Source organism: Dipteris shenzhenensis, chromosome 14 (genome assembly GCF_047967505.1).
Source record: "Dipteris shenzhenensis isolate YYH24624 ecotype China chromosome 14, Dip_SZ_1.0, whole genome shotgun sequence".
Classification (NCBI taxonomy): Eukaryota; Viridiplantae; Streptophyta; class Polypodiopsida; order Gleicheniales; family Dipteridaceae; genus Dipteris; species Dipteris shenzhenensis.
Window position 1 is genome coordinate 16,836,735 of NC_141609.1, and position 288,358 is coordinate 17,125,092.

Genomic DNA, 288,358 nt, shown 5'->3' on the forward strand with positions numbered 1-288,358 from the left:
GAAGGAAGAGAGGAAAAGAGATTGAAAGAGGGAAAAAGAAGAGAAGGAAGAGGGGAAAAGAGATCGAAAGAGGGGAAAAAGAAGAGAGGAAAATAGCATAAGCATAAGAGAAGGAAGAGGGAAAAAGAGCATAAGCATAAGAGAAGGAAGAGGGGAAAAGAGATTGAAAGAGGGGAAAAAGAAGAGAGGAAAAGAAGAGAAGGAAGAGGGAAAAAAGAGATTGAAAGAGGGAAAAAAGGAGAGGGGAAAAGAGCATAAGAGAAAAAGAAAGAAAGCATATGCCTATGTTCATGCATGAGCATATGAGCATAAGAGAAAAAGAGAGAAAGCATATGCTTGTGCTTATGCATGAGAATATGAGCATATGCTCATGCATAAGCATAAGCATAGGCAAATACATATGCTTATGAAAAGAGGAGAAAAAGAGATTGAAGGAGAGGGGAAAAGAAGAGAAAGAAAGGAGAAGGAGAAGGAGACATATGCTTATGCTTATGCATGAGCATATGAGCATATGCTCATGCCTAAGCATAAGCATAGGCATAGGCATAGGCATATGCTTATGAAAAGAAGAAAGGAAGAGGGGAAAAGAGATTGAAAGAGGGGAAAAAGAAGAGGGGAAAAGAGCATAAGCATAAGAGAAGGAAAAGCATATGCATAAGAGAAAAAGAGAAAAAGCATGTGCTTATGCTTATGCATGAGCATATGAGGGAAAGAGGGGGGGGGAAGAGGGAGTAAAAGAGGAAAAGAGGGGAAGAAGAGGGAATAAGAGAAGAGAGGGAAAGAGAGGGTTCCTATGCCCATCATTGCAACTAGCGCTTAAGGCATTAGCTGTAGGCCAATTCAAATAACGGAAATAACAAAAGGAAAAAAGAGGAAGTACTTTCTTACCCGAGTCTTACCTGGAAAAGTCCCGTTCGATGTTTCATGGACTGGCCCTACAAAAAAGAGGAAACATATCATTTTTTTAGATAACTAGTTAGAGGAAGGAGGAGTTTGGAGAAGCAACTTTTTAAAGGGATTGGATTGAGGAGACAAGCCTAAGCCTACAAACAAAGAGAAAGCATAAGCCTACAAACAAGGAGAAAGAGGAGGAAGAGAAATACCAAAAAGAGAAGAGGTAAGTCTTCTTTCTTTCACCAAATCTCATTTTTTGTCCTTAACCTTTGAAAATCAAGCATGAAAATTAGCACATAAGCTTAGCAATACAAGGAGAAACATGCTTCAACACTCACAAAATGAAATCTCACAAAAAATGAACCTACATTGCTTAAAGAGACACCTTCTTGAAAAACTTCATTTCACACAAGCAGAGAGGGAGAAGGGTGGAGAGGGAGCACAAGTGTTGGGAGAGGGGCTGGGTAGGGGTGAGGAGTGTGGGGAATAGAGAGGAGGAAAGTGAGTTCATCGAATATAAGGTGGGAGGAGAGATTTTTGCTTTTCCCGCAATAGAGATGTGAAAGACGGTGTCGCACAGGGTTTCAAGTTTTAGCCCCCAGCGTCGCTATATAGCGACGTGTATATCCTAAAAGCGTCGCTATTTATTGTTAGAAGAGAAAAGGAGCTCATGGGTGGCTATTTTTTGGATCTTAATAGATTTCCTTGCAGCTCATGTTGTGATTTTGGAGGTGTGTAGATCGAAGGGACGAGTGGAAGCTTGTCAGATGATGCGCCAACACCCGGGAGTGCAGAGTGGCTTACAAAGAGGTTGTATTTTCATTGTACTCATTGCAAGCGAGAAGTACAACATCGTCGTATTGTCATGCGCCACTTGTGGATGTATAGGGAGGAGCCCAAACTAGTATCCACCGTTGGTGTTGCACATGGTGATAAATCATCGTCAGTAAGTCAATGCTATTTGAGTTCATGATTAATATTGCATACCATTATGACACGAAACCTTGAGACACGATCTTATATTTACACAAAATCTTGAGACAGCAGGATGAGGAGGGTGGCGAGGGTGCGCATATACCTTCACACTTTGAGCAAGACTATAGTCTCCCGGATGTGCCAGATGATGATGAGGGTATGGTGGACATGATGGATTCTATTTTTAGGGACACTACATCACATGTACACGTGATGTCCGAGTCTGAGGTCAATATGCGAGAGTTGCAATCAACACAGTTGTACGAGGGTGCTAGGATGTCTAAACTACGGGCTTGTCTCTCAATCTTGAATCTGCAAGCAAAGTATGGGTGGTTGGATACAAGTGTCTCGGCCTTAATGAGGTTAGCTCCCGCATTAATTCGACTCATTATTTGGATATTGTTTGTTTTGAGAATCATCATGTATGTTTGAGAATCATCATTATTTGAAGCCTATGTATGTTTGAATTATAATACGTTGCTCCAGAAGATGTTGCCTACACCAAATACCATGCTCGCGTCAAGAGATGAAGCAAAGAAGATGCTAACAATGGTGGGTATGGATTATGATACCATCCATGCTTGCCATAATGACTGTATCTCTTTCGTCATGAACATGGAGATTTGGCTAGTTGACTAAAGTGTGGGGAACAATGATATAGAGATGACTTGCAGGGTGAGCAGATACCGGTAAAGGTCTTGAGACACTTTCCCATCATTGCAAGAATACAACACATGTTCGGATGCAAATCCATAGCAGAGTTGATGACTTGGCATGCATCTCATTGGTCCACTGATGACACATTGAGGATTCCTGTAGATTATGTAGCTTGGAAGCACATAGATAATCAGTGGCTAGACTTTGCAAGAGAGCCACGCAACTTACATCTTGGGCTCACCATGGACGGCGTGAATCCTTTCGGGTTACACTTGACATCTTGGTCGACATGGCCAATAGTCTTGGTGAATTACAATATCCCACCATGGCTAACAATAAAGAAGGGACACCTCATGCTTATACTACTTGTGCCAGGGAAGTACAAGGCCAAAGATATGGATGTGTACATGGCACCTTTGATAGAGGAGTTACAGATCTTATGGAGAGGAGTGCGGGTCTTTGATATTTCCAAAGCTCCTAGACATACCAATGATATTTTGGTCATGGGTATCTTGATGTGGACCATGCATGACTACCTAGGATACGGAGAGTGTGTAGGTACGTGGTTGTGTCTTTACATGTATTATATAGGATTATGCTTTTATGACTCTCTTTCGCACGCATGTCTTATACTAACACATTCATGCACACGTGCATGACTTGTTACAAGTGGGTACTATGCTTGTCCTATTTGTGGATCGGGTTTGAAACCGCTTGCACGATACTCCAAGCATAAAATGTTTATGAAGGTCATGCTCGATACCTTCCACTAGACCATCTCACGCGTGGAGGTCAGCTTGATCCACCATCACCATATTTGAAGGCAAGTGACTGGATTCAGGCTTGGAGGGTGAATGGAGAGGAACCTCCTCGTGGTATGAAGAGGTTATCCATCTTTCATGAGCTTCCTTATTGGGGTCAGTTACAAATCAATCATCTCTTGGATCCCATGCATATCTTTAAGAATGTGGAGGCTACTATTTGGGCACACTTGGTTGGTTCCAAAGACTCAAGAGGAGTGCGAGAAGACTTGCATGCTATGAATAGGATGTCTCATTTGTGGCCCCAAGTGCGTGCTTCGGGAAAAGTTGTCCTCCTGAAAGCAACATGGATCCTCTCCAAGAGAGAGGAGGTAGCGGTCAAGGCAGACATTGCCTCTTTTCGAACACCCATAGGGTACATGCGTTGCTTGAAAGGAGCATTTTCAAAGGACAATATGCTTAGTGGGCTCAAGTCCCATGATTGGTGCAAGGTCTTATAGGTATTCTAAGCTATAGGATTAGTGTACCGATAATTGTGATGCATTAGTGTAATTATGATTATGTTATATTATTGACATGACTTCTTTGTTGCTTTGATAGTTCATCCTCTTAACTACAGTAAAAGGATGCTTACAACAAATGTTAGAAATGCTATATTCAAGATCAATGGTATTGTACGGTATGCTTACTATCAAATCACATTGATTGCATTTTCTTCAATTTAAGCTGAATAATCTATAGATTGATTATTATGAATATATCTTACATGGGCATGTGAAATAGGTGGATATCTCAAAAAGAGATCTCCATATCGAGCATCAAGAGGCTAGGGTGGAGTCCATCGAAGCCGTATGCTTCATTGAGAAGCACTTTCCCTCGAGGGCATTATGACAACTCAAGTGCACTTGCTTGTGTACATAGTTGATGAGGTGGCCATTGCAGGTACCGTTCATAATCGATGGATGTTTTTTCTCAAGCGGTTTATGAAAACTTTGAAGGAATTTGTAAGGCAACGAGCAAGACCAGAAGCAAGCATGGCAGAGGGATGGCTTGTGCAAGAGTCATTAGTATATATCACGGAGTTTCTTGCATCCATGGATCTCGATATGCCGCAAGCTTGGCATAACAAGGATGATGATCGCATCGTTGGTGACGTTCCCCAAGGAAAAGGGATTGAAAGAAAGATGAGCGAAGAGCAAATGAAGAAATTCAATAAGTTTTGTATCCTCTATAGCAAGGAGATGCATAAGTGGATTAAGAGATATGAAGCGGCCAAAGTAGAAAGAATAGTTGCAAGGAAGAGATTTAGAGTAACTTACAGGCGACCACAACCATATCCACGGGATCTCGCCCTTCTCCCCACTCACATGTTACTTGATTGGCTACAACTGGCTCTACATAAAACCAAATGCGATGGAGAGACAATAAACGAGCGCGAGCGAGAGTCATCATCTGGATGTATGATGCATGTAAGTTTCTTACCTCTTGACGTAATAAAGTAATAATTTGTGGCAATATACGCTATAAAATAGATGCATCTTCATTGTTTTAATTATGCTCTTTTGTATACAAAAAGTACAGTGCATTATGGTCATATGGATGACATTTTCGCGTGGAACGCATCGATTCAAAGAGAGTCACATATGATTGTGGAGTCATGGCTAACTTCACACAAGATAGCTGAGCAAGTGCTTCGGATACCAATCTTCTCTCCTCGCAACAATTAGATTATTATGGGACCATACGTGAAATCTATGAAATTAATTTCAAACGATTTAGTATTTTCATTCTTGATGTAAAATGGTTTAGAACTATTTACAAGGGTCCCCATGCGACAGTGAGAAAAGACAGTAGCGGTTTCTTTGCAATAGACTCCACCAAACTTTGGACTGATGAAAGTGATACTTTTGTTCTTCCCGAGCATTGTGAGCCGGTGCATACTAATGATTTAATTAATCAAAGGTTTCGTTTTTAAAGATGCATTGATACATGTACTTAAGCATAATTTCATACATATAATTGATGGCATTTGGCACCCATCTTCAATATAGGTGGTTTTTGATCCGAATCGTTCTGATCCAAGATGGTGGTACGTGATCCAAGTTGCACCACAAAGCAAGCAAATTTTTGAAGATAGAGATGTGGATATGGAGATGCCACTACCAATTGCCGGATCCAATTGATCCAGCTGGATCTAACAAAGAAGATGAAGATCACAATATGAGCCAAGAGGAAGATGCGCATCATGACATCGTACTGGAGATCATGATATTGAGGAACAAGACGACGATCATCAAGAATCACCACACTTTATTGAAGAAGATGATCAAGTCTTAGGTGAACGTATGATGCTAGAGTACGATGATGATATAGGAGATCAACTTGGTATAAAGTTAGAGATAGACTTGTTTGGCACGTTAGACTTAGCTCAAGATGAAGCCGTTGATGTAAATGCTCTTCATTGATTTTTTTCATCTCAAACTTGGACATGAATATATGAGCTTTAAACTTGATGTACATGCTCTTGTACATTTATTCTCTCAAAGGGTCAAATATGTATGAAAAGGAAAAAAATTTTGTCATTGGGAAAAACTATCTTTAAAGGTCGGTATGGGAAAAAACACTCTCTGTAAAACATCGCTATAGGAAAGAGTCTTAGTGTCGCTATATAACAACCATTCACAAGTCTAGTAAGTGTCACTATATAGCGACACTTAACTAATCCCGGGAGCTTTGATTATCGATGATTAGCATCCCGCACGCGCTAAACATCGATGCTTAAGCGTTGAAATAGGGCCCGTATGTAGTAGTGTCGATCCCTTGACGAACGAGGTGGCCTGATCCTCCTATTTCCTAATAAATGCTACTAATAGCTGAAGCTTTCCTCACAAAAAGGGTGCTTTGTAAGCCATTGAACATCCTTGTGTACTTCTCGACGAGCAATTCTATGATTCTTCTCCTTGAACGCCATCTGAGAAAATCTAGCTGCAAGCCGAAACAACAAGACAAAAGCACTAAAGATCTCAAGAAAGAGACAAAAGCCCCAACCCTAAGTCAAGATTTAGAGTCTTCATCAAACACTAACTTCTAACTTTAACCTCTAACTAATTAAGTTAAATTGACCAAACGCAAAGAAAAACGTGGGATGGATCTGATTAGCAAATACTAATCAGGCTCATCCCTAAGGATCCTTGAGGCTTGAAGGGCCGAAAACCACTAAGGCCCTTGGAAGAGTAGCTAAGAAGCTAAACAACTTAACAAACGTAAAACTACATTTATAATCCGTCAACTTGACCAACTACACATGAAAACCCATAAGGCCCATCTTTGGACCCCAAATACAAACCATGCACTGCTAGCTAGCACTACCTCCTACTCGGCACAATCAAGTCGCTATGGGAGGCTGACCAATGACTGTTCACACCACTTTTTCTCAGTAGTGACCAACGATTGCTTATGGACTGTCATGTAGTCTTATATGCAACTCTAGAGCATGGAGGAACACATAGTACAAATTCTTGCAAGCCAGGTAGGGAGCTCTTTTGAGCAAATGTGAACAAGGCTCAATGGTCATATCTCCTAATATAACTTCATTCATTCATATCTCCTAAGATAACTTCATTCATTCCCTTTGCATTTGTAATTCTTGTAGATGCATCCTCTTTGAAATTCCATGTCTTGATTTAGAGGATCTTGTAGCACTAGCTTGCATACTAGTTTTATTTTGTTGTTCTCCAAGGATCTTTGAGCATGTGGAATTGAAGAGTATGTTGTTTGGTACATAGGAAGACAACAACTCCACTCAAGATGATCTCACATTTTGCAACTTATATCTAGCTCTTTGCAGATGACATATCTTTGAAGATGTGATATTTATTTCCACATCAACCTTCCAATACTCTAGAAGAGGTGGTTGGTACAAGATATTATGATCCACCCAATCAACATTAGCACAAAACACATCCATTGGGGATTGGGGCTTTGGTCTACATGGCCCAAATGATGCCTCTCAAAGAAGAAACAAGGAGCCACTACCCCTTATGCCCTTAGTTTAATAAACGAATCGCTCTTGATCTTCTCATCTATGAGTCCAAAGCACTTAACCTTTGAAGGGAATGGTGTTCTTCGTATTTTTCACATAGAGCAGTTGAACTTTTTCTCTATGATTTTAAGAAACTCCTTCTATTTTGTGAGACCTTAGTTTTTCATCATTCTCTATGATGCCAAGAACCTCCTTTTATTTTGTGAGACCCTAGTTTTTCATCATTTAATGCTAGTTGCACTTCTCCTACTGGGTACCTTTTTCTTCATTGTGTGAAGCTTTGTTTTTGGCTTGCCGTAAGGTAGGCTATATTGACGTTTTTGGCCTTAAGAAGCTAATTTAAAAAATATTTCTAGCTTTTTTTGTGATTCGTTGAGTCTCCACTTTTTCTTCGCCCTTTCTCTCTTGCTTCTATTTTGGTCCCCCTTTTTCTTGGCTGCTTAATGTCGTTCCAACTTTTCCTCCTTCTTTTCCTCTTTCCTATTGCGAATCCCTTCACGATGACAAGCCACTTGAACGAGGTACAACTTGTTAAGACACTATTCAAAAAAGTTTGTTAGAATTTTTTTTAAGAACATATCCCCTCTACTCTATATCACTTGGTAAACTAGCAATAAATGGTTCAGTATTGGCGTGGTGGCTTCTTCGTGGGGACGTGTCAATGGATAGAGATCGTCAACACGAGGGTCAATGGGGGAGGGGGGGGGGCGCCAAGGGGGACCGGGTGGACTTTTGACTTAAAACGCTCGCCGCCAAAAGTTATATACGAAATCTTCAACAGGCGTGTCATCTTCTTCATTTTGAGAATGGCTTCTGCCGTCCTGCTTTCTTTTTTTTGGCTGCCCTTTCTTGCTGCAACCCCTAGCCACCATGCCTGTCTACTCAACGAGCAATCCCTTGCCACCATGCCTGCACAACGTCTACCGCTCTTGGAGGATCCGACTATTCTAGGTTTAATTGCCTCTCTACCGGAATTGGTATGTGTGATCGGTAATCTGTTGATACAAATTGTTGCTTATCCTCTTTCAAAATGGAACTCTCTCTCTCTCTCTCTCACACACACACACACACACACACACACACACACTAGCGCTTCTACGCAAGCTACTTCAAGCATCTTTTTAGCATATATACTTAAGCGAACAAACTTTCACAACTCATCCCATTTTTTTTCTTTGAAACATGCATGCTTGGCAATTCCTGTTGAAAGTACTTGCTTGCAAATGCTTCACTAGTTTGTTGTTTTGCCAGAGTATCCTGCATTCCGCAATCGCAGCTGCGGGCTTGGATACTGACCTTGCGAATGTCACCACTGAGCTCACACTATTTGCGCCAACCAATCATGCTTTCCAGGATGTGCTCGGAAAGCGCACTCTTACATGTGTTCAAAATTACTACTTGGCGAAGCCTTGTTCGTCGCCCCAAGAACTCTTGCTCTCAACAAACTTGAGGCAATTGCTGCTCAATCACGGTCTGTCCTTTGCCTTCTACATCTTTTTCCCTTTGTACTTTCTGCCCTTCGCTCATCTTTTCTCTATCTGTCATAAAATGGTTGCTGAAGGTTTCCCCCCTCTCTTACAGTAGTGGATGGGGGATTCCTACTGAGATCGTTGGAAAACGGAGACAGACTGCAATTCGCAGGAGACGCAATTGAGCAGGTGCAGGAAGAAAAGAACTGCCGGATTGAGAATGCTATTAGAAATATAGATTTTAAGAAATTGTTTTATAGGAGCATAATTAGGCGCGTGTGTTCTCTCAATTGATTTGAATGTAGGTCCAGTATGTGTTCTTGGTCTAGAGGTAAACAATGAGCTTACTACACTGGCTGTTAATCAAGCACGACTTACACTTGAAAGAAAATCAAAGAGAGAACTTTGAGGAACTGAAGCGAACTAAGTGTACAATAGGAATGAGGAATTGAAAAGGCAAGAAGCGTTGCTTTGTGCTTGCCATTTTTAGCTCCTTTGAATCATTGAGATTTCTCGCCAAGTATTTTATGGCCCTAATTTATTGAGATTCTCTAAAGGGAGCCTATTTGAAAATCTCTTGGCATCTTCTAAATGATTTCCCATCACCACACTCAATCAAATGTCTCACAAACTCATCTGTTCACCGTGCTTATAGCGGGTTTACAATGCTTTTATCCACGATAAACTTTGCCCTCAACAAATTCGTGCAGAAACTAGCGTTTTGTGATGACATATTTTGTCAATTTGCTTGTCATCCTTCCGTCCACTAGTTGCATGAAATCTGCCTTAAACAAAATTGCTTGATTTATATATTTTTCTAGTGGCTGGACATATGGCAACATGGTTTGCTTCCGTTGATGACAGGGTGGCTGTACTTTGTCGTTGGGAGCCAGTTTTGTTAAACAAGAAAGCAGATCTTGATAAGCTGATTCATCTTCTCAAGAGAGGGGAGAGAGACGCTTGGTTGACACAATTTTTGTGTTTTGGGAGGAGTAAAGCTTCCCCAACCCCTTTCCATTTACAGTCAATGCTGGCTGAAACCAGGGGGAAGGCTTTGGGCATGAAGCACTGAGCTACTTCAGTTGAAGGCCTTATAAAGCCTTCATAGTGGCTTATTACACTACTCAAAGGAGGCGTGAGGCCTCAAAGTGAATTCATGAAAGCAGCAACTTTGGGGTTGGAAACAAGTCTGGGGGCCTGAAAGGCATGCATGGTGACGACTTCATCATCTTTCACCCTCTCTATCTTTGTCTCTGTTTCTCTTTGTCTCTCTCTTTCTCTTTATCCCTCTCGTTTGCCTCTCCTTTTTCTTTGTATTAGTATGACTTCGACCATTCAGTAGGTCGCATCTATGGTAGCGATTGGTCTCTTTCCTGGAGGACGTGTTAATCCTTGCAGCCTGAGTAAGTACAGCATGGGTTCCAACTTGATGGATGTGCTTACCTCATCTACGTCATCGTTGTTATCTTCTGGCCATTTAATACTTGGGACTGCTGCCTTAATCTGTATAAAACAAGTCTTCCTCCTTGTACCAGCCATTGGGTAGCCCCCCAATCATTTAAGTACATTATCTACATGGCCTTGTGTTCTTAATCTCTTTGTCGACCTTCATATCCACCTCTGGAGTAACCTATCTTTATGGACTTTGCATTCATCATATCCTTGATTGTACAAATCAATCAATTGAGGGGTAGGGGGAGATGCCTTGCATGTTTGCATTACATCATCGGCCACTGCTTGCTTGCCAGTGCCTCTTCAGACCTTGGATCGCTGCTGTGCAAAGGGAGTAGTGGAGGGAGCTGAGGAGCAGAGGCACTGCTAAGCAGCACTGCTGTGCGAAGAAGGAAGCGGAGGGAGGTGCTGAGGCGGCGGTGCTGCTGCTGTGCATAGGGAAGAGCTGAGGTAGCTGAGAGAGAGAGAGAGAGTTTTTATTAAAGTCTTCGGAAGACCGATGGGTCTATGAGACTGATAGAAAACTTGATACAAACAAGCAGAAAGGGTGGAGCCACTAAAACGGGCATTATCACCCATGCTGACTGTTAAGTCCTAGGTAAAACATAGTTGTATCATTAGTGATGACATCATCATCATCCTCATCATCATCAGCTTAATCGCTATCATCATGTCAATTGTCGTCACCAGGTCAGGCCAATGCAGCACAATGTGGGGACCTCACAAGGGTGTAAGAAGTCAGGGGAGAATTGAAGGGGGGTGAGGTTGTGCTAATGTGTAGTAATGATGGAGAGCTGGCGACCGTCGATGAGTGTTGCCTACCTCGGTCTCCTAGCCGTGGCTCTGCTCCTGACAAGGGCTATGGTAATCCCTGTGGGTCGTGTCCCATGTTTGAACATGGATGGGAGGTTGCCCAGTGTGATCCGCGTGTCTCTCCACTACCGAGCACAACGCGACTCAGTCTCTAGATCTTTGTTGCGCATGCTATCTGTGACTGTACGGTCCGTGTGGTTCGACTGAAAGAACTCCGTGATCTTGATCTAGGATGGGTCGGATGGTAAGCCCAAGGTCTGTCTCGATGTCCGGAGTAAAAACTATCGGTGTCGAACTGCCTCATGAATGAAGGCGGCGAGGCACCCTTGGTCTGGATATGAGAGAAGCTTGGAGAGGGGTTCGAAACCATCCCTAAAGAGATAGTGATATCGACCGCGGATCTCGTAGTATACGGGGCATTCGAGTGCGAAATGCTCCTCTTACTCAACCTCTTGCCGATCACATAACATGCATAGGTGGCTCTCCCTGGGTATCCCCTCAGCTCGTCCACTCTCGATATGGAGTCGATGTGATGAGACTCGAAACTATCCGATAGAGATTCTCAGTGAATGTGGTAAGTGGATCCGAGTGTACTCTAGCAAGACAATGAAGCCCTTCTCAGAGATGTGTAGGCAGTGGTCTCTGTAGAAGCTGAGCTTCATTGGAAGCTCTCTCGGTTCCAACCAGGTCTTGAATGTGTGTAGCTGTAGGAGATCCTCTCGAATGACTTGGTTGACCTTGTGGTACCGAAGTGGGATAGATGGAGCTCGTTTCATCCATCCGCGAGGCCCATCGACGAGGATAAGGCGAGCCGTGGCAGCCTACGTCGCCCCGATGTGCAAGATCCGTATTGTCTGACGCAGTGTAGATAAGTAATGGTCTGAAATGTTGCATCTAACTGTAGTGGAAAACTCGGCCTGAATGATATGATGCGGCACCGATGGCTTGCCTTGGATCATCCATGAGAACAAGAGAATCTGTAGTTGCTCTACTCGAGCCCACTTTGTGTCCGAGAGGTCTGGCCCCCAACAAGGGCCACCGTACATGCCTGTTGGTCTAACCAAGGAATCAAAGAGAAGTGCCTTGGTTCAAGGGTCTTGGAAGTGTGAGTGGAAGCACTATCTCTCCAGTCGGGCAAGTGAGACGTAGCCCTTGCCCAAGCGGGCTTGCATCGCTGGTCTCATTGTGAAAATCGGCTAGAGAAGACAACTCTTAGGTAAGTGTACGAGGAGATAATCTCAACCGCTGACCCATCGAATGTGAATTGGTCCCTATGCATGGCTGCTCAAGATGTGTTGAAGATCATAACCTTGGTCTTACCAAGGTTGATCTTCAAATCATGTGATGCACAAAAAGCTTGCAATGCATCCAAATGTCTCTGAAGGCCCTCGACGGAGGAGGATATCAATACTACGTCATTTGCGTACAAGAGGATCTGAATCAGAGTACCGGCGAGAGAGCAGCCAGCCCCCCCTAGTACCCCCATGAAGATCTCTAGCTCATCTATGTAGAGGCCAAACAAGGTTGGTGATAGTGGACAACCTTGTTTGACCCCGATGGTGCTCATAATCTCCTCTGCCCGGTCCCTGTCCGACTCTCTCATAAAGCGTCATAACAGCCCATGTGATCTTCGGGTCATACCCCAACTCTTGCAAGTGCCTGGTGAGGCGAGCCCGTGGGACCGTGTCAAAGGCTTTGCGGAAGTCCACAAAGCAACAGTATACCTTCTGCTTCCGTGACCTGGCCTCCTCTATGCCACTCCTGAGTGTCAGAACGTGATCCATCATCCTGTGGTCGCGCCGGAATCCTGCCTATCCCTCTACCTTGAGTCCCTGCATCTCTGCAAACCGGCTGACCTCTATGTCAAGTAGTGATGCATGAATCTTGGACATGGCATGTCCAATCATAATGGTCCTGTAGTTTTTCGGACTCATAAGATCCCGTGCCTTGTGAATAGGTGTGTGAGTGTAAAGAGTCCATGTGTGTGGAAAGCCAAGACGAACTGATGCATGAATCTTGGACATGGCATGTCCAATCATAATGGTCCTGTAGTTTTTCGGACTCATGGGATCCCCTGCCTTGTGAATAGGTGTGTGAGTGTAAAGAGTCCATGCGTGTGGAAAGCCAAGGCGAACTGTTTCATTGAATAGCTTTGCTAAGAACAGGGCTAGGATTTCAATCCCATATGCAATAACCAACTAAGAAATGCATAGGTGTTCAAGAAAGAAACAATTACCAGTAGTTGACTACCTAGTGTTATATTCACAAGCCCAATCTGAAGTATTGTAAGTAAATGCAAGTTACACCCTGGGAAGTAGCAAACCAAGAGACCAAGTACCTTGTACGTATTTGAACACAAACTTTGCATCCTTGACACCACCTCTGGTGAACAGAGTGCAAGTGGTGGGCGGGGTGAATGTGAGAGATCTAGGGCGGGGGGGGCTCCCATCATACAAGCCTTACACTCCTCATCATACAAGTTGTGGGCGAAGAGCCTTACACTCCTCATCGTACCAATTGTTGCAGGGCACAGAACCAAGAGATAGAGGCTTAGTGGAGCGTGTGGTATACCGGAAAGCGTGTAGGGCAGCCTCGTGGAGTGAGCTGCTAATCAGGGCAGCAAAATCCTCTAGTAACGGTATGTGATATATATATATATATATAGAGAGAGAGAGAGAGAGAGAGAGAGAGAGAGAGAGAGAGAGATTAACGTCCTCAGGAGGCCTCATGAGCCTATGGGACAAAGTACAACAAATGGAAAGGAACTCATACAAGCCACAAAGGGCTGAAGCAAAGGGCGCGCTAGGGCCCTTGTTGAGTGCTATGCTAAGCTAAGCTATATAGCTCAAAACCACAAGTACAAAAGATTGGAGTTGATAAACTGAGAAGTTGAGACTCAGCAGCCAAAACCCGGAACCGTGGTGGCTCTTCTGTGGGTTGCTAAGATATCCCTGATCCGCGTCTATCAGCTGTGGGGTGGAGGGTGTGGTCTCCTCGACCTCTATATCGGAAGAGCTATATCAAGAGTGACGCCTCGTCTTGGGCGATCTCCTTAAGGAGGGCAGGGGTGGGTCGGTGGACCTTGATCATGCGTGCTCTGTTTACTCTTTGTGTCGTGTGTGGACTTTACTCCCCTAGCTCGGTAGCACCATGTCGTCTCTCCCCGGTAATCCGTGCTGCTCGCATGTCTGTTAACTCCTCCTATAGCCCTCTGTGGCCTGGAGTAGACTTGAATACATAGAAATCCATGACATGTCACTGTGATTGATCTGACTCAGCCTCCTGGGGTGCTATCAGTGCTTGTTGCTGTCTGATATGTCGTAGTAGCGTCTCTTTGTGTTGTCGTATCTCGATCAAGGAAGGCCCATGCAAACCCAGTCATGGAAGTGGATCAAGTGGGGGAGTGGGTCAGCCATTCCCTTCCTGAAAGAGGCAGTGATAGCGTCCCCGGATCTCATAGTAGGCTGGGCAGACACACAAGAAATGCTCCTCTGTTTCAACTGTCTCAAGTGTGCATAACCTGCAGATCCGTTGCGTCTCCTTGCACACACTTTTTTTTTAGTGAAAGCCAGGATTGTTTATATTACAAGAATAGCCACCTCAAAACGAGGCACTGTCAAATACATCAGCTGAAAATCTCTGTATATGCCAAATATACATCATGATCTATGTATCGATTCTGCAAGCAATCAAAGAAAGATCTTTGCAGAGAACGTTTGAAGAAAGCAAACAAAGAGAATGTGGGATCACCGAAGACTTTACAATTCCTGTCTATCCAGAAAGTCCAGAGTGCCCAATAACGAACCCAAACAAAGAAAAGATCAAAATCTTGTGTGTGCGGATGAAATCCAAAGAACTAGAAAGACTTCCCAAAAGTAACAGTCGGGAATCTCACTCTCAGACGCTACCGAAGAAGATCCAATAACTCACGGGAGCACAGGCAAAGCCAGAACGAATGAAGCATAGTCTCCTGAGAAGTCAAACATTGCTAGCAGCTGTCCAGATGGAAAAACTCCCAGAAGTACACACTTTTTTTTATAGTGAGAACAAATATTTTATTGCTATGAAATAATTACATTCATAGGTACTCCAAAAGCGGAGTAACTACTACTCAACCAAAAATCATAAACATCATGATCAATCAAATGAGTCTGAAAGCAATCATAAAACGATTGCCGCAGAGATCGTTTGAAAAAAACGAAAGATGATAAAGTAGGATCATCAAAGACTCTTATGATTTCTGTCCATCCATAGAGTCCAAAGTGCCCAGTAGCGCACCCAAACAAAAAATAAAATCAAAACCCTGTCTAGCGGCATGAAAACCAAATAACCAGAAGAACCTGCCAAAAGTAATAGTAGGAAATCTCGCTCGAAGCCCTGACGAATGAGAGCGAGGAAATCACAAGTATGTGGACAGTGCCAGAAATGTGAGGCACAGATTCAACAGAATGTAGACATCGGTGGCAAACAGCCAGGGCAATATGTCTATGCGTGAGTAACTGTCCAGATGGAAAAATACCAAGGAGGACTCGCCAGAGGAAAAGCTGTTGCCGAAGAGGGACTTTATAATGCCAAAGGAGATGCAGCCGCTTTCTCCACCACTTTGATGGGCGATCCATATGCCAAACAGAATTGGCTCTGTCAGAAACCCAAATTGGAGGTAACAACACTTTATACAGAGGAGGCACTGTGATATGTGATAGCTTCAAAGGACGGGCTAAAGAAGAGGAAGAATGGAGAGTCCAATCCTCAAGCCTATCCTGAAGTTCCAAACGAGGTACCGACAAGAAAGGTTGAAGCATTTCTGAAATTTTGTGCCATAAAGGACGATAATGAGCTCCCAAACCATACTTGCTAGCAGCCGCAGAAAAAGATAAAAGAGTGCCATCATCTTGAAGCACATCCGCCACAGAAGCAATACCTTTGAAAGATATAAAATAAGAACGCCTGGGTTCTTGTATAGCCAAAGGAGGGTGGAATACTTCGGACCAATAAATATTCTCAGCCCTCAAGGAATTTCCCAACAAAGAATCCTTGCCATTCCATTCCAAGTGGGATAAAATATGCTTCCAATCAAGAAGCAAATGAGAGACAAAAGGGCAGCCTTTGATCTTGCCCTGAATAGAGCCAAATAGAAAATCCCATTGTGTAGGCTGCCAATGCCCAAAAGCAGAAGTATCAATATGCAACAAAAGAGAGCGGATCATGAAAGCCCAAGGCTGATCCTCTTGCATAAACTGCAACATCATTTTCCCCCTGTGAGCAAGTATATGCACTTGAATATTGAGTATGTTTAAACCCACTTGCATCTTTGGAGAACAGAGACGATGCATAGAGAGTAATCTGAGACCTTTCTTGCCATTTTTTGTACGCCAAAAAATCTCCATGATAGCAGACATAAAGGAAACCAGATCTGCCTCAGTAAACATAATGAGGGACAGATAGAATTGTATGTATGCTATCAAAATGGATTGCGTTATTCGCAAACGAACATGTAATGGCAAAGTTGCAAGCTTCCAATATTCAAGTTTTTTCCTCAGCTTTGTGAGCACCCAATCAGTTTGTTGAGAACGAGTGAGCCCCCAACCTAGAGGACAGCTAAGATGTCGAATCAATTGAGAAGGTGGAACAATTTCCCCAGGCCACAAAAGACTATGCCAATCTTTAGCATGTAACGGCAATAGCTTGGATTTCTGAAAATTCACATGAAAACCAGTAGCTGTGTCTTATGTGGAAAGAGCTTGCATAATCAAGGAGAGATCACTCTGAGTATGAAAGAATCATCAGCATATGCTTGAGCGATCATGCTACGGCTGCTAGGAATTTCCAATCCATGCAACATGCCAGTGTCCAAAAGGTGCTCCATATATTGAAGCATGGGTTGAGTGGCTATGGCAAATAGTAAAGCACTGAGGGGATAGCCTTGCCGAACAGAATAACCAAGAGTCTAGGTTGTAGAAATATTCCGTGAAAGTATGCAGGCAGCTTTACTATCTTGATATAGCGAATTGATAACTTGCTGCATTTTTGTGCCAAATCCCAAGGCCTGCATTGTTTGTGAAATACAGTCCCACTGAACAGTATCAAAAGCTTTGGCAATATCAACTTGCAATAGCAAAACATCTTGCTGCATATATTTGGCATATTCTATTCCAACATAGGCATTAGCAATGTTGTCTGTGATATGCCTACATGGAACAAAACCATATCGTGCAGGATGCAATCATCAATGCAAATAGCCTTTTATCCGATCAACAATCATTTTGGTAGTAAATTTGTAAATAACTGGCATAAGCGTGATAGGTCTCCAATTAGCCAAAGATTCACAGATTTGCTTTTTTGGAAGGAGTTTAACAAGACCTCTCTTCCATGTGTCTGGCATTTTCTGATTTGCCAAGCAGAATTCACCATATGCAGCAAAGTATGCTTCAAAAGAGGTCAATATTCTTTAAAAAACTGAACTTTAAGACCATCCCATCCTGGAAATTTCCATCTACCACAGGATTTGATTGCATCTGACAATTCCCTTTCAGTAAAAGGTTCCTCCAATTTCAAAGCCTGAGTAGTGGAGATAATAGGAGAAACATGTTGTAAAAGCAAATTTCTTGCAAACAAAACCTGCTGTGAAGGAGGATCTGCATAACCAAACTGCTGAGAGAGATGATGTACACAAACAGAAGCAAGCTGTGACTGTGATGTAGTCCATGAACCATCAGACATAAGCACCCTGCAAATGTTGTTTTTAATCTCTTCTGATGCAAGCTTTTAAAAAATTGTTTGGAAGAACAGCCTTTATCTGTGAAAGCTCTTTGTCTTGCTGTGGTCTCTCATATAGCAAGTTTCCTGTGATCATTGATTTGGAGACAATGTTTAGCTTGGCATAGTGTTGTTTGCTCATGCAAGAACAAAGGACGAAAGTGATTGAGTTCAGTGAGGTCTTGGCAAGTCAATTTAGCCTGAGCAACAGTTTCCCTCATAGTCTTCATGTAAGACTTGCCATAACCTCTAATTACAACTTGCATTTTGGAAACAAAAGAATCCCATGCATTATCAATATCAAAGTGGCTCTGAGAAGACAGAGATTGATAGGCATTAGCAACCATTGCCTTGAAAGTAACATGCTGCAAATAGCTATTGTTCACAATCAGATGTTGCCTTTGAGGTAGTCTATCATCTGGGATATCATGACAAGATAGCCTCAACCATAACGGTGCATGATCTGAATGCACAAAGGCATAGTCAACCCACATTTTGCATGTAAAATCATCATTTTGTTGCGGGGCTATGCTATACCAGCAATCCAGAGGTGCCTGGTAAGAAGAAAGGACATTATGTTGAAAAGTGTATCCAGGTGTCAAAGTTTGCAATTCCTTCCAAAGATCAACCAAATCAAGATGAATCAGTAATTGAGACCATGCATGCCTTTCAGAGGTTAACATATGAGTATTTCGTGATGTATTGTCACCCTGTTGCGGGGCATTATTGAAATCCCCACATATAAAGGCATGATATCTCCATGGATATCGGTGCATGGCATCCCAAATTGCACTTCTATCCCGAGAAGATTGAGGTGCATATACAGAAGCAAATTCAAACACCTCGCCTTGAATGATGCATTGAAGAATAATCCATCTACCTGTATCCACTTTGTTCCTACAATTTGTGTGTCAGTCCTTTGCTTGAGATGTTGGGTCACAGGCTCCAGGTCACGGTCATGTCGAGGCCTTGTCTCGTGGGGGTCCCATGTGATCTGGCTGAAAGAACTCCGTGTTAGAGCTCTGAGACGGATTAGCCAAGGAAGAAGTCTGCTCTTGTCTGGTGTCTAAGTGCCTCATGAATGAAACCTGCCAAACACCGCTGGTCTGGGTAGGAGAGAAAACGGGCCAAAATCCCACAGCTATCTCTGAAGAGGCAGTAGAAACGCCCTAAACAGGACACTTGAAGATGAAATGCTCTTCTTTTTCAACCTCCTGCATGTCACACAGTGTGCATATGCGCCTCTCCCTAGGAATGAATGGATGAGGGCTAAGAGTTGCCTTTTATAGGTCCCTTGGGCCCTAAAACTGGCTGACCCATGCTTGGCTGCACCGACCTGCACCGACTCCCTGCTACAGCCCACCGCACATGGCACCCTTGCTGACGTGGTGTGACTATTGCTTTTGACTGTGCTGGTTGACGTGGCTTATCTGCATGGCTGAATGATGTGGTAGCCTGCTGACATGGCTACCTGCATGCCAGCTTGCTAAAGTGGCTGCTTGTGTGGCCTGTTGATGTGGTTGCCTGCTCTGACATAGTAGTCCAGCATGCCACGGGCTGAGGATGCCCGTGACAAACTGCTAGGCACTCTATAGGGTGCATACACCTACAGCAATGCTTCTAACCAAGTGGCGTCTTCTTGATTTTGGCCATTTTGTGTAGCAAAAGTAGCGTTTTAACAAAGTTGCCTTCTCATTGCTCAATGTCACAATCCCTTGTATCCTTGCATGTTCATCTTCACACTGGACAAACACTCGAGGCGAATTATTTTTGTGCAAGTTCTTCAGTCAAGCTTTGCATACCCACTTCAAGCCTTCTAATTTCCACTTGCACTTGAGGAGTTGAAGCCTTGCAATGTGGCTTTGCAGCTAATGTGCTTGCAATAACCAACCAGTTCATTTTCAACCATCCCTCATAAATTGGACAAAACTTGAGACATTTGTAAATGTAGTGGTTTTTACAAGTTAATGGGCACAACAATACTCCATAATCAATACGCTGATGCATTATTGGTTTACCGCATACTCACACGGAACTTTCAATTTGAAGAGAGCATTCTCACTTTTTGTTGGTTATATCCTCCAATGGAGCCATGGAAAAGGATCTCGAAGTTGAAGGCTTAAAGCAATAAATATTTGCAATGGGAAAAGGAAAAAGGAAAATGGGAAAAAGGATCGTTGGGTTGGAAAATGATTTACGTGCGTAAGAATACTTTGAGCATCATTTTGACAAAGTTTGAAGTTTTGGTTTTTTTTGCAAGTAGCACTATACACAAGATACTTTTTGAAGAGAATGGGTTGCACTTTTTGGATTTTGGGAGCCCTGGGGGGGGGGGGAGGGGGGGTGCACTCTTTGGATTTGGGGACCACAAAGTGTGAGCAGCAGAATTTTCGGATTTGGAGTCCACAAAGGATAGACTGAGGATGACTTGCTAGGCCTAGAAATGGGACCCTCTGTTCTGTCCTTCATTTTTTTTCCTAGTCAAATTCTTTATGAGGCCTTTTTCAGTCCAAATCTCTTTGAATGAAGTTTTACGGAGATCCTTTGTCCTTCAAATTCTGGAAAGAAAGTTACTGTTTGAAGTTCTCTGAAGATTTGCTTGGTCTCTTTTGTCCTAGTAAAATACTGGTCAATACAGGACAAATGTGTCTTTGTTTTACTGTTGAAGTTGCTGAACAAAGGAAAATACATTAATTGTAAGCATTATGCATTTCAGGTGGAAAGAGAAAAAGGAGAGACGTATATTGGAAAGTCATTAGTGACAACAGCAGACATAAAAACTGAGAACGGTATTGTGCATATGATAAATGGTGTGCTGGGAAGCATTGATCCCGTCACACTTTTGTCATCAGATATTTCCATTAATGCCTCTGCTGTAGAATCAGCAATGAAATTGGGTGATGTTGACATTTTCAACACCTCCAAGGTGCCTATCTGTCAAGCCCAACATGTGTGTATGTACAGATCACTTTTGCATTGATTTTACATCGTGGTTGACACTGAATGTTCTTGAAGACTAACAAGTTCCTCGACTTTGAACATGTTGACTGTCTGATGATAGAGAAATGAAATGGCTGAGGGCGCCCAACTGATGAACATCCCAGGATTTCAAGCAAACAGAGGCTTGGTTGCTTTTCCAGATGGAGGCCTTTATGATCCATCCATCCTCACTTTTGATCCTAGCATGAACACAAAACCGTTTTGCTCTTCAGATCGCAGGTTCAACTATCCAATTCTCAACAGTGTGAAACGCCCTGCCAAAGATGAAGATATTGCCTTCATGACTGTATGTTCAGTTTTCATACTCATCATGCCTCCATTGAACTGAGTTTTGGTTATACTCATTGAAAGTTCCATTTGCAATAAAGAGATTGACTTCTTGAGGACTGTTTTTCTGCAAATAGAGGCCTACTTTTTGCACTTCTCTATGCATCATTGTGTTCATATATGCACTGCATGTAAGGAGAAGCATACCCGGCTGTGAAAAAGGGCTTCTGAAAATTTTTTATAGGCATGACTATTCAAATTTTCAGTTGTTCTACCTTGCAGACACTGGACTTTTCATGCTCTGCACCTATGAATCTTCCTTGCAGACTCTGGACTTCTCTGTGCTCTGCACCTATCAATCGTCCTATACATGTGTCAAACAAGGGGAGAAAATCTATTTTTGAAGGAATAATGGTCTTTCATTTAGACATGATACTCCAACTCAACAGTTCGAAGGAGTTTGACATTGCAACCATAATCTTTTGCAGGAAAGGGTGTGGGGATCTCCTTCTTGGATCCAACGATGTAGTGCAAAGTTATTGAGTAAGCTCGTTATGTTAGGGTTGGAGACATTTAGTTGATAGCCTTGAATTTGCAAAGGCTTGGAGACAACCATATGGGAGGATTGGGCTACGTATTGACCATGATCAGCCATATAGTAGGTATGGGCCACATATGACCAAGGTTGGCCACAGTGGCCAAATTGCCCCAAGGAACATGAATTTGTAGAGGTGAGTGCATGGAGTAGAGACCTGGCATCTTGGTCAAAAGGCTAATTTAAGGTGCTGATTGTGGACCCTTTGCACAATGATGAATGATTAATTAAGTTTGAGGCATAGGGCATCATAGAGATCTTGGTACCTAGGAGGGTGGACTAGAGACAAAGAGCCTTGACCAAAAAGATGAATACATTGGAGGCCAGCTTGAGGACGAGAAAGAAAGAACGAAAGAAATTTTATCAGAGTCGTCGGAAGACCGATGGGTCTATGAGACTGAAAGAAAACCTTATACAAATCACAGTAAGGGTGGAGCTACTAAAACAAGCATCATCACCCGTGCTGAATCCTAAGTCTGATCATACATAATCAAATACATTTGGGTGTGACAATGAAAAGAAAAAAGACTGGAGCGGAGCGGAATCCTCTGTATGTCATGTCGCCCTGGCTAGTGTGTAGTCGGTGATGGGACGCTAGCGTCCGTCAAGGGGTGCCGTGTGTCTCGGTCTCCTGGACGAGGCTCGACGCAAGGCCAGAGCCACCGTGAATCCCGTGGGATGTATCCTGGGTCTAAACAATGACGGGAGGTCCCCCAGAGTGATCTGTGTGTCCCCTTGATGTCTCGTGTGTCGTGCTGCGATCGTCGGGTCGAGGTCTTTGTCACGTCTGCGGCTAGAGACTGGATGATCAATGTCACTCGATGGGAAGAACTCTGTGATCCTGCTCTGAGAGGTGTCTGATGATGTGGCCAAGCCCCGGTGGCCAAGCCTCGCTCGCCTGAGTAAGTACTCTCTGTGTTTGATCCCCTCGTGAATGAAGGCCGCGAGGCATCTCTGATCTGGGTAGGCGAGGAATCTGGAAAGGAGCCTGGAGCCGTCTCTGTAGAGACAATGGTAGCGACCTTGGATCTCGTAGTACATTGGGCACCTGAAAATAAAATGCTCCTCCAACTCAACCTCCTGACAGTCACACAACGTGCATATGCGATGCTCCCTAGGGACCCCCCTGCTTTGCCGCCCTCTATGCGGAGGCGGTGTGACAATACCTGAAACTGTCCGATGGAGATCCATAGTGAGTGAGGCATATGAAGCTCAGTGTACCCCGGTGGTGTGATGAATCCCTCCTCCGAAATACAAAGACAGTGATCTCTGTAGAAGCTCAGCTTCACTGGAAGCCCCTCGGCTCCAACCAGGTCCTAAAGGTGTGTAGTTGCAAGAGATCCTCTCGAATGACCTGGTTGGTGTGTGTCCTGATCGGGATGGTGGGTGGGAGTACCGGAGGGGCATCCAAACTGTACAAATTGTACTGAAAAGGAGGTATCCTATCGATGTGAAACTCTAGTCTCACAAACCATCTATGAGTCCGTGCATACTAGCATCGCTCGTCTCCCTCTGCTGCCAACATCATGGAGGAATTGAGAGCCAACCAAGGCAACCTCTTTCTCCCTGATGTGCAGTCCCCATATGATCTAACCTGGTGTAGATATGTGATGGTCTGAAAGGCTGCATCTAGCTGGAGTGGAGAAGCACCAAACTTGGCCTGAATGATATGATGTGGTATAGATGGTTTCCCTTGGATCATTGGTGAGAGCATGAGGATCTGCAGGTGCTCCACCCTTGTCCACTCTATGTCTGACATGTCAGGTCCCCAGCAAGGGCTGCCATACATACCGGTTGGTCGGACCAAGGGGTCGAAGAGAAGAGCCTTGGTTCGAGGGTAAGCACTATCTCTCTAGCCGAGCCAGTGAGGCGTATCACCTGCTTAGTCTGGCCTACATTGCTGGTCTCATCATGAAGATCGGGCCGGAGAAGATGACCCCCAAGTAAGTGTATGAGGATACGATCTCAACTAGTGACCCACCGAAAGTGAACTACATGCATGTTTGCTCGAGAGGTGTTAACGATCATGACCTTGGTCTTGCCAAGGTTGACCTCCAAATCATGGGATAAACAGAAAGCCTGCAGTGCATCCAGGTGTCGCTGAAGCCCCTCGGGTGTGGACGATAAGAGTGCCATGTCATCTGCATAAAGAAGAATCCTGATGATGATCTCGGCAAGTGAGCAACCGGTCCCTTTGGAAGCCCCCATGAAAGTCTCAAGCTCATCGATGTAGAGGCCAAACAGGGTTGGTGATAAGGGACAACCCTGTTTGACCCCTATGGTACTCAAGATCTCATCTGTCAACCTACGCCTGTCCGAACTCGGCCTGGGACTCTCTCATAAAGTGCCATGATTGCCCAGATGGTCAAATCCCAGTGTTTGTAGGCGTGTGATGAGACGAGCTCGAGGTACTGTGTCAAAGGCTTTGCGGAAAATCAGAAAGCAGCAATATACCCTCTCCTTCCGTGATCTGGCCTCCTCAATGACACTCCTGAGTGTGAGTATGTGATCCATAGTCCCATGGTCTCGCCTGAAACCGGCCTGACCCTCTGCTCTGAGCCCTCTCAGCTCTGCGAACAGGCTGACCGACGCATCCAATACAGCTGCATAGATCTTGGACATCACATGTCCAATCATGATAGTCTTGTAGTTGCTCGGGTCCATGGGATCCCCTGCCTTGTGGATGGGGGTGATGGTGTTAAGTGTCTGAGTGCGGGGGAAGCCAAGGCAAACAACGTCATTGAATAGCTTTGTTAGGATCCGGGCTACCGTGTCAATCCCATATGCGATAAACTCAGTGCATAGCCCCTCGTGATTCTTAGCTCGGCCATTGTGCAGTTTCAATGTCACGTCCTTGACTCCCCCTCCGGTGAACAACGTGCAAGTGGTGGGGCGAGGTGTGTGTATGAGATCTGGAGTGGGCTGGTGTGGGACATCATAAAGATGGTGTGCATACGTGTGCCAGACTCTCGTGTCGGTGAGGGCTGATGGAGACCTACGCTCTAGGAATCTCCGCCAAAAATACTTAGAGTTGTTGCTGTACAAGATGTTCAGCAGCTCCTCCTCATTTCGACGAAGAAATGTGTGCTTCTTCCGACGTATGAGACGTCGATACTTGCGTACCGTGTCTCAGGTCTGGTGTGTTCGGGAGGTGACATTTGGTTTCAAGTCGGAGTTGTCGGCGATAAGCCTTGCACTTCGCATCGTACCAGTTGTTGCAGGGTACAGAACCAAGAGGTGGTGGTTTAGTGGACCGTGTGGTGTGGGGAAAGATTTGGAGGGCAGCCTCGTAGAGTGTGCGACTAATCAGGGCAGCAGAGTCCTCTATGAGTGGTATGTGATCGATGTACGTTAGGAGTCTGTTTAGGCGTCCAGAGTAGGCAGGTGAGAGGCTGTGATCAAAGTGTATGTCGTGGTAGGTGTCGTGCTTCCTATGTGGTGTGTCGGGTGTGGCTAAGCGTGGGGTGGCGATAGTGAAGAATAGGTATGTGTGATCAGCTCCTGGAGGGAGTGGTGCTACGGTAAAGTCGGTGATACATGAAGTGAAGGTAGGGGATCCCATGATGTAGTCTACTACACTAGTGTCCCCCCCATGCGGGAAGCAAGTAAAACCACCTGAGGAGGGCCATAGGTCAAGCCTGTTGTAAATGATGAGATCGTGCATCTTGTCTAGATCAAGGAGCGCGTGTCCATATGGTGTAACAGGCCCGTGTGCGGTCCGATGAGATCTTGGTCATACCTGCTCCGTCTAGGTCCATGTTTGGTAGCATGATAGAGTCTTCTCGGAAGTCCATGAGTGGTGCCTGGCGTGTGCTCATCCTGGCGTTGAAGTCCCCAACAAGGAGAACTTCCCCGCGGGCTGAAAGGTCCGGGATATCCTGATGTAAGGGTGCATATGGCAAGGTCTCACCCTCCTCTCGTGCCACTCTGGCGAAGTGGGATGTGTCTGGTGGGAAGTAGCATATTGCTATGAAAAGGTCACGAGTGGCTGTGCGTCGGATTCGGATCCACATGAATCGGGAGTGTGCGTCCTTCCTCTCAATGGAGATGGCTCCAACGAGGGAAGACCGGTACAATATTGCAACCCCGCCTGATCCTCGAACTCCTCCTGTATCCCTCGTCTCATCCCTGAAGGATGACTCCCATGTGTGGCCACTGACTATCGGTAGTGGATGCTCTGGGCTCTGGTGTGTCTCTGTGTAAAAGACTATGCCTCGTCCTGTATGAGACTCCGAGAAGCTCCCTGGGTCTGACCATAAGGTACCATTATAGTTTCAAATAGTGCAGGCTAGGGTCTTGAAAACCTGAGTCTCATAGGCCCCGTCCCCCTAGGGGGTACGGGTGGGAGCTCAACGGGTGCCGGTCAGCAACCTACCATCTCGAACCACGGCCCATTTCCCCTCCTTGCGGGCAACATCCCGTTGCTGCAGAAGAACTCGTCGCTCCTCAATCTGTAGTGGTGTCAAATCCTCGTCCATGGACAGGGTGGGATGCTCTCATAGAGCAGCTCGGCGTCGGAGTGTCGCTAGTCGAGCATGTGAATCTCTGAAGCGAATGACTAGGGGCTGCTCTCGGTTGGGGTCTCTCCCAACACGCCATGCTCCCTCTATGTCATGGTCGGGGACCCCCATGGTGGTGGTCACAAAGGTGATCGCCTCCTCCATGGGCATCGTAGTGGTGCTGGTGCTGTCTCGCGTGATCCCTCGTATCCGAATGTTGAAGGCCTTCGAAGCCCTTTGTTGCTGCTCTTGTATGGCGGTTGAAACGGTTGCCTTTGCGAGCTCCCGTTTCGCCACATCCACCCACCTAGTCGTCTCTGCTATAGCCGACTGTATCGTGGCTATCTGTGCCTCCATCTCTGTGATTGGGGTCCCTCCAGGCGTTGCTCTCAGGGTCTCGAGCTCCTCTCGAAGCTGTGTGATGTCGTGTCTGAGCCCCTGGATAAGGGTGCCCTACTCGTGTATAATGCGGGCCTGCTCCTAGGTGTATCAGGCTTGCTCCTGAGTGTAATGTGTCAGCTCTGCCTGACGGGCCCGGATGTTGTGTATCTCAGCCAATAAGGAGTCCGAAGCATCTGGTGGGGGCCTAAGATATCCTGGTCCAGGTGGGACCTGGATCTCGAGAGGGGTTGGAATGAAGGTGGGCTGCTGAGGTTGTACTGAGGGTGGGGACAGCATGATCTGGGTGGGGGAGTGGTATGTAGGAGTAGCGAGACCGGACGAGGTGCTGAAGGGTGGCTGACTGAGAGGTAGAGGTGATATGAGGAAAAAGTACTGTGGAGCCGTGGCCGGTGGGGCTAGTGGTGAGGCTACCGGAGAGGAGACCTGTGATGATGATGCAGGAGAGGGAGAGGAGAGAGGTGGCGTATATGATGAGGCAGATGATGGTGATGAAATAGTGGTGGTAACCATAGAGGTCGAGGATGTGGTGAGCGGCATGGGCTTCGGGTGGGCCCCTTTCTTCTGGGCCGCGGTGCTGTCCACTGTCAAACCGCTCCGGTTGTTGCGTTTGTTGAAGTCCTCCAGACTGAGTTGCTTTTGTGTTTTCCCCTTGTCACCGTTCCCCTTCCCCATCTCCTCACGTATGTAAAATTGAACCGGAGGGTCTCCCGCCTAGTCCCCTGTCCTCATCCCCCTTTGCCACTCATTGTGGGGGAGGCAGCAAAGAAGGGATTGCAGGAAGGGGGGGTGGGTGGGAAAAAGAGGTGAGAGAGAGAGAAAGAGAAAAAATAAAATGCAGGAGGTGAGAGAGAGAGAGAGAGAGAGTAATTGCAGGAGGTGGAGGGCGGAGAGGCGAGGGGCAGGGCGGGAGGGAGAGGCTAGCGGGAGGGAGCTGAGAGGCTAGGGGGAGAGAGGGCAGCGGAGAGGCTACGGGAGGGAGCGACGGGGCGGCTGAGAGCAAACGAGGAGTAGACGGGGAGCAGAGGGGGAGCTGAGAGCTCATACGCGGGGGGGGGGAGGGAGAGAGAGAGAGAGAGAGAGAGAGAGAGAGAGAGAGAGGCGTGGGGGTTGGTGGATGGGCTACAAGGGACTAGTGGAGAGGCTACAAGGGGCTGTGAGAGGGTGGCGGTAGAGAGGCTATGTGAGGCTGGTGGAGAGGCTACGAGGGGTTGGCAGAGAGGTTATGGAGGGGTTACATGAGGTCGATGGTGCATTAGTAGCTCGGTTGCCCTTGTGAAGGGTTGAAAGTGGAATCCTGAACTCTGTGTTGGTGAAATGTGCATCGAGCAAAACATGCATATCCGGATTCCCCAACAAAGGGATGCTCTGCCAAATAGCTTGTCTAGCATCCTCTCTATCATGTGTCTTAGGATCATCAGTAAGAAGGGTGGCATAAAAATCTGAAGCTATGCGTAAGACATCATCAGGCTCTGTCTGTAAAACCCCATGTGAGTCAATAAGTTGGGATACACTCTCTCTACTATGTCTAGGGCCAAGAGTAGAGAAAAAGTGTTTATTGACTCTACCACCCATCCGAATCCAGAAGGACTCCCGTGCATGAAAGGCATACTCTGCTCTTTGATCAAGCAATATCTGCCGATGAGCCCTTGCTGCAGCAAGGCGCTCTTGAATCCATGCATCTGAAGGCCGTTTCTGCTCTCCCCTCTGCAAAGTTGCCAACTGCTGGCGAACACCAATCTCACGTCTGAGAATATCTCGTCTCCTGGTACAAGCAGCTGAGAGGTAGAAGTCGCTAATACCAGAAAGGGTAGCAACTACATGTGATGGATATGGCTGCCCACCCTGGACATGAGAAACTCATATCTGCAGGGCTGCCTCTGTAAGGTCCTCCTCTGTGTACAAGGCATATGGAATCCTGATGCTGGCAGACCGGCCTCTCAAGTGAGGCTCTGAGATAGCCAGCACAACAGGAAAGTGGTCTGAAGTGGAAACCCCAGCAGCAATGCATACCGATCCACCTGTGTCTAGTGCCCAATCATCTACATAGAATCTGTCAATGCGTGCATGAATAGGCATCTGCTGCCTCCTGCTCGACCAAGAGAACAGGAGGGACTGTGGCTGAATAAGAAAGGCATCGTCCAACCAAGTATCTCTGCCATAGAAGTGAAAAAGGAAGGCATCCCAAGCTGCTCTCTCCAAAGAGTGAAGTCCTTCTCTACCCCCTTTTTTGTCTAATGGTAACTCAACCATGTTAAAGTCACCTCCAATCACCCATGAATCTGCAATGGGGGCCCAGGAGGGCAAATCCTTCCACAACTAAGGGGAGAACCGACTGCAAAACTGAAATAGAAGTGTCCCCCCTGGTGCCCAAGGCAGGCGACCAAAAATTATGGCCAGAAAGCAACTTGCCTGACTTGGCACAATCTCTAGAATCCAGTTTGTGCTCTTGAATAAATAAGATATCAATGGAACCCCCAGTAACACTTGGATGAAGCTGATCCCGGATCAGCTATCTACGGCGGCGATGTGGGACGCCACCTAGGCCCTGTATGTTCCAACTAATAATCCTCATTGACGGGAGGATGTAGAGTGGAACACCTTACCCGACCTAGTGGCGGAAACAAACCCCTCAACAGGGGAAGACCTCCTGCTCGAGCAGCGAGGAATGGAACCAAGTGGCGGAAAATCAACAGGGGAAAGAACCCTGCCACCTGAAGAAGAAGCCCTGTCAACAGGAAACCCAATCACTGGCTCCCCAAAAGTAGCGGGCACAAACTCCTCTGGGAAATCTGAATCATCTGCCAGGGCTGAAAATGAGTTCCTGTGAAGCAAACCAGACACCGGAGTGCGAAGGATCCCTTATGAGGGAAGAGGATCAATAGTGTAAACCATCCCCTTCCCCCTATCCAAGGGAGGAAGTGAGGACTGCTCTCGATCCTGTGTCTGCCCAGCCGCGGAGACCTCTACTGCCTCAAGGAGAGTGTCTGGCACCACTGGTTCTAGGGAAGAAGCTGCAACCGGGGAGGAGGTCGAAGCTTCATTGTCTCGGACTGTGCGAGGTGAGACTGGAGGGACAGCTCGAGGTGAAGCAGAGTCCACTAGTGTACCCTCGTGAACTGAAGGGGGGATTTAAACATGAGCCGGAACCCACTGGAATGCGTCGCGTGCCCCCCGAGGTAGGTGGAGGTTGAGGACCAGGTGATGGACTTGTACCACCCCCTTGTCGAGGCCGAGGAGGAGGTGCTGGACCTGTACCACCACCATCCTGAGGAGGACCGCCATGCAGAGGTCGAGGAGCAGGTGCTAGACCTGTACCACCCCTTTGTCGAGGCCGAGGAGCAAGTGTTGGATCTGTACCACCCCCTTGTCGAGGCCGTGGGGCGGTAGCTGTACCAGAGGGCTTCTTGGGCCTTTCCTTCTTCCTGGGGCAATCCCTGGCAAAGTGTCCAATGGTCCTGCATATCCTGCACTGGTCCTGTCTGCTTGAAATCTCTACTCTCTGGCGAAAAAAGAAACCATCCGGGCGCTAGATCATAACATGGTCCATCTTGAGGTTAGGATCCTTACAGAGGACCCTAACTCTAGGTACCCCATCAGCCTATCCAGAAATTTAAGAAGCAGATTTGGCGTCACTCATTGACAAACTTCCAGAGGATGTCCCCCGATGACTTTGTGAGGAAGGCAATGGGGCATTGTCGCTATGGGAGAGTACCTAAATGCAAAGGACAAAAGGGAGAGAGATATTTGTTAATCAGCTGTCCGATCAGTTGACCATCCAGTGATGGGACCTGTGTATGTTGTGTGTGGTACCAACTCCGTTGGCTGTCCGTTGAGGATGGAAGAGATGATCTCATCTGACAGTGGCTCTAGATTTGGTGAGGCCTGGCACCATGGAGGAAGGAAATCAATAATAGAGGGCTGCTAGTGCTCAACCTGATCAGTCTATCTGGGGCACTCTCTTCTCCTCTGTAATTTCTCGGAGATAGCTTGTCATTGGACAAGCGCTACTGTCACTCCAATGGTCTGTCTCTTAAAGTCAAATAGTAACGAAATGCTTGCATTCCTCATGCAAGGGTATATCGAGGGTGAGCCTATTGTGTCGTACACTCTTGATTTCTTTGCTATATCGCATCCCTTGCTACTTGTGGCTCGAGTCACCAAAAAAGAAGTTCATGATCATCCTTTGGCTGGGCTCTAATGGGCCCTCATGGGCTCTCCTTGTGCTTACATGAGTCGGTCTCTATGTCACTGGGTCTTGAGAAAAGTTGCCATGCACCACTAATTAGAATGGGCCAAGAAATCTCTGTGGATTTGAATAGACTGTGGTGCCATCCACAGATCTCATGGTACACAGGGCATCTGAATGTAAAGTGCTCCTCTGTCTGAATCTCCTGTATATCGCATAAAGTGCAGATCTGTCTCTCGCGTGGAATGCCCTCTGCCTGACCTGTCTCAATATGTAGTGGGTGAGAGAATAGTCGAAACTACCCAATCGAGGTTTTCATTGCAGGTGGGAAATCAATCTGAATATAGCCAGGGGGGTCAGTAAAACCCTCCTATGAGATTTGCAGGCCCTGATCTTTGTAGAAGCTAAGTTTTACTGAAAGCTCATGGGGTGCTAGCTAGGTCCTGTATGTGTGGAGTGGTGGTACAAGGTCCTCTCTGATGACCGGTGAGTGGACTGGACGGAGCCTCAAGGCTATATTGAAATGGTGGTAGTCTATCCATATGGAGTCCCAGTTCTACAAACCATCTGTGTGTCCGAGAATGCCAATTCCTCTGATCCCCCTTTGCCTCTAGTGCCATAAATGAGGTCAAGGCCAGCCTATGCCATCTAGACGTCAAGTGCCAAAGTTACCGACTTTCGTAAGATATGTGACCATTTGAAAGGTTGTATCAAGCCGTAGAGGGGTAGCCTCAAATTTTGCTAACAAAATATGATGTGGGACCAATGGGATTACCCAAGCAAGAAGTAGGACTGTAGTCTCTCTCTCTCTCTCTCTCTCTCTTTTCCCCCCCTCTCTCTCTCTTTCCCTACCCCTCCCTCTTCTCTCTCTCTCTCTCTCTCTCTCTCTCTCTCTTCCCCTTCTCTCTCTCTATTTCCCTCCCCCTCGAGCTCGATCACGTCGTCGATGATGAGCTCTCGAACAAAGTGGTAATGAACTTCGATGTGCTTGGTCCGTGCATGGAACACTGGATTCTTGGCAATGGCTATGCAACTCCGATTGTCGCACATCAGCTTTGTTGCATCCTCCTGACTCACGTCCATGTCCTCCAGAATCCACCTCAACCACAGTGTCTCACAAGCTGCTGTACATGCGGCTCTGTACTCTGCCTCGGTAGATGAAAGGGCCACTGTGTGTTGCTTCTTACTCAGCCAAGAGATGGCACTAGATGCAAGTAAGAAGCAATACCCTGTTGTTGATCTTCTGGTGTCAGCATAACCTACCCAATCACTGTCACAGAACCCGCCTAGTTCGATGCCTTTGGTGTAGGTGATCCCGTAGGTGCAAGTACCCTTTAGATACCTCAGCACCCCTAAAGCTGCATCCCAATGACTCTTCTTGGGAGAAGCAGAGAACTGGCATAATAGCCCAATTGCATAACAAATATCAGGTCGAGTATTGGTAAGGTAAAGCAAGCTTCCTACCGATTGTCGGTACAAAGGAGTATCGATTGGCTGAGATGTGTCGTGAACACTTAGCTTGAGTCCGACCTCCATGGGAGTTACTGCTGTCGTGCAATCCTCCATCTGGAATCTCTTCAGAAGTTCTCTGTAGTATTTCTCCTGTGAAATGAAGATCTTGTCTTTGGCGTGCTTCACTTCTATCCCAAGGAAGTAGTGTAATAACCCAAGGTCAGTCATCTCAAACTCAGTCATGAGTAGCTCCTTGACCTGGGAAATCTTCTTGACATGGTCACCTGTCAAGATAAGATCATCAACATAGAGGATGAGTACCAATCGCAACCCCTTCTCAATGAACAAGTAGAGGTTTGCCTTAGAAGGGCTCCGACTTAGCCCTATCTTTTGAAAGAATACATCTATCCTTTGGTACCAAGCTCTGGGGGCCTGTTTCAGTCCGTATAACGCCTTCTTCAACTTGCAGACTTTTAATGGGGACCCTGGATATTGAAATCCCTGTGGCTGCTCTACGTACACCTCCTCCTCCAGGGTTCCATTAAGGAATGCGGACTTCACGTCCATTTGAAAAATAGGCCAATGGAATTGGGCAGCAAGGGCAATCACTGTCCGGATAGTAACCATGCGAGCTGTGGGAGCAAAAGTTTCATCAAAATCCATGCCTTCAGTCTGAGCAAAACCTTTGACCACTAATCTTGCTTTGTACTTATCCAAGCTGCCATCCGATTTGAATTTAAGTTTGTATACCCACTTAGTGCCGATGACTTTCCGTCGCGGAGGCCTGGCCACTAAGTCCCAGGTATTGTTCTTCAGGATAGCATCCATCTCTGTCTGCATGGCAGCTTGCCATTCTAGATTGTCCTTCGCCTCCTTGAAGGACCTTGGTTCTTCAAGCTGAGCCACCAACGCAAAGTTCAAGGATGGGGTCTGCTTAAGACGTTGGGACCGACGCAATCCGGAACTGCTACTCTCAGGTATATCGGTGACCCGAGAGTCTTCCAATGTTCTTAGGTACCATTGGGGCAACCTCTTCTGCTTCTCAGTGGGAGGAGGAACTGGAACTGCTTCTGGAACATCCTGTTCCTCAGTACCTTGTAGAACATCAGCTTTCGATTTCTCCACCTCTTGGATGGTCAACCTGGGGCGGGGTGGGTTTGGGGATTGAACAATCTCCTCCTCCTCAATCTGAGGCTCCTCTTGGGGTTCAGGTTCCTTTTCCTCGAAGATGACATCTCGACTGATAAGGATATGCTTCTTTACTGGGTCGAAGAGTCGATAGGCCTTGGATTCTTCGCTATACCTAACAAAGATACATTTTCTGCTCCAGGAATCAAGCTTGGTCCTCTCTTCCTTGTGCACATGCACCCATGTGTTAGAACCAAAAAATGCGAAGATGAGTGATAGAGGGCTTCTTACCATAAAATGCCTCATATGGAGTCTTGTCCTTGACGGCGGCCTTCGTCTTGGTCCTGTTGAGGATGTGTACTGCTGTATTGATAGCTTCACTCCAATAGGCTTTAGAAAGGTTCCTCCCTCGTATGATAGCAAGCCCTGTCTCCGTGGTGGTTCTATGCTTCCTCTTGGCTACCCCGTTGTGCTGAGATGTACGTGCTGTGGTGAGTTGTCAGTTGATCCAATGCTTGCGACAAAATGTGTTGAACTCATTGGAGGTGAATTCTCCCCCCCTGTTTGTACGGAACATCTTGACATTCTCCCCTGTCTCCTTTTCAACTCTGGCCTTCCAGTCCTTGAATTTCTCGAAAGCCTGTGACTTTTTAGCCAAGCAATACACCCAGGTCATTCTACTGAAATCATTCACAAAGAGAAGTGAGTACCCAGATCCTGCCCACGATGCTGTAGACATTGGGCCACAAATGTCGGCATGAACCAACTCAAGTGGTTTGCTGGCTTGAAATGAGGCCTCTTGTGGGAACTTGTCCTTGTGCTGCTTGCCTTCTAGACAAGCCCTACAGACACCATCATTGCCTGTAATGCACCATCTTCGACTTTGACATTTCAGCCAAGGTTCCATAGCTGACGTGACCGAAGTGCTCATGCCAAAGTTTAGACTTTACGTTGTCTCCATGAACCAACATTGCATTGAGGCGGTACAGTCCGTTTTCTTCGACTCCTTGGGCCACCATCTATCCATTTGTTGCTTTGGATGTCACGGTGACCTTGCCGTCCTCAAAGAGAACTGACGTGTTGTTCTTGTCCATTTGACTTACAGACAGTAAGTTCTTGCAAAGGTTGGGTACATAAAGTACTCCAGAGATATCCTTCTCTCCCGCGGTCGTAATGAAAGGAATGCTACCAATGCCCTTCACAGGACATGTTTGGCTATCCCCGACGGAAACTTAAGAATCCGGGTGTGTACTTTCAATGGTTTTGAACCAAGTCTTTCTGTTAGACATGTGCTTTGAAGCTCCGCTGTCAACATACCAACCCTCTTTTCCTTCACTGACTGCATACGCTAAACAATGTCCACTGATTAAAAACAACTGTCCTGTCGTCACATTGGCAGAATCATTCTTAGGCTCTTCTTTGATCGTGGCTTCTTTCTTCTGCTTCTGATCCGCCTTCTTCTTTTGGCATTCTTTGGCGGAGTGGCCAAGCTTTTCACAGTAAAAGCACTTCATTTTCTTCTTTCGGTCTACGTCCTTTGACTTCTTGAATTCCTTTGACTTGCCTTTTCCAGGCTTGTCTTTGGCCACTAATGCCTTTTCGTTAGTTTGCATAAAGAGTTTCTCTCGAGCCTCCTCCTGAAGCAGTAGTGGGTCAAGCTCCTCAAAGGGTTGGCTTAGTCCGTTGACCTGCAGTGACCGTAGTCACAAAACTTTTGAAACTCCGTGGCAACACACAGCCTAAGAGGGGAAGCTGCAGGAAGCCTTCTTCTTGTTCTTCTAACATGAGCATCTCACCAAATACAACATAGACTAAGCGTGCCATATATACGTGGGCACTAATACATTGGGCATGATACTTTCCTAGCCATTAATCTCATCCACTTTAAGGCTGGTTCATGCTCATCAGATACTATTTGTATAGTTAGGCGCACAGTTTTTTTATTTCTCACCATGAGTCATGCATGAGGGTCAAAAAATGTGAATTAGGAGGTATCATTTGTGTGTACGTGCCTTTGATGGGTATGATCCTTTTGAAGGGAGGGCTAACCCTTGTACTCTCATGTACCTCTCTCATTCTCATATTACAACCACTTGGGCCCATATGGTTCCAAGGCAAATGTCAGATGCTAATCCTCACGCTCTCTCCTACATCTCTACTTGTGATTGTAGTACATGAACTGTTACTATAACCATTGTCACAGTTAATATTCCTCCCTTCCTGTTCACAATCCATCCCTGGAATGTTTCCGGTGCATGATGTTGGACTTGAGGGCATTGAAGGTCATGTGGGGGATGTAACAAAAGGGATGGAGCAGCTTCCAAAAATGTGTCTCAAACATATCTTTGAAGGTCTAAATGTGGTGACCTTGAAGATTTTGGACACGTATGTAGAGACGCACTACTTGAGGGAATAAAGGTCCCTCATTCAAGTTGAAGACTATCTCTATCCAAAGCCATTTGATGATGCTCTTCTACTGGCAGGTCGAGTGTAGGTATGTCCCCTGAGCAAAATGATCAACAGTCTTGGAAGAAATGCATTGTGGCAACAACTACAAGGTTGGGGATGGAGGTGAAGGTATGATTTAATTTCTCCATTTGAGCTTCCAGGGCCAAGGATGTGAGCCAACTTCTGGAAAATCAAACTTTGGGAAGTTGTAGGCTATGTTTGGATCTGCTGCCCCCATCGGCTCAAAATCTAGCCACCTCCATCTGTAGCATAGAGGCATATAGGTGGGGTCAATGTGCCATTCTAGACCTGTGCAGCAATATATTCTCCATAAGCCACAGGCTTCAAAAAAGGGTTCCTCCACTGTGGTTGGAGGCCTGCATCTATGTTTGTGCCAGGGACTTGATTGTAATCAGTCATGTTGTACCCGCTTCTTGTGTGTTGTTGATTCTCACACTGCCACTTTTGGAAGGTCCAAAAAGAAATAAAAATGGGCGGTGTCAGCCCATGTGAACCTGGAAATCTGCCCTTGTGAAGGACAAGAAGTGCAGTCCTGAATTCCGGATTGGTGAAAAGGAGAATCAAGTTAAATTTTCCATATTTGGTTTCACCAATACCGGAATACTGTATCAAACACTATATCTGGCATCATCTCTGGCAGGCGAGTCAAGATTTGCTGAAAGGAGGGAGGCATAAAAACCTATAGGAATTTGCATGGCAGCATCAAGATCTGTCTGCAAAACCTCGTTAGAGTTAGTAAGTTGAGAAATGCTTTGTCTTGGGCCAAGAGTAGTTAAAAAGTGTTTATTGACTCTCCCTTCCATCAAGGATTCCCGTGCATGAAAGGCATAGTTTGACAAAATTTACATATGAGCCCTTGCTGTGCACCATCCCTCCCGCCAATGAGGATTGTTAGCTGGAATATCCAAGGCCTGGGTGGTGTACCATATGGCCACCTCAAAAGTAGTCAGCTTCATCCACGTGTTACTGGGGGATCCATAGACATCCTTTTCATTCAGGAACACAAATTGGATGCCAGAGATTGCTCGAAGTCAGGTAAACTGTTCTCAGGTCATACTCTTTGGTCACTTGCTTTGGGCACGCGAGGGGGAGGGGGGGGGGGCAGACATGCATTTTGATTATTTCTTCATTAAGCCTTTCGTAGTCAACACACACTCTTAGCTGTCCTTTCTTTTAAGGCATGATGAACGATTGGAAACAACCATTTGCTTTGATCCACCGCATAAATGAACCTTGTCCTTAGTAGCTGATCTATTTCAGCTTTGACCAACTTTGCATAGTTGGGATTCATTTTAGGTCTGATTTGCTTTAATGTTGGCAGCATACCCTTCATGTCTGTGTATTCCCATGGAAAGACATCTTTATATTTGGAAAAGAGTTCTTGCACTTGCTCAAGGAATTTGTCATATAGTTCTTCATTGATTTGTATTAGCTTTGATTCTTCTTGTGAACCCTCATTGAGTTCTTTGATAGCTTGGCCCTCAACGATTAAGCAATTGCCATTGAATCGGCTGATGCAATGCGCAGTCTCCTCTTTGATGTCTCTCTCCTTCTTTGTCTTCCGTGAATCCCTTTGGGAACACCAATTTTGGCTCTTCTTCATCCACTTGCAACTGTGTTCCACTCGCATGTCCAATGGTTACTACCGGCACAATCTTCATGGCAAGCATTATTTACTATGATGTATGGCTCCATGCTATGATGCTCTGTGCTAGAGGCTGTTGAGAGTGTCTACACATGAGAACGCTGTGTGTGAGCTGCCATTATGGGGCTTTTTCTAAGCCTATCAATCTATAATACTCTGATACTCCCTCTCAAAACAAAATGTTTTGTAAGAATGATTCAGCCGTGTTGATGTGAGAGGAGTACTTGTTGGAATATGAAGCCAAAGTGAGTTTAAAATGAGTGTTCTAGGTGTGTTTTATAGTCTAGTGAGTCCTAGACATGCCACGTGTCATATTGGGAGATATCCCATACACAATGGCTTCCTAGAGTCCAGTGTCACACTATATAGTGTTGTACTTGTCTATTGTCTAAGATATCAGTCAACATCAAGCTTTATATCATGTGAGTATTTTGGTTATCATTGCCTAGCATTTGTTCTTTCATTTTCCTTTCCATTTTGCTTTTCATTATGCTTTTCACATTTCCATTATGTTCCTAGCTAGCTACTAGATCTCTTCATGCGGTATTAGAGCCATGTTCCTAGCCCTGCTCTCTCTTTCCCTTTCCCTTTCCCTTTCCCTTCCAAGAGGTTGAGGTGAGGGAGGCCAATGAAGCTACTCTACCTCCTCCTCCTTGGAAGGCTGCCCTCTTCTCTCCTTCCTTGAGCTCTCTTCTCCGCACCATGATCTGCCACCTCTCTTCTCCTTTCTTCAGCTCCATCCAGGTGTTTCAGGTGGTTCCCTAGACATGATTTTTTTTCAGGAACACAAACTGGATGTTAGAGATTCCTCCAAGTCAGGTAAGGTGCTTTCAGGCCGGACTTTTTGGCTTCCTGCCTTGGGAAGCAGAGGAGGTACATGCATATCAGTTTCAGATTCTTTTCTCCCTTTGATCATTGGACATGGTACCATAACCCCCTCCAGGGCCCAGTGGGTTCTACTTCTGATTGACGGAGGTAAGGTTGGTTTCCTCAACCTCTATGCTCCGAACAAGAGAGGGGACCGTGTTCTGTTTTGGAAAGAGTTGCGGAGGTAAGGTTGGTTTCCTCAACCTCTATGCTCCGAACAAGAGAGGGGACCGTGTTCTGTTTTGGAAAGAGTTGCTCTCGTGGGCTGACATTGCAGATTCGTGGATTATTGGAGGTGACTTCAACATGGTTGAGGCACCTTCTGATAAGCAAGGGGGCAGAGAAGGTGGTATTCATTCTCTCGAGAGAGCAGCTTGGGATGCCTTCTTGTTCAGATTCAGTGGCAGAGATGTTTGGTCAGATGATGCATTTCATGTTCAGTCTCAGTCACTTTTGTTTTCATGGTCGAACCATAGGGTGCAGATGCCTATCCATGCCCGGATTGACAGATTCTATGTGGATGACTGGGCTCTTGATAGAGGGGGGACAGTTTGCATTGCACCTGGTGTTTCCACTTCCGACCATTTTCCGGTAGTTTTGTCCATCTCAGAGCCCCATCTGAGAGGACGGTCTCACAGTATTAGGATCCCCGATGCCTTATACACGGATGAGACCCTCACAAAGGCAGTCTTGGAGATCTGGGTTTCTCACATGCAGGGGGGGTGGCCGGTCCTTCACATGTGGCCATAGCACTTGCAAGTATCAGCGACTTTTATCACTCCGTTGCTTGTGCTCGGCAAGGTGAGGTACTCAGGTGGGAGATTGGTGTCCGTCGGCAGTTGACAGCCTTGCAGAGGGAGGAGCAAAAACGACCATCAGATGCTTGGGTACACGAGCGCCTTGCTATGACAAGGGCTCAGTTGCAGACATTGCTTGATCAGAGAGCAGAGTATGCCTTCCATGCACAGGAGTCCTTTTGGATACATATGGGAGGGAGAGTCAATAAACACTTTTTCTCTACACTTGGTCCTAGACATAGTAGAGAGAGTGTCAAGCAGCTTATTGACTCTGACGGTCTCATCCGGATACCGTCATGCACTTAGCGACAGCTTTCTATGCCTCCCTTCTTTCCGCAGATCCTGACACACAGGCCAGAGATGTGGCTAGAGATGAGATTTGGCAAAGTTTACCTGTGTTGGTCACACCAGAGATGATATGCTCACGCTTTACCAACACAGAGTTCAAGAGTTCTCTCTCCGCCCTTCATAAGGGCCAATGCCCTGGTTCCGATGGTCTTACTCCTTTTTTTACAGCCTTTTGGGATATGATAGGTGATCATATTACTTCAGCCCTGCAGGGCATTTGGGACTCGGGTGAGATGCCTGACTCACTGACCGAGGGACTCATACACCTTATCCCGAAAGGTGGCAATAGGAATTTTGTATCCCATTGGAGATCCATCACTCTTTTGGGCACTCTGTACAAAATCCTAGCCAAGGCGATCAGCATCCTGTTGCAGCCCCTTCTTCCAGAACTCATCCATGATACTCATGGCAGGAGCATATTTGATAATATATTTTCCTTTTGGGAAGCCACAGAGTGGGCTATGCAGAGTGGGCAGAGGCTGGCAGTTCTACTCCTGGACTTTGAGAAAGCCTATGACAGAGTAGATTGGGGTTTCTTGAGGGCACTTTTCTACGGTTTGGATTTTCGGATGCATGGATTATAGGGGTGGCCTCCCTTTACAGATCAGCCCACAGCGAGGTTTTGATTAGAGGGGTAAGGGGTGACAGGTTTTAGATTTTCAGATCAGTTCGTCAGGGATGCTCTTTAGCCCCTTTCCTCTTTCTCTTTGTGGCAGAAGCTATGAGTATCTTCCTTAGATCTCAGGCTGAGCTTTATGGGTTGAGATTGCCCTTGAGACAGGAGCAGGAGCTTTTTGACTATGAGTTGGTTGATGACACTACTATTTTTATTGAGGCCTCTTCGCAGTCACTTGATTCTTTCCGGACAGCCTTGGATATTTTTTGCTCAGTTGTAGGGGCACACATTAATTGGCATAAATCCTTTGGCTTTTGGATCATTGATGAGGACACTCCAGGTTGGGAGTTGACTTTGACTTTTCTTGGATTCAGAGGGGTGTTCCTGTCAGATATTTGGGATGCTAGGTAGGATTGGGCATCTCTCAGTACTAGAAAGTATAAGGAAAAAGCTCCTTTTTTGGAGCTCAACCAAACTCGACCTTGCCTCTAGAGTTGTGGTAGTGAACCGGGTTCTCTTGGCCACCGCCTGGTTTTTGTGTTTATGTTGGTGCCGGTCTAGGGATTGCATCACTCAGCTCATTAGACTAGTCAGGAATTTTTTATGGAGTGGACTTGATGGCACGACAGATGTTGCAGCGAGGGTGGCCTGGGAGACCATTATTCTCCCTACTTTGGAAGGGGGCCTTAATATCATTGACCCAGACTTGCAGTGCAGGGCATTGCTTTGTAAGGTGGTGGTGAGGGGACTCATGCCTGGGACAGGAACCGTGGAAGGATTTCTTTTTTGGACGCATTCAGGCTTGCACACCTACCTTAGGAGATGATTGGGTGGACAGCCCTTGCTGGATTTTTACTTCTGCCTCTCTCAGGTCTCCTGCCTCTCCTCTCATGACTGCGATCCTCAAAGCTTGGGGGAGCTTTAGGAACACTCTTCGAAGGGTTCCGCCCTCTACCCTTGAAGAGATTGATAGGCAGCCAATCATTTGGAACGATAGTATACTTGATGAGCATGGCAGACCTCTGGGCACTTCCCATTATATGCAGTGGTCTGGATGGGAGAGAGGCCCCGCCTAGACAGTAGGCACTTGGAAGGCTTTTATCAGGCTACCTGAGGATCGGAGGCTACAGTCTGTGAGTCACCTCAGAGGGGTAGCACGCAGGATTCAGTAGATAGATGCAGCCATCCCGGTGGATTGGACAGTTGACATGCCTATTACTTCCACCACTTGGATGGGAGCTTTTTCGAGGATAGCAGTTCCTCTACAGGTGACCGCTCTTTCGGGGAAGATGCTCTGGTCTTTGACGTTGGGGATGGAGGTATACTCTCTAGATCCACCAATGATATTCTTCTAGAGGTTGCCTTTCAGCCTGTTAGGATTGCTGGTTTTGTGGACCATGGAGCGGGCTTGCAGTGGTACTTAGATCTCGATCCTCTGCTCTTGGCCCTGGGATCCTGGAGGTTGTGGTTATATGGAGGTGCACCTATCAGGTGCTTGCAGTGGGACCCAGGAGAGTGGGAGTGGATAGATCATGGGCACTGAGAGAGGGGGATTCCCTTCTTTCGTTTCACGGTTGGTAATGCCAGGAGATTTCAGCTGAGCAGTAGAGGAGTCAGTGCGACATTGCCTTTGGGACTGCAATTAAGCAAGAATTGTTTGGAAAGGAGTTGCTCCCCCTTTCTTCATGACTTGGGGCTCAGTCGCATGGAGATTTTGGCTAGCATTTCCTCTTGGCACATTTGGAGAGCTAGATGCATAGAGGCCTTGGATGACACCCAGATACACCCATAACAGGTGTTCACGGGTATTTGGAGTGACACGATTCACACTTTGATAGCCATATGGGCTAGCATGCAGGGCCCTTCACAGGCAGCCTCTTCTAGGAGGACTATATTTCTTCGAGTTTGGAGGGGTTCTCCCTTTTTCTCGAAGGTTGCTACCGGATTGAGATGGCACTATCAGCCCCAATCCTTTCTTTTTGGCTGTTGAGCTTTTCATGCATTGCATGGTGTATCCTGTATTCCTGTATGGAGCTTGCTCTAACGGTTTTCTTTAATACTTAATAGAAGTCTCTTTTTTGTCAAAAAAAAAAAATCCCAACAGCCATCGCAATTAGTGTGTGCACTTATTGCAGCGCAAAATAAATCCAAGGCGTTTTTCATAAAACATATGGCTGCTAGAATTCGGCAACCACGTAGGCTAGGCAGCAATCCTTCTAATATTTCGAATGATTTTAAATTATAAGTAAATATAATAAGCAAATCAGGTTTACTCTTTTCCACAATGGCCATAGCGTCCTGCTACAAGTAACACATGTACGTGGCTCTCCCATAAAAGAAGACAACAATACAACTTTACGTCATATAGCCCTGCCAAATACATTATATGTCCCATCAACTGCATTGACCATGCGTTGATAAAATTCAACTGCATGGATCATGTCGGTCGATTTTTAATATGTTGGAATTAATAAGAAAGGATAAATTTTTAGTAAAGTGGCTAGGTATGTTTCCGTCATCGAGCTCTGAAATAAAGATTTGTCGTACTTGCACACATTAGTGATTTTGGAAGGTGACTTTAAGTCTTTGAATGCTGCTCACTATGATCAGCTGGTATGCGCAGAGCTTTTTGATATAACCGGGTTCTTGAGTTACATGACATCGTTAGACAATATAATATTTTCAATACCTTCAAATGATTGTGGGGAATTAATTGTGGGGAATCTGTTTGACGATCGCACAATGGTGGTAAATTGGTCCCCTATGCATTTGGAGCACATTATAAACATTATCGGATTTGAATGTATTGCTTGTTGCTTTGGATAAAATTATCTTATTTTGTTGCAAATGGTTTACTATAAAAGAAAAGAATAATTGATGCTAAATTTTGTTGTACGGAAATGAGTCTAAATCATTGTCAGCATACCGCCTTTGATCAAATTCTTGCAGCAATCAATTCAAGCGATGTTAAGGTGTTCTTTCTTGACCGACCAAGAAAATTTGAAAAGATCTTTATGTAATTGTTTGCTTTCTTAATTGCGTGGACACATTGCGTTGACATGCACATTTTTTGACATTGCGGCGGCAGTGCTACTGTCAAAGGAACACACATCACACTCATGCTTCAAGATATCATTGAATTTGCAAGCGACTATCACTTGCAATATAATCGTTAATATTTATCTTATCGATGTTTTGAAGTTAACTGAGCTAATAATATAGGACGAGGTTCTTATAGCTCATCACTATGTTTTGAAAGCATCGGATAGAACTGTGCAAAACATCATATCGAGACCCGATTAATATGCACAGAGTTTTACATAAAGATGTTGGAGACTAAGATTATTATTACTAGTACTAATATCGGGGATAAAGTATTCTTTTCGAGGATAACTTTTATTTTCAATAATTTGAATCTTTCATTTAAGGTGCGACGGAGGAAATTTGCTGTTCGTCTGCTGTTTGACGTAAAAATTAACAAATCACAAGGTCAAGCAATATTTATTCTATGTTATACTTGGTAACATAAGAGGTTAGTCACGGTTAATTACATGTTTTTCTCATGTGTGCGATCATCAAATGCTCTAAAAGTATTTATCTAGGAGAATGTGGATAATGCTAATGTCGAGGATTCAAGGATAAACTATATTACAAATGTTGTATACAAGGAAGTTTTATAAGAGCGATGCCATAGTGCACCATGATTCAATATACGATATGAGCACCATGATTTAATATACAGTATAAGCACGTTATTTTATTATTTGCTCGTTTTATATATTTATTTCACATTAATTTGTGAGTTGAGAAAATATTTTTCGTGGTCCTTAGTTCTCAAATTTATACATTCATAATTTATACATGCTCTTAAATGTAGTTAGGAAGGATGGCAAGATTCTTCACGTTCGTCACCAAGTCCACTGTGGTTGTCAAAGGTGCATAGTTATTTCATAGTTGTGTTCATAACTCGAATATCTCTAATGATAACGATACCGTTATTCAAATATATGTAGATTTCTTTCTATAGAGTGTGCTCGTAGAGTTGGTAAAAAGAATGAGTGTATCGCTCTAATGATACAGACAGCATGTGCGGTGTAACTTGAGCAACAAATGCTGATTACGTGTATAATTGTTTGAACTTTAGCGATGCCTAAAAGTGATAGTAAGTGCTCCCACATAGTTGGACATGTAAGATTTGTTAATTTGTACTTAAAAAATAATCTCTCTCTCAGTATTTTTAATTTCTCAATTGATTTTTTAACTTACATAGGTGCAGGTGGATTTAGTGAAATGTTAGGGTACAGACGTCTTCAATGTATTTTTAATGTCTTAAAAATACGTCGATGACGTCTGTGTTCCGCGTTTTACTGTAACCAGATATCTGTATCTATGTAGGTTTAAAAATCAATGAAATACCTAAAAATACTGATGGAAAGGACATATTTTAAGTGCATGTTAACAAATCTAACATGTCATACTATGTGAGAGTACTTACTGTCACATATAGGTGTCTTTACAAGCTCAAGAAGCTATATACGTAGTAAACATTCGTTGCTCGGATTAGAAGTATCATCGCATATGTTGTCTATATCTTAAGAAAGATATAGTGATTCTATGTAAATCAGTTTTCCACCATCCTTGCGAGCGTATACTTTTTTGAATATAAGAAAGTCATACTCACTCTCAAGGATTCAATTACGTATAATAAGATTCATCATAAATGATCCATCTAGAATGAAGCTATAATTGTAAGAAGAATCTTTACATTCATGCATGTATAATCAAATAATATTTATCTCACAAAAAAAAGCATAAAACAATACGTAATGTCCATCCAAAAAAATTAGTCATCTTAAGTAGATCCACCGATAACTACGTGAAAATTAGCGCAATCCATAGAAACAGATCTGCATATATTTCAATTTTAATAACTATGCATCTTCTACAAGCGCAACGACGTTAGTAACGAATGTAAAGGATCTTGCTATCCTATCTAATTGCATTTAAAAACATGTATAAATTATGAATGTGTAAATATGAGAACTAATGACTAAGAAAAAGACTTTCTTAGTGCACAAATTAATGTGAAATTGATATGCATGATATAACTAAATAATAAAATAGCATGCTCATACTATGTATTAAACCATGATACACTCTATAAGGGCATCAAAGATACATATATGTTGTTGTTGTTGCTCTTCTAAAACTTTCTTATATACAACATTTGTAGTGTGGTTTACTCTTGAATTCTTGACGTTGGACTCATTCATATTTTCGGAGATAAATACTTTAATAGCATTCAATGATCGTATACCTGAGGATTCCACATACAACTGACCATGACTAAACGCTTGTGTTGTCAAGTATAAGCCTAAAATAAACACTGTTTAACTTCGTGATTTGTTGATTATTGTTATGCCAAACATTAGACGAATAAGATATTACCTCCGTCGCATCTTAAATGGAAGTTGCAGATTATTAAGAATAGAAGTTATCCTTGGAATGAACACTTTGTCTCCGATATTAATACCAATAACAATCTCAATCTCCAACATCTTTGTGTAAAACTCTTTGCATATCAATCAGGTTTCATTGCACAATCCCTTTAAAGGATTCATGCTATATAATAAAATGATAGGAGCATTTTCCTTCAAAATCAACCAATGAGATATCACCAAGATCAAGGGTATTGAGATACTCTATTGCATAGTAAACATGCACATGTATCATTAATCGAATTTGCACTTAGATACTATTTTTTCTCCTCAAGCATTGTAATTAGCATGATACTATGGATTGTGTCAATCTCAAGGTTTCCAATTGACGCTCTTGAACATTTGTATCATGCCTCATCTAGGAACAATATGCATAATTTTGTCTCTGTGTAATACACTTTTGTCGTTGCATTCAATGGAACGATAGGCTAGGAGCATCAACATATGGGATGGATACGTGTTAAATATGCTCATCTTGAGGAAATAAAGGAACATACATGAGTGACATGTATGATCGATGTAAATTATATATTTTTTTCGATTCATCTATTAGCGGGGCTTAAAAATTGAATGTCTTGATAGCCAACATTGAGGTCATCGCCTGGTCCCGACAGGATAGAAACAACCTTCATCTCCTCGAACATGGAAGAGTGGTTCTCTAATTGTCATACTTCTGCATTTGGATTGCTTGAGCTGCTGTAACAGCTAGCCGTACTTTGTTTCTAGGTGAAGAAGTGGCTGGTTTGCTATCCTCTCATCGGGCTGTTGTGACACCTCAGTGTGACGAGGCCCAGACCCTGAAGTGGACATGTAGACTTAGTATATTTCCTTTGACCGCCATTGTATATAGCTATACAAAACATCTGTAAATATGTTTGAATAAATCAAGTGCTTGACCTTCAATGTACAGGGTTTGTGTGACACTCGAAAATGAAAGCTTGTATGGGTATATGTTAATGACTTGCAGCCTGATATAGTGGCTCTATAAGAGCACAAGCAACACATGTATGCAGGTAGGACAAGTCATTATGTTGGTTATCTTGTCAAGCATACTCTTCACCCATTGTGGCTTTAAATGATAAAGAAGACAGGTGGATCATCATTCAGTGTCTCATCTAGGGTGAAATACTCGAATTTGCATCTATTTATGCTCCTCAATCTTCTCATCAAAGAGCTTTATGAAACCGGCCTTCAATAACACGAAGGGCAGTGATCTTCTTCTACTCAGTCATAAACTTCATAAATAGCCCAATGCAAGCTTCAGTCACTTCAATCACTTAGCACAACTTAGAAAGAAACTTCAACAATAACAAAGGTTAGGCTAGAATGCCCCTGCTGAATGAAAATAGTACACAGTGCACCCACTGGTCCCAAATGCCTTGGCGCCCCTTACGGTATTTATTTAATGCTTCTGATTTACAATAGGGATTCAACCATGCACTGTTCCTCTCTGCAAATTTTCTACTTGTCTTCAAGGCATCTAATCCAAGTGCACCACTAGAATTCTCACTGTCAAGGCATACTCAGGCATCCACTTCTAATCTGACCCAACTGAGAGGCATTCAGGCATCCATACCTCTGACAAATTGAGCTCAAGGCAGCCTCAAGGCTATCACATGCATCCACATTATCCTTAAGCCTTTCATAGGAGCACCCTTGGCTCTGGGTGCTTGCTAGAATCTGTAGGACTTCTGAAAGGACTGCAAACAACACGCATGCACTGCAAAAAGCTGCAAAACAAGAAATAACAAGGAAAAACAGAACCCGGAGCCAATTCCCGCTGTTTGTGGCAAAGGGACGAGCTCCTTCCTTGCACCTATCCTCTGTCCAGGCTCCCTATAGGGTGCAGGTGCCTTCCAACAATCAGGATAAGAGAGAAATGAAGGTAGAGAGCGAAGGGTGAACACGAAAGAGCTGTAGAGGAAAGATGGTCCTCAGATCTACCTTGAAATGACTGTCTTGGGATGTGTGCCTGAGTCCTCCTAAGAGAGCATGCCAAAAGTAGTAGGTAAAGTTCCTCCTACAGCCTGCACTGGTGCATAATAGCTTCAGAAGCCACCATGCAGCCAGAAACATGTGTAGAAAGGTCCAGCACAGCAAAAGACAACCCTGGGCACCTGTTGGAGGCACTTGTACACGTCCGTACAGATTCTGTACGGACGTTTGTACAGTCCATACGAAAATTTTGAGAAAGTTGAAAAATGACTCCTGGCAGTTCTTAGAAGTGAGTACTAGCTTCGGAACAGCTGAATCATGCTTAAAGCGGTTGAAAACAGGCTTGAAACAGTTGAAACAGTTAAAAAACTTCTGGGAGAGTGAGGGGAGAGAGATGGAAGGTGGGGGAAGGGCATGCATACACATGCATGACAAATGGCATCTCCTTCTTGCCATTTGCCCCTTCATTAAAGTCCTAACCCCCATACCAAGGACAACGTTGGTTGTCCTTGGGCCCGACTTTTAGACCCCTCTTTTAGAGCCTTTGCCTTGCCCCTAGGACCTAGTGGTGCACCTAGACTTTGCCCCTAGGAACTTCTAGGAAGTGTGCACTTCCTCTAGCTAGTCCCTCACGGCCAAACCATTACAACATTTAACCATGGTTAACCCCAAGTTAAGCGTAGGTTGAGTTACGAAGATACTTTACACCACTTTTCGCGTCCCCGTCACATTTAAGTGGGAGGATATGCAGCAATATCCTTGGAGGCAGCATGCTTTTCTTTGTGGGGACTTTAATAATGCACCACTACAAGGGGATAATACTTCAAGTTATACTCACATGCTGGCCTTGGAACGTCACCATTTGTCATGCTTGATGTCTCAGCTTGGCCTTGTAGATCTTTGGACAGAGTTAAAACCCTTGCTTTCATGATATACCTTGGGTTGCTACAAGTGGGCATTGCGAAAGCTTTTGATATTGTGTAGATTTCGTCTCCCAGACTATGCAATCCTTAGGATTTGGCCATCGAATGCAACATGTTATCTACAAGCTGTATATTGATACTAAAGCTGCATGCATTTATTGAGAGATATTTCTGATCAGTGGACTTTAAATCGTTCAATGTGACAAGGATGCCCTCTTAGTGCTTTGCTTTATGCAATAGCTACTCATCCGATGCTTTGCTATATTGATCATCTTGTGCCCACAGATGTCTTGCATGGTCTGTAGATACGTGGAAGAAAGCCCATGATTGTGCAAGCTTATGCAGATGATTCATTCCTTTTACTTCATTAAGTATGAATGAAAACCGCGGAAGCAAGATCAAATGCGGGAGTACATCATGCTATGCATGAGGAAAAAAACAGCTCAAAAGGAGCTAATAAAAAACCTAGGCGGAGGCTGAAAATGCCACCTCAAACCTGAGGGAGACTCAAAGAAGAAATGAGATCCTCTCCAAACTCTGAAAAAAGTAACTCTCCTGGCAGTGGCTGCTCTAGAGGATCCCTGCATGCTCGCCCGTATGGCCATCAGAGTGTGTATTGTGTCGGTCCAAAAACAGGCCATAGCCTGGGAAGGGTGAACCTAGATATCCTCCATCGCCTCTGTACACCTGGCTCTCCAAATATGCCAAGCTGCTATGCTAACCAGAATCTCCCAAGACGTGTCTACTGAGGCATGAGCAGCTCTGAAAGGAGTGAAGGGAACATCCTGGAGGGAACAAGACTCAACTGACTGTCGCCGTACAATGAGAGCAGGATCTGGATCATGGCCCTCGAAAAATACCTATAGGCCAGTAAGAGATAACCAAGCTACTGAACCCCAGGTGATATAGAAAGGTGCTGTATGAAAGACACTAAAAATCCTAGCAACACCTTTCCAGATCGTCCTCGCATGTCTGCACTCCCAAAGGCAATACTGTACTAACTCAACTGCAATGTGGCAACGAGGACAAGTAGGGTCAGCCCTGAACCTGGCTCGTACGTAAGTACCGACGTCTCATACGTTGGAAGAAGTAGGCATTTCTTCGTCGAAATGAGGAGCTGCTAAACATTTTGTACAGAAACAACTCTAAGGAATTTTGGCGGAGATTCCTTGAGCGTAGGTCTCCATCACCCCTCACCGACACGAGAGTTTGATGTCCCACACTAGCCTACTCCAGATCTCATACATACACCTCGCCCCACCACTTGCAGGCTAGACTGAGCAGGGGATACGCCTCATTGGCTCGGCTAGAGAGACAATGCTTCCACTCCCACTTCCAGGACCCTCGGACCAAGGCTCTTCTCTTCGACCCCTTGGTCCGACCAGCCGGTATGTATGGCAGCCCTTGCTGGGGACCTGACATGTCAGACATAGAGTGGACACGGGTGGAGCGCCTGCAGATCCTTATGCTCTCACGGATGATCTGGGGAAAACCATTTGTACCACATAATATCATTTAGGCCGAGTTTGGTGCTTCTCCACTCCAGCTAGATGCAGCCTTTTAGACCATCACATATCTACACCGGGTTAGATCATACGAGGACTGCACATCAGGGAGAAAGAGGTTGCCATGGTTGGCTCTCCATTCCTCCATGAGGTTGGCAGCAGAGGGAGACGAGCGATGCTGGTATGCACGGCTCACAGAGGGTTTGTGAGACTAGGGTTTCACATCGATAGGATACCTCTTTTTCAGTATAATGTGGATGCCCCTCCCGTACTCCCACCCACCATCTCGATCGGGCCACACACCAACCAGGTCATTCGAGACGATCTCGTACAGCTACACACCTTTAGGACCTGGTTGGAGCCGAGGGGCTTCCAGTGAAGCTGAGCTTCTACAGAGATCACTGTCTTCGTATTTCGGAGAAGGGATTCATCACACCACAGGGGTACATTGAGCTTCATATGCCTCACTCACTCCGGATCTCCATCGGACAGTTTCGGGTATCGTCACACCGCCTCCGCATAGAGGGCATCAGAGCAGGGGGGTCCCTAGGGAGCATCGCATATGCACATTGTGTGACTGTCAGGAGGTTGAGTCGGAGGAGCATTTTATTTTCAGGTGCCCAGTGTACTATGAGGTCCAAGGTCGCTACCATTGTCTCTTCAGAGACGGCTCAGGGCTCCTTTCCAAATTACTTGCTTACCCAAATCAGAGATGCCTCGCGGCCTTCATTCACGAGGGGGTCCGACACAGAGAGTACTTACTCAAGCGACGGGGCTTGGCCACACCATCAGACACCTCTTTAGAGCAAGATCACAGGGTTCTTCCCATCGAGTGATATTGATTGTCCAGTCTCTAGCTGCAAACGTGACAGAGACCCCGACTCGACGACCGTAGCACGACACATGAGGCATCGAGGGGACACATAGATCACTCTAGGGAACCTCTCGTCATTGTTTAGACCCGGGACACGTCCCATGGGAGTCACGGTGGCTCTGGTCTTACGTCGAGCCTCCTCTTGGAGACCGAGATGCACGGCACCCCTTGACGGACGCTAGTGTCACATCACCGGCTATGCACCGGCCAGGGCGACATGACATACGGAGGATTCCGCTCCGCTCCAGTCTTTTTTTCTTTTCATTGTCACACCCATATGTATTTGATTATGTATGATCAGACTTAGGACCCAGGACGGGTGATGATGCTCGTTTAGTAGCTCCACCCTTACTGTGATTTGTATCAGGTTTTCTTTCAGTCTCATAGACCCATCGGTCTTCCGAAGACTAATATAAAATTTCTTTCTTTCTTTCTTTCTCTCCACAGGTTCATTGCAATCCCTCCATGAATAGAAAGCCAAAAGAAAAGAGTGATCTTTCTATTCTTGAGGGATTTCCAGAGCCTATGGCAAAAGTCTTTCCGCACAATTGCGGAAATTTGAAAACTATCCCAATGAGGGGCTCTGGGGGGCCTCCAACCTCTACTGCTGAGCTGAAATCTCCGGGCATTTCTGATTGTATAGCGAAAGAAGGGCTCTGGAGGGCCTCCAACCTCTACTGCTGAGCTGAAATCTCCGGGCATTTCTGATTGTATAGCGAAAGAAGGGGAAGCTGTTATCTCGGTGCTCCTCATGAATCCATTCCCACTCCCTTGGGTCCCACTATAAGAACCTACTAGGGGAACCACCATATAACAAGAGTCTCCAAGACCCCAGTGCAAGGAGAAGAGGATCGGGATCAAGATACCACTGTGAGTCCTTGTCCCACTCCATGAAACCTGCATGGTTAAAAGGCAACCTCCAAAAGAATATCATCAGACTCAATATCAAAGACTAGGGTATCCTCATGTGCTTCTTGCAAGGCAATAATCTGTAATAGATTGCCCGTCCCTCAGAACGCTCCCCACGAAGTGGACTTTGTGACCGGCATGTCATCTGTGTCAATCCACTCTGGCGGAATGCGTGCCTCTATCTGATGTATCCTGACTGCACTCGCTCTGAGGGGGCTACTGCTAAATGTCTTTGATCCTTTGGAAGTCTCCTAAAGGCTTGCCAGGTGTCCACTGTAGAAGCAGGTCCCCTCTCCCATCTAGACCACTGCATATAATGTGACACTCCAAGTGGCCGCCATGGTCATTCAAAATCGAGTCATTCCACATGATTGGCTGTCTGTGAATTTCTTCACGAGAGGTGGGTGGAACCCTGTAAAGAGTGTTTATGAAGCTGTCCCAAGCTTTCAGAATAGCAGCCATGAGAGGGGAAGGGGGAGATTTAAGATGGGCTGAAGTGAAGATCCATCTGATGGTGTCCATCCAATCTCCCCCATGAGATGGAGTACAAGAATGAATATTGCGTGAGAAAATCTTTCTAGGGCTCCTGTCTAGGCATCAATCCACGTACTACGAACTTGCAGAGTAAGGCCATACACTGCAAGTTCGGATCAATAATATTGAGACCTCCTTCTCCTGTGGGGAGAATGAGGGTCTCCCAAGCCACCCTGGCTAGAACATCTGAGGTGCCATCTTAACCGCTCCATAGGAAGTTCCTGATAGGTCTCATGAGCTGAGCAATACAACCTCTAGACCTGCACCAACAAGAGCAAATGAACCAGGGAGTGGCCAATAGTACCTGGTTCACAATCACAACTCTGGATGCAAGGTCAAGTTTGGAAGAACTCCAAAAGATGAGTTTCCTCCTGATACTTGCCAACATGGGAGCAAACTGTTGTGCCGGAGAGATGCCCACCCCAACTGGGCATCCCAGATATCTGACGGAAACACCCCTCTAAATCCAAGTGAACCCTATGTCATTCCCTCAGTCTAGAGTGTCCTCATCACTGATCCAAAAGCCATTGGATTTGTTTCAATTAATGTGTGCACTTGCCACAATGCAAAGCAAATCCAATGCCGTCTTAAATGAAGTCAGTGTCTGTGAAGTGGCATAAAAAAAAATAGCTGTATCATCTGCCAACTCACTGTCTAAGAGCTCATCCTCTTGCCTCAAAGGAAGCCTGAGCCCTACAATATCAGCTTGAGCTCTAACGTAATAGCTCATTGCGTCAGCCACAAATAAGAATAGAAAGGGGGCTAAAGGGCATCCTTGGCGGACTGATCTAGTAATCTCAAACTTGGCTGTGGGCTGATCTGTAAATGGCTGGCACCCCTCTGATCCATGCGTCTGAGAAACCAAAGCGAGTAAGTGTGCCCTCTAGAAAGCCCCAGTCTACCGTGTCATAAGCTTTCTCAAAGTCCAAGAGTAGAATGGCCAGCATGTGGCCATTATGCATGGCCCAGTCAGAAACCTCCCAAAATGAGAAGCCCAAAATGAGAAGATGTTGTCAAAGATGCTCCTGCGATGCACAAAGCCGGTCTGCGTTTCATGGATAAGATTTGTAAGAAAGAGTTGCAGACGAAGGCTGATAGCTTTAGCTAAGATTTTATACAAAGTTCCCAGCAAGGTAATCGGTCTCCACTGAGACACTAAATTCTTGCAACCCCTTTCATAATCAAATGAATGAGGCCCTTCGTAAGTGAGTTTGGCATCTCACCCAAGTCCCAAACACCCTGCAACGCTGAAGTAATGTGATCCCCAATCTGATCCCAAAAAGTTATAAAAAATATGGGGGTAAGTCCATCTGAACCAAGACACTTGCCCTTGTGAAGGGCAGAGAGAGCAGTCTTGAACTCTATGTTGGTGAAGGGTGCATCAAGTGAGACAGTCATATCCCCAGTCACCAGCCCAAGTAAGTGTTGCCAAATAACCATTCTAGCATCATCTGTGGCCTGAGTGTTAGGATTTGCTGTAAGAAGGGAGTCATAGAAATCGGTGGAAACTTGCAAGACGGCATCCGGATGTATGTGAAGAACTCCACCTGAGTCAACAAGCTGTGAGATGCTCTCCCTACTATGTCTGGGGCCAAGAGAAGAGAAGATCTTCTTGTTGATCCTACCTCCTGTCTGAGTCCAAAATGACTCTCTGGCATGAGAGGCATACTCTGCTCTCTGATCTAAAAGTGACTGCTGCTGGTGGGCCCTTGCTGCAACAAGGCGCTCCTAAATCCAAGCATCTGTAGGTCTCTTCTGCTCCTCCCTCTGGAGGGCAGCCAATTGCTAACGGATACCTATCTCACGCCTAAGGAGCTCACCCCTCCTGATACGAGTAACTGAAAGATAAAAGTCGCTAATACTAGAGAGGGTTGCAGCTAAGTCTGACGGAGAAAGCTGCCCATCCTGCATATGAGATATCCAAGTCCTCAACACTGTCTCTGTAAGGCCCTCCTCTGCATAAAAGGCATATGGAATGCAACACTGGGATAGCGGCCCCTCACATGAGGATCTGAAATCATCATAATCACTGGAAAATGATCCGAAGTGGACACCCCAGCTGCAATGCTAACAGTACCACCTTTATCAAGAGCCCAATCATCCACATAAAATCTGTCAATCCGTGCATGGATAGGCATCTGCAATCTCCTGTTCGACCAAGAAAACATGAGAGAATGTGGCTGAGTGTGAAAAGTATCATCGTGCCAAGCATCCCTGCCACTGTACTGAAATAGGAAGGCATCGCAAGCTGCCCTCTCTGGGGAGTGGATACCACCTTCCCTACCACCCTTTTTGTCTAAGGGCATTTCAACCATGTTGAAATCGCCCCCTATAATCCAAGCCTCTGCAATATGTGACTAAGAGAGGAGTTACTTCCAAAGAAGGGCATGATCCCCTCTAGAATTGGGTGCATAAAGGTTTAAAAGACCAATCTTATGCCCACCAATCAAAAGTATAATCCACTGAGCTCTAGAAGAGACTATGATCCCATGTCCAATCCACCAAGGGGAGTATAGAATAAGAAACAGAGATGCAAGTACCTTCCCCAGTGCCCAAGGCGGGTGACCAAAAAGTATGGCCTAAGAGAAGCTTACTTGGCTTGGCACAATCCTTGACATCCAATTTGTGTTCCTGGATCATAAGAATATCAATGGTTCCCCTAGTAACACCTGGATGAAGTTGGTAACGAATGAGCTGCCTACGGCGGTGGTGAGGTACACCCCCGAGGCCCTGAATGTTCCAAATGACAATCCTCATCTACAAGAGGAAGAGGCCGGATGGAAGATCCTACCTGACCAGGTAGTAGAGAAAGCCCTTTCCTGCGAAAAGTTCCTCCTATCAAGAGGAGGGAAGTCAACAGGGGATAGCACACCCACACTTGCTGAGGGGGAAACTCTGTCCATAGATTTCTAAAAGATGTGCTCCTTGAGCGTAGAGGGTACAAACTCCTCCTCTGCCTCAAACTCAACCAAGTCTGCTAGAACTGAAAATGAATTCTTGCGAAGAACCTTTGGAGCAGGATAATGAAGGAGCCTTGCGGAAGGAGGAGTGGAACCAATAACCCCCTTACCTTTGTTAGGTGTAGACAGAAGTGCAAGAAAAGGAGGGGGGTGCTGCAAGACCTCAGGAGAAAGCTGCATGACATCGGCCACAACTTTGCCGTTGTTGTCAAGTAAGGCACGGGTCTCTGCCGTAAGGATCTCCCTAGGTGAGCGCTCCTGCACATGAACACCTGAAGGGGCAGGAGTAGTCTCATCTGTACAAGGAACCAGGACAGGAATGTCTCCTGCTTGAAGTGACGGGTCCATGGCGCCATTAGTGGTGAGTAGAGGAGGGAGAGGATGCGGGGAGGGGGAGGCAGGGAAGGGGGAGGTGGGGAGGGGGGAGGGAGGAAGGCGAGTACAGAGGGAGAGAAGGTAGGGAGGGAGAGGGGGAGGCGGGAAAGGGAGAGGCCGGGAGGGGGATGGGATGGACCATCACTCACCGTAAAAAAATAGGTTGGGTACTTGTAAAGCTTAGGAAGAAACTAGAATATTAGAAGTTAGCCACTTGGCCTCTTCATGTTCGACTCCGAATTGTGCAATCTATTTTGGTGGCTTATATTCAGTTTTTCTTGCCTTTGTAGATCTTGGATAAAAAAAACACGTCTTCTTTCATGTCCCACTCTTATGGAGACTTTTGGTGCTCAAAGCATGGCCGCCGTAAGAGTATCAGATTACTCTCTTGGAGCATTTGTGCTCCCCAAAGATGCAGTCTCTTGAACATATTAAATATTCATATTCATATTTGGGCACACAAGGGAAAAATGATGCTGCAATTTTTGTAGGGTCATCAGCCAAGGGCTGCCGTGATCTTTCATGCAGTTGACCACTCCTGCTTTTGGGCATTGGCATCCCAACCCATGGGACTTCATTCTGGGATATATTCATGGTACGGTTAAAGGATTTCCTTCCGTTTCTAAAACCTGGAAGGAGATTCTCTCTCATCTCAAATGGCATGGTCGTGACTCTCAGGATGGGAATTCCTTGCACGTTGAGAACTTGCACTAGTCAAAGGCATTTTATCCTCCCCTTGCTTTAGAAGAACCAAGCGCTTGTATTTTATTTCATCCAAAGGAATTACACTTGTTGGTGATGTATTTCATGATGACAGTACTCTATTGGCTTTTCCTTTTCCGGCCAGACAGTATGGATTGGGGATGCATTATTGATCCCTTTGGCACTATCTTTCTCAGATGCTTTACTCCTTTTTGCCGGTATCGGAGCTTATGCATCGCCTTTGGTCTTTGTATCGCCAGGGTTCTACCCGCCCCATTACGCCTGGCTAATATCTCAATGGCTGGTTTAGGCAGGGTTTTGATGTCGCCTCCTTGGATATCGCATCATGCGAATCAGCCTTGGTTTTTAAATCGTAATACCAAATGGTGGCATAAAATATTGTAGCAGCTCTGGTCCTGCAAACTTCCACTTTGTCAGCAGGTTTGTCTATGGTGATTGATGCTTGGTGTTATTCCTTTTGGCCCACCCTTGACATGTAGACATATTGCTCCTGCTCTATGTCATAGATGTTTGACTCCCAGGGAATCCTTGCTCATCTTTTTTAGAATTGTCCTATCATAAGTGATTTCTTGCTATTTCTTCAGCAGCGCCTTTGAGCTCACTTTCCAACTGCTTCCATTGGCAAGCTTTTTTGGATCTTTGGCATTCACCTACGGCGAGCTGAGTTTGATCTATTTTTCATGTGGGCTCGATATTGGGCACTTTGACTCTGCGGAAAGATAGGAACCAGGTGTCTTTCGGGAACCTACTTCTTCCATGTTCAAGTATTTCTGGATGTCGCTCATGCAATCCTCTTATGATTGCATGTCTGTTCATCAGATAGATTATACCATCTACTGGTCCTACAATGAATTTTCTGATCTTGTATTTGCTGATCCCCACTTTGGGGACAGCCTCTTTTTAATATAAAGATACATGGATTTCACCCCAAAAAAAAAGTGTGTTGCAAATTTTCTTGGAGCTCTGTGCCATCCACAAATTCAGTAGGTCATGTCATCAGCATGGTATGGCCATGCCTAGGATACTCCCTTTGCCCTTTTGTTGCAGTTCTCTAACCTTGAACTTCACATTTATTTTGGTGAACCTGCAATTCGTGACCATGCCTATGGTTGTGAGTAAATAGGAATATGCTTGTATATGTCTTCTCAATAGGCAAATGCAGGGCACATGCCTTTGTGCTTGCCCATATATACATGCATGCATATACAGACACAAACAGAGCGTTTTAAGTTGAGCATGTCACTTTTCACGTCGAGACATGCATTTGCATGAGCATGTATGAATATGGGTTAGTCATCCATGGTCCTTACGCACATCTATCTGTGAGTACAGTAGTCCTCATTTGTGCTTGCTTGCATATGGTTTCCCCAAAACACTCCATTTTCGTACTAATTTTTGGCAACTGAGATAAACTCAAAGCTGTGGTTGGAAAGGTATTGGAACTCGGGGCCTTAATTCGTACAAAGCAAGTGACATCGCGTGAGCTGGTGGACATATTTTTGAAGCGACTGAGAAGGTAGGACGTGACAAGTTTTTAAACATTCAAATCTTATTGTGTAGTTTTCAGCATCTTCCATGCTGGGCGCAATAAATTATTGCTCATCTCTGTAATTTTCGACATGATTTACGCATGTGTAAGGCTCAGAGGTTCATCACAATGCTAGTGCTATAATAATAATTTTTTTGAAGTGGAGAGCTCTACCTTTTATGATGTGCCAAAAGCTTATTGTACAGCTTCCTTTTTGTTGGTTCATTCAGGTACAATTGTGTCCTTCAGGTTGTTATATCATACACAGAAAAGTTGGCCTATGAGGAAGCTGCGACTGCGGATGAATTGACAAAAAGGGGCATCTACCTTGGTATGTTAGAGTTGGTAGATTAAACCATAGATACTTATCAATGAATAAAAGGAACCTTGTTTAGGGGACCCTTGATGTGGATGTTTATTGGAAGGTGTGAAATCTATTTACATCTTAGAAAAGCAGAGTAGGTGAAGCTGCCACAGTCTCACAACTTGAACCTCTACTCTATTGTTAAGGTGTGCATGCTTTCTGACCAAAGTTTTGACAGATTTCTCCTATCCTTGATCCAAATTGCCCTTAATGACATGTCTGCAGCATGCACACCGGCAGATCCTTCAAGCTGTGATATTGAAGATGATATCCTTTAGTGTATCATAATAGTGATAGCTTGGGTCGACATTCCTATGCAAGGCATGATATTCAAGTAAGCTGATTTGGTGCCCAAGGGACTGAAGCGATTAATTTAATGCCTCATACTCAATGGCCCTGGGTCAATTGTAAGCCACAATGCTGGCTGACAAAAACTGCAATCAGTCATGTCAGTCCCCTAGAGCAAGGATTACCCAGTGGTGGAAACCTATAAAACACCGGCCCACCCATCTCTGGTCAATCATTAGAGGGTTCTGACTGAATCAAGCCTAGACACACGGCTTTGCAGTCTCAACATCTTGCAAGACAACATTATAATAATAGAGACCCAACCCTTTCATTGAGCTTTGCTCTAAGAGGTTCTTTCATACTTAATATAAGTCTATCTTCCACACAAAAAAAAACGAGAGAGAGAAAGTAATTAGAGATGGAAGGCAGCAATATTGCTGCACATGGGTAGCATCACATAATAGGGACCCACTCATCCTTTGTAAAGAAAGAAAGTCTATTAATGTCCACGGGAGACCAAAGGTCTATGGGACAATAGAAAAAACCATCTAGTACATCAGCTCAGGGAGGGCATATAGCAGCTCCCAAGGAGTGCATAACTCTAGTTATTTAGAATACCTAAGTTAAATCCTAAAAGAAAGCATATATAATCGGCCATAGATTATTTTAAGACTGAGAGTCTTTTGGTTTGATTTAGACTCCCTTATGAGTGCTATTCCTCCACGGTACCTTCCATCCTTCCTGTCAGCCTTAACTTTGGCTAATTCTGTGGCTTTATCCTTCAGCTGAGCTCTTGTGAGTTCCTCGGCTATCCATCCCTTGGTCCCTTTCAGCTTGTAAGACTGCCGTAGAACCTTGAATCGTAAGTCTCGTGAATTAAATGTAGTGACAGCATGTCCTTCATGTTGACCAATACGAACTGATCTAGCTTCGCCATCTTCGTTACGATTATCAGGCTTGTCATTCTCATTTGCTGTCCAGTCAATGTTAGGCATGGCTGCTTTGATATGTGCTATGGTATCATCGAATCAGTCCTCCTCATGTACTATCCATCTGGAAGTCCCCCTATTCTGATTTTAAGTGCAATATCTTGTCTGGCTTCATGGAGCCCTAGTCGCTCAAACCATCTCTCTGTGCGTGCATACCAGCACCTCTGGCCCCCTCCTGCTTGAGAGAGTCATTGAAGAGGACAATGCTAACCATGGCAGCCTGTTGCGTCCAGAAGTGTAATCTCCATACTCCCTGACTTGGTACAGATATGTGATGACCTGAAATGCAGCATCTAGCTGTAACGGGGATGACCCAAACTCAGCTTGAATGATCTGGTGCGGAACAGATGGCTTACCGCGGATCATCCGTGATAGCATGAGAACCTGTAGCCGCTCCACACGAGTCCACTCTATATCCAACAAGTTTGGCCCCCAGCAAGGGCTGCCATACATCCCTACTGGGCAGACTAAGGAGTCAAAAAGCAACCCCTTGGTCTCCGGATCCTGAAAGTGTGAGCGGAAGCACTGCCTCTCTAGTCTGGCTAAAGAAGTGTACCCTCTGCTCAAAAGGGCATGCATCGTGGGTCTCATAGTGAAGATGGGTCCGGAGAAGACAACCCCAAGATACGTGTATGATGAAACTATCTCAACAGGTGACCCATCAAACATGAACTGCTCCTGACTCGTGACGGCTCGAGATGTGTTGAACATCATAACCTTGGTTTTACCGAGGTTGACCTTCAAGTCATGGGACTTACAGAAGGACTGTAGTGCGTCAAGGTGTCTCTGGAGCCCCTCTGTTGAGGAAGACAAAAGAGCCACATCATCTACGTAGAGCAAAATCCGAATCAACATGCCAGCAAGAGAACATCCATTCCCCCCCGTGTCTGCATCAATGTCTCGAGCTTCGTCTATGTAGAGGCCAAACAGGGTAGGTGATAAAGGGCACCCTTGTTTGACCCCAATAGTGCTCATGATGTCGTTTGTCCACCCAGATCCTGGCCGGACTCTGCCTGTGACTCTCTCATAAAGCACCATGATAGCCCAAATGATCTCCTGGTCATAACCCAAATCCTGTAGGTGCCGGATGAGGCGGGCTCTCAAAACCGTATCAAATGCCTTGTGGAAATCCACAAAGCAACATTAAACCCTTTGCTTCCGTGCCCTTGTCTCCTCGATGATGCATGTGAGCGTGAGAATGTGGTCCATGGTTCCATGATCACGTCGGAACCTAGATTGTCCTGATGCTCTACGTCCTCTACACTCCGCAAATCGGTTGAGCTCGGAATCAAGCACTGATGCATAAATCTTGGACATGACATGTCCAATCATGATGGTCTTGTAATTCTCCGGGCTCATGGGATCCCCTGCCTTGTGTATGGGTGAAATAGTATTAATGGTCCAGGTGCGTGGAAACCCCAAATAGATAGCCTCATTAAAAAGCTTTGCTAAAATCGGGGCTAGGAGGTTAATCCCATAATCAATGAACTCAGTGCATAGTCCCTCGTGATCCTTCGCTCGGCCATTATGCAGTTTCACCACAACATCCTTCACTCCCCCCTTAGTGAAGAGGGTACAGGAAGTGGGGCGTGGCAAATGTGAGAGGTCAGGGACTGGCTGATCAGGGATGTCATATAGTGTGCGTGCGTAATTATACCAGACCTGAGTATTAGTGAGTGGTGAGGGGGACCATCCCTCAAGAAATCTACACCAAAAGTCCTTAGAGTTGTTACTAAACAAAATGTTTAGTAGCTCTCCCTCGTTCTTGCGAGCAAAATCTAGTTTCTTCCTACGTACTAGCCACCGATATACTCCCGTAGCGTCTTTGGCTCGTTCCCAAGACTGTTTTTGGTTGCGAGTTTGAGATGATGGCATTAAGCCTTACACTCATCATCGTACCAACTATTGCACGGTACAGTCCCAGGTGGTGGTGGGCGGGTGGAGCCTCTAACAAGGCATTTAGGGACTTGCTGTTCCATCTCTTATCCTCCTACAGGGCATTTGAGATGAGCTCTTTCTTTGCTGCTGAGGTGCCCTTTTTGACTACCACTATGCCACCTCAAAGCTCTTCTTTCCCTTTAGTGATCTATTGTGAGAATTCAGCATGCTGCATAGTGGCTTGCATGGCAGCCATATCCTTCCTATTTTTTTCATTTTCTGGTTCAAACTCTTCCGATCTTTCCATGCTTTCTTCTCCTCTTGTGTCTAGAGGTCTTTGTCTGCTCTTTGAGTGTGTTCAGCTCATCATGAGGGGTGGCTGAAACTCTCCTCTACAATTGATTGCGTGTCCTCAATGTCTGATTTTCCACTTTAAGATTGGCAATTTGAGTCTCCATTCCTTGATTAATGAGGCATGGTGGCAGTTTTTTTCATTCAATGCTCAGACCATCTCCTCCTGCATTTTGCTTAGTTGAATTTCTGCCTTCCATTTGTCCATTTGCTCTTGCATGGAAACCAGCAGCTTACACATGAGTTTATCATCATCCTTGCTCTCCCCTAGTTGAGAGAGAGAGAGAGAGAGAGAGAGAGAGAGATGCATTTGCAAGCCTACATTTAGTGAAGTATGGGTTTTATGTCTTACTATGTTATGCCATTGATTATCTATTGCACTGTAATTGTCTTTGTAGGGCCACTACATGGAATACCATATGGCCTTAAAGACATCATCGCTGTTCCGAAGTACAGAACTACGTGGGGCTCAAGTTCATTTAGAGATCAAGTTATCGATAAAGAAGCATGGATATATCAAAGGTCTTTGAAGCATTTATCAGAGTTTTCCTTGCTGACTTTACTCCTTTAAATGACTACTTTGGACTTGTGATTATGCACTGTTTTTGCATGTTCTTTTACTTTTTAATGGTCCTTATATGCCTACTTCTTGCTCCTTCCCCACTTCCTTGCCAAGAATGGAAAAATTATATAATTTATAAACTGAAGGCTGGTTTATATGCCCTTTTTGCCTTTATAACTCAGTATTTATCCTCGTGGTTATTCTTTCATGGAGATGTCATAAAGAGTTTCTGATAGTATTGAAACCATCTATGGTTAATCTATTCATTATTAGCTGATGGCATGATTAACTTTGAAAATGGGTAGCACAATAGATAGGCACTAGCACTGGTAAATGACATTTGCTCTTTTAGCTTCATAATCCAGTATGTATGATTTTGGTTATTCAATGTCTGAGGCAATCATAAAACAATTGCCTTAGTGACATTGGAAATAGGAAAACTTGGAGAAATTGGAGTTTCCAAAGACTCTTATGATTTCTGTCCTTCCAAAGAGTCGAGAGGCCCCAATATCGGACCCATGCAAAGAAAAGATAAAAGTCTGGCCTCGGTGGATAGATGCATAAATGTCCAAAGTAATCACGATGACCAGCCTTAGAGTGTTGATTATGCTCTTGCAAACAAACAATATCTGGCTGCATTTTATGTACATAATTCCAGAAAAGCCTCCACTTCGAGACATTGCAGAGGCTCTGTACATTGTATGTAAAGCACTTAAGTGTTTGATGCATGGAAGAGATATATACAGAAAAGTATAAGTATGAAACAAGATATGAGAGAGGCAAAGCCTCTGCCTGCATGGGCTGCATGCCTTCATGATCCATGAAAGATATAGCATTCTCCCCTTCTTCAGAATCACATATGGGGATGCCCTTCTTCAAAACCCCCACCCAATTTTGAAGGACAGGAGCTGAAGTGGAAGCCTGTCTTGGTGAGGGAGAAGAAGCATCCCATTGACGAGATTGAAAGGGGCGTTGCTTCAATACTACCACCTTCTTAGGCTGTTGAAAACCATCCCGATCTGTTCTCACAGATTCCTTCATCTTCTCTTTTTCTTTTTCTTTTCCTTTTCCAGCAAGTGATTGCACTTGATTGATTGGTTTGGCATTCTTTGCTCCATTTCTATTTGCTGTCTTAGCTTGCAAATTCTCATTCTTTTCCCGTGTCTGGGGCAGTAATGCATTGGGAGGGGGCTGATGTAGAACCATTGGACATTCAGAGGGACATTCAGAGGCTAGGTGCCCAAACTTGTGGTAGGCAAAACAAGCTCCCACAAACACACCCCATTTCAATTCAAAATACTTTTTTCCCAATTGCACTCCCTCAACTTCCACTGCAATAGAAGGAGGGGTGGGTGAATCAGTGTCCCAGAGAATGCAGAACCTGTTGCGGTTTCCCATAGGGTGTGGAGGACAAATGACCTGTCGCAAAGTAGCAGCCAGGCCAGGCAATTCTTCATGTATATAGTCTGGGAAGTTAACAACCTCAACCTAGACAGGACAATGATGTCGTATAAGACTTTGATAATCCTTGTTTGGGGACCAAGGCATAGCATAAAAGAGGGGAGAAAGCTCAAGTAACCTCTGCGTGCATACAACATCTGATAAATGCACCATAAAAGCCTCTAGATGCAAAATATACTCCCTCTACAAAGCATCCTCCAAGGATGGACTTGATCCACTATGCGACATCACTGGCTGCTGGGATTCTTCTTGGAAAGAAAATTATAACCGCGGTTTGAGAATTTCCTGAGAGGATTCACGAGGGAGGGCAATTTCAATTTGTACGTGACCTCTGGAACTGGTTTGCCCCATTCCTGTCGTGACTGCTGAAAGTCATCCTTGAGGGTATCAAACACATATTGAGCTTCCATAGTAAGTTCATCATCTTGTGCTGCAGGCTGTGAAGGGCGGCGCTTAGCATCTGCAGATCTTTCTTTTCGAGCATATGTACTAACAGCCGAACTTGAAGCGATGATTGAAATACGACAAGGCAAGAGGGACTGTACGGAGAAGTAGAGAATCAGAAACAAGCGAGACACAGGAGGGTATGGAAAAGCACAGGAGCGAGAACTCGAGACTGCACGGAAAATATACTGGTTTGTACGGACAAGACCAGACTGTACGAAGGTACGGTCAGGGCTGTACGGAAAAGAGCAGACTGTACGAAAAGGGCAGACTGTACGGAAACAGGAGCGGAGCTGTACGGATGGGGCTGTACGGGAAAGAGCAGACTGTACGGACGGGGTTGTACGGGAAAGAGCAAAATTGTACGAAAAACACAAACGGAGCTGTACGGATGTACGGAAGGTAAGCTGCAGGGAAAAGTACGACGATGCAGACAAGCGAGAGCTCTGTTCGAAGCTGTGCAGAGGTAAGCCAACCTTAGCGTAGGTGTTTGTACTGCCGTACGAAAACCGTACGGCGGCCGTACAGTTGTACGATTAGAAAGGGCGGTTGTACGGGAGCTTTGGCAAGGGTGAACAGCAGAGGCCTGCTCTCTCTCTCTCACACACAATTTTTTTTTTTTTTGGGTGAAACCAGTAACTATATTATTAACATGAGATCAATGTACATGACATTAGACTCCAAAAGAGAGCCTAATGGAAGAACTCAAAAACAGTCAGAAAATACTTCAAGGCTAGTAGCATCCAGGTCCCTCGCAACATAACTATCATATAGAGATTGCTTGAGGGACATTCTGAAGAAAGCATATGCCTGAGGAAACTGTTGTCCCATCCTAGAATGCAATCTCTGTGTCCAAATAGTCCATAGTACCCAAAAACGAGCCCAGTGAAAGAAAAGGAGGAATGGAGACATTTGAGATGAGGAGCATCCAAACATCCAGAAGAGTTTCCCGAATTTGATAGAGGGAAACCAAAGCCGCAGCAAATGAGAGACATGAGTGATCAATATCTGAGAGTGCGGGCAAGACCATAACAAATGGGGAATTGTCTTACGGTGATGAGAACAACGAGGGCAGGAAGGGGAAGCAATGCGACGTGCTGCCAATTTCACCCCAATGGAAAAAGCTCCCACAATATATCTCCAAAAGAAAAGCCTCTGTTTCAATGGCAATTTAACTTTCCAAATTTTCTTGAGTTGTGATTGCCACCAAGATAAAGGTCTATCCAAATTCCAAAGAGTGTTGGCATGCTTATCAATCCATGGCGGTGGAAGAAGAGATCTGTAAACCATCGAGGAGGCCAGATTATGCATTGAAAGTGAACAGGTATCGGGAGATAAGGAAGTCAGATTCCAGTCCAGTAATCTGTCCTGTACAAACAGTGGAGGAACAGGAACAAATGGCTGCAACATAATTGTAAGTATTCTCCAAATGGGCCTATGATGCAGACCCAAGGGGAATGTCCTGCAAGCTTGTGGAAATGAAAGCACATAACCATGTTGATCCACAACATCTCCGACAAATCTTATGCCCAATTTCATAAGATTATATGCTTTAATAGGAGCCTGTAAAGCAAGAGGAGATTCAAACACCTTGCTCCAATGGATGCTTTCCAAGCGAAGAGAATTACCATGATGGGAAGAAGCACCTGACCATTTAGCATAAGAGAGAATTCTCTTCCAATCATGAATAAAAGCAGTAGAAACAGGACAACCGGGAATTTTCCCCTGAAATGTGGACATGACTGCTTCCCAGTGATCTGTAATCCAATGCCCATATGCATGGGACATCATGTTACCACACATAGCTGCTAGCATAATAGCCCATGGTTGTTTTTGCTGAAAAAAATCAGCAATCATGGTACTCTTTCTTGCCAACATATGAAACTGAAGATTGAGAATATTCAGTCCCCCATGAGTCTTAGGAGAACAAACGGACTGCATGGGAAGTAGTCGCAAAGCCTTTTTGTGAGATTTGCTTTTCCAAAATATCTCCATAGCCTGGGACATATAGGAAGCCAAATGCTTAAAAGACCAGGGAAGAAGAGGCAGATAAAATTGCACATATGCTATAATGATAGACTGTACTATCCGAAGTCGAACATGTAGAGGCCAAGTGGACAAATGCCAGTATTCCAGCTTCTTGTTTATCTTTTGAAGCACCCATTTGAGCTGTTGTTGAGTGGTGATATTCCAGCCAATGGGATACCCTAAATGCATCACAATAGTATGGGAAGAGATAATGTGGCCTGGCCAGAGAAGTGCATGCCAATCAGCTTCTTTCAATGCTAGAAGATTTGATTTCTGAAAGTTAATATGCAGTCCAGCAGCTATGCCAAAATCATTCAGAGTATGCATCAAATGAGAGAGATCATTTTGAGAATTCCTGGGCATAAAATATGAATCATCAGCATATGCCTGTGCAAGAAACTGCTGTGCCCCTGGAATTTTCAAGCCATGAAGCTGCCCTGTATCTGCAAGATGGTCCATATGCAACAATAACGGATGAGTAGCAGTGGCATACAGTAACGAACTAAGAGGGCAACCCTGTCTCACCGAGCGGGTCATAGTCCATGTTCTTGACAACCCACCACCAAGCAAACACTGCGCGGTGGCATGAGAATAGAACCAGTAAATAATATGGACCAGCCGAGGGTCAAATCCCAATTTATGCATAGTCTGAGAAATAAAATCCCAATGGATAGTATCAAATGCTTTCGCAATGTCCACTTGCAGAATGAGAACATCTTGCTTGGAATATTTGGCATACTCAATTGCAAGCAAAGCATTGGAGATGTTGTCAGTAATCTGTCTTCTGGGAACAAACCCATATTGCCTGGGATGAAGTCCTGCTTGCAAGATAAATCGGACCCTGAGGACAATCATTTTGGCAATGAGTTTGTAAATGACTGGCATAAGAGATATGGGCCGCCAATCAGCCATTGTCTCACACAACCTTTTTTTAGGGATCAATTTGACAAGGCCATGTTTCCAAGAAGAAGGAAGAGATTGCTCTGCCCAAGCATGATTGATCATAAGAGGCAGAGTGTTTTTGAGTTCACCCCAAAATGCACGGAAAAATTCAATAGTCAATCCATCCCAACCAGGAGAGCTGCCTTTACGTAAATGACTCAAAGCATCATCCAGTTCATTAAGCATAAAGGGCTGTCCCAATGCATGAGCCTGTTCCAGAGACAATATCGGCTGAACATGCATAAGAAATTGAGACCTAGCTGCATTCACTTGCATTGAATGATCAGGCTGAGGAGAAAAGAGATGCTGGAAATGACTAGAGCATTGCGATTCCAATTCTGATTTGGAGGTGGTCCAGGTGCTATCATCTTGCTTGATCCTGCAAATATCCTCCTTTCTCCTATCCGCATGCAGGCTTTTAAAGAAGGCTTTGGAGGAACAACCCTTATCCAAAAGGGGTTTCATGCGAGCTCGGATTTGCCACTTCTTTAATTTGCGAAGATCATTTTGATGGATGAGATGAACCACATAAGCACAAGAATCCTGTTCAGAGGAGGTGAGCTGCCCATAAGAGTTGATTATATCCATTTGTTGCTTGTGAGATTGAGCCCATTTCAGCTTAAGCCTGAGGTTTCCCATGTAACTCCGTCCATAATCTTGAATAACAGCCTGCAAACGATGGGCAAGACTGATCCAAGCGAAATCCATGTCCTCCTGAGCATGTAAGAGGAGGGGACGGACAGCCACTCTCACCATGTTCTGAAATTGTTGATGAAGCAAATAAGCAGTATTGACATGGAGCAGGCGACAACCAAAAAAAGGCATATCATCTGTCAAATGTGCTATAGATAATGTCAAACATACCGGAAAGTGATCAGATAGCAAGAGGGAATGATCAACCCATAGTGCACATGTGAAACTAGCATACTGTTGAGCATGCAACAAATACCATCTGTCAAGTTGAGCCCAGTAATGAGTAAAGGCATTGTGACGGTATGTATAGCCCATATCTCTGTCCCTTGTTGAGAGCCATAAATCTTCTGCATGCAAGAAAGAAAGCATATCCTCCCAATGTCAAAGCTCAGTGGGGATCATGTGAGAACGATGAGTGGTGTTGTCTTGGATGGCAGGTGAGTTATTAAAGTCTCCACACAAAAAGGCATTAGACAGCCATGGATATTGTTTGAGGGAGGCCCACATTCGAGCTCTTGTCGCAGAAGTTTGAGAGGCATAGACAGATGCTATTTCATAAGGATCAGCATGATAGATGCATTTGATCACCATCCAGCGACCCTGGGGGTCATTGTAAGCAACCGTGGGCTGCATATCATGTTTCACTAGCATGCATACCCCCGAAAAGGACATTGTACCAGCATAAAATATGTCATAACCAGCAAAGTGGGCCAGCCAAGAAGTGTTGGTTGTGTTCCTATAAAGAAATTACATCGGGGTGCATTCTATGTACATAGTGCCAAAAAAGTCTCCACTTATTGACATTACAAAGACCTTGAACATTGTATGTAATACAAGTGATTGAAGTAGACATAGAAGATATGTACAGCCAAACCAAAAAGCATAGTAAAAGTATAAGTTGTCAGGCCTCAGCCATGACATCGAGGTCCACTTGGCCTCCTGGATCATTGGCTCTATTATCCTCATCATTGTCACATACAGGGATGCCCTTCTTGAGCACATCAACCCACAGTTGAGAAGTGAGGCTATCAGCAGGGGTAGAGGCCTGACCAGGGGTGGAAGTAGAGGCATCCCAATGGCGAGATTGTAACGGTCGTGGCTTGAGCGCAAATTCCTTTTTGGGTTGCTGCTAGGCACCTTGGGGAGAGGCAGGAGATTCTGAAATTTTACCCTTTCCTTTATCCTTTTGCTTGGCTGAAATCTGAACCACATTTTCTTTGGGAGGGACAGATTTAGATGCCGCATCACCCAACTTGCTAGGCATAGCCTTAGGCCTCGGACCGTCGGGGTTCTTGTATGGCCAAAGGAGGGTGGAATACTTTAGACCAAAAAATATTCTCTACCCTCAAAGAGTTGCCCGAGAGAGAGTTCCTGCCATGCCATTCCAAATGGGATAGAATATGTTTCCAATCAAGAAGCAGACGAGAGACAAAAGGGCATCCTCTGATCTTGCCTTGGATAGAGCCAAATAAAAAATCCCATTGAGTAAGCTGCCAATGCCCAAAGGCAGATGTATGAAGATGTAATAAGAGAGAGCGGATCATGAAAGCCCAAGGCTGATCTTCTTGCATAAACTGTATCATCATTTTCCCTCTGTGAGCAAGTAAATGCATTTGAATATTGAGAATGTTCAGACCTCCGTGCATCTTGGGAGAACAGAGACGATGCATAGGGAGTAATCTGAGACTTTTCTTGCCATGTTTTGAACGCCAGAAAATTTCCATGATAGTTGACATAAATGAAACCAGATCTGCCTTAGTGAACATAGTGAGAGGCAGATAAAATTGTATGTATGCTATCAAAATGGATTGTGTGATTCGCAGGCGACGAACATGTAATGGCCAAGTTGCAAGCTTCCAATATTCAAGTTTTGCCCTTAACTTTGCTAGCACCCAATCAGTTTGTTGTGAGCGGGTGAGTCCCTAGCCTAGAGGATAACCAAGATGTCGAATGAAATGAGAAGCGGGGACAATTTCCCCAGGCCACAGAAGGTTGTGCCATTCCTGTGCATGTAATGGCAGCAATTTTGATTTCTGAAAATTTACCCGAAGGCCAGCAGCCAAACCATATGTGGAAAGAGCATGCATAATCATGGACAAATCAGCCCGAGTATTTTTTGGAGTAAAGAATGAATCATCAGCATATGCCTGAGCAATCATGCTGCGACTACCAAGAATCTCCAAACCGTGCAACTGGTCAGTGTCCAAAAGGTGATCCAGATATTGAAGCAGTGGATGAGTAGCTATGGCAAAAAGTAAAGCACTCAGGGGACATCCTTGCCTGACAGAGCAAGCAAGAGTTCAGGATGGGGAAATATCTCCTGAGAGTATACAGGCAGCTTCACTATCTTGATATAGCCAAGTGATGAGCTGCTGCATTTTTGTGCCAAAACCCAATGCTTGCATAGTCGATGAAATAAAATCCCACTGAACAGTATCAAAGGCTTTGGCAATATCAATTTGCAGTAACAAAACATCGTGCTGTGTATATTTGGCATATTCAATTCCAATGTAGGCATTAGCAATGTTATCGGTGATGTGCCTGCGCGGGACAAAGCCATATTGAGCAGGATGCAACCCATCATGTAACATCCCCTTTAGCCGATCGACAATCATTTTGGTGGTGACTTTGTAAATTACGGGCATAAGAGTGATAGGTCTCCAATCTGCCAAAGACTCACAAATTTGTTTTTTGGGAAGGAGCTTAACAAGACCTCTCTTCCATGTGTCCGGCATTTTCTGATTTTGCCACGCAGCATTCACCATATATAGCAATGAATGCTTCAAAATAGGCCAGTAGGCTAGAAAAAACTCTAATGTTAAACCATCCCATCCAGGGGATATCTGACAGTTCCCTCTCAGTAAAAGGTTCCTCCAATTCCAAAGCTTGAGGAGGGGAAATGATAGGAGAAACATGTTGCAACAGTAAATTTCGTGCAAGCAAAATCTGTTGCGAGAGAGGAGCTGGAGAGCCAAATTGCTGAGAGAAATGATGCACACAAAAGGAAGCAAGCTGTGACCGTAAAGTAGTCCATGATCCATCCGGCATAAGCACTCTGCAAATTTCTGTTTTGATTCTCCTTTGATGTAAACTTTTGAAAAATTCTTTGGAAGAGCAACCTTTATCTGTAAAGGCTCTTTGTCTTGCTCTAGTCTCCCATTTTGCCAGTTTCCTGTGATCATTTAGTTTAAGACAATGTCTGGCCTGGCATAGTGTTGTTTGCTCATGCAAGGACAACGAACGATGATGACTGAGTTCAGTGAGGTCTTGACAAGTAGATTTGGCCTGAGCAATGGTTTCCCTCAGAGTCTTCATGTAAGACTTGCCATAAACTCTAATCACCACTTGCATTTTAGAAATAAAAGTATCCCAGGCACCATCAACATTGAGATGGCTGCTAGAGGAAAGACAATGAGCTGCTTCAGTAACCATTGCCTTGAAATCAGCATGTTGCAAATAACTATTGTTTATGATGAGATGTCTCCTGTGTGGCAATCTATCATCTGGCATGTTATGAAAAGATAACCGCAACCATAGTGGTGCATGGTCTGAATGCACAAAGGCATAGTCAATCCACATTTTGCATGTGAACTCCCCATTTTGTTGGGGAGCAACACTATACCATCGATCCAGACGTGCCTAATAGGCGGAAAGAGCATTATGTTGAAAAGTGTAGCCCGGTGACAAAGGTTGCAATTCCTTCCAAAGGTCAACCAGATCCAGATGGAGAAGTAATTGAGACCATGCATGCCTTTCAGGAGATAACATAAGATCATGTCTGGAGGTGTTGTCTCCCTGTTGTGGAGCATTATTGAAATCCCCACATATGTAGGCATGATATCTCCACGGATATTGTTGCATGGCATCCCAAATTGCAGCTCTTTCTCTAGAGGACCGAGGTGCATAAACTGAAGCAAATTCAAACACCTCTCCTCTAATAAGGCATTGGAGAACAAGCCATCTGCCTTTGTTGTCATTTAATGCAATGGCTGGTTGAAGCTCATGTTTGATCAGAAGGACAACCCCTGAGAAAGAGTGCTCCCTAGCATAAAAAATATCATATCCACAGTAGTGTCCTGTCTTGCCTGCATACATATGTTGGTTGTGTTCTTGTAATGCCACTATGTCAGATTGAAATCTGTTGATGTACAGCCACACAGATTTCCATTTCCTACTGTCACACATGCCCTGGACATTGAGTGTAAAACATTTGATGTGAGTAGTCATATATACAGGTATTTATAGTAATGTAACAACTATGTACAGCAGCAAAATTTATGAGGTCAGCCTTGCATTTCTATCTCAAGGTCTAGACCTCGCCCCTGAGAAGAAGTAGCCGCTTGAGAAGTAGACAGCAAAGCAGCAACCTCTTCTTCAGGGAAGAGTGTTCTGCTGGCTGTTACTGCAGCCCATGTAATCCCAATTCCTGTATTCATCTCTGGGGTATTCCCGCTAGAAGAGGCACCAGTCCAAGTGCGGGGGGGGGGGGTGGAATTCTTCTAGCAGAAATAACTTTTCTTGGACTCTGCCAGCCATCAGTTGAAGGTTGCTGTCCTTTGGTCGAGGATTGAATAACAGGAGGTGAATGTGATGTGAGATTCCCATTGGGAGCCACTGGAGCTTTGCCTTTATCCTGACTCCCAGCAGGCTGTCTATTGCTTTTATTTTTGTTGGCCACTGGAGTAGGAACATCTTTAGTAGGCATGGAAACTGACAAAGTGGCACGAGGCATTTTATGTAGATTCATTGGACACTGTGAAGCCATGTGTCCAAACTTTTTGCATTCAAAACAGGCCCCTGCAAATAAACCCCATTTGAGTTTATAGAAAGCACTTCCCATGTTCACATTATTCACCGTGACTGAATAAGAGTCCGGTGTGGGATTATCAGTATCCCAGAGAATGCAAAATCTATTTGAGTTGCCATTTGGCCGTGGTGGGCAAACCACTTTACCTAAAGATGCTGCAATTTTAGGCAAAAGCGAGGCCATACATTGGGGGAAATCAACAACTTCAACCCAAACCAGGCATCTGTGTCGGATTAAAGCCTGAAAGTCCCTTGTGGGAGACCATGGCAAGACATGCACCATTTGCTGCCCAAAAAAAAGAGGTGAGTGTTCCAAAAGCATTTGTCTGTGGATCTCATCCACCATGACAACCTCAAAAAAGCCCCTGGCCGCATAGTGTACTTTACGAACAAAAGAGCCAGCCAATGTGCGTGTCAGTCAGTTGCCTATTTCTGTAGCAGGTGGCATCCGGCATGGAAAAAATAAAATGACTGCATTCTTGGCATATTCTCTGACCGGATTCACAATTTCATCGACCTCAACCATGAGGCCAACTGAAGGAACAGAGTCTTTCCACTCTTTTCTAGTATCTGCAAATCCTTCATGCATTATATCATATACCAGTTGAGCCTCAAGAGTCTCATGTATCGGGTCATGCTGACCCTCAACCTGCTTTTGTTTCTTGCAGGGAGCCAAGCGCTCCTTTTGAAATGTTTTTTCATATGAATACTCTGCCATGACTTTGTAAGAAGGGGAGCTTGAAAATGAAGTACCTGTAAAAGGACAGTGAAAGCCAAAAAAACCAGTCCCAAAGAAGTATTCACAGGAAGTCCACCAGAGAGGATAAGAAGAGTATAATGGGGAAGAAGATAGCATATGGAAATGTAAGATTTTGGCTGGGACACAAGACGGTTAGAGAAAACAGCAGAGCCCAAAAAAACTCCAAGGGTTTGTACGGCTGGAAGTAGGGGATTGTACGGATGGAGCTGTACGGAGGGGACAGATGTACGGCCAAAACTGTGAGAAGGTGCCGGGCTTTATACGTGAAATTTGCAGAGGTAAAACGGGACTTGATGCATAAGTACAGAAACGTACAAGCGTACGGACGCTGTACGGGTACCGTACAGTTGTACGGACGAGGCTGCACAGGGTTGCTGAGAAGGACGAAAATAGACGACGGCGTAAACTTCACGTAGAACACACGAAACACCACGCGAGCAGAGCACAAAAGACCTAGGGAACTATGGAAAAGGAAACGGCCTGTACGAAAGCGCTGCGGGCAGAGTGGAGCCTGTACGTTGTATGGAAAACGCCGTACAGTCTGTACGGGTAGCCGTACTAGTGGTACGGGACGTTGCAAAAAGCACGACGATGGTTGGAAGGCTCCTCAGCTCTCCTCGACCCGTTCTCACACCTCGCCTCTACACACACACACCTCTCTCACACACACACACACACACACACACACGCTACTCTACACACGCACACACACACACACACACACTCGTGCGCACACACACACACATTTTTTGGGGTGAAGTTTTTCAGAAGTACACACACACACACACACACACACACACACACACACTTGTTAAAAAAAAAAAAGTGAAATCCATGAGTGTTGTTATATTATAAGAATAGCCTCCTCAAAGCGAGGTGCTAGAAAATACATCAGCTGAAAATCTCTGTATAGGCCAAATACACATCATATTCTATGCATCGTGTTTGTAAACAATCAAAACATGATTGTTGCAGAGAACGGTTGAAAAAAGTGAACAAAGAGAAAGTCGCGTCACCAAAGACTTTACAATTCCGGGCCATCCATAAAGTCCAAAGTGCCCAATAACGCACCCAAACAAAGAAAAGATCAAAATCTTGTTTGTGCGGATGAAGACCAAAGAGCCAGAAAGACTTCCCAAAAAAAGAGTTCGGAAATCTTGCTCTCAACCGTTGTCGAAGGAGGCCCAAGAAATCACAAGAGGACGGGCAAAGCCAGAACAAATGAAGCACAGTCTCTTGAGGAGCTAAACATCTGTGACAAATAGCAGGAGCAATGTGTCTATGAGCCAGCAACTGTCCAGATGGAAAAATCCCCAAAACTACTCTCCATAGAAAAACCTGTTTCCGAAGAGGAACTTTATATGCACAAAGTTGCTTTAGTCTGTTTCGCCACCACTCCCCTTCCCCTTCCCTTAGAATCTTCTGCCAAGGAGGCTACATCTCCCAAATCCAGATCGTCGGCGACAGAGCCAGTCCTAGCTCCAGTCGGCGATGCACCACCTTCCAACGCCATGCTCTCTGCATCTTTCTCCTCCGAGTCCCTCATGCTCCAGCTCTCCAACTTCTCCAAGCTTGCCGTCCTATAGCTCAACTCGCTCGGACTTTGGGGTCCTCTCTCCAGCAAGCTCGGACGCCTCTCCTCCCTCCAGGTTCTCAACATCAGCTCCAACTTCTTCTCTGGTGTGCGGCCAAACAGGCTCTTTTTCCTTCAGAGCCTGCAGGTTCTTGTGCTCGACGACAACTTGCTCAATGGGTCTTTTCCGCAGCAATGGGGCTCCCTCCCCGGCCTTTCAACCCTGAGCCTGTCAAACAACAAGTTGCAGGGACAGGTTTCTTCCTCCCTTGCCAAAGCGGTACTTTATAGGCGCAAAGTTGTTGTAATCTTTTCCTCCACCACTTGGCTGGGCAATGCATTTGCCAAACAGAATGACCTCTCTCTGAAACCCAAGGTTAAGGCAAAAGGATTTTATACAATGCAGGTACAGTAATCTGAGATAGCCTCAAAGGACGAGAAGGGGACCCTGGAGAAGTCAAAGTCCAATCTTCCAGCCGGTCCTGGAGTTTCAAAGGAGGAATTGGAACAAAAGGTGAAAGCATAGAAGTAATTTGGCACCAGAAAGGACGATAATGAGAGCCGAATCCATATGTAGTGGCTGCTAGAGAAAAGGGGAGCACAGTACTAGCATCATCTATAACATCAGCAACCGAGGTGATGCCTTTAAATGAGACAAAGTAGGAACGTCAAGGTTCTTGTAAAGCCAAGGGAGGTTGAAAGACTTTCGACTAGTGAATGCTTTCAGCTCTCGAAGAATTCCCAAGCAAAGATTGCTGTCCATTCCATTCCAGATGAGAAAAATTGAATATATGCCACAAGGATGGACTGCACTATTCGAAGATGAATGTGCAAAGGCCAGGTTGCCAGTTTCCAATACTCAAGCTTTTTTTGAAGCTTAGCCAAAACATAATTAGTTTGTTGTCGGCGAGTGAGTTCCCACCAAAGGGTAACCAAAATGACGAACAAACTGAGTGGGTGGAATGATATCCTCGAGCCATAATAGACTATGCCAGTCTTTGGAATGCAAAGGGAGCAGCTTAGACTTCTGAAAATCAACATGAAGACCAGCTGCCAAACCATAAACAGAGAGGGCGTGCATCAAGGCATCAAGATCATGGGGCGTATTCTTCGGGGTTAAGAAAGAATCATCATCATAAGCTTGAGCAACCATGCTGCGATTAGCATCCAATCCCAAGCCATGAAGTGATCTTGTAGCCACAAGATGATCAATATATTGCAGCATAGGATGAGTAGCAATGGCATACAGTAAAGCACTGAGAGGGCATCCCTGGCGGACCGAACAACAAAGAGTCCACTCATCAGAGATATCCCCAGAAAGAATGCAAGCCACATTGCTATCTCTGTAAGGCTAGTAAATAACCTGCTGCATTTTTGGTCTAAACCCCAAAGCTCGCATAGTTTGCGAGATGAAATCCCATTGAACTGTGTCAAAGGCTTTTGCAATATCTACCTGCAAGAGTAGAACATCTTGCTGCGTGTATTTGGCATATTCAATCCGAATATAAGCATTGGCAATGTTATCTGTGATATGGCGACGTGGAACAAAGCCATATTGGGAGGAATGCAACCCATCATGCAAATAACCTTTAATCTGATCAACCACCATTTTGACAACGCTCTTGTAAATGACTGGCATGAGTGTGATTGGCTTCCAAAAGAGAAGCTTATGGAGGAAAGGAGAGCGACTTCACGTGGAGCTGAGGTGGGTCGCTCTACGGTGTGGGCTAGGACAAGCAGCAGCGTTGGGGGATTGTTAATAGGAGGCCATCAATAGGAGGAACTGGGAAGGCAAGAGTTTCGTAAGTGTTCGAGGAGCAAGTAGGAAGCAGCAATACTACGTATTATGGCATGAAGGGAAGGCGACGGGCTGGCGGGCGCGTGAAAGAGCAGTAAGAAGGGAAGCTTGGGAGAAAAGTCGTGGACCGGGAACTGGAAGGAAAACGTATGTGGCGGGGGGGAGATTCCTCAGAGCACCTGGGAGGATATGACTGGCAACCTTCTTTAGTTAGTGATGTTACATTGATATCAGAGCGAGGTTACATGGGAGAATGGACGCTGCCGTTTTGGAATTTTCTTTGCTGGTTCAAATCGGAATAGAGGTGGCACAGTGATCATTTCTCTGTTTCAATTAATCGCGCACAACCTCAGAGCATACTGGGATGCCACCACAAGTAACAAAATCGCTACGCACACACATAATTCAATGACCAGCTCAAACGAAAGCATGAAAACCCATAGTGTATATTGTAGTGTAGCCGGCTGGAAGGTAGACGACGATGGGTAATGATTTGTGCAGCCATATAAGAAACAGGTCGACGGGAATGCTACACTCGTCAGTAGAGCGGAGAGAAGTTGAATTGGCAACCACGTCTGCCATCCTCCCCAAGTCTCTGACATCTGAAGCTAGGCTACTGGCATTTGATTTACTTGATGAAATTGCACACGAATTCAAACTTGAGAAGACCAGCTACACGTCTCGAAGGCTTGATGGAGATTTGAGAGGCTTGTGAAGTGGTTAATACATTGGTATTAGGAGCCGCCGTGACAGTTTCGTCCTCTACGCGGAGAACACAGAAAGGAATCACCATAGTTGCCTTAGACCTTGGGAAAAGCCACCTCACCTTTTCTTTTATACTTCTCTTTTTCCCTCTCTAAAGTTTAAAGCCTCCTTCACTTTCTAGAGGGTCCTAAGGTTCGTTGCACCCCTTCTACCTCTCCAAGTTCATTCCCCATAAGCACCCAAAACTCTTAGCCTCTCCTATTTTAAAGTGAAAGGGAATTTGGAGATTACGGTCGAGGAAAGAAAAAAAGTAAGATCAAAAGAAAGGGTCGTGAGTTAAAAGAGCGCGACTCTAGGAACAACAATGGAGATGGATTGTGAACACGAGAACAAGAATTGAACACAAATAAACTCCAACTGAAATGTTCAACCAAATGAAGTACAAGTACTTGGTATATATAGTCGAAGTATGAACACACAAAACTGACTTAAGTTCTAGTCTATCCTACACCACCATACCATTGTATATCTCTACAAATCCCCCCTCAATGGTATGGCTGAAGTACACTGGAATAATCTCAGAAGGCACCACCTAAGAAACCTCAAACAAAAAAATATCTTCTCCGGAAGAAAGAGGATTATGAAAGGGCCAGGCATGAAAATCTTTGCTTCAAAGGTTTGGGCAAAGACCATGTTGCTTGGAACTGGCCAAAAAATAAACAACCGGGAGCTAAAACCCCAAATAAACCTCCACAAAAATAAGTATACTCGGTGCAGATGTTGTCGCTTAATGGTACTAAAAAGTACACTAAAGTAGAGGTTTATCATGAGGACATCACCCACATATTCTGCCTATCATCGGCAATGGGAGCCCACTTTGGTCCTCATGATTCAATGAGGATGCATGGAAAAATTAAGAGGCAAAGAGTAAGAGTGATGGTCGATAATAGTGCCACACACAATTTCTAAAACTATTAGCTAGTTAAGAAATTGAAGTTGCCAGAGAGTCCAAGTGCCCATAAATATGTGGTCTCTCTAGAAAAGGATAGTGATCAAAAGGTTTGGAATACCATGATTCATGGTGTAGAGGTGGATATCCAAGGATATCAGGATGCCTTGGATTTCCAAATTATAAAGAGTTTGATATTCAGTTGACATATCGGAAGGGGAAGTTCAATGTGGTAGCAAACTCCCTAAGCCAACTACCAATTGTTAATGAATTGTGTTTTACTCAATTTCAAAATGATTTATGAGAGTTTTGAAACGGAAAATGTGAGTTTGAGTCTGACTTTTCTAAAATATGCAAAGCAATTATGAGGAGGAATCCAACTAATTGAGGAGTTTTGACTGAGGAGTCACATGCAAATGGTGACACACTACGGGTTGGCGATAAAGGACTCAAATGGAAGAAGTATACTATTGAAGATAGCTACTTGCTCTACAAAGGTAGAGTATGTGTCCCGGATAATAATGACACTAGGCACCAAATTCTTTTTGAGTGTCATGATAGTCCGAGTGCTGGACACCCAAGAATTTAGAAGACGTATTCACTTCTAAAGAGGCAATTCTTTTCGCGTGGAATAGATAAGGATGTCCCAGACTTTGTATTGAAGTGGCAAAAATGCCATGTCAATACGGATGAACACCATAACGTAGGAGGACTCCTACACCGATTGGAGATTCCATCTGGGAAATGGAAAAGCATCTCCATGGATTTTATTGTTGGATGACCTAGGACACAGAGGGGGCACGACTCTATGTGGGTAATTGTGGATTGATTGACCAAGATGGCTCATTTTATTCCAACCAATGAAGAGGTTAAAACTCCAAAATTAGCCAAGCTATTTGGTTAGCATATTTATAAATTGTATGGGCTACTAGCTGGTATTCTTAGTGATCGGGATAGCAAATGAGTTCACTCTTGAAACCTGGACCTCTATCAGAAAGAAACTCTAATGGCACACCAGATCTACAGCAGATATCCTCATACACAAACTTGCATAGAGATTTCGCATTGAAAGCCCAAACTGCTCATGCTTCAGCCCATCTCGGCAAGTAATCCATAGCTGTGAGCACATAACAATTTTCCCTGGCTGTCATGGGCAGACGACCAATGGCATCTATCCCCCATTTCTAAAAAATATTATAAGCAAGCATGATATTTTTGAGTTCTGGATGTAAGATCCTCTTACTCATCTGCTGACACTATAGGCATGACCTGCACCAATGCCTTATGTCTCTCTGGAGGGATGGCCACACATACCCTTCTGTAAGTATTTTCCTCAGCATGATTTTGAAAGCAAAATGTCCTCCACATACTCCGTCATGATTAGCTTGTATGATATGAAAAACTTTCTCATGCCAGGGAATTCTTCTGAGCACCAGATCAGCCCCCTTCATGTAAACAACATCATCTATCAGACAATAAGAGGTACAGCTTTTAATAAATCTGTATTTTATTTGTTTCGGAACTTCTTCAGGCATGTTACCAGTTAACAGGAAGCTTTCCTCACAAGCCAATGTCTCCCTTCCTTTGTATAAGGGCTCCTACACTCTTACTGCATCAACATAAGCTGCTGTAATTTCCTGCGCAGCATCATGTGCATTTACAGTTTTACCTCTTTCTATATACTGGAGTGTCCAGGCATCCAATTGATTTAATAGTTTCTTCACCGCACTTATCCATCTCTTCAAATGAACATCTTCCAGACGCCTAAAATTTGCTTCACAACCAACAGAGCATCTTCCTTAATCATGAGTCTCTTAATACCCAAACTAATGCATAATTTCAAACCTTCAAAGAGGGCTGCGTATTCAGCTTCGTTATTACTGCTTGCTTTGAGCTGAATCCCCATTTTCCGAATCTCCTTTCCTCTAGGATCATAAATGACAATTCCTCCTGTACTTTTATTCAAACTTTTTTTGTAAGATCCATCAAAGTGTAAAACAAATGCATCCTCTAGTACTTTTTCTTCATTCATGTCAGTGTTCTTCTCCAGATCTTCAACTAAAATAGGTCCTTCCTTATAGGTGAGGAGATCAGCCAGGGAAGCTCTAGTAGAGTTCTCAACCAAGAAGGTAAAAGAGTACTCATGTAACTCTACTATCCATTTAATCATGCTGCTGGAGATGTTTGTACTATTCAACATATGAGGCAGTAGTGAACATGAGGTGAGAACCACAAAAGGCTTGGACAATAGATAAGACCAAAATCTCCTACAAGCAGCCATTGAATACTTCCTTTCTACTTCACTCTTTACCGTACTGGCCTCATATATCTGGAACCCTCTCCCTGCTGCAAAGGAATAGCACCAATAGCATCTGATCCTACATACGGGTTCACATAAAAAGTCATGGAATAATCTGGTGGCTTTACACTTGAAATATGAGTCAAGGATTTCTTAACTGCCTCAAACACCTCTTTACTCTCCGTCGTCCATTTCAGAGGTTTAGATTTTACCATCTACTGAAGAGGATACAAAATCTGAGATAACATATGAATAAATCTCGACATATACTTCACCTTCTAGAGAAAGGTATGCAATTGCTTGGTATTCTCAGGAGAGGACAACATAATTAAAGCTTTCACTTTACCTGGATCTCGCTCAATCCCATTCTCAGATACAATATGCCTCAATATTTTAATGCTGGTCTGAGCTAACTGAGTCTTCTTAGGATTTAATTGACCACCATTATTATCAATCTCATAAAATACCTAATCCAACTTGCCACAATGCTCCCTTCTTCCTCCACTTTCTTCCTCCACTGTAGACTTCCTCCACTATAGACACAAATGTCATCAACCTTCCTCAACCACGGCCTTCCAAGAATCAAAGGATAGGCTCCCAACCCCGCAGGCATTACATGACAATCCACTCGACAAGAAACACTGAATGCCTTAACCTCCAGGCTAGGTACTATCCCTAAAGTCTTCACCTTGGAGTGGTTTGCCATTCTGATGCGATAATTGGAGGAGCGGGATATCTTCAGTCCTAATCTCTCCACACAAGCTTGGGTAATCACACAAATCTGTGCACCCCCATCTATATAGGCCTCTCCAAACCCCTTTCCTTTATGCCAGGCTTCCACAGAAGGTAAAAGATCTGGCAACTCTGAGACAGACACGTACCTTTATGAGAGTTCTTCTTTGCTGGATTTACAGCCCGCCTCCATTATTATTATTATTTTTTTCATGAAAAAGACTTCTATTAAGTAAGAACAAAAACCCGCGAGAGCAAGCTCAAAGCGGAATACATCATGAAATCATGAGGATAATAAAAACCCCTCAGAGTGAGGTGGAAAGAAACCAAGGCTGAGGCTGAAAGTGCCATCTCAACCCTGTAGTAGATTCAGAGAAGAAAGGAGAATCCTTCCATTCCCTGAAGAAAGAAGCCCTCCTAGCTGAGGCTGCACGGGAGTCCCCCTGCATACCCGTCCATACGGCCATCAGAGTGTGTACGATGTCTGTCCAGAACTAGCCAATGTGTGCGAGGGATGAACCTGAGTACCCTCCATAGCCTCTGTGCATCTGGCTCTCCAGATATGCCAGGCTGCTATGCTCGCTATAATCTCCCAAGAAGTATCCACAGAGGCATGTACAGCTGTAAAAGGACGGTGTGGAACCACATCCAACGAGCAGAACTCAACCCGATGACGTCGAACCGAAATGGCCCGAGAGGAGTCAAGTCCCTCATAGAAAACCTGAGGTCCTGTAAGAGAAAGCCAAGCCACCGAGCCCCAAGTCATAAAAAGTGGGGAATGGGCAAAGTGACTGAAGATCCTGGCTATCCCCATCCAAATCAATCTCGCCTGTCTGCAATCCCATAAGCAATGCTGAATAGACTCCGAAGCAGAAAGGCAACGAGGGCAAGTAGGGTCGGCTCCGAATCTGGACCTCCAAAGGTTCACTGCAATCCCTCCATGAATAGAAAGCCAAAAGAAGATAGTGATCTTTCTATTCCTGTGGGATTTCCAGAGCCTCCTCCAGAAGTACCTCTGCTGATCCGCAGTAATACCAAAAGTCTCCCAATGAGGAACTCTGGAGGGTCTCCAGCCTCTACTACTGAGCTGAAATCTCCTGGCATTACTGACCGTGTAACGAAAGAAGGGGATGGTCTTCTCTCGATGCCCCGCGTCAATCCACTCCCACTCTCCGGGGTCCCACTGTAAATACCTGATGGGAACTCCTCCATAGAGCCAAAGTCTCTAAGACCCGGTGGAGAGTAACTGGGGGTCAGGGTCTAAGAACCACTCTGAATCTGATCCCTGCATCAAAAGGCCTACGACCCTGATAGGCTGAAAAGCAGACTCCAGCAAGATAGCATCTGTAGATCTGAGCAATCTGCCACCATCCTGGACACTGAAAACCAAAGCATCCTCCTGTGCATCTCGGAAGGCTAAGACCTGAAGTGGAACCCCGCCTCTCGAGAAAGTACCTGCCCAAGTGGAGGAAGTGAGAGGCATATCATCTGTGTCTATCCAAGCCTCTGGAAGGGCTGTCTCAATCTGCAAGATCCTCCCTGCACTCCCTCTGAGATGTCCTGTCAACCTTGACTTGGTTTCCTTTGGAAGCCTACGGAAAGCTTTCCAAGATCCCAAAGAAGAAGCAGGTCCCCTCTCCCACCTGGCCCACTGCATGTAGAGTGAGGCACCCAGTGGTCTGCCACGATCATCTAAAATACTGTCGTTCCACATGATGGGCTGCCTATCAATCTCTTCCCGGGAGGAAGGAGGAATCCTCCGAAGAGAGCTTCTGAAACTAGCCCAAGCTTTCAGAATGGCAACCATGAGAGGGGATGAAGGTGATCTGAGGTGTGCTGAGGTGAAGATCCACCTAACACTGCTCATCCAGTCTCCTCCTGAGGAAGGTGTGCACCTTTGTATGCTGCTGATAAGAAAGTCCTTCCACGGTTCCTGTCCTGGCATAAGTCCTCGCACCACTATCATGCAAAGTAAAGCTCTGCACTGTAAGTCTGGATCAATAATATTGAGACCCCCATCCTGTGTAGGGAGGATGAGGGTCTCCCAAGCCACTCTAGCTAAGGCATCTGCAGTGCCATCAAGCCCACTCCAGAGAAAGTTCTTGATCCGTCTTCTGAGCTGAATGATGCAGTCCCTAGAACGGCACCAACATGAACAAATAAACCAGGCAGTGGCCAGGAGGACCTGGTTGACCACCACAACTCTAGAGGCAAGATCCAGCTTGGCTGAGCTCCAAAAGAGAAGCTTCCTTCTGATGCTCTCCAACACGGGAGCAAACTGCTGCGTGGTAGAAATACCTAAGCCGACTTGGCAGCCCAAATACCTGATAGGCACACCCCTCTGAACCCAAGTGAACCCTATGTCAAGCCCCCAAACTGGAGTGTCCTCATCACTGATCCAAAAGCCATTGGATTTATGCCAATTTATCTGCGCCCCTGCCGCCAAGCAAAATAAATCCAATGCTGTCCTGAAAGAAGTCAATGCCTGTGGAGAGGCATCCAAATAAATCGCTGTGTCATCAGCCAACTCACTGTCAAGCAGCTCCTCTTCTCTTCTGATGGGAAGTCTCAGCCCAAAGATGTCAGCTTGAGATCTAACATAGATGCTAATAGCTTCGGCCACGAATAAAAAAAGGAAAGGAGCAAGGGGGCATCCCTGACGGACTGATCTCGAAATCTGAAATCTCTCACCCCTTACCCCACCAATAAGTACTTGGCTATGGGCTGATCTGTACAAAGAGGAAACACCTCTGATCCAAACATCAGTGAATCCAAAGCATAGAAGGGTGCCCTCCAAAAAACTCCAATCTACTCTGTCATAAGCTTTTTCAAAATCCAACAGTAGAATGGCAAGATTCTGGCCACTCTGCATGGCCCACTCTGAAGCTTCCCAGAAAGAAAAAATGTTATCAAAAATACTTATGCCATGCACAAATCCCGTCTGAGTGTCATGAATAAGATCAGGGAGAAGTGGCTGCAATCGGAGGCTGATAGCCTTGGCCAGAATCTTGTAACAAGTCCCTAGAAGTGTGTTAGGCCTCCACTGGGACAATAAATTTCTGCTACCTCCTTTTGGGATAAGGTGGATGAGGCCCTCTGTAAGCGACTCAGGCATCTCGCCAGAGTCCCAAATGGCCTGCATGGCTGAAGTAATATAGTCTCCAATCATATCCCAAAATGCAATGAAAAAAGACGGGGTGAGGCCATCTAAACCTGGGCACTTGCCCTTGTGAAGGGCTGAAAGTGCAGTCCTGAACTCTGTGTTGGTGAAAGGTGCGTCAAGTAGAACATGCATATCCGGATTCACCAACACTGGGATACTCTGCCAAATAGCCTGTCTAGCATCCTCTATATCGTGTGTCTCAGGATCAGCAGTAAGAAGGGTGGCATAGAAATCTGAAGCTATGCGTAAGACATCATCTGGCTCTGTCTGTAAAACCCCATGTGAGTCAATAAGCTGAGATACAGTGTACACTCTCTCTACTATGTCTAGGGCCAAGAGTAGAGAAAAAGTGTTTATTGACTCTACCACCCATCTGAATCTAGAAGGACTCCCGCGCATGAAAGGCATACTCTGCTCTCTGATCAAACAAATAACTGCAGATGAGCCCTTGCTGCAGCAAGGCGCTCCTGAATCCAAGCATCTGAAGGCCGTTTCTGCTCTTCCCTCTGCAAAGCTGCTAACTGCTGGCGAACACCAATCTCACGTCTGAGAATATCTCGTCTCCTGGTAGAAGCAACTGAGCAGTAAAAGTCGCTAATACCAGAGAGGGCAGCGGCTAAATGTGATGGATGTGGCTGCCCACCCTAGACATGAGCAAACCATATCCGTAGGGCTGCCTCCGTAAGGTCCTCCTCTGTGTATAAGGCATCTGGAATCCTGATGCTGGCAGATCGGCCTCTCAAGTGAGGCTTTGAGATAGCCAGAACAACAGGGAAATGGTCTGAGGTGGAAACCCCCGCAGCAATGCATACTGATCCACCTCTGTCTAGTGCCTTGTCATCTACATAAAATCTGTCAATGCGTGCATGAATAGGCATCTGTTGCCTCCTGTTCGACCAAGAGAACAGGAGGGACTGTGGCTGAATAAGAAAGGCATCATCACACCAAGTATCTTTGCCACAGAAATGGAAAAGGAAGGCATCCCAAGCTGCTCTCTCCAAAGAGTGAAGTCCGCCTTCTCTACCCCCTTTTTTGTCTGAAGGTAACTCGACCATGTTAAGGTCACCTCCAATCACCCAAGAATCCACAATGGGGGCCCAGGAAAGCAAAGTCTTCCACATAAGAACACGTTCCCCTCTAATGTTGGAGGCATATAGGTTGAGGAAGCCAACCTTACGCCCTCCAATCAAAAGAATAATCCACTGAGCTCTAGAGGGGATAATGACTCCGTGCCCAACAACTAAGGGGAGAACCGACTGCGAAACTGAAATAGAAGTGCCTCCCCTAGTGCCCAATGCAGGCGACCAAAAAGTATGGCCTGAAAGCGACTTGCCTGACTTGGCACAATCTCTATAATCCAGCTTGTGCTCTTGAATAAATAATATATCAATGGGACCCCCAGTAACACTTGGATGAAGCTGATCCCGGATCAGCTATCTACGGCGGCGATGTGGGACGCCACCTAGGCCCTGTATGTTCCAACTGATAATCCTCATTGACGGGAGGATGTAGAGTGGAACACCTTACCCGACCTAGTAGCGGAAACAAACCCCTCAACAGGGGAAGACCTCCTGCTCGAGGAAGGAGGGAAGGAACCCAGTGGTGGAAAGTCAATAGGGGAAAGAATCCTGGCACCTGAAGAAGAAGCCCTGTCAATAGGAAACCCAACCACTGGCTCCCCAAAAGTAGCGGGCACAAACTCCTCCTCTGGGAAATCTGAACTCTCTGCCAAGGCTGAAAACGAGTTCCTGTGGAGCAATCCAGACACCGGAGTACGAAGGATCCCTTGTGAGGGAAGAGGATCAAGAGTGTAAGCTATCCCCTTCCCCCTATCCAAGGGAGGGAGTGAGGAATGCTCTCTACCCTGTGTCTGCCCAGCCGCGGAGATCTCTCCGTCCTCAAGAGGAACATCTGGCACTGCTAGATCTAAGGAAGAAGCTGCAACTGGGGAGGAGGTCGAAGCTTCAGCGTCTCGGACTGTGCAAGGTGAGACAGGAAGGACAGCTCGAGGTGAAGCAGAGTCTACTAAGGTACCCTCGTGAACTGAAGGAGGGACCTGCACACGTACTGGAAGTGGTAAAGCGTCGCGTGTGCCTGAGGGAGGTGGGGGTCGAGGAGCAGGTGAAGGACCTGTACCACCCCCCTGTCGACGCCGAGGAATAGGTACTGGACCTGTACCACCACCTGACTGAGCAGGACCGCCACGTGAAGAACGAGGAGCAGGAGCTGGACCTGTACCACCCCTCTGTCGAGGTCGAGGGGCAAGTGCCGGGTCTAATCCCCCCCCCTGTCCCCCCTGTCGATGCCCTGAGGCGGTAGCTATACCAGAGGGCTTCTTAGGCCTTTTCTTCTTCCTGGGGCAATCCCTGGCAAAGTGTCCCGAGGTCCTGCAAATCCTGCACTGGTCCTGCCTGCCTGAAATCTCCACTCTCTGGCGAAAAAAGGAACCATCCGGGCGCTGGATCATGACGTGGTCCATCTTGAGGTTAGGATCCTTGCAAAGGACCCTAACTCTAGGAACCCCATCAGCCTTGGTTGCCTCTGCTGCAGTCAATGGCAACCCAGGGAGGGGTGGGATCTCAGCAACTGCGCCAAAATGCTCCCCAATAACAGAAAGAAGACGATGGTAAACCTGGGGAAGCCCGGGGAACCTGATGAAGAGCGAGAAGATTTTCTTATCTGCCTCTACTGGGTCGAAACCAAGGTGAAAGGCTTCAAAGAAGATCTTCCTGAGTCCCAGGTGTAAAAACTCGGCCTTGAGCACAGTGCTCGCAGCCTCTGGAGTGTCAAAAACAACCTGGAAAAAACCTCGTCCCAGAAGGCGAACATCTAACAATCGAGGAGTGAGGTCTGGGGGGAGAGCCGCAAGCATCCAGTCTTTGGCTTGGGATCTGGAAGGGTGAGACCCGAAGATGCGTGCTAGCAATGTGGTAGAGCACTCAATCTCTACATCCTTCTTGAGCTGCTGCAACTCGTCTTTAGAGAAAGTGATAGTTTTCGCGGCCGGTGGAGATGGAGTAGGATTGGCTGACGGGGTATCCATCGCCAATCAAGGTGAGGAGGCCGACTCGAACAGAATAAAAGCTCCTTCCGTTCCAGAAAAGCTGCGGGGGGCAAGGGAGGGGAAAGGAGGCAAGGAGGAAGCAGGGGGGAAGGGGAGGGAAGGAGGAGAGGGGCTGGGGCTGAGAGGGGAGAGGGGCAAGCTGAGAGGGAGGGAGGGGGAAAGGAGAGGAGAAGAAAGAGAGGAGTGAGAGGAAGAGAGGGGGCGGGAGAGCAAGCAGGGAGGGGGCGGGACAGCAGGGGGGAGGCGAGGGGCAAGCAAGGGAGGGGGCGGGACAGGGGGAAGGGGCGGAACAGCAAGGGGAAGGGGGCGGAGGCAGGGAGAGGGGGCGGAGCAGCAGGGGGGAGGGGGCGGAGGCAGGGAGAGGGGGCGGAGCAGCAGGGGGGAGGGGGCGGAGGCAGGGAGAGGGGGCGGGACAGCAGGGGGGAGGGGGCGGAAGCAGGGAGAGGGGGCGGAAGGGCAGGGGGAGGGAACGAGGGACAGGCAGGGGGAGGGGGTGGAGCAGCAGGGGGGGAGGGGGGGACCAGCAGGGAGGGGCGAGGGACAGGCTGAGGGGAGAGAGAGACGGGCTGAGGGAGGGGGAGCAGCAGGGGAACGGGGAGGAGCAGCAGCTCAAGTTCAAAAGTGGAGGTTTCGAAGCCTCCATTATTTTTTAAGCTTTGGGCAAATTAAATGTCCGGTTTCCTCGCTGAAAGATCTTCCACCAAATCATACTCTCCCCGCTCCTTCCCCATGGGATAATCTGTAGTTCTGTACTTCCTTCTGGGCTTCCTGCTCTTCTTCTTTTGGTAGGTCATCATCTCCTCAGACTGCTTCCCCTTCTTTGCACTCGGACCAACCTCCTCTTCTCTATCTCTTTTCCCTAATGGCATGACATCTTTAACTTCCTCCAACTCCAACAAGCCAAATGTAACTGCCTTACCTTTCCCTTTCTCTTCTGCAGTGGCTTTATGGATTCCAAAGGTACTAGGCTTAGCTGCATCTTTTACTTCTGCACTGTGATCATTTACCCTATTATCTAACCCTGTTGGCAGTGGATAAACATCACCTCAAGCATGAGGAGGCTTATCATAGTGTGTGCTGTAATGTCCCCACTCTCCACAATTAAAGCACTGGACACAAGGTGCAAATGACCCTTGACCTCGTCCTGCCTGCCACGGGCCTGAATTATTTAAAGAAGGCATGCTGCCTCTACCATAACCACCCGATGATCTACCTCTTCCCCTACTGTTCATCAAATTCAAACTCAAACTCTTCCTAAGCTCCGACATTTCGTGAATTTCTTCTTTTATATTCTCCTCCTTTCGGACTTTAGGCGTTTGTATTTCTGTCTTCACATGAGAGATAATCTCAAGCACATGCTGAACCATTGGCATCTCCTACATCATTTGTGACAATCTTTTCTGCTTCCTCTCCTTCTCTTTTGCTACCCTGAGAGCATCCTCATAAGTGACCAGCTCTTTACATCCAATCTTTATCCTAATCTCCGGCTTCAGACCAGCAACAAACCTATTCTTTTTTATGACTCTGGGAGGAACTTCAGGCAATAAGGCCACCTGCCATTTATTCCACAACACAGTGAACTTACCGACATACTTATCCACTGACTGGGTTGGCTGTTGCTGCAGTAAACATAGCTCTCTCCAAATGCCATCAGGATCTCTAACACACACAAACCTATCCAGGAAAGCTATCCTCACCTCTGGATAAGTCGGGTTTCTATGAGCACCCTGATCATCACGCATCCTTGTAGAGAAAGTCTACAGCCAAGTTCTCGCTTCTCCCAACAGACAAAAGGATAGAATCTGAAGGAGGACTTCTGGAGCATTCCTGTCTTTAATAAGAGATGTGAACTCGAGGCACTCTAAAAACCTCTCTGGGTCTTCATTGGGCAACCCGTGAAATCGAGGAAATTCATGAGCCATCTCTCCTCCTGACTGACTTATCTCAAACACACTCCCGACCAGAAATACCACCCAACCTCTTTTGCGAAGAAAACAAAAATAATCACTCTATTGAAGAAAACTTACCCTGCATCTGACTGGCATTCTTCTTCCTAAGAGAAATCACTTTCAAAGCCTTCCGAACCTTAGCACGGAGATGTATCACTCGAAGTTCAACATCAAGGCATCTCTCCGTCGTGTATCCACACTCCCCACATGACTCACAATGAATCACTCTCATGTGAGGCTTTGTCTTCATAGTTTCAATCCCTAACCACACAGAGATTCAAGCAACATTTCCTAGCCAATCTTCTGGGCTGTTTTGTCTTGAGTACCTAATCTCAATTCAAAACTCCTCAGTTCCCCAACAGAATCGCCAAAAAGATGATAAGGAAAAAAAAGGAAAGACAGCCAGGAATTATGTACTTTACCACGTCAGATAGCTGAGACTTCATAGGGATCAGCAACATGTGGGCTCGTAGATGATGAGCTTATGCACCAGATTTTAGAGTATGTGTCTTTGTACTAGGCACCGAGACAAACGCCCACAAAAATTGATTGAACATGGATCACATAGACTCAGAGAGAACCAAAAGACTACACAACCAGAAACAGATAAACTTAGAGCTGAACTTCCCCCCCAAAACTCAGAGAACAGTCAGCCTGAGAATACTATGAACCCACAGCCCACACCCCTAAGCTTCCATCAAGAACAACAGCTCGTAATTCCCACAAAGCTGCAACAGTGCCACCTACAGTCCTTCAGATGATCTAAACCAGACCATGCATTCTTTGTATCAGCTCACGTGCAAACGACGACCGTCCCTCCTGTGTGGTAGCCATGCTCAGCCAACTACAAAAAGCTCACTATCTCTGGAGGTCTCTAGCACCAAAGTCTTCTCAACGCACACAAGCTCACAAAGCTCCCTCGTCAAAAGCGTCTCTACCCTCAGCCTCGAAATGATCGTGTGCCCTAAATACCAATCGGCTCATGTTCTCGCTGTAGCACCTTCGTTGTCTGTCTGCTTCACGTAAAGGTACCCAGCTCTACAACTTCTCTTCCCTCACAAAGCACTCGGAGCTCACGGCCCTCCCCAAACAAACTGTTCGTGAAGTAGCGACGCTCTCTCACAAAAAACTCCAGCCATCGTCAGACTCCCTGAACAAGATCTTCGAGCTGCTTTCACCAAGCCATAGTATTCCTTTCCTCGGCCCGCATCCTTACGATTCCCACAAAGCAGTCATCTACCAAACCACTTCTAATAAACACCTCCAGCAAGAGCCATGGCCTCTCAGTTCATGGAGCTCACAGACTTCCATCAAGGTTCACAGACTATGATAGCTTCCTGCTCATGGAGCGTGCACGTCTCCATGGTTCTCCAGTTTTCTTGTAGAGACCCCTCCTCATCTGGTCGTCCAGCCTTCCCTTCAAGAAGCCCCCCCAGTGCAACGTAGATCCTTCCAGCATCAATCCGATCAACTCCCAGCTGCCATCTTCACGTAGCTCCACTCGTCAGACAGAGCATCCCAATTCTCGATCACGTAGCCACCTTGCATGTGCACATTCCCTTCCAGATTTTCCAGCCACGTCATCACGTGGAATTTACCAGCCTCCCATAAAAAAATGCAAATACCCCCCAAGGCACATTAAATGCACATTTTGGACCTTTAGTCACACAATTCCCAGACACATTAGCATGCACATTAAGGCTTGCATGCACCCCCATAAACCCACATGAAAAGCCCCTTGACATGGGCACCAGAACATATCAAATTCCCATAACATGCAATACCGTGTTGACTCAGGGGGGAAAAAAAAACCCTTCATGACTTGACTTTACATGACCCCAAAAACATTCACTTGACCACACATTGGATACCCTTATTCTGGAGATCTAGTACAACCACATTGCATTTCATCATTTCCCTTGAAGTCCCTGCAAAACATACTTTATTGTCTCAAAAAAACTATCATACATCAGTCCATCATGCTTGTGAAAGAAAAATCCACAAATACCAAAAGCCCACACGTACCCTAGATGTGTACATCTATGTGCCTACCCACAGCTATATAGAGTGCTCAAAAACTTGATACAGTTTTTGTCCTATCAACGGAAGGATCACGACATGGTTATGGTGAGGTAGGAAACGAAGAGGGCTTGGCAATGCAACGGTGGACACAAGAACTAATGCCTAGGAATATGTAGGCATGGTATTAGAGTGGGGGGGTGCCAAGAAGGGTTTAAAGATTAAGGTCCTTTGAAGGACACTCAGCAGTCCAGGAGGTCCACATGGCATGCATTGGGCATGGAGGAGGATTCTAGATGGAGAGCTCCATTATTAGAAGGTCACGTGAAAAGAAATTTCAGGAAGAAGTTAGAAAGAAGGGGAGCCCTCGATAGAATCCATGACTGGGTGGAACATGAACTGGCAGCCCTCTTCAATTAGTGATGTTACAGTGATGTAGATAAATTTAGAGTGGCTTCATAAGATGTTAGGCTAACAAGAGTGGCAGTGACCCTTGATTGAACCAAGGAGATAAGGATATAGACAAATGAAAAGCGGACCGGGGAAGAGCCATTATGGGATTACTACATAAGGATATGGCTTGGCTTTTATGGTGTTTGAATGTCGATGAGGAGAGTAGGCGAGGACTTCTCAATAGGAGTGAATTCCTTAGCCATTCTAACGTCTTTGGATTAGGCTCTTACAAGTGGAGAGAGAGGAGATTTATTGGTAAGGGAGTAGATTAAGAATTAGAAGGCTGATGGGAGAGGAGATCACTTGATACGGGAGATGAGTCGGCTGAGATGATGGATATACTCTAGGCAAGGGAGAAGACAATGATTGTTCTTCGTGGAATTTGATTAAGGGGGAAGGGGAGTGAAGGAGACTGAAGCTAGCAATAGCAGTATACTAGGTGAATTCCTTAGTCATTCCAATGTCTTTGGATGAGGCTCTTACAAGTGGAGAGAGAGGAGATTTACTAGTAAGGGAGTAGATGAAGAATGAGAAGGCTGATGGGAGAGGAGACAAGTTGGTCGAGATGATGGATATACTCTAGGCAAGGGAGAAGACGATGATTGTTCTTTGTGGAATTTGATTAAGGGGGAAGGGGAGTGAAGGAGACTGAGAAGCGAGGAGATATATCAAACAAGTTTCAACTACAAGCTAGCAATAGTGGTATACTGGGTGCTTTCTTTCTTTCTAAGTTCGCTCTTTGCCAGATATACTTCCTCTAATACGTACGATGTCATCAATGTAGAGCAGAATGGGGATGAGAGTCTATATGAGTGCCAGCCTCGATCTACCCAAAGTATCCACAAAAGAGATCAGCATGTCAGTGCAGATCTTAAAGTTGGTAGGGCCATTGTTGTATTGGAACTTGGATGCCAAATCATTTTTTGTAAATGGAGACTTGGATTAGGAGGTCTATATGAAGCAGCTACCTAGCTTTGGCAAAGTCTTCCAAGCTTTACAAGACACTTTATGGAATTAACAAGGAACCCAAGTCATGGTACACCAAGATAGATACCTGGCTTTGGCAAAGTCTTCCAAGCTTTACAAGACACTTTATGGAATTAACAAGGAACCCAAGTCATGGTACACCAAGATAGATGCCTTCGTTTAAACATTTGATGTGATGAAGAACAATCAGATCCAGAGCTCTTTATTTTACAGAAAAAATGGGAGCTTCTTTGTTTTCATTTTGCATGAATGATCTGATCATTACACACAGTGATCAAGAGAGGTAGCACTACTCAGAGAGTCTTAGATGATAGATTTCGGACAAATTAATGTGTTTTTGGGCATAGAAGTATAACAGCAGACTAATGGCATGTTTGTGAGCTTAACAAAGTATGTTTATTGGATGTTGATGTGGATGAGCCAGATGTGGATGTGACTTCATACATGCAATTAGTTGGCAGCTTGATTTATCACATGACCACTGGTCTTGACATGCATACATAGTTAGTTGTGTCTGTCAATATATGGCTCACCTTAAGGCCATCCTTTGGTGGGAGGAATATGAATCGTCAAGTTAGGCAAAGGTAATATGCATTTTGGATTTCTGTGCAGCCGCAAGGATTTTGCGACAGTGATCAGGCAGGTAGCAGATATAGAAACTCCATTACAGGCAACAGTTTTTCACTTAACAATGGTGGTGTAAGCAAAAATAAAAACAGTATCGCTCTTGCTTCAAATAGGGCTGAGTACAGCAGCAAATTCAAGAATACGTGAAGCAATTTGGCTTCAAATATATATATATATATTTTCCGAAAAAACAGTGCTGATTATATTACTTCGAAAAAACAAGATACATAAAAGTCAGTTTTGCAGCTGACGGGGCTGCGTTCACAAATCGGACGCAGCCCTTTGGCTTCAAATATTACCTGGTCAACTTGGCATTTCACATGAATGATCCTTGCCATTAGTTGTCATAACCAATCATGCGTTGTTTTGGCTAAGAATCCAGTGGGTCATTCTAGGACTAAGCATGTTGGAATCACATATCAATTCATCTGAGAAAAGGTGGAAGATGAACACATCTAGATAATTGGTGATTCTACCAAGGACAATTGAGCAAACATATTCACCAAGGCATTACCAAAGAAGAATTTCCTTAACCAGGGGATTGATGATGCAACCTCCAAGAATAAAGCCAGACTCCTATATTTATTTGTTTTGAGATTATGCCCCCATGGATATGATAAGGTTCTGATGAATTGTAATATTGAGACTACACTAGGTGAGACATGTTTAACCATTGTATAGGGACCTTGGTTGAGACCCTTTGTAGAGTTTAGATCTAGAAACTGGCTTAAGTTCAATGGAGTGTGGGGTCCTTCATAGGTTTGTTGCCAAATGCTATGTACCTTTCTGGTAGTCAATCTTAGTTTAGAGTTTACAACATTGTGTGTTCTCTCCGCCCTCACAGACTCACATAAAGGCCACACTGTGACTCTTCGTATGAGATGTGTCTCTTTTGGATGCAATTATCCTTATGGGCTATGTCTCTTTGGGTTATGCTATTAAGAGTGTATCCCTTTGTCTAGGAAAACAACTCTCTAGAGGCGTCTGCCCACACCTATTCGTGCACACGTCCTTTTGTATTATGAGTTTTATTTAGAGAGGACCTGGAATGAAGGCCATTCATGCAGGTTCTAATCTGCCTTTTTGCTGTTATGATTCGCCTTGGTTCAGCTCATGAACTTGTCATCTTGAAACATTCTTACACTATGTCTGCCCTTTACTAGAAGTTTGCATGTTCATCTATATGTAAATGTAGTTTGTGAAACTTTTATGTATATGCATACGATCTGCATTACTTTTGGATGATTTTGGAGTCTATCATATGGCCAATTTACTAAATTGAAACGCAGCTGCTATGACATACATTGCTTGAAAATTAGAGTCTAGCTTATGGAGTTATATCCAGCTATACTATATCTAGTTTGACTAGGGCAGAAGGCACAGAATGCTGGGTTCGATGCTTTGTGTGGAAGGCTCTCTTGTAGACAACATTAATGTAAAATTCGTGGCTATGATACAAAATTTCAATAAAAGCTTGTTCCATAATTTTTCTGGTATTTCATTTTCTTTTATTCAGAGCCTTGTCATGAACTGACCTCTAGGAGTATAACCTATTTGTATGAGTTGATTCTCTGAATATCAATGCTGTGAATGGAAGTGCTTGCTCTAGATAACATTTAAAGGCCCCTGTCGATTGCTCAAGTGTATATTGCCCCTTTACAGTTGTGATAGTTTTTTCCGTTGGAATCAGCACATTGTCATGTCACTGAAATCTTTTGCATTATGCCTCATGTTGTAGGCTCAAAAAAGCAGGAGCAGTTCTTGTTGCTAAATTAGTGTCTGGATCTTTGGCATATGATGACATCTGGTTTGGGGGCCGCACAAGAAACCCATGGAATATTGAGGAGTTTTCGACAGGATCCTCAGCTGGGCCAGCTGCAAGCACATCCGCAGGTTTTCATCTTGCTATTTACAGGAAAAGGGACTACAAAATTTTCATGGGTTTAGCTTTTCCTTTTATCTCCATTGATGGGATGCTTATATTTTCTGTTTTACAATTGTGTTATTTATTCATTTTGTAGAAGGCTGTTTACCATAACTCTGTGCTGTGATGCCATATAACTATCATGCTACATGTATGAGTCTCAAAGAAAGGTGTTCTGAATTAGCGTATTGTCTCAACAGGATTTCATCATTGTTTACTTAGTGAGTTCTTTGGACACATCTTAAAAGAGTATTTCATGGACTGCCTAATGTATGAAAAGGGAGTAAAAATGTCCCAATATTCAATAGGCTCATTGATCTTTCTCAATCCTCACGTACAGTAATAATGTTTACTTCATTCATTGGGATGCACTTTAGACTTGCAAAGCTTGAAATATATTCCATATTTCTTTCCCATCTCGTAATATTTTTATAAGAATTGTGCTCAAAATATTCTGCAGGTTTAATACCTTTCGCGATTGGCTCTGAGACAGCTGGTTCCATCACTTATCCAAGTGCACGATGTGGCATAACAGCATTTAGGCCAACATTTGGTATGATTGGTCGATCTTGGGTGATGAGCTTAGCTGAAAGCTTGGTATGTAGCAAAAGATAATATTTTTAGCAAGCAACTAGAAAGTTTCAAAGCAAGATGAAAACCTATAGGGAGGCCACTTCCACTCTCTGGATTGGTTACGGCAGCCTTTTTCTTTTTGCATGATTTTGTATGAGGTTTTTACTGGATTTAATTAAGTTTGTATGTATTCTGGTCATACTTTATAGAAGCTTGTGCATCTGTCCACTTTCATCCCTCAATCTTTGCACAACTGTGTCCTTGTGCTGACCGACCAATGGTATGAACAAACTATCTGGTCATTTTCAATTCAAATTTTGAAAAATCTTTCAAAGAAGAAACGAATTCATACCAATGATGTGGATGCTTCTCTTCATTCGCTTGAAGGTAAGTGAGATGCTAATAATTTACAAATCTCCTAGAAGAAAATGATCCAGATATTATAGCATCTAGGCTCTACAATTTTTGTGTGTCTGAAAATACTGGATTCTATTCTCTAATCATATTTAATTTATAACTACGTGAGTAATGTTAAGTTTTCAAGAATGTGAATAGCTTTTGTAGTCTGAGATTTGTAATGAATGCAATTTGCATTGTCATGGGGATGCATTTCAAAGTGCCATTTGGATTCTCGGTGCATATTTCAGATGCAACATTGGGGGCAGGGGTCCGGGGGCGGGGGCATGCATAGACTAATTATTTATAGAGAGTATGCGAACTCATTTGTTAGCTACTGTGGTAACAAAGAACTCAAGCCTTATTTTTACATCTATTTAGTACTGTAAGCATGCTTGATGCTAGCATTTGGAAGGAGCATTGTAGCAACCCTTCGTAATTGCATAATCAAGGACATTGAATCCATCAACAATGTCAATTGTATTTAAATAAAGAGTGATATTTTCCATTCAAAACAAATCATACAACAGGTGGGAGAGAAAGTACTCTATCCCTAGCCTCAACAATGTGGCAAAAAAGCCATGGAGGTGGTCTAAAATGCCACGACATCCCAAAAGGGGTCAAGTGACAAAATAAAGAGCAGTCCCATGTCCTCATGAAGGATATAAGTCTCCCACAAGCTGCCAAAGAGGTGCGTGTACACCGCTCCCACTGACTCCTAAGAGTGAAGATAATCTCTGCCCAAATGGAAGCGAGAGTGTCAGCCTCCGTGCATAAATGGTCCCGAAGGACAAAAGAACATCGCGAACACCATATCCGCCATAGGGTACCTCCCAGGCTGACCCTGCAGCTGAAGTAGGCATGGAATCTTGTGCTGGTACCGGTACCAAAAGTAAATCCTGCGGCTCCATGATGCTGGCCTCCGTGGGACCCCGTCTCTGGCGACGCTGCATGAAGAAACCGAGGTCTCCTGGCTCTGACTCAAAGAGAGTAAAGGCTCCAGATCCTCTCCCCCAAAGAGCAGCGCCCCAAGTCATCAGAAAGGACTCAGATGTAACATATGAGAACAACCTGAAGATACTTGTCCATACCACTCTAGAGCTGGTGCAACTCCATAAACAATGCTTGCTAGATTCCTCTGCAAGCTGACGACGCATACACAAGGAGAGTCTACCCATCTGTTGGAGCCAAGTACCCACAGGTATGCCCCTATGTATAGTGAGCCAAAGAAAGTAGGAGACTTTCCTGGCTCTACTGATGCCCCAAAAGTGGGTCCAGTAGCTCAGCAAGAGCTCTGCAGTAAGTCCCTGTGCGTGCCAATGCTGGGAGGCAGATGGAATGTGATGAGAGTCTCTTTGCTGAAGCCTGTAACCTGCCCTCGTCGAGTACTGGAAAAACTTATGGAGAATTCTTTAAAACAATAGAAACCTTTAAATTTGTAAAAACTTTTTTTGCAGCCTTTGTATGCCTTGAATTGGTTTTCAGACACTCTTTTGATGTAATTAGGGATTTTGCAGCGACAAAGATGTACTATGAGATGATTGGATTTAAATTTGCGTACTGTGCTATTTTTCTTCTTGATAGGAGATTTGTGTCTGGAAAGAGAAGGGAGCCAAAAGGCTTTATTGTTATACTTATTGAGAGCACATGGCCTTTGCAGGCTCAAGGAAGCGAAATAAAAGTACTAGGTGACCTAAGTGCCAATAACTAAAGCTACTTGACACATACCAGGGCTCAAAGGGCATCAATATGACTGAGAGATGATGGCCTACAAACCACCCTCCACCACCCTGTTGTGCCCATACTGTGGATGAGTGGTGAGAAAACTCTATGCGACGGATCTCCATGTCCTGAAGGTCAAGTCTCACACACTCGTGTCAATCCAAAAGCCACTGGGAGTCTGGTTCCTTCCCTAAGACAATCAATGGAGCCCATGTCGCACCTCAATGCTCCCTCACATGCTTGGAGGAGGTGGCATTGAAGAGCCCGAGAGAAGAGTTCCTCACTGCCCCTCTGGATTGCATCTTTGACCATAGGGCCCATCCTCCCTTTGGTGGGGTATGAGGCTGCCGCCAAATCTCAATGATCTGCATGTCGTACCTCCTCCTCCTGGAACAAGGCATCTGGAATGCGGACCCCTTTTTGGGGCAGACCTCAACGCGGTTGCTTGAGGTGGAGAAAAATCTAGGAGTGGTCTGTGATCATGGTGCCTCTCGAAATGCCAGTGGTTCTCCCCCCATGCATCACCCAATTACCCACATAGAACCTGTTTAGTCTCTCATGGAGGCCATCATGGTGGCACTACCCAAAAGAGAATCAGCTTCTTGCCAAGGATCCCTGCCACAAACTCGGCTTCTAACTGGGCTTCTTGCCAAGGATCCCTACCACAAACCGTCAAGGTAAATTGTCCAGTTTACTAGTCATCCTCCAAGCCGATGACTACACCTGATCCAGACCATGATCCGACTTTGTGTGGTACATGACTAGATTCCCGATGGTGCATGAACGGCCTTCGGGTGGTACAGACCAAGGACCAACATTGTCCTTCTTGGTGATGGATCTTGGTGACGCAAAGAAGGGAGATGGAGGCATTTGGCCCACCACAGGTCCCAATGGCCAAGGTTTGTAGAGAGTATGCACACGGATACTATCCTCTACATGCAAGAGTTATGACACTGCACAAGAGTTCTAGCACTATGCAATGCAGAAGGTGACGCCACACCGGAGTTACGCATCGCCAAGGAGTCGCTGTAGCTGCAAAAGCCAAAGCATCATCAGAGACATCAAGGGTGAACCCATATCATTGAAGGGAGAGCGCCATCTACCGATGGGGAGAGAGGAGAATCACAACCAATGGAGAAATTGCAAGTATTGAGAGACGGGGAGGTGAAGATAATAGAGAAAGGGGAGGGGATCATCATTCGAAACAGAGGAGAGTAGAGTGTGTGAGCGGAGAGGCCTGAGCTATGAAATAGCCTGCTATATTTGGGGATTCTTGGTGAGTGATCTGAGGTGGACGTGTGTACTCTGGGTTGCTTAGTAGTCCATTTCTCTTCTCATTCTACTTTAGTATGCACATTGTTGTTGTGGTTCTCACTAGAATGAGCCAACTTTAAGTGTTTCTTCTTATTCTAGCATTTTTGTCATGTTTTGTATCGCACTTGAACTTGCACCATCACCAACACCACAATCCACTTTGCACTCGTCTCCTAGTTGCACCATCAGTGCGCGATCCACTGCATTGTCACTTATGACAGTCACCAGTTGTTCTGCACCAGCAGCCATGGTTGCAAGTGTCACATACTCCTTGCACCTCACACGAGTAGCCTTTGGCTTCCGATAACACCTCTGGAAGTGATTGGACCTTCCCTTAGACAATCTATGGTGATCATGGTGGGACATTGCTAGTGCTGAGCAGCAAAGAGTGAAGTGCTATCCTAGGGTCTTAGGGGAGAGAGATGCCAAGTAGTTCTGACAACTTTGAAGGAGCGAGTGAGAGAACGAGTAGGTACTTGAGAGCAGGAGGTACTTCAGAAGATTGGAGAGAAGGTTTCCTGCAGACCAAACATGATATAAGAAGCATCACGTGCGGAGAAATGTTGGAAAGTCCTCAAGCCGAGCACAAAGTGAATCTATTGGAGAAGTTGCCAAAGCTAAGAACTCCATCGAGGTGCTCATTGACTTGGACCATCAGGATCTTTGGTGGTCAGATCCAAGTTGGGATTTTTGACAGGGAAGAAGTTGTTCGAAGCGGAGAGCAGGTGAAGGAGGATTTACCAGGAGCTCATCAAAGTCAAGATAACATCCCTTTTCTTTTGCAACTATGTCTTCATCAACAACCACTTTGACAGGATTGGTGACGGCTTTCAATACCTGACTCAACCAATTTGACAGTATTGGTGACGGCTTCAGGACCTAGCTCAACATAGTAAACTGGTCAAGCTACTAATTTGTGTGTGATGCACAACCCCGGTTTCTATCAAGTCTAACTCCCACATCCGTTGCACCTCTCCCTTCCCATTTTGCTTCAGTCATGTCCCTAGCACCGCCCATGAATATTCCACCTGCTCTCTCGTCTACATTACCCTTTCCAGTATCTTTGTCCTTTTCTACTGGCTAGCCATCATACACGACTTCCATTCCCAGCCGCTCTCACATCCTCATTGATGTACAAATCCTCTATGTTCTCACCATCTGCATTTGCATCAGTGGTGCCTTTAGCATCTGCAGTAACTTCTATGTATTCTTCATCTATGGCCACATCAATAATGACTTCACCCCCTCCCCTTCCCCCCTGCGCTGCTGCTGCGCTACCCCCCCCGCACTGCTGCTGTGCTGCCCCCCACCCGTTGCTGCCTGTGCTGCCCCCCCCGCCCCCCCCTCCCCCCCCATGCTGCTGCCTATGCTGCCCCCCCCGTGCTGCTGCCTATGCTGCCCCCCCGCTGCTGCTCCCGCCCCCCCCTCCCCCCCCCTTTCCTCTCCTCCTCTCCCCCCTTCCTTCTCTCCTCCCCTCCCTCTCTCCTCTTCACTCATCCCCCTCTCCTCTTGCTGTCCCCTTCTCTCCCTTGCTGCCCTCCGTCTCCCCCCTTCCAGCTCCCCCCTTCTTCAACCTCCCTCCTCCTTCAACCTACCCCCTTCTTCTTCTGACTTGCTCTCTCTCCTCTCTCCCTCCTTCCTTCACCCTCTCCCTTCAAGTGTACCCCCGTTTTTTGGGGGTCTCCTGGGCATCAGGAAAGCGGATGGAGTTTTTTTGTGTGTGTTTGAGTCGGCCTTTCCCACCTCGATTGACGAATGGGCACCCATTCAGTCAATCCGTTACCGCACACACTGGCCGTGAGAACCGTCACATTTTCAAAAGACGAGCTGCAGTAGTTGCAAAAGGACTTGGGGCATGAGTGTTCCACGACTCTCTTCGCACGCATCTTTGGTTCACACCCCTCCAGATCACAGGCTAGAGATTGGATGCTTGCGGTGCTTCCCCAGGAGCTCGCCCCCTTAAGGATGTTCGTTTGTTGGGACGAGGTTTCTTTTAGGTGTGCCTATGAAGAGGACAAGTAGGGAGTTTTTGTTTTCATCAGGTTCCCTGGTCTCCCCTCAGTTTATCACAGGCTTCTTTCAGTTATTGGCGAGAGGTTTGGTGTGGTAGCAGAGATCCCCCCTCTTCCTAGCGAGCCCTCTTCAGCTGCTGAGGCGGTCAGGATGGATGGGGTACCGAGGATTAAGGTCATTGTCCAGGACCCTAATATTTTAGATGACCACATCATGCTACAGTGACCCGATGGGTCATTCTTCCGCCAAAGATTTGAGGTTGCAGGTCGGCAGGACCAATGCAGGATTTGCAGATCCTCGGGGCACTTCACCAGAGATTGCCCAAAGAAGAAAAGGAGGCCTAGAAAGCAACCAGCTCGTACTAGCTTACGACAAAGAGCAGGAGCAGGACCTACTGCTCCACAAGCAGCGCCTCAGACACGAGCTCCCCCTCATCCTAGGGCTGCTCGAGTCCCTCCTGCACCCTGCACCACCTCTGGCCCACGGTGGGTTAGGCCCTCTACTTCAAATCATACTTCCACCACGTCGGAGGCATCCCCCTTGGAGCCTTAGGAGGCTAACGCCTTGGAGCCTAGTGTTCAAGAGCCTTCTTCCACTCCACCCCAGGATCAGGTTGTACCTCCCTCAGCAGCCCAAGTTGTTGGCACCTCGTCCGCAGCACTTCTTGATCAGGACCAAGTACAGGTGCCTCCTTCCGTGGATAGAGGCTGCATTCTCTCCCTGCTTTGGTAGGAATCCTTCGGACCCCTCCCTAGGACTGGCTCAGCAAAACTCCTTTTCCGCTCTTGAGGACCTCTCTGACCTCCCAGATGATGATTTTCTACCTTCCACTTTCGGAGAGCCAGTAATCGGCATCCGTATTGAGAGATCTTTCTCTCTCTCACCTGTGGACTTTCCTCCCCTTGGACCTCGTGTGTATGGCAGGAGGTCAGCTCCGGTGGAGGGTTCTTTTTCCGCCACCAGGTCGAGTAAGATATTCCAACCCGCTTCCTCCCACCAATGAGGATAGCCAGTTGGAATATATAGGGATTGGGTGGCATCCCTCATCGTGGTCGCAGATAGCTGATTAGAAATCAACTCCATCCAGGTGTGTCAGGTGGTTCCTTAGACATTCTTTTTCTTCAGGAACACAAACTAGATGCCAGAGATTGCTCCAAGTCAGGTAAGCTGTTTTCAGGCTGGACTTTTTGGCTTCCTCCCTTGGGAACCAGAGGAAGTACATACATATCAGTTTCAGATTCTATGCTCCCTCTGGTCATTGGACACGGTACCATCACCCCCTCCAGGGCCCAGTGGATTTTACTTTTGATTGACGGACGTAAGGTTGGTTTCCTCAACCTCTACACTCCAAACAATAGAGGGGACCGTGTTCTTTTTTGGAAAGAGTTGCTCTCGTGGGCTGACATTGCAGATTCGTGGATTATTGGAGGTGACTATCTCAGAGCCCCATCTGAGAGGACGGTCTCACAGTATCAAGATCCCTGATGCCTTATACACAGATGAGACTCTCACAGAGGCAGTCTTGGAGATCTGGGTTTCTCACTTGCAGGGGGGGTGGCTGATCCCTCACATGTGGCCATAACACTTGCCAGTATCAGCGACTTTTATCACTGTGTCACTAGTGCTCGGCGAGGTGAGGTACTTAGGCGGGAGATTGGTATCTGCCGGCAGTTGGCAGCCTTGCAGAGGGGGGAGCAGAGACGACCATCAGATGCTTGGATACAGGAGCGCCTTGCTGCAGCAAGGGCTCACGTGCAGACATTGCTTGATCAGAGAGCAGAGTATGCCTTTCATGCACGGGAGTCCTTTTGGGTATAAATGGGAGGGAGAGTCAATAAACACTTTTTCTCTACACTTTGTCCCAGACATAGTAGAGAGAGTGTCAGGCAGCTTATTGACTCTGACGGCGTTTTGCAGTCTCATCCGGATACCGTCATGCACTTAGCGACATATTTTTATGCCTCCCTTCTTTTTGCAGATCCTGACACACAGGCCAGAGATGTGGCTAGAGATGTAGTTTGGCAGAGTTTACCTGTGTTGGTCACACTAGAGATGATATGTTGATGCACGCTTCAGCAACATAGAGTTTAGGACAGCTCTCTCCGCCCTTCATAAGGGCAAGTGCCTTGGTTCCGATGGTCTTACTCCATCTTTTTTTACAGCCTTTTGGGATATGATAGGTGATCATATTACTTCAGCCCTGCAGAGCATTTGGGACTCGGGTGAGATGCCTGTCTAACTGACCAAGGGACTCATACACCTTATCCCGAAAGGTGGCAACAGGAATTTTGTATCCCATTGGAGACCCATCACTCTTTTGGGCACTCTATACAAAATCCTTGCCAAGGCTATCAGCATCCGATTGTAGCCCCTTCTTCCAGACCTCATCCATGATACTTAGATAGGCTTCGTGCATGGCAGGAGCATATTTGATAATATCTCTTCCTTTTGGAAAGCCACAGAGTGGGCTATGCAGAGTGTAACAAATTTCAGATCATCCATTCCTACGCTAGTTCAGTCACGGGCGATGGCAACTTGATTATCCACCCAGCCAAACTCTAGGATAGGATTCGTCTCATTACGTATATTTCTTCATGATTTTTCCTCATCCTTATCCCTGAGACCCACAATTCCCTAGATAGTTCCTGGCCACATGTCTTCATTTTAGGCCCCTTCTTAGATGCATCCTTTTTCACCCCTCTCTTGGAGTTCCTTTAAAAACAATTGCCCCTTGGCAATTTGCACATTTAGATGCACCTAGGCCCTAGCCCTATTAGAACTACCTAGTCAATGCCATTACGCCCTCACCTAGGACCTTGGTAGTTACTTCTCTTGACCATTTAATTACGCACATTAACTATTACAAAAGTTGGTCATCTAAGAGAAAATGCCCACCGATCTATCCGAGGTCATGCTATCTCGGCTAGAGCATAACATTCCTTCCCTCTTCAAGCATCAGCGTCCTCGATGATGAAATCTGGGAATGCTCTCCGCAACTGGTACACGGATTCCCAGGTAGCTTCCGATAGAGGCTGACCATGCCATGCAACCAACACCGTGGGTATCTTCCGATTTCGTATTTGCATTGTTCCTCGGTCCAGGATTCTTGTTGGCTGGCGCCTTGCAATATCCTCTATCTCCTGAAACAAAACCACACCTTCGATTAGTGAGTCACCTGTATGCAAAAATTTCTTTAAGCGCGAAACATGAAAAACCGGGTGCACCTTACACCCCTGTGGCAATTCTAATTTATAGGCTACACTGCCTATTCTTTTCAGAATTAACCACGGCCCACAGTATCGAGGTGATAACTTAGCACACTCTCCTGAAGTCAACGACTTCGAGTGCGAAGGAATTCTGAGAAAAACTTTTTCTCCTTCTTCAAATACTCTTATAGACCGATTTTCATCCGCATACACCTTGGCTCTATCCATAGCCTGGCGGATATTAGCTCTCGCAAGTGCTAGCATCTCCCGCATCTGAACTACAAAGTTCGCGGCACTAGGCACTTTCTGAGGTACTCCAACTATAGTCGGATTGGCTGGTCTATAACCATAGTTCAGCTCAAACGGACTGAACCTGGTAGATGAATGTTTCCTATCATTGTAGGCAAACTCCAACAATGGCAACCACTTGTCCCATGTATGTTGCCTCAATGACACATATGCTCTCAGCATATCCTCTAAAGTCTGGTTGACTCTCTCCGTCTGACCATCCGTCTCAGGATGATCCCCACTACTCATTCCCAACTCAGTCCTTAGTGTCTCAAATACCGCTGTCCAAAAATGACCGGTAAACCTGACATCTCTGTCTGACACTATGGATCTAGGCAATCCATGCAGACGAAATATATGTCTAATAAATAAATCCGCTACTTGCGGGGCACTAATAGACTCTCTAGTCGGAATGAAGTGAGCCATCTTGGTTAGACGATCAACCACCACAAGGATAGAATTATACCCTCCTTGTGTTGCAGGTAACCCTACAATGAAGTCCATGGAAATGCTCTTGACCATTTACTTAGTGGTATTTCCAAGGGCTGTAAAAGTCCGGGTGGCTTCACCCGCTCGGCCTTACTTACCTGACACGAGAAACACCGTGTCACATATTCATGAATATGCTTTTTCATCTTTGGCCAAAAGAAATCTCGCTTCACGAGATCATGTCTTCTCGACTCCTGGATGTCCCGCACACGGGCTATCATGGCATTGTCGAATGACTCTCTGCCTGAGATCATTCTGACCAGGTACTACAACCTTGCCATTTCTAACTAGCATACCATCCCTTATGGTATATCTTGCATAAGTTTGGCCTTTTCTGGATGCCAGGTCATCCTTTTCATTTTCCCCGGTTTTTAACACATGAGCCTTAGGCCATAAGCTCTGGACAAACTCGTCCACCTTCTGAGTTTCTCTAATCTCGGTCATTAGAGCACTCTCTAATACCGTGAAACTCAGGTTGTGCATAATGCGAGACAACGCATCAGCTACCTTATTGTCTTTTCCTCTTCGGTACCGAATCGTTAGATTAAACTCCTGCATGAGCTCTGCCCACCTAGCTTGGCGGCCCCTCAAGTCAGGCTGTTTACAAAAATGTTTCAGAGTATCATGATCTACATCCACATAAAACTCTGAACCATACAGATAATGCCTCCATGTTTTCAAAGCATGGATAACTGCATACAACTCCAATTCATGAGTTGGCCAATTCCTTTGAGAGGGAGAAAGCTTCTTGCTTTCGAAGGCTACTGGCCTTCCCTCTTGAAGGAGGACTGCTCCTACCGCAATGCCACTTGCATCGGTTTCTAGGAACAACGGTTTCTGGGGATCAACTATTTTTAACACCGGTCCTGAGACCACAGCTTGTTTTATGGTGTTAAAACTTTCTTGTATTCTGTCCCCAAATAAAAGGTACTTTATCTGAGGTCAGATCAGTCAATGGCGATACTATTCCGGAATATCCTTTGACATGCCTTCTATAAAACTGGACAAATCCCAAGAATGATCGCAACGCGGTCAGACTCTGAGGGATTGGCCAAGTTAGTATCGCAGCCACTTTTTTCGGATCCATTTCTACCCCCTGTGGAGTAATTATGAAACCCAAATATTCAAGCCTAACTATACACAGTATAGTTTTCTTCTTATTCACATAAAGACTGGCTTTCCTCAAAGTACTGAACACTATCCTTAAGTGTTCACAATGCTCAGTAACACTTTTACTGAATATCAAGATATCGTCAATAAAATGTACTACGAACTTTCCAATATACGGACGTAGTAAATCGTTCATAAGCATGACGAAGGTCGCTGGAGCATTGGTAAGTCCGAAGGGCATTACCAAAAACTCATAATGACCAAACCTGCTCCTGAAAGCGGTTTTATGCACATCCTCGGCTCTAATCCGGATCTGATGATAGCCGCACTTAAGATCTATCTTGCTGAAAATCACGGCTCCATGTAATGCATCTAGCAAATCATCAATCCGAGCCATCGGATACCTGTGCTTAACAGTGATATTATTCAATGCTCTGTAATCTATACAGAGGCGAAACGTATCATCCTTTTTCCTCTTTAATATCACTGGCGAAGCAAAAGATGAGAAACTTGGTTGAATCTGCCCCAACTTGAGGTATTCTTCCAGTTGCCTACGCACCTCCGCTTCTTCAGCAAAACTCATTCTATAGGGAGGTCTATTTACAGGTTCTGCCCCCGGGATCAGTTCAATCTTATGTTGAACTTTCCGCTCTGGAGGTAACCCATAAGGTAGTTCATCCCTAAAACATTCAGAGAACTCCTCTGTTATAAGATTAGCCAGCTTGGCCATCTCACCACTTTGCGTAACATCAGTGCTAGCCGAAGACTCATCCACCGACTCTACCGATGCTGTGCAAAGGTACAAAAACTCTACTTGAGCCTTTCTGATTTCCATCACGGAAACCAACGGTCCCTGAGGTATATCTTTTCCACCTCGTAAGACATAAAGCACATCATTCATCTTGAATTGATATACGTGCTTTTTCCAATCAATGGCTGGATTCTTACTAGAATGCCACGCCATTCCCAGGGCTATATCCGCATGAGCAAGCTTGGTCATTTCAAAATCAAGCTTCTCAGTATAGTCCTGAATCCGAAGCTCCAACTGGGTAACCCTCTGGTCCCATACTTCAGTTGAACTTCCGTCTGCCATCCTGACTGTATACGCATAGTCAGATGGACTTGTCTTTAATTTCAGCCTCTTCACGAGCTTGGAGTTAATTACATTGTGAGTTGACGCTGAGTCAAACAACACAATGACATCATGACCGGCTACTTGCCCTTTCATTTTAATTAACTCCGTATCATTGAAGGCTGTATACCCCGTTGCTGCGGGCTTAGATAGGATGTTATCAGGTGCACTCGTCACTAACTTAGCAACAGATACACATAACAAACAAGGTACTAACCTCTGAGAAGGTCCCGCCAGTTGCATTTGCATATGTTCCGCACTGGGACTCTCCTGCATTTCTACGTCGCATTCAGATATTATCATATTAGCCGTGCGACGATCTTTGTTCAGTGGACAATCCTTCCACTGATGTCGCTGAAGGCAGCCGAAGCACAATCCTTCTTTCCTAGCTTTCTCTTTTTGTTCAGGGGTCAACGAGGACTTTGACCAAGCCCGGGCTGCCATTGGAGTTATTTTCCTTTTCACCCCAACGGTGGTACTTGTTTTTGTTGGTCCCTCAACCGGCTTCACCTGCTTGGTTTGGCCACTTGGCTGCGAGACACTTGTCTTTGAAACCCATTTCCTCTGAAATCCCCCTTTCCTCGGGTGCTCATACTGAGTCCCTGCCTGCACAAATCCACCAGACCTACCTCTGGCATCCTCATAGTTCAGGGCTACTGCTATAGATTCATCTAATGTAGTCACATATTTAGCCCGAACTTCCATTTTTATCTTGTCGTTCAGTCCATAGATATAGTCTTTTAACTGAACCGACATAGGGAGAGGGTCTGTTATTTTCATAACACATTCCCTAAATTTGTCAGTGTACTCTGCCACTGACAAGCTCCTCTGACGAAGACTTCTATAAGCATCCCAAGCTCGGGATTCTTCATCAGGTGGGAGAAAGTGTTTCTTGAATTCAAGTTTGAACCCTTCCCAGGTGGTTGGAGCAACTTGATCCTTCTGTTGCTTTATCCACCATCTATCCGCTGCCTCAATAAACAGGTGTGTGGCTTCGCGGATTTTCTTTAGATCGGATTTAATCTCACAAATGGCGAAGGCTTCTTCCCACTTGTGCAACCAAACCTCGATCACATCAGAGCTGCGCTCGGTCATCCAACCAGCGTACTTCTCCGGTCTATAATTAGCAATATTGGGCACTTTGACCCTAGCGCGCTCTAAGGAATGTACACTGGGCTCTGGCTCTGCTGGAGCTTTGCCCTTGTCAATCCTAGACGGTCTAGCCGACAAGGCTTGCACCATCTCCCTAATCTCATTTTGACCAGCATTCACCTGAAGCTGCTGGTTCATAATCTGCTGTAAAGCATCCTCTAATATTGAAATCCTACCAATCAATGTAGGTGCTGCGTGATGTGACATCTGTTGTGTAGATTGAGCTCTAGACTCACTAGGATTCACCCTTGAACTCTGCCCTTCAGGTTCCATTTTGTTGAAAGGGAAATTTTTTTTTTTTTTTTCTGAAACTCCAAAAATGCGGCACTTCAAATCCCTTTCTGTACCAGACAACTACTGCAGACTGAAAACTCGAAATATATGAAATAAAAGGAAAGAGACGCCCCCTGGATATCCTCGAAGTTCGCAAATAATTCTGCCTTCTTAAATACACGAGGTGCAATCTTCACCAACTGAACATCTTCAGACTCTCACTTCAAGTGCTGGCGACAGCTTCTTTAAAGCATTTCCATTACCAGGTGTCTTTCTATGGATATGTCATTTATTTTTCTGTGTATAAGAAGGGGGCCACGGGTGGTACGTGAGGGAGCTACGCTTCCCTGCTCGTCACCACGTGAGCGCTGATCAACGAATCCAAACGACGTGGGGAAAAAACTGGGGCCGTTCGTAGCCGTCGAATATCAGCAGCGAAGCATAACAACGAAGTATAGCCAAATATACTGCGCTACTTCCCTTTCGCCACACAGGCCCGTTGTTGCTCCGCCAGAGATCGTGCCACGTCCGTTCCAATCTCATTCCTCGCAGGTTTGAAATTGCTGAGATTAGATTTTCATCACGGCGAACCGAAGGTATTTCGATGCATCATCTCTCCCCGTCGTAGCTCGTCGTCATCTTACGTGATACCAAGTGTAACAGATTTTCCCCCCTTGATTTCGTCTGCAAATCCTGTGTAATAGTGTTCCTGCGCACTGACCTTTCACGCTCACGCTCAGTTCGCCCAATCGCTTGAAATCGCGATCACTTTGCCCCTTCTCAATTCGCGGTACCGGTTCTAACTGCAACCCGTATGATCGACAATTCTTTCTGCATCTCCTAGTCGTCGATCTCCCCCTTGCTGCGCTCTGATACCAAGTGTAACAAATTTCAGATCATCCATTCCTACGCTAGTTCAGTCACGGGCGATGGCAACTTGATTATCCACCCAGCCAAACTCTAAGATAGGATTCGTCTCATTACGTATATTTCTTCATGATTTTTCCTCATCCTTATCCCTGAGACCCACAATTCCCTAGATAGTTCCTGGCCACATGTCTTCATTTTAGGCCCCTTCTTAGATGCATCCTTTTTCACCCCTCTCTTGGAGTTCCTTTAAAAACAATTGCCCCTTGGCAATTTGCACATTTAGATGCACCTAGGCCCTAGCCCTATTAGAACTACCTAGTCAATGCCATTACGCCCTCACCTAGGACCTTGGTAGTTACTTCTCTTGACCATTTAATTACGCACATTAACTATTACAAAAGTTGGTCATCTAAGAGAAAATGCCCACCGATCTATCCGAGGTCATGCTATCTCGGCTAGAGCATAACACAGAGCATGGCAGTTCTACACTTGGACTTTGAGAAAGCCTATGACAGAGTAGATTGAGGTTTTCTTGAGGGCACTCTTCTACAATTTGGATTTTCAGATGCATGGATTAGAGGGGTGACCTCCCTTTACAGATCAGCCGACAACCATGTTTTGATCGGAGGGGTAAGGGGTGATAGGTTTCAGATTTCCAGGTCATTTCGTCAGGGATGCCCTTTATCGCCCTTCCTCTTTCTTTTTGTGGCAGAAGCTATGAGTATCTTCCTTAGATCTTAGGCTGATCTTTATGGGCTGAGATTGCCCTTGAGACAGGAGCAAGAGCTTCTTGACTGTGAGTTGGCTGATGACACTGCTATTTTTATTGAGGCCTCTTCACAGTCACTTGATTCTTTTCGGACATTCTTGGATATCTTTTGCTCAACTGCAGGGGCACACATTAACTGGCATAAATCCTTTGTCTTTTGGATGAGTGATGAGGACACTCCAGGATGGGGAGTTGACATTGGCTTTTCCTGGATTCAGAGGGGTGTTCATGTCAGATATTTGGGATGCCAGGTAGGATTGGGCATCTCTCCAGCACAACCTTGGAAGGATTTCTTTTTGGGACGCATTCAGGCTTGCACACCTACCTTGGGAGATGATTGGGTGAACAGCCCTCGTTGGATTTTTACTTCAGCCCGTCTCAGATCTCCTGCTTCTCCTCTCATGACTGCCATCCTGAAAGCTTGGGGGATCTTTAGGAACACTCTTCGGAGGGTTCCGCCCTCTACCCTCGAAGAGATTGATAGGCAGCTGATCATGTGGAATGATAGTATACTTGATGAGCATAGCAGACCACTGGGCACTTCCTATTACATGCAGTGGTCTAAATGGGAGAGAGGCCCCGCCTACATAGTAGGCTATTGGAAGGCATTTATCAGACTACCTCTGAGGATCAGAGACTACAGTCAGTGAGTCACCTCAGGGGAGTAGCACGCAGGATTCAATAGATAGATGCAGCCATCTCGGTGGAATGGACAGTTGAGATGCCTATTAGTTCCACCACTTGGATGGGAGCTTTTTCGAGGACAGGAGTTCCTTTACAGGTGATCACTCTTCGAGGTCTCGAGGAAGATGCACCCAGGAGAGTGGGAGTGGATAGATCATGGACATCGAGAGAGAGGGGGATTCCCTTCTTTCGTTTCATGGTTGGTTATGCCAGGAAATTTCAGCTGAGCAATAGGGGTTGGATTCCCTTCAGAGGCCCCCATTGGGACAAGTTCTTCATCACCACAGATCTGCGTAGGAATTTCTGGAGGAGGCTCTGGAAATCCCTCAAAAATAGAAAGATCACTCTTTTCTTTTGGCTTTCTATTCATGGAGGGATTGTAGTGAACCAGTGGAGATCACGATTTGGGGCTGATCCCACTTGCCCTCGCTGTCATTCTGTAGAGGAGTCAGTGCAACATTGCCTTTGGGACTGGAGTCAGGAGAGGACTGTTTGGAAAGGGGTTGCTCGGATACTCATCCTTTTTCATACTTCCCTTTTCTTCATGACTTGGGGCTGGGTCGCATGGTTATCCCTTACTGGGCCCCAGGTGTTTTATGAGGGTGAGCCTTCTTCTTGGGCACTCTTGGTCCGTCGGCAGGTGATAGAGCCCTTCTCTCTTCAGGATGCACCACTTACTGCCTTCATAGCTTCCCATGCTTCAGTGGACACCTCTTGGGAGATTTTGGCTAGCATTTCCTCTTGGCACATTTGGAGAGCCAGATGTACAGAGGCCTTGGATGGCACCCCGATACACCCATCACAGGTGTTCACGGGTATTTGGACTGACACGGTTCACACGTTGATAGCCATTTGGGCTAGCACGCAGGGTTCTTCACGGGCAGCCTGTTCTAGGAGGACTATTTTTCTTCGAGTTTGGAGGGGTTGTCGCTTTTTCTCAGAGGTTTCTACCGGATTGAGATGGCACTATCAGCCCCAATCCTTTCTTTTTGGCTCTTGAGGCATTGCATGGTGTATCCCGTATGGAGCTTGCTCTAACGGTTTTCTTTAATACTTAATAGGAGTCTCGTTTTGCACAAAAAAGAAAAAATAACGACTTCACCACTGTTGTCCTCCTCCTTGTTTCATCCATGGACTTTCCACCATATGTCCCCACCATGGCGCCCACGCCTATTGCTGTTCAAATAGGAGGCCCTTCAACTCTTGCAATTGCTTTCAGGCCCTGAAGTAGAGGTGTTACATCAGAGCCATGGTGGTTCTCAGTCCGGCAGAGAGAGGTAGACTTCTTGGACTATTCAACAAAGTCCATGTGAAAGCCTAGAAGTTCAAGGGGGAATTTCATGAGCATGCAGAATCTCATGTGAGAAAATTCCTCACGGATGCAAAGCTAAAGGTGTGGATAATGAGCATGCCTTTTAAAACTTCTTTCCGGCATCCTTGGAGGACGCAATGGACGTGTGGTACAGTCGATTTCCCCTGATCATTCCAAACTTGGATGGATGTAAGGGAGGAATTTTTGCGGACTTTCAAGCTGAAAAAGTTTGAACATATGATTGTTCAAGAGTTGTCCACAGACACGATGAAGTCGGAAGAGAGCATCTCTGAAATGTACATTTGAATGAGGATCTTGGCTCCTAATATGCTGGTCCCACCTAATGATATTGTCATGAAGGGGTGGTTTTTAAAGGCATTACCTCCCTCTATTGCAATTAGACTTGTTGACAAACTTCCTGAGCATGCCTTCTCTAGGGAAGCAGTGAGATGGAACGGTCTCAGTTACGTTTTGCATCACCAAAACCTTTAGCCCCCAAGCTTCCAAGAGAAGAGGGATCATCAGAATGGTAGCATCTCAAGGAGTTGGAAGAAATCAAAGAAGTACTTAAGGAAAGAACAAGAGTGGAGGGACCTTCCTTTGAAACCCAAGTCAGATGTGGACTCTAGTGCCCCAAATGCAAAGGATCTGGTCATGGTCACTGGCAATGCCCCTCTAAACGTAAGGTACGGACTTTTGCTCCTTTTGTACCCTTAGTGAAATTTCTGGACATGAGGCCTCCGAACATAGGTATCGAGAGAGTATCCGAGTGGAGAACCCCTAGTTGTTAAGAAAGCTGTTACTAGAGTATCCGAGTGGAGAACCCTCAGTTGCTGTGGTCTATGAAGAATCTGCAAAATCTGTCCTACAGGGGAGATAGAAAATACATGTGCTCCTCCCTCTGTCCCTCCCTCCCGGGCTGCTGTATTAGCAGCAGTTGTCCGCCACGCGACACACAGTAGCAGTAATACAGGTAGCAGCCGACTCTAGTACAGCGTGCAGAGCAACTCAGATTGCCGGCATCTCTAGGCTCGCACCCTCAAGCTCAGGTCGCACGAACAGTCACCCTAGCTACACGCACTCAGGTCAGCACCCCAAGCTAGGCTCATAGCTTGGGGGTTAGCTTCAAGAAAGGGGTTTTCCGATTTGTGAAGGCCACCATGGAATTTTCTAAGTGAAACCGTTTGCCTTGACCCCAACCAGCAAGCACTCGTACTCTACTACTGTAGCAACACCTAGCCCCTATGCACTGACCTTAAAACGAAGGATAAATTCAGACCCATTGAAACAAATTTATTACTTACAGCAAGAAGCTAGAGAGCTCAGGCTTGAACTTGCAGCCCTGGGAAGAAAGGTGAAGGAGATGGAGAGTAATGGCAAGCAGGAATCATTGCAAAGGTCGTAAAGAATGTAGTGCATCTCCACCAACACCATTACTTGTTTCTACATTCAAAGAAATGATCACTACTCAAGTCAGCTCAGCCAAGAAAGAGATGGCGATTGTGGCCACCAACAAAATAAATAAAGCATATCTTTATGCAGTAAGTAAAAGGAAGCCATAGTGCATAATAAGAAGATATTACACATTGGGGGGCTGCTAGAGGATTGCCTCAGCTATCTCAATGATGATGTACACAGAAGATGCAAAAATCACATGCCTCAAGAAGGATAATAATGACATCAGCTGTATCACTAAAAGTGCAGGTCTATTTGAGAGAGAGTGTAGGAAGAGTTGATATTCTCTGACAAATAAATATGCTGAAGGGTACAAGGACCCTTCTCTTGTTCCTGAGCCTCTTTCTCACCTTGTTTCGGTTGTGGCTAGAGAAGGCATTCCTTCAGCTCCTTTCATAGATCTGGAGCCCCTCCCCCCCCCCCCCCCCTTCCTTTTCTGGATCTTGACCGTCCTTCTCTTTCCGAGAAAGCCCCTTCCCCCTTTAGTCTACTTGATCAAGGGCCTAGGGTGGCCCTTGGCTTTACAACATTCTTGTAGGCAAGGATCTTTCTCCCCTCTGACTGGTTGTGGAGAGGCCCCTCCACCTTTGTTGACATTGTTCTTTGAGATCGTACCAATAGATGATCCATTTCCATAGGTGTGGGGGTCTTTTTCAGTCTGGACTTTCCTCCCCTCCACTACTCTAAGAAATCTCCTTTACAAGAGGGAGTTGTTTCCACAACTAGGTCGGGTAAGGTTTTCCAGTCTACTTTCTCTCATTGATGAGGATTGTTCGCTGAAATATTCAAGGCCTTGATGGTGCTCCTCATCGCCGCCGTTGAAGGCAACTGATTTGTAATCAGCTTCATCCAAGTGTCACTATGGGTCTCATTGACATTCTTTTTATTCAGGAACACAAGTTGCATGATAAAAGTTAGGTAAACTTCTTTCCGGTCACATTCTTTTGTCTCCTTCCTTGGGCACTAGGGGAGGAACATGCATTTCAGTTCCAGATTCATTTCTCCCCTTTGTGGTTGGACATGGCATCATCACAACCTCTGGAGCATAGTTGGATGGTAAAGACTCTGCAACACTTTTTGGTCTCCTTCCTTGGCAAAAGGGGAGGACATGGCTTTCAGTTTCAAATTTCATTTATCCACCTCTTGGTAGGACATGGCAACATCACATCCTTTAGAGCACAATGGATTTTAATTCTTATCATGATTCTAAATGCTTATATGTAGAGGAGGGCCTTACTGAGGCAATGTTACAGATCTGGGTCTCTCATATACCTTCTCCTTCAATTGTGGCTGCAGCCCTCTCTGATATTAGGATTTTTCTCACTCTATTCCTACTACCAGGAGACACAATCTTTTCAGGTGGGAGGTTGTCCTTCGAAAACAGTTAGCAGCCCTACAGAGCGAAATGCAGAAGCGGCATGCAAATGCTGGGTTCCGGACCGCCTTGCTGTAGCAAGGACTTATTTGTAAGATCTTTTAGATCAGAGCGAAATGCAATATTCTCTCTCTTTAGTGAATGCTTCGGAATGTTATTCGTTTTGCTTATGTTATGCAGTAGACAAGAAAGTAGGGATAGAGAAAGTGATGCAGGATATGCCTCCTGAATGTGGGTTAGGTGAGTGAATGCGAACAAGGAGACACACATTGAGACATAAAGAGGCTCATACCTCTTCATACCACCCCATTTACTCAATTGGGATACAGGTTATTGAGAGAGGTCATGCTTCCTCTGTGGGTTTGTGGAAGGATTTCAAAAACTAGGCTCTAACTCGTAAGTCATCTTAGAGGAAACGGAATGAGAATTCAGCAGCAAATTGATGCAGCATACCCTTGGATTGGTTCTTGCAGGTGGTGACAGGCCTCACTCATGATCTTATTGGCTTGGGGCCTTTATGAGATTAGGTATCCCACTTCAGGTTACAGGACTATAGGAGTAGACGAGGATGCCTTGGTCTTTCATTTTCTTTTTGGGGGAGGTTGTCCTTGTCCACGGATGATGCATATTGCATCTCAGCTTTGTCAAGATCGTTAGTCATACGGAGGGGTGTTTTTTGGCTTTATGATGGTATTTGGACTCTAACCCAGATCACATCCCTTGGGTTCATGAAGGGTTTAGCTCTATGGAGGCATCCCCATAAAGTATTTGCAGTGGTACCCGAGGTTTCATACACTGGGAGAAGAGCCTCCTCTTCTTTTGCTACATGGTCAGTAATGCCAAGAGGTTTCAGCTTACCTTAGAGGCTGAAAGCCCACCAGATGTTCTCATGGAGAGAATTTTCAGATTTCTATTGACTTGCAAAAATCTTTTTGGAAGAGACTTTGGAAATCCCTCAGGATAAAAAAAATCACTCTTTTCTTCGAGCTTTCTATTCATGTAGGTACTGTAGTGAACTAGTGGAAGTTTGTCATGAGATAAATTCTACTTGTAATCGTTGCCTTTTTGCTGAAGCTTCTAGTCAACATCGCTTATGTAAGTGCAGACATGAAAGGATCATATGGAAGGGATTGCTAACTTATTGAGCACCTTTAGGCTTTCTCCTTTCTTCATGATGCTAGGAAATTGAGTCAAGTTGAGTCAGTCTTGGTTTGTTCTAGTGAGTCCTAGTGTGAGTTTTAGTCTAGTGTGTCCTATGGATGCCACATATCACATTGGGAGTTATCCCATATTCATTGGTTGTGTGTGCGCTCTATATAAGAGTTGTACTTGTCACTTGTCACATCAATCAAGTATGAAGCCTACAAGCTCTTTGGTCTACATGTGAGTACTTTCATTTTGTTCATTGCTCTTGCTATTTCATTTCCATTTCATTATGCTACATGATAGTCTTAAACTGATGTATGGCTATTTACTCTTCCAGACTATCATGTAGGTATTCTAAATAATGGGGGTGGGTTTTGCACTCCTTGGGAGCTACCATGTGCCCTCCCTAAAGTAGATGTACTAGAGGGTTTCTTGCTGTCCCATAGACCTTTTGGTCTCCAGTGGACGTTAATAGACTTTCTTTCTTTCTTTCTTTTTGAGTATCATTATCTCTCTCCCTAGCCTACCCTCTCTCTCTCTCTCCCTCTCCTCCATGCACCTTCGTGTGGTATCAGAGCCTCCTTTTCCCATGCTCAATCTAGAGGATGAGGGAAGCCCGCAAATGGAAGCCATCCTCTCCTCCATGATTGAGCTCCCTTCCACTCCTTTCTCCCTATGTTGTTCTCTTCTCACCCTTAGCCTCTCCATGAGCTGCTCTTCTTCAACAAATTCAATATTGCCATTGGTGAAGCTGCTAGTCTTGGAGCTCTTCATTGCGAAAACTTCAATTTAGACTCCATTTTCAGCAAGTTCATGGCCTCTCTATCAGCTGCCACACTGTTTTGGATGATTAAGGGTTTGGTTCACGTCATTTTTCAGCTGCAGCCTTTATCTCTATAGTCGGTCACCTCTATTGCTGCTGGATGACACTCTAAACAGCAAATCCAGTGCTGAAATATGAGAAAAACAGTCAAAACTGTGTTTTTTGACCTAATAGTTGAGTTTTTTTTTCCCAAGAAAATTACATCATTAAGTATGAATGAAAACTGCGGGAGCAAGCTCACTGTGACCCCCGTCGGTCGGGCTCTGACCCTAAACAAGGAGGGGATGTTCCCAAGTGTGATCTGTGAGTCAACCCTCTGTCTGAGTTGTCGGGTCACAGGCTCCGGGTCGCGGTCATGTTGAGGTCTCGCCTCGAGGGGGTCTATGTGATCTGGCTGAAAGAAGAAAGGAGATCCTCTCCAAACTCTGAAAAAAGTAACTCTCTTGGCAGTGGTTGCTGCTTTGGAGGATCCCTGCATGCTCACGTATATGGCCATTAGAGTGTGTACTGTGTCGATCCAAATACTGGCCATAGCCTAGGAAGGGTGAACCTCGATACCCTCCATTGTCTTTGTACACCTGGCTCTCCAAATATGCCAAGCTGCAATGCTAGCCAAAATCTCCCAAGACGTGTCTACTGAGGCATGAGCAACTCTGAAAGGAGTGAAGGGAACATCCTGGAGGGAACAAGACTCCAATGTTGCCGTACAATGAGAGCTGGATCTGAGGGCCAGTAAGAGATAACCAAGCTACTGAACCCTAGGTCATATAGAAAGGTGATGTATGAAAGATACTGAAAATCCTAGCAACACCTTTCCAGATCGTCCTCGCTTGTCTGCACTCCCAAAGGCAATGCTGTACTGACTCAACTGCAATGTGGCAATGAGGACAAGTAGGGTCAGCCCCGAATGTGGATCTCCACAGCCTCATTGCAATCCCTCCTTGAATAGCAAGCCAAAAGAAAAGAGTGATCTTTCTATTCTTGAGGGATTTTCAGAGATTTCCGCACATCTGCGGAAATCTAAAAACTATCCCAATGAGGGGCTCTAGAGGGCGTCCAATCTCTACTGCTGGGCTAAAATCTTTGGGCATCTTTGGCTGTATAGTGAAAGAAGGGGAAGCTCTTCTCTTGGTGCCCCTCATCAATCCATTCCCACTCCCGTGGGTCCAATTGCAAGAACCTAATAGGGGAACCACCATATAACGAGAGTCTCCAAGACCCCAGCGCAAGGAGAAGAGGATCTGCCCCACTCCATGAAACCTGCAATTCTGACAGGCTGAAAGACAACCTCTGAAAGAATATCATCAGAAGATATGGTAAGTCTACCCCAAGCTTTCAAAATAGCAACCATGAGAGGGGAAGGGGGAGATTTGAGATGCGCTGAAATAAAGATCCATGTGATGCTGTCCATCCAATCTCCCTAATGAGATGGAGCACAAGAATGAATGTTGCGTGAGAAAAAACCTTTCCAGGGCTCCTGTCCAGGCATCAATCCACGTACTACGAACTTGCAGAGCAAGGCCATACACTACAAGTGCGGGTCAATAATATTGAGACCTTGTCCTGTGGGGAGAATGAGGGTATCCCAAGCCACCCTGGCTACAACATCAGAGGTGCCATCTAAACCGCTCCATAGTAATTCCTGATAGGTCTCATGAGCTGAGTGATACAACCTCTAGACCTGCACCAACAAGAGCAAACGAACCAGGCAGTGGTCAATAATACCTTGTTTGCAACCACAACTCTGGTCAAGTGTGGCAGAACTCCAAAAGATGAGTTTCCTCCTGATACTTGTCAACACGGGAGCAAACTGTTGTGCTAGAGGGATGCCCACCCCAACCTGGCATCCCAGATATCTGACGGAAACACCCCTCTGAATGCAAGTGAACCCTATGCCATTCCCCCAGTCTAGAGTGTCCAGAAGAAGAAACAGAGGTGCAAGTACCTCCCTTGGTGCCCAAGGGGGGTGACCAAAAAGTATGGCCTGAGAGAAGCTTACTCGACTTGGCACAATCCCTGACCTCCAATTTGTGTTCCTGGATCATAAGAATATCAATGGGTCCCCAAGTAACACCTGGATGAAGTTGGTAACGAATGAGCTGCCTATAGCGGTGGTGAGGTTTCCCTGAGGCCCTGAGGAAGAGGTCGGATGGAAGATCCTATCCGACCTGGTAGCGGAGAAAGCCCTCTCATGTGAAAAGTTCCTCCTGTAAAAAGGAGGGAAGTCAACTGGGGATAGCACACCCACACCTGCTGAGGGGGAAACTCTGTCCACGCATGTCTGAAAGATGTGCTCCCTGAGCGTAGAGGGTACAAACTCGTTTGCCTCAAACTCAACCAAGTTTGCCAAAACTTAAAATGAATTCCTCCGAAGTACCTCTGGCATAAGAGTGCGAAGGAGCTCTGCGGAAGGAGGAGTGGAACTAATAACCCCCTTACCTCTGTTAGGTGTAGACAGAAGTGCAAGCGAAGGAGCGGGGTGCTACAAGACCTCAGCAGCAAGCTGCATGACCTCGGACACAACTTTGGCATTGTTCTCAAGTAGGACATGGGTCTCTATAGTAAGGATCTCCCTAGTTGAGCGCTCCTGCACATGAATACTGAAGGGGCAGGAGCAGTCTCATCTGCACAAGGAGCCAAGACAGAAATGTCTCCTGTCTGAAGTGACAGGTCCGCGGCACCATCAGTGGTAGCCTGAGGTGGAATTGGCTCCCTAACTCTGACAGGCACTCAACGGGACGACAAAAAGGACGTGCTGATTGTCTTGTCCGTGTTGAAGAAGTACTAGGACGAGAGACAGATGGTCTTGGCTGCGCTAAAGAAATACTAGGACGAGAGGCTGACGGTCTTGGCTGTGAAGTCGAATGTCTATCAGCGCGGGAAGAGGTAAGAGCTGGTCGTGAGGAAGGTCCAGGTCGGGTGGAGCTATGAGGCGCACCCGTGGAGCTTTTAGGTCTTTTCTTCTTTCTTGTCCTTGGGCAATCTTTGGCAAAGTGCCCAAGGGTCCTGTAGATCCTACGCTGATCCTGTCTCCCTGCTATCTTCACTCTCTGTTTGAAGAAGGAGCCATCTGGACGCGGAAGCAAAATGTGGTCATCCGAGATGTTAGGGTCAGAGACAATGACCCTAACACGCGGTGCCTCATCCGACCTGACTACCTTTGCTGTTGAGGAATGCATCACAGGGAGAGGGGTATCTCGGTAACCATCCCAAAGGCGGTTCCAATGGAATGCAAAAAGTCGATGGTACACCTGAGGAAGGCCGGGAAATTTGATGAAAAGTGATGTCGTCCGGCTATCCTCCTCGACAATGAAACCCCAAGGAGAAAGGGGTCAAAAAAATACTCCTGGAGCTCAGTGCTAATGGGCTAGCCTGAAGCACTGTACCTGCTACCTCCGAGGAGTCAAAAACGACCTAGAAGAATCCTCGCCCAAGCAAATGAACATCTGTGAGGTGCCTTGAGAGGTCTCTAGGTAGAGCGGAGAGAATCCGGTCCCTGGCCTGTAATCTGGAAGGGTGGGACCCATGGATGTGAGCAAAGAGTGAGGTTGAACTCTCTTGCTCTGCGTCTTTTTTAAGATGCTGCAACTGGTCTTTTGAGAAAATAACTGTTTTTGTGGCCGGTGGGAATGGACGGAGATTGACTGAAGGTAGAGCCATTGCCTCGAACACTTGAAAAAGATCCTTCCGCACTAAGCTGCCCGGGAACGAAGGAGGAGGATGAGAGGGAGGGTTGGCAGGAAGGAGGAGGCAGCCGGGAGGAGGAGACGGAGATGAGGGAGGGAGAAGGAGGCTGAGGGGCTGCTGGGAAGGAGAAGACAGCCGGGAGGATTAGACGGAGAGGGGGGAGGCAGGGAGGGAGGAGGTGGAGAGGGGGTAGGTGGAGAGAGGAGGCGGAGAGGGGGTAGGGGGAGAGGAGGTGAGAAGAGGGAGATAGGAGGGGGGGGGGGAGGAGGTGGGGAGGGGAGAGGAGGGAGGCGGGTAGAGGGGGGAGAGGAGGCCGGGAGGGGGAGGTGGGGAAGGGGGAGGCAGGGAGGGGGAAGGGAGGAAGGCGGGTAGAGGGGGAGAGGAGGCGGGGAAGGAGAGGGGGAGGCAGGGAAGGGGGAGGCCAGGAGGGGGAGGCGAGGAAGGGAGGAAGGGTGAGGCGGCGAAGGGGCTGAGGGGAGGGCTGAGAGAACGGGCTGCAGTTGGGGTCCTGAGAGAGGGAGGGGAGGGCTGAGGGGGAGGGGCTGAAGGGAGAGGGCAGCTAAAGGGGGAGGAGCAGCAGCTCGGTGTTACTAAAAGTCGAGTTTTGAAATTTCAGGTTGGATACTCAGTATTTTTTGGGAGTTTTATGATCAAAGGGATCCTGAGTGTTGCTAGGAAACTTTCCTGTAACAAATTTTGAGAAGCCCTAAATTTTAACAAAAACCCTATTTTCCAGAATTTTGAGATTTTCTGGTTTTCAGTTCTTTGGCATAATTGAAGCCTCTGACATGTAAATTTTTTGGGTATTTCACAAAATTTATGTAATTTCATTTCTATTTGGTACATTCGTTTGAGCGTTTTGCCTCCTTTGGGCATAATTGCTCAAATTTGAGGCTCTACTCCGATCTTGGTGACTTACATTGCGACATTTTGAGAGTCATCATGTGATTTCTCCTTGTAGCTTCTCCCATGGCCAACATCTTCATATCATTGGGGGCATCCTCGCCATATTCTTCACCGACATACTTCTTCGGATCGGGATGTGCACTCTTATATGCAGCAGCTGCTTGGGGTCATTTATGGGTTCTCCTCTGAGCCATGCTAGGTGAGCCTCTAAGTCTATACTATGCTCACTTGCCTCTAAGTTAGCATGGGAGCCATGTCTAGTTCTAGGCCGTCATTGCAAAGTTCGATGACCGTCATTGTCATCTTCTGTTCTTGGTTCCATTCCAGTAGTCACTCACCTTTCCTCCATGGGGGGGTGTTAGGAAATGGAGTCAAGTTGAGTCAGTTTTGGTTTGTTCTGGTGAGTCCTAGTGTGTCCTATGGATGCCACGTGTCACATTGGGAGCTATCCCATGTGCATAGGAACTCATATGTGTGTGTGTGCTCTATATAAGAGCTGTACTTGTAACTTGTCACATTAATCGTATCAAGCCTACAAGCTCTTTGGTCTACATGTGAGTACTTTCATTTTGCTCTTTGCTCTTGCTATTTCATTTCCATTTCATGACCTGGGGCTTGGTAGGCTGGCCTTCTCTCTCAAGGCCTAGGTGTTTTGTGAGAGACATGACTCTTCTTGGGGTCTTTCGGCTCAATGTCATTTGACCGAGTTATGCTCTTTGGATGATGATCCTGGCTCCGCTTCTAGACTTGGACATGCCTATGCGGATACATCATGGGAGATTCTGAAGAGCATATCAACATGGCATTGGAGATCTAGATGCATAGGGGCCCGAGATGGTTCTCACGTCCACTCGGCACACACATTGGATGGTATTTGAATAGGTACTATACACACCTTGGTGGCCATTTACGGAAGCATGCAAGGGTCTTCTTGGGCAGCCTCTACTAAGAGGACCTTTTTCCTTAGGGAGTGGAGTAGCCCTGTGTTCTTCTCAGAGTCGTTCACAAGGTTGAGATGGCATTATCAGCCTCAGCCTTGGATTTTTTCTAGCTATCTTATATTATCCACACTTGGGATCGGATACTAGGTCTTAATCATAAGTTTAATAAAGTCTCAACAATCTATACACATACAATAATATCCATCCTTCTTTTTTATGAATAATACAAGCACTCCAAAGGGAGAACTACTTGGTCGAATTAGGCCTTCCTTCTATAGATCATCAATCTGCTTTTCTACCTCCATTTCTATTCCATGCATCCTATAAGGAGCTCTACATGGGATGATCATTGTCTTTTTCCATAAGCATTTCAAATGAGTCGTCTCTAGAAAATCAATCCTCATAAGCTCTATGGAACTCGTGTCTGCCCTGATCTTCTTTTTAAAATATGAAGGTCCTTTGAGTCAGATACGTAGGCACGATTATAGTGTACTCTTATTATCAATATTTTTGATTGAGTAGCAATAATCAATGGAATCGACTGCAAGTCTCGATCCCCTATGATCCGTATGTTCTCATATTGTGTACAAAATAAAAAGTATGAGTAAGGAGCTGTATATCAATATTGAAATAATACCGTTAGGGTTTACCTAGGATTATATCAACATCCTGTAAGAGAGCTACTAACATCCCTCTAATCTCTATACTTTTGTATACGGAAAGGGATATATCATGCTATGGATGTTTCTTGCTAATTTATGACCTCTAAAAGCTCATGAGAGTAACATATTTTTTATAGGTTTTGGACCTTGGTTTATGATGGAGTAATTCCACCACCCTTCTTTCATTTAGTCATAATTACATCCATTATCCCAGGTGGATCTTTACCTCGGCACATCTTAGGATTTCTTCCTCCCCTCTTTTGGCTGCCATCCTGAATGCTTAGGACAGCTTTAGGTTTAATCTTCAAAGAGTCCCTCCCTCTTCTTTGAAAGAGATTTATAGGTACCCTTTCATGTAGAATGACCTCATTCGTGATGATCATGGCTGACCTCTTGGTGCTTTTGGTTACATCTATTGGTCCAGATGGGAGAGAGGACCCTCTTCCTTCGTGGGCTCATGGAAGAATTTCAAAACCATGTTGGTATCGTAAGCTTAATAGGAAGTCAAAGAAGAATTGAGCAGATTGATGGAGGCCTACCATTAGATTAGGCTCTCACAGATGGCAGGCCTTACCATTGTTCTATACTAATTGAGGCTTTTACGAGGTCAGGTATCCTACTTAAGATTCTAGGGCTTGGACGAGGTTTAGATGGGCATGCCTTGGTTTTCGATGTTCACTACAAGGGCAAGTTATCCAAGTTGAGGGATGAGGATATCTTTGTGGACGTTGCTTTTGAGTCTATCATAGTTTTGGATCATGTGGAGCAATATTATTTGATTTCAAGTTGGTATCTGGGCCCAAGCCTAGATCACATTCCCTTGGGTTCAATGACGATTTGTCCTTATGGAGGTGTCCCATAAAGTATTTGTTGTGGGACCCTGGGGGTGGGAGTGGATTGATGAAGGGAACCATGAGAAGAGCCTTCCTTTCTCCCGCTACATGGTTCGCAATGCAAGGAAGTTTCAGCTCAATCTTAGGGTCTAGAAGCCCACAAAGCTGCTCATTGGGAAAATTTTCAGATTCTACACTCTTGTAGAAATCTTTTTGGAGAAGACTCTTGAAGGCCCTCAAGCATGGAAAAATCACTATGCTTTCTATTCATGGAGGGGTTGCATTGAACCTATGGAGGTCTAGGTTCAGCCCCTAGGTGCCCTCGCTGCCTTTTTGCTGAGGAGTCCAATAAGCATTGTTTATGGAGTTGCAGACATGCGAAGTTAATCTGGAAAGGGATTGCTAGACTTTTGAGTACTTTTGTTCCCTCTTCCTTCTCAACTTGGGCCTTGGTGGCTTGGCTCTCTCTTTCGTGGCCTTAGATCTTTTATGAGAAACGTAGCTCCTCTTGGGCTCTTTTAGCTCGACAATACTTTCTTCTTATCGACTTGCACATGCCTCGATGGATACTTTTTGTGAGACATTAGCGAGCATTTCAGCGTGGCACATATGGAGATCTAGATGCGGAGAGAAAATTGATGGTGCCCAGGTCCACCCTTCTTACTATTTCACCAATATTTGGATAAACACTATATACACTCTAATGGCCATCAGGTTGAGCATGCAAGGGTCCTCCGAGGCGGCCTTTGCCACGAGGACTATCTTCCTCAGGGATGGAGTGACTTCCCTTTTTTCTCAAAGTTCACCGCAGGTTTGAGGTGGCATTTTCAGCCATCTTGATGCTTTATAGGCTCTTCTTGGTGAGCAGGTTGTTGACCCACTCATGATATTTTGTTTCTCATGCTATGTATCATGTACTTTTGCATGAGCATTTCTCTTTGGGCTTTTTTCATGCTTAATAGAAGCCTTTTCGTTGAAAAAGAAAAAAACTGTCTTTCTTTATGAGCATGTTTAGAGTTTTCTAGCTCTACGTCGTATGGTCTATGCAGTGAAGCAATTTGCACATTTGAATAGGAACTTTTTCTAGTCTTAAATCTGTGAAAGAAATTGTCTTACTCATTTCATCATTCATCCTCATCACATATTGGTTTTGTGCTTAATTATTGCAGGATAAGTTGGGTCCCTTTTGCAGAAGTGCAGTCGATTGTGCCATCATCCTCGACTTAATACGGGGAAAGGATCCAAATGACATATCTTCCAAAAACATTCATTTGAAGGATCCTTTCTCCATTGATATAACAAAATTGACTGTCGGCTACCTTGAAGATGGAGATATGGAGGTATTTACCTTGTTGGGACATTGTTTTAGATCAATTGCGAACTTTTCTAATGCGTTCACATTGTAAAGAGGAAATTAGACTGAGTGAGACTAGATTGTTTCAACAAAATTGTTGGGATAAATGTGATCAAGGGCTTGCTCTAAGGTGCATGTGTGCATCTAGGGGAGTCACGTGTGTGTGTGTGTGTGTGTGTGTGTGTGTGAGATACACTTGCCAAACGTCACATTGCACCATCCACATGTTTACGATGTCGGGCTCCTTCAGAGACTGTCCCTCATTTGCTTTGGCACTGCCCGTGTTCTAGGAATCTCTTTGGGAGAATTTCAGATCATCTTCGGCTCCGTTTCCTGAGTCACAGATTTGGGAAACAATTTTGGTTATTTGGCAGATTTATGAGGTCTCTGTCTCAATGCTCACTATTTCTCTCATGGGTGAGATATTGGGCTCTTTGGACAACAATCCATGGCGGCGACGAATAGACATTCATATGACGGTGATGTACGACCGAATGGGCGACAGATGGCGGGAGCAACAGACAAACATCATTTGTCACACCTTGGGGAGTTTTTGCTTACAGAGTGGTGCCTTTTGGGTTGACCAATGCACCAGCTATATTTCAAAGGTTCATGAGTTAAGTGCTTGAGCCTTACTTGGGAAAGTTCATAAGGGTGTTTTTGGATGATTTTTCCATTTATTCTCGGCGCATAGATCACATGGAGAAGTTAAAGATGGCCTTAGCTAGAATTGATGAAGCAAAAGGGTGTCTAAATCCTAGCAAGTGTCATTTGGCTCAAATAAAAGTAGTCTTCTTGGGGCATATTGTGTCTGAATAAGGCTTGCAAATAGATCCTGACAAGGTTCAAGCAATCATGGCATTGCCAAGTCCTAACAGTGTCACTGGTGTTTGTAGAATTCTAGGAAAGAGCAAGTATTATCAACGCTTTTGTGATGATTTCACAGAGATAGTGCATCCCATTTGTCTATACTACCCACCCTTGCTGTAATTAATAGCAAATAGCTTTTGTTCTAGATGCTCCCTCCATTTTTCGAGCCTCTAGACTACCATGGGCTCTACTAGCATGTCAAAGTATGTAGTAGAGGTGTATTTTTGGAAGAGAGATGTAAAGATACTGAGTGATAGAAAGAAAATGTTATGTACAATACACTAAAATGGACTACAAGGAATAGATGCTAACTTGAAAGATTTAACCCAAGGCAAGATCTGCATCCTAGAATATTCCACATGAAGGTGGACAAATGCACCTCTCAATAATTGCAAGTGGAAGTCAAATTGCACCTCTAAAGGATGCGTCAATTTTACGAGCAAAAACCTATGAGCAGGTTTATCCGAGCGTGTTTTTCAAGAGATTTTTAAAAATGTTTTTCTTTAGGAAACATGGTTTTTACACTTTTATTTTTACTAGAACTAGATCCCTTTATCATAAAAATATACAGGCTAGTCACTCATTCATTTTTAGACAACATGATTTTCTTATTTAGAGACATCCCTTTGTACCCCTGTTATTACCTTAAAAAAGTGTTGATTCCTTTAAGAAACATTCCTCATAATCACTCTCAATGTAATAATACTATGCATATATAATTACTTATTAACACATTTATATCATATGGCAATATCTTTTTAGTGTTTTTATAGCATATTTATGGACATGTTTCTAAAGAAGTTTAAATTACTATAAATAAGTATTAACTTAGGCTTATATATCACTCTCATAAAATACATGTAATATTTAATACTATATATGAAAGATTTTCCAAAATATAACTCCATAGATGTGCTCAAATGGGGTGTTCCGATCAATTTGAGTGGTTGAATGACTATATTTGGACATTGGATATGAAAGTTATGTCACTTTTAAAAGTGCTGTCCAAGGTAGTTTCGCCAGCGAAACTACCTTGGGAGACTTGCTTCAAAGGGGTTTCGCTGGCGAAACTACCTGGATGGCTTGCTTCAATGAGTTTTCTTTGAAGAAACTCTTTCATGAAGATAGGTTGAGAGAGGGTTTTCAATGTCACCCCCTATTAAGTAAAAGTTGTAAGAAGGATCATAAGGGAATTTTCATAGAGAAGTCTACTCTACATGTGGGTTTCTTCAAAAGCCATCTCATTATGCTGTCACCATTCCTACAGATTCACCTAAAGATTTTTGTATAAAATAGGCATAGCTATAATACTTTGCATATTTCTAAGTGAAACTATGTTTTCTTCTGATCGATTTTTGCCATATTTATGCATAGTTGGAAGCTTTTTTTTTCCTTCGCTCGGACGCTCGGAAGATTTCGCTCAGAAAATGCTCATCCCCCACCTCTAAACATATGCTAAACTAAAGTAGAATAGCATCTTCAAATGTATAGCGTCGGCAGATTCACAAGTCATATGAATCTTTCCGAGCCTCATTGCGGCAATCCTTATATGATGCCTGCCATGAAGGTGATATACATGCTTCTTGCATAGAGCTTTTCTTTTTATGTTTCTGATCTTTGGGATACTCTCCATTTTGGAGACTTCTCATCTTGTAAATTTATGAGAATATAAATACACTGCACTGGATTTTACAAAAAAAAAAGTGTGTGTGTGTGATGTTTGTGTGTGAGAGAGAGGAGGTGTGTGTATGTGTGTGTGTGTGTGTGTGTGTACGGTGTGTGTGTGTATGTGTGTCTGAGAGAGGAGTGAGATTCTGTGCAAGCCCTCGTGCTCCCACGCTACAGCTGCTTGTTTCTCCCTCAGTTTGACACCCTCGAGGTTCCTTTTGATGTCCGTATGCTCTGTCAGAAAATCCAAAGTTTTTTTTTCGTACTGTTAAAAATCCGTACGATTTTGTCCATACAGCCAGAAAAGTCAGTATAGTCGGGGAAGTCCGTATAGTTTGCCTGTCAGGGCAAAAAAAAGTTTTTACTGTCAAAAATCCGTACGATTTTGTCCGTACAGTCGGAAAAGTCCGTACAGTTTTGTCTGTACAGTCGGGAAAGTCCGTACAGTTTGCCTGTCAGAAAAAAAAAGTAAAAAATTCGTACGATTTTGTCCCTACAGCCAGGAAAGAACCATACAGTTTTGTACCTGCTGTGCTTTCCTCCTTGTAAAGCGTTGCTGCTTCCCAGTTTTTCCCTAACTCGAATGGCGGATTATTCCTATGAGAAAACCTTCCACAAAGACAAGTCGGTTTCCAACAAGAAACAAAAATAGGTGATGGATTCAGATGATTCCCTTCATGACTGTGCTAAGGCTCAGCTTGTTTATGAGGTTATGCATGAAGGGTTTGAAGACACCCATAAAGGTTGGAAAGATCCACTTCCCACCACTCGCATTATGGTGGAAGTGGATGATATATTTGATCCAGTTAAGGAGTATGCAAAGCATGCCATTATAATTTTCTTTCCAGGACGGATGCCTGTTGCTGCAGATGTTGGGAATTGGTTGACTCGAACCCTGGGTGGTTCTTATGTCAAAAAAGTTCATTATGCAGCGAGGGGCTTTTTTGAGATCATCATGGCTGATGAGGAGCACCGTCAGGTTTTGCTTGAGCAATCTCCTCTTTTCTATGGCCAGCAGATGGTCCATGTTCTGCCCTGGTCTCCCACCCAGGATTATCAGGCATTGATTTGGCATCATTGCCCTGTTTGGGTAGAAGTTGTGGATTTTCCTCAATGCTTGTCTTCTCTTCTACCTAAAATTGCAGCTTTCCTCGGTAAGGTGGTATGTTCACCGTGACCCAATGGAAATTCGAATCGCTTCTGCATTTTGTGGGATTTAGATCATCCCACTCCAGCTTCATACTCGGTTAATGTGAATAATGTTTTCATGGGGAGTACCTTTTACAAGCTCAAGTGGGGGCTATTTGTAGGTGCTTGCTTTGAATGCAAGCAATTTGGGCACATGGCTTCACAATGCCCTTCCCGAGCTTCACGGATGCCAGTGCAAGCTGAAATGGTTCAGCCTTTGAATAAGAATGCAAATGCCTCTTCTGTGGTAAAAAAGAAAGGGGTCAAACAGTTTTTCTTTGTTCAAGACAAAGGCAAAGCCCCGGCTGTCTCACATGGTAATGCTTCTTTTCCTATGCCTTTGTCCTCTCCACCTCACGGGAAGGGGGAAAAAATTTTGATTGATGGATGGCAAACTCCTCGCAAAGTGATCTCCCCCAGGCGACCTTTGCCTTCTCGGACTTGGAGTGGTGCATCCTCTCATGGGAAAACACCTGCTGAAAACTCTGGTGTTGGCTTGACCTGGGCTGCTGTGATTGCAAATCGAACATTGTTTCCTGAAGAAGAAGTTGCTGCGCTTTTGTCCTCTCCTCAGGCTAATGCTGCATCCTAGGGTAGATGCCCGGACATTGCGGTGGAAATGCAGACGTAGACAGCCCGTTAGTTGCTGTACATACTTGTCCCATAACTGTAAATATGCTTGACCATCTGGAGTTTGTTACTCTCAATGTACAGGGAATGTGTGATGGTCGCAAATGGAAACTGGTCTGGATGTATATCAGGCAATTGCAGCCTGATATAATTGCTTTGCAAGAGCATAATCAGCATATGGATGCTGGTGAAATAGGCAATTTTGCTGGTTATGATATCTTCTATGTACTCCTTTTCTGTTGTGGCTTTTTTGGTAAAGCACGACCTTGAACCTGTTGTGGCTCTCAATGATCACCATGATAGATGGATTATTGTTCAATGCCTTGTTCAAAGGGAAATTTTTGAATTTGCATCGGTTTATGCCCCCCAGTCTTCTCGTGATAGAGCTTTGATCTGGGCTGGCATGCATACTTATCCATGGCGACAGCATGCCTTCATTTGTGGTGACTTTAATAATGTCCCTTAATCGGGTGACAACACCTCGGGCCACACTCATATGTTGGCTTCTGAAACACAGGCATGGTCTGATTTTTTGCTTCAGTTGCGCCTGGTTGATCTCTGAAAGAAATTACAGCCCATGCTTTCGGGTTATACCTTTCAGCATAATGCTCAATCTTCGTATCGGGCACGCTTGGACAGATGGTATCAGATTGATCCACGGCATTGTGATGCCTTTACTTGTCAAATTTGGGTTGATCATGCTTTTACACATCGGATCATGCTCCTCTTTGGTTGAGGCTTTCCTTACATGAATTTCCCACTGACAGATTGCCTTGCCGAAGGCTTTTGCCGATTAATAATAGTTATCTGGAGCATGCTGACTTTAAAGCCTTGGTCTCTGATGCTATTCAGCCTCTCTCTTGTCAGATACGCATTGGTTTGGATTATGCCTGGCAGGCTTTTGTTGCTCGGATGCAAGCAGTTATTCGAGATTATGGCAAATCCTATATGCAAGCCACAAGGGAGACTGTAGCACATGCCAAATTTACATGTCAGAGTTTGAGTGAGCTTGCTCATCTTTGCCCTTGGTCTTCAGAGGAAAGCATGCTCCTATGTCAGGCTTACTTCTCTCTTCAATTTAATGATCGTAGAAAGCTTGCTAAATGCGAAACCCGATCCAGACAATGGGCATTTTTGGATAAAGGCTGCTCTTCCAAGCAATTTTTTAAGAGTTTACACTACAAAAGACAGGCTGCCAATATCCACTCATTTTGGGCATCTGGATACTCTTTCTCCTCGGGTCGTATCTGCACGTCAGCTTCTTTTGCAGCATATTCATCCAATTCTGTCTGATGCTCAGGCTTTGGAACTTGAACATCCCTTCACTGAAAGGGAATTGTCTGATTCACTGAGATCCTATGGCAGATGGAAATCTCTAGGATGGGATGGTCTCACTGTTGAATATTTTCTTGCATTCTGGGATCTTTTTAAATTCACCTTGCTGCAAATGGTAAATACAGCATGGCGAAATCAGCAGATGCCTTTGTCATGGAAAAAGGGTCTTCACAAGCTGATTCCAAAAAAGCAGCTATGTGATTCACTGGGTGATTGGAGGCCAATCACGCTCATGCCAGTCATTTACAAGATCATTGCCAAAATGGTGGTTGATCGGATTAAAGGCTATTTGCATGATGGGTTGCATCCCTCCCAATATGGCTTTGTTCCACGTCGCCATATCACATATAACATTGCCAATGCTTATATTGGGATTGAATATGCCAAACACACGCAGCAGGATGTTCTACTCTTGCAGGTAGATATTGCAAAAGCCTTTGACACAGTTCAATGGGATTTCATCTCGCAAACTATGCGAGCTTTGGGGTTTGGACAAAAAATGCAGCAGGTTATTTACTGGCTTTACAGAGATAGCAATGCGGCTTGCATTATTTCTGGGGATGTCTCTGATGAGTGGACTCTTCGTTGTTCGGTCTGCCATGGATGCCCTCTCAGTGCTTTACTGTATGCCATTGCTACTCATCCTATGCTGCAATATATATACCATCTTGTGGCTACATGATCACTTCATGCTGGTCTTCATGTTAATTTTCAGAAGTCTAAGCTGCTCCCTTTGCATTCCAAAGATTGACATAGTCTATCATGGCCCGGGGATATCATTCCACCCACTCACTTTGTTCGTCATCTTGGTTACCCTTTGGGGTGGGAACTCACTCGCCGACAACAAACTGATTGGGTTTTGGCTAAGCTTCGGAAAAATCTTGAGTATTGGAAACTGGCAACCTGGCCTTTGCACGTTCGTCTTCGAATAGTGTAGTCCATCCTTGTAAAATATATTCAATTTTACTTGCCATTGATCATGTTCACTAAGGCAGATCTTACATCTTTCATGTCTGTCTTTATGGAACTCTTCTGACGATCGAAACATGGCAGAAAAAGTCTCAGGCTGCTTTCGATGCATCACATTTGTTCTCCCAAGATGCATGGTGGATTGAACATCACGGATATTCATGTGCATATTCTTGCCCATAGGGGGAAAATGTTGCTGCAATTTCTGCAAGGTGATCAGCCTTGGGCTCTTATGATTAGGACTCTGGTCACTCATATCAGTACTTCTGCGTTTGGTCATTGGCAACTCGATGACTGGGATTTCTTTTTTGGCTGCACTGATGGCACTTTGCCTGGATGCCCTTTTGTCTCCCGCTTCTTGACTGGAACCATGTTCTTTCTCATCTGGAATGGAATGGACGGCAATCTTTGCTTGGGAATTCTTTGAGAGCTGAAAGCATTCACTGGTCGAAAGTCTTTCAGCCTCCCTTGGCTTTACAGGAACCTCGACGTTGCTCTTTGTCTCGTTTAAAGGCATCACCTCGGTTGCTGATGTTATAGATGATGCTGGTACTGTGCTCCCCTTTTCTCTAGCAGCCACTACATATGGATTGGGCTCTCATTATCGTCCTTTGTGGCGACAAATTACTTCTCTGCTTGTGCCCTTTGTTCCGATTCCTCCTTTGGAACTCCAGGACCAACCGGAAGATTGGACTTTAACTTCTCTAGAGTCCTCTTCTCGTCCTTTGAGGCTATCTCAGATTGTTGTACTTGCATTGTATAAAATCCTTTTGCCTCAACCTTGGGTTTCAGAGAGAGGTGATTCTGTTTGGCGAATGCATCGCCCAGCCAAGTGGTGGAGGAAAAGATTACAACAACTTTGGGCCTATAAAGTACCACTTTGGGAACATGTTTTCTTTTGGCGAGTTCTTTTGGGAGTGTTTCCATCTGGACAGCTATTAGCTCAACGACACATTGCTCCTGCACTTTGCCATAGATGTTCTGCTTCTTCGGAGACTATGCCTCACTTGTTTTGGCATTGTCCGTGCTCTCATGAGTTTTTTGATCTGCTTCGACAGCACCTGCGAGCGAGATTTCCATCTGTTCCATTTGGGAAGTTCTTCTGGCTATTTGGGTTTCATCCATCGGAGTTTCATCTTTTCTTCGTTTGGGTTCGCTACTGGGCACTATGGACTTTATGGACAGATAGGAATTGTAAAGTCTTTGGTGATCCTACTTTCTCTCTGTTTGGCTTTTTTAGGCGTTCTCTGCAGCAATCTTTTTTTGATTGCTTGCAAACCCGCTGCATAGATCATGAGGTCTTTTTGGCATATACTGAAATTTTCAGTTGATGTAATTGTAGCACCTTTTTTTGAGGTTGCTACTCATATAAAAATCAATCAAAGATTTCTCCCAAAAAGAAAAAAAAAGTGTGTGTGTGTGTGTGTGTAGTAGAAGCACACCTAGTGCTATGAGGTGTCAGACCATGACACAAGTGATGATGTAAGTACAAGGGTTCTCCCCACATGGGAGGTTCCTTTGATTTAGGGAGTTCCTATGATGTAGGGGCTGATTGCCACTGATGTAGGGGAGGTGCCTATGATCTAGGACACCTTCCTCTCCACTCTATATAAGGTAGATTCTTCCTTCATTTCAATACACGTGCTTTTGGTTTCACTTGTGCTCTTCCTTTGTATCATCATGAATCTCTTCTATCCGACCCATCTCTTCATTTGGTATTAGTGCCCCTAGGATCTAGAGAATCCACCCTGAAAGTGCCACATCATCATCTTCTCCACCTCCATTTTGAAGCTCCATCTTACCCTCTTCTCCAAAAAATTTGTAAGAGCTTGTTCTCCCTTTCTAGTCGACCATTCCCTGAGCCCTCTGAGCCACATACTCCTCTACTATGGGTGACTCTTCAGCCCCAAGCAATTAGAGGATAGAAGTCGCTGCTGTCCACATAAACAATTTGTCCACCCGCCGACATTATGGCTCCCCCGACTTGTGTGCTGCACCAGAGCTTAATTCCTCTGAGCTGAAGCTGGGCGACTACTAGGGGAGTGTTGTGTCCAAATATGAGCTCATTTGGTCCAGTGGTTGCTGAGCATTTAGCAAAAGACCACTCGGAGAAGGTGCTACTGTCATGAGCAATGCTGCGCGTTTTTTTGGCAATCCTCCTAGGTGGACAATCTCTGGTATAAGGTCTGCAAATGCGCATTAAAAGCCCTCTCAGTTATTGGCAGTCACTTGAGCCCAAGTCAAACCAATACCAGAATTTTCAGCCGGTGTTTTTCCCTGAGAGGAAGCACCATTCCAAGTCCGGGAGGGGAAAGGTCCCCTAGGTGAGAATACTTTTCTTGGGGTTTTCCAAGCATCATTCAAGGTTTTTTCCTTTGCCTGATGATGAGAGGCTGAAGGCACATAAGGAGAAACAAGCAATCGGTGCTTTCCCTTTGTCCTGGACAGCAAAAAACTGTTTCACCCCTTTAGTCTTCATCAAAGAGGGGGCAGTAGAAGTCTTGCTCAGAGACGGTGACAAATCAGCTTGCACTAGCATTTTGGGAGTATGTGAAGGGCATTATGAAGCCATATGCCTGAACTTCTTGCATTCAGAGCAAGCACCTGCAAAGAGACCCCATTTCAATTTGTAGAAGGCACTGCCCATTGAAACATTATTTACTGTAACTGAATAAGAGTTTGGGGTTGAATTATCTGTGTCCCACAAGATACAAAATCTATTTGCATTGCCATTAGGCCGTGGTGGACAAACCACTTTGCCAAGAGAAGCTGCAATTTTTGGCAAAAGAGAAGCCAGACATTGAGGGAATCTGTGTAGGATCAATGCCTGATAATCTTTGGTAGGAGACCAAGGCAACACATGAACCATTTGTTGCCCTGTTGCAGATATTCAAGTTCAAGCATTCGAATTCAAGCCGAGCTGACCAGGTGACAAATATGTCAAGGAGCTGTCCAGATGACAACCATGTCACCAGTCTAACCAGGTGACAACTATGTCAGGGAGCTGTCCAGATGACGACCATGTCACCGGGTGACAACTATGTCAGACAACTGACTAGCGTGACAACTATGTCAGACAGCTGACCAAATGACAACCATGTCAGCGAGTTGGCTAGATGACAACTATGTCGGTGAGCGAACAAGGTGACCACAATGTTACCATGTCAAGCAGGTGACAACTATGTCAACTAGAGATAGAAATAACCATGGTCACTTGCGTAGTCAGGCAAGATCTCTCGTGAGCCCTCAGAATTACGTAAATGGTGGTGCAGGGGCAGCCAGCCTAGGAGTTCACATGGAGAAGATAAATGCACACCGGCAGTCAGTTAGTTAGAGGGCTAAGCGGCGCACAGAGAGGTGCACAGAGAGGTGCACATGGGGTAATCACATCACCAATTGGGAGGAGGCTGGCAAGTCAGAAGTGGTTGAAGCCATGAAGAATCCTAGGGGTGGAAGGCTAAGGGACCGAGAGCCACCACCAATGGGAAGGAGGAAATGAGATTTTCAGCGAGAGAGAGGGACCCTCCAAGAGAGCGGAGGGGATGAAGGGGATGGGGAAAGGAGGGAGATGGCATTCTATGATTGTAAGGGGAATAGGAGAGTGAGAGGGAGGTGTCTGGGTGAGCTCTCCTAGTGTAATGTGGTGGTGTCCTAATGATGTACTCTTCTTCTACTTTGAATACTATGCTTCTCCCCCTCTCTGTTCACAACTGTAGCTTCCCTTCATCCCGTGTATTTCCCTCTGCATCCCCCTTTACTTGGTATAACGGTCCTTGTGCTATGTGGCTTGAGTTCTCTTGTGTTCATGTTGAGGGATGGCTCTTGTAACTTCGTTTCGCTAGGCCTTGCATCACTCTTGCACCTCTTGCGCTCGCTCGCATCTTCGGCGACACCATTGTTTTCATGTGTTCCATCATTGACAACATGGTTCTGCATGCACCCTCGGTGACACTAGTGGCCCTCGCTTACTTGCTCCTCACACCAGTGGCCCTAGGCCTACGATAACACTTCCGGAAGTGTTAGGACCCCCCCCCTCCGACAATTTATGGCGATCACGGTGGGACACTGCTGGTGTTGAGTAGCACAAGTGAAGTGGTGCTCTAGGGTCCTAGAGAGGGGTCTTATGCCGAGTAGTTCAGAAACATTTGAAGGAGCTAGTGAGAGGACTAGGAGGTACTTGAGGAGAGTGGAGAAAAGACTTCCGGTAGACCAAACTTGGTACAAGAAGCATTACGTGCGACGGAAGTTCGTGAAGTCCTCAACGCGAGCACAAAATGAGCCCATTGAAGTAGTAGCTAGAGCAAGTAACTTCATTGACACTCTCATTGACTTGGATCAACAGGAACCGTGGTGGTTAGGATCCGGACTCCGGAGAAGAAGAAGTGCAAGGCAGAGAACAAGTGAAAGAAGAGGGTACGAAGGACGAGGGCTCCTTAGGGACTCATAAAGGTCGAGACAGTCCCACTCCTCCTCTTGCAACGATGTCTTCATCAACCAGCTCTTCTATTAGAGTGGTGACTCCATCTGCTCCCGCCTCGACCTTTGCTGGACAAGTTGCTTTCTCATCTGTTATGCATAGCTCCGGGCTCCTAGCTAATCTTTCTTCCACATCTATCCCACTTGGGGGTACTTTTGCTCCGGCCATGCCTTTACCTGTCATGATGGTTTCATCTCCCTATCCATCCACACTGGTGTTGCCTTTTCCACCACCCCCTTCCTTCCCTACTGCCTACTCATCCATGACTTCAACTCCATCCCTCTCTTTCCCGAATGCTCTCCCATCCTCTTTAACCCCCACATCTTCTATGTTCTCACCCTTTTCCTCTGCAACATCAAGACCCTCCGTGTATGCAGTACCATCTGTGTACACTTCCTCTATGGCTACGTAGTGACTTCCCCATTGTGGTCCTCCACAGGAGGTGTTGCCGGTGTGGTCTCCTTCTCTGGAGCACCCACACTCATTACCGCTCCATTGGGACTCCCTCCAACTCTTGCATCTACTTCAGCCTCTCAGGTGGGGATGGCTGTTCTCAGTCCTGTAGATAGAGCTAGACTTCTCGAGCTACTCAACAAGGTCCACGTGAGACTCAAAAGTTCAAAGGGCCACCTCCACGCGGATGCGGAAGCTAATGAGAGGAAATTCCTCACAGCATGTAGAGCTAAAGGTGTGGAGAATGAGCATGCGTTCCTTCACATCTTTCCCTTGTCATTGGAGGATGCCGCCGATGTATGGTACAGTGAATTTCCCCCTGACCACTTCCAGACGTGGACAGGACCTAAGGGAGGAATTCTCACGCACTTTCAAGTTGGAAAAATTCGAACACATGATTGTCCAAGAGTTATCCACTGATACCATGAAGTCTGGCGAAAGTATCTCAGAGATGTACACAAGGATGAGGGTCCTGGCCACGAAGATGTCTGTGCCACCCAATGACGCTGTCATGAAGGGGTGGTTTTTGAAGGCTTTACCCTCCACCATTGCTATAAGGCTGGTTCACAAACTCCCTGAGCATGCCTCACTACAAGACTTCCTGAGGGAAGCGGTGAAGATGGATTAGTCCCAGTTAAGTTTCTCCTCAACACCCACCCAGACCACCCAACTTTCGAGATAAGAGGGCTCATAGGCATGGCAGCAACTCAAGGAGTTAGAAGAAATCAAAGAAGGTCTGAAAGATAGAACAAGGGTGGATGGAACGTCACCCTTTGAAGCTCAAATAAGAAGTGGTCTTTGGTGCATTGACTGCAAGGGTTCGGGCCATGGCTACTGGGAATGTCCATCGAAGTGTAAGTTACCCACCCCGGCCTCCTTTTGCACATTTTGTGAAATTCATGGACATGATGCCTCCGAGTGTAGGTATCTTAAGGGGTTGAGGAAGCTTCTACCGGAGTATCAATTTGGGGAACCACTGGTGGCTTTAGTCAACAGAGCTGCACCGACCACGTTGGGGTCAGTATCCCTAGCTTCAGCCCCTGTGACGGCACGTGAACCACCTACCCATCCCACCATTCCGCCTCCACTACTTCCTAATCCTCCTTTGCTCCAAGCTCCTACTCCCAGTCAGATTGGGGCTTCATACTTCTCAACCACCTATGTCAGGGGGTGGATATGGATCCCCTTATAACCACGGTTGACAGGGTGGGTTCCAAGGTGGACGTGGAGGTGGAGGCAGAAGTACCAACTTCCGCAGGCCCATCATGTGCTACAGATGTGGCGAGTATGGCCACTACCAAGATGAATGTACACAACTGTTCGGGGGACCTTCTTGCACACAGTGCAACACAAATGACCACTACACTAGAGATTGTCCCAATGGCAGAGGGGAATCAACATTGCAAGTCAACATGGTTGATGTAGTAGTGGCGGGATGGTGACAAACCCCATTTGCTTGGTGCAGTGTTGGGAGCTGTGACAAGGTCACAAACGAAGGGTGAAAGTAGTAAGGATGACTCAACATCAATATCGGAGGCCTCATCACCAACTAGTACCAAATCAGTCACTAGAGGAGCATCCCCACCTCCTTCCTCCAAGGTGGACAGTCGGCACAGGAATGCATCACCCTTGTCCTCTCCTGTAAGTGGATCAAAAAGAACCTGAAGGGCTTCACAGCCATCAAGACCTATCAATAGCTCTAAACCTACCTCAACTCCAAGCGAGCAATCTACACCTTCAAGGTACCAAGAAGTGGTCAAGAGTGTCACCAAAGATCTTCAATCTAGTTCGGAAGATGAAGGCATCACACCTCAGTTCCCCTCCCGCAAGTCCAGAATAGTGAGGTTTGCAACGGAAGTGACAACTTTAGGGCAAAAACGTGAGGAGTCACAGGCAAGCCCATCCACTTTCCACTCAGGAAGCAGAATGAACAACGAGAAGGAGAGGGGGGTGAAGCCCAGTAGTGCCCAAGAAAAGGGGAAATAGGTGATGAAAGAGTTGCCACAGGAAACATTGATTGAGAATCCAGAGGCACATTCTCTCCCTTGGGTGAGCTTCGACCCTCGGCCAGAAGCTCGGCGGATGAAGGCACAAAAGGCTACTGCTACTGTCCAGCCTTATTCTTTGATAGAAGACTTAATGGATTTTAGGCCCAACATCACCCTATGACAACTCTATCAATTGTCTCCACATATCAAGCATCAGACTATCGCATTCTTGAATCACATGCCAGGAGGTCGCCAAAGGGGATGTGTTCAGGGCGGGCCCACACCAGAGACGGTAACAGTTCAAGACGGGGTAACACTAGACAGTTGCTCAGCCTATGCTGCCCTCATGTGTGAACAAAGTCCCAAGCTGCCCTCATGTGTGAACAAAGTCCCAAGCTTACAGTGGAAATCAACGAGGTGGAGCTGAAAGATGTTTTCTTGGATGGTGGGGCAGCAGTGAACATCATGCCGAGAGGTACTCTTCAACAACTGGGTTTGAAATTGACAACTGACGTACATTTTCAAGTGCGCATGGTAGATCAACGCAAGGTGAAGCCTATGGGGGCTGTCAAAGGTGTTCACATGAAGATTGGGGGAGTTACATTCCTGTCCAATTTTATCATACTTGATATGACGGCGGAGGGTGAGCATACTTATCCTCTACTTCTCGGTAGACCGTGGTTATGCTCAGCAAGGGCCATTCAAGGTCAAGTGATGAAGTTCGATTGCCCTTGGGATCCACATCCCTGGAAATAGACATGGGTACTGGGAGGGCTCGTCACCGACCTGCGGAACTTGGGGAAGATGATTTTGAAGAAGAAGAAGGGGTGGAGGAGGAGCGATGGGCACTTGGGGATTGGCCCCTACGGAAAGAAGAGCTGGCCTATGTGGAGGACTCACCCTTCAAGATGAAACCTATGCAAGAGCAGACAAGATGATGGTGAGAGCTTGACGTACTTGTTGGAACATGTTGGACCAGATGAGGAAGAAGCTCTCATCTTGGATTGGATAGGGGCCCTGGGATCCTTAGCCATCAACATGGTGGAGTTGTGTCCAGAAGAGGACCCTGAAGCCCATCTTGGTACTTCACAGAATGCGCAAGAGGTGAGCCAGGAAGCCTCTGCACCACCTGGTTTGGTTGACCTAATGTATGAACGGATGCCTTTTGGTCTTTGTAATAATCCCCACATGTATCAGCGAATGATGACCACAAGTACTAGACCAAGTGGTGGAGAGGTCAACAGGGTGACTCAAAGACAAGACCATGAAGCAGCAATGGAAGCAATGGAGACACATGACATGGATGCCTCATACCAGGAAAAAGACCATGGGGTCACAACAGAGGAGGAAGAGGATGCTATACAAGAAGATGATGAGCTGGCTGAGAACAGTGATGGTACTGAAGAGGACACTCATGAATCTGCGGAAGAAGAGGATGACCACATAGATGATGTACTGGCTGAGCACAATGTTGGTACTGGAGAAGACACTCATGGATCTGCAGAAGGAGAGGATGACCACCTATTTACTGATGTCACTCGAAGGCAGGTGGTACCGGAAATGACTCTTGGAAGGATTATTGAATCCATTGTGCATCCTGACCAACCTAGGAGGGGCCAAGAGACTAGACAACTTGAAGGAACCGTCCACATTCACACTGGAGTCTGGAACTTCAGACTTGCAAGGCAAGCTCACAGCATACAGGGAGAAGAAGATGTCGCGGACCTTGCTCTACTCGACTTATACATGTCAGAAGCTGACCCCCCAATAACACAGGAGGTTCGTGAAACTACATACGAGGTGGATGGACTACCAATGCTCAAGCAAGCACAAAAAGGCAAAAAGAGAATGGGCCCAAGTGCTGCCTCTACATCTCAACCATTTTCAGAAGACACCAACTGTCCTTTCCGAGCTCTTGGATGGAAGTAGTAGTGGGGGATTTTTCTCTGGATGATACTCCTGCGCACCCGGCGGTGGGAGTAGAAGAGCCGAACAACTTCACATCAGAAAGCATACCTTAGGTTGACCATGCGAGGGATTGGAGGTATCTTAACATTGGAACAGAGGACCAACCACGACATCTCAAGGTAGCCAGTTGGGTCTGGGAGCATGATTATCTCCTTGCTGCATTGTCTGATTTTTTTCAAGAGTATATCGATGTATTTGCCTGGTCATATAAGGATTTAAAGGGAGTACCCGCTGAGTTCATGGAACATCGCATCGATCTGTATCTGGAAGCAGACCCGGTGATCAGGGGACCATATCACATGAATCCTAACTATGGCAAGGCTGTCCATGCTAATATTCAAAAGATGGAGCAAGCAGATCTACCCTGTTGACTACTCCAAATGGCTTAGTGGCATTGTAGTGGTGCCCAAAATAGAGACTGGCAAACTCCGAGTTTTGTATCGACTATAGGAGTTTGAATTCCGCCACACGTCGGGATAGGTTCCCTCTCCCCTTCACTGACAGGGTGCTAGAAGCCGTAGCTGGTCATGCTCTCTACTCCTTTATGCATGGATACAGTGGGTACAACCAGGTTCGGGTGCGAGAGCAAGATCAGTTGAAGACTACCTTCGTCACCCAATGGGGAACTTATGCTTACAGGATGATGCCCTTTGGTTTGTGCAATGCACCAACAACGTTTCAACGTCTTGTCACCAAACTCTTCCAGAAGAACATCGGGAAGTTTCTCAAGGTATTCTTGGATGACTTCTCGGTGTTCAATGATAAGAATGCTTCTCATCTTGAACCTGTTGTTCAAATTGATCACATGAGTAAGTTGAGGTGGGTTTTTGATAAGTGCAGAGAGGCCAGGTTGTGCCTAAATCCTGACAAATGCTTCTTCCTCGCCTTGCAAGGGTTCCTCCTTGGCCACATTGTCTCGACTGAGGGAATGACTACGGACCCAGCAAAGGTGCAGGTGATATTGACCTTGCCTATTCCTCGCACACCCGAGAAGTCAAGTCCTTTTTGGGACATGTGGGTTATTACAAGAGATTCATCCGGTTCTATGCCGACACAGCGGTGGCACTAACGGAACTCCTTCGCTAGGAACAGTCCTTCACCTGGTCCGCACCTCAACAACTGGCCTTTGAGAATCTTAAGGACCGTCTAGTGAAGGCACCCATCTTGCGGCAACCTCAATGGGATGTTACTTTCCATGTACATGTAGATGCAAGTGGACTGGCAATTGGTGCTATATTGGCCCAACCTGATGAAGAGCACAAACTGGACCTACTTGTGTATTTCACGAGCAGACAACTCAATAGAGCAGAAAGAAATTATAGCACCACTGAACGCGAGGGTTTGGGCATGGTCTATGCCATGACAAAGTACCGGCATTATCTATTGGGCAATAAGTTTATAATCATTATTGATCATCAAGTGCTCAAGTACTTGTTGAATAAACCCACTCTTGGGGGTAGACTGAGCAGGTGGATACTTTTGTTTCAAGAGTTTGACTTTGACATCCTAGAGAGCAAGACGGTTGCATCAACTTGCAGGTCACTTGTCAAGGATCTCTTCAGGTGAAGCAGCCACAGGAGTTGATGGTGACCTTCCAGATGCGGGCCTCTTCCGTGTCGGTGTCAGTACCAAAAGATGACTGTCTGTTTGCGGTGGACTGCTTCCCGCCATGGTATGCAAACATTGTACATTTGTTGTCCACAGGTGAGTTCCCCACCATGGTATGCAAACATTGTACATTTGTTGTCCACAGTTGAGTTTCCCACTGCTTCCCACCATGGTATGCAAACATTGTACATTTGTTGTCCACAGGTGAGTTTCCCAAAGGACTGACCCCAGCACAAAAGCGGAGGCACATTGTTTAGGCTGCTCCTTTCAAACTAATTGTGGGTCAGCTATACAAGTTGGGGAAAGACCATATTTTAAGGCGGTGTGTGCTCCCTCATGAAACACAACCCATCCTTCAAGAGGCTCACTCAGGAATGGGGGGAGGTCATATGGCACTAGAGGCCAAGACTAGAAAGATAATGCGCTCGGGGCTGTGGTGGCCAAAGCTGTTTCAAGACTGCTATGCTCATGTGCGCCACTGTGACTCATGTGAAAGAGTTAAACCAAAGCGTACGCGGAGGGAGTATCTACCCCTTCAACCCTCCTACCTTGTACCACCCTTCTATAAATGGGGATTGGATTTTGTTGGACCACTCTCTCCTGCCACTCGAAGAGGGAACAAGTACGCCCTGATTGCTACCGACTATGGCACCAAGTGGGTGGAGGCTAAGCCTGTGAAGACATGTACCGCTCAAGTTGTGGCTTCCTTCTTGTATGATCAAATCATCTCAAGGTTTGGATGTCCTGTGGAATTGATGAGTGACAGAGGTACCCATTTTCTGAATGATGTTATTGCTGACCTCATCACCCAACTACAAATCATTCACAAAACATCTAGCTCATACTACCCTCGAGCCAATGGCTTGGCTGAGAGTTCCAATTGGACCATGTCTCATATTGTGGGTTGCTTATGTCTCCATTCCTTGGAGGATTCGGATGTTCTACTCCCAGCCGCCTATAGGACAGCATACAAGGCGAGCACTGGGTACTGACCATTTCAACTAGTTTACGGTTATGCCCTAGGCACATGAAGACCACTAGGGTTATGGCAGAGATGGATGGTAACTTGGAAGCATGCACGCTTGAGCGATTATGGGATCTTGAAGCCTTGGACGAACATCGCCGTGAAGCAGTCCTTGCTCAGGAAGTATGGCAGAGGAGGCAGAAAGCATGGCATGACAGGAATCTCAAGATGAGGGAGTTCAAAGTTGGTGACTTAGTTTTGCTATATTAGAGTAAGTTCCTGAAGCATAAACCTAAGTTCATTAGTGGGTGGAGAGGTCCCTTCTACATCATCAAAAATATTCCAAGTGGCGGTGTTTACTTGGCCACCTTGGAAGGGAAAAGGTTAGCAGCACCCGTAAATGGATAAGGGTACGGAAATATTATGTTCAGTAAGCATCTCTCTCATGGTGATTCTTGTATTACCCTTACTTTAAAAAGAAAAAGGGGTGTTCTCTCTCCTTCTCTTTGATTTCTAGGTATCCCATGTCTTCCCCTTTCATTCAAGTGACATCCATGTCCCTCCGGGTCACCCTCCTGCACCATGTCCACTCTTTCACCCTGCTTCACCATGTGCACTCTTGTCATCCTTCTTCACCATGTCCACTCTTGTCACTGGGTCATTCCAATGACAACCTTGACACCCTCCTTCACCATGTTCACCCTCCTTCATTCACTCGTCACCTGCTTTACCATGATCACTCTTGTCACCCTCCTTCACCATGTCCACTCTTGTCACCCTGCTTCACCATGTGCACTCTTGTCATCCTCATTCACCATGTCCACTCTTGTCACTGGGTTATTCCAATGACAACCTTGACACCCTCCTTCACCATGTTCACGCTCCTTCATTCACTCTTGTCACCTTGCTTTACCATGATCACTCTTGTCATCCTACTTCACCATGTCCACTCTTGTCACTCTGCTTCACCATGTTCACCCTTGTCACCTCATTTCCCATGGATTCCCATGATCACTTCACCATGTCCACTCTTGTCACCCTGCTTCACCATGTCCACTCTTGTCATGTCCCTTGGTCTTCCAATGATCACTTTCTCCCTCTGTCTCCATCATCACTTGGTCACTTGGTCTCCCAGTGACAACCTTGTCACGTGTCGTCCCAGTGACAACCTTGTCACCTTGTCATCCCAGTGACAACCTTGTCACCCTGTCGTCCCAGTGACAACCTTGTCACCCTGTCGTCCCACCTTGTCACCTTGTCATCCCAGTGACAACCTTGTCACCCTGTCGTCCCAATGACAACCTTGTCACACTGTCATCTCAGTGACCACCTTGTCACCTTGTTATTTTCGTCACCACCTTGTCAGCCTGTTGTCCCACTGACAACCTTGTCACCTTGCTGTCCCAATGACAACCTTGTCACCCTGTCGTCCCACCTTGTCACCTTGTCATCCCAGTGACAACCTTGCCACCTCGTCGTCCTAGTGACAACCTTGTCACCTTGTTGTCCCAGTGACAACCTTTTCACACTGTCATCTAAGTGACCACTTGTCACCTTGTTATTTCCGTCACCACCTTGTCACCCTGCCGTCCCAGTGACCACCTTGTCACCCCGTCGTCCCAGTGACAACCTTGTCACCTTGTCGTCCCAGTGACAACCTTGTCACCATGTCGTCACCCCGTCATCCCTTGTCACCCCGTCGTCACCCGTCATCCCAGTGACAACCTTGTCACCCTGTCGTCCCAGTGACAACCTTGTCACGTTGTCGTCTCAGTGACCACCCTATCACCTTGTCATCTCCGTGACAACCTTGTCACTTTGTTATTCCATGACAACCTTGTCACCTCCTTCTCAATGGGTGCTCCTCGTCATTCATTGTGTCATTGGGTACATCGTGGTCAGCTGGGACAACTTTCACTATTTTTGGCAACGCTTTCTAAAATTGGCAGGAACTCACTATGTTGGGCAATCTTTGGCTGATTTAGCCCCTTCTATTTTGGCCACCGCTCTATCCTTGAATACTCCTCTTGCACATCGGCTTGCCACTTCTCCCTCTCCTTGTGCCACCTGCTCCAAGCTCCTCCTTGCGCCACCTTGTTGCAAGCTCTTGCGCCACCTCCCTTCCTTCCCTAACCTCCTCCTCTCTTCCTACGCAGCCCCCTTTCTTCCTATCAGCTCTTGCTCTCTTCCTACCTACGCTATCAGCCCTCCGCCATCTCCTACGCAGCTCTCCCTTACCTCTTCTATGCAGCCCTCCATCTCCTACGCAGCTCTCCCTTACTTCTCCTATGCAGCCCCTTCCTCTCTCAACCTCCTCCCTCCCTCGCCTCTCCAATAGTTCTCCCTCCCTCCCTCTCCAACAGCTCCCCCCTCCCTCCCTTGCATCTCCAACAGCTCTCCCTCCCTCCCTCTCCACCGCAACCCCTCCCTCTCCCTCTCCTCTCCATCGCACCTCCCTCCCTCCCTCTCCTCTCCATCGCAACCCCCTCCCCCTCCCCCTCCCTCTCCTCTCCATCGCAAGCCCCCCCCACCCACCCCCCCTCCTCTCCATCGCAATCCCCCTCCCTCACCCTCCATCACACCCCCTCCCTCCCTCTCCTCTCCATCGCTACCTTCCTCTCACCTCTCCCCTCTCTCCGTAACCTCTCCATCGCACCCTCCTTCCCTAGCGTCTCCACCGGACAGCCCCCTCCCTCCATCACCTCTCCATCGAATAGCCCCCCTCTCTTACTTCTCCATCAGCAGACAGCCCCCTCTCTCGCCTCTGCATCGACAGCCCCACCTTCCTTCCCCTGGTTCTCTAGTGCATCATGGAGCAGCTTCTGAGTAGGTTCATGCCACTATCACGTCCTAAGTACAAGCCTCGCCTACCGAAGGACACTCTCTTCACTCCCTTCTACGCCACGATGAGCTCCAAGGCTCCTTCCGATCCCACCCTCGGGTCTTCTCCTCTTCCCACTTCTCCCCTTCCCACGCAGGATTCCCAAGGCACGGCTTCTAGGAACTCCCCTGAAGACATTCCACGTCCGAAACGCCCTTGACCAGACATCACAGTGAATTCGGATGAGGATCGTGCCCATCCCTCAGCGGGCTTCACCCACCTCCTCTTGGACTGCTTCAACATCTAGTTTTGATCATGGTGGTTCGGACTACTCTCCTCTAGCAGGATCTCAGGCCCTCGACCCCACCTCCCCTTCTTGCCCCACATCAACTCATTCCAGGGTGAAGGTGGTATACAAACTTCTGCTCAATCCCAATCTCTCGCTCTCATCTGTCTTGTCCACCTCAGAGATTGAGGCATTATTCCTCACAGAGTTTGACAAAGTGGTTTTTTCAATGGATGGGAAGATGTGCACGACTTTCATCTGGTCTTATGACACGGATAGCAACACCTTTGAGTTCCTCGGTTTAGGACACACTCTTACACCAGCTCTAGTGTCTGCTTACATGCACCTTCCCACCCTCCCAGTCCAGCCAGCTTTTGGGGAGTCACAGTTGCTTCTTTCCTTCCTTGCACAATGCAAATCTCAACGGAGGGGACACGAGTGTCGTAAAGCAATAGATGCTACAAGCAAGGAAGCACTCATCACCCGTTACTTCTTTTCGTGCATATATTCTGCACCAGGGCATTTTTTCATTACGAAGGGTATTCGGCCAGCCCTCAACGCACTCTTCATCACTCAACCATACGACTTTGCTGCATTCTTTTGCTCCTTTTGAAGTACAGTACGCAAGAATTAGGGTACACATACTTGCACATGTGGGCCCCATCTCACGTACTTTTTGCGTTAGTGGAGTGCAGCGTGCCCTTTCCCTCCGACATAGCTTCTGCCTTCACCTTCAACCTCTGCATCTCCGACAGCTATTGCCACTCCCGCTCCCTCATCTTCCTGACTTACTGTTCCTTCCACCTCTTCAGTTTCCCCCATCATTCCATCTTACTTCCCCACTCTCCCTCCTACCGTTACCCCTCTCCCTCCTTCCCGTCCTCCATCCCCTCCTCACTATCTCTCCCCTTCGACAGCCCCCACTTCTTCCACTTCTGGGGTGTCTCAGCAGCAAGTGATCGATGTCCCAGATACTCCTCCAGTGGAATCAGGGGGCCAGGTGCTACCAGTACTTTCCACGGGCACAGGATCAGGAACCGAGGCGATGCGCATTCCTTCACGTGTATGTACAGTCAGTGATCCCATCATTGCCTCCTCCATCCATGATGATTTTGCAGCTCCCATGGTTCATGATGATTCTATAGCTCCCATGGCCTCCACGGACCTGTTCCTTCCACTTTCCATGCCACACTTAAGTTCTGTGGAGGTACCCTCTTTCTACAGGGCACCATTATCTCAGGCATCTAGGGGTTTTGATCTCTTGTTGGCATTGGGCCTTCGCTCTCCTCTATGTAAGGTGATTGCTTCCTCATCAGGACATCCGGCTCCTTCTCTCCCCCCTCGGAGACATCAGCCAGGTCCCTCATTAGGATAGCAGGTTCCCTCTCTCTTAGGACAGCCAATTCCCTCTCTCTTCATTGTCACTTCCTCAGGACAGTAGGTTCCCTGTTTCTTAGGACAGCATGCTCCCTCTTTCATTGTCAAGTCCTCAGCTCCAATAGTTCTTCCTCCTCAACGACATCGGATGGGACCACCTGACACAGCTCCACCTTGAGTAGGTCCACGTGTTTTTGCGGCCACTTCCTTGCCCCTTGAAGGTGACTGTGCTCCTCTCAAAGCAAATGACATGTTGGACCACTATATCGCAGCATCCTCGGGACAATCATTCTCTATTGATGCACAGTAGGAGGCTCCAAAAAAAAGAGGAGAGTGCTTCAATAAAATGTGTCTGTGTTCTTCATCTGCCATGATCACTTCAAAAAATCCTCTTGCTGCATAGTGAACTTTTTTGACATAAGAACCACCTAGGGTTCTAGTCAACCAATTACCAACATCTGCAGTAGCAGGCATACGTCCTGGAAAAAAGACAATGATGGCATGCTAGGCATATTCTTTGACTGGATCAAAAATATCATCCACTTCCACCATGATGCCTGTGGTGGGAATTGGATCTTTCCAACTTTTTCGAGTATCTTTGAAACCTTCGTGCATCACCTCATATATAAGTTGAGCCTGTGCAGAGGCATGAAAGGGGTCATCCTGACCCATGACTTGCTTTTGCTTTTTGCTTTTTGCTTTGTATTGTTCTTTCTTTTTGAAACGTCTTTTCATATGGGCAGTTTGCCATTTTTTTGAAGAAGAGAAGAGGTAAAGAAACTAAAATATGTATAGAGCAAGTAAAGAAGAAATAGTCTCACACTTTTTTTTTGTGGAAAGAAATTTTTTATTGCTGTAAAATAATTACATTCATAGTTACTTCGAAAGTGGGGTAACTACTACTCAACTGAAAATCTCAATATAAGCTGTATATACATCCTGATCAATCAAACGAGTCTGAACGCAATCACAGAATGATTGCTGCAGAGATCGTTTGAAAAAAACAAAAGATGAAAATAGGGGATCACCAAAGACTCTATGATTTCTGTCCATCCATAAAGTCCACAGTGTGCCCAGTAGCGTACCCATACAAAAAATAAGTCAAAACCCTGTCTAGCTGGATGAAAACCAAACAACCAGAAAAACCAACCAAAAGTAATAGTAGGAAATCTCGCTCGAAGCCTCTGTCAGATGAGAGTGATGAAATCAAAAGTGTGTGGACTGTGCCAGAAGATGTGAAGCACAGATTTAGCATAGTATAGGCATCTGTGGCAAACAGCCGGAGCAATATGTCTATGTGTGAGTAACTGGCCAGATGGAAAAATGCCAAGTAGGACTGGCCAAAGGGAAAGGTGTTGCCGAAGAGGGACTTTATAATGCCAAAGGAGACGCAGTCGCTTTCTCCACCACTTTAGTGGGCGATCCATATGCCAAATAGTATTTGCTCTGTCAGAAATCCAAGGCGGAAATAATAACACTTTATACAGAGATGACACTGTGATATGTGAGAGCTTCAAAGGACGGGCTGAAGAGGAAGAAGAATGTAAAATCCAATCCTCAAGCCTATTCTGAAGTTCCAAACAAGGTACCGGCAAGAACAGTTGAAGCATTGCTGAAATCCTATGCCATAAAGGACGATAATGAGCTCCCAAACCGTATTTGCTAGCAGCCACAGAAAAGGATAAAAGAGTGCCATCATCCTGAAGTACATCCGCCATAGAAGAAATGCCTTGGAAAGAGAGAAAATAAGAACGTCTGGGTTCTTGTATGGCCAAAGAAGGGTGGAATACTTTAGACCAATAAATATTCTCAGCCCTAAAAGAATTTCCCGACAAAGAATCCTGGCCATTCCATTCCAAGTGGGATAAAATATGTTTCCAATCAAGAAGCAGACGAGAGACAAAAGGCCAGACTCTGATCTTGCCTTGGGTAGAGCCAAATAGGAAATCCCACTGAGTAGGCTGCCAATGCCCAAAAGCAGAAGTATGAATATGTAATAAAAGAGAGCGGATCATGAAAGCCCAAGGCTGATCTCCTTGCATAAACTGCAACATCATTTTCCCTCTGTGAGCAAGTAGATGTATTTGAATATTGAGAATGTTCAGACCCCCGTGCATCTTTGGAGAACAGAGACGATGCATAGAGAGTAATCTGAGACTTCTCTTGCCATTTTTTGAACACCAGAAAATTTCCATGATAGCAGACATAAAGGAAACTAGATCTGCCTTAGTGAACATGATGAGAGGGAGATAAAATTGTATGTATGCTATCAAAATGAATTGTGTTATTCGCAAACGAACATGTAATGGCCAAGTTGCAAGCTTCCACTATTCAAGTTTTGCCCTCAACTTTGTGAGCACCCAATCAGTTTGTTGAGAACGGGTGAGTTCCCAACCTAGAGGATAGCCAAGATGTCGAATCAATTGAGAAGTGGGAACAATTTCCCCAGGCGAGAAAAGACTATGCCATTCATGAGCATGCAACGGCAACAATTTTAATTTCTGAAAATTGACCCGAAGACCAGCAGCGAATCCATATGTAGAAAGAGCCTGCATAATCATGGACAGATCACTCTGAGTATTTTTTGGGGTAAAGAAAGAATCATCAGCATATGCTTGAGCAATCATGCTACGACTGCCAGGAATCTCCAAGCCGTGCAACTGGTCAGTGTCCAAAAGGTGATCCAGATATTGAAGCATTGGATGAGTGGCCTTTTTTTTTTTAAACGCAAAAAGTAGTGCTAGTTATATTACTTGAAAGCGAGAGTACAAGAAGGCCTAAAGGCGAGCGGGCTGTAATCACAAAACGGATTCAGCCCGAGAAGTCAAAATGCTAAATACAAGCCTCTTAGGGCATAATCATCGGAGAGTGGACAAATAGCCACGGTGGAGGGGCGTAATGCCACTGAAGACTCTGAGTGGAGTGCTGGAAGAATAGCTCCCGGTGGTCCTAGTCGTGAAGGAAACGTCGTCTCTTTTCCTTCCCTCCCCGGGACTCTCCCTGAATCTGATCCCACTGACCCTTGAGCGTGTGAATGATCGTGCTCCAGATATCTGCTAGGGTCTGGGTAGTAGTAGTCGTCTGAGCTCCTACAGTCTGTGCGCATCTGGAAGTCCAGATATGCCAGCCTGCGATGCTCCCTATGATCTCCCAAACTGGGTGTCGAGGCATCGCTCCTGCATCTGTCTTTGTCAGATGCCAAGGGAAGACGGGATCCTGTCTAGAGAACTCATAGGCCAAGTGATGTCCCGGCTCAGTGCTGCACCAACAAACGGCTCCCCAAATGATCGGTCCTAGCTTGGGTGTAGCCCTAGCTAAGATCCCCATGATTCCCTTCCAAACCGTCTGCACATGCAAGCAACTCCAAAGGCAATGCTTCAGGGACTCCTCCTCCTGAAAACACATCTGGCAATGCCCCTCCTGCCCCATCTGTCTCAGCCAGCTGCCAACTGGAAGCCCCTTGTGTGCCACCATCCAAAGGAAGTAGGAGATCTTCCTCGGACGCCAGCTAGCCCAAAGAGTCTTCCAGAAAGTGCGAAGAAAGACCAAGGATATCCCCTGGGCATACCACCTATGTGCCTGTGTGGGTAGCCCATGCTGGAGAGCCCCAAGAGCACGCCGACCCCATTGGATGAGTGGCTATGGCAAAAAGTAAAGCACTTAGGGGACATCCTTGCCTAGCAGAACAACCAAGAGTCCAGGTTGTAGAAATATCCCCTGAAAGTATGCAGGCACCTTTACTATCTTGATATAGCCAAGTGATAACTTGCTGCATTTTTGTGCCAAATCCCAATGCCTGCATAGTCATTCAATTGTCAGGACCTCACCGAACTCAGCCATCTTCGTTCATTGTCCCTGCATGAGCAAACAACACTATGCCAAGCTAGACATTGTCTTCAACTCAATGATTACAAGAAACTGGCTAAATGGGAGACTAGAGCGAGACAAAGAGCCTTTACAGATAAAGCCTGCTCTTCCAAACAATTTTTCAAAAGCTTGCATCAGAGGAGATTAAAAACATAAATTTGCAGGGTGCTTCTGCCTGATGGTTCATGAACTACCTGACGGTCACAGCTTGCTTCTGTTTGTGTGCATCATTTCTCTCAGTAGTTTGGTTCTGCAGTTCCTCCCTCGCAGCAGCAACTGTCTGCACGAAATTTACTGTTACAGCATGTTTCTCCTATTATTTCCACTACTCAAGCTTTGGAATTGGAGGAACCTTTTACTAAGAGGGAATTGTCAGATGCAATCAAATCCTGTGGTAGATGGAAATCTCCAGGATGGGATGGTCTTACAGTTGAGTTTTTTCTAGAATATTGGCCTCTTTTGAAGCATACATTGCTGCATACGGTGAACGCTGCTTGGCAAAATCAAAAAATGCTAGACACATGAAAGAGAGGTCTTGTTAAACTCCTTCCAAAAAAGCAAATTCGTGAATCTTTGGCTGACTGGAGACCTATCACCCTTATGCCAGTCATTTACAAAGTTACTACCAAAATGATTGTCGATCGGCTAAAGGGGTTTTTACATGATGGATTGCATCCTGCACAATATGGTTTTGTTCCGCGTAGGCATATCACAAATAACATTGCTAATGCCTATGTTGGAATTGAATATGCCAAATACACGCAGCAGGATGTTTTGCTATTGCAAGTTGATATTGCCAAAGCCTTTGATACTGTTAAGTGGGATTTTATTTGAATTTGGCCTGAGCAATAGTTTCCCTCAGAGTCTTCATGTAAGACTTGCCATAACCTCTAATCACAACTTGCATTTTGGAAACAAAAGAATCCCATGCATTATCAATATCAATATGGCTGTGAGAAGACAGAGAATGAGATGCTTCAGTAACCATGGCCTTGAAAGCAGCATGCTGCAAATAGCTATTGTTCACTATCAGATGTCGCCTTTGTGGCAATCTATCATCTGGCATATCATAAAAGGATAACCTCAACCATAGAGGTGCATGATCTGAATGCACAAAGGCATAGTCAATCCACATTTTGCATGTAACATCACCATTTTGTTGCGGAGCTACACTATACCATCGATCCAGACGTGCCTGATAAAAAGAAAGGGCATTATGTTGGAAGGTGTATCCGGGTGACAAAGGCTGCAATTCTTTCCAAAGATCAACCAAATCAAGATGCATCAGTAATTGAGACCATGCATGCCTTTCAGGGATTAACATTGTTACCCTGTTGTGGAGCATTGTTGAAATCCCCACATATAAAGGCATGATATCTCCATGGATATTATTGCATGGCATCCCAAATTGCAGTTCTTTCTCGAGAGGATTGAGGTGCATAGACAGAAGCAAATTCAAACACCTCCCCTTGAATGATGCATTGAAGAATAAGTCATCTGCCTTTATTGTCATTTAAAGCAATAACTGGCTGAAGCTCATGTTTGATCAGAAAGACTACCCCTGAGAAAGAGTGCTCCCGAGCATAGAAAATATCATAGGCACAGTAGTGACCTGTCTTTCCTGCATAGACATGTTGGTTGTGTTCTTGTAATGCCACTATGTCAGGCTGAAATCCATTGATATACAGCCACATAGATTTCCATTTCCTACCGTCACACATCTCCTGGACATTAAGTGTAAAACATTTGATATGAGCAGTCATATTTACAGAAATTTATAGTAAATTAACAGCTATGTACAACAACAAACTTCATGAGGTCAGCCCTGCATTTCTATCTTAGGGTCAAGGCCTCTTCCCTGAGAAGAAATATCCACCTGAGGAGTAGACAGCAAAGCAGCAACCTCTTCTTCAGGGAAGAGTGTTCTGCTAGCTGTCACTGCAGCCCATGTGATCCCAATTCCTGTATTGACCTCTGGGGAGTTTCCACTAGAAGACGCACCATTCCAAGTGCGAGGGGGTGGAAGTCTTCGAGCAGAAATAACTTTTCTTGGACTTTGCCATCCATCAATTGGACGTTTCAGTCCTTTTGTTGAGGGTTGAATAGCAGGAGGTGAATGTGAAGAAACATTCCCATTTGAAACCACTAGAGCTTCGCCTTTATCTAGAGTTCCAAAAAACTGTCTACTACGTTTGTTTCTATTTCCAATGGAGGTAGGAGCATCTTTAGTAGGCATTTGAACAGGCAAAGTAGCAGGAGGCATTTTATGTTGACTCATTGGACATTGTGAAGCCATGTGTCCAAATTTTTTGCAGTCAAAGCAAGCCCCTGCAAATAATCCCCATTTCAATTTATAAAAAGCACTTCCCATGTCGACATTGTTCACCGTGACTGAGTAAGAGTCTGGTGTGGGATTATCAGTATCCCAGAGAATGCAAAATCGATTCGAGTTGCCATTAGGCCGTGGTGGGCAGACCACTTTGCCTAAAGTCGCTGCAATTTTAGGCAAGAGTGAAGCCATGCATTGCGGGAAGTCTACAACTTCCGGACATCGGTGTCGGATCAAAGCCTGAAAATCCCTTGTGGGAGACCATGGCAATACGTGCACCATTTGCTGCCCAAAAAAGAGGGGCGAATGTTCCAAAAGCATTTGCCTGTGTATCTCATCTACCATAATGACCTCAAAAAAACCCCTGGCTGCATAGTGTACCTTGCGAACAAACGAGCCAGCCAGTGTGCGAGTCAACCAGTTGCCTACCTCTGCAGCAGGTGGCATCCGGTCTGGGAAAAATAAAATGACTGCATTTTTTGCTGGATCCACAATTTCATCCACTTCAACCATGAGGCCAACCGATGGAACCGAGTCTTTCCACTCTTTCCTTGTGTCTGCAAATCCTTCATGCATGACATCATAGACCAGTTGTGCCTCAACAGAATCATGTACCGGGTCATGCTGACCCTCAGCTTGCTTTTGCTTCTTGCAATGAACTGAACGATCCTTTTGAAAAGTTTTTTCATAGGAATATTCAGCCATAGCTTTGGAAGAAGGTGGAACCCAGAAAGGAGGTACCTGTAAAGTGATAGTAGAGAAAAAAAACAGTCCCAAAAAAAGCCCACAAAAAAGCCCACAGAGAAGAGAAAAAGAGTGTATTTGTAAGGAGAAAAAGGGGAAAGAGAGATGTAGAGGTCGAGAGAAGATAAAAAACAGTTTTATAGAGGAAAAGGAGAGAAAAAACCAGTAAAAATTCCGAGATGAACTATATTTCAGAGAAAGAGGGAAGATTTTGGCGATGGAAAAGGTGCACCGGACCCAGAGACCCAAGAGGAGAGAAACGGGAGCACAAAATCAGTGTATAGATGTAGTCCGCAAGCAAATCCCTGTATAAAATCGATCCAGGAGCCGGAGATGAAGTGGCAGCAGCAACTTGTAGCAGGCAAAACAGTCCGTGCAGGCCGTACACCTGTACGGAATCTGTACGGGGCTGTGGCGGGCTGTACGGCAGATAGTAGCTGCTCCAAATCACCGTATTTTGAGCTCTGATACAGCGCAACAGGAAGCTGAGGCTCACGGGCTGGTTGGGGGAGGGTCTAGAGCTGTTGTGGAAGGCTAGAGCTCTCTCTCTCTCTCTCACACACACTCTTTTTTTTGGGTAATATCCAGTGCAGTACATTTATATGCTCATAAATTTACATGATGGGAGGTCTCCGAAATGGAGAGTATCCCAAAGATCAGAAACATAAAAAGAAAAGCTCTATGCAAGAAGCATCCATATCACCCTCATGGCAGGCATCATATAAGGATTGCCGCAATGAGGCTCGGAAAGATTCATATGACTTGTGAATGTGCCGACCCAAGTATGTCAAATTATGCTCACTCCAGATTGTCCAAAGAGCCCAATATCTCACCCAAGAGAGAAATAGTGAGTATTGAGACAAAGACTTCATAAATCTGCCAAAGAGCTAGAAATGTTTCCCAAATCTGTGACTCAGGAAACGGATCCGAAGATAATCTGAAATTCTCCTAAGGAGGATCCTAGTACACGGGCAGTGCCAAAGCAAATGAATAACAATCTCTGAAGGAGCCTGACATCTTAAACATGTGGATGGTGCAATGCGACGTTTAGCAAGTGTGACCCCCACTGATAATGTACTTGTCATACATCTCCAAAGAAAAAGTCTTTGTTTCAATGGCATTTTACACTTCCATAACATCCCGAGATTCTTTCGCCACCATGAGAGGGGCTTCCTATATGCCACAGAGAATTAGCATATTGCTGAATCCATGGAGCAGGCTGAAGAATCCTATAGGCGTTGATGGAGGTTAAGGCAGGAAGAGGAACAGGATGAGTGCATGTAGCAGAGGGTTGCAATTGCCAATCCATAAGCCTATTTGTGTTAGCCATAGGAGGAACAGGTAGAAAAGGATGTAATAAATCAGCAATTTCCTTCCATATAGGCCTATGATGCATTCCCAATGCATAGGAAGCAGTGGCGTGAGGCAAAGATAAGACATATCCCTGATCATCTACCACATCATGTATGTATCTAATTCCCAATTTCATGAGATTGTATGCCCGAACAGGTTCCTGTAAAGCGAGTGGAATGTCAAAGATGGCACTGCAATGAATACTTTCTTTCCTCATTGAGTCTGTCCCCGAGCAATTATCAGGAGTCCATTTGACCTTAGAAAATACTTGTTTTCAGTCAAGTATTAGAGCAGTAGAGAAAGGACAGCCAGGTATCTTTCCTACAAATCTGCCAATGACAACCTCCCAATGATCAGTAGTCCAATGACCATAAGCACAAGTCCCCATGTTGACACACATGGATGCTAGCATACAAGTCCATGGCTGTTGTTGGTGGAAAAAAGTATGCAGCATAGTCGCCTTCCTTGCAAGCACATGATATCTTATATTGAGGACATTAAGTCCACCATGCATCCTAGGAGAGCACACCATTTCCATCTTCATCAATCTCAATGCTTTCACAGCAGTTTTTGTCCTCCATAGTATCTCCATAGCTTGAGACATAAAGGCTGAAATATCCCTGGAGGACCAATGTAGCAAAGGCAAATAGAACTGAACATAGGACATTACAATGGACTGTACTATTCTGAGCCTGACATGAAGAGGCCAAGTAGAAATCTTCCAGTATTCCAGTTTATGTTGAAGTCTTTTGAAGATCCATTTTAGCTGTTGCTTCCTGGTGATATGCCATCCTATGGGATATCCCAAATGCCTGACTACATCTTTGGAGTGCACCACCTGACCTGGCCAAAGAATAGAATGCCAATCACATTGTTTCAGGGGAAGTAATTTAGATTTGTCAAAATTGACATGCAATCCCGCTGCCAAACCATACAATGAAAGAGTGGTCATAAGCATGTGAACTTCCCGGGGAGAATTCTGTGGCATAAAGAAGGAATCATTAGCATATGCCTGTGCCAAAAAAGATGCAGCCCCAGGGATTTTAAGACCAGTCATCTGTCCTATGTTTGTAAGATGATCAAGATACATCAAAAGGGGATGGGTCGCAATGGCATAGAAGAGAGCACTAAGAGGGCAGCCCTATCTAACTGATCGACCGAATGTCCATGAGCGAGACAGATGACCCCCGAGAATGCACTGAGAAGTAGAGTCAGAATAAAGCCAGTAAACTGCATTTGCTATCTTGGGACCAAAGCCCGACTTTGTCATGATTTGAGAGATAAAATCCCATTGAACAGTATCAAATGCCTTAGCAATATTCACCTGCAATATAAGGACATCTTGATGCGAATACTTAGCATATTCAATTGCTGTCAAGGCATTGGAAGTATTGTCATGGATTTGTCTTCGTGGCACAAACCCATACTGATGAGGATGAAGTCCCGCATCTAGTATCCTGTGAAGCCTATGACAATCATTTTGGTGATGAGTTTGTAGACTACAGGCATCAAAGTAATAGGCCTCCAATTTGACATATGGTCACACAGATGTTTTTTGGGCACAAGTTTGACTACGCCATGCTTCCAAGAGTGCAGCAACTGATTTTCTTGCAAGGCAACATTGATCATTTGCAAGAGGACATCTTTCAAATCATCCCAAAAAGAAATATAAAATTCCACCGTAAGGCCATCCCAGCTAGGGGACTTGTATTGCTGAGATGGAATAATGCATTCTCAAGTTCTGTTTAGTAAAAGGTCTCTCCAAGGTAAGAGCATCATCCATTTCCACTATTTCAGAAACATATTGAAGAAATTCAGTCCTAGCATCAGTCATTTGATTTGATGGGGAACCAGGAGCGGAGAACAATTTTTGGAAATAATTTTGGCATTCATCTTGGAGATCAGAGAAAGAGTGCGTCCAAGAGTCCCATACACACACTCACCTCCACAGAGTCCCACACACAGACTTTTTTTTTTAGTAATATCCAGTGCTGTATTTATATGCTCATAAATTTACAAGATGGGAAGTCTCCAAAATGGAGAGTATCCCAAAGATCAGAAACATAAAAAGAAAAGCTCTATGCAAGAAGCATCTATATCACCCTCATGGCAAGCATCATATAAAGATTGCCGCAATGAGGCTCGGAAAGATTCATATGACTTGTGAATCTGCCGACCCAAGTATGTCAAACTATGCTCACTCCAGATTGTCCAAAGAGCCCAATATCTCACCCAAGAGAGAAATAGTGAGTATTGAGACAAAGACCTCATAAATCTGCCAAATAACCAAAAATGTTTCCCAAATATGTGACTTGGGAAACGGAGCCGAAGATGATCTGAAATTCTCCCGAGGAGGTTCCTAGAACACGGGTAGTCCCACACACACACACACACACACACACACACACACATAGACAGAGTTGGTAAAGCTTTCTAATATCACACTACAGAAAGATATAGGATAGGAACAAGAAGTAGAAAGAAGATAGAATTAGAGAAATACAGATATGAAAGGGAATAGAATAAAAAACATAGTTGAAAGAAAAAAAAGGAGAGGCAGGGTAGATAAATGAGCAGTCAAGGAACAGAGAAAGGAAGGGCTTCTGAACGGCCAAACCCAACTTGCAAAAGGACGCGAGGGGAGTCTTGAAGAAAACGCCAAGCTTGTAGAAGGAAGCGACAGGAGCCTACAAAAATCAGCGCAAAAAAATGTGACTACCAAGATTGGTGTATGGAGGGCCGTACAACTAGTACGGACAACCGTACGTCCTGTACGGATGCAAGAACAGGGTCGCAAACTGCAGCAGAGAGGTGCAACTACCAAGGACTTCTGTATGGAGGGCCGTACAACTTGTACGCACAACCATACGTTCTGTACGGTTGCAAGAGTAGGGTCCTGGATTGCAGCAGAGCTGGAAGGGAGGCCGAGGAGGAAGACAGGATCCAAATATGCCACGTTGTAATACTTGCAAGTATCTCCTAAGAAGAGTCCATAGACACATATGCAACTCTGAATGGTGAATCCGGAACATCATCTAGAGAGCATGGCTCAACAAAATGGCGACAAATCGATAAAGCCCAAGATGAATCATGTCTCTTGGGCTTGAACAAGAGAGCCAAGCAACTGAGCCCCATGTCATGAAGGAGCGACAAATAGAGGTAATGAGAAACTTGGTTGTTCCCTTCCAAATTATCTTGGCCTGTCTGCAATCCCAATGGCAATATTGAACTGACTTCACAGCAGAGAGGCAACGAGAACAAGTAGGCCAGCTCTGAACGTGAATCTCCAAGGATTCATGAAAATCTCACCATGAACAGAAAGCCAAAAGAATAGAGTGATTTTTCTACTCCTGTGGGATTTCCCAAGTCTCATCTAGAGATTCTTCTATATGTCATCTGAAATCTCATAACACTCCCAATGGAGTGCTCTGGATCGCCTCCAACCTCTATAGCTCAATTGCAATCTCCTGGCATTACTAAAAATGTAGCCGACTAAACTGGAGCCCCGCCCATGTGAGAAACAAGTGAAACCACTTGAGGAGGGCCATTCGCTGAGACCATTGTAGATAATGAGGTCATGCATCCTACCCAAATCCAAGAGTGCATGCTCATAAGACATGACCGGAGCTCGCCTATCAGCTGAGACTCGTGATATACCTGCATCATCCAAGTTTATGTCTCGCAGTAAGATAGCATCATCTTTGAAGTCAAGAAGTTGTACCTGTCATACCCCTGCCCTCACATTGAAGTCCCCAACAAGAAGGGCCTCTTCGTAGCTCGAGAAATCGACAATATCTTGATAGAGTGTTGCATAGGGTGACGACTCAGTCTCCTCCTGGATATCTGTGGGAAGACTTAGGTGGGCAATATCATACTACAATGAACAAGTCCTGGCTGTCGACACGTTGGATCCGGATCCAGAGAAATTTGGAATTTATATCTCTCCTCTCAGCAGCCGAGATTGCCTCAAAAAGAGATGACCTGTAAAGTACTACTACTCTCAAGCCTCGAACCTTGCCTGTATCTCTCATCTTATCTCTATGAGCAATCTCCCATGTATACCCGTTGACCACCAGGAGTGGGCTTTCTAGATTCTGGTGTGTCTCTGTGTAGAAGACTATGCCGCGGCTTGTATAGGAAGCCGAGAAATTCCTTGGTTCTGACCATAAGGTACTATTGTTGTTCCAAATGGTATAGGGCAGGGTCTCGGTATCTTGAGTCTCATAGATCCTGCCCCCTAGGTGGGAGAGGGATCGGCTACTTGACGATATGCAATAAGCAGTCGCCCATCTCGAACAACAATCCACTCTCTCTTTGCAGGCCAAATCCTGCTACTACATCAAGGTGCGGGTGCACCTCTCTTGACCGTGCAGGGTTTCAAATCCTCATCCATGGAGATCGATGGGTGGTCCCATAGGACCGATCTATGGCGTAAGGTTGTTAACTGAGCCTGAGCATCATGGAATCATATAATGAGGGGCTGCTCTTGGTCGGTCTCTCTCCCCACTCGCGAAGCCCTCTCGATCGTGTGCTCTGCGGCCCCAAAATGGTAGCCAGAAAAATGGTTGCATCATGAAATGGATTTATAAGGTGAAATACCATTTAGATGGCACGGTTGAGAAATACAAAGCCTGTTTGGTTGCCAAGGGGTATGCACAAGAGGAGGGAATAGATTATGAGGAGACATTTGCTGCAGTGGCCAAGATGACCACCATTCGTTCTGTCATCTCTCTTGCTGCGTTTTATGGTTGGTCAGTGTACCAGATGGATGTCAAGACCGCTTTCCTCAATGGAGATCTTAAAGAGGAGGTCTATGTACATCAGCCCCAAGGTTTTGAGGTGAAGGGACAAGAGCACAAGGTATGCAAGCTCGAGAAGGCTCTATATGGGCTGAAGCAAGCACCTCGTGCGTGGTATCAGAAGATACATCAGTTTTTGCTGTCCAAGGGCTTCATAAACACTCATACAGAGCCAAATCTGTATGTTCTGCAGCAAAAATCAGAATTGGTCATGTTGGTGCAGTCCACTTTATGTCACAACTTTGACATGACAGATTTGGGCCAATTGCACTATTGTCTTGGCATTGAGTTTTGGCAGACCCATGATGGGATTTCTATGTCACAGACAAAGTATTCGAAGGGGTTGTTGCAGAAATTTAAAATGGAGAAGTGTAAGCATGTGGCTACTCCATTGGAAAAGGGACTCAAGCTGAGTAAGCATGATAGTGTTGAAAAGTTTGATGGCACTTTGTACAGGCACTTAGTTGGCAGTTTGATATATCTATGCTCCACACGGCCTGATATTGCCTACGCGACAGGGCTTTTGAGCTAGTTCATGCATTGTGCCACGATCACACATTGGAATGCAGCAAAGAGGGTTCTTAGATATGTCCATGGCACTCTCTCTCTTGGCTTGCATTATGCTTTAGATTGTGATCTAGCGTTGAGGTTTCACCGACTCATATTGGTCAGGGGACATTGACGACAGGTGGTCCACTACTGGCTATTGCTTCTCATTGGGTTCAGCTTGTATCTCATAGCTCAGTAAGAAGCAAGAGCGAGTCTCTCTTTCCTCCAGTGAAGCAAAGTACAAAGCTGCAAATTTAGCCACTACGGAGTTCATGTGGTTAAGGAAGCTTTTGCATGACTTGCATCATGCACAGGATGGCGAAGCAAACTCTACTTCTGTGACAGCCAGAGTTGCATTGCCATAGCCAACAATCCTGTCTTTCATGATCGCATGAAACACATTAAAAATCATTATCATTATGTACGGGATTGTATTTATGATGGTTTCACTGATCTCATCTATTATCGATCTGAGGACAATGTGGTGGATATCTTCACCAAAGCCCTATCAACAGATCTTTTCTTACAACATCAACATGGCTTGGGGATCAGAGACATTCTCACAATGTCAAGGGGGGTTGTGAAGTGATTCACAATGACATTGTTTTTATGTACTCCCATAGGTTGCATATCCATCTGGATGAATTTGTGCAACATGGTACTTTAGGTACTGCAAAGTACACCTTAGATGTTTCCAGGGTACTTTTAGCCATATGTTTGAGGGGGGATTTGTAAGAGATTACAAAGATATGGTGTTGTAGGCATAAAGTCAACCCTAAGGTTGACCAGTAGTACTTGGGTACTATATATACCAAGTACTTGTATTGTTTCATTTGAACATTTTTATTGGAGTTTTCTTGTGTGTGCACTCTTGCTCACTTGTGTTCACAACCTGTCTCCACTTTGTTCCTACATTTTAGATATGGTGTTGTAGGCACAAAGTCAACCCTAAGGTTGACGAGTAGTACTTGGGTACTATATATACCAAGTACTTGTATTGTTTCATTTGAACATTTCTATTGGAGCTTTCTTGTATGTGCACTCTTGCTCACTTGTGTTCACAACCTGTCTCCACTTTGTTCTTACACACACACGCATGCTTAAGGAATGGAGAGCCGTGTTTAGGAGGCTTGATTTGGATAAATGCAAATGTTAATGCCTTATGCTTTTTTTAAATTCAGCCTTGTGCTTTTTAAAGATTTAGCCCCAATTGCTGTGTTGCACACTATTTTCATTGAATCTTTCGCAACTTAGAATTCCCACATGGCGACAAACTATTTGAAAAAGATAGATCTTATGGTGTTTTGTGTCATTGTATTTTATATTGTATGAAGCATTCCCTGTAAAGAAAATAATCTTTATATATTTTTAAAAAGTTATATGCAATGATATTGAGAGGTACCAAACAACAACGGAAATATACGAATGAATGTGCATAGAGAATGCCCATTTTGTGAAGGTGCTAGAGTGGGATTTTAAACCATCTCAATCATGGATGTGCTATACTCTAAAAATGATTTGGGGTAGCACGTGCCAAAGAGAAGAAATTATATCTAAAAGAAATCGATCATATCTAAGTATACATTGTCTCATGTGATCTTGCTTTTCTTTCTCTTTTCTTTATTTTTTCTTTTTTTGTGGGAGAGGGGGTGCGAGGCGTAGGGTGGGGTGGGGTGTGGGGAACGGGTTGGCAAGGATGGGGGAGAAGGGAAAAATACAATTCTAGGGTACATTATATCAGTTAGCTTGAAAGGTGCATTACTTACTTTTCTTTTGTATAATTGGACATTTTTCCAGGTGGTTCAGGTTTTGGCTTCCAAAGGCGTCAAACTGGTCCCTTTCAACCTCACCTACACTGTACCATCAGCACAAGCTATCTTGAATTACACCATGGATGTTGGGATGCTGTCCCATTTTGATCATTGGCAAAGAGCAGGGTTGGATGACTTTTATGAAGCACAAGACCAATGGCCTATAGAGATCCGCCGTGCTCGCCTTATTCCTGCTGTGGATTACATCCAGGTTTTAACTAGGCCCAAATAAATAAGAAAACGTCATTGGATAAACCTCTTTTTTCTTAGAGAGAAGTTTTTTGCTGCTCATAATACCATATTGCATGTTGAATCCTTCAAAACAAGGAATTGTTTCTTTGAAGCTGAATGTCAAAAGTATCAAAGTGTAAAACCAAAGTAAACTGATAGGGCTGCAAGCATCCTTCCCACCCAGCCATGGGTTCCTTTGTGAGCGCCGCTCAATTGTCTCTTCACAATTGAAACTCCCTCTTTTTGGAACCCTCCCCCATGGCCAATGCCTGCCAAGTGCATCCTACATATTGTTGTATATGTCCATGATGGACATTATTGAGCCTTTAAGGGCATTCCCATCGCACCTTCAATTAGTGCCTAGCCCTAGGAATACCTCCTAGACCCTAGCCTTCTAATCCACATTTGCAAGCATTGTCAAGCCCTCTAGTTTCCCGCCTCACTATGTCCCAACATTGGCTTCCGTGATTATGTCTTATGTAACATTCCCTTCCTCTTAATTTCTTACCCTTTCCTCTATCTTTCCACTTGACATTCTTGATATATTGTATGTCTTGTTCCTTTTACTTGTATAATGAAAATTATTTTTGTTTATGTGGTAAAGTAGCATGGTCAATGAGTCAACTAGGACGTGATTTCCAATGAGACTTTCATCATCTCGTAACTTTCTTTTAAGCCTACTTAAATGAAAATTTGGATGTGCTCTACATCCTTCTAGTAAGGTAATTTGTAAGCATATTCTCCAGTTCTCTTAAGTATTGGGAATGGTCCACAATACCGAGGAGACCATTTTGGACATTTACCTATCTTTTAACAATTCTAAAGATTCAGGCACCCGAAGATAAACTTTCTCATCTTCTTCAAGCTCCAACTTTCTATTGTGGGGGTTTGCATAACTTAATGCTTTACCTTGAGCCTTTGTGATGCTATGTTAGCTAATTTAAGCATTCTGTCTATGTCCTCAAGAAAGTCTTTAGCTGCTTCAATCATCTCTTTTTCGAGTCCCACTGTAATTAGGGCCATAGTTGAATGCTTGGAATGGGTATATGCAAATCCTAATATGAGCAAATATTGTAGGTTGCCGTTTACTTACATATGCTGAAAGCTAATCCTCAATGACCTGATTGACCCTTTCAGTTTGATTATGACTTTGTGGATGATCCTTAGTACTCATATCCAAAGTAGTTTTTAAACTTATAAATACATCCCTCTTGTTAAATATACTACCTCAACCACTAACAATACCGACTGGTAGCCCATACATTCTATAAATATGCTCCACAAATAGCTTTGCTACTTCGGGAGTGTTAACCTCTTCATTAGTTGGAATAAACTGAGCCATCTTGGTCAATCAATCCACAAATACCTACATAGACTTGTGCCCCCTCTGTATCCTAGGTAATCCAACAACAACGACGTCCATGGAGATACTTTTCCATTTGCCAGATGGGATCACCAAGGGATGTAGGAGACCTCCTACTTTAAGGCATTCAGCATTATTTACTTGGCACTTTTGGCGTTTCAATACATAACCTTGAACGTCCTTATCTATTCCAGGTCAAAAGAATTGTCTTTTCAAAAGCACATATATCTTTTGAATTCCTAGTTGTCCAGCTCTCGGACTATCATGACACTCAAAAATAATTTGGTGCCTAATGTCATTATTATCCGGGACACATACTCTACTCGTGTAGAGCAGATGGCCATCTTCAATACTATGTTTTTTTCGATTGAGTCCTTTATTACCACCCTGTGGTGTGTCAACATTTCCATGTGACTCCTTAATGAAAGCTCCTCGATTGGTTTGATCCCTCCTCATAATTACTTTGCATATTTCAGAAAAGTGAGGATTGAACTCACATTTTCCCTTTAAGAACTCTGCTTCAGCTTGGTGTCCCTCAGTCTCACCTCACACAGTTCGAGACGCTTCAACTTCGACCTCCTTCCCGGTTACAGCTTCTCCCTTGGACCCAGCGGGTCCACCTTTATCTGGTTCGGTGCCAGACCCTCTTCCCGAGGCAGGAGAGGTCTCCGCGGACGTTTAGACACTAGGTCGTGAGCAGTCCTCACTTCCTTCGTTAGATAGAGGGAAGGGGATGGTTTACACCATTGATTCTCTTCCCTTAGAAGGGATTCTTCACACTCCAGTGTCTGGCCTGATTCATAGGAACTCATTTTCATCTCTGACAGATGCTTCAGATTTCCCAGAGGAGGAGTTTGTGCCCTCTACTTTTGATGAGCTAGTGATTGAGTTTCCTGTTGATAGGGCTTCTTCATCAGTTGGCAGGATTCTTTCCATTGTTGATTTTTCACCACTTGGTTCCATTCCTCGCTCCTCGAGTAGGTCTTCCCCTGTTGAGGGGTTTGTTTCTGCCACTAGGTCGGGTAAGGTGTTCCATTCTACATGCTCCCGTTGATGAGGATTGTTAGCTGGAACATACAGGGCCTAGGTGGCATCCCACATCGCCGCCACAGAAAGTTGATCCGGGATCACCTTCATCCAGGTGTTATTAGGGGTTCCGTTGATGTCTTATTTATTCAGGAGCACAAACTGGATTCTACGGATTGTGCCAAGTCAGGCAAGTTGCTTTTTGGCCATACGTTTTGGTCGCCTGCCTTGGGCACTAGGGGAGGCACTTCTATTTCAGTCTCACAGTCGGTTCTCCCCTTAGTTGTTGGACATGGAGTAATTATCCCCTCTAAAGCTCAGTGGATTATTTTCCTGATTGGAGGGCGTAAGGTTGGTTTCCTTAACTTGTATGCCTTCAACATTAGAGGGGAACGTGTGTGGAAGGATTTGATCTCTTGGGCCCCCATTGCGAATTCATGGGTGATTGGAGGTGACTTCAACATGGTTGAGTTACCGTCAGACAAAAAAGAGGGTAGAGAAGGACTTCACTCTTTGGAGAGAGTAGCTTGGGATGCCTTCCTTTTTCACTACTGTGGCAGAGATACTTGGTTGGACGATGCCTTTCTTATTTAGCCACAATCCCTCCCATTCTCTTGGTCAAACAGGAGGCAACAGATGCCTATTCATGCATGCATTGACAGATTCCATGTAGATGATTGGGCACTACATTGAGGTGGATCGGTATGCATTGTTGCTGTGGTTTCCACTTTAGACCACTTTCCTGTTGTGCTCGCTATCTCAGAGCCTCACATGAGAGGCCGGTGTACCAGCATCAAGATTCCGGATGCCTTGTATACATAGGAGGACCTTACTGAGGCAGCCTTGCAGAGATGGGGTTTCTCATGTCTAGGGTAGGCAGCCATCTCCATCACATGTAGCTGCTACCCTTTCTAGTATTAGTGACTTTTTCCACTTAGTTGCTAGTACTAGGAGACGAGAGATTCTCAGACGTGAGATTGGTATTCGCTAGTAGTTGGCAGCTTTGCAGAGGGAAGAGCAGAAACAACCTTCAGATGCTTCGATTCAGGAGCGCCTTGCTGCAGCAAGGGCTCATCAACAGACATTGCTTGATCAGAGAGCAAGAGTATGCCTTTCATGCACGGGAGTCCTTATGGATTCAGATGGGTGGCAGAGTCAATAAACACTTTTTCTCTATTCTTGGCCCTAGACATAGTAGAGAGAGTGTATCCTAGCTTATTGACTCACATGGGGTTTTATAGACAGATCCAGATGATGTCATGCGCATAGCTTCAGATTTCTATGGCACCCTTCTTACTGCAGATCCTGACACACATGATAGAGAGGATGCTAGACATGTTATTTCGTAGAGCATCCCTATGTTGGTGAAACCGGATATGCATGTTTTGCTTGATGCACCTTTCACCAACACAGAGTTCAGGACTGCACTTTCAGCCCTTCACAAGGGCAAGTGCCCCTTCTTTCTTCATTGCATTTTGGGATATGATTGGAGACTACATTACATCAGCCCTGCAGGGAATTTTGGACTCTAGCGAGATGCCCGGTTCGCTCATAGAGGGTCTCATCCACCTTATGGGTTGCAGAAATTTAGTGTCCCAGTGGAGGCCTATCACACTTTTGGGGGCATGTTACAATATTATGGCCAAGGCAATCAGCCACCGATTGCAGCCCCTTCTCCTAGATCTTATTCATGACACTCAGACGGGATTTGTGCATGGCAGAAGCATTTTTTTTAACATTTTCTCCTTTTGGGAAACTTCAGAGTGGGCCATGCAGAGTGGCCAGAATCTAGCCATTCTACTCTTGGATTTTAAGAAAGCTTATGACAGAGTAGATTGGGGTTTTTTGGAGGGCACCCTTCTACGTTTTGGCTTTACAGATGCTTTGATCAGAGGTGTCTCCTCTTTGTACAGATCAGCCCACAGCTAGGTACTTATTGGTGGGGTAAGGGCTGAGAGATTTTAGATTTCCAGATCAGTCCTTGCTCCTTTTCTTTTTTTGTTCGTGGCTGAAGCTATGAGTATCTATATTAGATCTCAAGCTGACATCTTTGGGTTGAGACTTCCCATCAGACGGGAATAGGACCTACTTGACAGTGAGTTGGTAGATGACACGGCAGTTTACTTGGATGTCACACCACAGACGCTCACTTCTCTCAGTACAGTATTGGATTTATTTTGCTTGGCGGCGGGGGTGCAAATAAATTGGCATAAATCCAATGGCTTTTGAATAAGTGACAAGGACACTCCAGATTGGGGGCTTGACATAGGTTTCACTTGGGTACAGAGGGGTGTGCCAGTCAGATATTTGGGCTGCCAGGTCAGCTTGGATATTTCCTCCACGCAGCAGTTTGCTCCCTTGTTGGAGAGCATCAAGAGGAAGCTCCTTTTTTGGGGATCAGCCAAGCTGGACCTTGCCTCTAGAGTTGTGGTGGTTAACCAGGTCCTCTTGGCCATGGCCTGGTTTGTTTGTTCTTGTTGGTGCTGTTCTAAGGATTGCATCATTCAGCTTAGGAGACCGATTAGAAATTTTCTTTGGAGTGGGCTTGATGGCACATCAGATGTTTTAGCCAGGGTGGCTTGGGAGACCCTCATCCTCCCTACATAGGAAGGGGATCTCAACATTATTGATCCAGATTTACAGTGTAGAGCTTTACTCTCCAAGATGGTGGTGTAGGGACTTATGCCAGGGCAGGAGCTGTGAAAGGCATTTTTTATTAGCAGCATACAGACGTGCATACCTCTTCAGGAGGAGACTGGATGGGTAGTATTAGATGGATCTTCACCGCAGCACACTGCACACCTCAGGTCTCCTTTGTCTCCTCTCATGGTTGCCATCCTGAAAGCATGGGCCAGCTTCAAGAGCACTCTTCGGAGGATTTCCTCTTCCTCTCATGAAGAGATTGATAGGCAACTGGTCATGTGGAATGACGATATATTGGATGATCTTGGCAAACCACTTGGTACTTCACTCTATATGCAGTGGTCCAGCTGGGAGAGGGGACCTGCCTCATCTCTGGGGTCATGGAAAGCTTTCCGGAGGCTTCCAGAGGAGTCTAAATCTCAGTTGACAGGACATCTCAGATGGAGTGTAGGGAGGATCTTGCAGATTGAGGCAGCCCTTCCAGCGGATTGGGTAGACACAGATGATATGCCTCACACAGAGATGATATGCCTCACTTGCTCCACTTGGGCAGGTGCTTTTACGAGAGGGGTTGTTCCTCTTCAGGTTTTGGCCTTTTGAGATGCACATGGGGATGCCTTGGTTTTTGATGTGCATGATGGTGGCAGATTGTTCAGGTCCATAGAGGACATCTTGCTTGAGTTTGCTTTTCAGCCTATCAGGGTTGTAGGTCTTTTGGTGCAAGGATCAGATTCAGAGTGGTTCCTTGACCTAGACCTGGGCTTCTCTCCACTGGATGTTGGAGACTTTTGCTTTACGGGGGAGTTCCCATTAGGTATTTGCAGTGGGACCCTGGAGAGTGGGAGTGAATTGACGCAGGGCATCGAGAGAAGAGCATCCCCTTCTTTCGCTACACGGTCAGCAATGCCAGGAGATTCCAGCTCAGTAGTAGAAGTTGGAGACCTTCGAGAGTTCCTCGTTGGGAGGCATTTGATATCACTGCGGATTTGCAAAGGTGCTTTTGGAGGAGACTCTAGAAATCCCACAGGAATAGAAAGATCACTCCTTTTTTTTGGCTTTCTATCCATGGTGGGATTGCAGTGAATCTTTGGAGATCCAAATTCACAGAGCTGACCCTACTTGCCCTTGTTGCCTCTCTGCTTTGGAGACGATTCAGCATTGCTTATGGGATTGCAGACAGGCGAGGATGATTTGGATGGGGGTAGCCAGGATTTTCAGTCACATTGTGCACTTCCCATTCTTTATGACATGGGGCTCAGTGGCTTGGCTTTCTCTTACTGGGCCTCAGGTCTTTTATGAGAGACCTGACTCTTCTCGGGCCATTTCGATTCGACGTCATCAGGTTGAGTCATGTTCTTTGGATGTGGTACCACACCTTTCTTTTGCAGCTGTACATGCCTTTGTGGATACCTCTTTGGAGATACTGGCGAGCATAGCAGCCTGGCATATCTAGAGAGCCAGATGCACAGAGGCATTGGAGGGAACTCAGGTTCATCCCTCGCACACATTGGCTAGTATATGGACAAACACCATACATACTTTAATGGCCGTATGGACGAGTATGCAGGGAGACTCCCGTTCAGCCTCAGCTAGGAGGGCTTCTTTCTTCAGGGAATGGAAGGTTTCTCCTTTCTCTTCTGAGACTCTTATGGGGTTGAGGTGGCACTTTCAGCCTCAGCCTTGGTTGTTTTTCACCTCATTTTGAGAGGGTTTATTTATCCTCATGGTTTCATGATGTATTCCGCTTTGAGCTTGCTCTCGCGGGTTTTTTCTCTTATTTAATAGAAGTCTCTTTCTGGGGGGAAAAAAAACACTCTTCTTTTGAGGTTCATTCCATATGGAGGTAGTTTCCTTCCCCATAGGTTGAACCATCATCCGAACAACAGTCTTAGCATAGTCTTGGATGGATCCTTTGGCAAAAACAAAGTTGTCTCTAAGAAATTGGAACATTTCCTTAAATGTTTTATATTATTTTTTTCTCATCATAGTATAGATAAGGATATCATCCAAGAATACTACATCTATGGCCTTAAGTCATTCTTTATAAGTGCCATAAGAGTTATTGGAGATGTCATTACTCTAAATTGATAGTGTCCATAGCTAGTACGAAATGATGTCTTAGGGACATCCTCTTCTCTAATTCTCACATGATATATCTTGATCTTAAATCGATTTTAGTAAAATATTTAGCCCCTTGCAATTGATCAAAGAGCTAGGATACTTACTTGTTGTGACTTTACTTAAAGCTCGGTAGTCTATGCACAAACGCATAGTACCATCCCTTTTCTATAGCAATAAAATTGATGCACACCAAGGTGAGCTACTTAGTCGAATTCGGCCCTTCTTAAGATATTCAATTAATGGTCTTTCTACCTCACGTTCTTCCATCTGATGAAGTCTATAAGGGGGTTTACAAACATGGGTAGATCTAGAAAATATATTTATCTTATGATCTACTTCTCTATCTCAGGGGGTAAACCATCAGGCAAACCAAAACCAAAAACATTTTTATATGCAAACATTAAATCATTGAAAGAATATTTATGCTTTTCAACAACATCAAGAAAAATTTAACTTCTTTCAGATGTAGAAGAAATACCTCGCATTCTTATTGATGTAGCAGTCGTTCCAATTGCATCAAACAAATAAATGGAAAATTGGGTACATCATGCTCTCCTTGAATCTGGAGGCAGATATATACCTCGCATTCTTATTGCTGTAGCAGTCGTTCCAATTTCATCAAACAAAGAAATGGAAAATTGGGTACATCATGCTCTCCTTGAATCTGGAGGACTCTATCATCTTTTTCAAAAATTATGGAGTTATATAAATAAGTCCTATACAAGCTATGCCCAATACTATATAACCATTCTCGACCAACAGTAGCATTTCTTGAGCCAATGTTGGTGGAATGTTGAAGCATGTGCGATGGAGATAGACCAATTTGAGCATATTTTCAACGATTAGAGATGGAGATAGACTGCGTTTTAAAATGCTGTCTATATATCCCATAAATGATTGCGATTCTCGTCCTAATGTCAGTGGAATGTGGAAGCATCTAAAGCAATCTGCACATTTCAACTGATTGGAGGACAACTACATCAAATGAGCTTGTGACAACTGCACGCATTCCTCCTAGCATGCAATGAATTTGTACCAAATGAGGTGCAGTGAAACTGTAGGTTGGTTGCTATGAGGACTGTTAATAGAGATGTCCATATTTCAATGATAGAATTAGCAAGGATAGAGGGCTGTTATAATGCAGTTTGTGCTAGAGGCATTCTTGAGGTAAAGGGAGTTAGCAGGCACAGGAATGTACAAGGCCAAAGTATCCTAGTGGTCAAGTTCTGTTGGCTTGGCGGAGGAGTGTTGGCACGGTATAGAGTAGAAGCGGATGCATCTAAGGCAATCTGCACATTTCAACTGATTGGAGGACAACTACATCAAATGAGCATGACAGTAGTGGCTGGGAGTGCTTGGGTGGAGGAATGTGGAAGCATCTAAAGCAATCTGCACATTTCAACTGATTGGAGGACAACTACATCAAATGAGCTTGTGACAACTGCACGCATTCCTCCTAGCATGCAATGAATTTGTACCAAATGAGGTGCAGTGAAACTGTAGGTTGGTTGCTATGAGGACTGTTAATAGAGATGTCCATATTTCAATGATAGAATTAGCAAGGATAGAGGGCTGTTATAATGCAGTTTGTGCTAGAGGCATTCTTGAGGTAAAGGGAGTTAGCAGGCACAGGAATGTACAAGGCCAAAGTATCCTAGTGGTCAAGTTCTGTTGGCTTGGCGGAGGAGTGTTGGCAAGGTTTAGAGTAGAAGCGGATGCATCTAAGGCACAAGATCTGCATGACAGTAGTGGCTGGGAGTGCTTGGGTGAGAGTAGGCACTAATATCTTTGGAACGAATGCGTCGCCTGGCTTCGGTTGAGAACTTTACAAACATCTTGCATTAAGTATAGAAAAGAGAAAATCTAGCATACAATAAGCGATTTCATACCTATATGTGCAAAAGCGTGGTGGAAGATACATTGCTCCCTTGGGAACCACATGTTGGTACAGGTTGGAAGCGTATGCAAGACTGTGCAGATTTTTAAGAGGTCTTCAACCTATATGGAAAAATGCATGAGAACTCCATGCTCTTGGATGTGTTCCTTGAGAAAAAGACCATAAGTCCATTCAAATTCTCTACTACTGGTTGAAATTGCTAGAACTTCACAATATCTTTCATGTCAGAAAAGAAATGCTTAGTCCTCTTGGTGAAGTTGACATGAGAACCCATAATGGGCATCTAAAGTTGGATGGGACTATGTGTCATGATTCAAGATTGGAGGAAAGCTGGATGGGACTGTCTCACAATTTCAAGATGGCAAGTTTTGTAACTCAAGGGATCCATTGTCAGAGTAGATAGAAGCTACAGGAAGGGATAGAATTTGCAAGTAGAAGTTCCAGGAAGTTCAAGATGGCTGAGTGCAAGGGAGTGTACAAGGACATAAGGTTGAGAGCTTCAAGGGAGTGTACTAGGGAGTAAGATGACTGAGTGCAATGGGATGTGCAAGGGTGGCATCAATTTAAGAATGTAATGGGTATTGCAGCAGAGTAAGTAGTTGGCATGCATTGGACACAAGTATATAACTCGAATTATGATTGATTGGCTAAGTGTAAGGGAGTGTCCAAGGGTGATGTCAATTTAAGAATGTAATGATGATTCAAACTGTAGCCATGATGAGAACCACCGGGATTGCATGCAGAGTAAGGAGAGTGAGTAGCTCATTACTAGTCATCAAGACTTAATTGGGCAGCCTAATCATTGGGAATGAAGCCACCTAGCTGGCATGCAACAATTATATGGCTCGAATTGACTCTCTGCAAGGGTGGCATCAATTTAAGAATATAATGATGATTCAAACTGCAACGAATGTCAATTGACCATTCCAACAAAGCACCTTGAACTAGCAAAAGGTTGGGACTATGACGAGGAAGATACACCTTCTGCACATCCTATCGCCTTTCCTAGCCCAAAAGGACTTGGAAGCATGAAACGAGAACTCTGAGCGTCGCTGTGTGATCTCCTCTAGCATAGCTCGGGCTCTAACCTCCTGTCGTCTGAGCTCCTCAGAGCCTAGAGAAGATTGCTGCATCCGCTGTATTGAGGCGAGATCTCGTCTGAGACCCCTCTCCTTCGCCCACCACTACTGCCTGACCTGAATCGCCTCCTTCTGGCAGATGAGACTAGACTCGGCAAGAGCCTGAGCTACCTGAGCTGCCATATCCCCCATGGGGTCCCAATCTTGCTCCCACAGGTCCACTATCCTGCTGCGAACCGCTGCTTTGGAGTAGATGGAGTCTGGGATCCGACATGAGCATGGAGGTAAGGAGTGAGAGGCTGAGTCCAGGACTAGGATGACTGGGGCATGGTCAGAGAGGGTCGTCCCTGGAACCACTCCTGACTCTCCACCTCTGCCTAGCGCCCAATCGCTGACATAGAAACGGTCCAACCGCTCTAGAAGTCTGCCTCCCTCCCTCCTGTAACCCCAAGAGAAGTCCAGACTCCCTGTCCATCTGCAAAAGGAAGGCTCCCTCCAGCTGTCCCGACCTCCCACAGCGAACAAGGAGTCCCAATCTGCCTGCTCCGCCTGAGCTATACCGAGGAACTCTGGGCCCCGTCCCTGCTGATCCTCTAAGGTCTCAAGGTTATTGAAGTCCCCTCCTACAATCCAAGAATCCATCTCTGGCAATAAGTCTGTCAAAGAGCTCCAGAAAGCGGCTCTCTGTCTGAGGTCGGTCAGGGCATAGATATTGAGGATGTCGATGTGGGATCCCTCAATATTCAAGCCCACCCAAAGCGCTCGTCCTGGGATCAGGGTGCCAAAACCACACACATGCTGAACTAGAGAAGCGTCGATGGAGGTACAGACACCCCCGCTCCTCCCCTGCTCGCCACTCGAAGGTTCCCAGTAGGTGTGGGAGCGTCCTGTGATGACCTTCCCACACTTATTGGTCTGAGAAGCCGAAAGCTTGTGTTCCTGCAATAGGAGCACATCTACCCTTCCCACCAAGGCTAGCTGGAGCTCTTGTCTGAGCACCGTCTTCCTGGGGCCGCGGGTTCCTGATGAGTGGAACCCGTTGACGTTGCAAGAGATATTGCGTATACTCATAAAGAGGGGAGATGGGCCACAAACAGTTGTCTGCTTGCGGTCGATGTCGAGGTGGTCGGAGGATGTCCAGTGTGCAGACAAAGGCGCTTGTGTGAGGGTTTCGAAGGAGAGGCCGGATCATCGGGCCCATCCTCTAAAACCTTCAATAGAGGGGAGAGGCCCTTCGTCCCATGGTGGTAAGCTCTCTCTAACCAACTTGACGCCTCCGCTAGGGAAATACTGTAGAAGCCCGCTACCTCTGAGGTCCTCCACGGGCGGAGCCCTTCCGCATAGATCCACTCTAGAGGCGGTCGAATAATGACAAAAAGGCGGAAGCGTTTGGCACTGTGGTGCCATCTCAGATGAACGTCACCCTCCTTCCACTGCTGCTGAAGAAGCTCCGCTGCTCTGCTACCGATCCAGTCCTGCACCTACTCCTGGGACTGATCCTGAATCGTCGTCTCCCAAACATTTTCATTCGTCCATTGCTCATTCTCGTCACTGGTGATAGTGAAGGAATAGCTAGGACCATCGTGGGGAGCAAGGACGGACACCTTACCCTCCGCTCCCTTTCGGAGGAAGAAGATGCTGATGTCTAGGCATGCAGGGAAGGAGCCAATACCCGCTGCATCCAAATAATCCCAAGGTCCTGCTCGGTAAAACTCCAAAGGTAGAGCTCTAGGAGCTGCCCTTGGGTGTGGGGACGAGGATGAGGAGTCTGAATCAGAAAGAGGGGTACTGGCTGTCGAACAAGCTGGAGTGGTGCTAGCCATCTGCGGGGAAGGGCCTCTCCCCTCCGCCGGGCCAGGAGGGATAGGCGCAGGGGAGGTCTGTGTTGGCTTCAGGGCCGCAGGCGGCGCGGGCGGAGGGGGGGGTTCCCTCGGGATCATGCTCGAGGGAGAGAGGGGGGCTGAAACCAAAGGTTCTGGGGGGGATCCTAGAGGGGGGGGAGGTAGAGGGACCGAGGAGGAGGGGAGAAGGGGGGGGGCGGGGTGAAGGATGAGGGGGAGGCTGGCTGATCTTCTCCTTCCCTTTCTCCTTCCCCTTACTGGACTGCTGTTGATTGGTGACCACAGGTGGCTCTTGCTGTAGATGGGAAGGCTTTTTTGGTCCTTTTTTGTTTCCTTTCCGTTTTCTTTTGACCTCAGTCCAGCCTTCCCCTTCGGGAGGGGTGTCGATGCCTGGCGGGGGGGATCCTGCGTTGTCTGGATGGGGGCCATCTGAGGTTCTATCCTCATGAAGCGAGGGCAGGAGTGCGCCTGGTGCCCGAAGCCGTGGCATCTCAAACACTGATCTGGGCGACCAGTGACCATAATGCGATGCATCACCACACCTGTGTCCGTCTCAATCTCGAACTCCGAGGGGATACTCTGCGGATCTAGGACTGCCACTTTGACACGTGGCACCCCTTGGGCTGTCGCCGCATCAACGAAGGTGTCCTACATGAGCCAGCCAAAGTGCGCCCCCAGGTGCTTGATGATCGGGCGAAGCTCGGTTGCGAGGCGTGGGAAAATGAGGGTAACTGGATGGGGAGGAATGCGGAAGTGGGCATCGAAGTCTGCTACACTGAAACCCCTATACCATGGGACCATAAGGATGATCTTTCCACCCACAGAAGTAGGGGACCGTCTGACCATATCGCTCGCAGCCTATGTTGAGGAGAGCTTGAGCCAGAAGATACCACGTCCCATGAGTGCAACCTCCTCAATGTGGCTGTCCTCAAGGTAGAGGGTGGACTACAACCAGTCCCTGATGTCTGCTCGTGAAGGGGTGTAGCCAATGACTCTCCCATAAACGGATGCTTGGGAGAAGTCCGTGGCGGCCTGCTTCACCAAGGAGACCTGATGCTCTGTCAATGTTATGCGGTAGGCTGATGGAGGGGGGGGGGGTCCGTCTGGGCCACCAGTTCCGGGCTCACGGCCGCCATACCGCACTGACAAACTGCGAACGCTACAAAAGGCAGGGGAAGAAAATGGCAGAGACGAGGGAGGGGGGAGTGAGACGGAGGCGGGGGAGGAAAGAGGGAGGGATGGAGAAGTACGAGGAAGCGGGGGGAGGAGAGGTGGTGGAGAGGGAGCGAGTGGCGGAGGGGGAAGGAAAGGAGGAGGGAGGGGGGGGGGGCAGCGCAGCGCAGGGCGGGGAAGAGGAGGAAGGAAAGGGGGGGGGTGTGGCAGCGTAGCGCGAGAGGGGGCGGGGAGGAAAGGCAAGGAAGGAGGGGAAGGGGGGGGACAGCGTTGCGCAGCAGCGGGGAGGGGGAGGAAGGGGTGGGGGGGGGTGGTAGCGCAACGCGAGGGGGGGGAGGCGGGGAGAGGACGGAGGGGTGGAGAAGGGAGGAAAGGGGGGGGGGGATGGCGGGCGGAAAGGAGGAGAGGGGGACGGAGGGGCGCGGCGGCGGGAGGCGGCGGAGAGAGAGGAGGGGGAGGGGAAAGGTGGCCGCACAGCGCGAGGGGGGGGTAGACGGGAGCGGGGGAGGGGAGGGGGCATTCGTAGGAGCTCTGGTGCAAGTGTCCTATAGACAGTTTGTGTTTATGACAAAGCTATTGATACTGTCAAGTGGGACTTTATTTCATCCACTATGGAGGCCTTGGGATTTGGCACAAAAATGCAACAAGTTATCAATTCGCTATATCAAGATAGTAAAGCTGCCTACATACTTTCAGGGGATATTTCTACAACCTGGACTCTTGGTTGTTCTGTTCGGCAAGGATGTCCCCTCAATGCTTTACTATTTGCCATAGCCACTCATCCAATGCTTCAATATTTGGACCACCTTTTGGACACTGGCATGTTGCACGGATTGGAAATTCCTGGCAGCCGTAGCATGATCGCTCAAGCATATGCTGATGATTCTTTCTTTACCCCGAAAAATACTCAAAGCGATCTCTCCATGATTATGCAGGCTCTTTCTACATATGGTTTGGCTGCTGGTCTTCATATCAATTTTCAGAAATGAAAGCTACTGCCGTTGCATGCTAAAGACTAGCATAGTCTTTTGTGGCTTGGGGAAATTGTTTGGCAACCGTAGCATGATTGCTCAAGCATATGCTGATGATTCTTTCTTTACCCCGAAAAATACTCAGAGCGATCTCTCCATGATTATGCAGGCTCTTTCTACATATGGTTTGGCTGTTGGTCTTCATATCAATTTTCAGAAATGAAAGCTACTGCCATTGCATGCTAAAGACTAGCATAGTCTTTTGTGGCTTGGGGAAATTGTTTCAACTTCTCAATTGATTCGACATCTTGGCTATCCTCTAGGTTGGGGGCTCACTCATTCTCAACAAACTGATTGGGTACTCACAAAGTTTAGGGTAAAACTTGAAGATTGGAAGCTTGCAACTTGGCCATTATATGTTCAATTGCGAATAACGCAATCCATTTTGATAGCATACATACAATTCTATTTGCCTCTCATCATGTTCACTAAGGCAGATCAGGTTTCCTTTATGTCTGCTATCATGGAGATTTTCTGGTGTTCAAAAAATGGCAAGAAAAGTCTCAGATTACTCTCTATGCGTCGTCTCTGCTCTCCAAAGATGCATGGGGATCTGAACATACTCAATATTCAAATGCATATACTTGCTCACAGGGGGAAAATGATGTTGTAGTTTATGCAAGGGGATCAGCCTTGGGCTTTCATGATCCGCTCTCTTTTGTTGCATATTGATACTTCTGCTTTTGGGCATTGGCAGCCTACATAGTGGGATTTTCTATTTGGCTCTATTCAAGGCAAGATTAGAGGCTGCCCTTTTGTCTCTCGTTTGCTTCTTGATTGGAAGCATATTTTATCCCACTTGGAATGGCATGGCAGGGATTCTTTGTCGAGAAATTCATTGAGGGCTGAGAATATTTATTGGTCCAAAGTATTCCACCCTCCTTTGGCTATACAAGAACCCATGCGGTCTTATTTTATATCTTTCAAAGGCATTTCTTCTGTGGCAGATGTACTTCAGGATGATGGCACTCTTTTATCTTTTTCTACGGTTGCTAGCAAATATGGTTTGGGAACTCATCATCTTCCTTTATGGCATAAAATTTCCGAAACGCTTCAACCGTTCTTGCCGGTACCTCATTTGGAACTCTAGGATAGGCTCGAGGATTGAACTCTACATTCTTCTTCCTCTTCAGCCCGTCCTTTGCAGCTCTCACATATCACAGTCCCTTCTCTGTATAAAGTGTTGTTACTTCTGCCTTGGATTTCTGACAGAGCAAATTCGGTTTGGCATATGGATCGCCCACTAAAGTGGTGGAGAAAGTGGCTGCGTCTCCTTTGGCATTATAAAGTCCCTCTTCGGCAACAGCTTTTCCTTTGGCGAGTTCTACTTGGCATTTTTCCATTTGGGCAGTTACTCGCGCATAGACATATTGCTCCAGATGTTTGCCACAGATGTCTACATTCTGCTGAATTTGTGCTTCACATCTTTTGACAGTGTCCACGCACTTGTGATTTCCTCACTCTCATTCGACAGGGGCTTCGAGCGAGATTTCCTACTGTTATTTTTGGCAGGTTCTTCTGGTTATTTGGTTTTCATCCAGCTAGACAAGGTTTTGATTTATTTTTTGTTCGGGTGCGCTACTAGGCACTGTGGACTCTATGGATGGACATAAATCATAGAGTCTTTGGTGATCCTACTTTTCCATCTTTTGTTTTTTTCAAACGATCTCAGCGGCAATCGTTTTATGATTGCTTTCAGACTCATTTGATTGATCATGATGTATATATAGCTTATACTGAGATTTTCAGTTGAGTAGTAGTTACTCCGCTTTTGAAGTAACTATGAATGTAATTATTTTACAGCAATAAAATATTTCTTCTCACAAAAAAAAGTATATGGGATAGCTCCCAATATGACACGTAGCATGTCTAGGACTCATTAGACTATAAAACACCCCCTAGGCACCTAGAACACTCATTTTTGACTCACTTTGGCTTCATATTCCGACACTGTAGAGGATTACATATCCTCTTAAAAGACCCAAGCAAAGTAGAATAGTGAGGCATGTCATCTTTGAAGTCCTGTGACCTATAGAAGAATACATGTCCTCTTAAAATCCCCAAGTGAAGTAGAGCTATAGAGAGGCATGTCATCTGTAACAACCGCATCCATGGGTCTGGCTACATTAATTTGCTGAATTCTCTTTGCACTTCATCTGTGGTGACTAACTAATTGAAATTTGCGATCATCCGAAACGTTTTTGAAATCCTTTCAAGGACCCATGGAGGAAACAGGGCCTCTATAGTACACACTCTGATGGCCATTTGGGCGAGCATGCAGGGATCCTCTAGAGCAGCCGCTGTCAAGAGAATTACTTTTTTCAGAGTTTGGAGGGGATCTCCTTTCTTCTCTGAGTTTCCTTCAGGGTTGAGATGGCATTTTCAGCCTCCGCCTTGGTTCTTTATTAGCTAACTTTGAGTTGTTGTTTCCTCATGCATTGCATGATGTACTCCCGCATTTGAGCTTGCTCTCGCGGTTTTCATTCATACTTAATCAAGTAATTTTCTTGAAAAAGAAAAGAAAAAAGAAACAGGGCCTCTTCCCCATTTAGACCACTGCAACCATGGTCAGTAATGCCAAGAAGTTTCAGCTCAGCCTTAGAGGCTAGAATCCCAAGATAGCTCCTCATTCGGGGAATTTTCAGATTTCTGCTGACCTATAGCAATCCTTTTAGAAGTGACTCCAAAAAACCATTAGGAATGCTCTCTTTTTTTTTGGCTTTCTATTCACAAAGGGATTGCAGTGAACCAGTGGAGGTCGATGTTTGGGACAGGAAACAACTTTCAATAATGCACTCTGTAACCCTGACGTGGACTTCATGAAGTGGTTTAAAAGTCAAAGTTGAGGAGGACTAACTGTACTACTCCAACCATTGATCGAAGCTCAGTTTTACTTTTTGAAAGCTTACTGGTTTTGAAGCTTGTAGATGTTCAAAGATATGATCTTTTTGGTTCTTTCTATTCCACGTGTGGCTGGGTTCTTATGTAAACATGGATATGTGTAGACTGATCTTATGGTCCAATATTAACATAACACAAATACTTCCTTTGCCCAAAAAAAAAGATCTATGCCACAAGTTCTTTTGGGCAGAAGTAGTGTTTACAGCTGCATATGTGCTTAATATGTGTCCCACCAAAGTGGTGAAGGAAATAATACCCTTTGAAGCTTGGTGAAAAAAGATGCCAAGTATCATGCATTTTTTGTTATATATATATTTTTTTTTCCATGAAAAAGACTTCTATTAAGTAAGAACAAAAACCCGCGAGAGCAAGCTCAAAGCGGAATACATCATGAAATCATGAGGATAATAAAAAACCCCCTCAGAGTGAGGTGGAAAGAAACCAAGGCTGAGGCTGAAAGTGCCATCTCAACCCTGTAGTAGATTCAGAGAAGAAAGGAGAATCCTTCCATTCCCTGAAGAAAGAAGCCCTCCTAGCTGAGGCTGCACGGGAGTCCCCCTGCATACCCGTCCATACGGCCATCAGAGTGTGTACGATGTCTGTCCAGATACTAGCCAATGTGTGCGAGGGATGAACCTGAGTACCCTCCATAGCCTCTGTGCATCTGGATCTCCAGATATGCCAGGCTGCTATGCTCGCTATAATCTCCCAAGAAGTATCCACAGAGGCATGTACAGCTGTAAAAGGACGGTGTGTAACCACATCCAACGAGCAGAGCTCAACCCGATGATGTCGAACTGAAATGGCCCGGGAGGAGTCAAGTCCCTCATAGAAAACCTGAGGTCCTGTAAGAGAAAGCCAAGCCACCGAGCCCCAAGTCATAAAGAGTGGGGAATGGGCAAAGTGACTGAAGATCCTGGCTATCCCCATCCAAATCAATCTCGCCTGTCTGCAATCCCATAAGCAATGCTGAATAGACTCCGAAGCAGAAAGGCAACGAGGGCAAGTAGGGTCGGCTCCGAATCTGGACCTCCAAAGGTTCACTGCAATCCCTCCATGAATAGAAAGCCAAAAGAAGATAGTGATCTTTCTATTCCTGTGGGATTTCCAGAGCCTCCTCCAGAAGTACCTCTGCTGATCCGCAGTAATACCAAAAGTCTCCCAATGAGGAACTCTGGAGGGTCTCCAACCTCTACTACTGAGCTGAAATCTCCTGGCATTACTGACCGTGTAACGAAAGAAGGGGATGGTCTTCTCTCGATGCCCCGCGTCAATCCACTCCCACTCTCCGGGGTCCCACTGTAAATACCTGATGGGAACTCCTCCATAGAGCCAAAGTCTCCAAGACCCGGTGGAGAGTAACTGGGGGTCAGGGTCTAAGAACCACTCTGAATCTGATCCCTGCATCAAAAGGCCTACGACCCTGATAGGCTGAAAAGCAGACTCAAGCAATATATCATCTGTAGATCTGAGCAATCTGCCACCATCCTGGACACTGAAAACCAAAGCATCCTCCTGTGCACCTCGGAAGGCTAAGACCTGAAGTGGAACCCCGCCTCTCGAGAAAGTACCTGCCCAAGTGGAGGTAGTGAGAGGCATATCATCTGTGTCTATCCAAGCCTCTGGAAGGGCTGACTCAATCTGCAAGATCCTCCCTGCACTCCCTCTGAGATGTCCTATCAACCCTGACTTGGTTTCCTCTGGAAGCCTACGGAAGGCTTTCCAAGATCCCAAAGAAGAAGCAGGTCCCCTCTCCCACCTGGCCCACTGCATGTAGAGTGAGGCACCCAGTGGTCTGCCACGATCATCTAAAATACTGTCGTTCCACATGATGGGCTGCCTATCAATCTCTTCCCGGGAGGAAGGAGGAATCCTCCGAAGAGAGCTTCTGAAACTAGCCCAAGCTTTCAGAATGGCAACCATGAGAGGGGATGAAGGTGATCTGAGGTGTAATCCATCTAACACTGCTCATCCAGTCTCCTCCTGAGGAAGGTGTGCACCTCTGTATGCTGCTGATAAGAAAGTCCTTCCACGGTTCCTGTCCTGGCATAAGTCCTCGCACCACTATCTTGCAAAGTAAGGCTCTGCACTGTAAATCTGGATCAATAATATTGAGACCCCCATCCTGTGTAGGGAGGATGAGGGTCTCCCAAGCCACCCTGGCTAAGGCATCTGCTGTGCCATCAAGCCCACTCCAGAGAAAGTTCCTGATCGGTCTTCTGAGCTGAATGATGCAGTCCCTAGAACGGCACCAACATGAACAAATAAACCAGGCCGTGGCCAAAAGGACCTGGTTGACCACCACAACTCTAGAGGCAAGATCCAGCTTGGCTGAGCTCCAAAAGAGAAGCTTCCTTCTGATGCTCTCCAACACGGGAGCAAACTGCTGCGTGGTAGAAATACCCAAGCCGACCTGGCAGCCCAAATACCTGATAGGCACACCCCTCTGAACCCAAGTGAACCCTATGTCAAGTCCCCAAACTGGAGTGTCCTCATCACTGATCCAAAAGCCATTGGATTTATGCCAATTTATCTGCGCCCCTGCCGCCAAGCAAAATAAATCCAATGCTGTCCTGAAAGAAGTCAATGTCTGTGGAGAGGCATCCAAATAAATCGCTGTGTCATCAGCCAACTCACTGTCAAGCAGCTCCTCTTCTCTTCTGATAGGAAGTCTCAGCCCAAAGATGTCAGCTTGAGATCTAACATAGATGCTCATAGCTTCGGCCATGAATAAAAAAAGGAAAGGAGCAAGGGGGCATCCCTGACGGACTGATCTCGAAATCTGAAATCTCTCACCCCTTACCCCACCAATAAGTACCTGGCTATGGGCTGATCTGTACAAAGAGGAAACACCTCTGATCCAAACATCAGTGAATCCAAAGCGTAGTAGGGTGCCCTCCAAAAAACTCCAATCTACTCTGTCATAAGCTTTTTCAAAATCCAACAGTAGAATGGCAAGATTCTGGCCACTCTGCACGGCCCACTCTGAAGCTTCCCAGAAAGAAAAAATGTTATCAAAAATACTTCTGCCATGCACAAATCCCGTCTGAGTGTCGTGGATAAGATCAGGGAGAAGTGGCTGCAATCGGAGGCTGATAGCCTTGGCCAGAATCTTGTAACAAGTCCCCAGAAGTGTGATAGGCCTCCACTGGGACAATAAATTTCTGCTACCTCCTTTTGGGATAAGGTGGATGAGGCCCTCTGTAAGCGATTCAGGCATCTCGCCAGAGTCCCAAATGGCCTGCATGGCTGAAGTAATATAGTCTCCAATCATATCCCAAAATGCAATGAAAAAAGACGGAGTGAGGCCATCTAAACCTGGGCACTTGCCCTTGTGAAGGGCTGAAAGTGCAGTCCTGAACTCTGTGTTGGTGAAAGGTGCGTCAAGTAGAACATGCAAATCCGGATTCACCAACACTGGGATACTCTGCCAAATAGCCTGTCTAGCATCCTCTATATCGTGTGTCTCAGGATCAGCAGTAAGGAGGGTGGCATAGAAATCTGAAGCTATGCGTAAGACGTCATCTGGCTCTGTCTGTAAAACCCCATGTGAGTCAATAAGCTGAGATACACTCTCTCTACTATGTCTAGGGCCAAGAGTAGAGAAGAAGTGTTTATTGACTCTACCACCCATCTGAATCCAGAAGGACTCCCGTGCATGAAAGGCATACTCTGCTCTCTGATCAAGCAATAACTGCAAGTGAGCCCTCGCTGCAGCAAGGCGCTCCTGAATCCAAGCATCTGAAGGCCGTTTCTGCTCTTCCCTCTGCAAAGCTGCTAACTGCTGGCGAACACCAATCTCACGTCTGAGAATATCTCGTCTCCTGGTAGAAGCAACTGAGCAGTAAAAGTCACTAATACCAGAGAGGGCAGCGGCTAAATGTGAAGGATGTGGCTGCCCTCCCTGGACATGAGCAAACCATACCCGTAGGGCTGCCTCTGTAAGGTCCTCCTCTGTGTAAAAGGCATCTGGGATCCTGATGCTGGCTGATCGGCCTCTCAAGTGAGGCTCTGAGATAGCCAAAACAACAGGGAAATGGTCTGAGGTGGAAACCCCTGCAGCAATGCATACTGATCCCCCTCTGTCAAGTGCCCAGTCATCTACATAAAATCTGTCAATGCGTGCATGAATAGGCATCTGTTGCCTCCTGTTCGACCAAGAGAACAGGAGGGACTGTGGCTGAATAAGAAAGGCATCATCACACCAAGTATCTCTGCCACAGAAATGGAAAAGGAAGGCATCCCAAGCTGCTCTCTCCAAAGAGTGAAGTCCGCCTTCTCTACCCCCTTTTTTGTCTGAAGGTAACTCGACCATGTTAAAGTCACCTCCAATCACCCAAGAATCCACAATGGGGGCCCAGGAGAGCAAAGTCTTCCACATAAGGACACGTTCCCCTCTAATGTTGGAGGCATATAGGTTGAGGAAGCCAACCTTACGCCCTCCAATCAAGAGAATAATCCACTGAGCTCTAGAGGGGATAATGACTCCGTGCCCAACAACTAAGGGGAGAACCGACTGCGAAACTGAAATAGAAGTGCCTCCCCTAGTGCCCAATGCAGGCGACCAAAAAGTATGTCCTGAGAGCAACTTGCCTGACTTGGCACAATCTCTATAATCCAGCTTGTGCTCTTGAATAAATAATATATCAATGGGACCACCAGTAACACCTGGATGAAGCTGATCCCGGATCAGCTGTCTGCGGCGGCGATGTGGGACGCCACCTAGGCCCTGTATGTTCCAACTGATAATCCTCATCGACGGGAGGATGTAGAGTGGAACACCTTACCCGACCTAGTGGCGGAAACAAACCCCTCAACAGGGGAAGACCTCCTGGATGGAGGGAAGGAACCCAGTGGAGGAAAGTCAATAGGGGAAAGAATCCTGGCACCTGAAGAAGAAGCCCTGTCAATAGGAAATCCAACCACTGGCTCCCCAAAAGTAGCAGGAACAAACTCCTCCTCTGGGAAATCTGAACTCTCTGCCAAGGCTGAAAATGAGTTCCTGTGGAGCAATCCAGACACCGGAGTACGAAGGATCCCTTGTGAGGGAAGAGGATCAACAGTGTAAGCTATCCCCTTCCCCCTGTCCAAGGGAGGGAGTGAGGAAGGCTCTCTACCCGGTGTCTGCCCAGCCGCGGAAATCTCTCCGTCCTCAAGAGGAACATCTGGCAGTGCTGGATCTAAGGAAGAAGCTGCAACTGGGGAGGAGGTCGAAGCTTCAGCGTCTCGGACTGTGCAAGGTGAGACAGGAAGGACAGCTCGAGGTGAAGCAGAATCTACTAAGGTACCCTCGTGAACTGAAGGAGGGACCTGCACACGTACTGGAACCCACTGTAAAGCGTCACGTGTGCCTGAGGGAGGTGGGGGTCGAGGAGCAGGACCTGTACCACCCCCCTGGTGAGGCCGAGGAATAGGTACTGGACTTGTACCACCACCTGACTGAGCAGGACCGCCACGTGAAGAATGAGGAGCAGGAGCTGGACCTGTACCACCCCTCTGTCGAGGTCGAGGGGCAAGTGCCGGGTCTAATCTCCCCCCCTGTCCCCCCTGTCGATGCCCTGAGGCGGTAACTGTACCAGAGGTCTTCTTAGGCCTTTTCTTCTTTCTGGGACAATCCCTGGCAAAGTGTCCCGAGGTCCTGCAAATCCTGCACTGGTCCTGCCTGCCTGAAATCTCCACTCTCTGGCGAAAAAAGGAACCATCCGGGCGCTGTATCATGACGTGGTCCATCTCGAGGTTAGGATCCTTGCAAAGGACCCTAACTCTAGGAACCCCATCAGCCTTGGTTGCCTCTGCTGCAGTCAATGGCAACCCAGGGAGGGGTGGGATCTCAGCAACTACGCCAAAATGCTCCCCAATAACAGAGAGAAGTCGATAGTAGACCTGGGGAAGCCCGGGGAACCTGATGAAGAGCGAAAAGAATTTCTTATCTGCCTCAACTGGGTCGAAACCAAGGTGAAAGGCTTCAAAGAAGATCTTCCTGTGTCCCAGGTGTAAAAGCTCGGCCTTGAGCACAGTGCTCGCAGCCTCTGGAGTGTCAAAAACAACCTGGAAGAAACCTCGTCCCAGAAGGCGAACATCTACCAATCGAGGAGCGAGGTCTGGGGGGAGAGCCGCAAGCATCCAGTCTCTGGCTTGGGATCTGGAAGGGTGAGACCCGAAGATGCGTGCTAACAAAGTGGTAGAGCACTCAATCTCTACATCCTTCCTGAGCTGCTGCAACTCGTCTTTAGAGAATGTGATAGTTTTCGCGGCCGGTGGAGATGGAGTAGGATTGGCTGACGGGGAATCCATCGCCAATCAAGGTGAGGAGGCCGACTCGAACAGGAAAAAAGGCTCCTTCCGTTCCAAAAAACTGCGAGGGGCAAGGGAGGGGAAAGGAGGCTAGGAGAAAGCAGGGGGGAAGGGGAGGGAAGGAGGAGAGGGGCTAAGGCTGAGAGGGGAGAGGGGCAAGGAGGGAGGGGAAGGGAGAGGAGAAGAAAGGGAGGAGTGAGAGGAGGAGAGGGGGCGGGAGAGCAAGCAGGGAGGGGGCGGGACAGCAGGGGAGGGGGTGGGACAGCAGGAGAGGGGGCGGGACAGCAGGGAGAGGGAGCGGAGCAGCAGGGGAGGGGGCGGGACAGCAGGGAGAGGGAGCGGAGCAGCAGGGGGGAAGGGGCGGAGGCAGGGGGAGAGGGGGAGCAGCAGGGAGAGGGGGCGGAGCAAGGGGGGAGGGGACGGAGCAGCAGGGAGAGGGGGCGGGACAGCAGGGGGCAGAGGGGAGCAGCAGGGGGGAGGGGCGGAGGCAGGGAGAGGGAGCGGAGCAGCAGGGGGGAGGGGACGGAGGCAGGGAGAGGGGGCGGGACAGCAAGGGGGAGGGGGCGGAAGCAGGGAACAGAGGGAGGGAGTGAGGGACAGGCAGGGGGAGGGGGCGGAGCAGCAGGGGGGGAGGGGGGGAAGCAGCAGGGAGGGGCTAGGGACAGGCTGAGGGGGGAGAGAGACGGGCTGAGGGAGGGGGAGCAGCAGGGGAACCTTTTTTGTTATATTTGGTATGCACATCTTCAAAAAAACAAAGGTCAAGTTGGACAACAAAGCAGACAAATGCATTTTCATTGGGTAAAGTGAGCATAGAAAATGGTATAGGCTGTACCACCTTGAATCTTGCAACATAATCATTAGCAAGGATGTCATCTTCAGAGAGAGGGAAAGTCACTATGCTGTCTCAAATGTGCAGATAGATGAACCTTTGTTGCCCAAACGTGAATAGTTTGAGGGTGACTTGCAGCAGCAAATCTGGGATAGATGAACCTTTGTTGCCCAAACGTGAATAGTTTGAGGGTGACTTGCAGCAGCAAATCTTGCCTCCTTAGGTGGAAAATAGCAAGCACGAACAATTGGAGCAGCCGATAGAAGCCAAGAAAAATCTTGAGAAACTATTGAAATGGTATGTGAGGAAAATCGAGGATGCACAATTGCAAGACAAACCTTAGGGTAGTAGAAGATCGCGACCAGCCTAAATTACAGCAGCCAACGGAGAGTGGAAATGCAGCCCTCATGATGCATGTGTCAGATGATAGTGACCTTCAGAGTTTTACTTTGGCAGACAAGCATGTGCATTGAAAGAATATCATGAGACAAGAAATGGATGCCATTGTCAAGAGGGACTTTGGGAAGCTTGTGGACCTTCTACTTGGAAGAGGGGATTGATAATGCAATCTCTAAGAATCAAGACTCCTACTGCCATTTGGCATGATGGAGAGGATTGTTGGGCTTATGCTCATCATGGCTAGGATAATGTTCTCATCGGTTGTAGATGAGTTCAAATTAAGAATCTCACTCTAGTTCAATGACTGAGTCCAAGGTCCCCAAGAGGATGGTGTATTAATAAATTTTTACACTGTACATGTGTCACCATGCCAGGTGTCACTCTAGGACTTCATATAGTTATACTGGCCAATGTGTGTGTAGCGTGGACCTCAGAACCATCCAAGGCCTTTGTGCATCTGGATCTCCAAATATGCCATGTTTATATGCTCACTATATTCTCCCATGAAATATCCACAAAGGCATGTGCAGGTTTGTAAGGAGAGCCATGAACTTCATCTAGAGAGCATGACTCAACCAAATGTTGTCTAACTGAAAGATCCCAAGAAGAGTCATGTCTCTTATAAAAGACCTGAGGGTCCTGAAAGAGAGAGCCAAGTTATTGATCCCCAGGTCATGAAGAAAGAAGAAGTCATAAAGGTGCTCCATAAGCTAGGAATCCCTTTCCAGATGTGCTAAATAGACTCCTCAACAGAAAGGCAAATACAAGTAGAGTCTGCCCCAAACATGGACCTCCAATGGCTCAATACGATTACTCCATGAATAGAGAGCCAAAAGAAAAGAGTGATTTCTTAATTCTTGAGGGATTTCCAAAGTCTCTTCCAAAGGGATTTCTGCAAGTCAGCAAAAATCTAGAAATTCTCCCAATGAGGAGCCTAGGTGGGCTTCAAGCCTCTAAGGCTTAGCTGAAATTTCCTGGCCTTACTAAAAGGGCAGACTCTTCTCTCAGTGTCCTGCATCAATCCATTCCCACTCCTAGGGTGCCACTGCAAATACTTTATGGCGACATCTCCATAGAGACAAATCATCCATTATCCCAAGGGGAATGTGCTCTAGGTTAGGGTCTAGATGAATGTACATGGTGGAGAGAGGGAGAGAGAGAGGGTAGACTAGGGAGAGAGGAAGTGATACTCAAAAGGAGACATAATGAAATGGAAATGAAATGACTAGAGCAATGAACAAAAATGAGACTACTCACATGTAGACCAAAGAGCTTGTACCTTGATACTTGATTGGTTTGAGACTAGATAAGTACATCTCTTATAGGGGACGAGCATTTTCTGAGCGAAATCTTCCGAGCGTCGAGCGAAGGAAAAAAAAAGCTTCCAACTATGCATAAATATGGCAAAAATTGATCAGAAGAAAACATAGTTTCACTTCGAAATATGCAAAGTATTATAGAGCCCACGAGAGCAACTCTTTCCAAAATAGAACACGGTCCCCTCTGTTGTTCGGAGCATAAAGATTGAGGAAACCAACCTTACGTCCGTCAATCAGAAGTAAAACCCATTGGACCCTGGAGGGGGTTATGGTACTGTATCCAATGATCATAGGGAGAATAGAATCTGAAACTGATATGCATGTATCTCCTCTAGTTCCCAAGGCAAGAAGCCAAAAAGTTTGGCCAGAAAGCAGCTTACCTGACTTGGAGCAATCTCTGACATCCAGTTTGTGTTCCTGAAGAAAAAGCATGTCTAGGGAACCACCTGAAACACCTGGATGGAGCTGATTCCTGATCAGCTTTCTGCCATGGCGATGAGGGATGCCGCCCAATCCCTGTATATTGCAACTGGCTATCCTCATCGGCGGGAGGAAGCGGGTTGGAATACCTTACCTGACCTGGTGGCGGAGAAAGAACCCTCCACCGGAGTTGGCCTCCTGCCATACACACGAGGTTCAAGGGGAGAAAAGTCCACAGGTGAGAGAGAGAAAGATCTCTCAAAAGGGATGCCGATAGCTGGCTCTTCGAAAGTGGAAGGTACAAAACCATCATCTGGGAGGTCAGAGAGGTCTTCCAGAGCAGAAAAGGAGTTTCGTTGAGCCAGTCCTGGGGAGGGGGTACGAAGGATTCCTACCGAAGCAGGGAGAGAATGTAAGACCCCCTTCCCTCTATCCAGAGAGGAGGCACCTGTACTGAGTCCTGATCAAGAAGTGCTGCGGATGAGATGCTAACAACCTGGGCTGCTGAGGAAGGTACAGTTTGATCCTGGGGTGGAGTCAAACAAGGCTCCTGAACTTTAGTCTCCTCCCGAGGCTCCAATGGGGTAGCCTCCGAAGCGGTGGATGTGTGATTTGAAGTAGAGGGCCTAACCGCGACTGGAACCCACCGTGGGCCAGAGGTGGTGCGGGGTGGTGCAGGATGGACTCGAGTAGCCCTAGGAGGGGGGGGATCCCGCGTTTGAGGCGGTGCCTGTGAAGCGGTAGGTCTTGCTCCTGCTCTCTGTCATAAGCTAGTACGAGCTGGTTGCTTTGTGGGCCTCTTTTTCTTCTTTGGGTAATCTCTGGCGAAGTGCCTCGAGGATCTGCAAATCCTGCACTGGTCTTGCCAGGCTGCAACCTCAAATCTCTTACAAAAGAAGGACCCATCGGGTCGCAATAGCATGATGTGGTCATCTGAAATATTAGGGTCTTGGACAATGACCCTAACCCTGGGTACCCCATCCATCCTGACCGCCTCGGCAGGCGAAGAGGGCTCGCCAGGAAGAGGGCGGATGCTACCACACCAAACCTCTCGCTAATAACTGAAAGAAGCCGGTGATAAACTGAGGGGAGACCAGGGAACCTGATGAAAACATAAACTCCCTGCTTGTCCGCTTCAACTGGGTCAAAGCCCAGTTGAAAGGGAAACAAAAAAATCCTCTTGTAGCCTAGAAATAGAAACCCGGCCTGTAGCAGGTCTCTCGTGACGTCCGGGGAATCTACGCACACCTGAAAGAAACCTCGTCCCAACAAACGAACTTCCTTAAGGTGGGGGGCGAGCTCCTGGGGAAGTGCCGCAAGCATCCAATCTCTAGCTTGTGACCTGGAGGGGTGGGAGCTATGGATACATGCGAAGAGAGTTGGGAACACTCATGCTCAAAATCCTTTTGCAACTGCTGTAGCTCTTTTTTTGAAAAAGTGACGGTTCTCGCGGCCAATGTGGGCGGTAACGGATTGACTGAGTGGGAACCCATTTGTCAATCGAGGTGGAAAAGGCCGATTCAAACACAAGAAAGAACTCCGCCCGCTTTCCTGAAGCCCAGGAGACCCCTAACAGAGAGTAGGGTACTCTACATGAGGGGAGAGAGTAAAAGGAAGGAGGGAGAGAGAGGATGAGCAGAGGATAGGGGGGGCAGCAAGAGGAGAGGAGGGAGAGGAGAGGAGGGGGGTATAGAGGAGAGGAGGAGTGGAGGAGAGGGAGGGGGGGGAAGGAGAGGAGGGGAGGATAGAGGAGAGGAGTGGAGGAGAGGGGGGGAGTAGCAGGTAGGAGGGAGGGGAGGGGAGAGGCAGCGCTCGGGGAGGAGGCAGCACGCAGGGGGGGCTGCAACAGCAAGGGAGGGGAGTAGGGGGGGGAGTCAAGGGGAGCAGAAGAAGCAAGGAGGGAAGGGAGGAGCAGCAGGTAGGAGGGAGGGGAGGGGAGAGGCAGCGCGCGGGGAGGAGGCAGCGTGCAGGGGGGGGCTGCAGCAGCGAGAAAGGGGAGCAGGGGGGGAGCAGGGGGGAGCAACAGGTAGGAGGGAGGGGAGGGGAGAGGCAGCGTGCGGGGAGGAGGCAGCGTGCAGGGGGGGGCTGCAGCAGTGAGGGAGGGGAGTAGGGGGGGGAGGCAGAGAGAGCAGAAGGTAGGGGGGAGGGGAGGGAGGAGAAGCAAGGACGGGAGGGAAGGGGCAGCAAGGTGGGGAGTAGGAAGGAGGGCAGCAGGAGCAGCGGGGAGCAACAGCAGGAGGAGCTGTTCTAACCAGATTTGAGTTGTCGACTGGCGAAGTAGAGGGGGTAGTCTTTCTTATGTTCACCTGGTTGACAAAGCACACTCCCAATTGCATACTTGGATCCATCTGTATGAACATGAAAATCAATATCCCAATTGGGAGATATAAGGATGGGTGCTATGATTAGGCGCCACTTTAAAAGTTGAAAGGCTTGGTCGCACTCTTTGGTCCATAAGAATTCCACTAATAATTTGTAAAGTGGTCTAGCTATCATGGCATATCGTAATATAAATCTTCTATAATAGCCGGCATGTCCCATAAAGACCTGTACACCTTTGGAATTTGTAGGAGGCAATTCCATGATGAATTTGATTTTGTCCATGTTAGTTGCAATCCCATGTTGAGGGACGATGAGTCCCAAAACAACTCCGTGGGTGACCATGAACTGGCATTTTGTTGGATTTAGGGAGATGCCATACTCCTTGTATTTGATTAGTACTTCTTCAAGACATTTGAAGTGGTCCTGTTTGTTTGAATGGATGCACAAAAGTTATTCAAAAATGACTTGAAAGCTGTGAACATGACTCGCTGGAATCTGGCCGGGGCATTACAAAGGCCGAATGGCATGACTCTATATGCAAAAATACCCCATTCTGTAGCAAATGCTGTTTTTAATTGGTCTTGAGGAGCAATTTACACTGGGTTATAGCCACTGAAGCCTTCCAAGAAGCTATATATTTCGGATCCTGTCACCTTTTCCAACACTGTTTCTGTTAAGGGTAGGGGATAGTGATCCCTAATTGTGGTAGCATTCACATTTTTTAAGTTTACGCATATTTTGAGCTTCTTGTTGTGTTTAGGTACAATGACAATGGGTAAAACCCAATCAGTGTGCTCTATCTCGTAGATGAATCCGGCATCTAGGAGTTTTTCTAGCTCGTCATAGACCATGGTGCCATATTTAGGATTTGTGCGATAAGGTTCACATACCTTACGATGAGCACTTTCCCTTATAGGTATCGTGTGTACTGCCACTTCTGGTGAAATTCCTTTCATCTCTTTGTATGACCATGCTAGGCAGTCATGGTATTCCATTAGGAGTTCTTTGAGTTTGGTTTCATCTTCTTGACGAAGTTGTTTTCCAATGAAAACCAATTTTTCTTCCTTCCCTTAAAGGGCGAGGTTTATTATGTGTGTTTTTGCCGGTCCCTCATAGATTGGAGTTTCTCCAATGCTATCGGTTTCTTGAACTTCAGATTCTCTGAGTGGTCTTGGCATTGCTATTGGCGCACTACCACTTGTATAATTCTTGAAGTATTCCGGCACTTCTCGAAGATCGGCCTCTGATGAAGTTGAACTAGCTTGACATGTGTCATGTGTACTGGGTGGCATAGTTGCATTTATTAATTTGTTAGGCTCTTCTTGACTTTCTTTTTCTGAAGTCTCTTAATCGAGCTTCATCCGCACATGTGGCTTATATTTCCGAAACTTCTCACGTTGGGAATTGTGGGGTAACTTTTCCACTGGTAAGATGTTTCCAAGTAAGGGTTCATTTGCTGTGCATACTCCTTCCAGTCCCTTAGGAGACCATTCAAGAGACGGTGATTCTGATTTAGAGGGTGCTGACTTTGCAAGGTACAATTCAACGATCCTTGATTGGACTCGTTCGAATTCATTGAAGTGCTCGGCCTTGGCTTTTTTGCGATTTCCTCCTTCAGCTTTCTTCCGGGATCTTTTGCTGTTATTCAACTTTGGAGGTTCAACTTTTGGGAGCTCGACTGCCATTAGGGCATGCAGAATGGCTAAGTCATTATCAAAGATTTGACCTTCAATTTCAGTATTCGCAACCTCTGTTTCAAGGCTCCAAGGAAAATCCGAGTCATCATTGGTATGGATACCTTCTTCAGGTTCATTATCCCACTCGAGGTCAGCCATAAAGAATGGCATCTCTAGATCGATTGGTTCTTCATGGAGTGGAGGATCTACCTGTAGCGCCTTAGCATCGATCTGTGAGAAGATGGGATCTAATGAATGGCAGTTGTCGATGGTTGCCAGTGTTTGTATCGAGTTATTGACATTGCTTTGTGAGTCACCCATTATGGCATGTTGTTGCAAGGGAGTTGATTTGCTTGAGATTGTTGTTGAAGATGTGTCATCCAATGCTCTAGGCACAATTGGTTTAGTAGCTCCTGTCCCCACATTGACTTTGACTATAGTGTCTCGATTCTGGATTGTCAGTCTATCCGTTCCCCAGTCATGGAGGACTGATGCTTCCCGTAACCAAGGACGTCCCAGTAAGATTTGATAGGATTTTTGGGGGAGTCATGGAGGACTGATGCTTCCCGTAACCAAGGACGTCCCAGTAAGATTTGATAGGATTTTTGGGGGAGATCCAAGATTGTGAATTGAAGGGAAAAACAGACTCCTGCGATCTTTGTGGACACGCCATTCACTATTCCCAAGGGTTTAGCCCGTGAACCATCGGCAAGGCGTATGTTGAAATTAGCCTTTTGCATTGGTGGGAGATCCCATTCTTCGTAGAGCTCCTTTGATAGGACATTTACACCTGCTCCATCATCCACTATGGCTTGGACTTCATTATATGCCTTGTGGATCAAAGGCACAGTAATGTTGCGTATATCATCTCTCTCACCCATCCGCACAGGGATATCTTCAATGTCGTTCATAGGTGGAGGGGGATTTGCGAGTTCAATTGATCCTTTGAAACTCTCCCAGAGATTGGGATAATTCCGCAGGAGGATTCCGATGGGAATTGACACAGGGCAACTCAGGATGCTAGAGAGTGCGGCTCCTTCAAGTTGACATGGCGGTACATTATGCTCTGGAGTCTGTTGTTTGAACAGAGGCTCAAGTATAGTATCATTACTTTGTGGGGCCAATTCATGGATTGGGTCTTGAGCTTGTTTCTCAGCCTCAAATTGAGCTTGTTTCTCAGCCTCAAGTTGGGCTTGTTCCTTTTGTACCCATTGTTGAAGGGCCTGAAAGCGAGCCTTCTCCACCTATGCATTTGGGTATGGAGCTTCTTTTATTTGAGGCTCGGGAGTTGATGTGGAGGAACTCGGCTGCTCATTGCTTGGGGGAGGTGGAGGCACTTGTGCTTTCTTTTTAAGAAGTCGCTTTGGTTGGATTGGAATGTTAGGGTCCTTGGTGGCCTCTTTCTGTTGGCGTGTAATTACATTTACAGGTTGTGATTTTACACTTGCCGGACCTAGACTTTGATGGTCCACCCCAATGATGCCGATTGGGACGTCAGGCTTAACCTCTGTTTATTCTAGGACCTTATTTTTCATGGGATAATCCATACAGGCATGTCCTATGCCACAATCTCGACAGAGTGGTTGGAAAGTAGCTGGGCTACCACGATGAGGGCACTTTGCGATCCGGTGATTTTCTCCACAACCGTAGCATTTGATTGGTGCACGATATGTGTTGGGCCGTATTTGATTTGCATAAATTGGTATTAGACCCTCTGCATCCTCTACATAGTACATTGTGTACTCTGCTTCATACTGAAATGGCAAGTCTACTTCCTCGGCTTGTAATTGATGTATTGGAACTGCGTGAGGAGCTAGATTTGGTGCTCTTAGGTATGGTCATGGATTTGGATTCCTGAGTAGTCGTGGGACTAGTGTCCGAACGGGTACAGGATTTAGCCTTGGAGTTGGGGCGCTTGTGCAAGTGCCGGTTACCTGTACACTGGTATGGGTGCCGCTTGGTATTGTTGAGGTCGAGGCGGGTTGTTGCTCATGTTGAAGATGCAACTGTTCTCATCATGGCCGCCGACGACGCAGATATGGCACCACAACTTTGGTGGTGGATTTGCTTGTGCAGTGATCCTAGCTCTTAGGACCGGACACTCATTTGCTATATGATTGGCCATGCAGTGTGGACACCAGACATTTTCTCGCCGTGGATATGTCTGAGTTGGCAGCTGAGACAAGTGAAGTTTTTGTTCCATGGCCTGCGTCATGTCTTCTTTCAGCTTCATGGTCATGGCCTCTAGGCGATCTTCATTTGATGTTTCGGCAGTGTCCTTTGATTTACCCTTTTCCGAGCGCTTATCTCGTGTAATAGATCTGCCGTCATCACTACTAGTGTCTGAGTCGGTCATGCCATCCTCGATGTCAATGGCGGCCGCATGAGCAGCACTGAACGTTTCATAGCTGCTTATCTTTTTCATATCCTTTCGGATTTTCTTTCTTAGTCCTGCTATGAACCATGCCGTGAGGTACTTTGCATCTTACCCAGGTACGTGCGTACATCTTCTCGCCGGTCTTGTTCGAGCTTGCTTAGTTGGAGAGCGGGATCATCTTGTAGCCTCTCTGTTTGAAAGCGTCGTTTGAATTCTATTTGAAGTAGCTCCCATGTGGCGCGTTCTTCCGCGAGAAGGTCTAGGTACCATTTAGACACTTCATTAGTTAAGGCCATGGGAAACCAAGCCACCTTGGTTTCATGGGATTGTTTGATCTCCACCTGCACGGCATGCGGCATCAAAATGTTGGAGGAATCGGGCTGGATATCCCCGACCATTATATTTGGAAAGTTTCAGTTTTCCCAAGGAGCGTCGGCCTTGATTGTTGTTATTTCTTCGATTGAAGAAATTGTTAGCCTCTGCATCGAGGTCGATATCCCCATCATTGTCATGACGGCGTCCACCCATGTTGAGGTGTGGAGGAGTTTTAAGGGTGAACAGCATCTATTTGAAATAGTGTGGCATCTGGTAAGTCGTCTTCTACTCTAGTGGCTTCTTCTCCCGACTTGACTCGAGACATGTGATCGGCAATGTAGTGTTGGGCACCTTTGCAGACCACTATTTTGAAGTTGAATTCTTGAAGCAAGAGTAGCCATCTGGTTATTCTTCCTGTTGTACACAGACGGTTCATAAGATAAAGCAATGCTTGATGGTCGGTGTAAAAGACAAAATCATTTGCCAGTAGATAGTGCCGAAATTCCTTTACACTATACACCATTGCTAGGGCTTCTCTTTCTGTGGTTGTATAGTTGATCTCTAGCTTGTGACCTGGAGGGGTGGGAGCCATGGATACGTGCGAAGAGAGTCGTGGAACACTCATGCTCCAAATTCTTTTGCAAGTGTTGTAGCTCGTCTTTTGAAAAAGTGACGGTTCTCGCAGACAATGTGGGTGGTAACAGATTGACTGAGTGGAAACCCATTCGTCAATGGAGGTGGAAAAGGCCGATTCAAACACAAGAAAGAACTCCGTTCGCTTTCCTGAAGCCCAGGAGACCCCTAACAGAGAGTAGGGTACTCCAGATGAGGGGAGAGAGTGAAAGGAAGGAGGGAGAGAGAGGATGAGCAGAGGATGGGGGGGCAGCAAGAGGAGAGGAGGGAGAGGAGAGGAGGGGGGTATAGAGGAGAGGAGTGGAGGAGAGGGAGGGGGGGGAAGGAGAGGAGGGGAGGATAGAGGAGAGGAGGAGTGGAGGAGAGGGGGGGAGCAGCAGGTAGGAGGGAGGGGAGGGGAGAGGCAGCACGCGGGGAGGAGGCAGCACGCAGGGGGGGGCTGCAGCAGCGAGGGAGGGGAGTAGGGGGGGGAGTCGGGGGGAGCAGAAGAAGCAAGGAGGGGAGGGAGGAGCAGCAGGTAGGAGGGAGGGGAGGGGAGAGGCAGCGCACGGGGAGGAGGCAGCGCGCAGGGGGGGGCTGCAGCAGCGCGGGGGGGGAGCAGGGGGGGGGCAGGGGGAGCAGCAGGTAGGAGGGAGGGGAGGGGAGAGGCAGCGCACGGGGAGGAGGCAGCGCGCAGGGGGGGGCTGCAGCAGTGAGGGAGGGGAGGCTGCAGCAGCGAGGGAGGGGAGTAGGGGGGGGAGGTGGAGAGAGCAGAAGGTAGGGGGGAGGGGAGGGAGGAGAAGCAAGGAGGGGAGGGAGGGGGCAGCAAGGAGGGGAGCAGGAAGGAGGGCAGCACGAGCAACGGGGAGCAGCAGCAAGAGGAGCCGTTCTAACCAGATTTGAAGATACATTTTTTTTTTTGGTTGGATTTGAAGCTGAGTTTTTACACTTGGGACACAGGAAGATCTTCTTTGACGCCTTTGATATTGGTTTCGACCCAGTGGCGGCAGATAAGGAAATCTTTTCGCTCTTCATTAGATTTCCCGGGCTTCCCCAGGTTTACCATCGACTTCTTTCTGTTATTGGGGAGCATTTTGGCGCAGTTGCTGTGATCCCACCCCTCCCTGGGTTGCCATTGACTGCAGCAGATTCAACCAAGGCTGATGGGATACCTAGAGTTAGGGTCCTTTGTAAGGATCCTAACCTCACGATGGATCATGTTATGATCCAGCGCCCGGATGGTTCCTTTTTTTGCCAGAGAGTAGAGATTACAAGCAGGCAGGACCAGTGCAAGATATGCAGGACCATTGGACACTTTGCTAGGGATCGCCCCAAGAAGAAGAAAAGGCCCAAGAAGCCCTCTGGTACAGCTATCGTCCCACGGCCTCATAGGGGGGTGGTACAGGTCGAACACCTGCTCCTCGGCCTCAACAGAGGGGTGGTACAGGTCCAGCACCTGCTTCTTGACCTCCGCATGGCGGTCCTTCTCAAGATGGTGGTGGTACAGATCCAGCACCTGCTCCTCGGCCTCGACAGGGGGGTGGTACAGGTCCATCACCTGCTCCTCGACCTCCACATGGCGGTCCTCCTCAGGATGGTGGTTGAGCTCCTACTCGCCAGAGTGCTCCTCGACTGAGCGCTCTTTTGGTACCGCCACCGTCTACCTCAGTTGCCTCGCGACCTTTTTCCTCAAGGGCACCCGACGCATTCTAGTGGGTTCCGATTCGTGTGCAGATCCCTCCTTCAGTTCACGAGGATACACTAGTGGACTCTGCTTCACCTCGGGCTGTCCCTCCAGTCTTACCTCGCATAGTCCAAGATGCTGAAGCTTCAACCTCCTCCCCAGTTGCAGCTTCTCCCCTAGAACGAGCGGTGCCAAACACTCTCCTTGAGGTAGTCGAGGTCTCCGCGGCTGGGCAGACATAGAATCGAGAGCAGTCCTCACTTCCTCCCTTGGATAGGGGGAAGGGGATGGTTTACACTATTGATCCTCTTCAATCAGAAGGGATCCTTTGCACTCCGGTGTCTGGCTTGCTTCACAGGAACTCATTTTCAGCCCTGGCAGATGATTCAAATTTCGCAGAGGAGTTTGTGCCCTCTACTTTTGGTGAGCCAGTGATTGGGTTTCCTGTTGACAGGGCTTCTTCTTCAGGTGGCAGGGTTCTTTCCCTTGTTGATTTTCCGCCACTTGGTTCCATTCCTTGCTCCTCGAGCAAGAGGTCTTCCCCTGTTGAGGGGTTTGTTTCCGCCACTAGGTCGGGTAAGGTGTTCCACTCTACATCCTCCCATCGATGAGGATTATTAGTTGAACATACAGGGCCTAGGTGGCGTCCCACATCACTGCTGTAGATAGCTGCAGCTTCATCCAGGTGTTACTGGGGGTTCCATTGATATCTTATTTATTCAGGAGCACAAACTGGTTTCTAGAGATTGTGCCAAGTCAGGCAAGTTGCTTTCTGGCCATACTTTTTGGTTGCCTACCTTGGGCACCAGGGGGGGCACTTCTATTTCAGTTTTTCAGTCGGTTCTCCCCTTAGTTGTTGGACACGGAGTCATTATTCCCTCTAGAGCTCAGTGGATTATTCTCTTGATTGGAGGGCGTAAGGTTGGTTTCCTTAACCTGTATGCCTCCAACATTAGAGGGGAACGTGTCTTTATGTGGAAGGATTTGCTCTCCTGGGCCCCCATTGCGGATTCATGGGTGATTGGAGGTGACTTTAACATGGTTGAGCTTGCTCTCGCGGGTTTTTTGTCTTACTTAATAGAAGTCTCGTTCTTGAAAAAAAAAAAAAAAAAAGGCTGCGGGAGAAGGAAGAGGGGGGAGACAGGAAGAAAGAAGAAAAATGCCGGGGGTAGGGAGCGGGGTAGAAGGAGGGCTGAGGCAGAAGCGGGGGGAGGGAGCAATGTAGAGTGAGTGGGGGAGCGAGGAAGGGGAAGCGGGCTGAGAGGGGAGGGGGCAGCTGAGCGGGAGAGGGTAGGAGGAGGTAGAGGAGAGGGAAGTAGAGGCAGGGGCGTAGAGGCAAGGGTAGGGAGCGGGTAGAGGGGAGGGGTGTAGAGGCGGGGGGAAGGGTAGAGGTGGGGGGAAGGGGTAGAGGCGGGAGAAGGGTAGGGGGAGGGTAGAGGCAGGGGGAAGGGGTAGAGGCGGAAGAAGGGTAGGGGGAGGGAAGAGGTGGGGAGAAGGGTAGAGGTGGGGGACAGGGAGCGGGGTAGAGGGAGCGGGGGAGAGGTAGAGGCAGGGGCAAGGGTAGAGGCGGGGGTGAGGGGAGTGGGGTAGAGGGAGCAGGGGAGTAGGGAAGAGGGAGCGGGGGAGCAGGGCAGGGAGGAGCGGGCTGAGAGGGGAGGGGGTGGGCTGAGAGGGAGAGGAGGGGAGGGGGCAGCGGGCTTTGAGGTGAGGGGGCGGGCTGAGAGGGAGAGAAGTGGGAGGAAGGGACTGAGAGGGAGAGAAGTGGGAGAGAAGTGGGAGGAAGGGCTGAGGGCGGGGGAGGGGGAGTGGCTGAGGCAGAGGGAGGGGGCTGAGGGAGGGGCTGAAGGAGAGGAGGGAGGAAATGTTTGCAGAATACGAGAATGGTTTGCTCATTGTTCTTTAGTCACATTAGTGTTTGATCTCTATTTATGTTGTACTCATCATCCTCATCTCTATGTACGTTGTACTCATCAGCCTCACTAGTAGCAAAGGGTGTTTTTTATATGTATTGCTTTTTAGTCACGTCAGTGTTTGATCTCTATGAATGTTGTACTCATCATCCTAGGGATAAGTTGCCGTGTTCAGATCCTTTTTTTAAACCCGCAGTCACAGTGATTGTGAAAAGTTGTTTTGGGTATCTTTTTCTGAGTTGTTCATGATTTTGAAAACTAGTATCTTTTTCTCTATTGTTCATGATTTTGAAAACTAGTATTTAACAGTGCTAATTAGCATAGAATTCTTCCATTATGACGTCCAGGCACAAAGAGCAAGAGGTAAACTGATGCGGGAAGTAATGGATAATATAAAAGGGATTGATGCATTCATTGGAAATGCTACTGACTGGGAGAAGGTTTGTGTTGGAAACCTAGTTGGCATGCCTGTCATGGTTGTACCAACGGGCCTGAAGGAGATTACAAATCCACCACATGGTGGTACGCATCGCAGAACCACTGTTACAACAGGCATTTATGGTGCACCTTATCATGATTCAGAGGTAGAGAGGTCAAATGCAATAACCGTATTAAAGATACACCTAGAAATCTTCTTCATTGCTGTTTTGAAACCATTATCTCAACCTTTGTATTCATGTTCGGATTTCAGGTGCTGGCATTGGCAATGGCTTATCAAGAGGTGACAAAACATAATCTTCAGCATCCTCCGATAGATAATTTAGGCAAACATGATTTTCATCTAAACACAACAGAGTGCCCACCTGTATTTGGGGAAGTTTAACATGTGGGGTTTGCATGTATCCAGTATCTGAAGTCTTCTGACTTGGTTGTAAACTAATCGAAACTAACCAATGACCAACATAAGTATGTCTTCTTTCGCCTGTCCACAAAGGATGTGACTTCCTTGTTGAACCATTGGACACACAATTCCACCCAGGGAGTTATGTACACATGTGCACCCAAGAATTGTCCTGGTTTAAATCATATTAGATGATGAAAAATTCTTTTACGGTGATTTTCTGGGTGTTCTTGTGAACACTTGACAAAATTATCTAAGAAGATATGAGCAACGTTGTCTGTGGATGGACATGGCTTCAATGGAAGTCATGTTAATGTATTGAATGTATAATGCTTTTGGCAGCTTCCATAGTTTTGGCCCAGTGACTGTGATGATAGGTGCCTATGATGATTTGCATATATTGGTATCATATTTCATAGTTCATCCATAGTAAGACTGGTAAGGGGAATAAAGGAGAAACCCTCTAACAGTGGATATTAAAGGACACAATGACTCTATGCCAATTTCATTTCAGTCATGTCACATGGCAATCCTTGATGTGCACATTCGCATCCCTCCTCTCTCTCTCTCTCTCTGTGCTCCCCTCAGCCCCCACAAAATCCCCTCTATTAAACCCCCTATGCTTTGCCCGATAGAATTTTTTTGAATCCGTACAGTCCTCATGGACCTCCCCTTGCCTGCACACACCTCCCTTGCTCATTGCTTGCACGTCTGTACATATGCTACCTAAGCTGATGCATCAGGGCTTCCCTCCATCCCCTCCTCCACCAACCCCAAAGTAAAAAGAAAACGTTACATCTTCAAATTACAGTAAAGGACAGGTTTTTTTGATTGGGTGTTTTGTAACATATGCATGGACAGATTGGAGACTCTAGAAGGAAAATTAGTTCTGTATTGTGTGAAATTGATCACAAGAGGCTCTGAGAGAACACAATCAGAAATACACCAGCTTGAAGATCAGTTGACAGGTTGAAAAGAGGCGATTCCGATTTTGAAAGTGAGGTCATATCTGCCTATGAAAGTATAAATATGCTTGATGCAGAGAGTAAAGTAGACTTACAAGCACAAGGATGTTAACTACAAAGTGTGAAGGAAGACCTCCAAATTTGAGAGATGGTGTGCAGAACACAAAGGCCAAGCTGTAAAGGAATGTAGATGGTGAACATTTTAGAATATCATGAAAGGACCTGCCTACATTAGTTCTCTTATTCTGTGGACCTTCGGATTGAAAAATGACAGTACCTCCATGAGAATGGACTTCAATCAACCATGTAAAAAAATATCGTATTGGATATGCAAATGAAATGCCTACATGAGAGATGTCTGGCAGGACAACTTTCTTGGAAACTCATGCTTGACCTGAGTATGCTTAAGCTCGATCAGCAACTGTCCGAGGGGGAGGTCCGCTCACTTCCGGAGGTGTTACGAGAGGGCTAAGGCCACTGATGTGAGAAGCGTGAAGTGGGTGATGTGTAGACCTATGACACAACTCTACCTCAGCTGCACTGCACTGCGTGATGCGTGAACCTATGACACAACACTAGTCGAAGGTGCTACAAAGTGCTGAGTACTAGAGCAGGAAGAACAAACCCAGAAAGGAGATAAGAAGAAACAACGCTAATAACAGATAATGGAGAAAGCGGTAGACAAGAGCACAACGCGAGCAAGTGCGTATCATAGAATGAAGGGATCCTCATACACTAGTCTCTCCGAACAGAGATCAGAGATCACTCATCCACAACAATGCAACAGTAGCAATACACCATAACAATGCAATGCAACAAGCGAGCTCGTAGCTCTAGCCTCTCTCCTTCTCACTCTCAATCCCCGTACAATGCTGAATGAATCGCCATCCCTCTCATCTCCCCTCTTCACCCTCGCCTTCCGGATGGGAAATCCCCTCCCTCTCTCCTATTGGCTGTCCCCTCATCCTTAGCCATCCCACCGCTGAGTCTCTTCATGTCTCCTGCAACGGCCAGCTTGCGCCAAGTCGGTGCGTTGTAACTACTCCATGTGCACCGCCTGCAGCCACCCTGTATCTGACAAGGCACCGCCAGATGAACATCTATGCCACCAATGAGTCAGGTCTGCAGATGTTGGCAGAGTGTGACTGTGCGACATGAAGACCCTTGATGCATGACCATGTGCTTGGGTGATATGTCCTCTCGTAGTCCCATCGTGGTGACCATGTACTCTCCATGACTTGTGTCATCCTTGTGACCATGCCATCATCATGACTTGTGTCACCCTTGTGACCATGTCATCCCCTGACTTGTGTCATCCTTGTGACCATGTCGTCCCCTCACTAACTGACTGGACATAGCTGGTCCTGCATGATCTCAGTATAACAGCAACAAATCATTGGACCAAACGAAATAGCAGGAGGTGACACAGATGTGGAAGAGCTCAAGCATCAGATGGAAAGCGAGGCAAAATGAACTACTTCATGGGTAGAGGTGCTCAAGTAAAGAAAGGCAACAATGCCCCTGCTACACAAGACTATTTCAGGCACCTTGAGGAGGAAAGGTGGCCTTTCCAAGGCAAGAACTTTTGGTAGGGTGGATCACTTCTGGTTGTGTTCCACATGGGGAGTGTTACCTCATTTGTTTCAGATTTTCAGAACTATGGGCCACAAAAGTGAGAAGTCTATTGCCAGGAGAAGTGCAGCCTGCTCCCCATCATGCTCCCTCTCCTTCTCCCCTAGCTCCTTTCTCCCAGCCCTCGCATAGCCCCTCAGCCCCCTCACCCTCCCTCACTCCCTCTCCCCCTTCAGCTTGCCTCAACTTGTGCTTCCACTTAGCTGCAAAAGCGAGTCAAGATTGCTGCTCTTCTGACCAGCAAATCCTCCTGGAGGCATCGTCCATATTGCGTTTAAACAGGGCCAGAAACAGCGACTTCAAGCTGCCATCCAACTCAGCTTTATTTTTGCAGCTCAAGTTTCATAGCCAGAGGAAGCTTCATATCTGGAGCAAGATCAGATTTTGTGGCCAGAGAAAGCCCCATTCTTCAGCTCCAAATTTGCACCACCTAAGCTCAGATTTCATGGCCAGAGAAAGCTGCATTCCTCAATTCTGAATTGGCCATTCTTGTTCCAAGGGCTGGACTTCATCAGATTTGTTTTTTGTGCTTGAGGGCCAGGAAGTTTAAGTCGTACAGCTCTGCTGTACTTCTGCCTAAAGATAGCTGCTCCAAATCGCTTGATATCTGGGTAATTTGAAGCTTTAAAACCTGTTTCATTCAAACACGACGTCCTCTTCCACAAGTGTGGTTGGGGCTGTTCTCTTTGTGAATTTCGCTCCTCTCCATTATTTCAAGAGACCCTCTACTCAAGAGGAAGTTGTTTCTGTTGGAATTATCACCATAATTCATGGCAGTGAGCAATGTATGACTAATAAGTGGATTAGAACATAGGCTCACTTTTCCCTCACTAGAGGGTTTTCCCTCTAACCACAGTTAGTGGGTAGGTTAGGTTTTCTCACTTAGAAAAAATCTCAATCTTGTAGCTTGTTTGTCTATCTCTTACAATACAACTTATGTTGCTCTCCTTCCTGATCACACTCTTGCTCACCGTTCTCACACCCTTTGCTCACATTTGGTATCAGAGCTTGACAATGCTCTAGCTGCTCGCCACCCTGCTCATCAGTTGTACAGCCTACTATGCAGCCTGCCGTACATCTATACGGCATTTTTGTACGACATATCTCTGCGTTGTCGTTTGTATTACAGGTCTTCGTCGATGCCATGCAGGACCTCTAGGCCGTACAACTCTAGCTTGCTGGTACACGTAGTCCCGTACTGCTTTTGCCATCCCACACCGTCCGTACCGTTCTTGCATTGTACATCTGTACAGCCCCTACATCGTACATCCGCACTACTACTGCACCATATGACTGGTCGTCCGTATAGCCCCATACACTGATTTGTCAGCCACGAGACTACTTTGCTGATCTGTCATACAAAGCCGTGCATTCGTCCGTACGGCGCTATACATCTGTCCGTACAGTAGCCATATTGCTCCGTCATTAGCATTTAGTACATTATGACAGTCCATCCGTACACATACCTACACGTCAGTCCGTACATTATACGCATTCGGCATCGATTCTGTACATTTGATTACGTAGCAGGTGGAGTGGATCTCTTTGCAAGCAGATTTGGGGCTTTTGGTTCTGCTTATAGGGTTTGGGGATTTTCTTAGATTTGCCCCAATTTTGGAGCATTTTTGCCTTGCAAATTGGGGCTTTTGATCTTGGACACCCATTTTGCAGGATTTGGGGCTTTTGGCCACTTTGCAGGCGTTTTGCAGGCAGATTTGACAGAGTTTATGTTGGGTTTATATTTTTGGGTTGTTGCATTTTTTAGCCTTTGATTGGCTAGGACACCAAGTTGTCAGTGGTGGGCAGACATTTCTTTGCAGTTTGCATCTTTATCCCAGAAGGGATTTGTGTTGTGCATCTCTACTCCTAGGAAGGGAAGTTAATTGTCAGTATTTGCTGCAATTTATTTGGCATTCATGGCCCAAAATAATCCCAATCATGTTTTTGGTGTCTTCACACAAGTTGGATGGTATCAATTCCTCTGTATGGAGTTTTATGGTATGCAATCTTTTAGCTGGCAAAGATTTGTGGGATTATGAAACTGGGGATGAGACCAGACTAGAGAATGTGGTTGCACCTACCACTCCTCCTCAACAAGGTGGAGGAAGAGGTAGAGGACAAGCACAGGGTGTAGGACAAGCACTAGGTGCAGTTGCTGCAGTTGTTGCTCCCACACAGGAGCAGAAGAGATGGGATTCTCATGATGTACAAGCACTATCTATGATTTCTCTTTCTATTAAGAGGTTTAGTATTCCACATATTCGGTCATGTAGGACTTCTAAGAAAGAAAGAAAGAAAGAAAGAAAAAGTTTATTAAAGTCTTCGGAAGACCGATGGGTCTATGAGACTGTGAAAATCCTGATACAACAATCTATGGTAGTGGAGCTACTAAACGAGGGTCCATACCAATGCAAAGGCAGCTTGGGATATTCTTGTGAGGATGTTTGCAGCCCGCAATGATGCAAGAATTTTATTCCTAAAGAGAGAGTTGACTCATACTCATATGGATGAAGGTGACTCTATGTCCAAGCACCTCACCAAACTTCAGGATTTTTGAGAGTAATTGTTGGATATTGATGAGATCATTCCAGATTCAGAGATTGTTACTACCACTTTGAATTCTCTTCCTGAGTCTTATCTTGGTTTTCACATCTCATTGAACTTGTTTTTGAGGGGGGGTGGCAACCCTCTCACCTTTCATGAGTTGATAGGGCTTTTGTTGCAGGAAGAGCAGACACGGAAAATAATGGCCACATGTGCAGGTGAACATGTCATGTTTTCCAAGTTCAAGACAAGGGCAAAAGGGAAGCAACATACAAATCAGCTTGCAAATCAATCGAAGGCTGATTCTGGACAGCCTTCACAAAAGGCTAAGAGTGATGTAGAGAAGCCCAAGAAAAAGGGTGTGGGAGAGGAGAGCACACACAAAGGGGTAAGGAGACACCAAAATGTGGTGGAGCAAAAGCTACTCCAGCTTATTCCTCTATCATATATATATGAGTATACATGGGCACTGTACAAGTGGGTGGGCACACTGCCCTTTACCCCAACAACCTCCCACTTAAAGGCAGTGTGCCTTTAAGGGAGTATAGTACACATACAATACAATCAGCCATAGGCTGAAAAACAAGATGACCAGACCGTCATCCTATGCCCATCGGCACTTTACAATGTGCAAAGTGCATAGAGGATAAGCTGCTAGCAAACATCAGGTTTGCAGGATAGAAAATGACAAGCTGTAGATGCCTGTCAACCAAGATCTCATGCCAGATCTCACTGGGAGAGTGAACTCTCACCACCACGTGCTCCTGTGCTAAGTCCATAGCACTCGAACTATCATTGTGCAGAGAAAATGTCTCTGTACCACCTGTGACCATAAGCACATAACCTACAATAGACCTCTGCTGGTCTATCCAACCTGCATCACCTGCATGCTGCTCCTGGAAGCATAAGGACCTGATGTCCACAACTGCTTCCCTACTGCCAAAATCTACCATAATCATGCTACCAACTCCCACTGCAACGGAAGCAAGAACTGGAAGTGTAGCCCCAATGGCAAACATGTGAGAACCAAGTCTCAACACAGTCATGGAACAGCTCCCACTGCAAAGCATCCCTGTCCATAAGGAACCATATGGCAAGTAACCTCAGAAGGATAGCGACCTCCTGAATACTGAGACCATAACCTGTCTCACTGCGCATCACATCCTGAGCTCTCATAACGGTATCAAACCTATGAAGCCAAGCTCGAGGGGATTGCTTCTGGCCATGGAGGCACTTACGAAGCAAACATATCAATGATTTCTGCCCATGCGCAATATGACTGGAGTCAATAAGTGCAGAAACCACATCTGTCCTGGCATAACCAGCCAATGGATCATACCGGGCATCATTAGCCAAGGTATCCTCCTCACCATGCATAGCCTCATCCTCATCTACAAGAGGCACTCCGCATCCTGGGAGTAAACTGTAACTGTCCATAGAAGATGCATCAACAATCTCCATAGGAGTATAAACCTGTGGAATACTAGAGACATCTGACCGTCTCTGACCAAAATCAGGAAGTAATCGTGGCTGTCCCAACTTTATAACCTGCTCACCGTGGGAAAAACCTCCCACTCCAAGGGATATGGGCTGCCCCTGCAAAGAATTCGGAGGTATCAGTGCACTTACACCCTCCTGGAACACCACTCTCCTGCTATCCACAGTCTTGGGCTGTCTAAACATAGCATCCTCTCTGAAATAGACATTATGGCTGCGTATCAACTCTCTAGTTGAAGAATCCCATAACCTGTAGTCCCTACTAGACTCACTGTATCCAAGGAAGATACACCTCCTCGATCGGGAACCATGAGCATAAGCCTCGCAGCCAAACACACGTAAATGCTCATAACATGGTGCCTTGCCTGTCAAGAAGTCAAATGGCACTCTACCATTCAGAGATCTCCTGGGTGACCTGTTAAGCAAGTATGCAGCTGTCTTACATGCCTCAGCCCAATAGCATTCGGTAAGACCTGCATACCGTAGCATGCTACCAATCCTGTCCAATAGAATCCGATTTATGCCTTCTGCCAAGGCATCATGAGCAGAAAGAGAAGGAGTGGTCAACACCCTCCTGATACCAAGTGTATCACATAGATGCTGAAATCTAGAAGAGGTAAACTCTGCATCACCATCAGCCATCAAGCTCAATAGCTTCTTTCCTGACTGTCAGCATTACCCAAGAAGCGCTGAAATGTATCATATACATCATGCTTCTGCCGAATCGGATAGACCCATATGTTTTTTGTAGCAGCATCAATAAATGTCACAAAGTAAGAGGCGCCACCCAGTGAAACGGTAGGCATAGGCCCACAAACTGCACTATGAACCAACTGCAATGGTTCAACATACCTCTCACTGACAGTCTTCCTCACAAAAGAGGATCCTGATTGCTGATCATCATCACAATCATGACATAAAATTTGAGAGACATCCATAACAGGAATGTATCTCAATGTTATAAGGGCTTCCATACCTGCAGTAGACATATGTCCAAGTCTGGCATACCATAAACTAACTGATGGCTGCTTACTAATCATAAGCATCTTATCCTGGACACCTGATACATGCAATGCATAAGAGAATCCAACGCATGATCCCCTAGCCATAACCAGATTGCCTTTAGTAATCTTCCATGCATGATCACCCAAAGAGACATGATAACCTGCCTCAACCAACTGTCCAGTACTGATCTTGCTCGTAGCAAGTCCTGGTATATGTCTAACCCTCTGTAGAACAAGAATAGAGCCACTAGGCATAACAAGGTGGATATCCCCATAACCATAGACATCCATAGAATGATCAATGCCCATCAAACCACTCTCCACAATGCATTCCTGATATGCACTGAACCATGACCTATGAGGGGTCATATGACATGAAGCACATGGATCTAACATCCAATCATCAAGAATGGGTACATCAGTGGCCAAGAAGGAGGTGTCAGACATAGACAAAAGAATGCCTTCATCACTGCTACTGTCAGTGGAAACCCTGGCATCCACGCCTTAAAGCTCAACATGCTTCTTCTCCTTCTTCCTGTCATTCTTAACCTTGCTCTTCTTCTTGCATTTTCTTAGCCATTTCCAGCAGTACTTTTTCATGTGGCCATACTTTCCACAATAGAAACATCTAACACAAGTCCGAGAGCTAGACTTGCTCTTGGAATTCCCCCTTGAACATGACGTGTTTCTACCAATTGATCGACCTTTGGAGTGCATATCAAGGCTGTAATTCAGCCCATCAGGACATTTCAGCCCATCATGCCGTAACATAACACTATCATGGTCATACATCCGGCATATACGAGTATAAAACTCATATGCATGGTAGTCTACACCCTGTACACCATCCTGTACCTGCAAGTAGACTGACTTCGAGAGTGATGCTTGAATGATAGAGCATGCTTGCTCATCCATGTCATCCCAATCACTCTGTTTAATGCTATTAGGCTTGACACCTTTGCATTGAATGGGCTTATGCTGCCTCTTCTGCACTAACACATCATAAATCTGCTCTTTCCAATACTGAAAGTTTGATCCATCCAACCTCTCAATATCAAAGAGGGCACTACCAGCTGTAGATGCCATATCTGTGGCACAATAGCTCACAACCAAAGAGCAGTATAGTGCAATAGGCAATACAAATGACCAAAAATATAGTGTTGTCCAGACCAATCAGGTCTCCAAATAAACTGGTTGATCCAATGCTCAAAAGCACTCAGCCATAAAGAGGCATAAACAAGAATATATGTAGCCCAGTAACCTGCCAATGCTTGGCAATTGAAGTCAGAAATGCACTGAACCAAATGAGCAATGCCTGCTCAACCAATGGCAATAGGAGCCCAGCTCAACTATCCATAAACATTAGTGCGGCATCCACCAATGCAAATCCATAATGCATCGAAATGGCATTTACTGCATCACCAATGCATCACCTCAAGTGTGCAATCCTTTGGCAACAAAATCAAGCATTCACCACTTGCCAAATGTGCCAAAGTGACTTGCCAAAATGCCAATAATGCCCTTGGACTGAAGTGAGATCCCAATCACTTTCTGTAATTTACTGTGAGTTCCCAATTCACTGTTGTGCAAGAGAAATCCCTACAACAATACCTCACAGCCACTTTGGGCAAAATAACACGCTGTCCCTGTTTTTGAACAGCGATATCTTTTCACTGAAAGACCAGATGCCAAAGCTGTAAACAGCAAAGTTGTAGCTGGTAGAAAGATATACAACTTGTCAATTGACCTCAAGAGCAAAATCCTTGTGGATTCTCAGATATTCTCACCTGAAAAACAGCTTCCTGCACATTGGTCACAAATAGACAGCAGACTGCAACTTTTTGTGGTTTTGCAGAGGCTGTAACTCCTGCAGCTTATACCGGATCAACTTGCTTCCAAAAGCAAAGTTGTAGTATGTTCAGTGAACTACAACTTTCCAGTTCGGCACAAAGTGCAATTCTGTACCAGGAAAGAGATATTCAGTCCTGAAAATGACTGTTCTGTCATTAAAAAAAAAAAAAAACAGCAGCAACTATTCAATGACCTGTTAGTCAAGAATATCAATCATTTTCTCGTGGGCTTCAAAGCATAACCAGATATTGAACATCCAATTTCTGAGCAAAATACTTGCATATACTGTGGCATCCAATGCATAAACCGCTTTCTGGAAATTGCATACCAGAGAATAAAAAATGCCTTTCAAGAGTCCCCAAAATGCATTTACTGCATGTATATGGCCTCATTATATTGGCATTCAAGTGAACATCAATTGTATGCATTTGCCACTCACTTATGCATCCAAAATGCATCACCAATGGCATATACCAAGTGACATTTACTGCATCATTTTGCCAAAATGCATCAACTTGCCAAAGTGTATCAACATGTATGCATTTGCCAATATACAGTCTGCAAAATGGCTGTCTGCACACTGATCACGAACTATCCCTATTTTGGATAGTAAATAACTCTGTACTGTAAACTCGGATGACCGAGTTGTCAACAGAGAAAACGTAGCCCTTCCAAAGTTCTCCGACTCCTCTGTTGGGCACCGAGCCTAAATCCTTATGGATTTGTAAATACTTGCTGTTGAAAATGGCATTCTACTCACTTTTACTGTCTGAAATATTGTCAGATTTCCAGACTAAAAACAAAGAACTCTCTCTTTTTCCCCAAAGTGGATGTTGTTGCTATCACTGGGCTGCTCTTCCTTTGCTCACGGGAAGGAGAAGGGTATGGAGAGAAAGAGACTCCTATCTACTCCATCTAGGAGCTCGCAGTGGCTCATGAGCCATCTGCAGCAGCTGCATCTACAAAGCTTCCCTACAGCCCTCTCCAAACAACGCTATCCAATGAAGGCTCAGCCTCAAGAGTGCATCGCTCAAAGCTCCAGCCTTAAGCCTAAACGGTGCTTTTACGACCGAGCTCCAAGACACAAGCTGCCTCTAAGACTCATACGACAGCTTCCAACGATATCCACTCGTGAGTTGCGAAACACCAATGTCAACGATCTCCAGCAAGTATCTACGAAGCAATGCCTCCAACAAGCACACAACGGCCAGCCACTTGCTGCAAAGGATGCATCAACAGCCAACGATAGGCTCCCACGAGACAACGTCAAGACCAACGGACAGCGGTCTCCTTCCAACGCTAGGTTGCTAGAGCACTGGAGCGCTGGAAGATAACCCAAAGTGATTCTTGCAGCTGCATTGTAGAGCAAACAGATTTGGATGATGTCTACCCAAAATCTCTCCGTGAATGAGAGAATCAAGCTCTCCAAAGCTCCTGGTAGATCTCTCGAAGCAGTGCCCGTTCTCCTCTCACCAAGCTCCTCGTAGATCGAACGCCATGGGCTCTGATACCAGTTGTGGGAGAGGAGAGCACACACAAAGGGGTAAGGAGACACCAAAATGTGGTGGAGCAAAAGCTACTCCAGCTTATTCCTCTATCATATATATATGAGTATACATGGGCACTGTACAAGTGGGTGGGCACACTGCCCTTTACCCCAACAAAGGGGAGATGTCATTACTACAAACAGCCCGGTCAATACATTGATGAATGCAGGAAAAGGCTTGCTAAGGAGAAGAAGATAGATTCTGGTATGGTTGTCTCGGATACATCAGCCTCTCATGCACATGAAGGTGATACTACAGCCAATTTGGTGGAAGAGAAATATGCCTTTTTGACTTGCAGTCATGATAGTAGTGTGGCTGCTGTCCCTGATGTCACAGCCACCTTTGAGGAGGAGGATTATGCTTTTTTGACTTGCAATTACCCTTCTAAGGATGCATGCACTTTCAATGTCAATGAGACATTGAATAATTGGTATTTTGATAGTTGTGCCACCAAACATATCACTCCCAAGAAGTGTTTGTTTGATTCTCTGCATCCACCACCCGCTTGAAAAAGTGTGCAAGTGATTCTTCTTATTCAGTTCGTGGTATTGGTGAGATTGTGCTTACAGCCACAGATGGCACAAATTTTAGAATTCATGATGTGTTTGGAATCAAGAAAATTTTGCTTTCAGTATCCTCTCTCAATAAAAGAGGATTTCAGTTGTCTTTCAGAGGATGACAAGTGTGCAGTTCGAGACAGAGAAGATGATTATGCATTAAGAGTATCTCGCACATTGTTTCAGTGAATCATTTCCGTGTATGAAGAGGGGCAAATTTTGTTGATTCATCTTTTGCAAGAACTCTTTTGGATGAAGAGGAGCCTGATTCCTTTGAAGAGGCTAAGGATAATGTGCATTGGATAAAAGCCATGGAGGATGAATTGCAGTCCATTGATAAAAATCACACCCGGAATCTTGTGGATTTGCCACCAGGGAAGCATGCCATAGGTACCAACTGGGTTTTCAAAGTAAAAAGAAAGCTAGATGGGTCCATTGATAGGTACAAGGCAAGGTTGGTTGCCAAAGGCTATGCTCAACAAAAGGACATTGATTATGAGGAGACATTTGCTTGTACTTCCAGGATGACTACCATCAGCTGCCATGGTTGCACATTTTGAGTGGAATTTACATCAGTTGGATATAAAAACAGCTTTTCTTAATGGAGATCTGTTGGAAGAGCTTTATGTTAACCAACCTTCTGGATTGAGGTATCTGGAGCTGCGCATAAAGTATGCAAGCTGAATAAAGCTTTGTATGGGCTAAAACAGGCTTCACATGCTTGGCACTCAAAGATTGATGCAATTTTGACCACCAAGGATCTCAGTAATAGTCCAACTGAGAGTTCCCTCTACATCAAGAAGGATGGGAGGGATATCTTGGTCATCATTCTGTATGTGGATGATTTGCTGCTCATAGGGTCCAATGAAGGAAAAATTGTAGATTTCAAGGCTGAGTTGAGAGCTCCTTTGACATGTCAGATTTGGGCATGCTTCATTTTTATTTGGTGATCCAGTTCATACAAGAGAGACATGGCATCATTATGTCTCAATCCAAGTATGTGCAAAAGCTTTTGGATCGGTTCAAGATGCAAGATTGCAAGCCTACAACCACTCCCATGGAGCCAGGGTTGAAGCTTACCATATATGGTGGAGGTGAACCAGTTGATGCCACACTTTACAGCCAAGCTGTTGGATGCCTCATTTACTTGTGCAACACTCGGCCTGATATTCAATTTGCAGTCTCACAAGTGAGTGTTGTTTCTTTTTGGGACATGCTTGCATTTCTTGGTTGATCAAGAAACAAGCTACTGTGGCTACCTCCTCATGTAGTTGAGTACAGGGCAGCTTTCATAGCAACAGTTGAGTGTGTTTGGCTACGCCATTTATTTGTTGATCTTCATCTCTCATTGGAGGGCCCTTCTCCCATTCTCACTAATAGTCAGAGTGCTATAGCAACGGCCAAGAATCATGTGTTTCATGCTCGCATGAAGTACATTGAGATTCATTATCACTATGTCAGAGAAAAGTTGCATGCAGGGGAGATCAATATGATCTATGTGTCCACACATGACAATGTTGCAGATATACTCGCCAAAGCTCTTCCACATGAGAAGTTTGAGGCATTTCGCAGTGTCTTGAACTTATCTTCTTTTGGTGATTGATCATTTCCTTGTACATCATCACATTGGCACTGCAGGGAGGTGTTGGAATTAGACCATGTATGACTAATAAGTGGGTTAGGGGCACTTTTCCCTTATTAGAGGTTTTTTTCCCTAAATCGCAGTTAGTGGGTTGGTTAGGTTTTGTCACTTAAACAAAGCCCAAATCTTGTAGCTTGTTTATCTATCTCTTGCAATACAACTTACATTGCTCTCCTTCCTTATCACACTCTTGCTCACCTTGCTCACACCCTTTGCTCACAGTTTCCACTACTAGGTCAGGTAAGGCATTTCATCCTAGTTCCTCCTACCAATGAGAATGGCTGAATCAATAGCTCCTCCAAAATAGTTGGAACATATAGGGCCTTGGTAGTGTGCCTCATCATTGCCGTAGGCAATTGATTCGTAATCAGCTCCATCTAGGTGTTACTTGGGGATTCATTGACATTCTTTTTATTCGGGAATACAGATCGGATGCCAGAGATTGGTCAAAGTCAGGTAAATTGCGGTTAGGTTATACTTTTTGGTCTCATGCTTTGGGCACTAGATGGGCAACGTGCTTTTTTGCTTCAGATTCTTTTCTTTCCCTTTGGTTGGACATGATATCATCATATCCTCTAGAGCACATTGGATCATCTTGTTGATTGGGGGATATAAGGTTGGTCTCCTCAACCTTTATGCCCCCAATAAAAGAGGAGATTGCATTCTTTTCTATAAGGAATTTCTCTCTTGGTGCTCCATTTGCAAACTCATGGATTATTGGAGGGGACTTCAACATGGTGGAGTTGCCTTCAGAGGAAGAGAAGGTGGGATTCACTCATTGGAAAGAGCGTTTTTGAATGCTGTCCATTTCGGATTCAGTGGGGCATAGATATTTGGATAGATGATGCCTTTCAAACTCTGCCTCATTTGCTCTTTGGGCGATTTGGATTATTGACAGGAACACTCCTTTTTGGGGGGACCGATTTTGGTTCTAGTTGGATCCAGAGGGGTGCTTTTGTCAAATACTTGGGCTGCCAGGTCGATGTGGGCATCTCTCCTTTGCAGCTATTTGCACCTGTGTTGGAGAGTATCAGGAGCAAGCTTCGTTTTTGGAGCTGATCCAAACTCACGTTGCTTCAAGGGTGGTGATGGTCAACCATGTCCTTCTAGTTGTGGCATGGTTTGTTTCTCTTATTGGTGCCATTCTAAGAATTGTATCACTCAGCTCAAGTCCACTCGGCAGACACTAGAGCGAGGGTGACTTGGGAGACTTTAATACTTCCCATACAAGAAGGTGGCCTTAATATAATACATCCAAACTTGTAGAGTAGAGCCTTATTATGCAAGGTGGTGGTAAGAGGACTTATGCTAGGATAAGAACTTGGAGTGATTTTTCCATCCGATGCATATAATCTTGTTCTTCTTCCACAGATAGAGATTGGATTAATAGAACTAGATGGATCTTCATCTCAGACCATCTCATGGCTCCCTCCTTCCCTTTTATGGCTGCTATCTTGGAAGCTTGGCTAGCTTCATGAGTACTCTTCAAAGAGTCCCCCCTTCCTCTTGGAAAGAGACTGATAGGTATTTTGTCGTGGAATGACAATATAGTTGATCATCATCGGCAGATCACTTGGTAGCACTCATTATATATGCAGTGGTCTAGATGGGAGAGAGGTCCCACTTTCTTGTGAGGTGCTTGGAAGGCTTTCGAAACCCTTCTGGATGATTGTAAACACAAATTAGTAAGTCACCTCAGAGGAAGTGAAAGGAGAATTCAGTAGATTGATGCAACCATACCCTTGGATGAGCTGACAAGCCTCACTCGGGCCTTGCTCTTGGTCTGCCTGGCTAGGGGCCTTTACAAGATCAAGGATCGCACTTCAGGTCATAGGAGTACGAGGATCAAATGTGGATGCATTGGTTGAGTTATTTGTCTCATTTGGCCACTTCAAAGGGGGTTCATTTGTGCCCCTCTATTGGCAAGAGTTTTCACTTCTTTTTAAGCTCAAGAAGTCCTTTTGTATGTGTTGAGATCTCCGTTTTTCGAGGTCACTATCATAATAGTGACTTGTTTTTTGACTCTCTTGATGCGTGAATCCACATTCTGTATGGTAACGACATGTATCTCTATGGTTGTAACGGAGACGACACTGTTGTTGACCTTCATGAAAGGCAAGTGGTAAGACCCTCCTCCCTCCTTATACATCCGCTCTCACTCAGAGGCATGCCCTCATTACCATTTGGAGGATGCATTGCTATCCTCTTGGATTGGAGGAGTAGAGAAAACCCATGCATCTTCATGGAAGTCGATCGTATCCATGTGCAAATCACCTGGTCATTGTGTGAGGATGGACAAGGTATAAGATTCACGGAGTTAAGGGATGCCAAGAAATTTCACAGAGTCATCCACATTAATCAACCACCACTTTATGTAGGTGGTGTGTTTTAACACCATGTCTCCAATAAAATCCAAAACTTGTTATAAGGCTGTCGATAAAAGTTCCTTCTTTGGATTATATCACCTGATGATAGTGCAATACTTCTCTCATTTCGTATTGAGGGGGAGTGTTGAGGTTTGTATACCAGGATGATTGGAGGATGTTGTCTACATCAAAGTTGGATGTTAGACATCATTTTGTTATGGTTGGATATGGAGACTTGGAAGCCTATAATTAGTACCTAGAAATAACTAAGTGATACCATATGTTCTAGCATTAATCAACAAGCAAATGGATAAGCATAACCCAAACATAGAATGATCATATAAGTGAAGCGCAAGTGCTATCTAAGTGACCAACCCTTCCCAATGATGCACAAACATGGTAGCCCCCTACAAGTGGAACTAGAACCCTCATGGGCTGGGTACTCATGGAAATACCAAGCAAGCAAACAATCTGACCCTATTCTTAAGTCCTTAACCCTCCATTGTAATTGAGGACTCCAATCAATTGCAACCCTTACCAACACTTGGTACAATCATCACCCTCTCACCCTCTCACTCTTGGTACAATCATCACCCTCTCACACTCTCATATGAGATAATCAATTGCAAATCCAAACACAAAACCCCAACCATAGAGACAACACCCCCATGCTTAATCAGAAAGAAAACCACAACAACAAGTAGCCATAAAACTCATCCTAGAGACAAGATGAGGGTGGTAGCATGTTTGGTCGGTACGCTTTTTGTGCTTAAAAGCATGTGGTAAGAAAGCACAATTTTAGCACTTTTCAAGAGGTGCTTGCTTGTGACATATATTTTGATGGCACTCTATTTCTCACGGGTCACGGTCTTCGTCTACCCAAATCTCACATGGCCGTGGTGCACCGTCTGTAAACTACACAATGCCCGAGTTGGTCAACAGTCAAAAAATGTTGCATGTTGCAAAGATGAGACTTGACCAGGCAAGTGAAGAGGTGGACGCAGTTGTAAATGCAATAGATAAGGACAAGAAAGACGAGCTATGCCAAGAGAATTTGCCGACACTAGTACATACATTGAGCACAAAGCTCCAAGCAGCACAAAATGAAAATGAAATATCAGTTTTAGCTCCTTCAATTGACCTGGAGCATTTTAGAAAACTGCAGGCAGACATTGCCTTGTTCACGAACACATTGGAGATCCTGGGATTCAAAGTAGAAGCCCCAAATTTTAAGGAGAGCATACTTGATTTGGAGGTAAGAGTATAAAATGTGTCATACACTTTGAGTCAATCCTTAAGTTTTTTTGTGATGTTTCCACAGTCCATTGTGTTTACCTGAGTTTAGTTTTTTTTAGTTTTTTATTGTTTTGACATGTAGATGCAATTACGCGAAAAGTCTATTGTCTTTCATATGAGATAGCAATAATATTATTTTGCCAAACAAATGATGGAAAGAGTCCAGTCCAACCACCCTCTTTGTATTTTCCCATCCCCACCAACAATTGCCAGTATAGAAGATGAGGGTTCAACGTGTCTTACAATTGCACAGCCCTGTGGTGGATGTGGTTTTACTGTTGACAGAAAAGAATTTGTTATGGTGTGTGCACTTACGTGTGGCCATCCTTACCACCAGTTTTGTTTTGCAAATCTGTGTTTGGAAGACACATTATAGGGTGGAGGGTTGCTTGGAAAAAATCCCCACAGCAGCAAAATCGATGTTTTAGGCTCATCAATTGGTATGCCTCACTCCTGTTTTGTTTGGCTTTTATGTATTGCATATCTACTTTGTGACTAGTTGCCCACTGCTTTCTATTTTTCTATTTCTGTAATGCTTTACATGTGATTTTTAGTGGTTTGTCAATGCTTTACCAATGCTTTGTGACTGCTTTACCATAGCTTTCTCTTTTAAAACTGCTTTCCTGTAAACAGTCATTGCTTTCAGATTGCTTTGTGAGTGCTTTAGCACTGCTTGTGAGTGGTTTGGTAGTGTTTTTGCAGTGCTTTAGCACTGCTTGTGAGTGGTTTGGTAGTGCTTTGGCACTTCTTTTTGACTGCTTGGTCACTGCTTTGCATTTTTTGACTGCTTTACATGGAATATGCAAAGTACTCTACATGTGCTTTGTGGGTCTCACTGCTTTAGCACTGCTTTGCATGTCCGCTTGTCAATGCTTTAGTAGTGCTTTGTGACTGCTTTACCACTACTTTCTCTTTTAAAACTACTTTCCATGTAAACTGTCATTGCTTTCAATATGCTTTGGCACTTCTTTGTGACTGCTTGCTTTTGTGAGTGCTTTTGCACTGCTTGTGAGTGGTTTGGTAGTGCTTTGGCACTGCCTTCTGACTACTTGGTCACTACTTTGCATTTTTTGACTGCTTTATATGGAATATGCAAAGTACTCTACATGTGCTTTGTGGATTTCACTGCTTTAGCACTGCTTTGTATGTGCGCTTGTCAATGCTTAATAATTCTTTGTGACTGCTTTATCACTGCTTTCTCTTTTAAAACTGCTTTCCATGTAAACAGTCATTGCTTTCAGTATGCTTTGGAGAATGCTTTACATGGTTTATGAAAGTACTCTACATGTGCTTCGTGGGTCTCACTACTTTAGCATTGCTTTGTATGTGTGCTTGTCAATGCTTAGCACTGCTTTGTGACTGCTTTACCACTGCTTTCTCTTTTAAAATTGTTTTTATGTAAACAGCCATTGCTTTGGCACTGCTTTATGACTACTTGCTTTTGTGAGTGCTTTGGCATTGCTTGTGAGTGGTTTGGTAGTTCTTTGGCACTGCTTTCTGACTGCTTGGTCACTGCTTTGCATTTTTAGATTGCTTTACATGGAATATGCAAAGTACATGTGCTTTGCGGGTCTCACTTCTTTAGCACTGCTTTATATGTGTTCTTGTCAATGCTTAGCAATGCTTTGTGATTGCTTTACCATTGCTTTCTCTTTTAAAATTGGTTTCTGTGTAAACAGTCAATGCTTAGCAATTCTTTGTGATTGCTTTACCACTTCTTAGCAATGCTTTGGCACTGCTTTGTGATTACGTGCTTTTGTGAGTGCTTTTGCACTGCTTGTGAGTGGTTTGGTACTGCTTTCGCACTGCTTTCTAATTGCTTGGTCACTGCTTTGCATTTGTAGCATTTGTAGACTGCTTTACACATGGAATATGCAAAGTACTCTACAAGTGCTTTGTGGGTCTCAGTGCTTTAGTACTGCTTTGTATGTGTGCTTGTCAATGCTTAGCAGTGCTGCTTTGTGACAACTTTACCACTGCTTTCTCTTTTAAAACTTCTTTCAATGTAAACAGTCATTGCCTTCAGTATGCTTTTTGACTGCTTGCTTTTGCATTGCTTGTGTGACTGGTTTGTTAGTGCTTTGGCACTGCTTTCTGACTGCTAGGTCACTGCTTTGCATTTTTAGACTGCTTTACATGGAATATGCAAAGTAGTCTACATGTGCTTTGTGAATGCTTGCTTCTGTGAGTGCTTTTGTAGTGCTTGTGAGTGGTTTGGTAGTGCTTTGGCACTTCTTTCTGACTATTGGTCGCTGCTAAGCATTGACAAGCACACATACAAAGTAGTGCTAAAGCAACAAGACCCACAAAGTACTCTACATGTGCTTTGTGGGTCTCATTGCTTTAGCACAGCTTTGTATGTGTGCTTGTCAATGCTTAGCAGTGCTTTGTGATTGCTTTACCACTGCTTTCTCTTTTAAAATTACTTTTCGTGTAAACTACTTTGCCATTGTTTTCTCTTTTAAAACTACTTTGTGTGTTCTGTGTTAGGTACCATGTGTTCTCTAGTAGTTAGCATTTATTGTCTATTATTTATAATATATTTTCTACCTATTAGCATTTTTGTGTGTCAGGCAGCATTTAGTCTATGCTAGCTAGCATGTATTCTATGCTAACTAGCAAGGCTTCGATATCTAGAGGTAAGTCGCTAGAACAGAGATAAAAATTGTGCTGCTTTCTAGAGATAAACAGTGGTCAATATGGCCCTTTCTCCTGAAGGGGACCCTTAAGGGCCACATTGACAAATGTTTATCTCTAGAAAAGACTCTAGAGATAAATTTGTTTGCTAATATGGCCCTTGAGGGGTATCCTTTAGGGGCAAGGGCCACATTGACAAGGGTACTAACATTGCTCCCTCAAGACATTGCTTATGCACTACTTGTGAGTGGTTTGGTAGTGCTTTGGCACTACTTTATGACTGCTTGATTTTGTCAGTGCTTTCGTGATTGGTTTGGCAATGCTTAAGCACTGGGTGTAGATTTTTGTTTGCTTTCCTTCTACTTTTAGACTTCTTTGCATATGCTTTGCATGGGTTGTGGAAGTGCATCATGTGTTTTGTGACGGTTTTCAGGGAGTGCTTTGTATATTTATTGATAGTGCTTTGTTCCTGTGTTGTCTGTGCATGACTACATGATTACTAAATCTATTCTTGCATTAGTTTGCACGTGTTTTTTTCGCCATGATAAAATCTCCATTTGAAATTTGGCATGTTTTGTGGATGGAGTCTTGTTGATAATTCACAGGCAAGATCATCAGACAAGCTTGGAGTACTTGGACATGCACATGCATTTATTGTTGAGCCTGCACCTTTCTTGGACAGCACAGCCCATGAGAAGACTCTTGGCCTCAACCCAAGGTCTAAGCCCTATTCTCCTTTTTAGAAAGTTGTTTTTGATAATGAATAGGCGAGGTCGTCAGAAAAGATTGGAAGAGAACATGATTGTACGTTTATCGATGATGAGATAACACCTTTGTCGAGTAGCCCAAGGTCTGTGCAGAGTCCTGAAAAAGTGGTTAACTTAGAAGATGGAACAGACACACAAATGGGTGATGTACCAGCACAGGCAGGTTTGGATGATCTCATAGAAGCATCCATCACTATAGGAGATGCTTCTCCCAACCAAGAGACCATTCCAAATGGGTTGACTGTGGGACAATGGATAAAGGTACTGACAAAGCACAAGACCACGTAGAACAATGCAGTTAAGGCCAATCCATCAACAGCACAGATGCCTACTAGCAGGACAAAAAGGACTAAAACACCAAGTAATGCTGAAAAGATTCTTGAGAAGGATGCAAGTCTTGTAGCTAACTTGAAAGCAAGTATGCATCGCCCACGGACCCGCAAAAGATTGTAATTTTTAGATTTGGAATTTGGATTTACCCCATGTAATGAAATGCCATCTTAATCAAGTCATTGGTATTGTGATGTCTCTTATTGTAGTCTAAATGTCTTTAAGTTATTACGCATGCTCTCCATCTGAACAGAGATCATAGACCTTAAAATAATTTGATGAACTCAGAGAGTAGGATTTTGTTGTCTCCCCCAAGACTTGACTATTACATGATCCCAGAGAGCGAGAATGCAGAACGACGTGCACTTGTGATAGGCATGAATGGTGTGTTGATTTATCATCACAACCGTGAAAAGAAGCTATTCTGGCTCTGATGGATTCGTCACACGGCAAGTATGAGACTTCCATGGAGGGCCCATTGACATTTCTAGTACCAGAGAACGCAAAGACTTTTCTGTGTTGGACTGCTTGATGGTTTTACGTATATATATGGAGCTCCCAACGGAGACACAACCTATTGTAGCACTTTAAGTTGTGTTTTCATGGCCTGGAGAATGTTATCTCAGGATTTTTGGATTAGGAATATTGTGACAGGACACATTTCACCATTTCTGATGGGAAACCAATCTTTTTCAAGCACCTGTGGTATTTATGGGAGAAATACTCTTTCTATGACATGTCGAGCACCATGCTTCTAGATGACACCTTCTACAAGTGTATTGGAAATCTAGAAGGGATATTTTGTGTACTCCCAAAGTCAGATTCAGTCCCTATGCATTGGCAGCATAATTTTCTAGTTAAGCATGTAGGACCCTGGTTATGGCAATGGCTGAAGTCATGGGATTGCCAACAATTTGCATCTGAAGACTACTTTGGTGCTTGGGAAGATACAGATAGCCTGCTAGTTGCAGAAAAGTATGTTGTGCAACCTGGATGGGTGACAGATGTACAATTGTTCAGTTGGATCATGAATTATGTAATACCAGGCCATGTAATTATTCTTTGTGACTTGCATCATGTCTTGCCTAGCTATGTGGGTGGAAATGATTGATTGGGGAAGGTGTCTGCATAGGACCAAGAGCAAGTACAAGGAAGTTGAGGTGCATGCACCCCGCGCAAGATTTCCCTGGGTTGCACTAGAGCTATATGCAAGGAACGGTGAAAACCCTCAACCAAATGGCACATGGATGGATTGCTATGGTATCGGTTGGTTATTCGGCAAAATAGCAAATTTTCTTGTGGGTCATAGATCTGCTTTGTCAGATAACCAATTGTATCCAGCGTATGTAATCAAGCTATTGTGCAATTGCAAAGGACTTCTATGCAAGATGAAGCTAGGAAAAGGATTACAATGGATCTCCTTTTGACCAAATTGCACGCACACACTATCGTTGAAACTATCGCAATGTGACCAATAAATCTCTGATAAATGAAATAAAAACCTACGTATAAAATCATTTATTTTGACATCTCATCATGTGCAAATGCTCAAATTGGATAGTTTTATATTTAAAAGGAAATGTTCATAAATTTTATATACATTTCAAATATTGTTAGTTCTATAAACATTGCTTTCGAATCAAATTTGGCCAAATGTAATTGAATGTTTCATATTGTGCATATAATCATTGAAAATTTGAACATTGTTTGTATCTTTTCTATTAGATTTAAGGTTTTTATTCTCTCAACAATGGCATCATCATCAAGAACAACCTCTCAACATCTACACAAGCCAAGTAAATGCACACACGTGCGCTACTCAAGCCATGAAATTCTTGATGGATGTGGCTGATGCTACCTTGTAACCAACTGGGAGAGGATATGCACAAGCAATTGCCCTTGTCATTCCATTCCATAACCCTCATGGATTATAAGTACTCATAAGTCAAGAACATGGTCACAAACATGGATGTCATGGCTATATGGGAGGGAGGTGTCCTAAGTCTCACGGACGATGGCCCATTATGCGTTGTCACAATCAAGCTATGAATGAGAATGCATCAGTCATCTAGGAGTTCATGTTTGCAAAGAAACCTCATAGCGGGTGCATCCCCTTGTACTTTTTCGAGATGTTATATGCAAAGTTCGTGTTGGTCTGTGATGTGGACTTTGCCTCATATTCGTTAGTATGCAATGAGAGACAAGGACTAGATGTTGTACCGGTAGTAGCAGATCTGCCTGTAAACGTCAGCAGCCCCACTTCATGTAATCATACAAAATTTAAGAATCTTCTTGTCAACTATTGCATTTTTTTTTAGCAATTTGATCTCAGCATTTGGTCTAAGATTCAGGGTGAGTTCTTACGTGACTTAAATTATTGTGTAGTCTTGGTGATTTTTGAAGAGCTCTACATGGGCATTGAAGAGGATGTTGCAATAGAAGGGCAACAGGGAGCACTCACTGCATGGGATCTTATCTTCCCTTCCACAATGTTACAAGATGCTATTAGCGAGCATCGACGGGCGTTGTGAGAGAATGAGCATCTAGCAAGTGACAATGCCTACACTGAAATGTTTCAAATGGCTACCATGTACCACCCGCAGGCACAAGATGCACAAGCTACTCTATAGCACATCAAGGAAGGAGGCAAATTCTTAGAATTGATGCATCTTTTGTGGGTCTCACTGTGCACAAACCATCGACAATCCTTGCCCAAATAGGGTTCATAAGTGATGGGCCGTGTTGCCCAATCTACCAAGACCGCTTTGATACAACCATAGAATATTATGCTCTCCCTTGTCACCATCGCTACTATCAACTAGCTTGTGTTGTGAATACATTAAATGTGAGAAGTGCATGTGTAGCATGCAATGTGAGGCACACCAAGTGTATGACATTCATGGCATCGGAGCAACCTACTCACCTGATCCGAGGCTATGCAGAATTTAGACATGAACATTACAAGTGCTCTATTTTATAAAATAGTATTTTGTCTATTTGTAATATTATATAGAATACTTTTTACATGTATGAAGGTTTGAATCAATTCTCATTAAGTTTATTTTCAATGGAGTATTGCATCAATTCTCACTAATTTAGAAAATTTGTTTTGGTAGCCTACCAACATTGTTGAGCACTGACGTATTGATATATTGCAAAGATATATCTGCATTTTGCTAGTGCATTCTTCTTTTTCATTTTAAATGCTACATGTTTTAAGAATGTGGTACTTGCTATTTTAGTCATTGTGTTTTGCAAATACGTGGCTTTCAAACATGCTACAACCTTCAAGACGCTGATCATAATGATTTCAATTCTAGTTACACTCATTATGATCATTCTGATGTGCAATATTTTCACTATTTTTTTGCACAATTGCACACAGTGCAATTGTTTCTATTGCGGACTGGCGAATTAACATGTGTGTGGGACAATAGTTTTTGTTCTTCAACGTCTCTAGATGGGATTGTGTTTTTGTTTTTTGCCACAATGAATGTACTCATAATATTTGCTAACTGGGCTTCCTATGTATTTTTTGGCCACATCCAATGTACTCATAAATTTTGTTAAATGGGCATGCATGACTCCATGTATTTTGCCCACATCTTATGTATAGTGGTCTTTGGCAGCGGTGACTCAAAAAGAAAGGAGATCTTGTAGGAATGCCAAGGGAACTCCACACCTCCTATTACTCCTTATGGGATCAATGCAAGCCCATGCAGTCCTAGGTGTCACTTCAATGGCTTCTGAAGTTGCAACAATGTGAATCCTCAAAGGAAAATGAAGAGAAAGAGAGAGGAAAAGGGACGAGAACAAGGGAATAGGGAAAGAGAGAGGGGAAGGGAATGCATGGACCAAGAAGGGGGAAGGGAGTGAAAACCATGAAAAACATAAAAAACACCACTTGAAAAGAAGGAAGTCTTCTATTCCTCAAACTTGCATACTTACAACTATAGACCAAAAGTCAACTTTCTAGCTTTTATACATAGCACCTTTTGAAGGGAGGGCCAACCCTACTCCTCCTCACTACTTTCCCTATTTCTCATGTTACAACCACTTGGCCATGCCAATTCCCTTCCTATTCTAACCTTTCCTCTGCTCTAACTCCTAGGATTTAACATGCCCCCCTTGTTGCATTTGATCCATCCATGGATCAAGTTGCACAGAGAAGGCTTGTTGGGAGCATTGATTGTATGAGAGAGTGGCAGTCAAAAATACTTTGTGAGATTCAAAAAAAAGGGAATTGGGGCTCCTAAAAGTGTGTGTCATGCATGTCGTCCTCAAATGTTTGAATGTGATGGGCGTGGAGATTGCAAACTCTGAGGTACATACGGATGACATGTTTGAAACTAGACCCTTCATCCATGTTGAACATGATCTTGTGGTGGATATTGAGATTACATTCATTAAGAGTTGGGTGCTATTCTGGAACGCCCCGTAATAGAATGATTATGAGGTGGAAGTAGTGGATCGAAGTGACCACCACTAGATTGGGGACTTCTTCATACTGCCAGATGTAGTACTTCATATGTGTGATAAGGCCGTATACCGTGCCGACGGGGGGAAAGTTAAAGCATGGAGAATTGTAGATGACATTAGATTCATTCTCCCACCCTGCCCAAAAAATAGACTATTTCCATTTGCGGGGCATTGGCATATAGGTCGGATGAATATGGTGGGAAAGGCAGGCATTAAAATATTATGCCAAAATTCTTGCTTCTTCAAAAATGGTACCCTCCAAGCTGCTGGACTACTACGATATGGCGAAGCTTTCAACAAAGAGATTTTCAACATAGAGTTTTTTTAGAAATAGAGATATAGGGAGAGATCTATTTTTTGTTGTTGAGAGAGACAAAGAGACATCTCTCTCTTTGCCTACACTATTGATTGAGAGAGATAGAGATATGGACTCATTGAGAGAGATAGAGATATGGACTGAGAGAGTTTTCTTTGAGAGAGAGACTCTTTGGCACTCTCAAATTTTAAAGAGCAACGCCAAGCTCCTACGACTCAGCCCAGCCTATAGCATTAAGGCGGTAGATACTTCAACCTTCACGCTCGTTGCAAGCCTCTCTACAAGGGCAGACCTCGACCCATGCAAAGTAGCAACAGGCTTAGCAAGACACTTCTGGTGTGCAAAGCGGCTCCTCATCTAGAGAACGACAACAACCTCCCGGCTGAGGTGCAGATCTACCATCCACAGATTCTGCCTATCTGAACAACTACGGCCTTCTACAATATTGCCTCCCAGCATAGCTCCAGTCCTAACAAGATGAACAACTACCGCCATCTATAGGACACAGCACCTATACTCACAACAGCTCCCGACCGCTCCGTGCAGCAAAAGGCTCCAACCCATACGTCCAAACGGCACCCAAGCTCTTGGCTCTCCAACTGCACCATTATCGATCGAGCGACGGACTCTCAAACGAAGCTCACCGGTCAAGGCGGCACCTAGGTTCACGACTGACTCAGCCAACGACTCCAGCAATGCATAGCTCGACTCTCCAAGGCCAATCACTGTTGAGCACAACTCTTCCAAGCCCTAGCCATCAGCTGCGCCAACGGACAGCCACAACGCCGGCAGCCAACTCCATACCGCAGACGTGCCTGACCAACAGAAAAACAGTGCTAAGGCACTCGGCATCCAATTGGCAGACCACAGCACTGACAACAATGACTCCACCAGCTAGGCTGACATCTCTTCTTTGCAAACCATCCCGGCATAAAGCCTAGACACTCCATACGTGAGCTTCTCCAACGTGCATGCAGATGTGTAGTCGCTCACAGGACCTCTGCATCCGACTGCCACCAGCCTCTTCCTCTAGCAGAGCCATAGCTCCCTGCTTAATCTTCCAACGCCAATGAGCATACAACCCAATCACATGCCCGCACAAGAAAACAGCCACGTCCAGGCTCCAACAAAGATGGTGATGAAATCTTCAAGATTATGTTGGTATCGGGAAGATTTCGGTGTCTTATCCTCAACCTCACCATAGGTAGGGTGAGTGGTCAAAGATCTGGCACGTGGCAGGCTTATCTACCACGTCAACAGTCCAACCCATTGCCACATCAGCACTCCACCTTGGCAGCCACATCATCAAACATGTCAACAGGCCATATCATCCTACCCAATCAGCAACCACCTCAGCAAATGCCACATTGCACTGACCCTATAGGCACACTCACCCTGCAAGTACACTGACCTCTTACCAGGCACACTATGCACACTACATGTGCACCTACCTACCACCTCACCTCCTTGCATGTGACTCACCTTGCCACATCATCTCACTGAGCACAATTGCATTCCTCTTGCCCCTCCACCTAGATCGTTGTATCTCTTGGTCTAGGAAAAAGTTGAGGGTACTCCAAAAAGGAAAAATGCTTAATTTTTTGTGCTCTACGTGCGTGTCACATCACGCACACATTTTGAAGCAAGTATCATACAATTTTGAGCCTCGGTGTGACAAATCCACTTCCTTCATGCACATCAGCCTCTACATCAACGCATTTGACCCAGCACCTAAAATGAACAAAGAAAAGGGATTATTTGCTATTTTTCATCACTCGATGATTGGTCTTAGAGTAGATTAGATTATCCATAGCGAAGAGAACTCCAAAACAGCCAATCGAAGCCATGCCGAAAAATTCCTAAATAGTTCCTACTCGGAGCCAGCAGTCCCTTCGTTCACATGTAGTTTCACATCATCACAGTACCTAAAACCTGATGTTCCATGACTCAGTGAGCAGACATCAGAGTGTTTAGAGACTTTGACTGATTGTTTAGTGGGTAGATAGCACATGATTTATTTCACACTCGCATGCCAGCATTGTAAAGCCTATTTGGCTATTTTTCGACATTGTGCACTCTATTTCAAGCCTTGTAAAGCCTCTTGGCTATTCCCGCCATCATTTGCCACAAGCCTTGTAACAGATTGGATTATATATTGCAGTTCTATCTTCACTGATAGTTTAGATTTCACTTAACACAGTTAGTGTTTTGCAGTTGATTCAAACATTGATAATCATAGACACATTGAGTACATTTCTTGCACCATGTCTATGACTAGCAACCTCAATTTGGAGGCATCTACTAAGTTAGACAACTCCCATAGAAATGATTCAAGTCATCCTGAATGGACTAGAATAGGGATACAAGAATCTAGTTTAGAGTATAGCCATCCAATGGCAAATTTCGACACTTGAAGAGCTCTAGTCAGTTTTACTTAGTGAAGAACTCAGGACGCAAGCCATTCATGCACACAAAGTTCATTCCAATGATCAAGCATTCACATCTTCAGATAGAAGAAGAGGTAGAGGAAGAGGTAGATCATTCTAGTGAAGTGGTCATCATCAACAACAAAATTATCATCAAGTCAGCATTCCAATTGAGGAAGATTCCAAGGACAAGGGAATGGATCCACCAATGTGTGAAACATTCGTTGCAACTACTGTCATAAGTTTGGATACTATGAAAGAGATTGCCGCAAGAAGTAGTACAACCAAGGAGTCAATCCAGCAGCAATCAAGGGGATTTTTGAGGAAGAGAAAATCATCATGGTGGACATTCAAGTCACAGTCATTATGCCAATGAACCTGATAATATGTTCCTTGCAAGAAAGGATATGCAGAAGACTGAAAGAGTCTTGATTGCAATTCCAACCAGATCAAGATCCTTGGTACATCGACAGCAGTGCATCATCTCATATGACAAAGCATCAAGAATGCTTCACAGAGATGAAACCATTAGAAGGATAAAATAATGTCATCTACATGGCATATAATACACCGAATCTAGTTCAAGGGAAAGGCATTGTCCCTATGAACAATTTCATTGGTACGAAAGGATTGGTGAAAGATATACACTATGTTCCAAAACTCAGCAAGAACCTCTTGTCATTATCCTGGTACCCCTATGCTATCTCTCATACCACACGTTGAAAGGGAGCATGAGGGATCAGGTTGTCGGTGATCTTTTGCAGCAAGCAGCTGTTTGATCTCCCTTAGGGCCCTTGCTCCTGGGTTCTCTCTGTATGGCTTCTTGACTCTTAGTGGAGGCCGTACAGGTACCCAAACATGGCACCATGGCCTCTTTTCTGCTTTGAACTTCTTGCATTTCTCTTCTCTGCATTGATCCTCTTGTGGATGACTTGAGATTTCGCCTTTTTTAGAGTCCTTGTGATGGGGCTTCCTTGGTGTATGCTTTATCCTAGCCCCCAAGGTTGCATGCACATAGAAACTACGTCCATGAGAGGCTCTATCACCGAGGCAAGGATGATCGTACTCTTTCTTGTAGTTTGTTGAATCCTCTCCGGAAGCTTCTCAAAATCATGGAGGTTCTCAAAAACGTTCTGCTCATTTGGGGGAGTCCTCTCATGGGAGCTCTCCTAGGAGTTGGGGGTTGGCTGACGAGATTTTGGGAAAGGCTCATGGGAGTTGGGGGAGGGAAAATGCTGTTGGGACTTGGGGGAGGGCTCATGGGGAGGGGAAGGCTTGACATGTGTAGGAGAAGACTCATGAGAAGGACAAGGCTCATGGGACTTGGGAGAGGGCTCATGGGACATGGGGGAGGGATCATGAGAGTCGAGTGAGGGCTATGGAACCTAGGGTAAGGATCACACTCTCGAGATTTGAGGTCTCATGAGAGTCAAAAAAGGGCTCACGAGAGTTGGGGAAGGGCTCACGAGAGTTCATGGAGGGCTCACAAGAGCTAGGCGCCACCAGACCCGAAGAGATTCATGTGCACAAATGCCATGGAGGTGGTGGAGTTGGAGGAGGAAGGATGGAGGCAGCGTCATGTGGGTCTGGCAGTGTTCTTCACTTGTGCCATCGAATAATTAGAGTTGGGGTTTTTAAAAACTTTTTATATAGGCCCATCATCTTTTTACACCCCTTTTTAATTACATTTAGGGTTTCATCCTGCCCCCTGCCCCTACCCTAACCCCTCCACCCCCACCCCACCCACGTTACCCTCCCCCTACCCCTTCTCCCACCGTCGCCCTCCTCCCCCTGCCCCCCATCCCCCCTTCCTTGCCACCACTCCCCCCCCCCTCCACCCTGCTCTGTGCCCCTTCCTTTTCTTCCCCCTCCCTCACCCTGTCCCCACCTTCCCCAACCTCCTTACCTCACACACACCCTGGACTCCAAAATTAAGTACACAAATTGTGGTCAAAATAAGCAAGATATTCATTTTATAATTGTATACAACTACACCATAGCTTCTGTTGTTGTGTATGCTTTCCAAGCACTATGCCTTCTATTCTTTGATACAATTTGAAGTTCTTTTGCAAGTTCTGATTGTTGAGATATCGAGCTCCACTCGTGATATGCCAGGGTGACCGTTGTGCATTTATGCCACTGACTTGTTAGCTACAGATGCGGTTGGTACACCACCCATGAATAATAGTTAGATGATAGCTATCTTTATGTACTCTAGTTAGTGGCTCAGTTAGTATGCCACCTTAGTTAGCTAAGCTTAGTTTGAGACCCACATATAGGGTTCACCTATTCTTTTGTACTTAGAGTTCTTTTGGCTTTCACAACTAAGAAGAGGAAAATTACTTTCAGCCTCCACCTTTGTGTATATTCCTCCATTGTGTATGTGAGAAAGCTGCAAGTGAGACTCCTTTTTTCTCTCCCACTCTCTTCACATGGTATTAGAGCTCGGTTCGTGGTAAGGAGCTCAAGAAATCAAACTAAGTTCACGGTGTTCTAGTAAGAGGATCAGTGTTGCTTTCCTTTTTTTTTCGAGTTTGGGAGCAAATCTCTGTAGGTAGCACAGCCGGAAAGTGCAAGAGTGCATTGTCTCAGATTGGGATGCCCTTTGCGGTGTGGCGAGAGGGCAATATATGGTACGGGCTAGGGCAAAGCCTTCAGTGAAATTATTTTTTTAATTCGAGGCCATTTCGGGGCCCATGTTGGTGGCATAAGTTTTTTGCAGGCACTCAGGAAAGTGCCTTGTTTTTGCTGTGCGACCACTGTTCTACAGGTCGGTGAAAAGTTATCGCAGAAATTACATCGTATGCCTGTGCACAAAGATATTGGGAGTGACAAAATCATTCTTATTGCCTATTGCTGCATAATCGTCACTAGGAAGTGACTGTGTGGTCAAATACCACTTTTGTCAGTTTTGCAGATTTGTCCTTGTGAGGCAGATGTTTTGTTTTTTTGTAGTGACAGAATATTTTGCAATGTTCAGTAATGGCGTCTGATGCTCTTTCAAAGATTGTCACTGAAAAGCTTGACAAGAATAACATCCAAGCATGGAAGTTTAGAATGACGAATTTCCTTAAGGGAAAAGGCTATTGGGAGTTTTACTAGAGCTAAACAAGAACCAGTTATTCCTAATGTTCCCAATCAACAAGAGTTGCAGGCATTTAAAGGCTGGCATGAGAGAGCCAGAAAAGTTATGTATTGGCTGTCTATTAGTATTTCAGATTCTATGATTGTGCATATTCAGGATGCAAGCACGCCGAAGGAGGCATGGGATACTTTGACAAAAATGTATAGCACAAATACGCAAGCCAGGAAAATGCAGCTCAAGCAAGAGTTGCATAATGTGCAGAGAGAAAATATGAGCATCAATAACTACCACATGAAGGCGAAGAAGATTGCAGATGCACTTGCTTCTATTGGGTCCCTCGCCAATGGAAGATGATGATTTAGTTTCTGTGACCTTGAATGGTCTAGGAAAGGATTATGCACAATTCCGGACATCCATTGCCATCCGTGAGAATTTTCTTGATTTTGAGGAGTTGATTGCTCTTCTAATTTCTGAAGAGCAGAGAAATGGTGGTGCATCTTCTTTAGGACAAACTTCAAAAGAAGCTGTCGTTTACTCAAATGCTGGAAGAGGTAGAGGAAGAGGTAGAGTAGGCCGATTTGGAGGCCGTGGTAGAAATCAGGATATGTAGCAAATTCAAGAAAACCAGTCCTATGGAGGAGGACATGGTAACTTTAGAGGCAAGGGGAGCCAAAGAGGTCGTGGTGGATGGCAGAGAGGCCAAAATGCAAACAACAATGTTGAATGCTACTATTGTGGTAAAATGGGTCATATGGTTAAAGACTGCTATAAAAAGCAGAATGACATCATGATTGGAAAATTGCAGTAAGGCAATTATGCACCCTCTAGTAGATAGGGTGATGATAGAAATGAGCATCTGTTTATGGCGCAACACATGACCAATTCTGTGACAAGTGCAGAAGGAAGCAATGATGTGTGGTATGTTGACTCAAGTGCGTCAAACCACATAAGTCATGCAGAATGGATGCAGGATGCAAGGAAAATGGAAAGACCAGGATTTGTGGAAACTGGTAATGATACTGCACATCCTATTGTGCAGATTGGTAAAATTCCTTTGTCTATGCAGGATGGAAAAAAGAAATATCTGTCTGATGTATTTCATGTCCCGAATATCACCAAGAACCTGGTTTTTGTTGGTCAAATGGTTGAGCAAGGCTTGCAGGTCAGATTTAATCCTCATGGATGCTTTGTTGAGGATATGAAAAATAAAGCTCACTTGATAGCAAAAGGGAAGAAGAAGGGCAGGATGTTTACGTTGGATGCGGACATGCCTGAATTGAGTGCAGCAATGTTTGCACATGGGACCGATGTAGTTGTAGATATTGATATCTGGCATAAACGCATTGGTCATGTTAATGTATAGCGACTTAAATTAATGCAGGCCCAAAATATTGTTGCAGGATTGCCTAAGTTAAGGTTGCAGAAATGCATAAGATATGTGAAGCTTGTCAATTTGGAAAACAAGCAAGGAAACCATTTCCTTAACATGTTCAAGAGAGTAAGAGGCCATTGGAATTAATCCACTCTGATGTGTGAACTACTAAAATTGCATCTATTAGAGGCTTTCATTATTTTGTCACTTTTATTGATGACTACAGCAGAAAAGTTTGAAACTTTTGGTGCGTAGGCTTAGTGTTTGGCTGAGTAGCCGTTAGTGTATTTTATGAAAAAGAAAAGTGAAGTGTTTGGGCATTTCAAAGCTTTTAAAGCTATGGTTGAAAAAGAAACATGCCTGCAAATAAAATGCCTAAGGTTAGATGGAGGGGGAGAGTACCTCTCAAATGAGTTTGCAAGTTTCCTGCAGGAGCATGGCATAAAGCAACAATATTCATGCAATCATACCCCACAGGAAAATGGACTTGGAGAAAGAAAAAACATCCATATTGGAGAGGTATCTCGTGCCATGCTCAATGAAAAAGACCTGCCAGATTATTATTGGTCTGAAGCATTTGCTACAACAGTCTACATAATGAACAGGACTCCCACTACAGCAATACATGGCATGACGCCAGAGGAGAGGTATACTGGTACATACCCCACAGGAAAATGGACTTGCAGAAAGGAAAAATAGGCATATTGGAGAGGTATCTCGTGCCATGCTCAATGAAAAAGACCTGCCAGATTATTATTGGGCTGAAGCAGTTGCTACAACAGTCTACATAATGAACAGGACTCCCACTGCAGCAATACATGTCATGACGCAGAGGAGAGGTATACTGGTAGGAAACCAGATATTTCTCATTTGAAAGTTTTTGGTTGCATTGCCTATGTTCATGTGCCAGATGAGTTGAGATCCAAGTTGGATCCAAGAGTTGAGAAGTGCATCTTTATTGGTTATTCTTTATAGTAGAAAGGGTATAAATGCTATAACCCTTCTACTCGTAAGTGTATAGTGAGCACAGATGTTGTTTTTGATGAGATGAGTAGCTGGTATAAACCAATAAATGTGATTGATGATGTAGATTCACAAAATGGTAATGCTGCACAGAATTCACAGCAGCAATCACGAAATATTAGTGGACCTGTAGTGTCCTCTAGCAGTGGTTCACATACTTCGCCATGGATAGGTAGATTGAGATTAGGAGAATCTCCTCAATACAATGCAGATAGTGGTATGCAAGTATCACAAAAAGGAAAAGAGAAAGTAGGTCATCCCATGGTTGATGTAAATGCAAGTCACTCTTATGTGGATGGTGAATCCAGTGGCTCAGAACAGAGCCTTGATGATGAGTTGGGTATTCCTTCTGTTGTTACACTTGGAGCAAGGAAGACCAGGGATGTTTTGAGAGCACCTGGTAGTGAGTCTATTTTGCGCAACCAAAGCTAGGTATCCTGTGGATAGGCTGAAATATGATGGATTTATAGCCATTCACTATGCCTACATGGTCAAAGTGATACATGAACTAGAACCCAGTTCTTAGTTCCTTATAATTATTCACTCACAAATTTGAAAGGAAAAAGATATTATGCACATAAAATACTTACTTGGAGCATCTTGTGCCAATCATGAGATTTCAAGCCATATAATTGCTCTCCACCTCTTTTCTTGCTCTTTGTAAAGGCTCCCTTCAAACACCTCATGCATCCAGTGGGAGTACGAATTGTAGTAATAGCGCGCTTCACCGTCGCCATCTTTAGCTTTGATAACATCCACGGTGCACGAGGTAAAAAAACACGCCCATTTGGTCTCTCTTGTGGCCAAGCTTCACGCATCCTCCCTGTGGTACGTAGATCCTCCCTTATGCCTGCGGAATCTCGTGTCCCATTCAAATGCTCCCAAATGGTAGATGCCACATTCTTGAAGATATGCATGGGATCAAGCAAGTGATTGATCTTGAGGTGGGACCAATATGGTAAACGATAAAAGATGGAGTATCTAAACAAAAGTTGGTGTTAGCGGGCAATCTTTATTTCCAGCCAATATAGCACACAATAGTTACAAACCCTTACCGGCTCATGCCAAGTGGTGGAGTCGTCATGGAACCATCCCAAATTCTCATCCAATCTCCCGCGGTGAGTGATTGTGGGAGGACTTCATTCCAAGGAGCAACATATCTAGGATGATCAGGTGGGAGAAATCGATGGTGATTCTCATAGATGACCTTATTCAATGCGTCTCCCATGAGGCAACTAGCGAAGGACCACAAACAAGACATGCATGGTAACCCAATGTAGTGAGACCTGAACAATAGACGCAATTAAGAGTTGAAGGTGGGTTTAGGGTGCCACATCCTTTGCCTATTCATAATTAGAAGTGCAATGGTTACTTGAGCACTCGCCAAAGCCTGGGAAGTCATGCATCGTCCATATCAAGACTGCTTCGCAGTTGAAGTCTCGTGACGAGGGAGGCCTGCTCACATCATGCACCTCGATACCTCTCCAAAGTATCTCTAGCTTGTCAATCAAAGGCTCCAAATAAACATTAGGATTTTTGACTTTATGTTTCCCTAGAATTAGAAAAGACAGCAGAACATGTCCTTTCTTAATAGCCATAGAGGTTGGAAGATTATAATTCACCAATATCACTGGCCATACACTATAAGAGGTGCTTTTGAGACCAAATGGGTTCACACCGCCCATAGCCAATCCAAGTCTCAAGCTCCTAGGTTCTTCCTTGAAGCTTGGCCATGTGTCTTCAATATGCTTCCACGCAGGAGATTCCGCGGAAGTTCTCCACTTGCCATCGGTTGATCGATGGGAGGAATGCCATAACATGAGCTCTGCAATAGATTTGCACTTGAACATATGTTGGATGCGAGGGATTATGGGAAAATGTCGCAGAACCTTACGAGGCACGTCCAAAGTTTTGAGATCTGCTCTATATCTTGCCTCTCACAAGTAGGACACTCTCTTGCATCCTTATGTAGTCCACGAAACAAAACGCAATCGTTGACACATGCATGGATGCACTTGTAATCTAATCCTCCAAATTGCATTTGCCCATGTATCACAACCATGCAAGCACTTGAGGGTTTTCAAATCACCAGCAAGATGCCATTCAACACGAAATGTTCCATGGCAATCTACTATCATTGTTTTCCCTTCCTCTTGTCTTCAGATTGTTTATGGGATTCATGTTCTATCTAGAACCCACTTCAATGTCTCATGGCACTCTTTTAGAGTCTCAAATGCTGCAAGCCACCATATACCTTTCTCTGATCGCACTGAGAAATCTTGCTCTACTTCCTCGCTCCCTTGAACAAAGGATAAGCCTTTATTCATAATGTAGATGCTCACTCACCAATTGAGCTTCATCCATTTTGATGACAAATATGAGCTTGCCATTGCTTTCTGTACAACGAAAGATAGAAATCGTTAGGATAAACACGATATAAGAAATGAACTAAGTAAAGTGCAATGTTGTAATGGATTTCCTCTTACCATCTTCTCTCATGCCATAGAATTTGACCATTGCTTGTTGCAGTTTTTGAACATCTATAAGTAGACATTATTGAAAGCATTCATCATCGCAAAGGTTTGCAAAAACTAGATTTCTTTTTACTCTTCCAGGTCATTGTGCCCCCTACGCAATGGTACCCTCCAAGAATTTCTATGGAACGTTGGTTTTCTTCTCACCGTGTCCGTCTCACAGACCAAGGTGTTGGTAGGGGCACCGTATAGTTCTTATACTTCCCCAAAATAGCAGACTTGAAAATTTTGAAAACAAATGTCTAAGCTTCACAACTTACACCGGTAGTATCACAAGCTACAAGCATCTCCTTTGCGTCCATAATGTCCCTAGAGTCTTTAGCAACTTGCACACGTAGGTGCTTGTGTCTTGGGTCCCTTAGTATCCCAATGACATTGCTTGACTTCAATGACATGGCTAGAGCATATGAGCAGTCAATATCATCCCCGTTCGTTCTTCCCATCACATCTTCCATGAAGTACCTAAAGAAGAACATAAGCAAAACTTAGTCACATACAGTGTATCACAAAAGAGTGTAATTTCATTGGAGCATTTGATAACTAACCTTGTAGCCCGGATTCTCCTCTTCCTAGCACCACCAGTGGGTGCCAATGCATCCATGTTATGGAAGTACCTTCTTTTCCTATCCTTCAATCCCAAAGGTGTTTCTTTCATCTTTTGCACTCGTTCTTCTTCCTTCTCTTGTTCCTTCTTTACGGCTCGTTGAACTTGATTGTATTTAGATCTTTCCAATACTTTTTTGGTTTCAACTAGCTTACAGAGTGACTCTTGTAATTGTTGTCACTCCAAGTCCAATGCATTTCGCTCTAAGTCCAATGCTTTGGCTTTATCATGAAAATATTTGTTTTGCCTATAAAGTTTCTGCATAGAGTTATGCATTGCAACAATGGTGCTATTTCCTAAATGTGCTAGCTACTTTGCTTTGGCTCTGTGCATCTCACTTACTTACATAGCCATTTTCCAAGCATTGTTTAACTGATTGCAATAACCAAGCAAGCCCGCATATCCATTTCCAACAAACCAAACTAGCTCATGCTTTTTATGAAAAGGAGGGATCTTTTTGTTGGCATAATCTAAGGATACAAGGATCCTTCTACCCAAAGGTTGAGATGCTTCTTTCCTTGCAAACAAAGACTGTGGATCTTGGAAGCTCCCCTCAATACCAAACTAGATGTGCTTACATATTCAGCCTCTAACTCTAATTGAACTTGGTACTTGTTGGAGATGTCCTCGAATGGTGCCATGAATAAAGGAGTGTAGAGAAGGAGAAGGTGTGGAGAAGCACTTGAAGGAGGAGCACGTAGGAATGGGGAGGGCGAGGAGGAGGAGGGATGGAGGAGGGAGGACCAGTAGTAGAGGAGCGATGGAGGAGGGAGGACCAGCAGGCATGAAGGAGGAGGGAAGGGGGGAGAACCAGTAGGTGTGGAGGGCGAGGAGGAGTAGGCGTGGAGGAGGAGAAAGGGAGGAGGGAGGAGCAAGAGGGAGGGGGGCAAAGGAGCAAGCGTGGAGGAGGGAAGGGGAGGGAAGGAGGAGCTAGGAGGATCAGGCGTGGAGGAGGGAGGGAGGGTTCATTGTTTGCTTGGGTGTAGCCATTTTTGGTGAGGTTCAAGGAATTTTCTATATATAGGTATCTTGCATGATCCATAACTTATACATTGCTCAACGGAAGTCGGCAAACTTTGTCTTCAAGTTGTAGTACACCTTCCAAACTTGATAAATGAGACCCAAAAATTTATGGAATAAGTATTTGGAATGATACCATTAAAGCATTACAAGTGCTATGTTGCATGTGAAGCATGCATCCTAATGACCATAGGATATAACAATTTATTCAAAAACATCAAAATTTTATTCTTTACATACATGCAACCAAGTAATCATTCAAAAGTACAATACACGAGCTTCTCCTCAACCCAAGGACACACCTAAATGAGAACATTAGGCATGGGTTAATGGGCCTCCAATATTGTGCTAAAGTGATGCACACCCATTTGAGGGCATGCTCCATAACTTTTTTTAAAATTTGTTGAAAACCAAAACGGATTGAAAATTTGGAATCCAAAATAGTGGTACTACTGCATGGTGGTCTTAAAACATTGATAGTTGTTGATATTGGTATCTAGATTCACCCTAAAATAGAACAAGTTGAAAATGTGCAATAAAGATCTTTTAATAAATCCAACACTATAATTTTACAATTTTGAACAGTTTCTTTTTCCATGCACTTGCTTGCTATATGGCTCATAAGCATGCCAAAGGTAATCGCATTTCATAATACATTGCATAAAACCCAATAGTGTGCCCTTTGTCCTTTTGTTTTTTGAAGCATTTTAGGCCACATTGCACTTGTTGGGATATCCAACTCTGTTGACATGTATCATCGAAGGGGGGAAACCCAGCATCTGAAAATTTTGCTTCTTCCACGAATTTCAAAATTTCACCCCTCTTGCCTGTCAAATCTTAGAATATTAAGTACTTGCAACCTACCCCCACACCCTGCAAACACCTTGTAACCCGCATGCACCTCGATGTGACCTTGCGAAGACTTTGGTTCAAGGCATTGTCTTCTTTCGGGTAAGTTTTCTTTGCTTGCCTCACAAGCTAGCTTCTCTGGGTCTATTCTAGACTGATCGTGGCCATGGCATCAATGGCAATATCCAGCTCGCCATGGCTTGCAAGAGAAGAAGATAGAGGATGTGAGACAAGAGAGCTAAAAATCCTATTCAAGGGACAGGGATTGGATTGCAGGTCGAGGAAATCCAGATTGTGGGTCGAGGAAAGCAAATCACTTTCAAATGACCAGTCTCTTCCATATATGGTTCGTGTCCTACACATATATGGAAGAGATTAGTCATTTGAAAGTGCAACTACTTAAGCTTCCCACGAACCAAAGGAGGTAACTTGGATAATTAGGGACAAACCTATGAAAAGTGAAAAATAGTAGATGGAGGTATTTGGTATGATAAGACATCCGAGAAAGGTCACTGATATAGACTATTAGATAAGATGTTTGTCTACTCTCATCTTGTTAGAGCTATTAAGTTTCAAATCCAAGTTGTGCCTAGAGGAAAGAAGGATAAAAGGGTCTTCAAACTGGATGTAAACACTTAGCTAGACAATTGTTAAATGATCAAAAACCACTGGGCTAGGTGTTACTAAAACCATCGACTGGGTAGCAAATGACTAGAAACCACGAGGCTAGATGTCATCTACCCTAGCTCATAGGGAGCAGACATTATAGCAAATGACTAGAAACCACGAGATTGGGTGTCATCTAACCTAGCCCATAGGGAGCAGGCATTAGTTTCCTCATGCATCCTGTGTGAAAGCTACATCATGATGCAATGTATCAGGTTATAATGAGTAAGACTTGGCACATCATCAAGATCTACCCTCAAGCCAGAGTTCTTTAACATTAATGATTATAGTATAGAAACAATGCACTTTAATTTGTAGTCACATCTCAAAATTAAAATTCCAAAATCTAAATAAGAAGAAGGCTAGCTACAAGGCAAGTGCTTAATACCCAAATGAACATGAAGTATGAAATTATTGAAAATAAATAATAGATCAATATTCATTGGTATCAAGATTGAAGTTTTGATACACCATAAAACAAACATCAAGATGACAAGTGAAATGTATATATATATATATATATATATATATATATGTATGTATGTATGTATGTATGTATGTATGTATGTATGTATGTATGTATGTATGTATGTATGTATGTATGTGTATGTGTGTGTGTGTGTGTGTGTGTGTGTGTGTGTGTGTGTGAAGTCACGTGTTAAGAGTGAACCAATGAGAGTGGACAAAAATGACATATAAATTCGATAGTACTGATCTTGTACTATATTAACAGAGTATGTATTTGGATATTAAATTCAAAATAGGTACAAATTATATATCCCCATCATTGTAATCATCGCAGTGGTCATAGGATCCATCATAATGATTGTATGTTTTTGCCATCTTGCTATGTTCAAGGGGTGCATCTTCTTTTTGTCCTTGTTTTTGGGTGGAGATCCACAACCTGAGCAACTTGGCTCCTAATATCCCTTCTTGCTGGAGGTTCAGCACTTGGATCTCCCTACACTCTGTCCTTACCAAAAGTTTTAGCATAGTGGGGAGGCACAATTACTCTATTCACGACTTAGGCAATGATATATTACACAATTTACATTTTGATGTTGTTCACAGGAGCCATCACAATCATTGCAAAATTTTCCATCCCAAGTTATGTTCAAGGAGATTTTTAACTTAGCTCCTCTTGTTTCATATTTTTTCCTTTCTTGGTGGGTAGAGATCTAGAACTTGGCTCCTCCTTATTTCCTCTTGTCGAGCGAAAGTTCAACACTTAGCTCTCCGTGCATTGCCAAGGTAGCTTGCACTCTCTCTTGAGAGATAGTTTCAAGAAAAATTGCCAAGGTATCTTGCACTCCCTCTTGATAGATTACATATAAGCATCTTGGGACTTGTACGTTGTCAAGGCCTTTGGACAAGCACTGATGAAGAAATTTTATTCTTCAAATATTTACCATTTTTGCCTATGGCTTCAAATATTTACACTTTTTGCCTATGGATTTGTTTCAACTCTCTGATTATGCAACCAAAACTATTGGAGAATAAGTTCATGTCTCTTTCAGTCATCTCGCCAATAGACAAGAGGTTTTTTGTCACAACGTAAGTGGTGTCATATTGGTGATTTCAGTTATGTGACAAATATTGATTCTTGCATTGAATCAAAAAGTTTGGCAAAGCAGAAAAACTAAAAACTTTTTTATTCAGTGCAAGAATCCATATTTGTCACATGTTACAAGTATTGATAGAAATATTATATATGTTGCTAGAAACTATTAGTAAGAGTTATAATTTTTTGAAATAATCTAAAAGTAGCCATAATGGATTTACAAGTGTGGCATATAATATCTTGAAGGCGTCAATGAAGATACACCGTGACGTTGATGCCAAAGGACCAAGGTATGGTCATGAATGTATGCTAAAAATTTGCTACAGAAAGTAATAATAAATGAACTCATGATACAACCCAATGTAACGACATTAACAAATGGCTATAATGGCATAAAAATGGCATGCATAATATGTTATTTTAGCATGTGAAACCACCATGTGAAGAGAGCGAATTCGGTTAAAAATGTCCTACTAAATGATCAATATGGGGCATCTAAATGGGGTGTGTTTTTGGCATAAGAAGCAAACTCTTTTGGCACATCCTTGCCACTTTAACTAAAAGTCCATCATGACTAGGATGCACAGGTATCTTTGACTAGGATCTCACTAGGATGTACAAGTATCTTTAATTGAAAGGTCATGATTACGATGTACAAATATCTTTGTAATATTAGATTTCATACAATTGATCTCAAATTGACATATGGTATGCTAGCCTATTAACAACTCGGGGGGTGCACCTAAAAAGAAACCCTATGTATAACGAGCGTTTAGAGGGTATTTAAAACACACTTTCTAATAATATTTTCATGAATTAAATGACCCCTCTTTCTTTATGAACTTACATGTTTTTTTAATAAATTGCTTTTAAAATCCCTTCTATAAATGTATGCCTTTAAATTTAGCATAAATTTTTGAATGAAAAAGCCCCTTCATTTGAATGCACATGGTGACTTATATGTTAGATAACCCTTCGAGAAGTCTAAATGGCGTGCGTAGAAAATAAAGTGACAATTTTTATAAGTTTATGTTGCTTAAAATAAAGAACAACAAAATGTCATGGCATTGATGTATCAATGCATTAATGTGCAACATGCATGTTGATGGTGTGGTATTGTGTAGAAGCTAAAGTGGCACTACACAAATAGAAGCTAATGTGTTTAGCTGAGTGGGGGATGTGGAGGACTATTGTGCTTCTTGCTAGTTGGGCTACTACTATGTATGTGGAAACTATTTGGGGTAGGCCCTACTAAAATGAGCGGCTTTGGTGTAGAACTCTGCCGCCCCCTTCTTGAGTTTCTACACCTCCCCACTTGTGCCCATCTCCCCACTCTCTTAGTGCCCTTGTTGTCCTTCTAGTGGGCCCCAAATTACGTATGCTCTTCCCTCCAAAAAAGTAACTCCCCGCTTGTCCTCATCCTCTCTCTTAGCATCCCTTATCCTCCTTCCAGTGGACCCCGAATTGTATGATCTTCCCTGCCCCCCAAAAAAAAAACTCAAGTCCCAAAGCATCATAAATTCTCAAAAGTCCCTAAAACAACCTAAACCAATCCCAATTTTTCCTCCAAATGGTTATTCCCCACAAATGGCTGCTACGCACCAACACCCTCTTGCAAGGGGAAAAAGTCCTTACGATGACACAAACAAGAGCACCTCTCTCAAAAGAGGGAGATAGGGCGAGAAGGGAGAGGAGGGAGATATAAGGGGCGAGGCAAGACTGGAGAGATGACTGAAAGGAAGCTTGTAGTTTTAAGAAGGGATCGACCAACGAAGCTTTAGGGGAGGAAACTCTCCTTTCCTCTTGTTCAATTCACTAGATGTCCACTTTCGATGGGTAACAAAAATAGCATGTTCCTTCTTGCTATAGTCTACCCCTACACCGCTACGCACCAGAACCCTCTTGCAAGGGGAAAAAGTCCTTACGATGACGCAAACAAGAGCACCTCTCGCAAAAGAGGGAGATAGGGCGAGAAGGGAGCGGAGGGAGATATAAGGGGCGAGGCAAGACTGGAGAGATGACTGAAAGGAAGCTTGTAGTTTTAAGAAGGGATCGACCAACAAAGCTTTAGGGGAGGAAACTCTCCTTTTCTCATGTTCGATTCACTAGATGTCCGCTTTCAATGGGTAACAAAAATAGCATGTTCCTTCTTGCTATAGTCTGCCCCTTGTGAGCTCGCTTGTGGGGTAGTGCTAACAAAGAGAGAACCATAGAAACGGCATAGTGTGGTTGAAAAAAGATGAGACTTCAGAGGTGCGCCCTCTACTTAGTCATATAACTTATAACACAAACTTAACCTAAGCACTCACCTACACAACCTCCCCAATTTCTCATAGGGAAACACAGGTCTCTAGAATGCCCTTTGTGATGTGTGACTTTCAATGACTAGCTTTCTACTTCATAAGAAGTATAAAATATGACAAAGCAACATAAAAAAATATTATTACACTTAATAGTAAGAATAATATAATTTGAAGGAATGAAAGGTTTGAGTTAATGCCAAGCATTGCGCTCCACTCATCACAAAAACAATCCACGGTGGGGCAACTCATTAGTCACATCGTACACATCAAACTATAATTTTGCTATCCATTGTCTTAATTCAAGAAAAAATCATAGAGCGAGCAACAATTAAGGATATGCATGTGCATGGGAGAATGTTAATCGGTAGCGCAATGTAGGGCCATGAGAGCTTGTGTATGTAGAAAGTATTTAGCACATTGAATACGGTTCAAAGGATCTACCCAAGATGCAGTCACATCATAGACATCAAACTGTAGTTTTGCTATCCATTGTCTTAATTCAAGAAAACGTCATAGAGCGAGCAACAATTGAGGATGTGCATGTGCATGGGAGAGTGTTGATTAGTAGCACAATGTAGGACCGTGAGAACTTGTGTATGTAGAAATCTCGGGCGGGGTCACGTGAGTTCAACAGAAGGATTTTTTTTATTTCTAAAATTTACAAAAATAAATATACATAAGGGATTATTTAAAATAGTTTTGGAAAAAATTTACAGATTTGTATAGAAAAAGGGTACATTTTATTAATAAAATTTTTTACAGATAAGGGACTTTAAATATAGGCCTCGAACGCACGTGATATAGAGGGTTTATACATAGTGACCCCCCCGAGGTAGAAATCATTTAGCGCATTAGATAAGGTTCAAAAGATCTACCCAAGACATCGAATAATATCGTGCATCATTTGTGAAGTCTACCAAGTTATGCATATTTATGTATTCGCTTCTGGGGAGATATCGTGAGACAATGCGTGTAGGTGTTGGAAAAATAAGCATGCCAAGATATGAGATCATCAAAGCTCCCACTTTTAAACAAAAATTCCCATCATAATGTGGTTGACATCACTTTCTAATTAACGAAATTACACCATGAAACTTTTGAACTACCCCTCACAAATACATTTGGAAATTATTAAGCTACATGATAAAATTTTTAATTATTTGGTTTCCCATAGCACTTTTTTAATATTGAAATATTGTATCCAAAACTACAAGATGAATAATATGTTTTTTAAATCTAACACGTAAACAATTGGAAAGCAAACCTGTAAGAAGGGGGAGGCGGGGAGGGAAGGGGGGGGGGGGGGGAGAGAGAGAGAGAGAGAGAGAGGGGAGTTTTTTACTTTGTTTCAACAATGCCAAGAAGCCTTAACAGGCTTATCCGCAGGGAACGAACACACACACACACCACGACATGAACCAGAGCCTCAACCACCAAGACCCACGCGGGTTTTACAAAACTTGGTGGGGAAGCATGGCTTATACACGAGAGAGAGGAGTTTTTTACTTCGTAGCAACAATGCCAAGAAGCCTTAACAGGCTTATCTGCAGGGAACGAACACACACACACCACGACATGAACCAGAGCCTCAACCACCAAGACCCACGCGGGTTTTACAAAACTTGTGGAGAGAGAGCCCAAAGAGGAACGTTAGTGCAATGCTCAAAACCCGCACTATTAATCACAATCATGATAACAGAGACTATACCTGCAGCAATTGCAGGGCACTTTGGGGTATCAGGGTTACCCTAGAAAAAGCTCACTCAAATAACCACACGCTGGTAACAAAGTAAACATACCCCTTGACAAGATTTGCTGAACTTGTATCGCCTTGAGGCTTGCAGTTTGACAAGGACGATGCTTTCAAGGGCATTCCGTTCTCTTGTGCGTACAGGAACACGTTAGAACCATCCCTGCGCATCGAAGAAACTTAAAAACTCTTAACGTAGAGAATTTAGGAGACTATACATTGACCCCCATATTTTTGGAGCATCCAAAGCTGATTGAAAAACAACCATAACCTGTGAGTCGAAAAAATGTTAACAAAGTGACGAGATGTACACGAAACTGTTTACAAATGGAGCCGGACACTGTAATGATGCAGCTCTGTACAAGCGAGGCCCAAATTAAAGAGCACAAGTGCGAAAAATGGCCCGCTGCTGCAGAAGGAAAGAACCACCACGAACCCCCCGCGGGGGGGGGGTGGGGGGGGGGGGGGGGGGGAGAGAGAGAGAGACTACGCCTACAAAAAGTGAACAGAAACTACTGCCAACCTATTGAGATCGTGTCGAGAGCTATCTAGACATTCTGGACGCAAAAACGCTGAACTCAGGCACTTGTGAATTTCGTAACAGCCTTGGTGCCTTCTGAAACTGCATGCTTGGCTAATTCCCCGGGAAGCAGCAACTTCACCGCCGTTTGAATCTCCCGTGAGGTTATAGTGTTCCTCTTGGTGTACCGAGCCAACCGAGCCGCCTCCCCTGCGATTTTCTCAAACAAGTCCATGATGAACGAGTTCATGATCTCCATAGCCTTGGAGGATATCCCCAGCTCGGGGTGCACCTGCTTGAGCACCCTGTAGATGTAGGCCTTGTAGGTTTCGCGCTTGCGCCGGCTGCGAGGCCTCCTCTTCTGTCCAGCCTTACCCGCTGGGGCTGCTGCTGCGGATTCTTTAGAGGCAGGCTGTTTCTCACCTTTGGGAGGACGGCCGGGAGGCTTCTTCTCACCTTTGGGAGTGGTCTTGGAGGCACGCTGTTCGTCACCACCTTTGGGGGCTTTAGAGGCAACCTGCTCATCCGAGGCTTTGGAAGCAGCTGATTTGGGAGCCATGGAGACGGCAGCCGCTTGAGAGCGAAAAAAGGCGGGCTACAGCAACCAGCATACGGCGGAAGGGCAAGTTCAACTGGAGACGAGGCAAGGTGAGTGTGTTTGGAAGTGTTTCCATTTACGTCGAGAGGGATGGAGACGCTGGCACGTCCCTGACCGTTGATGGACTGCCGATCGAGCCGTCCGTTTCGTGTGCCATGCACACCGTATAAGTAAGTACTACTCTCGAAATCGCCAGCTCCATGCACTTTCTTTCTTGAGCTTTTCAGAGGTCCGCCCCTAAGGAGTCGTGTGTAATTTTCAGATTTTGCATATGGAAGCACGCGCTGCCTCTACACATACCACTCCTTGTTTATACGGAATAATGTTGGCTTTTGCAACCAGCTAAGCATGAAAGCACGCCACCTCTACCGCTAAGTTATGGAGAATGTTCTTGTCTCTCAAGGTTGAGAGAGTCCTACACTTAGTTTTTGCTTTTGATATAATATAATATAATGTAGTAGCATTCCTTTGTAGCACTGCTTCCAAGGGGCGCTCGAGTAACATTTTTGTTAAAAAGTGTCCCACACACTTTCTTGCCAAGTGACCCCTTCTATTTTGGTTCTTGCTCTCTCTCAAACACACTTTCTTTCTTTAAGAACTCTCTCTCTCTCTCTCTCTCTCTCACACACACACACACACACACACACACAATTTGCAAATCATCCAAACTTTCCTATACACGAGCTTCCATCACAAGTGTTGCAAATTAATCATTCATTCATCTTGACAATTGTTTTCCTTTGACAAAGCCAATTTGAAGGTAGTGCTCATGAGTACTTGTACTCACTTGTTTCTTTTTTCTGCCAAAAAAAAAGGATTGGTATGTCCCTCTTTAAAGGACTCAAGGAGTGGTATGTGATTTTCATTAGAGGACTCACTCGAGTGGTATGTGATTTTGATATTTTACACATGTGAACAAGGGGAAAAAAATGAATTAAGAAATCAGACTTGCCCTCTAAAGGTAAAAAACATTTAAAGGAAGTCCCTAGTGTCATAAACATTCAAAGGAAGCCCTTACTTTAGTTTTCTTGTGGATGCATTAAATAAAATCTCAGTAACTAATTTTAGCTTTTAAAATGAAGCGTCACTAAGACCTTCCCTAAAGGCCAGGCCAAAAACAAGAGAGCATGAATGCTCGAGTGCACTCCCTCTACGAGTAAAGCATATGTGGTCAAGATGGATTTAATAAACAATAGTTATTAAATTCTTTATTAATGTGTACAATACATCTAAGATTTATATAAGAATGCACTATAGCAAAATAATGGTATTTTACTCTAGGATATAAAGTTTTAGCTTGAAAGTATATTTCACCACTTGAGAACTTTTAGTTTAAAAAAACACGTGCGAATTTTCCAAAAGCAATATTAATCTCTAGTGAGGCAAGTATAAAGTGGTATCTTATGTTAAATTTTAAAAAATCCATATATAGAGGTATCATCTAGTATAGAATAAGATGCAATAAAATAACAAAATGAATAACATATATAATAAGAGATTATTACTCATTTCGCTCCCTCATTGGATGTCTTATCTTTCTTTAGATCCATGATAACATTTCAATTTCGGATTCAAAATAGGTTTATCAATTTCAACACTTTTTTACTTTGAAAATTGTCATGTGCATTTAGATATGCCTCACATTTTTTAGCTTTAAAATCTATAAATCACAGTATCTTAAAAAGTTAACATAGTATTTAAGCTTAGGAATTCCCATATCCATCTTTCAAAATACTTTTCCAATATCCCAATCATAATAATAATTTCTTAGCTTATGTTGTGGTTTGTCTTCCAACAAGTCATATAACTTTTGGATTTCACTAGCAATACAACATCATAGGAAAAAGAATAAAAAATCTAAAAGAAATAATGATTTGACATTGAATCAATTCCCATGAATGTATCATGTGTACCCATGTCCCATTCAAGCTTTTTTCGAAGTAGTAGCCCAACTGATTGTTTCAGAATCTCTCACGATCAATGGAAGCAATTATCCCAACTCAAAAGAAACCCAAAAAGACTAGCAAGTCATGCGCATCTGAGTTTACAACAGGGAAAGCCCTGAACAAAAGGTTATCGCTTCAATAGTAAACTTTTTATTTTAGATCACGTACAATAATAATTCGAACTGACAATTATTGACTCTTCTTTCTAAGTCCACTACTACCTCGTGTTGAATACCACCAGTACATTTCCCAATCTTTGGACCTCCGCTCCATTGTGTTTGTCCTCAGTCATCTCCACACATGTTGAAGAATTGGCGGGATAAAAATTTGCGCCATTAGGAAAGGCAATCCATAATAATCCACGACGCAACTGTAAGATCCAAATTAGATCAATAAAGACACATTGCACCTAGTGATATTCTCTCCATTCACTTTGTAAATGAGGTGTAGTCACTTAGATCAAATCATAGAGATGCCTAAATTAACCTAAATACATAATCTACTATGATTTGAGGGAGAATACGAGTGGAAACTTCAAATGTCATTCACAATAGTGGCATATCTATACGCCACTGATAATTACATCCTCCCAAATGTAGTCTTAACTTGTGTAAGTATAGCACTACAAGGCATAGGCCATTTTTTGACGAAAATACCGACGCTTTTTACATTAAAATTTTTGTTTCTCACGGGCGCAAACGTCGCTATAAGAGTCGCTAAAAGCATTGAAAAAGAACCGTCGCTATATAGCGACGATGACAAATGTCGCTATATAGAGACACTATTAATCGCCGCTATATAGCGATTAGTGGGGCTAAACAGGGCCATGCTATGGCCCTGTTTAGCCCCACTAATCCTTTTTTTTTTGGGTAATTACAAAACAAAGTTTTTTAATAACAAAATTTCCCTTGCGAAAAGGGTGATACAAAATCGCGCAAATGAAATGATCGAGCAACAAAAGCATATACATGTCGGACATATACAACATTATTTGTAACAAAATTACCCTTTCGAAAGGGCGATACAAAATTTCTCAAACGAGCGGATATACAAAATGACATACAGAGTGAAGAAAATGCTACTACCACTACTACTACTACTACTACTCATCCGAATCCGAATCGTCCTCGTCTTGTTGGCCTATTCCTTGGTCCTCGTTAGCTGCGTCTTCTCCCTCATCCTCGTCAAAGCTCAATCGTCCTCGTCTTGTTGGCCTATTCCTTGGTCCTCAAGCATCTGATCCTTGGCCATGTTGATCGCTCGCCTCCGATGATGGGACGCTTGAGCTTTGACTCTAAGAGTGAACCATATAAATTCAAAATTAGATTAGAACTTAAAGAATAAAACAATTTAAAAAGTGAGATTACAAGTAGGAGTAAACTTATACCGTGTGAGCAGCCACCTCAGCCCAATCAACCGTCGCTCCCATTGCCTCTTGCTCAATAAACCACGGCTTTGTTCCTATCCGAAATGTGCGTCACGTCTCTGCATCTATAGGAAGATGACCCATCGCAGCTTGCTATGGATCCTATTTACGAGAGTTAGAGTTAGCTAAAGTGCATGTAATATGTAGTAAAACAAATAGAACAATACATTAAATGAGAAGAAGTAGACTTACCATGGTTGCCTCGAATGCCAACCGTCCGCCTGCACCAAAGTGCGAAGTACCTATGATGTTCAGCCATCTCTTCGTAGCCCTCCTCTGACCCTCGAACAATTTGGGATGCTCCTTATTTTGCTTCTTGAAGAAGTTCCAATCAGCTTTGTCTGCCTAGCTGGGTTTAGCCAACCCCTTTGTGATGGAAGTATGCAAGGTTGATCTACGATGCTTCAAGACCAAACCCATGCGCTCTCGCATATAATCCTCATTAAACTCCCAATTTGGCAGGTTAGGGTATTTTTGTTTTAAGTCATCGATGACCGCCTGCTTCTTTTGGCCATCTTGATACCGCCAATCGGTAGCAATGCCGCTCTTGAAGTGATGGCTCATTAACCTCCTCATGGTGGCCATCACTGCTTTGCCCTTTCTATCTTCTATTATCTCTTCGGTAGCTGTGATTTGATAGGAGAGATCCCCTGATGAGTAAGGAGGACTGACGATAGCAGAGTCAGAAGGAGTAGAAGCTGCGCGAGTGCTTCCAGAGCGAGGAGTAGCAGTGGGAGTAGGAGAGGGAAAGGGACTGATTGATACTGTGTCTCCGGACCAAGTGGAGACCTGTAGGAATGTGAGTGTGCTGACTCATCTACATCTCCCGAGTCAGCACAACATAAGCTGCTCTTCCTACTTTTCCGTCCCTTACGAGAGGCATGCGCAGGTGATGACCCCTCGGTCGAGAAGGGGCACGAGGGGACGACTGGGCAGTACGTCCACCCGTCAGTGTAGGGGAGGAAATTGCTAAGGTCCTTTGAGATAGCAGAGAGAAGAATCTCACTACCTCCTCATCACTCATCTGCGCTACAAACTCGTCAAGACTCCTGACAAAGCCATGCGCGACAAGCAAAGGAGTTCCCCAAGGGGTAGTCGCACTGCGATGTGGAAGAGGAGTCAGAGCAGGGTTAGTCGTAGTGCTAGGTCCGAGAGGAGTCGGACCAGGGGTAGTCCTCGGGGTAGTCGCTTGAGAGGAATCAAAGTCCTCTGGAGCATAAAGATCATGACCTCTTCTCCTGCGAGGCTGTCCGTACTCATTGGATGAGCAACGTGATCCCATGTCTAACATAGACACAAACACGAAAACAAAAAACAAAAAAACAAACATAAGCATAGGCATAGGCATAGGCATACCCAAAGAGGGAAAGAAGAGGAAGAGGAAGAGGAAGAAGAGCAAGAGGAATCTAAAGAAGAGGGAGAGAAGAGGGAAAAGAGAAGGGGGAGGAGAAGAGGAAGAAGAGGGAAAGGAAAGAGGGAAAGAAGAGGAGAGAAGAGGGAAAGGAAGAGGAAGAAGAGGAAGAAGAGGGGAGAAGAGGAAGAAGAGAGAAAGAAGAGAGAAAGAAGAGGGAAAGGAGAGGGGAAGAGAGGAGAAGAGAGAAGAGCATAAGAGAAGAGAAATCTCTTATGCTCATGCATAAGCATAAGCATTCTTATGCTCATGCTTATGTTTATGCATGAGCATAAGAGAAGGGGGAAAGAGAGAAGAAGAGGAAGAGAAGAAGAGGAAGAGAGAAGGGGGAAATAGAGAAGAGCATAAGAGAAGAGGAATCTCTTATGCTCATGCATAAGCATAAGCATTCTTATGCTCATGCTTATGTTTATGCATGAGCATAAGAGAAGGGGGAAAGAGAGAAGAAGAGGAAGAGAAGAGGAATCTGAAGAAGAGGGAAGAGAAGAGGGAAATGAGAGAAGAGCATAAGAGAAAAGGAATCTCTTATGCTCATGCATAAGCATAAGCATTCTTATGCTCATGCTTATGTTTATGCATGAGCATAAGAGAAGGGGGAAAGAGAGAAGAAGAGGAAGAGTACAAGAGGACGAGAGCATAAGAGCAGAGGGAAATGAGAGAAGAGCATAAGAGGAAGAGAAGGGGGAAAAAAGAGCATAAGAGAAGAGGGAAATGAGAGAAGAGCATAAGAGAAGGGGGAAATAGAGAATAAGAGGGAAAGGAAAGAGGGAAAGAAAAGAGAGAAGGGGGAAAGAGAGAATAAGAGAAGGGGGAAAAAAGAGACATATGCTCATGAGCATATGTCTACTTCACTTATGCTCATGCATAAGCATAAGCATGAGCATATGTCTCATTTTCTTATGCTCATGCTTATGCTTATGCATGAGCATAAGAGAAGGGGGAAATAGAGAATAAGAGGGAAAGGAAAGAGGAAAGGAAAGCGAGAAGGGGGCAAAAGAGAATAAGAGAAGGGGGAAAAAAGAGACATATGCGCATGAGCATATGTCTACTTCTCTTATGCTCATGCACAAGCATAAGCATGAGCATATGTCTCATTCTCTTATGCTCATGCTTATGCTATAAGCTTAAGCATAAGCTCATGCTTATTATGCTTATGCATGAGCATAAGAGAAGGGGGTAATAGAGAATAAGAGGGAAAGGAAAGGGGAAAGGAAAGCGAGAAGGGGGAAAGAGAGAATAAGAGAAGGGGAAAAAAAGAGACTTATGCTCATGCTAATGCATGAGCATATGTCTACTTCTCTTATGCTCATGCACAAGCATAAGCATGAGCATATGTCTCATTTTTTTATGCTCATGCTTATGCTTAAGCATAAGCATAAGCATAAGCTCATGCTTATGCTTATGCATCAGCATAAGAGAAGGGGGAAATAGAGAATAAGAGGGAAAGGAAAGAGGAAAGGAAAGCGAGAAGGGGGAAAGAGAGAATAAGAGAAGGGGGAAAAAAGAGACATATGCGCATGCTTATGCATGCATATGTCTACTTCTCTTATGCTCATGCACAACATTAAGCATGAGCATATGTCTCATTTTCTTATACTCATGCTTATGCTTATGCATGAGCATAAAAGAAGGGGGAAATAGAGAATAAGAGGGAAAGGAAAGGGGAAAGGAAAGTGAGAAGGGGGAAAAAAGAGACATATGCTCATGCTTATGCATGAGCATATTTCTACTTCTCTTATGCTCATGCACAAGCATAAGCATGAGTATATGTCTCATTTTCTTATGCTCATGCTTATGCATAAACATAAGCATAAGCTCGTGCTTATGGTTATGCATGAGCATAAGAGAAGGGGGAAATAGAGAATAAGAGGGAAAGGAAATAGGGAAAGGAAAGAGAGAATAAGAGAAGGGGGAAAAAAGAGGCATATGCTCATGCATATGAGCATATGTCTCATTTTCTTATGCTTATGCTTATGCTTAAATGCATAAGCATAAGCATGAGCATAAGCATAAGCATAAGCATAAGCATGAGCATAAGAATAAGCATAAGCATAAGCATAAGAATAAGCATAAGCATAAGCATTTAAGCATAAGCATAAGCATAAGAAAATGAGACATATGCTCATGCTTATGCTTATGCATGAGCATAAGAGAAGGGAAAAATAGAGAATAAGAGGGAAAGGAAAGAGGGAAAGGAAAGAGAGAAGGGGGAAAGAGAGAATAAGAGAAGGGGGAAAAAAGAGACATATGCTCATGCATAATAAGACAAGGGGGAAAAAAGAGACATATGCTCATGCTTATGCATGAGCATATGTCTACTTCGCTTATGCTCATGCATAAGCATAAGCATGAGCATATGTCTCATTTTCTTATGCTCATGCTTATGGTTAAGCATAAGCATAAGCATAAGCATAAGCATAAGCTCATGATTATGCTTATGCATGAGCATAAGAGAAGGGGGAAATAGAGAATAAGAGGGAAAGGAAAGAGGGAAAGGAAAGAGAGAAGGGGGAAAGCAAGAAGGGGGAAAGAGAGAATAAGAGAAGGGGGAAAAAAGAGACATATGCTCATGCTTATGCATGAGCATATGTCTACTTCGCTTATGCTCATGCATAAGCATAAGCATGAGCATATGTCTCATTTTCTTATGCTCATGCTTATGCTTAAGCATAAGCATAAGCTCATGCTTATGGTTATGCATGAGCATAAGAGAAGGGGGAAAAAGAGAATAAGAGGGAAAGGAAAGAGGGAAAGGAAAGAGGGGGAAAGGAAAGAGAGAATAAGAGAAGGGGGAAAAAAGAGACATATGCTCACTTCGCTTATGAATAAGGAAAGAGGGAAAAAGAGGGAAAGAAAGAGAGAAGAAGAGGAAAAGGAAAGAGGGAAAAAGAGGAGGGAATAGATTGAAGGAGGGAAGAAGAAAAGAGTTTGAGGGGAAGAGAGGGTTCCTACGCCCATCACTGCAGCTGGCGCTTAAGGCGCTAGCTACAGGCCAATGTAAATAACAAAAATAATAAATGGAAAAAAGAGGAAGCACTTACCTGAAATAGTGCGTCCCGCTCGATGTTGTGGACTGGCCCTACAGAAGAGAGGAAACAACCCATTTTTTCAAATAAGATGTTAGAGGAAGGAGGAGATTAGAAAAGTAACTTCTTGAAAGGAGGAAATTGAGGAGACAAGGAGAAAGAGAAGGAAGAGAAATACAGAAAAAAGAGGTGAGTCTTCTTTCTTTCTTGAAATCTCGTTTTTTGTTTCAATCCTTTGAAAACAAGCATGAAAACTAGTTTACAGGTTTCGCAATACAAGGAGAAGCACTCACAAAACTAAAGCTAACAAACAAACAACCTATATTATTGAAACAAACTCAACTCTTGAAGAACATCCTTTTAAGAAACCAAAGAGGGAAAAGGGTAGAGAGGGAGTACAAGAGCTAGGAGAAGGGTGCGGAGTGGAGAATAGAGTGGGAGGTTGTCGAAAATAGGTGGGAGGTCATCGAAAATAGGTGGGAGGAGAGATTGGCTTGCTTACTTGAGAGATTAAAGAAGAGGATAAAGAAAGCACTGCACGACGAGAGTCTCAGGTTTCAACCCATAACATCACTATATAGCGACGCTTATTCGTAGCTATATAGCGACATTTTTAATTAAAAACGTCACTATATAGCGACGAAATAGAGCAAAAAGTTCGTTATATAGCGACACTTATAGTCACTTTTTTGTTGTAGCATGAGAAAAAGCTCATAGATGCTATTTTATAACTGTTAATATCTCTTCTTCATGCTTATGTTGTGATTTTATAAGTGTAGATGGAAGGACGACTGGAAGCTCGTCCGATGATGCGCCAACGTCCGGGAGCACGAAGTGGCTTACGGAGAGGTTATACTGTCATTGCACTCATTGCAAGCGAGAAGTACGACATCAACGTCATATTATCATGCGCCACTTGCGGATGTATGGGGAGGAGCCGGAACCAGTACCCACCATTGGTGTTGCACATGTTGATGGACCATCGGTAAATCAAAGCTATTTAAGTTCACAGTCTTATTGTATAGCAAGAAATACAAGATCTTATATTTACACAAAATCTTAAAACAGGATGAGGAGGGTGACGAGGGTACGCATATACCTTCTCACTTTCAGCAAGACTATAGTCTCCCGGATGATGATGAGGGTATGGTCGACATGATGGATTCCATTTTTAGGAGCACTACATCCCATGTACACATGATGTTAGAGTCTGAGGTCAAAATGTGAGAGTTGCAATCAACACGGATACAAGTGTCTCGGCCTTAATGAGGTTAGCTCTTGCATTAATTTGACTCATTATTTGGATATTGTTTGTTTTGAGAATCATCATTTGGATAGTGTATACCGAATCATCATTGTTCGAAGCCTATATATGTGCTTTCTTCTGCTTTTGTCACAGAATTGGTCATGTGCTACACCATAAACAGATGCTCATTTCTGTCATCACCCTGCCTAATAAAGGATGCATAATTACCTTGCTACAATTTTCCAATCATGATGTCATTCTGCTTTTTATAGCAGTCTTTAACCATGTGACCCATTTTACCACATTAGTAGCATTCAACATTGTTGTTTGCATTTTGGCCTCTCTGCCATCCACCATGACCTCTTTGACTCCCCCTGCCTCTAAAGTTACCACGTCCTCCTCCATAGGACTAGTTTTCTTGAATTTGCTGCATATTCATATTTCTACCACGACGTTCAAATCGGCTTGCTCTACCTCTGCCTCTACCTCTTCTATCATTTGAGTAGAAGACAGCTTCTTTTGAAGTTCCTCCTGAAGAAGATGCACCACCATTTCTCTACTCTTCAGAAATTAGAAGAGCAATCAACTCCTCAAAATCAGTAAAATTCTCATGGATGGCAATGGATGTCCAAAATTGTGCATAATCCTTTTCTAGACCGTTCAAGGTCATAGAAACTAAATCATCAATTTCAGTCATTGATGCTCATATTTTCTCTCTGCACATTATGCAACTCCTGCTTGAGCTACATTTTCCTAGCTTGTGTATTTGTGCTATACATTTTTGTCAAAGTATCCCACACTTCCTTCACCGTGCTTGCATCCTGAATATGCACAATCATAGAATCTGAAATAATGATAGATAGCCAGTACGTAACTTTTCTGGCTCTCTCATGCCAGCCTTTAAATGCTTGCAACTCTTATTGATTGGGAACATTAGGAATAACTGGTTCTTGTTCAGCTCTAGTAATGAACTCCCAATAGCCTTTTTCTTTAAGGAAATTTATCATTCTAAACTTCCATGCTTGGAAGTTGTTCTTGTCAAGCTTTCCAGTGACAATTTGTGAAAGAGCATTAGATGCCATTACAAAACACTGCAAAATATTTTGTCACTGCAAAATATTCTATCACTACAAAAAAACACTTCTGCCTCACAAGGGCAAATCTGCAAAAATGCCGAGAGTGGTATTTGACCACACAATCACTTCCTAGTGACGATTATGCATCAACAGGCAATAAGAATGATTCTGTCACTCCCAATATCTCTGCGCACAGGCATACAATGTAACTTCTATGATAACTTTTCACCGACTTGTAGAGCAGTGGTTGTATAGAAAAAATAGGGCACTTTCTTGAGTGCCTCTGGAAAACTTCTGCCACCAAAACGGGCCCCAAAATGGCCCTAAAATGGAGCATGTACTGCCCTCTCACCACACTGCAAAGGGTGACCCAATATGAGATAGTGCACTCTTGCACTTTCCGGTTGTGCTACCTGCAAAGATTTGCTCCCGAACTCGAAAAAAAAGGAAAGAAACACTGATCCTCTTACTAGGACACCGCGAACTTGGTTTGCTTTCTTGAGCTCCTTACCACAAACCGAGTTCTAATACCATGTGAAGAGAGTGGGAGAGAAGGAAGGAGTCTCACTTGCAGCTTTCTCACATACACAATGGGGGAATATACACAAAGGTGGAGGCTGAAAACAGTTTTCCTCTTCTTAGTTGTGAAAGCCAAAAGAACTCTAAATACAAAAGAACAAGTGAACCCTATATGTGGGTCTCAAACCAAACTCAGCTAACTAAGGTGGCATACTAACTGAGCCACTAACTAGAGTACATAAAGATAGCTGTCATCCAGCTATTATTCATGGGTGGTGTACCAACCACATCTATAGCTAACAAGTCGGTGACATAAATGCACAATGGTCACCCTAGTATATCATGAGTGGAGCTCGATATCTCAACAATAGCACCAAGTACTTCCCAATATCAAGTATATCTGTGGGGAGAACATAAAAATGAATCTCTACCTCGTTGTTATCTCTGTGCCAACATGGACTTAGGTAGTACAGAATGTGTGTGTCTGTAGAGTACGGCAAAGCTTCGCTTGTACTTGCATAAGGCTAGGAATCTTAGGAATCCTCAACATGCAAGTTCTACTTGTAACTCCTACATGCATGTTCTACATGCAAGTCCTACATGTGATTCCTACATGCATGTTCTACATTCAAGTTTAACATGCAACTCCTACATGCAACATGCAACTCCAACATGCAACTTGCAACTCCTACATGCAACTTCTATATGCAAGTTATACATGTAGAGATAGAATGTCTTATAATTCCTACATGTAGAGAGTGAAGCTCTCCAACTTGTATAAATATCCCATAATGGAATGAAGCCCACACTCTTTGGGGCATTGTGTTGAGTTCTACTTTGGTATTCCAAGCAATGGTCTCCAAGTGTCCATGTTTCTTTGCACTCCATGTCTAAAAGCATGTCCTAACCTTGCAACTCCTCCTCTCCCCTCCTCCTCCCCCCTTCTCGTCCTTCCTTCTCCTCCTCCCTCCTCCTTCCTTCTCCTCCTCCCTCCACCTCTTCCCTTCTCCTCCTCCTTCCTCCTCCTCCCCCTCCTCTCTTCTCCTCATCCCTCCTTCTCCTCCCCCTCCTCCCTTCTCCTCTCTCTCCTTCCCCTCTTACACTTTCTTCCTCTCCCACTCCTATCCTTAGTTCCTCAACCCTTGACCTCCATGATCTACGAGGGAGACTAGTTCTCCACCATGTACTCTACCTGAACCTTGGAGCCTCCTTCTAACCCTTGAATCTCTTCTAAACTTTGGAACCTCTCTTTGAACCTTAGAACCTCCTTTTAAACCCTGAACCTCACTCTAACCCTTAAACTCCTCCTAAACCCTTCAACCCCCAATGAAGGCAAAAGCCTTCATTACCCGAACCATGATGATGCACGTTCCTTTCACACATTCATGCACTATGTTTGCTTACCACACTTAAGCCTACGTCTCTCACCAGAATACGACCCGAGGTCCTAAGCTATGCTTATACTACAAATGACAACACTGATATATCTGTAGGTAAAGCCTCGTAACCTTGCATACTAAGAATACTCTGCTCTTCCTACAGAAGCCATGGGAAAGAGCCAACATTTGGTGCCGGCCGTGGAGGAGACTCTCATCTCAAGTAATGAATAAACATATGCAAGTATGTGTAAAAAACGAACTACTACAAATTTTCACGGAAAGGAGAGTAAATTTTTTTTCCCAACTCTAGCCAAACATATCGACCCAAGTATCAACCTTGGATTACTACCTTAAGAAAATTTATTTGTTTCTTAAAAAGAAGCCACTTGAAGAACAAATCAGGCTAGGTAATGGACATGAATGCATAGAGCTTTGATTTTGATCATTTTACCTTTTTACAAAAGAGTGAACCGAGCTAACCATGAAAAGTTATGGCTTGGGAAGAGTTTAGGGTTTGACCCTAACCCTACACCCATTCCTATAAAAACCCACTCCACCCTCTGATTCTTCTTCTTTCACATCTAGCCTCCATTCTCTTCTCCATTTCGAGCCCTACATAAGACCCTCCTCCATCTCCATCGACCACCACCCTACTCCCATTTCAAGCCCTTCTCGCAATGATAAACTAGCCATCCACCCACCGTCCATTCGCCCTCAACAATCTTGTTACATCAAGAAAGACTTGGAGAGCATTAAGGTGACCATCTCTTCCTCCGTTTGGATTTTCGTCAGAGTTTTTCATCCATCAAGTTTCCTCCACCACCAACCCCCCTTCCTGGGGCCTCCCCCCTCTCCACTACCACCCCCCTTTCCATCCCCTCCACCCCCCTCCCCCCCCCTCCATACATGTAACCCCCCTCCTCCAACCCCTCCATCCCCTCCACCACCTCCCCCCTTCCATTCTCCCCCCCCACCCCCACCCCCTCCACCCTCCATCCCCTCCTCACACCTGCCCCCTCCATCCCCCCCCTCTTCCCTCCATCCCCTCCAACCCACCCCTCCCCCCCTCCACACAACTGGCCCCCCCCAATCCCATCCCCACCCCCCCTCCATCCCCTCCACACACCCCCCACCCCACACAACCCCCCCCCCCTCCAAACCCCCTCTCCATCCCCTCCACCCCCCCCTCCCCCTCCATCCCCTCCACACACCCCCCCCCCTCTCCACCCCCCCTTCCTGCCTCCCCCCTCTCCACCCCCCCCCTTCCTTTTTCCCACCCCCCCTCTCCCCCCCCTCTATCCCCCCTCCCCCCTCTCCTCCCCCCCCCCCCCCCCCCGGCCGACTGCCCTCCTCTCCCTAACCTACCTAACCTCTCCCTAACCTACCTAACTAAGGACCTAAATCCCTTGCACAAAGTAGCCTTACCAGCAGTGTAACACCCGCCATAGCAATGGCACACCCACCTCGCCTTGCTCGTGCCCGCACCTTAGCACCACCTCGACTACTACGTGCCACCCTTCACTCTATGCCAACTCTCTGCTCCCCCCTCCTCTCCACCCTCCACTCCCTCCTCTCCACAATCCCCATTCCCCTCTGCCCCTCCCCCTCAGTCGCGAACCCTCCCCTCCTCTCACTCAACCGCTGCCAGTGGCCCCCTCCCCCCCATTTTTTAAAGCTTCTTTAAAAAAAAAACAAAGGGATTAAAACCCTAAACTAACCCTAGTTAGATGTTAGGTTAGATAAAACTAATTGTAGTTAATTAGAGGTTTGGTTAAGTTGGGTAGGTTGGTTAGGTTAACTATGGTTAGTAGAAGGACTTACCTCGGTTAGATTAGGGCACACCAGTTAGGTTAGACTGACTAAAGCTAGCTTGGATAGGTTAGCATAACTAAAGCTAGGTTAAATTTAAGGATAGTTAGGCTAACTCCCCTCAGGTTAGTTAGCTTATGGTTACATCAACTTGTTAGGTTAGTGTCCAACTAACAGTTAGACAAACTGACTTAGGGTCAATTGGATTACGTCAGTTAGGTCAACTGAGCTAGGTCAGTTACTCTCCCTCAATTAGACTTTATGTCCATTCACACTTAAACCTATTGACCAAGGCAGCTCCCCCCCCCCCCACACACACACAAAAAGGCTCGATTTTACCCCTACTTTAACACATCGAAACTAATCCATTTGGTGGCCAAACTAGACCCCGTTTGAGCCACAGTTTTACACACAAAAACACCACGCTACGAGGCATTTTTTTGCACACCTAGCACTAATTATTTTGTGCCCACGTGTGGGCCTATTTTTGTGCTAATTTGCTCGTAAATTTTTGCCCCGTGACCTTCGATTGATGATCCATTTGCATTGGCACATTTTCCTATACATGTGGGACAATCCTAGGCACATTATTAACATGACGGTTCCTACAACACTAACACATCTCTAACCCCCCTAACACAGCTACATCAACACCCACACTTGCGATAGGGACACTTGCGATAGGGACACTCGTTCCACCTCTCACCAAATCTGCATGCAACTACACTCCGGCCAATGCATTTGACAACTACGCTCGCCAAATCTACATATAACTCCACTGTGTCCAATGCCTCTAACAACCCTCTACCCCAATTCCCCCCTGAAATTTAGGAAATTCCTTTGACTCCTCCATGACACAACAAGGCCAGGTGCCATCGCGATGATGGGGATCTTGAACTCCAAGCGGAGGGGAACAATTTCTTTAACAATCGCAACAATTTTGGTAGCAATAATAACAATCAAGGTAGACGCCCCTTGGGCAAACTCAGACTTCCCAAATATAATGGTAAGGGGATGCCTCCAGCATTTTGATGCTGCATGCCCAACGAGTGGAGATCAATTTAATGAAACCAAGGTTGCATGATTCCCCCTGGCCTTAACCGATGAAGCCTTAGAATGGTACATAGACCTCCTAGTGGAAGAAAGAGCCACGGACTTGCTACAAACTAAATTCAAGAGGCACTTTCAAACGGAGAGATTACAAGATGATCCTGCTCTCCAACTAACCAAGCTCAAACAAGGTTGCTGAGAAGATGTATGCACATACTTGGGCAAGATGAAACACTTAATTACAAATGTGACCCACGCCCTGATGCGAAATACCTCATGGCCTAGTTCATTGCAGGCCTAAGGAAGAAAATCAACAAAGACATGAACAGGGATGTTTTTATCGACGCTATACTTATATATTAATATAAAATCTTGGCGAAAGTTTATGGAGCTAGTTTTTTTAGTTTCATAATATTTGTAGAAGATATTACAATTTTATATATTTTCTTTTGAATTTTAAAGAAAAAGTTGTAAATCTTAGCGAAACTTTACATTTTTTCTCATAAAAGTTTCAAATCTTGGCAAATTTTTCAAACCTTTATCTTTATCAAGGCATTCAAACTTTTGACACCAATATAAAAGTTTCTCTTCTCAACGAAACTAATAGGAAAAAATCGTCCATGGACATGAAAAATATTAGTAGTTACGAAACATTTAGTGATGCTCATGCAGCATCCATTGACATCGAGGATGGCATGACCGACTTTGACACTAGTAGTGTGATGATGGAAGATCCAGTGCACGAGATAAGCGATTAAAAGGGAAAATTGACGTCCACTACCGAAACATCTAAAGAAGATCGCCTAGAGACCATGACCATGAAGCTAAAAGAAGAAATGATGCAGGCCATGGAACAAAAGCTTCACATATCTCAATTGCCACCTCAGACTTATCCATGACGAGAAAATTTATGGTATCCACACTGCATGGCCAATCATGCAGCCAAGGAATGCTCAGTCCTAAGAGGCAAGATCACTGCACAAGGAAATCCACCACCAAGGTTGTGGTGCCATATCTATGTAGTCAGTGTTGAGATATCGAGCTCCACTCGTGATATGCCAGGTTGACCATTGTGCATTTATGTAACTGACTTGTTAGCTATAGATGCGGTTAGTACATCGCCCATAAATAATAGCTGGATGACAGCTATCCTTATGTACTCTAGTTCGTGGCTCAATTAGTATGCCACCTTAGTTAGTTGAGTTTGGTTTGAGACCCACATATAGGGTTCTTCTATTTCTTTGTACCAGAGTTCTTTTGGCTTTTACAACTAAGAAGAAGAAAACTGTTTTCAGCCTCCACCTTTGTGTGTATTCCCCCATTGTGTATGTGAGAAAGCCGCAAGTGAGACTCCTTCCTTCTCTCCCACTATCTTCACATGGTATTAGAGCATGGTTCATGGTAAGGAGCTCAAGAAAGAAAACTAAGTTCACGGTGTCCTGGTAAGAGGACCAGTGTTGCTTTCCTTTTTAAAGTTTGGGAGCAAATCTATGCAGGTAGCACAACCAGAAAGTCCAAGAGTGCATTGCCTCAGATTGAGATGCCCTTCACGGTGTGGTGAGAGGGCATTATATGCTGCCATTTTGGGGCCATTTTTGGAGGCCTGTTTTGGAGGCAGAAGTTCTTTACAAGCACTGAGAAAAAGGCCCTGTTTTTGCTGTGCGACCACTACTCTGCAGGTCATTTTGGGTCTGATTCGAGGCCATTTTGGGGCCCGTTTTAGAGGCAGAAATTCTCTGCAAGCACTGAGAAAAAGGCCCTTTTTTTGCTGTGTGACCACTACTCTATAGGTCGATGAAAAGTTGCCATAGAAATTGCATCGTATGCCTGTGCGCAGAGATATTAGGAGTTACAGAATCATCCTTATTGCCTGTTAATGCAAAATCATCACTAGGAAGTGACTGTGTGGTCAAATACCACTTTCATCAGTTTTGTAGATTTGCCCTTGTGAGGCAGAAGCTCTGTTTTTTGCAGTGACAGAATATTTTGCAGTGTTCTGTAATGGCGTCTGATTCTCTTTCATAGATTGTCACTAAAAAGCTTGACAAGAACAACTTCTAGGCATGGAAGTTTAGAATGACGAATTTCCTTATGGGAAAAGGCTATTGGGAGTTCATTACAGGAAATGAAGAAGAACCAATTCTTCCTAATGTTCCCAATCAATAGGAAATGCAGGCATTTAAAGGATGGCATGAGAGAGCTAGAAAAGTTATGTACAGGCTGTCTATCAGTATTTCAGATTCTATGATTGTGCATATTTAGGATGCAAGTACGCCGAAGGAGGCATGGGATACTTTGGCAAAAATGTACAGCACAAATACACAAGCTAGGAAAATGTATAGTGAATCCAGTGGCTCAGAACAGAGCATTGATGATGAGTTGGGTATTCCTTCTATTGTTACACCTGGAGTAAGGAAGACCAAGGATATTTTGAGAGCACCTGGAAGTGAGCCTATTTTGCGCAGGTCTACCAGAGCTAGGTATCCTGTGGATAGGCTGAAATATGATGGATTTACAGCCATTCACTATGCCTATGTGATCAAAGTGATACAAGAACCAGAACCCACTTCTTTTGAGCAAGCCATGGGAAAAGAAAAATGGGAGAAAGCCATGGATGAAGAAATGGATGCCTTGGAAGCAAATGCTACATGGGAATTGGTGCCTTTGCCTAAAGACAAGAATGCAATTGGCTGCACGTGGGTTTATAAAGTGAAGCACAATGCAGATGGTTTTGTGAAGCATAATGCATAGACATCTGGCATTGATTATGAAGAAACATTCAGTCTTATTGCAAGGATGGCAATCGTAAGAGCAGTCATTGCTATGGCTACATCAAAGGGATGGTCTTTACATCATATGTATATAAAGAATGCCTTCTTGCATGGTGATTTGCAAGAAGAGGTCTTTATGGAGTAGCCACGAGGTTATGTTCATGTTGTTCATCCTGAGTTTGTTTGCAAGTTGAAGAAAGCCTTGTATGGCTTGAAGCAAGCACCTAGAGCATGGTCTGACAAGATAGAATAGTATCTTGTCACTATTAGCTTTCAGATTTCCAAGGCAGATTTCTCACTTTATGTGAGAAAAATAGAGAATTGCTTGTCATTTATGTTGATGATTTGATCATCACATGTGATAGTGATGAAGATATCCTTCATGTGAAAATGCTATTGAAGCAAAAGTTTGAGATGAAGGATTTGGGAGAGCTGCGTTATTTCTTGGGCATTGAGGTGATTAGATCACCAAGTGGGATACAGCTCTTGCAGAGGCAGTATGGATTGGACATGCTGTCTAAATATGGGATGACAAGCTGTAAGCCTATTTCAATTCCTTTGGAGTAGAATGTGAAGCTAAGCACAAATGCAAGTGAGCTTCTAGAAGACCCTACTATGTACAGGCGCATAGTAGGAAGTTTGATTTATATGACTATTACCAGGCCAGATTTGAGCTATGCTGTTGGATTGGTGAGTCACTTTATGCAGGCTCCAAGGAAACTGCATTTGGATGCGGCGAGATGCATACTCAGGTATGTGAAGTCCACATTGCAGTATGGACTATTTTATGAGACTGGGGTTCAAATACAGTTGCATGGATACACTGATGCTGGGCTGGTAGTATTTCTGATAGACGATCTACCAGTGGATATGTGTTCTCTTTTGGGAGTGTTGCAGTCACTTGGAGCAGCAAGAAACAGCCTACAGTTGCCTTGTCGAGCACATAGGATGAGTACAAGGGTGCAACAATGGCTACATGTGAGGTAGCTTGGTTGCATAAGCTACTTTATGATATACATCAGTCTACAGATGGGCCAGTTGTCATTTATTGTGACAACATGAGCAGTATACACTTGGCAAATAACCTAGTCTATCATGCTAGAACAAAGCACATTGAGGTGCATTATCATCATGTGTGGGAGAAGGTTTTACTAGGTCTTATTGATCTAGTTTATGTCAGCACAGAGGATCAGGTAGCTGACATATTTACGAAGGCATTGGGCACAGAGAAGCTGCACAATTTCAAAGACCTGCTTGGTGTGCAAGAACTGGGATTGAGCTCAAGGGAAAGTATTGAGATATCAAGCTCCACTTGTGATATGCCAAGGTGACCATTGTGCATTTATGTCATCGACTTGTTAGAGTTGCACATGTTGTTGGTACACCACCCATGAATAATAGCTGGATGATAGCTATCCTTATGTACTCTAGTTCGTGGCTCAGTTAGTATGCCACCTTAGTTAGCTGAGTTTGGATTGAGACCCACATATAGGGTTCTTCTATTTCTTTGTACTGGAGTTCTTTTGGCTTTTACAACTAAGAAGAGGAGAACTGTATTCAGCCTCCACCTTTGTGTGTATTCCCCCATTGTGTATGTGAGAAAGCTGCAAGTGAAACTCCTTCCTTCTCTCCTCCCACTATCTTCACAGTCAGTGGCCATGATGAAAATAGTTGCATCTTCAACATGCGCAACAACCCGCCTCAACCTCAACAATACCAACTGGCACCCATACCAGTGTGTAGGCAACTAGCACTTGCACAAGCGCCCTAGCTCCAAGGTTGAATCCTATTCTTATCCAAACATAAGTCTCGCAATTACTCAGGAATCCAAATCCACAAAGTGCCAAATCTAGCTCCTCTGGCAGTTCCAATACAACAACTTCAAGCCAAGGAAGTGGATTCATAATTCGAGTATGAAGCTAAGTACCTAGTATACTATGTGGAAGGTGCAAAAGGTCTAATACCAGTCTATGCGAATCAAGTTCGACCCAACACATATCAAGCGTCAATCAAGTGCTATAGTTGCAGAGAAAATCACCGGATCACAAAGTGCCCTCATCATGGTAGCTCCGCTACTTTCCAACCACTCTACAGAGATTGTGGCATAGGCCATGCTTGTATGGATTGTCCGATGAAAAACAAGGTCCCACAACACATTGAGGCTATGCCTGATGTCCTAATTGGCATTATTGGGGTGGACCATCAAAGTCTAGGGCCAGTAAGCGTAATATCACAACCTAAGTATGTAATTACATGGTAGCAAAAAGAGGCCACCAAGGACCCTAATATTCCAACTCAATCAAGACGACTTCTTCAAAAGAAAGCACAAGTGCCTCTACCTCCATCAAGCAATGAGTAGCCAGGCTCATCCACATCAACTCCCGAGCCTCAAATAAAAGAAGCTCCATACCCAAATGCTGAAGTGGAGAAGGCTCAATTTTAGGCACTTCAACAATGGGTACAAAGGGAACAAGCTCAATTTGAGGCTAAGAAGAAAACACAAGATCCAATCTCGGACTTAGCCCCACCGAGTATTGATACTACACTCAAGCCTTTGTTCCAATAACAGAATTTGCAACATAATGTACCACTACGCCAACTTGAAGGAGCTGCACTCTCTAGCATTCTAAGTTACCCTATCTCAATTTCCATTAGAATCCTATTACGGAATTGTCCTAATCTTTGGGAGAGTTTCAAAGGCTGGATTGAACTTGCAAATCCCCTTCCATCTATGGAAGACATAGAACATATCCCTATGCAAATGGGTGAGAGAGATGGCATATGTAACATCACTGTGCCTTTGATCCACAAGGCATATGATGAAGTTCAAGCCATAGTGGATGGTGGAGTAGGTTTAAATGTCCTATCCAAGGAGCTGTATGATGAATATGAATGGCGTGTCAATAAAAGTTGCAAGAGTCCACTTTTCCCTTCAATTTACAATCTTGGATCTCCCCAAGAAATCTTATCAAATCTTGCTAGGACGTTGTTGGCTCCATGAAGCATCAGTCCTCCATGATTGGGGAACTGAAAGACTGACAATCCAAAATTGTGACACTGCAGTCAGTGTGAATGTGGGGACAGGAGCAATAAAACCAATTATTCCTAGAGCATTGGATGAAACCTCTTCAATCATGATCTCAAGCAAATCAACTCCCCTACAACAACATGCCATAGCGGGCATGATACACAAAGAAATGTGAATAATTTGATACAAACATTGGCAACCATTGGCAACTGCCATTCATTAGACTCCATCTTCTCGCAGATAGATGCTAAGGTCATACAAGTAGATCCTCCACTCACACATGAAGAACAAATTGATCTAGAGGTGCCATTGTTTATTGCTGACCTCAATGGAATAATGAACCTAAAGAAGGTACCTGTACCAATAATGCCTTAGATTTTCCTTGGGACGTGGATTCTATTGGATTGATAATGCAACCATTCTTTCATATCATAGAACCTAGGTCACCAAAGACTCAGCTCCTAGCAACTAAGATACAATAGGTCTAGAGATTTTGGATTTGTTTACCAGTTTGCACGGATCATTGTTGACTAGTTTTATGTGGCTGAATAATTAGCACAAGTCAATCGACTTTCTTATGGTGGTGCAAACTCGTCTTTAATGAGGGGAGGACCCCAATGGTTGGGTGACACATTACTTGGGATGTGAGCTAGGATGCACCTCTTAGATAAGAAATAGGTGGTCTGGGTCCCAAATCATCATCATAAGCTGATATATTTCAGATTTCCAAGCTCTCACTCAAGGGGAGCTCTAGTGGTGAATAAGGTTTTGTTAATCACCGAGAGAGTATAAAAAGTGGCAAGAGATTTTTGGGAATCTTCAATTTTATACCTAAAAATTAAGGTATATGATGCCTCAATTAAATATTTTGAGGTGTATCTTTATTTTACAAATGCCTACACATGATAGCTATCATGCTGGCTAAAGAAGATGAAGACTGAAACTACATGTGGTTGAACATCAACAAGAACCCATTCTCATGACCACATCATTTATATGTTGCAATCTAGTACTTCCCATATTTTAAGCTGAGATTTGCATAGTGGCCTCCCCCTCACATATTGGGTGTATATGTTCTTACTAGCACAGTGCCTAACTTTGGTGATCTTCAAGAATTTTTGGCCATGGAATGTGGTGTTCCAATAGAAGGGTACGAAGCCAGGTTTTTGGGTAAGGGTTTTTTTCTGGTTCATTGTGTTTTGAAGAGTTTAAAAATGAATTATGATATCATGGGAAAATCATATGTAATCATGGAGGTCGTGGTTCTTGTTTACCCCTTGAGCCCAAGCTTCAATATCGAAGTGTTCATGTATCAAAAATGTCCAATTCGGGTGGACTTTCACTCCATGCCTTCCTGGATGGGGTTCAAGCCTAGATATAGTTGTTAAATTGTTGGGAAAATTTTTGGCTAGGAGGGTGTCTGACCTAAAAAGAGCCTAGCTCTTATGAAATAGGAGTCAAGATGTCCTTGACTATATCTATGAGAATGATGAATTATCAGAGGTGAACTAGCACAAAGATTGTTGGAGGAAATGACTGGCACAAAGAAACCCTTTCAAGAAAGAAACCAGGTGATACCAAGTGGAGCCATTTCAAAGAATTTAGAAAATAAAAATCATGGCAAGAAGTGTGGCTCAGGGAGAGATAGAGAATAGTTTCCATTTTCTGTGAGATGCCGGTTGCAAAGCCCTTGCACAATGGCTTGACCTCAAGGAAGGGGCTCAAATGATGCATGCCTATCTCATGGAGCATAAGAGGGGTGTGTGATGAGATTAAACAGAAGGCATGTTGTTGAGTGATTAGTCATTGATGCACATATGTAATTCTATTGTAGGAGGCTAAGTGTGGCAAGTTTGATGGTTTTTGGCTAGCCCTTGCAAAATTGGGGTATTCCATAGTCACCATCTACCTGTAAAGGGGGAAAGGGGATTTGACAATTTTGGTGAACCCTTCGATACATTGAAGGGAACTATTCGAAGATAATGTGGGCTATACCCTTGGAGTAGAACTTGAATTAGCTAGTTTTTCATTCAAGTCGGCAAACGTGTATTCCCCCAATGCAACATAAGATAGGGCGGTTTGTTGGGATTTTTTGCATGGCAATCTGGTAGGTGACTAATGGATCCCCAAGGGGGATTGCAACATGGCCGAGTCAGCTTGAACAAATCAATAGTAGGTGGAGGGTGAGATTGTTGTGGAAGAATTAGATGCTTGGTTGGCTCTTGGCATGGATCTTGGTCTAATAGATTACTTTGAGCTACACCCCAATGGTATGGGGGGCTTTACTTGGAAGAACAAGAGAAAGGGGCAAGACTTTCGAGCAGGAAGGCTCGATTGGTCTTATGTCTTTTATGAAGCCTAGTGACTTAATGCCCCAACGGGGGGAGATGGTTGTCACATGGAGGGCTCTCTGAGTATGTCCTAGGGGAATGGTGCTTTGCCTTGCCAGGAGTGCTAGGAGATCATTGGATGTACCTTTCAAATTTGACCAAAAGTGGCTTAAGTCAGAGAATTACTGTGATGAGATAAAGAAAATTTGGGTTGCCTCCACGGTTGGAGTTACTGACCCTTGAGTAAGATGGGACACAACCATAAGAGCTGCCTTAGCATTCTCAAGGAATTGGGAAGTTTAGAGAAATTGTCAAAACAAAGTGTTTATTCAACAACTAGCATGAATCTGGACTTGCCTTAAAAGGGTGGTGAATGAGTCCCTTGAGGATCTTGTATTGGAAACCTTACTGGTTGAAATTGAAGATTGTTTGAGGCAGATTGAGTTGGAAAGAGCAGAAAGAACTCACACTTTGAGCAAGAAGTTCTACATGCACCTTCTACATGCGAGTTATACATGCGAATTCTACATGCAAGTTCTACATACTACTCCTACATACAACTCCTACATGCAACTCCTACACGCGAGTTGTACACGTGAGTTCTACATGCAAGTTCCACATACGACTTGTACATGCGAGTTCTACATGCAAGTTCTACATACGGCTTGTACATGCGAGTTCTACATGCAAGTTCTACATATGACTTCTACATACAACTCCTACATGCAACTCCTACATGCGAGTTGTACATGCAAGTTCTATATATGACTTCTACATGCAACTTCTATATGCAAGTTCTACATGTAGAGAGAGAATGTGTTACAATTCCTACATGCAGAGAGAGAAGCTCTCGAACTTGTATAAATACCCCATAATGGAATGAAGCCCACATTCTTTGGGGCATTGTGTTGAGTTCTACTTTGGTATTCCAAGCAATTGTCTCAAGTGTCCATGCTTCCTTGCACTCCACATCCAAAAGCATGTCCTAACCTTGCAACTCCTCCTCCCCAGCTTGCAACCCATCCTCTCCCTCTCCTCCTCCCTCCTCCTCCTCCTCATCCCTCCTCCTCCTCCTCCTCCCTCCTCCTCCTCCTCCTCCCTCCTCCTCCTCCTCTCTCTCCTCCTCCCTCCTCTTCCCTCATCCTCCTCCTCCTCCCTCCTCTCTCCTCTTTCCCCCATGCTCTTACACCTTCTTCCTCTCCCACTCCTATGCTCCCCCTAAACCCTTAGTTCCTCAACCCTTAATCTCCATGATCTACAAGGGAGACGAGTTCTTTACCATGTACTCTACTCTAAACCCTGGAACTTCCTTCTAAACTTGGAACTCCTTCTAACCTCTAACCCTGGAACCTCCTTCTAACCCTTAAACTCCTCCTAAACCCTACAACCCCCAATGAAGGTGAAAGCCTTCATTACCTGCATGTAGAACTTGCATGTAGGAGTTGCATGTAGAAGTTGCATGTAGAACTCACATGTATGAGTTGCATGTAGGAGTTGCATGTAGGAATCGTATGTAGAACTTGCATGCAGAACATGCAAGTTGGATTTCTAAGAGGGATTATTTCTAGCCTTATGCAAGTACAAGTGGAGCTTTGCCACTACTCTACACACACATTCTGTTCTACCTAAGTCCATGTTGCATAGAGACAACAACTTCTTGTCCTTTTCTTAACTGCTTTATGAGTGCTTTTCCACTGCTTTCCACTTATAATGAGCTTTGCATGATTTGTGGCAACTTGTCCACTTCTTTCTATTTGAAGTGTGTTTTACATGTGCTTTGGTAGAGCTTTATATGTGCTTTGATAGTGCTTTGCATGTGCTTTATATGTGCTTTGCATGTGCTTGTTACCGCTTTGGCAGTGCTTTATGATTGCTTGCCCTTTTCTTGACTGCCTTATGAATGCTTTTCCACTGCTTTCCACTTGTAATGTGCTTTGCATGATTTGAAGCAACTTGTCAACTGCTTTCTATTTGAAGAGTGCTTTGCATGTGCTTTGGCAGAGCTTTACATCTGCTTTACATGAGCTTGTTACTACTTTGCATGTGCTTGTTATTGCTTTGGCAGTGCTTTATGATAGTCTCTTATCCATTTCTTGACTGCTTTATGAGTGCTTTTCCACTGCTTTCCACTTGTAATGTATTTTGCATGATTTGAGGCAACTTGTCCACTGCTTTCTATTTGAAGAGTGCTTTACAGGTGCTTTGCATGTGCTTTGTCAAAGCTTTTCATGTGCTTTGGCAGTGCTTTGCATGTGCTTTACATGTTCTTTGCATGTGTTTGCTACTACTTTGCATGTGCTTATTACTATTTTGGCAGTGCTTTATGACTGCTTGTCCTTTTCTTGACTGCTTTATGAGGGCTTTTCCACTACTCTAGCTGGTAGTAGCTCTACTCCACCTATTGTCATAGCACCAGCAGTGGGATCTCCAACTACACAAATAGAATTCACACCGGTAGAGTAGATCCTGCCATTGCCCAAGTGCAAGTAGAATGGGATAATAAAGACAAGTATGCATATCATCTGATCAAGCAAAATGTGCAAGATATCATGCTAGGACAACTCAACACCATCAAGACATGAAAAGAAGCATGGGATATGTTTGCAGCTCTCTATAAGTCCAAGAACACTTCTAGGATTCTCAGACTGAGAAACTAAATCAACCAAAGTTTTTGCAATAGCAGTGAAACCAGTCATGCTTATGTCCTCCGGATCAAAGACTATAACAATCAACTTACATCAGCAGGAGAGACTATGAATCTAGCAAAAATGGTTCTAGTCATCATGAATGGGCTAGGAGAGGGATACAAGAATCTAGTCCAAAGTATTGCCATCCAACGGCAAATTCTAACACTTGAAGAACTTCAGTCAGTCTTACTTGGTGAAGAACTTAGGACGAAGCCATTCATGCACGCAAAGGTCATTCTAATGATCACGAATTCACAGCTTTAGATAGAAGCAGAGGCAAGGGTAGAGGATGAGGTAGATCATTCTAGTGAAGTGGTCATCATCAGCAACAACAAAGTCATCAGGAAAGTTAGCATTAGCATCAGCAATCATCCTCAGTAATATCAAAATCAGCAAAGAGGAAATCATTCAAATTGAGGAAGATTCCAAGGACAAGGGAATGCATCCAGCAACGTGTCAAACATTTAGTGCAACTACTATCATAAGTTTGGACACTATGAAAGAGATTGCCACAAGAAGCAATACGACCAAGGCGGTCAATCTAGTAGTAATCGAGGGAGAGGAAATCATCATGGTGCACATTTTAGTCACAATCATTTTGCAAATGAACATGGGAATATGTTTCTTGCAAACGAGGAAATGCAAAAGACTTATACGGTGTATGTAGACACTAATTGCAATCAAAAAGAGGATTTTACTACTCTGAAGTCAACCAAGAGATCAAGATCCTTATTATATCAACAGCGGTGCATCATCTCATATGACAAATCATCAGGAATGGTTCATGGAGATGAAACTATTAGAAGGTCAAAAGAATGTCATCTACACAGTAGATAATACACCAAATCCAATTCAAGGGACAAGCATTATCCCTATGAACAGTTTCACTGGTATGAAAGGATTGGTGAAAGATGTACTCTATGTTCCAAAGCTTAGCAAGAACCTCTTTTCAATAGGTCAAATGATGGAACACAACTACCGAGTCATCTTTGATAGAGATGAATGCACTATTAAAGACAAATCCAAAAGATTTCAGCTACTAGTAGGAAAAGGAGTCAAGGAAGGACGCTTGTATAGAATGCTAGCTACGGTATCAATTTGCATGCCATGTCAACTCAACCACAATAGATGCCACTATTCACAAAATGGCACAAGAGATATGGTCATGTCAATTTTAAGAGCTTGCAAGATCTCAGGAATTAGAATATGGCAATTGGGACTCCAAAGCTACACTTTCTTGGAAATGTTTGGGAAGCATGTTGCTTTGGCAAACAAAAGAAAACCAACTTCGAAAGAAGCTCCTCTCAAGCAAGAGGTATTCTTGATTTGATACATATAGATGTACGAGGTTATGCCCAGACCGACAGCATCAATGGTTCACTTTACTACTTTACTTTCATCGACGACTACATAAGATATTGTTGGGTCTGCTTTCTAAAAGAGAAATCTGAAGTGTTTTCTAGATTTCAAGAATTGAAAGCCATGGTAGAAAACCAGATAGGCAGAAATATCAAAGTCATGAGATCAGATAGAGGAGGTGAATACATGTCTTCAACATTCATGAACTTTTGCAAAAGTCATAGCATTCAAAGACAATTCACTTGTGTAGATACACCTCAACAGAATGCAAGAGTTGAAAGGAAGAATGGTACTTTAGCAAATAGTGCTAGAGCAATGCTTATTGAGAAGTATCTTCCAAATTAATATTGGGTAGAAGCAATAGCCACTGCAAACTATTTGCTTAATTGATTTGGTGCTAAATGGATATAGGTTATGACACCTTATGAAGCATTCACTAGACACAAGCCACACATTAGGCATCTCTACATCTTTGATTGCATAGCATATTCCCACATACATGACGACCATCACAAGAAAGGATGCAAAGTCACTAAATGCATCATGGTTGGCTATAGTGAAGAAAGCAAAGCACACAAGTTGTATGATCCCATCAACCAAAGGTCATTATCTCTAGAGATGTAATCTTTGATGAGGAATTAGAATGAAAAACCTCAAACACACAGGAGATAGACTCACTAATTACACAATCACCTACAGAAAAAGTTGATGAAGAAGAGCTAGAATTGCCAGAAACACCCCAAGCAGAGCCTCAGTAGCTTAGACGGTCTACTAGGGAAAGAAGACGTCCAGCCAAATTGACATATGCTCAAAAAGGCAAAGCAATTCATGTTGAAACTAGCAACTATGCTCTTATGACTACCATCATGGCTATAGAACAGCTAGTGTACTTCGAAGATGCAGTAGACAAGCTGGAATGGCAAAGTACTATGAATGAATAAATGGATGCTTTGTATAAGAATAATATCTAGGAATTATGTCACCTTCCACTAGGAAAGAAGGCCATAGCAAACAAATGGGTATATACATGAAGTCCAATGCAGATCATACTCTCTACTACAAAGTTCAAGGGGAAGACATTTCTATTGCACTTTTGTACGTAGATGATCTGATTGTGACTGGAAGCAAGAATAGCTTCATTAAAAGCCTAAAACAAGACTTATCTATGGATTTCGACATGAAAGATCTTGGACTTATGCATGATTGTCTTGGAATTGAGTTCTGAAAAGATTCAGACAGCACCTTTATGAGTCAGCTCAAGTATGTTGTCAAACTCCTGAAGAAGTTTCATATGGCAGATTGCAAGATTGCAGCCACTCCCATGGAATAGAGTTTGCAACTTACAAAAGATTCAGAAAAGCCTACAATTAATGATAGGTACTATAGGTAGCTCATCAAATCTCTTATATATCTGACTATCACATGGCCATATATTTATTATGCAGTAAGTTCACTTGCATAGTTTATGGCAAACCCAAAAGAGTCTCACTGGAATGCAGCCAAAAGAGTCTTGAGATATATCAAAGGTACAAGATAGTTTGGGATAGAATACAGAGGAAGTCATTGAAGGTTGCATGGATACTATAACAGTGACTATGTCGGAGATCATGCGACCAAGAGATCTACACAGGGATATGCATTTTTATTTGGTCAAGGTGCTATATCATGGTTGTCAAACAAGCAGCCAATTGTTTGTTTGTCTTTGATTGAAGCAAAATATAGAGCACTCACTACAAGTGCATGTGAGGCTATATGGCTTAGAAGACTATTGTCAGAAACAGATTACTTTGATGAGTCAATGCCAACAACAATATACTGTGATAATCAATCATCTCAAGAATTTGTTAGATATCAATGGTCCATCTCATGTAAGTACACGAGAACTAGCTAACTCTACTTGTAAGCCCCCCATATGAGGAGAAGGCATTTGAGTAGCTCGGTTATCTGGCAAGTCCTGGTTTGGACACCAGATGGGGGCCATGTGTGGCCTGATGATTGGATGGCTTCAGATAGAGTTGGCACACCGCCAACTAGGCTACATGCAAGTGCGGGAAGGCATCCCTTGACTGATCACACTGAGGGTAGATGGAGCATTTCTCGGGGCAGCCCACTCTCAGGTTGCGGGGCCCGTTTGGAGCCTCAGATGATCCCGGATGGATGTGGGCCGAACGCAGACCGTAGGAGAGTTGCTTTATTTTGCACACTGGTTCTATCATATGGTCGGTGGCCTATTTTGGGACCAACTCCCAGTCGACCATTTTGGGTGGACTAGGTCAGCCACCCAATTGAGCCTAACCAACTACGACTGGTGGCTATATAAGAGCAAGCCCGAGAAGCCCATTTCATCACTGGCTACAACAACCTTGATGTGAAGATAGTGGGAGAGAGGGAAGGAGTCTCACTTGCGGCTTTCTCACATACACAATGGGGGAATACACACACAGGTGGAGGCTGAAAACAGTTTTCCTCTTCTTAGTTGTGAAAGCCAAAAGAACTCAAGTACAAAGAAATAGAAGAACCCTATATGTGGGTCTCAAACCAAACTCAACTAACTAAGGTGGCATACTAACTGAGCCACAAACTAGAGTAGATAAGGATAGCTGTCATCCAGCTATTATTCGTGGGCGGGGTACCAACCGCATCTGTAGCTAACAAGTCAGTGACATAAATACACAACGGTCACCTTGGCATATCATGAGTGGAGCTCGATATCTCAACACTCCCCCTTGAGCTCAATCCCAATTCTTGCACACCAAGCAAGTCTCTGAACTTGTGCAGCTTCTCTGCGCCCAATGCCTTCGTGAATATGTTAGCTACCTGATCCTCTGTGCTGACGTAAACTAGATCAATAAGACCTAGTAAAACCTTCTCCCGCACATAGTGATAATGCACCTCAACGTGCTTTGTTCTAGCATGATAGACTGGGTTATTTGCTAAGTGTATACTGCTCATGTTGTCACAATAAATGACAACTGGCCCATCTGTAGATTGATACATATCATAAAGTAGCTTATGCAACCAAGCTACCTCATATGCAGCCATTGTTGCACCCCTATACCTAGCCTCTGTGCTCGACAAGGCAATTGTAGGCTATTTCTTACTACTCTAGGTGACTACAGCACTCCCAAAAGAGAACACATATCCACTAGTAGATCGTCAATCAGAAGTACTACCAGCCCAATCACCATCAGTGTATCCATGCAACTGCATCTGAACACTAGCCTCATAAAATAGTCCATACTGCAATGTGGACTTCACATATCTGAGTATGCATCTAGCCGCATCCAAATGCGGTTTCCTTGGAGCCTGCATAAACTGACTTACCAATCCAACATCATAGCTTAAATCTAGACTGGTAACAGTCATATAAATCAAACTTCCTACTATGCGTCTATACATAGTAGGGTCTTCCAGAAGCTCACCTCCATCTGTGCTCAGCTTCACATTCTGCTCCAAAGGAATTGAAATAGGCTTACAGCCTGTCATCCCATATTTGGACAGCATGTCCAATCCATACTGCCTCTGCAAGAGCTGTATCCCACTTGGTGATCTAATCACCTAAATGCCCAAAAAATAACGCAGCTCTCCCAAATCTTTCATCTCAAACTTTTGCTTCAATAGCATTTTCACATGAAGGATATCTTCATCACTATCACCTGTGATGATCAAATCATCCACATAAATGACAAGCAGCATAATCCCTTTCTCTGTTTTCTCACATAGAGTGAGAAATCTACCTTGGAAATCTGAAAGCCAATAGTGACAAGATACTATCCTATCTTGTTAGACCATGCTCTAGGTGCTTGCTTCAAGCCATACAAGGCTTTCTTCAACCTGCAAACAAACTCAGGATGAACATCATGAACATAACCTGCTGGCTGCTCCATAAAGACCTCTTCTTGCAAATCACCATGCAAGAAGGCATTCTTTACATCCATCTGATGTAAAGACCATCCCTTTGATGCAGCCATAGCAATGATTGCTCTTACAGTTGCCATCCTTGCAACCGGACTGAATGTTTCTTCATAATCAATGCCATATGTCTATGCATACCCCTTGACAACTAATCTTGCCTTGTATCTATTCACAGAACCATCTGCATTGTGCTTGATCTTATAGACCCACTTACAGCCAATTGCATTCTTGTTTTCAGGCAAAGGCACCAATTCCCATGTAGCATTGGCTTCCAAGGCATCCATTTCTTCATCCATGGCTTTCTCCCATTTTTCATTTCCCATGGCTTGCTCAAAAGAAGTGGGTTCTGGTTCCTGTATCACTTTGACCATATAGGCATAGTGAATGGCTGTAAATCCATCATATTTTAGCCTATCCATAGGATACCTAGCTCTAGTAGACCTGTGCAAAATAGGCTCACTTCCAAGTGCTCTCAAAACATCCTTGGTCTTCCTTACTCCAGGTGTAACAATAGAAGGAATACCCAACTCATCATCAATGCTCTGTTCTGAGCCACTAGATTCACCATCCACATAAGAGTGACCTGCATTCACATCAAACATGGGCTGATCTACCTTCTCTTTTCCTTTTCGTGAAACCTGCATACCACTATCTACATTGCTTTGAGGAGATTCTCCTGATCTCAATCTACCTGTCCATGGCGAAGTATGTGAACCACTGCTAGAGGACACTGCAGGTCCACTGATATTTTGTGATTGCTACTGTGAATTCTATGCAGCATTACCATTTTGTGCATCTACATCAATCATCACATTTATTGGTTTATACTAGCTGCTCATCTCATAAAAAACAACATCTCTGCTCACTGTAAACTTACGAGTAGAAGGGTTATAGCATCTATACCCTTTCTGTTGCAGAGAATAACCAAAAAGACGCACTTCTCAGCTTTTGGATCCAAGTTGGACCTCAACTCATCTGGAACATGAACATAGGCAATTCAACCAAAAATTTTCAAATGAGAAATGTCTGGTTTCCTACCAATATACATCTCATCTGGCGTCATGCCATGTATTGCTGCGATGGGAGTCCTGTTCAATATGTAAACTGCTGTAGCAACTGCTTCAGCCCAATAATAATCTGGTAGATCTTTCGCATTTAGCATGGCCCAAGATACCTCTCCAATATGCCTGTTTTTCCTTTCTGCAAGTCCATTTTGCTGTGGGGTATGACTGCATGAATATTGCTGCTTTATGCCATGCTCCTGCAGGCACCTTGCAAACTCATTTGAGAGGTACTCTCCCCCTCCATCTGACCTTAGGCATTTTATTTGCAGGCCTGTTTCTTTTTCAACCATAGCTTTAAAAGCTTTGAAGTGCCCAAACACTTCACTTTTCTTTTTCATAAAATACACCCAAACTTTTCTGCTGAAGTCATCAATAAAAGTGACAAAATAGTGATAGCGTCCAATAGATGCAGCTTTAGTAGTCCACACATCAGAGTGGATTAATTCCAATGGCTTTTTACTCTCTTGAACATGCCTAGGAAATGGTTTCCTTACCTGTTTTCCAAATTGACAGGCTTCACAAAACTTATGCATTTCTGCAACCTTAAATTTAGGCAATCCTGCAACAATATTTTGGGCTTGCATTGATTTAAGTCCTTGGAGCTTGTATAGCCACCTACATCGACTTATACTATTTCCAATGCAACAACATCTTTCTTAGAGCAAAGGGCTCTTAGCAAACTACAATTTGTACGAGAGCCTAAAATCCTTGGAGGATAGTCCTACAATGACCACATACATTAGGGACTCTCTCCATTCTTACCACTCCAATGATGCACAAGTTGGCAAGTACGGCACCATCGTTGTACATCAGAGCCAAATCAACATTATACTAAATAGTATAGTGATTCAAAGGGCCTTCTCACTCCCAAATCAAGGTGCAAAATACCCCACAAGGCCTACCGATGCTAAATTTCTCAAAATACAGCCTCTCCTTGTTGCCAAGGGCACCAAGTTCCATAGGGATACTGAGATATGATGCCATGAGCACACAGATTAAAGGCTAAGGTATGGCATAGGAATGTATTAAAGTAGCCACCCTAGGATATGGACTACATGATGTGGAGATGTGGATTGAGGAAATCCACAAGGAGAGATGTGGATCAAAGGATCCCACATGTGTTGACTATTTTAAGGGCTCTCTCTATAAGAAGCCTATCTCTTGTATTGCAAAAGCATAGATTTGGAATAGATTGATTCATAGTTGCTCATCATCTCTTTCATGAAGTTTCTTCTATGCTTTGAGCCTCTATAGGTCTTCTACACAACAAGTTGCACTAGGTTTAGCATGATCTTACATTCTTTGACATGGTATCAAAGCAGGTTTAGCTAAGCCTAGATTAGGTTAAGGTCATTGAGAGATAGATCTAAGAATCCTTAGGTAGATAGAGATTTCTATTCTTTGAGAGAGAGATGTTTTTCTTAGTGAGGAAATTCTTTGATTAGCATCGAGATTTCATTGTTAGGATTCCATTTCATTCTTTGAGAAATCTCATTCAAGAGAGTGTGCTTGTCTTAAGGAAAAGACTCTAATCTGTGAAGTGATTGGAAGAAAGGTTCTCCATCAACAAGCTTCATCCACGATGGACTTCCCATAGCTTGATCTCTCACAGCTCCATAGCCCATAACTGCCAGCAATGCTCCATCTACTTCTCAGTAGCAACCGTGTTCGACAACAACCACTTCAAAGAGCTCCAACAAGTACCAACTAGCAGCGGCTCTAGCGCTTCTCCAATCGAAAAACCATGTACTCCAATGCCAACCTATAATGCCTCCAATGCAACAAGCAAATTCGCCAGTAGCCAGCACAAGCATCGACTTCGATGTAGTTGACTGCAATAAGCTAAGGGCCTAGCAACTACATCGGCCAGCAAGGATCGTGGCTCAGCGCTGACAACACTTCTACAACCAGCTGCAACAGACTATGCCATCACGGACGACTACCAGCCTCCTCCAAAGCCTTCATCTCTGCCTCCATGACCATTCAACAACAAAGCACTTGGATCTATGTTGTGTGTGGGTGTCCGCCAAACCGCCGGTGGAGTCACACTGTATAGTTCACCATCATGGGGCATATGCATGGCGCTCCAGCATCTTCCAACGACCTACAGAGGCTTGAGCTCAAATGACCTGTAGGCTAGAGCTCCAAAGCAGCAGACGCTCTATGCTCTACACCACTGTAGATAAACTCACAAACTTCCGGCATGTGCACAGCCAATGACAAGCATATTTTGCAAGCTAGCTCCATCCGCCACCAACCGACCTCATCCTCGACTCCAATTGCTTCGGTCTGCCGGACAAGCCGCAATGACAATTGACGTCGATTCGACGTCCTAGAGCCTATCTTCCCAATCGCACTTGCATTGATAGCCTGACAGTAGGCTCAACATCATCCTCACAACATGGACCTCAGAGTGTGTGGAGTACTCTACTTCTGTAAATTCAACTTACTGTTTTATGCCTAACCCTTTCGCTGGATGTCTATTGCTCCTTTGTGAGTGATTGTTTCCACTTGTGGATGAGATTCCTCACTGGAGGCTCTCCAAACCATTCAACAACCTCTGTGAAGAAAGCTACGAGTAGCTTCAACGACAAAGGAGAAGAGTCGACAAAGCAACAGACTTATCCTCCCGCATGCCATCATATTTCCACACGCAAGTCAAAGGTATCTTGCTAAGGTTCCCATTGACTGACACGTGTCAAGATTGGATATGACCATGGTTAGGTTTATTGAGGTTTGGTTAAGTTAATGTTTTGCCACATGGCATAGGGCCACCTAAGCATAGTCCCCTTGCCAAGCACAGTCCTACAAGCTACATATGAATAGCCTCTGCCACATCATCAAGGCCCCCTCTTCTTTACAAAAACTTCGACAAGCCGTAACTTCCAATCCAAGAAGAATTCGAACACGCTCCAAAAAGAAAAAATGATCACCTTTTCAAGATCTACGCGCTTGTTAGATCAAAATCATTGTATGCAATTAGACACTTCCAATATTGAAAGAAATCAATTGGTAAGACCTTTGCAACAAATGGTAAAGAAACGTATGAATGCACAAAGCATGCCAAAAGCACAAGTGCATGAGATGACCATAGCATAGAACATGGCATCCACACATAAAGCATTAAGGCACATGGAAGAACAAAGCATCATGCATCAAGCTACATCGAGTAAAGATGCAAACGCCATCAACATCAAGCATTGAGAAGTAACAACCTTGCCACCTTCAGCCCACATGTTTTGTAAATCAAGCCTAACCACTTGAGAGTAGCTATGAAAGCATCCAGGGGACGTATCAACATGTAACCCACACTTGAACACCTTAAGTAGCAATGTATGCACTAAGGGGAGGTGATGGATTTGTAAGTCACATCTGACCACCTTGTAGTAGCCAAAGGATCATGGCACCAAGGGCAAGTGTTGAGATATGGTGCCATGAGCACATTGATTAAAGGCTAAGGTATGGTATAGGAATGTATTAAAGTAGCCACCCTAGGATGTGGACTACATGATGTGGAGATGTGGATTGAGGAGATCCACCACAAGGAAAGATGTGGATCAGAGGATCCCACATGTGTTGACTATTCTAAGGGCTCTCTCTGTAAGAAGCCTTATCTCTTGTACTACAAAAGCATAGATTTGGAATAGATTGATTCATAGTTGCTCATCATCTCTTTCATGGAGTTTCTTCTATGCTTTGAGACTTCGTAGGTCTTCTGCTCAACGAGTTGCAATAGGTTTAGCATGATCTTACATTCTTTGACAAGGGACAAGATATTACTTTGCACCATCATAAACCCTCAGCTCAAGGAAGCATCAACATTCCTATCCACAATCCTAGAGGTTAAGTGCGACAAGAATTGATCCCCCCCACTTGGCACATTTGTTCATCTTCTTCACAAAGAAACTAGATGGTTCATAGGCCAAAAAAGTACAATTCCACACTTATTGGTTGTAATCATCAATAAAGAGATACAAGAATGAGAAATGACTTTACCCCAGTTGCCAAAACCTATTGAGACAAATCCAACCTCCAAAAAAGACAAATCCAACTTCCAACTCCTCATCACATCATCACAAAAAGACGAGATCCGAACAAAAAAGATGAATCCAACCTCCAACTCCTCATCACATCATCGCAAAAAGAGGCAACCTACCTATTCACACCTCTATACTCTTCCCTCAATAGCCTTATGACCAAAGAGGTGAGCTTAATGCTTCTTCACCTCCCTTGCTCCTAATTGGGATTACGATAAATCCTTAGCCTTCATGAAGCTCTTGAGTCCAAGATCATGTCCATCACCACCACTACAGCAAAAGTAGGGCAGCGGAAGTAAAGAATATTTATTAGCTCTCAAAATATTTGGAGTGAGAGGTCTCTACATGGGGCACCTGAATAGGATCGACCTCATTGTAGAGCCCCCTAGGAGAAGGGTGCCTGACTAATGCTAGTCTCATCATAGAGCAAGGCTCTCTTTGACTTGGATTGTTGTACCATAGATCTCCTCCTAGTCTTCAACATGTTTTAGAAATGCCTTGAACATTATCTTCAATGACATTGGCATGATGCTCTTGATCCTTATTTTTGAAGCAATCTGCTTCCTTGTGCCCAAGTTGCTTTAGAATTTGCATCTCATCTTCTGCCTAAGTATTGACTAGGACATTGCTAGGTTGCATATCTTTGTTCCTCTTGTCTTTCTCAAGAAATAGTAACATCAAGTCGTTGCTACAAGAAGTAAAGCCATCAATGTTTGCTAAAAATCAGCAACCCCTTTACATATACTATGATCAACATATAAGCCATTTTATCCTTACCACTTGGTCCACCTTTTAAGCTTTTCAATGATTATGGCACGACATCCATTATGTTCCGACTTTACCTAGCTCAAAGTGTTTAAACTAGTCAGAGATATAAACCTTGAGACAAAGTAGAGTCTGTAGGCTACTTTAAATTGAAAAGAAGCACCATCCAATCACACTGGCACAAAAGACTTTTATTCAAGCATGACGATAGTTAATGTGCACAAATACAGCAACCTACATTCAATACAATGAGGCCATTAAAAAACCAATAACTCAATCACACATCACTTGTTCGGTGAAATAATACTCCGATTGGATCTCATGCTGTGGTGCAAAGGTATAATTCTCTGCAAATTCCACCACTGAGGCAACCACCCCTATAGGAAATGTGCTCAAACATGCACAGAACTAACGATCCTCCCACTTCGCAGTGTGCGAATGGTGTATGTAGTGGTACATCTTCCCTCAAAAACTATCAATGAATACAACACGTCGAGTCTCCTTCCCCACAAGTTGCAACCTCCTCGACTATGCACCACCATCTAATGTCAGGGTACTGTACTCATACTGCTGCCAACGAACCATCTGCATGTCACAAGTATCTAGTGCAACTTGTGGCACTCTAGCAAAGTCACCACACAAAGTACACCTGCCTTCCACACAATCAAGGGAGTGGAATAAAGCATCGCCATCTTGTGTACACAATATGGAATGAATGAAGTCACGAGGGCTAGTAGGAACCACTCCCCTATGAGCATCAAGGGAACGGAATACGTCATACATCAATCCAAAATCCACATGGTAGCGACAACAACACATGTCACACTCCTAAGTATTGCACAAACCATGGCCTGCATCACTCAAATGACCTCTGCCCAATCCTGAACTCCACGTGTGCCTCTACAAATTGAGTGTACAACTCAGTTTGGGTACACTCCAAAAAACATGCACCATGCTCAATGTACACACCGCATGGCACCCTCTTCTACAATGCCTTCTTGAACACCAGGGATGCTTTGCAATGCTCCTCCCAAAACTGTTGTATGGAGGACCTAGTGGAATCATCCAACAATCGATCGCTCCAAGGTGCATGACCACTAGAAGCCCAAAGAGCATTAGTCTCACTATCCTCTAGACTCTGCCTCCTAATCATGCCTGCTCTCGCAATGTGCACAGTGCAATCTGAAGAAGACGTGAAGCGATACGGACATGGCCTGTCATCTGAGGTCTACTAATGGTGGCAGCCACAATAGCATGACGTGCTACCAAGGCATCACTGGAGTTCCTATGCTTAATAGAAGCATAAGAACATCGAACACTACTAAGGACCTCGCTACATACAACCCTATCTCTACGTGCACCAAGATCAGCAAGTGTCCTACACTCTACCAAGTCAGGGTGATCGAGGGGTGATCAATCAAGGATGCGAGAAGAGTAGACTACAAAGCTGGCGTAAGGTCACTAAAAAAAGACTGCACAATCTTGCTAGTGCGACGAAAGATGGTGGACTTCGGCAAGTCACGTCGTGAAGCAACACTGCTACTACAAGGTGGGGCAAGGGGATCAATGGGAGATGGTAGGGTGGAGGGGGGAAGGGAGGCACCAAAGGGAAGGGGGGGAGGGGGAGGGGGGAGGGGGGAGGGGGAAGAGGTAGAGGTGGAGGGCAAAATGTCGGTGGCTTAGGGAAGGACGGAGGCTGGAGGTAGGGGAGCAGATGAGGATGTGGAGAGGGAGACAATGGAGGTGGGGGTGGGGGTGGAGGTGGAGGTGGGATGTAGAGGTGGAGGTGGATCGGTGGTGGCAGCATGAGCTCTAGCTCTAGAGACTCTCTTGTGCTTGCGAGCCTTCCACTTGCGCTCCTTGTCAACGAGATTTGGGGGGGGGTCCTACATCTTTCACGTCTACTAGCTCTACAGCTTTGAGAACCCATTCTCAACAATGAAAGTTGGATGGAAAGTGTGACAAAGTGATGGGGAGGCAAGAATGGCTAAGAATGGGTGAAATGAACCAAAATGTGGTGTCTTATAGAAAGCCTCAAATCATCCACTAGATTGCTCTCGATTATTATTGGTGGAGAAGGTGCTAAGATTGAAAATAATTAGCTAGTGAAATTCCGTTTGATTTTGTTTTGAAACTAATTTTTGTGGTCTACTCAAATAAGTTGATTTTAATCATATTATATATACATGGAATCCAATGTTAATTTTGAATATTTTCATTGTTTGATGACATGGCTCCAAGAGTTCCTATGATGTGGAATGGTGAGGTGGCACATGTGGCTGATGTGGCAACATGTGTGGCAATCTAAGGTGACATGGCAACGAGTGATGTCACATCTCCTTGATGACATGGCACCATGCGGTCTAACAACATGGCATGCTGGCAAGGCAAAAATAGATGACTCAACCTTCCACATGGGCAGCATGCACACTCTCACCATTGAGAATTGTTTGTAATGAAATGATAATGGGCCTCAATCTACTTTGTTTAGGCACAAAATAGTGGTTTTTGTGTTCGAAGTATCTATTCTAGGACTCTTGAAAGAAGTCTTCTTAGCCACACTCCTTGTCATGCAACATTTGTTGATCTTATGTATTCTTCTTCTATTGATGATAAAGCCATAGTTTGTTTGTTTACTACTTTTCCATGACAAGGCTATTGAACCAAGACCAAATGAAAAATCACCTTTTTATCTTTCATCATATGCACTTTCTACCCAAAGAAGTTACCTAACAATATATCACATTTGTGACCATAATCCCATGTGCACTTGCTCTTTATGTGAAATCTTTTAGCTACATGAAGATGAGTTTCTTTCGGCTTAGTGATCATCAAATAAATTAACCTGCTAATGATCTATTTACACTAAAGAGAATTTGCATTTGGAAATTTTTCATATGTTGATGGCTTAATGTTGGATTCATGGGAGTTGGCAAGGCTTGCAGTCATGCATTTGAAAATGCTCCAACTTTTTCTCAATGTACTTTCCTTGTGTCAACATAGTGCCATTTTCATTTCTCCACAGTTATATGATGAAAAAAAGTAGAGATCTATATCTGTATGTTTGTGAATTTCCTTTGGGAATTAGTAACCAATTGTAATGGGCCTGTTTGCAATTGGCATGATGTACCATGCAATAGATGTTAAATTTCACATAAATTGTTGAAAAGGAAAGGAGAGTGTGATTAAAGTAAGCAAGGTGCACTCATGATTAGGAGAGGAGAACAAAAACCCTACCATCACTTCATCCCAAACTCGATATCTCATC

General features: G+C 44.9%; 2 protein-coding genes across 3 annotated transcripts; one reads left to right on the top strand and one right to left on the bottom strand.

The window, feature by feature from the left end:
* Positions 1 to 8,123: 8,123 nt before the first annotated feature.
* LOC147894270 (Amidase family protein) lies at positions 8,124 to 202,954 on the top strand. 2 transcript variants are annotated; one of them, XR_015542124.1, is made up of 14 exons: positions 8,124 to 8,306; positions 8,581 to 8,800; positions 8,911 to 8,987; positions 20,536 to 20,745; positions 20,881 to 21,105; positions 57,760 to 57,842; positions 58,085 to 58,185; positions 62,123 to 62,246; positions 95,477 to 95,631; positions 96,123 to 96,259; positions 125,963 to 126,133; positions 164,188 to 164,412; positions 202,124 to 202,248; positions 202,356 to 202,493. XR_015542124.1 is itself a non-coding variant. In XM_087385054.1 (14 exons), the coding sequence occupies exons 1-14, from the start codon at positions 8,136 to 8,138 to the stop codon at positions 202,485 to 202,487; spliced, it is 2,268 nt and encodes a 755-aa protein (XP_087241180.1). In that variant the 5' UTR covers positions 8,124 to 8,135; the 3' UTR covers positions 202,488 to 202,954. The 2 variants fall into 2 exon arrangements, 1 of the variants encoding a protein (XP_087241180.1); XM_087385054.1 differs by having other exon boundaries at positions 202,012 to 202,248; positions 202,356 to 202,954.
* Positions 202,955 to 247,606: 44,652 nt separating this feature from the next.
* Positions 247,607 to 248,256, bottom strand: LOC147894271 (uncharacterized). Its single transcript, XM_087384413.1, has one exon. The coding sequence runs from the start codon at positions 248,205 to 248,207 to the stop codon at positions 247,707 to 247,709; it is 501 nt and encodes a 166-aa protein (XP_087240539.1). The 5' UTR covers positions 248,208 to 248,256; the 3' UTR covers positions 247,607 to 247,706.
* Positions 248,257 to 288,358: the final 40,102 nt, after the last annotated feature.

Excerpts from the sequence above, each read along its gene's own strand:
- LOC147894270 (XM_087385054.1), top strand. The coding sequence starts at position 8,136 with ATGGCTTCTGCCGTCCTGCTTTCTTTTTTTTGGCTGCCCTTTCTTGCT. Across the intron at positions 96,260-125,962 it reads TGAGCTTAGCTGAAAGCTTG|GATAAGTTGGGTCCCTTTTG; the intron begins GTATGTAGCAAA and ends TAATTATTGCAG. Across the intron at positions 202,249-202,355 it reads CACCTTATCATGATTCAGAG|GTGCTGGCATTGGCAATGGC; the intron begins GTAGAGAGGTCA and ends TTCGGATTTCAG.
- LOC147894271 (XM_087384413.1), bottom strand. The coding sequence starts at position 248,207 with ATGGCTCCCAAATCAGCTGCTTCCAAAGCCTCGGATGAGCAGGTTGCC.